Here is a 239,769-nt window from a genome sequence, read left to right on the forward strand (position 1 = left end):
ACACTGAGTTCACCACTTCCAATAACGTTTTCGCTGGTGTGATGAATAAGTTAAGACGAAGAGGAAAAAAATCAGACAATTCACCACACAGTAATCACCAGCCAGGACCTAGCAACGATCAGAAGCACTCAGTACAACCAGAACCCTTGTCCACAGGGTCTGGTTTGATAACCAGTTGCTCTTTGGCCGCAGAGGGAAGGAGGGAAATCGGAAGCTTAAAACAAACTCGTTTAAGATAAAGCAGGATGAAAAACGTTGGCATATACGCCACACTGTCATGTAATGAGTGCACATAAGAATCATAAAGATTCATCGCAGCGAAACAGACAAAACCATCGTGGGTGCATGTTTGAGGACTGAGGTAACCCTCTGTGCCCTGTTGCTTCCTTTGAAAAATATGTTAGCAAGCTTCCACAAGACGCCCCAGCCTTCTACCTGCATCCATAGTGGGTGGTCTCCGCGGGCAACAGTGTGTGGTGCAGCCGGGAACCAGTAAGAGTTAACACACTACAGGGATCCCGCGCTGCCCCGATTGTGCAAGGTTTGTTGTGCAAATAAATAGCCTACATATTTCTACATTAAAGCTAAGACACTTAGCCTTCTGAAATCAAGTTGTTGCGTCCAAGTTATTAATATCTCTCTTTCTCTCTCACTCTCTTTCTAGGAGGTTGGCACACGAAAATACACAAACCACTACATCAGAAGAACCACCATCCAGCAGCTGTTTGATGCTGGCTTGGAGACCAGATAGATTAGGCTATGACCGTCATTGATTTATTGATTTCATTGGGATCCCCATTACCCGACGCCAATGGCGACAGCTAGTCTTTCTGGGGTCCGATACAACGAAAAAGACATTACAGACAAAAATACTTTACAATTGACATACATTTAAAAAATTTAACATGTAGACATTAGAACTATATAATAATTTAAACTACAACTAAGGAAACACACATTTAACAAAAGAAACATTACAACTAAATAATACTAATGTCTGGATGTGTGTAGTGTGTGTGTGTGTGTGTGTGTGTGTGTGTGTGTGTGTGTGTGTGTGTGTGTGTGAGCGTGTGAGCATATCTATCAGTTACACATACATGTCAGTCAGTGGCGATTTTTAGCATGTAAATCTAGGTGGGGCAAACACATTTTTTTTATGCAGGCCAGACAAGTCACAACACTAAACAATATATGCATTTCACTGTAACGGTGACAAACATAGCTGATATGACTGACTTCCTTAAACTATTGTGGTTTCTAATGATAATTGAGATGTACAAACTTATGCATAAGGGAACGACGAGCGTATAAGAGGCAAGGACTGACGTAGTCAATATAACTATTTGTTCAGCACTTTGAAATGTACAGCGACAGATTTCAGAACATGGGCCATTCTTACAGTATTCTCCCTGCACACCAAGTCAGAACCATAGGATAAATAAAGGGGGCATATAAACAGACAATGAAAGCTCTTACAATGTAGGCTATATGTGCACCACCAAGTCAGAACAGTAGGCTAAGTTATGAGGGGAAAGGAACCAAATGATTAGCAACTTACTACACAACATTAACTTATTATTACTTTCTTGGCTACAGTATACATATTTCCCTGGCATATTACATCATTTATGCAGCAGCATACAATACATTCTTTGGACCAAGTTCCCAACTTCGATGACCGTTCAAAATAATTTTCTGTATTTTCCCAGTCAGAGCTAGTTTTTTTCCCAAGTTCCCAGTTGTCTTGAACTCACTGAAGTCTGAGATTTCCCAGTTCAGAGTTTCCAGTTGTTTTGACAGCATGGCCAATGTATTCAAACTTTATCAATTTGATATCACGAAATTGGGGAGAAAAAGGGAGTAATAAAATATGAAAGGATAAACATTCACAAGCAACGGCATGGGCCAGAAGTTACGATCTTGTCTCATTGCTGCAACTCCCCTACAGACTCGGCGAAGGTCGAGAGCTAAGCCGCACTGCTTCTTGCAGGCACCCAGCCTGCCACAAGGAGTCGCTAGAGCACAATGGGACAAAGAAATCCTGGCCGGCCAAACCCTCCCCTAACCCGGACGACGATGGGCCAATTGTGTGCCGTCGCATGGGTCTCTCGATCACGGCCGGCTGTGACACAATGTCCGATGAGCACCGCTAGGTTTTATCTATAATTTATTTTCATATAAAAATAATTAAAAAGGATTTGCCAGTAGATTGTCAACTTGATTCATGATGATGACTTCTTGTCTAGCTTGCTTTCAAGGATTGTGAAAATATGATATTGACATGATCAGTCCAATCAAAGCTATGGGAGATATAACGTGATTTGACATAACTTTATCTATGGCCAATGACCTTGAGCCTTCTTAGATGGTCACTTCTAATGTGAATCTGTGCCAGCACCCAAGGGGCTTGAATTTTTGAGCACTCCCTGTAGATTTTGCAGTGACATAGTGTACCCATGAGTGACAGAACACTGAGCCAATCACGGCGCAACTAGAGAACATTACCAACCCCTACGCTCTGTACTTTCCCATGGGTGCCCCACCACCACAGAAAGCACTGAGCTAGGCTAAAACATCTGCATTTTGGAGCTGCCTTACTCAAGAAAGCAAAAATGAGACCATCTTTGTGTGTGGCTTTATTAACTCAATATATATGTTTTTACATTGTTTGCAAACATATGAGACATGTATTAATGCCAAAATAACATTCAAAAAAAATAAACAGGTGGGGGCTCAAAACAGGTGGAGCTCTGCCTGAATCACAGGTTGCCACGGGATATATAACATCTACAGAAGAGGCAGTAATGCCTATGGTGGTGGTGTTGCTTTATACAGTGCATTCGGAAAGTATTCAGACCCCTTGACTTTTTCCACATTTTGTTACGTTACAGCCTTATTCTAAAATGGATTAAATAAAAAGTGAAAACAGGTTTTTAGATTTTTTTTTGTATTAAAAATAAAACAGAAGTATCTTATCTACATAAGTATTCAGACCCTTTGCTATGAGACACTAACTTGAGCTCAGGTGCATCCTGTTTCCACTGATTATCCTTGAGATGTTTCTACTACTTGATTGGAGATCACCTATGGTAAATTCAATTGATTGAACATGATTTGGAAAGGCACACACCGGTCTATATAAGGTACAACAGTTGGCATTGCATGTTAAAGCAAAAACCAAGCCATGAGGTCGAAGGAATTGTCTGTAGAGCTCCGAGACCGGATTGTGTTGAGGCACAGATCTGGGGAAGGGTACCAAAAAATGTCTGCAGCATTGAAGGTCCCCAAGAACACAGTGGCCTCCATCATTCTTAAATGCAAAAAGTTTGGAACAACCAAGACTCTTCCTAGAGCTGGCTGCCCAACCAAACTGCGCAATCAGGGGAGTAGGGCCTTGGTCAGGGAGGTGACCAAGAACCCGATGGTCACTCTGACAGAGCTCCAGAGTTACTCTGTGGAGATGAGAGAACCTTCCAGAAGGACAACCATCTCTGCAGCACTCCACCAAGCAGGCCGTTAAGGTAGAGTGGTCAGACGGAAGACACTCCTCAGTAAAAGGCACATGACGGCCTGCTTGGAGTTTGCCAAAAGGCACCTAAAGGACAGATCATGAGAAACAAGATTATCTGGTCTGATGAAACCAAGATTGAACACGTCTGGAGGAAACCTGGCACCATCCCTACAGTGAAGCATGGTGGTGGCAGCATCATGCTGTGGGGATGTTTTACAGCGGTGGGGACTGGGAGACTAGTCAGGATCAAAGGAAAGATGAACGGAGGAAAATACAGAGAGATCCTTGATGAAAACGTGCTCCAGAGCACTCAGGATCTCAGACTGGGGCAAAGGTTCACCTTCCAACATGACAATGACCCTAATCACACAGCCAAGACAACACAGGAGTGGCTTCGAGACAAGTCTATGAATGTCCTTGAGTGGCCCAACCAAAGCCTGGACTTGAACCCGATCTAACATCTCTGGAGAGATCTGAAAATAGCTGTGCAGCGACGCTCCCCATCCAACCTGACAGAGCTTGAGAGGGTCTGCAGAAAAGAATGGGAGAAACTCGCCAAATACAGGTGTGCCAAGCTTGTAGTGTCATACCTAAGAAGACTTGAGGCTGTAATCGCTGACAAAGGTGCTTCAACAAAGTACTGAGTAAAGGGTCTATCATTTATACACTGCTCAAAAAAATAAAGGGAACACTTAAACAACACAATGTAACTCCAAGTCAATCACACTTCTGTGAAATCAAACTGTCCACTTAGGAAGCAACACTGATTGACAATACATTTCACATGCTGTTGTGCAAATGGAATAGACAACAGGTGGAAATTATAGGCAATTAGCAAGACACCCCCAATAAAGGAGTGTTTCAGCAGGTGGGGACCACAGACCACTTCTCAGTTCCTATGCTTCCTGGCTGATGTTTTGGTCACTTTTGAGTGCTGGCGGTGCTTTCACTCTAGTGGTAGCATGAGACGGAGTCTACAACCCACACAAGTGGCTCAGGGAGTGCAGCTCATCCAGGATGGCACATCAATGCGAGCTGTGGCAAGAAGGTTTGCTGTGTCTGTCAGCGTAGTGTCCAGTGGCGCTACCAGGAGACAGGCCAGTACATCAGGAGACGTGGAGGAGGCCGTAGGAGGGCAACAACCCAGCAGCAGGACCGCTACCTCCGCCTTTGTGCAAGGAGGAGCAGGAGAAGCACTGCCAGAGCCCTGCAAAATGACCTCCAGCAGGCCACAAATGTGCATGTGTCTGCTCAAACGGTCAGAAACAGACTCCATGAGGGTGGTATGAGGGCCCGACGTCCACAGGTGGAGGTTGTGCTTACAGCCCAACACCATGCAGGACGTTTGGCATTTGCCAGAGAACACCAAGATTGGCAAATTCGCCACTGGCGCCCTGTGCTCTTCACAGATGAAAGCAGGTTCACACTGAGCACATGTGACAGACGTGACAGAGTCTGGATACGCCATGGAGAACGTTCTGCTGCCTGCAACATCCTCCAGCATGACCGGTTTGGCGGTGGTCAGTCATGGTGTGGGGTGGCATTTCTTTGGGGGGCCGCACAGCCCTCCATGTGCTCGCCAGAGGTAGCCTGACTGCCATTAGGTACCGAGATGAGATCCTCAGGCCCCTTGTGAGACCATATGCTGGTGCGGTTGGCCCTGGGTTCCTCCTAATGCAAGACAATGTTAGACCTCATGTGGCTGGAGTGTGTCAGCAGTTCCTGCAAGAGGAAGGCATTGATGCTATGGACTGGCCCGACTGTTCCCCAGACCTGAATCCAATTGAGCACATCTGGGACATCATGTCTCGCTCCATCCACCAACGCCACGTTGCACCACAGACTGTCCAGGAGTTGGCGGATGCTTTAGTCCAGGTCTGGGAGGAGATCCCTCAGGAGACCATCCGCCACTTCATTAGGAGCATGCCCAGGCGTTGTAGGGAGGTCATACACGCATGTGGAGGCCACACACACTACTGAGCCTCATTCTGACTTATTTTAAGGACATTACATCAAAGTTGGATCAGCCTGTAGTGTGGTTTTCCACTTTAATTTAGAGTGTGACTCCAAATCCAGACCTCCATGGGTTGATCAATTGGATTTCCATTGATTATTTTTGTGAGATTTTGTTGTCAGCACATTCAACTATGTAAAGAAAAAAGTATTTAATAAGATTATTTCTTTCATTCAGATCTAGGATGTGTTGTTTAAGTGTTCCCTTTATTTTTTTGAGCAGTATATATATATGCACGTTTGAAAACATTTCTTAAAACCTGTTTTTGCTTTGTCACTATGTGTAGATTGTTGAGGGGGGTAAGGCTGTAATGTAATAAAATGTGGAAAAAGTCAAGGGTTCTGAATACTTTCCTACTGCACTGTATCTTCACAATACCCCATAATGACAATGCAAAAACAGGTTTTTAGAATGTTTTATGTATTAAAAAGAAAAAACTGAAATATCACATTTACATAAGTATTCAGACCCTTTACTTATTTTACAAAAATGTCTAAAAACCCGTTTTGGCTTTGTCATTATGGGGTATTATGTTTCTAGTCTTTGCCATGCTGTAATAAAGGCTTGACTTTTTTTTGTTGTTAGAACAGACTCTCTGGTATTACTTATCATTTATTTAGTGTTGTTTACACTGTTCCAAACGGGCAGAAGAATAATATTATAATCTAACAGTAACGGTTTGTCACACATAATATGCAAGCAGCTCTCACTTCAGTACCCTCCTTTTTTAATCTCCTTATTGTTATTACAATAAATATTATGGTCATCATTAGAATAAGTAATGTCATTAGTAGGAATTTTATAGTAGTAGCCCTGTATAACTACCATCGAGCTGTAAGCCTAAGAGCGCGTCCTGTTTAGTCTTAATAGCGTAACTTGTTATGCATGAAGAATCTTTAGTCATAAGAGTTCCACCTAGTTGACATATATATTGGAGATCTCATGAGCTGTCCTAAACAGTTAAGAGTTACCAGCAGGTGTCTAGGTAATAGAAAAAGGCAGTGAGTCAGTGGTTATGGCGCCATAAACAAGCAATTGCTTTGGAGTTGTTGAAAGAATGCTTTGATATTTCTATATGATCAACCCATAAATGATCTACACCTACATGCAACAGTATCTCTAGCGCTTTTGACAATGATTTTACATGAGGCCTAATATACATGATATGCCTGAAATACTTAGAACCAATACGCTAATAAATACTCACATTTTCCTTTAGATTATTTCATGAACCTACATCATGTTATTTCAAACAGCATAATACTGTATGATTCAGTGCGATTCCTATCACATCATTCAAAATATCAGAATTGGTTAAATAACGTTATACATGCCAACATATAAGGCTAGAATTAAGAGTAGGCAAAGTGATCGTGTCAGGTTAAAATCATAGTTATCAAAATGTTTTACCATTGCAACATTTGATGTACAGTCACATTCACCTTGGTGGTCTGAAGTGTGTTGTAGAGTTCACAGCTGGCGATGCCTCATCTGTGGGCCAGGTGTAAATCGTTCGGCCTAACCTATTATTGGAATACAACAGAAGCCATCCACCTGTAATGGGCTAAAAGCTGAATAGACTTGCTGAGTTGATTTATATTTTTAGGGACCTGAAATGTATTTAATGGATGTTTTAGGTATAGCTATACGTAGGCTACTGGAAAATGCCCACTCTTAGGTGCTCCCGAGTGGCGCAGCGGTCTAAGGCACTGCATCTCAGTGCTGGAGGCGTCATTACAGACCCTGGTTCAATTCCAGGCTGTATCACATCTGGCCGTGATTGGGAGTCCCATAGGGCGGCGCACAATTGGCCCAGCGTTTTCCGGGTTGGTTTGGCCGGATAGGCCGTCATTGTAAATAAGAATTTCTTCTTAACTGACTTGCCTAGTTAAATAAAAATGATGCCTACAGCTCGATACAAGTCTACTAAGCCTACTAATGATGATGACATTACTTATTATTATAATGATATGAATAATTGTAATAATAAGAAGAAGAAGAAGGAATAGTGTTGTTAGATTACACCAAAAAATGTGGATCATTTGGAACAGTGTAAACAACACAACAAACACATTAATAGTACAGCCCAGGTTAAAAACAGTCGCATGCATTCGGGATTGCAATTGCTTTAGCCAACATGTTGCGTTTCATTTGTTTTTATTCCTAAAATGCTTGAACAAAATTAGCAGGCAGTTGAGGACACAACAGTTCACCTGACACAAGAAGTTTGACATTTCTAACTCATTATCACAGACCCGATTTGCCCTAACCAAAATGCATCAATATGTAAATGTAATATATAATCCATATAATTATCAAAACAACTTATAATAGGTCATTATTTATATACTGTATATCCAATAGAAAGAAGCATATACAGTATTTGTTCATCACTCACCGAAGAATATCACAGCATACCGCATGCCATACTGCTGTTTGAAGCAACTTTGAAATGAGGAACCACTATATGCACTAGTCTCATGAAAACACTGCGGTTACACATATTGAACAGCATGATATATAGGCTACGTTCCATCATATTCCCCATAATCAAATGGCATAAATAGACACAACAATTCAATATAAAGACAAATCATCTCCACAACTATTTATTACATGGGCCTTATAATGAGTAGTCGAACAGGGGTCCAGTCCTCAGTGCTGAAACAGTAGCTGCATTTGCTGACTACATGGACAAAAAGGGACTGGCAATGCTACTCTGAGACAATTTGTGAATACAGTCCTAGATCTGTGTGTGGTGGCTGGCCGGTCATTTGTCTGTGGGTCGTCTACAGTGCCTTCAGAAAGTATTCATACCCCTTAACTTATTTCACATTTTGCTGTGTTACAGCCTGAATTCAAAATGGATTTAAAAAAAAAATGAAATAATCACAACCATCTACACAAAATACCGCATAATGACAAAGTAAAAACATGTTTTTATGATTTTTTTGCAAATGTATTGAAAATTACATTTGATCAAATTTACATAAGTATTCACACCCCTGAGTCAACACTTTGTAGAAGCACCTTTGGCAACGATTACAGCTGGTGAAATCCCTGAGGAGTTTCCTTCCTTTCCGGCAACTGAGTTACGAAGGACGCCTGTATCTTTGTAGTACCTGGGTGTATTGATACACCATCCAAAGTGTAATTAATAACTTCACCATGCTCAAAAGGGATATTCAATGTCTGCTTATTTATTTTTTACCCATCTACCAATAGATGCCCTTCTTTGTGAGGCATTGGAAAACCTCCATGGTCTTTGTGGTTGAATCTTTGTTTGAAATTCACTGCTCGACTGAGGGACCTTACAGATAATTGTATGTGTGGTACAGAGACGAGGTAGTCATGTTCAACACTATTATTGCACACAGAGTGAGTCCATGCAACGTATTATGTGACTTGTTAAGCAGAAATTTCCCCTGGACTTATTTAGGATTGCCATAAAGTGGTTTAATACTTATTGACTCAAGAGGTTTCAGCTTTACATTTTTTATTAATTTGTTAAAATGTCTTAAAACATAATTCCACTTTGACATTATGGGGTATTGTGTGTAGGCCAGCGACAAAACTCTCAATTTAATCCATTTTAAATGCAGGTTGTAACACAACAAAATATGGGGAAAGTCAAGGAGTGTGAATACTTTCTGAAAGGGTGTGAATACTTTTTCTCAGGACCTTGGCTCTTAATTCTCTGACCCCTCCCCTCTTTTCCTGAGCCCTTGACAGAGAATAGTCGCATTCCCCTGCTCAGACATTGCATGCGTCAACCAATGATTGTGTGCCACAATCATCGACTGTGCCACCGGGTACCAGATTGCTATAACTTAGAAATGATAGTCTATGATGCTCAGTTCCCTTCTTCATACACACAACTAATGAGCCAGTGCCTGAGTATTTAACATAATGTCTGTGGCAGTAATTCTGAAAAACATATTTATTTTATAGCACAGAGTAATGGGGAATCAAATGGGAATATTTGTGCAATAAAAGGTACAGACCACACCTTCAACTGTATATGTCGAAGATATTTAATGGAGCGACAGACAGGAGTTGGGGGCCAAACATTACCCACTTTGTATGACACTTTAACTTTGAATGTCACATAAGAACAGACAAAAGCTCACATCATAAACAAGTGTGTGTGTGTGTTTGAGTGAATGAGTAAGTGAGCGAGGCTGTGTCTGAGGACGAAACACAAATCACGATTAGAGACACCACAAAAGAGAGACCTAAGACGACAACACAGCATGGTAGCAACACAACATGACAACAACACAGTAACAACATAACATGGCAGCAGCACAACATAGTAGCAGCACAAACATTGTTCGGCACAGACAACATCACAAAGGGCAAAAAGGTATAGACAACAATACATCACGCAAAGCAGCCACAAGTGTCAGTAAGAGTGTTCATGATTGAGTCTGAATGTACAGAAAGGGACAGGAAGTGCTGGCTGTGTATTTGGCTAATGACAGGCATTCCACATTTAACCCCACCCACGTGAGAAAATCGAAATATCAAGTCGTTATTTGGTTTCATATACAAAAACAAATAAACAATCAATTTTCTGTTTTTTTTGTTTCTATGCAAAAATGAAAAAAACTAGAAGAGTCCGTTATATTGTTTTTGTTTGCTCTGTTTTTAATGGAGAAAATGAATCATCCATATGTACACAGACCAATAACTCACCACTGTAGCAGTGACAACTGACAATATTTACTACTGCATGCAAACAGAAACTTGACTTGCCACAAACAAAATGTCACGTACAAGAAGTCAGTGGGGGAGGATGGGACTACAATATTAATATAATTACATTTTAACTCTACCGTGAACACTACCATGCCGTAGAGTAGCTCTTATATGGGGAATATTGCTGTAGCATTTTTCTACTAGGGTAGACGTAGAAGTGTTTGAGAGAGCACATCCCACTTCTCCACCCTTCTCCCAAAGTGTGCACTTGCACAGTCCTCGTCATGGATTTAAAAGCATAGGATAGGTGTGTAAGCATTGTTAAATCTATGCAAGGAAGGGTGCACGTGCACGTTTTTGGAGAAGGGTGGAGAATCAGGATGGAACTCATACAGTAACATTACCTTTAAGTACAACTAATTTGAGTACTGTCTATGAAGAGAATCAGTGCCGAGTAATGCTTGTAATGAAAACAGTATCCTTCTATGTTTGCAACCTCCACCTCCTATCTATCCAAGTAGTAGTAGGCCAACCTAATATAGGATACCTACTTGTATCAGCTGATATAGATTAACTCCATGAGGTTGAGTTCATACATGTGCTCACTATTCAGTGAAGATTCCCTCCACTGTTGTCCACCACCACTCTCCTCCAGTCACATCTGGAACTCCTAAACAGACATGCAGGCAGACAGGACAGACACGCACACACAGCCAGTGTGATAGCTTGGCCACAAAAAAATGCAAAACAAAGTGTTCTATAGCACATGCACCCTATAGTGTACTCTAATGAAAGGCTGTCAGATAGTAACTTAGTGCCCTTGTTCTTGAATATCCACATACCACTAGAGCAACTTCAGGATATTGAATCATAGTTTGCTTGCTTAACCATGGTAGTTTCCCGATGTCCTCCTTGTTGTGAAAGTAGCTGGCTAGGCTAGCCAGTGACAGTGGGCTGGGTCATTCCTACAATGCGGTGCCTTTTCTGTTTCCAGAAAATATTGTAAACTGTGGATTCTAAAAGGCTTTAAATGTAAGGTTAGGTGTCCTTTACCTTAAACACACAAAAATATGGATCTGGAAAGGGAATTGAATGTCATCAAATATTGAAGATCTTTCTTTACTATTTTATAGTCCTAGTTAAAATCTCTCTCATAATTTTTTGTAATGGTTATTATATTTTTTATTATATTTATTATTATTATTAACATTTTTGTGTGTCCCTGATACCACTTTCCACCCTGTTAGTTTGTAGTAATGATCCTTTAAGAAAACAGCCTCTTCTCAGAAGGACATCACTTTCAGGAAGTATCATAATTTTTGGGGTAGGAAAACAATGGTGCAAAGCTAAATAAATATAAACACTATGGCTAATTTAGGCTCTAATTTAGGCTCCAAATGTCCTCCCTGTTAGATTCCACCCAGGTTAGGATTATGCAATGACTGTATGAAATGATGCACCTAACAGGAACTAAGTGCCTGAGCTTGACCAATAGGTTTTTCTGAAAGTCAGACGTCCTTTTAATGATAGAATACAACAACAAAAAACATATACTCCCCCCCCCCCAAGAGTTATGAGGTCCAAAAGGCACTGGCCTGTGGGAATGACCCGGCTAGATACACTACATGACCAAAAGTATGTGGACACCTGCTCGTCGAACATCTCACTCCAAAATCATAGCCATTAATACGGAGTTGGTCCCCCCTTTGCTGCTATAACAGCATCCACTCTTCTGCAATGTAGACCTTTTGGTAGATAGACACAGAGAAGCAGTATGTTACAGTGACGGGTTGAGGTGGTTGGCCAGTGATGGCTCAGTCAAGGCTCAGATCCTCCGTGTCCTTGACATTCATGCTGGCAAAAAGTCAGGTTTGGACATTGCCGGTCAAAGTTTTATCCCAATTACGTTTAACGTACTTGTCCTCTTGCTCAGTTGTGCACCGGGGCCTCCCACTCCTCTTTGTATTCTGGTTAGAGACAGTTTGTGCTGTTCTATGTAGGGCGTAGTACACAGCATTGTATGAGATCTTCAGTTTCTTGGCAATTTCTCACCTTCATTTCTCAGAACAGACTGACAAGTTTCAGAAGAAAGTTATTTGTTTCTGGACATTTTGAGCCTGTAATCGAACCCACAAATGCTGATGCTCAAAAATGCTCAACTAGTCTAAAGGGCAGTTTTATTGCTTCTTTAATCATAACAGTTTTCAGCTGTGCTAACATAATTGCAAAAGGGTTTTCTAATAATCAATTTGCCTTTTAAAATGATAAACTTGGATTAGCTAACAATATGCTATTGGAACACAGGAGTGATGGTTGCTGATAATGGGCCTCTGTACGCCTATGCAGATATTCCTTTTTTTTTTTTAAATCAGCCGTTTCCAGCTACAATAGTCATTTACAACATTAACAATGTCTACATCGTATTTCTGATCAATTTGATGTTATTTTAATGGACAAAAAAATGTGCTTTTCTTTCAAACACAAGGACATTTCTATGTGACCCCAAACTTTTGAACGGTAGTATATATATATATATATATATATATGTATTTCTTTTTTACACATTTATCCCCTTTTTTGGGGTAGGCACAAAACTACCTCCATACTTCCATACATTATTATAAACCGTTACCGGTTACCTTCAGAAGAGTCCCGTGACACTTGTGGAGACCACCATTGTGTTCTTGAGAATCTCCCCTTTCCATAGAGTGGTCATATTAGTTTGTAAGCCATTCGGACGCTACAGACGTTTTCATGAGAAGATATTTTTCGGAATATCTCATGGTCTGACAAACACCGCTGTAGCTTGACCACCTACCGCCGACATGGAAGGCCAATATTGTAGATTGAGACACAGCCCATGCAAAAAAAACGATATCTCTAGCTTAAACTGACAGATATTGGAGGGGATTTTTTTATTATGTTACTTAGATTGAAGTGCTGTTGTTTGTATTTTTTACATGATTTTTGAATGACTACCTCATCTCTGTACCCTACACAATGATCTATAAGGTCCCTCATTTGAGCAGTGAATTTCAAACAGATTCAACCACAAAGACCAGGGATGTTTTCCAATGCTTCGCAAAGAGTATCTATTGGTAGATGGGTACAACAAAACGAGAAAAAGAACACACTTAATATCCCTTTGAGCATGATAAATTATTACACCCAGTCACTACAAAGATACAGGCGTCCTTCCTAACTCATTTGCCGGAGAGGAAGGAAACCGCTCAGGGATTTCACCATGAGGCCAATAGTGACTTCAAAGAGTTGCAGAGTTTAATGGCTGCGATAGGAGAAAACTGAGGATAAATCAACAACATTGTAGTTACTCCACAATACTGGCCTAATTGACAGAATGAAAAAAAGGAAGCCTGTACAGAATAGAAACATTCCAAAACATGCATCCTGTTTGCTATAAGGCACTAAAGTAAAACTGCAACAAAGAAAAGTTCAAAGAAATTAACTTTATGTCCTGAATACAAAGCGTTATGTTTGGGGCAAATCCAACACAACACATCACTGAGTACCACTCTTCATATTTTCAAGCATGGTGGTGGCTGAAACATGTTATGGGTATGATTGACTCAGGGGATTGAATACTTATCTAATCAAGATACATGTGTTTTTTTTGTGTGTTTTTTTTAACAAATGTTAACATTTTTCTTCCACTTTGACATTAGAGTGTTTTGTGTAGATCGTTGACAAAAAATAACAATCCCACTTTGTAACAGAACAAAATGTGGAAAAAGTCAAAGGGTGTGAATACTTTTGAAGGCACTGTATAACTGCTACAGCTGTTGGGAACAACCACAACTATGGTTCATCAAGATCCAACATGACGCGACTACTACGGTGGCTCATCAAGATCAAACACATTTTACACTTCACATCACAACCTCAATTATCTGCGACTTACGTTCCATCCCTGCAGTACAGTTGATAACCATTGCTATAAATCCAATCTTACTGAAACATATGGTTGGCCTATCCCTCTGTCCTGGTACAGATCGACTACTCACAACATTCCTCTCAGGATCCCTCCCCCTTGACCCTTCTTCCTCTACTTTCTTCACTGCCTCAGCATATGACAACTTATGCGCTACTCTAACCCTGGAAACCTCAATCTGCCTCTTTCGCACGGGACGTTTCTGATCCCCAGCAACATGGGTACCCCTACAATTAACACATACCACTACTTTCCCCAATGCTACATATTTCTTTGTCTCATGCCCTTCTGCACACTTCTCACACCTAGGAACCTCCCTCCTGCTGCCACATGCCCATAAGCTTGATACCTGTAACAACATAATGTATTTGGCACAAAAGCTTGTACAGGATAACTTATATATCCTAACATCACTTTGTCGGGCAAAAATTCAACATCAAAACTCAAAAGAACAGAATGACTTTGTTTCACCACTCACGCAACCCTGTCTGACCAGCAGAAACAAACAATTATCACAAGACCACTTCTGATTACCCTCACCGATTCCACAGTACCCAACTCTGTTTTCACCCACACTGAAACCACAAATGGATCAGCCAAAAGGCAAGGGCCACTTTTTCCCAAAACTTCACTCCTACTGTCACAGACTCATCTTTATCCTGACCCTCGGTGCAAGCCTCGGGCTCCGAGAACTTCACCACACCTACCACCTCCGATACTTCGACCTCATTCACATCCATTTCTCCTCCTGTCTTCAGCTCACTCTGCTTACACTTTCTACCATTCTTCTTAAACAAACAATCTCCCCTTTTACCTCCATTTTGAACCGACTCAAGCTCACAATCTCCGTACAATCAGCACGAACCCCTCGGGATGTAGCGCTCAACAGTGCATCCCACTTTTAAAGCAGCTGCTTCGTCTGTGTTCTTCTTTATCAAAAGCTACCACAACGCTTTTCCATTTCAAACAAGCGTGCTCTCACAACTGTCCTAAGTTGTTCTTCTGCTCTGCTCTTACCTGAACATGACCAAAGGCTGCTTTTATACATTTCCTTCATGTTTTTCCCTAATAAGAGTCACCAGGGAAACACTGACCAAAATGTTGGTTGTCACACAATATTATTCAGTTACAAAACTGTTTAGGTGAGGGTTATGGTAATGCACATCTACTGTGGGACTCAAAGAACAGGCAGAGTCAGAGATGGAGGAGACAGAAAGGTGCAAATAATAACGGGCTACAGCAATTAGCATAAGTAATTGTCTATGAATGGAAATAATCAATGACAATATGCAAATGCAGTAAGCATACAAAATGTGTACATCTATGCATAAATATAGCAGCAGTTAACAATGAATGGCCAGAAAAGGTTTGCAATAGCATGCAGCATGGTAGGCTGAAGCTATAGCAGGCTAATCTATCAATGGCTACATAACATAACATAGCAAGCAAACTAAAAACATAAAAGCAGGCTTAGTTAGCATATTAGACAATGCGCAAAAAGTGCAGCACTTAAAGGAAAATTCCACCCCAAAACTACAGTGAATACTATAGTATACTACAGTCATAAATATTTAACACGTTTGAACTATGACCACAATGGATTTTTTTCGTTTAAATGTCTAAATGCATTGCATCCACATGTGGTTTTATTGTTTTTTCAAAAAGTAAAATAAAATCAAACTAGTGTTAGTTTGATACTAGTATTCTACAGTATACTACACAATTCTATAGTAAGCACTACACAATTGAGGAGGAACCTCCAAGGACAGCACGTTCAAATCAAAACAGCATCGACCAAGCTAGCAGTAAAGCTAGCTAGGACTACAATTGATCTAAAAAGTCTAAGTAAGCACTATGTGATCAAGGGATACAAAAGTGTGTTTTCTACACAGTATACTACAACATTCTAAGGTAAGCGCTACACGATTGAGGGATACCACACTGTGTAGTATAGAATTCTCCAGTATATTACGAGATTCTATAGTAAGCATTGCACAATCGAGCAATACTACAGTGTATAGTATTCTACAGTATACTACAAAATTATAAAGAAAGTACTACACATGATGAAGAGAGAGTGCAGTGTGTGGTATAGTATTCTACAGTATACTACAAAAGTACATAGTAAGCACTACATGATCGAGGGATACTACAGTGTACTACTTTGCTACATTGTTTCCAACTGTTAGCTAACTATCTGCAAGTAGCCGAATGTAATATCACCTTTTGATTTGACCTTTCCCCTGAAGGACCACGAAGAAGATGAAGTAGGCCTACATGTTGATCAGCCCACCGTTATAAGTGAAACTGTGGTCGATGATATTGAGTAGAGAAGGAACGAAGTCAGGACGATAAGGCAAACTGAATGGGCTATCGGAGAAGGGCATTCAGGTGGACTTAAAGACCATACTGAAGTGTGACCTGAATGTCATCCTCCAAGAGTTTTATGTAACAGTGCGGAATGTAAAGGGAGAGGAGTACGGCATAGCCAGCTATAGCGGGTTGCGGGCCAGGTTAAACCGCTTCATTAATGACCCTCCCCTGAGCCTGAGCCTGTCCTGGGACACTGAGTTCACCACTTCCAATAACGTTTTCGCTGGTGTGATGAATAAGTTAAGACGAAGAGGAAAAAAATCAGACAATTCACCACACAGTAATCACCAGCCAGGACCTAGCAACGATCAGAAGCACTCAGTACAACCAGAACCCTTGTCCACAGGGTCTGGTTTGATAACCAGTTGCTCTTTGGCCGCAGAGGGAAGGAGGGAAATCGGAAGCTTAAAACAAACTCGTTTAAGATAAAGCAGGATGAAAAACGTTGGCATATACGCCACACTGTCATGTAATGAGTGCACATAAGAATCATAAAGATTCATCGCAGCGAAACAGACAAAACCATCGTGGGTGCATGTTTGAGGACTGAGGTAACCCTCTGTGCCCTGTTGCTTCCTTTGAAAAATATGTTAGCAAGCTTCCACAAGACGCCCCAGCCTTCTACCTGCATCCATAGTGGGTGGTCTCCGCGGGCAACAGTGTGTGGTGCAGCCGGGAACCAGTAAGAGTTAACACACTACAGGGATCCCGCGCTGCCCCGATTGTGCAAGGTTTGTTGTGCAAATAAATAGCCTACATATTTCTACATTAAAGCTAAGACACTTAGCCTTCTGAAATCAAGTTGTTGCGTCCAAGTTATTAATATCTCTCTTTCTCTCTCACTCTCTTTCTAGGAGGTTGGCACACGAAAATACACAAACCACTACATCAGAAGAACCACCATCCAGCAGCTGTTTGATGCTGGCTTGGAGACCAGATAGATTAGGCTATGACCGTCATTGATTTATTGATTTCATTGGGATCCCCATTACCCGACGCCAATGGCGACAGCTAGTCTTTCTGGGGTCCGATACAACGAAAAAGACATTACAGACAAAAATACTTTACAATTGACATACATTTAAAAAATGTAACATGTAGACATTAGAACTATATAATAATTTAAACTACAACTAAGGAAACACACATTTAACAAAAGAAACATTACAACTAAATAATACTAATGTCTGGATGTGTGTAGTGTGTGTGTGTGTGTGTGTGTGTGTGTGTGTGTGTGTGTGTGTGTGTGTGTGTGAGCGTGTGAGCATATCTATCAGTTACACATACATGTCAGTCAGTGGCGATTTTTAGCATGTAAATCTAGGTGGGGCAAACACATTTTTTTTATGCAGGCCAGACAAGTCACAACACTAAACAATATATGCATTTCACTGTAACGGTGACAAACATAGCTGATATGACTGACTTCCTTAAACTATTGTGGTTTCTAATGATAATTGAGATGTACAAACTTATGCATAAGGGAACGACGAGCGTATAAGAGGCAAGGACTGACGTAGTCAATATAACTATTTGTTCAGCACTTTGAAATGTACAGCGACAGATTTCAGAACATGGGCCATTCTTACAGTATTCTCCCTGCACACCAAGTCAGAACCATAGGATAAATAAAGGGGGCATATAAACAGACAATGAAAGCTCTTACAATGTAGGCTATATGTGCACCACCAAGTCAGAACAGTAGGCTAAGTTATGAGGGGAAAGGAACCAAATGATTAGCAACTTACTACACAACATTAACTTATTATTACTTTCTTGGCTACAGTATACATATTTCCCTGGCATATTACATCATTTATGCAGCAGCATACAATACATTCTTTGGACCAAGTTCCCAACTTCGATGACCGTTCAAAATAATTTTCTGTATTTTCCCAGTCAGAGCTAGTTTTTTTCCCAAGTTCCCAGTTGTCTTGAACTCACTGAAGTCTGAGATTTCCCAGTTCAGAGTTTCCAGTTGTTTTGACAGCATGGCCAATGTATTCAAACTTTATCAATTTGATATCACGAAATTGGGGAGAAAAAGGGAGTAATAAAATATGAAAGGATAAACATTCACAAGCAACGGCATGGGCCAGAAGTTACGATCTTGTCTCATTGCTGCAACTCCCCTACAGACTCGGCGAAGGTCGAGAGCTAAGCCGCACTGCTTCTTGCAGGCACCCAGCCTGCCACAAGGAGTCGCTAGAGCACAATGGGACAAAGAAATCCTGGCCGGCCAAACCCTCCCCTAACCCGGACGACGATGGGCCAATTGTGTGCCGTCGCATGGGTCTCTCGATCACGGCCGGCTGTGACACAATGTCCGATGAGCACCGCTAGGTTTTATCTATAATTTATTTTCATATAAAAATAATTAAAAAGGATTTGCCAGTAGATTGTCAACTTGATTCATGATGATGACTTCTTGTCTAGCTTGCTAGCAAGGATTGTGAAAATATGATATTGACATGATCAGTCCAATCAAAGCTATGGGAGATATAACGTGATTTGACGTAACTTTATCTATGGCCAATGACCTTGAGCCTTCTTAGATGGTCACTTCTAATGTGAATCTGTGCCAGCACCCAAGGGGCTTGAATTTTTGAGCACTCCCTGTAGATTTTGCAGTGACATAGTGTACCCATGAGTGACAGAACACTGAGCCAATCACGGCGCAACTAGAGAACATTACCAACCCCTACGCTCTGTACTTTCCCATGGGTGCCCCACCACCACAGAAAGCACTGAGCTAGGCTAAAACATCTGCATTTTGGAGCTGCCTTACTCAAGAAAGCAAAAATGAGACCATCTTTGTGTGTGGCTTTATTAACTCAATATATATGTTTTTACATTGTTTGCAAACATATGTGACATGTATTAATGCCAAAATAACATTCAAAAAAAATAAACAGGTGGGGGCTCAAAACAGGTGGAGCTCTGCCTGAATCACAGGTTGCCACGGGATATATAACATCTACAGAAGAGGCAGTAATGCCTATGGTGGTGGTGTTGCTTTATACAGTGCATTCGGAAAGTATTCAGACCCCTTGACTTTTTCCACATTTTGTTACGTTACAGCCTTATTCTAAAATGGATTAAATAAAAAGTGAAAACAGGTTTTTAGATTTTTTTTTGTATTAAAAATAAAAACAGAAGTATCTTATCTACATAAGTATTCAGACCCTTTGCTATGAGACACTAACTTGAGCTCAGGTGCATCCTGTTTCCACTGATTATCCTTGAGATGTTTCTACTACTTGATTGGAGATCACCTATGGTAAATTCAATTGATTGAACATGATTTGGAAAGGCACACACCGGTCTATATAAGGTACAACAGTTGGCATTGCATGTTAAAGCAAAAACCAAGCCATGAGGTCGAAGGAATTGTCTGTAGAGCTCCGAGACCGGATTGTGTTGAGGCACAGATCTGGGGAAGGGTACCAAAAAATGTCTGCAGCATTGAAGGTCCCCAAGAACACAGTGGCCTCCATCATTCTTAAATGCAAAAAGTTTGGAACAACCAAGACTCTTCCTAGAGCTGGCTGCCCAACCAAACTGCGCAATCAGGGGAGTAGGGCCTTGGTCAGGGAGGTGACCAAGAACCCGATGGTCACTCTGACAGAGCTCCAGAGTTACTCTGTGGAGATGAGAGAACCTTCCAGAAGGACAACCATCTCTGCAGCACTCCACCAAGCAGGCCGTTAAGGTAGAGTGGTCAGACGGAAGACACTCCTCAGTAAAAGGCACATGACGGCCTGCTTGGAGTTTGCCAAAAGGCACCTAAAGGACAGATCATGAGAAACAAGATTATCTGGTCTGATGAAACCAAGATTGAACACGTCTGGAGGAAACCTGGCACCATCCCTACAGTGAAGCATGGTGGTGGCAGCATCATGCTGTGGGGATGTTTTACAGCGGTGGGGACTGGGAGACTAGTCAGGATCAAAGGAAAGATGAACGGAGGAAAATACAGAGAGATCCTTGATGAAAACGTGCTCCAGAGCACTCAGGATCTCAGACTGGGGCAAAGGTTCACCTTCCAACATGACAATGACCCTAATCACACAGCCAAGACAACACAGGAGTGGCTTCGAGACAAGTCTATGAATGTCCTTGAGTGGCCCAACCAAAGCCTGGACTTGAACCCGATCTAACATCTCTGGAGAGATCTGAAAATAGCTGTGCAGCGACGCTCCCCATCCAACCTGACAGAGCTTGAGAGGGTCTGCAGAAAAGAATGGGAGAAACTCGCCAAATACAGGTGTGCCAAGCTTGTAGTGTCATACCTAAGAAGACTTGAGGCTGTAATCGCTGACAAAGGTGCTTCAACAAAGTACTGAGTAAAGGGTCTATCATTTATACACTGCTCAAAAAAATAAAGGGAACACTTAAACAACACAATGTAACTCCAAGTCAATCACACTTCTGTGAAATCAAACTGTCCACTTAGGAAGCAACACTGATTGACAATACATTTCACATGCTGTTGTGCAAATGGAATAGACAACAGGTGGAAATTATAGGCAATTAGCAAGACACCCCCAATAAAGGAGTGTTTCAGCAGGTGGGGACCACAGACCACTTCTCAGTTCCTATGCTTCCTGGCTGATGTTTTGGTCACTTTTGAGTGCTGGCGGTGCTTTCACTCTAGTGGTAGCATGAGACGGAGTCTACAACCCACACAAGTGGCTCAGGGAGTGCAGCTCATCCAGGATGGCACATCAATGCGAGCTGTGGCAAGAAGGTTTGCTGTGTCTGTCAGCGTAGTGTCCAGAGGCGCTACCAGGAGACAGGCCAGTACATCAGGAGACGTGGAGGAGGCCGTAGGAGGGCAACAACCCAGCAGCAGGACCGCTACCTCCGCCTTTGTGCAAGGAGGAGCAGGAGAAGCACTGCCAGAGCCCTGCAAAATGACCTCCAGCAGGCCACAAATGTGCATGTGTCTGCTCAAACGGTCAGAAACAGACTCCATGAGGGTGGTATGAGGGCCCGACGTCCACAGGTGGAGGTTGTGCTTACAGCCCAACACCATGCAGGACGTTTGGCATTTGCCAGAGAACACCAAGATTGGCAAATTCGCCACTGGCGCCCTGTGCTCTTCACAGATGAAAGCAGGTTCACACTGAGCACATGTGACAGACGTGACAGAGTCTGGATACGCCATGGAGAACGTTCTGCTGCCTGCAACATCCTCCAGCATGACCGGTTTGGCGGTGGGTCAGTCATGGTGTGGGGTGGCATTTCTTTGGGGGGCCGCACAGCCCTCCATGTGCTCGCCAGAGGTAGCCTGACTGCCATTAGGTACCGAGATGAGATCCTCAGGCCCCTTGTGAGACCATATGCTGGTGCGGTTGGCCCTGGGTTCCTCCTAATGCAAGACAATGTTAGACCTCATGTGGCTGGAGTGTGTCAGCAGTTCCTGCAAGAGGAAGGCATTGATGCTATGGACTGGCCCGACTGTTCCCCAGACCTGAATCCAATTGAGCACATCTGGGACATCATGTCTCGCTCCATCCACCAACGCCACGTTGCACCACAGACTGTCCAGGAGTTGGCGGATGCTTTAGTCCAGGTCTGGGAGGAGATCCCTCAGGAGACCATCCGCCACTTCATTAGGAGCATGCCCAGGCGTTGTAGGGAGGTCATACAGGCATGTGGAGGCCACACACACTACTGAGCCTCATTCTGACTTGTTTTAAGGACATTACATCAAAGTTGGATCAGCCTGTAGTGTGGTTTTCCACTTTAATTTAGAGTGTGACTCCAAATCCAGACCTCCATGGGTTGATCAATTGGATTTCCATTGATTATTTTTGTGAGATTTTGTTGTCAGCACATTCAACTATGTAAAGAAAAAAGTATTTAATAAGATTATTTCTTTCATTCAGATCTAGGATGTGTTGTTTAAGTGTTCCCTTTATTTTTTTGAGCAGTATATATATATGCACGTTTGAAAACATTTCTTAAAACCTGTTTTTGCTTTGTCACTATGTGTAGATTGTTGAGGGGGGTAAGGCTGTAATGTAATAAAATGTGGAAAAAGTCAAGGGTTCTGAATACTTTCCTACTGCACTGTATCTTCACAATACCCCATAATGACAATGCAAAAACAGGTTTTTAGAATGTTTTATGTATTAAAAAGAAAAAACTGAAATATCACATTTACATAAGTATTCAGACCCTTTACTTATTTTACAAAAATGTCTAAAAACCCGTTTTGGCTTTGTCATTATGGGGTATTATGTTTCTAGTCTTTGCCATGCTGTAATAAAGGCTTGACTTTTTTTTTTTGTTAGAACAGACTCTCTGGTATTACTTATCATTTATTTAGTGTTGTTTACACTGTTCCAAACGGGCAGAAGAATAATATTATAATCTAACAGTAACGGTTTGTCACACATAATATGCAAGCAGCTCTCACTTCAGTACCCTCCTTTTTTAATCTCCTTATTGTTATTACAATAAATATTATGGTCATCATTAGAATAAGTAATGTCATTAGTAGGAATTTTATAGTAGTAGCCCTGTATAACTACCATCGAGCTGTAAGCCTAAGAGCGCGTCCTGTTTAGTCTTAATAGCGTAACTTGTTATGCATGAAGAATCTTTAGTCATAAGAGTTCCACCTAGTTGACATATATATTGGAGATCTCATGAGCTGTCCTAAACAGTTAAGAGTTACCAGCAGGTGTCTAGGTAATAGAAAAAGGCAGTGAGTCAGTGGTTATGGCGCCATAAACAAGCAATTGCTTTGGAGTTGTTGAAAGAATGCTTTGATATTTCTATATGATCAACCCATAAATGATCTACACCTACATGCAACAGTATCTCTAGCGCTTTTGACAATGATTTTACATGAGGCCTAATATACATGATATGCCTGAAATACTTAGAACCAATAGGCTAATAAATACTCACATTTTCCTTTAGATTATTTCATGAACCTACATCATGTTATTTCAAACAGCATAATACTGTATGATTCAGTGCGATTCCTATCACATCATTCAAAATATCAGAATTGGTTAAATAACGTTATACATGCCAACATATAAGGCTAGAATTAAGAGTAGGCAAAGTGATCGTGTCAGGTTAAAATCAGAGTTATCAAAATGTTTTACCATTGCAACATTTGATGTACAGTCACATTCACCTTGGTGGTCTGAAGTGTGTTGTAGAGTTCACAGCTGGCGATGCCTCATCTGTGGGCCAGGTGTAAATCGTTCGGCCTAACCTATTATTGGAATACAACAGAAGCCATCCACCTGTAATGGGCTAAAAGCTGAATAGACTTGCTGAGTTGATTTATATTTTTAGGGACCTGAAATGTATTTAATGGATGTTTTAGGTATAGCTATACGTAGGCTACTGGAAAATGCCCACTCTTAGGTGCTCCCGAGTGGCGCAGCGGTCTAAGGCACTGCATCTCAGTGCTGGAGGCGTCATTACAGACCCTGGTTCAATTCCAGGCTGTATCACATCTGGCCGTGATTGGGAGTCCCATAGGGCGGCGCACAATTGGCCCAGCGTTTTCCGGGTTGGTTTGGCCGGATAGGCCGTCATTGTAAATAAGAATTTCTTCTTAACTGACTTGCCTAGTTAAATAAAAATGATGCCTACAGCTCGATACAAGTCTACTAAGCCTACTAATGATGATGACATTACTTATTATTATAATGATATGAATAATTGTAATAATAAGAAGAAGAAGAAGGAATAGTGTTGTTAGATTACACCAAAAAATGTGGATCATTTGGAACAGTGTAAACAACACAACAAACACATTAATAGTACAGCCCAGGTTAAAAACAGTCGCATGCATTCGGGATTGCAATTGCTTTAGCCAACATGTTGCGTTTCATTTGTTTTTATTCCTAAAATGCTTGAACAAAATTAGCAGGCAGTTGAGGACACAACAGTTCACCTGACACAAGAAGTTTGACATTTCTAACTCATTATCACAGACCCGATTTGCCCTAACCAAAATGCATCAATATGTAAATGTAATATATAATCCATATAATTATCAAAACAACTTATAATAGGTCATTATTTATATACTGTATATCCAATAGAAAGAAGCATATACAGTATTTGTTCATCACTCACCGAAGAATATCACAGCATACCGCATGCCATACTGCTGTTTGAAGCAACTTTGAAATGAGGAACCACTATATGCACTAGTCTCATGAAAACACTGCGGTTACACATATTGAACAGCATGATATATAGGCTACGTTCCATCATATTCCCCATAATCAAATGGCATAAATAGACACAACAATTCAATATAAAGACAAATCATCTCCACAACTATTTATTACATGGGCCTTATAATGAGTAGTCGAACAGGGGTCCAGTCCTCAGTGCTGAAACAGTAGCTGCATTTGCTGACTACATGGACAAAAAGGGACTGGCAATGCTACTCTGAGACAATTTGTGAATACAGTCCTAGATCTGTGTGTGGTGGCTGGCCGGTCATTTGTCTGTGGGTCGTCTACAGTGCCTTCAGAAAGTATTCATACCCCTTAACTTATTTCACATTTTGCTGTGTTACAGCCTGAATTCAAAATGGATTTAAAAAAAAAATGAAATAATCACAACCATCTACACAAAATACCGCATAATGACAAAGTAAAAACATGTTTTTATGATTTTTTTGCAAATGTATTGAAAATTACATTTGATCAAATTTACATAAGTATTCACACCCCTGAGTCAACACTTTGTAGAAGCACCTTTGGCAACGATTACAGCTGGTGAAATCCCTGAGGAGTTTCCTTCCTTTCCGGCAACTGAGTTACGAAGGACGCCTGTATCTTTGTAGTACCTGGGTGTATTGATACACCATCCAAAGTGTAATTAATAACTTCACCATGCTCAAAAGGGATATTCAATGTCTGCTTATTTATTTTTTACCCATCTACCAATAGATGCCCTTCTTTGTGAGGCATTGGAAAACCTCCCTGGTCTTTGTGGTTGAATCTTTGTTTGAAATTCACTGCTCGACTGAGGGACCTTACAGATAATTGTATGTGTGGTACAGAGACGAGGTAGTCATGTTCAACACTATTATTGCACACAGAGTGAGTCCATGCAACGTATTATGTGACTTGTTAAGCAGAAATTTCCCCTGGACTTATTTAGGATTGCCATAAAGTGGTTTAATACTTATTGACTCAAGATGTTTCAGCTTTACATTTTTTATTAATTTGTTAAAATGTCTTAAAACATAATTCCACTTTGACATTATGGGGTATTGTGTGTAGGCCAGCGACAAAACTCTCAATTTAATCCATTTTAAATGCAGGTTGTAACACAACAAAATATGGGGAAAGTCAAGGAGTGTGAATACTTTCTGAAAGGGTGTGAATACTTTTTCTCAGGACCTTGGCTCTTAATTCTCTGACCCCTCCCCTCTTTTCCTGAGCCCTTGACAGAGAATAGTCGCATTCCCCTGCTCAGACATTGCATGCGTCAACCAATGATTGTGTGCCACAATCATCGACTGTGCCACCGGGTACCAGATTGCTATAACTTAGAAATGATAGTCTATCATGCTCAGTTCCCTTCTTCATACACACAACTAATGAGCCAGTGCCTGAGTATTTAACATAATGTCTGTGGCAGTAATTCTGAAAAACATATTTATTTTATAGCACAGAGTAATGGGGAATCAAATGGGAATATTTGTGCAATAAAAGGTACAGACCACACCTTCAACTGTATATGTCGAAGATATTTAATGGAGCGACAGACAGGAGTTGGGGGCCAAACATTACCCACTTTGTATGACACTTTAACTTTGAATGTCACATAAGAACAGACAAAAGCTCACATCATAAACAAGTGTGTGTGTGTGTTTGAGTGAATGAGTAAGTGAGCGAGGCTGTGTCTGAGGACGAAACACAAATCACGATTAGAGACACCACAAAAGAGAGACCTAAGACGACAACACAGCATGGTAGCAACACAACATGACAACAACACAGTAACAACATAACATGGCAGCAGCACAACATAGTAGCAGCACAAACATTGTTCGGCACAGACAACATCACAAAGGGCAAAAAGGTATAGACAACAATACATCACGCAAAGCAGCCACAAGTGTCAGTAAGAGTGTTCATGATTGAGTCTGAATGTACAGAAAGGGACAGGAAGTGCTGGCTGTGCATTTGGCTAATGACAGGCATTCCACATTTAACCCCACCCACGTGAGAAAATCGAAATATCAAGTCGTTATTTGGTTTCATATACAAAAACAAATAAACAATCAATTTTCTGTTTTTTTTGTTTCTATGCAAAAATGAAAAAAACTAGAAGAGTCCGTTATATTGTTCTTGTTTGCTCTGTTTTTAATGGAGAAAATGAATCATCCATATGTACACAGACCAATAACTCACCACTGTAGCAGTGACAACTGACAATATTTACTACTGCATGCAAACAGAAACTTGACTTGCCACAAACAAAATGTCACGTACAAGAAGTCAGTGGGGGAGGATGGGACTACAATATTAATATAATTACATTTTAACTCTACCGTGAACACTACCATGCCGTAGAGTAGCTCTTATATGGGGAATATTGCTGTAGCATTTTTCTACTGGGGTAGACGTAGAAGTGTTTGAGAGAGCACATCCCACTTCTCCACCCTTCTCCCAAAGTGTGCACTTGCACAGTCCTCGTCATGGATTTAAAAGCATAGGATAGGTGTGTAAGCATTGTTAAATCTATGCAAGGAAGGGTGCACGTGCACGTTTTTGGAGAAGGGTGGAGAATCAGGATGGAACTCATACAGTAACATTACCTTTAAGTACAACTAATTTGAGTACTGTCTATGAAGAGAATCAGTGCCGAGTAATGCTTGTAATGAAAACAGTATCCTTCTATGTTTGCAACCTCCACCTCCTATCTATCCAAGTAGTAGTAGGCCAACCTAATATAGGATACCTACTTGTATCAGCTGATATAGATTAACTCCATGAGGTTGAGTTCATACATGTGCTCACTATTCAGTGAAGATTCCCTCCACTGTTGTCCACCACCACTCTCCTCCAGTCACATCTGGAACTCCTAAACAGACATGCAGGCAGACAGGACAGACACGCACACACAGCCAGTGTGATAGCTTGGCCACAAAAAAATGCAAAACAAAGTGTTCTATAGCACATGCACCCTATAGTGTACTCTAATGAAAGGCTGTCAGATAGTAACTTAGTGCCCTTGTTCTTGAATATCCACATACCACTAGAGCAACTTCAGGATATTGAATCATAGTTTGCTTGCTTAACCATGGTAGTTTCCCGATGTCCTCCTTGTTGTGAAAGTAGCTGGCTAGGCTAGCCAGTGACAGTGGGCTGGGTCATTCCTACAATGCGGTGCCTTTTCTGTTTCCAGAAAATATTGTAAACTGTGGATTCTAAAAGGCTTTAAATGTAAGGTTAGGTGTCCTTTACCTTAAACACACAAAAATATGGATCTGGAAAGGGAATTGAATGTCATCAAATATTGAAGATCTTTCTTTACTATTTTATAGTCCTAGTTAAAATCTCTCTCATAATTTTTTGTAATGGTTATTATATTTTTTATTATATTTATTATTATTATTAACATTTTTGTGTGTCCCTGATACCACTTTCCACCCTGTTAGTTTGTAGTAATGATCCTTTAAGAAAACAGCCTCTTCTCAGAAGGACATCACTTTCAGGAAGTATCATAATTTTTGGGGTAGGAAAACAATGGTGCAAAGCTAAATAAATATAAACACTATGGCTAATTTAGGCTCTAATTTAGGCTCCAAATGTCCTCCCTGTTAGATTCCACCCAGGTTAGGATTATGCAATGACTGTATGAAATGATGCACCTAACAGGAACTAAGTGCCTGAGCTTGACCAATAGGTTTTTCTGAAAGTCAGACGTCCTTTTAATGATAGAATACAACAACAAAAAACATATACTTCCCCCCCCCCCAAGAGTTATGAGGTCCAAAAGGCACTGGCCTGTGGGAATGACCCGGCTAGATACACTACATGACCAAAAGTATGTGGACACCTGCTCGTCGAACATCTCACTCCAAAATCATAGCCATTAATACGGAGTTGGTCCCCCCTTTGCTGCTATAACAGCATCCACTCTTCTGCAATGTAGACCTTTTGGTAGATAGACACAGAGAAGCAGTATGTTACAGTGACGGGTTGAGGTGGTTGGCCAGTGATGGCTCAGTCAAGGCTCAGCTCCTCCATGTCCTTGACATTCATGCTGGCAAAAAGTCAGGTTTGGACATTGCCGGTCAAAGTTTTATCCCAATTACGTTTAACGTACTTGTCCTCTTGCTCAGTTGTGCACCGGGGCCTCCCACTCCTCTTTGTATTCTGGTTAGAGACAGTTTGTGCTGTTCTATGTAGGGAGTAGTACACAGCATTGTATGAGATCTTCAGTTTCTTGGCAATTTCTCACCTTCATTTCTCAGAACAAGAATAGACTGACAAGTTTCAGAAGAAAGTTATTTGTTTCTGGACATTTTGAGCCTGTAATCGAACCCACAAATGCTGATGCTCAAAAATGCTCAACTAGTCTAAAGGGCAGTTTTATTGCTTCTTTAATCATAACAGTTTTCAGCTGTGCTAACATAATTGCAAAAGGGTTTTCTAATAATCAATTAGCCTTTTAAAATGATAAACTTGGATTAGCTAACAATATGCTATTGGAACACAGGAGTGATGGTTGCTGATAATGGGCCTCTGTACGCCTATGCAGATATTCCATTTTTTTTTTTAATCAGCCGTTTCCAGCTACAATAGTCATTTACAACATTAACAATGTCTACATCGTATTTCTGATCAATTTGATGTTATTTTAATGGACAAAAATTTTTGCTTTTCTTTCAAACACAAGGACATTTCTATGTGACCCCAAACTTTTGAACGGTAGTATATATATATATATATATATTTCTTTTTTACACATTTATCCCCTTTTTTGGGGTAGGCACAAAACTACCTCCATACTTCCATACATTATTATAAACCGTTACCGGTTACCTTCAGAAGAGTCCCGTGACACTTGTGGAGACCACCATTGTGTTCTTGAGAATCTCCCCTTTCCATAGAGTGGTCATATTAGTTTGTAAGCCATTCGGACGCTACAGACGTTTTCATGAGAAGATATTTTTCAGAATATCTCATGGTCTGACAAACACCGCTGTAGCTTGACCACCTACCGCCGACATGGAAGGCCAATATTGTAGATTGAGACACAGCCCATGCAAAAAAAACGATATCTCTAGCTTAAACTGACAGATATTGGAGGGGATTTTTTTATTATGTTACTTAGATTGAAGTGCTGTTGTTTGTATTTTTTACATGATTTTTGAATGACTACCTCATCTCTGTACCCTACACAATGATCTATAAGGTCCCTCATTTGAGCAGTGAATTTCAAACAGATTCAACCACAAAGACCAGGGATGTTTTCCAATGCTTCGCAAAGAGTATCTATTGGTAGATGGGTACAACAAAACGAGAAAAAGAACACACTTAATATCCCTTTGAGCATGATAAATTATTACACCCAGTCACTACAAAGATACAGGCGTCCTTCCTAACTCATTTGCCGGAGAGGAAGGAAACCGCTCAGGGATTTCACCATGAGGCCAATAGTGACTTCAAAGAGTTGCAGAGTTTAATGGCTGCGATAGGAGAAAACTGAGGATAAATCAACAACATTGTAGTTACTCCACAATACTGGCCTAATTGACAGAATGAAAAAAAGGAAGCCTGTACAGAATAGAAACATTCCAAAACATGCATCCTGTTTGCTATAAGGCACTAAAGTAAAACTGCAACAAAGAAAAGTTCAAAGAAATTAACTTTATGTCCTGAATACAAAGCGTTATGTTTGGGGCAAATCCAACACAACACATCACTGAGTACCACTCTTCATATTTTCAAGCATGGTGGTGGCTGAAACATGTTATGGGTATGATTGACTCAGGGGATTGAATACTTATCTAATCAAGATACATGTGTTTTTTTTTATTTTATTTTTTAACAAATGTTAACATTTTTCTTCCACTTTGACATTAGAGTGTTTTGTGTAGATCGTTGACAAAAAATAACAATGAAATCCATTTTAATCCCACTTTGTAACAGAACAAAATGTGGAAAAAGTCAAAGGGTGTGAATACTTTTGAAGGCACTGTATAACTGCTACAGCTGTTGGGAACAACCACAACTATGGTTCATCAAGATCCAACATGACGCGACTACTACGGTGGCTCATCAAGATCAAACACATTTTACACTTCACATCACATATAGGGATAAACAGCAAGTACAATAAATTCCGATGTATCGATATCAAAAGTAAAAATGCAATTGATATCGATATGGACTTTCCATATTGATGCCCAGCACTAATATGTAATAATATAATAGATATTATAATAGTGACTAATTTGTGTTATTAGTAGAGCCTGACTATGAATTGTGTAATCCTGAGTCATGCATGCCCTGCCACAAAGTGTGACATTCAATAAATGCAAAACGATCAGAATATAATGCACAAGACAAAGGATTTAATGAAAAACTTGATTTCCAGTTCCATGGTTGAAATGTGAAAAATACACACACAATAGGCCTTTAACCGGGATTCACTTATCTTTCTTCATTTTCTTAAATCTTCAGAGGCCAAACAATGATTAGGGTTAGCATTCATAAAGGATGAACAAAATGTTGTCATTTTTAGAGATTATAATGATATATATAATGTAATATATATGATGAAAGAAACACTGATTCAGTGTACACATTTGTGGTTAAACAAAATATTTAAGATATAAATGAGCTGACCAATGGCAAACGGGAAGACGTACTCAGCCTCAGCCAGGTCACCTGAATGAAACAATAAAACCTGTCGTCACACCCTGATCTGTTTCACCTGCCTTTGTGATTGTCTCCACCCCTCCAGGTGTCGCCCATCTTCCCCATTATCCCGTGTATTTATACCTGTGTTCTGTTTGTCTGTTGCCAGTTCGTCTTGTTTGTCAAGTCAACCAGCGGTTTTGTCTCAGCGCCTGCTTTTCCCCGAGTCTCTTTTTCTCCCTCGCCCTCCTGGTTTTGACCCTTACCTGTCCTGTCTCTGAGCCCCCCTGCCTGACCACTCTGCCTGCCCTGAGCCTGCCTGCCGTCCTGTACCTTTCCCCCACTACTCTGGTTATCAACCCCTGCCTGACCCGACCCTGACTGCCGTCCTGTACCTTTCCTCCACTACTCTGGTTATCAACCTCTGCCTGACCCGACCCTGACCGCCGTCCTGTACCTTTCCTCCACTACTCTGGTTATCAACCCCTGCCTGACCCGACCCTGACTGCCGTCCTGTACCTTTCCTCCACTACTCTGGTTATCAACCTCTGCCTGACCCGACCCTGACCGCCGTCCTGTACCTTTCCTCCACTACTCTGGTTATCAACCCCTGCCTGCCTTGACCTGTCGTTTGGCTGCCTTGTTGCTGTAATAAACATTGTTACTGACACAGTCTGATAACTGTTGAAAAAAAACAACTATTTTGGTCACAATACGAAATGCTCTAAACAGAAATACAATTTTAGCTTTGCTGACTGCGAAGAACGCAATACTTTGTGTCTAAACAAATATGCTAACTAGAGTATATGATATGTATATGAAATATACTCTATCATTTCTTATTCATTCTATTATGAGAGTGCCATTACAAGTTTTTAAACAATCTAAGACTAATTTGTTGCTATGTTGTTTATGATATCATGTCAAACATTGATATTATAACAGTAGCTTAAGTGACATCAATTTTCAACTCATGTCTGTTGGTTTGAATGATTATCCACTGTAAGCCTAAATTAAAGTATACTTACCTCCATCGAGTAGATTAAAACATGGTCATCTTTGATATCGACACAATCCACAAGAGAGGAACCCCTCAGCTGTAAAGACAAGCCATTTACTGAGAATTGATATTGCGTGCACTGAAACTGCACTGTTTCATGTCCAAGTTCACCACATGCGAAATTGTCACAAGTGAACTTAGGTCTTATCACAAAATCTCACCTTCTCCAAGGGTTCTGGGTCAGGGGCAAAGCCAGACAACATCCTCAAATCCACTATAACCATATTGGTTGTCTGCTCCATTTCTTCATACCTGTGACAGAAAAGACAGAGAAACCCATAAGCCTGTACAACATTGAAGTTTGATTTTGACAAAAGCATAATAATCAATTTACTGGATACTTAAGTGGCTTTGCCCATAGAAAACATTGGGGTCGTGTTCAGTTCGGCACCGTAGCAAAGCATTTTGTAAGGGAAAATGAAAATCTGTGTTCTTTGAAAAGGTTCTGGTAGTAGGCTACCTCCTCATTTCACCTAGTTTCAAAATGTTTTCGTCATACTGAACACGACCCAGGATAATGTGTGGCATTCATCCTTACAGGTATTGGAGTTTCAGCTAAACTTTTTTTCTTAGACTCTTGGTGTTGCACTCGACTTCTGGCTTAACCTGAATGCTGAGCGATGTGCCAACAGTAGGAGTAGGGATGGTGTAATGTAGTGCCAACTGGGAAACAAGGAAAATGAAATCAGTGAATCTATCCTGTTCATATACAGTTGAAGTCGGAAGTATACATACACTTATGTTGGAGTCATTAAAACTGGTTTTTCAACCACTCCACAAATTTCTTGTTAACAAACTATAGTTTTGGCAAGTCGGTTAGGTCATCCACTTTGTGCATGACAAGTAATTTTTCAACCACGTTCATCTGGACAAACAATAGTACGCAAGTATAAACACCATGGGACCACACAGTCGTCATACCGCTCAGGAAGGAGGTGCGTTCTGTCTCCTAGAGATGAACGTACTTTGGTGCGAAAAGTGCAAATCAATCCCAGAACAACAGCAAAGGACCTTGTGAAGATGCTGGAGGAAACAGGTACAAAAGTATCTATATCCACAGTAAAACAAGTCCTATATCGACATAACCTGAAAGGCCACTCAGCAAGGAAGAAGCCACTGGTCCAAAACCATCATAAAAAAGCCAGACTATGGTTTGCAACTGCACATGGAGACAAAGATGGTACTTTTTGGAGAAATGTCCTCTGGTCTGATGAAACAAAAATAGAACTGTTTGGCCATAATGACCATCGTTATGTTTGGAGGAAAAAGGGGGAGGCTTGCAAGCCGAAGAACACCATCCCAACCGTGAAGCACGGGGGTGGCAGCATCATGTTGTGGGGGTCCTTTGCTGCAGGAGGGACTGGTGCACGTCACAAAATAGATGGCATCATGAGGCAGGAAAATTATGTGGATATATTGAAGCAACATCTCAAGACATCAGTCAGGAAGTTAAAGCTTGGTCACAAATTGGTCTTCCAAATGGACAATGACCCCAAGCATACTTCCAAAGTTGTGGCAAAATGGCTTAAGGACAACAAAGTCAAGGTATTGGAGTGGCCATCACAAAGCCCTGACCTCAATCCAATAGAAAGTTTGTGGGCAGAACTGAAGTCTGTGTGCGAGCAAGGAGGCCTACAAACCAGACTCAGTTACACCAGCTCTGTCAGGAGGAATGGGCCAAAATTCACCCAACTTATTGTGGGAAGCTTGTGGAAGTTTACCCAAAATGTTTGACCCAAGTTAAACAATTTAAAGGCAATGCTACCAAATACTAATTGAGTGTATATAAACTTCTGACCCACTGGGAATGTGATGAAAGAAATAAAAGCTGAAATAAATCATTCTCAGTACTATTATTCTGACATTTCACATTCTTAAAATAAAGTGGTGATCCTAACTGACCTAAGACTTGGAATTTTTACTAGGATTAAATGTCAGGAATTGTGAAAAACTGAGTTTAAATGTATTTGGCTAAGGTGTATGTAAACTTCCGACTTCAACTGTAAATACAGCATATATAAAGGCAAAGTTGCTTAGGAGCCTGAAACAAGGTGGCAATGTCTATCGGTGCCATCTTATCCCTGGGCTATTGCTTTTCACCTTCAGATAGTCTATCTTCAGTTAACTTAACAGCACCTTGCATGTCTCAATGACAATCTCTGAGATGGCATAGCAACTTATTCAGAATACGTAGGCAAGCGATGTGAATGTCTCTCCTTTTAACAGAAAGCGTTTCGGATCACAGCCAGTCTCTCTGCAGGGCTGATGGACTTTCTCATGACTGTGTCTTCCTTTTTTTAGTCAGCCCACCATTCCAAGAAAGACTTGGAACGTGTCCTTGTCCATGTACAAAGCTATGCCCTTTAAATATAAAGAAAATAAACTATTAATTTACAGTATCACAATGGTAATAAGACAGGTTGATAAATGCAGTGAAGTCAATCATGACAAGTCAGTGACTACCTAATTACACTACATATACAAAAGTATGTGGACATGTGATGTTGAGTGGCTTCACTGCAAGTAGATTGTATGTTTTAACTTTATTTTTTTTTAAACACCCCTTCGGCGATTTCAGGTGTATAAAATCCATAGACAAACATTAGCAGTAGAATGGCCTTACTGAAGAGCTCAGTGGCTTTCAACGTGGCACCGTTATAGGATGCCACCTTTCCAACAAGTCAGTTCATCAAATTTCTGCCCTGCTAGAGCTGCCCCGGTCAACTGTAAGTGCTGTTATTGTGAAGTGGAAAACGTATAGGAGCAACAACGGCTCACTGGTAAGCCACACAAGCTCACAGAATGGGACCGCCGAGTGCAGAAGCGCATAAAAATCCTCTGTCCTGGGTTGCAACACTCACTACTGAGATCCACACTGCCTCTGGAAGCAACATCAGCACAAGAACTGTTCATCGGGAGCTTCATGAAATGGGTTACCATGGCCGAGCAGCCGCACACAAGTCTAAGATCTCAACACGCATTGCCAAGCGTCGTCTGGAGTGGTGTAAAGCTCACCGCCATTGGTCTCTGGAACAGTGGAAACGCACTCTCTGGAGTAAGGTATCAAGTTTCACCATTTTTATTTCCCCTTTATTTAACCAGGTAGGCCAGTTGAGAACAAGTTCTCATTTACAACTGCGACCTGGTCAAGATAAAGCCAAGCAGTGCGACACAAACAACAACACAGTTACACATGGAATAAACAAACATACAGTCAATAACACAATAGAAAAGTCTATATACAGTGTGTGCAAATGAGGTAAGATAAGGGAGGTAAGGCAATAAATAGGCCATAGTGGCGAAATAATTACAATTTAGCGTGAGTGAATTGGAGTGATAGATGTGCAGAAGATGAATGCGCAAGTAGAGATACTGGGCTGCAAAGGAGAAGAAAAAAAAAAACAACAGTATGGGGATGAGGTAGTTGGATGGGCTATTTACAGATGGGCTATGTACAGGTGCAGTAATCTGTGAGCTGCTCTGACAGCTGGTGCTTAAAGTTAGAGAGGGAGATATGAGTCTCCAGTAGAGGTCGACCGATTAATCGGAATGGCCGATTAATTGGGGGCCGATTTCAAGTTTTCATAACAATCGGTAATCGGTATTTTTGGCCACCGATTTGCCGATTAAAAAAAAAAAAAATCTATTTGATTTTTTTTACACACCTTTATTTAACTAGGCAAGTCAGATTAAGAACACATTCTTATTTACAATGACAGCCTAGAAACGGGGGTTAACTGCCTTGTTCAGGGGGATTCGTTTTTGCAACCTTCTGTTACCAGTCCAACGCTCTAACCACCTGCCTTACATTGCACTCCACAAGGATTAACAGGCTGACTACCTGTTACGCGAGGGCAGCAAGAAGCAAAGGTAAGTTGCTAGCTAGCATTAGACTTATAAAAAACTATCAATCTTAACATAATCACTAGTTAACTACACATGGTTGATGATATTACTAGTTTATCTAACGTGTCCTGCGTTGCATATAATCGATGCGGTGCCTGTTAATTTTCATTGAATCACAGCCTACTTCGACAAACGGGTGTTGATTTAACAAGCACATTTCCGAAAAAAGTACTGTCGTTGCACCAATGTACCTAACCATAAACATCAATGCCTATCAGGAATATTTAGATTTAGCCACCCGTTAGATAAAATAGGTAGGAGCGAGGAGAGGGACAGAAGCTATACTGTTACACTGGCAATACTAAAGTGCTTATAAGAACATCCAATAGTCAAAGGTATGTGAAATACAAATTGTATAGAGAGAAATAGTCCTATAATTCCTATAATAACTACAACCTAAAACTTCTTACCTGGGAATATTGAACTCATGTTAAAAGGAACGACTAGCTTTCCACTAGTAATTGTCATTATTACAAAAACATTTTTTAAAGAATCGGCCGTTTAATCGGCAGAGACTTTTTTTGGCCCTCCAATAATCGGTATCGGCGTTGAAAAATCATAATCGGTCGACCTCTAGTCTCCAGCTTCAATGATTTTTGCAATTCGTTCCAGTCCATGGCAGTCTGACGGACGAGTATGGGTTTGGCGGATGCCAGGAGAACGCTACCTGCTCCAATGCATTGTGCCAACTGTAAAGTTTGGTGGTGGAGGAATAATTGTCCAGGGGTATTAACTGAATTTTGATAGCTGAATTACATTAATTTCTAATGCTGTCTATTGGTGAACTTGTTGGTTGATATTAGCAAACTTTCTCAAAAATACTGTTCCTCTGAACTCATTCTTGTCTAAGCAACTTTGAAGACTGGTAGCAAGACTGACAAGCTCTACTACAGGGAATGACCCTACATTATATTATACACTACGGTCCCAAATTATTGAACCCTTGATAAAGATGGACAGAAATTACTGAGCTAAATTGTATGCTCCAAAAATTGGGAAATGATTTTATTCTAAAACAATTGCTCATAGAAAGAGAATTTGTTCAACAAACAAGGTACGGGGCAAATTGAATTACACCCATGTTTTCAGTACCTTTCAATACCTCACCTTGCAAGGACAACAGCGCTGAGCCTTCTTCTAAAATGTTTTTTTAGTTATAGAACACATTGGGAGGGATCTTAGCCCATTCCTCCATACAGAATCCTTCCAGATCCTTGACATCCTTCATCTGCTCTTGTTGACTGCCCTTTTCAATTCAAACCACAGGTTTTCTTTTCTGCCCATTTGCACTTCTAGATTCCCCCTTCCATGTATGTCCCCATCTGTGGTAAATCCACCATCATCCCCTCTTCTGTACCTTTTCCTATTTTCTTTCCGTAGTCGTTTAAGTAGACACCACTAATCCTACTACCTTCATCCATCTCAGACTTACTCCTATCTGAGCTACCTGCCATGCCTACCTCAGTCTCAGTACAGTCAAAGACAGAACAATGAGAGATACTTCACCGGCTGTATAAATGTGAAGCATCAGCTTTACGTTTCCACTCACTATCAAATTTGGTAGAGGAAGCCCACTGGCCTGCAGGGAGAGAAGATCGAACGAGATGGATTTTAGCCGACATTTCTGTTCTCAAAACTAGAATCCGTTATAAACCGTGTTTAGCAGGAGTGCAGATTTGAATTTAGTTATTGCACACGCGCACTTCAGAGTAGGCGTTCCCTAACAGAAATATGCAGATGCAGCGCTAGAAAGCTTCAATAGGATCTCGCTGGCTTGTGCTTGGCTCAGCCCACCTCCTTCCCTTTTCTGCCCACTATGACTCATTTGTTCCCATTGGAAACGACAGGCTGTGGCCTAGCTTGGTTTAGTTATAAAAAAAAAAAATTAGTACAGATGTGCAGATCCGCCAACCAAACGCAACTGCGTTAACTTTCGAAACCGAAATTTATGCTCGAACACAAAAACAATGACCAGCCTTTTGTCTTTGTTCTCTAGCAATCTTGTGTTCCAATCAAATTAACTTGTTGCTGATCCCCGCTTCTCCTTCCCATCAATGTAATCTTTCCTGCAACAACCAACCTGATGGACAATGTTAATTGGCAAGTGGAATGACGTCCACTGAGGTTGCAAGCTTAAAGTGGGAGGCGGGTTTAGGTCAGTACACTGTAGTCCAATGAGTTTGCTGGGTGAGCCCAACATGTACACAATTGTGTTTTGGCACGTGGGAGCTTCTGTCAAAAACAACTAGCTGAAATTATACAAAACGTCCAGAAAAATCACTTTAATCATTCTAACACTGAATTGTCAATTGTCATACATTTTCCATGTCTATGGCTTCATTCTGATTAAACATCTTTCCCTGATAGAACGTCTGCCTGTTGCCCTTTCAATAGGTCACCTGTTCTAACTCCAGTAACTATACACATCTAACCCTTTCCCATGCTTTATACAAGTCTATGCACCTTTCTGGAGAGTTGTCTTTACAGCACGACCAAACTTCAAATGCATTTCAATACAATTTCACAATCAATATTTAAAAAAAATCTAAAATTGCAAAATATAAGACACTTAATTCTATTGATTCAGCAGGTGAAAATAATTATCACTTTACCATTACATTGATTCAAGACTAATTGTAATGCCAGTCTTTGTGCTATCATGCCAACTCCTTTTCACTCATTGTAATGCCATGTTAGGCTCAACTATGAGCAATGGAGTTGGCATTATAGCACAAACAGACTGGCACTGAAATAAGTCTTGAATAAGACAGGTGTGCATTATCTGTCAAACAGCAAAACACAATAACATACTTGAATATTGAACCACTTCTTGATCAAATATCCCTCAACTACAATTAACATCTGAACTGACCATGTTAAATTAATCGAACATAATAAAACCTTACTGTAAAAGTAGATACACTAACAAGGCTTATTGCCCAGTTGGCGTGCAGGACAAAGGCCAAATAATCTTAGCTGCCTGGGCTGGTGTTCAAACAGTGCTGTATCTACATGGAGTCTGGAGATAGTTTGACAGGTCAGTTGGCTTTAGTGGTGGGGAAGTGGCAACTTTGGCAGATCATTCAGTCTTTAGTGTATTTAGTGATTTAGCAGCGCCATTCTTCTCCATGAAGTCCCTCAGCTTTGTGGGGTAGTCGGTCATGACCCCTGTGGCTCCCAGGTCAAAGGCTCTCTTAAAGTCCTTCTCGTCATTCAGCACCCAGACGTAAACCTGGAATTAAAAAAGTAAGAGCACATTATACAACGTGACTGTGATAAAAAGCAGAATCGATAGCAGTTGTCAGAATGGCCTTACTTGTATTCCCCTTGCTGTTAGGTGATTGAACAGAGCTCTTCTCATCAGCAGGCTGCATGAGAAAGTTTAGACCCCGATTAATGAACCTCATTTATGATACATATCAGCTGCTCTGGACCACAGCTACAGACAACCACTGATCAGAAGTCTAAACGTAATGCTATGGGAGCTCCTTCTGAAGGGTGCAATGGAGCAGTTGTTCCAAGTGGAGGGTACAGTAATCTCAGACTATTACACTTACGTATCTGCCAGCCAGGTGATGACATGCTGACTCCTGGTCATCTTATCAGGATCCCTCATAAGATGTCTGGAATCAAACACAGGCAATACATAAGTGAAAATAAAGGAATCAAAAAAGTCCAATTAACTTGTTGATACCATTTCTATGTCTCAGTATGAAAGAAGTTAGAGGAAGTTTTGCGAGCCAATGCGAACAAGTGTTAGCACAATGACTTCGTCTACAGGTACACCAGCAGTATCCATAACTTCATCTGACTGGGTAAGAAAAATGTACAGAATCTCACAATATCCCTTTGAAAGGGCCCCTCTGGTGAACAAAAAGGACAAATAAAAATGGCTAGCTTATAACAAACCACAGTGGCCTCAACCTCTGTTTACATCCAAATTCAGCTGCTTTAAATGGAAAGGCATTTCTTATTAATCCCTATGATCCCTGCTGTTTGGCCTACTTCCAAATTGGAAAGTATTTACACTCCAGAGAACAAACAAGCATGTTATTTGAATGATTTATTCATCAATCATTTATTAATTGTGCCCAGAGATCAACTTCCAAAACGGCAACCTGTTGTTCCAGATAACAAGAGATTGAGGGGGAGGAGAGACAGAAGATTGAGAGAACGAATCAAACGTTGTCACATGCGCCGAATACAACAAGTGTAGACCTTACCATGAAATGCTTACTTACAAGCGCTTAACCAACAGTGCAGTTCAAGAAAGATAAAATATTTAACAAATAAAAAATAAATAAAAAAATGTAACAACGTGGCTACATCCAGGGGGTACCGATAGCGAGTCAATGTGCAGGTTAGTCGAGGTAAATTTGTACATGTAGGTAGGGGTGAAGTGACCATGCATAGATAATAAACAGCGAGTAGCAGCGGTGTACAAAACAAATGGAAGGGGGGTGTCAATGTAAATAGTCCGGTGGCCATTTGAGTAATTGTTCAGCAGTCTTACGGCTTGGGGGTAATAGCTGTTAAGGAGCCTTTTGGTCCTAGACTAAGCGCTCCGGTACCGCTTGCCGTGCGGTAGCAGAGAAAACAGTCTACCTCCCCTCACAATACCCTCATGGAGTCTGACAACATGAGGGTATTGTGAGGGGAGGTAAGGCTCCACTTATCTTACAATAAGATAAGTGACTAAATATCTACTGGTTAGAATCATTGATTACATTTATGATTGTAAAATGACAGCTTAATATAGTAGTGGTTAAAACATTTGCATGCCTTGCAAGAACAACAATTTCACAAATAATCCTGTTTACACATACATCTGATAATCAAGTTGCCTGATGGGAAAAAGGCAGAAAGTAAAAATAAACGTTCTAAAACAGTGACCATATAATTTTTGGTGGTAGCCTATTTGATTCCGAGTTCGGACATATAAAGTTGGTATTTCCGAACTCACTTCACTCAAGCCTAAGAGGGAGGCTCCTGCTGCTCGTGATTGCACCTGTACATAGCCCAGCTATAATTTAGCCCAAACAACTACCTCTTCCCCTACTGTATTTATTTTATTTAGCTCCTTTGCACCGCATTATTTCTATTTCTACTTTCTTCCACTACAAATCTACCATTCCAGTGTTTTACTTGCTATATTGTATTTACTTTGCCACCATGGCCTTTTTTTGCCTTTACCTCCCTTATCTCACCTCATTTGCTCACATTGTATATAGACTTATTTTTCTACTGTATTATTGACTATGTTTGTTTTACTACATGTGTAACTGTGTTGTCGAACTGCTTTGCTTTATCTTGGCCAGGTCACAATTGTAAAATGAGAACTTGTTCTCAACTTGCCTACCTGGTTAAATAAAGGTGAAATAAAATAAATAAATAGCACATGGAGGTAAAATACACAGCAGAACTCCGATAAAAAAAAAATTGTAAAAAGGTGTTTACATGTTCTAATAATTCAAAAGAGCAAAACATTTTTTTATTACAGGTTTATTTTTTTTTTTTAAACGTGGTTTATGCTAGGTTTGCAAATGTATATTTTTAGCCAACCCTCCTTAACCAGTTAAATTAGTTAAAAAAGCAGTAAAATTACGTGACAGCAGAAAATTCTACGCATGCATACACGGAACAAAATTAAGAGCTTAATTGAAACATACAACAATAGCAAGCATATCGTCTCACAGCCAAAAGGCTATATTTAAGCAGTAAGGCCCGAGGGGGTGTGGTATATGGCCAATATACCACAGCTAAGGGCTGTTCTTAAGCACGATGCAGCGCGGAGTGCTAGGACACAGCTCTCAGCCGTGGTAGATTGGCCATATATCACAAACCCCAAGGTGCCTTATTGCTATTATAAACTGGATAACAACATAATTAGAGCAGTAAAAATACATGTTTTGTCATACCCAGCCAATCAGCATTCAGGGCTCGAACAACCCCGTTTATTATAATTATGCAACTCCTGTAATTAAAGTAGCCAATGTGTTTTTACATTTTCAATCATTTTCCGAAATGCAGTTCGCAGCAACACAGATTCTAAAAGGCGGACCTGATGCGAGCGATTCCATACAGTATGTGACAAAGATGAAAATCTGCTAGAAAATTAGAAAGAAGGGGAATCTAAAGATTCAACAACCCTAATGGATTGATAATATGACTAGGCTTCTATGCCATTGGCTTCTGGACAACGAATGTTGATATGAAAACCAATAGAAGAGGATAGAAATTCTAGTTTCAAGGGCATATTTTATTAACTTCTATTTATTTAGGGGAACCCAATTGAGACCAGTGTCTCATTTACAATGGTGCCCTGAGGACAAAAATTACAACAAAAATATAAAAAAAACTACAAGACAGCTATAGATACATTACATCAAGTTTGATTAATCAATTGCACACTTCAGTGAAAAGTTTTAAACAGCCCTATCGGCACCAGGGGTAATTTGTTTTGTAAATCATTCCTTAATAACTGTGGTGCATTAAAACTAAAGGCGGATATACCAAACTTTGTGGGGTTTGGCATCTCATTTTTATATACTTAACAAAAATATAAAGATGTAAAGCACTGGTCACATGTTTCATGAGCTGAAACAAAAGATCCCAGATATTTTACATATGCACAAAAAGCTTATTTCAATCAAATTTAGTTTAAAAAAATAATAGTGTTTACCTCCCTGGTAGTGAGCATTTCTCCTTTGCCAAGATAATTCATCCACAGGACAGGTGTGGCATTTCAAGAGGCATGATCATTACACAGGTACACCTTGTGCTGGGGATAATAAAAGGTCACTAAAATGTGCAGTTGTGTCACAACACAATGCCACAGATGTCTCAAGTTGAGGAGGAGTGTGCAATTGGCATGCTGACTGCAAGAATGCCCACCAGAGCCGTTTCCAGAGAATTTAAAGTCAATTTCTCTACCATAAGCCGCCTCCAACATTGTTTTAGAGATTTTAGCAGTACGTACAACCGGCCTCACAACCGCAGACCACGTGTTTGGCGTCGTGTGTGTGCGAGCGGTTTGCTGATGTCAATGTTTTGAACAGAGTGCCCCATGGCGGCTGTGGGGTTATAGTAGGGCAGGCATAAGCTACAGACAATGAACACAATTTAAATCGATGGCAAATTGAATGCACAGAGATACAGTAACGAGATCCAAAAGGCCCATTGTTGTGCCAGTCATCTGCCGCCATCACCTCATGTTTCAGCACGATAATGCACGGCCCCATGTCACAAGGATCTGTACACAATTCATGAAAGCTGAAAATGTCCCAGTTCTCCCATGGCCTGCATACGCAGACATGTCACCTATTGAGCATGTTTGGGATGCTCTGGCTCAACAGCGTGTTCCAGTTCTCGCCAATATCCAGAAACTACGCACAGCCACTGAAGAGGAAAGGGACACCATTCCGCAGGCTACAATCAGCCTGATCTTCTCTATGCGAAAGAGATGTGTCGAGCTGCATGAGGCAAATGGTGGTCACGCTAGATAATGACTGGTTTTCTGATCCACGCCCCTACCTGTTTTTAAGGTATCTGTGACTAACAGACGCATATCTGTTTTCCCAGGCATGTGACATCCATAGATTAGGGTCACAGTTATTTAAATTGACTGAACTGTAAAATCGACTCAGTAAAACCTTTGAAATTGTTGCATGTTGCGTTTATATTTCTGTTCAGTATATTTCAGCAGTGAAGTGAGGTATGCTGGAAGCTTGTGAAGCAGAGCTTTGCAAACAAGAGGGGGGGTAACGAAGTGATCAACAGGACTTTAGTGAGGTCCAGCCGACCTTCTGATGCAGTGATGAGTATTAAAACTGTCACCTGTAATAAAGCAAAGGGCGATATGGTAGAAGGCATCCAAAGGTTTAAAAGTAGTGGCTGCTGCATTCTGGTAAATGGTGTCACCGTAGTAAAGAACTGGCAGGAAAGTTGACTGTAGAATCTGCTTCCTGCGGTTAATGGACAGGCAAGCTCTAAACTCATCAAAAAAAGAAACCTCACTGTCAACTACGTTTATTTTCATCAAACTTTACATATGTAAATATTTGTATGAACATAAGATTCAAAAACTGAGACATAAACTGAACAAGCTCCACAGACATGTGACTAACAGAAATGGAATAATGTGTCCCTGAACAAAGGTGTGTGGAGGGGGGGGGGTCAAAATCAAAAGTACCAGTCCGTATCTGGTGTGGCCACCAGCTGCATTAAGTACTGCAGTGAATCTCTTCCTCATGGACTGCACCAGATTTGCCAGTTCTTGCTGTGAGATGATAGCCCACTCTTCCACCAAGGCACCTGCAAGTTTCCGGACATTTCTGGGGGGAATGGCCCTAGCCCTCACCCTCCAATCCAACAGGTCCCAGACGTAATCAATTGGACTGAGATCCAGGCTCTTCGCTGGCCATGGCAGAACACTGACATTTCTGTCTTGCAGGAAATCACGCACAGAACGTGCAGTATGGCTGGTGGCATTGTCATGCTGGAGGGTCATGTCAGGATGAGCCTGCAGAAAGGGTACCACATGAGGGAGGAGGATATCTTCCCTGTAACGCACAGCGTTGAGATTGCCTGCAATGACAACAAGATCAGTCCGATGATGCTGTGACACACCACCCCAGACATTGACGGGCCCTCCACCTCCAGATCAATCCCGTTCCAGAGAACAGGCCTCGGTGTAACGCTCATTCCTTCGATGATAAACGCGAATCCAACCATCACCCCTGGTCTATGGGCACACTCATCAGTGAAGAGCACTTTTTGCCAGTCCTGTCTGGTCCAGCGTCGGTGGGTTTGTGCCCATAGGCAACGTTGTTGCCGGTGAGGTCTGGTGAGGGCCTGCTACAGGCCTTTCAAGCCCTCAGTCCAGCCTCTCTGTCTGCGGGACAGTCTGAGCACTGATGGAGGGATTATGCGTTCCTGGTGTGCGTTCCTGGTGTAACTCGGGCAGTTGTTGCCATCCTGTACCTGTCCCGCAGGTGTGATGTTCGGGAGTGTACCGAACCCGTGCAGGTGTTGTTACATGCGGTCTGCCATTGCGAGGATGATCAGCTGTCCGTCTTGTCTCCCTGTAGTGCTGTCTTAGGCGTCTCACAGCACTGACATTGCAATTTATTGCCCTGGCCACATCTGCAGTCCTTATGCCTCCTTGCAGCATGCCTAAGGCACGTTCACGCAGATGAGCAGGGACCCTGGGCATCTTTCTTTTAGTGTTTTTCAGTGTCAGTAGAAAGGCCTCTTTAGTGTCCTAAGTTTTTATAACTGTGACCTTAATTGCCTACCGTCTGTAAGCTGTTAGTGTCTTAATGACCGTTCCACAGGTGCATGTTCATTAATTGTTTATGGTTCATTGAACAAGCATGGGAAACAGTGTCTAAACCCTTTCCAATGAAGATCTGCGAAGTTAAAAGATAATTCGTAAAAATCTAATTAAAGATAGGGTCCTGAAAAAGGGACGTTTCTTCTTTTGTTGTTGGTGAGTTTGTCTAAAAAAAGTCTACTTTAAATCTTAGCTTCCAAACCAGCCCATCAGTAAGTTTTTTTAAACATTAGATCTTTATCAATCAAAATGTTCAGATATTTATAGGCAGGAACCCGCTCGATGAGAGAACCATCCAATGAGTGAATATGTAGCCCATCTGAGAAAAATGACCATGAATTACAGAACATACACTACCGGTCAAAAGTTATAGAACACCTACTCCTTCAAGGGTTTTTCTATATTTTTACTATTTTCTACATTGGAGAATAGTAGTGAAGACACCAAAACTATGAAATAACACATATGGGATCATGTAGTAACCCAAAAAATAAAATAAAAAAAATTAGGTGTCAAACAAATCAAAATATATTTTATATTGGAGATTCTTCAAAAAGCCACCCTTTGCCTTGACAGCTTTGCACACTTCAGTTACCATAGTAACTGAAACAGTGCCATGTCCAGATCTAAAACAAAATTGGTGCATATTTAGAAGAGTTATTATTAGCTGGGAGTGGGTCAGAGATTCGAATACTTTTGCTAGGCAAGATATCTCCAAGTTCGGACAGTAATTACCTAAATCAGAAGGACCTCTCTGCCTTTATGTAGCGGGAGGACATGTGCCGCTTTCCAAACCTTAGGGATAACACCAGGAGCAATTGTCAAGTTAAAAGATTCAACAATGAGCGTGGCAGAGAGCTGTAGTAAGAAGAGGTCAAGTGAACCAGCCCCTGTGGATTTCTTCACGTCGGTCTTTAGCAAGGCACATAAACATCCAATTGGCTTATTCATCCCCCCCCCTGTAACTATAACCCCAGGTCGTTGCTGTAAATGAGAATGTGTTCTCGGTCAACCTACTTTGTAAAATAAAATAAAAAATCTTTATAAAATAATTGCCTCCACATTTCTATAGTTGAATTTTGGCTAGGCTACTTTGAAGCAAGGTAAGACATGCCTCATAATATGAAGTAAAACATGTCATACAAACACTAAAACCAAGGAGGGTAGGTGTTACATGTAAAATGATGGCCTAAGCTAAGTTAAAAGTGGGTGTGTGTGTCTCTGGGTGTTGCATACTTAGTGACGATGGAGGGCATGGGGATCTCCAGGAACTGCTCTTTGAGGGGCACAAATGGCAGAAGGCCGGTGTAGAAGAGACCCACCAGCATTAGGACCCTGCGCATGCTGAACAGCACTGGGATACGAGGGTTCTACAACACAGACAGGAAAGTACAAGGTTGTGATAAAAACAAAGTCCATGATCCAGCTTTCCTAGTATGACAAAGAACTCGGTGTGCTAAAAAGGTTCTTCCCAAACACCCATCATAAAAACATGTAAATATAATTTCCAATTTTGTGTTGATCAAGGTAAATATTATCAAGCATAAACAGATTATATCATTATACAAGGAAATTAGCCATTAGGTACCTCCTTGTAACACTTCTGCACAATCTGGTTGCTAGAGTTGCCCCAAACAGTGATGTGTTCTCTGTCATACTTCACAACCAGCTCTGATACCTGCAGAACAAACAAGTTCACAACCCAGAATGAGAACAACCATTTGATGAGACCACTTACCCCATGACACACTCAAAGCACCCACTTCTTTCCTGAAATGTCTAACCCAAGGCCACACCTTCTTGATAAGGGTGTCATTGTTGACCTTGATGTCAATGTTGACAGGGGTCTTAGGGAAGGCCTCAAACACATCCCTGAGGAGAGGAATGCGTTTGTCCTCCCCTCCCTCACAGACGCATTCTGTAGACACACACAGGGAAAAATTAAGAACACATCCACACCTGCCAAAGCAGCATGTACTACATACAAACAGTGATACTCACCTCTCTGGAAAGTCACACCAAGCTTGCACAGGTAAGGAGGCAGATCCTGTAGAGAACAAACATATTACACACATTTGATCATGCATATCCCTTTTTGTGTTGTCACAATACCAGGAAGTAAGAAAGAAACAAAACATGAAGCAGACTTAATTATGAGGAAAACACTCCTGTTCGAAAAAACAGCCTTATGATGTTACCCAGAGTCACATGTTTATTTTGCAAGCTATAGCCCACAGTATTCTACAAAAGTAGGTTTTAAAAAAAGGACCATAGAGTTTAGTCTGCTTCGTGTACTCCTCCTTGCCAAGGAAAATCTGGTATCGTATTATTGCGATACTGGTATCGTGACAACACTAATCCCTTGAGATTTATTCTTTGGTCAAAAATCTGATTAAACTTTTGACAGGATCTATTCTAAAATGGAGATAAATGCAACAAAAGACTTGGGAGTAGAATTATCTGAAAGCGGAGTTCAAGACCTGGAAACTGGCATCTAAAATAGCCCAAGACAGGAAGAAATGGAGGGACCTTGAGGAGGCCTTACGGACCGCAATGAGGCCTAGGTAAAGTACATAGGCTAAGTTTTTATACGGCTGTTGAGAAGCCAACCTTGCGATACTCACGGCGTAGGCCACGTCAGAGATGTGGGCACTGATGCCAGTCGACCTCTCCAGGTTGGCATCGTGTGACACGACCACCTGCTCGTCCTTGGTCATGTGACAGTCAAGCTCCAGCATGTCAGTGCCAAGGTCCACTGCACTGGACACATGTAAAGGAGACAATCACACACACATATACCCCACCAGCAGGAAGTTGAGGATAGCGTCAACAAATCTAGACAGGGTACACACGTAAGGGACATCAACGCTGCTTGCTGAACATCACATCTTCCTCCCCTCTTGCAAACACACGACCACCCTCTTGACAATGCCATAGCCAACTACACCACCGCAACGCTAGCAAGTCGATGGCACCGATGTTGGCATTTCAAGCCGAGGAGTGAGGTTAACCAATTCAACACGGTTACCCACACCTCAAAGTGGTGTGTATTTACCAAAATAAGTAATAATGCATATTTCGTTTCGCTGCGTTTCATAATTTTCCTTCAATGCATCTTACCGGACAAAGCAGCTGAGCGAGTGAAACAGCGCCCCTCTGTCTCTGTATGTGTAGCCCATCTATCTGATGCTGTCTGGTTGCCGCCTGTAGCATTGAATACAAGGGAAGCCATTGAGCGTTTGGCCTCCCTTGATAAAGAAAACGTTAAAATAGCCAAAAAACGGCATTGAGCTAAATTGTGAATGGTCCTGACGCACCAAAAATAAGTGTCAAGGAAAGCCAGTTTGGATTTGAATTCACACCAATCACATCAAAAGCAAAACGCCATTGACAGAAAACTTGAATTGTTACATCTCATGTCTTGGTCCTCCAGTGGCTAGCTAGCAAAAATTGTCCCTTTCTCAAATTAGCCATGGATGGAGATTTGGACTTGTGGTTTTACTTAATTCAACATACAGGCCAATGATTAGAAATGGCGATTCTGATATAACAATTAATTTATACATTGTGCCCTGGCCCTTGAGAGGATGGATGTTCATTATGTAGCTAGACGTAGTAGGCTAACGTTAACTTGCTCATCGTTGCCCATGAATGAAGTTAGGCAAGCGAGCAACATTTTAGCCAGGTAACCTAGTTAAACGAAAATAAGAGTACTGTATGACTGATTTTCAATCAATCTACAGACAATAGCCAATAATGACAAAGCAAACAGGTTTTTAGAAACATTTGGAAATGTATTACAAATTAAAAAAAAAACTTATTTAGAAAAGTATTCAAACCCTCTGCTATGAGACTCAAAATTGAGTTCAGGTGCATCCTGTTTCCTTTGATCATCCTTGATGCTTCTACAACTTGATTGGAGACCACCTGTGGTAAATTCAATTGATTGGAAAGGCACACATCAGTTGACAGTGCATCTCAGAGCAAAAACCAAGCCATGAGGTCGAAGGAATTGTCCGTAGAGCTCCGAGACAGGATTGTGTCGAGGCACAGCTCTGGGGAAGGGTACCAAAAAAATGTCTGCTGCATATAAGGTTCCCAAAAACACTGGCTTCCATCATTCTTAAAATGTAATAAGTTTGGAACCAACAAGACTCTTCCTAGAGCTGAGCAATTGGGGGAGAAGGGCCTTGGTCAGGGAGGTGACTAAGAACCCGATCGTCAGTCTGACAGAGCTCTTCTGTGGAGATGGGAGAACCTTCCAGAAGGACAACCATCTCTGCAGCACTCTACCAATCAGACCTTTATGGTAGAGTGGCCAGAGAGAAGCCACTCCTCAGTAAAAGGCACATGACAGCCCCCTTGGAGTTCCCCAAAACGCACCTAAAGGACTTTCAGACCATGAGAAACAAGATTCTCTCGTCTGATGAAACTCATCTGGAGGAAACCTGGCACCATCCATACGGTGAAGCATGGTGGTGGCAGCATCATGATGTGGGGATGTTTTTCAGCAGCAGGGTCTGGGAGACTAGTCAGGATCGAGGGAAAGATGAACGGTGCAAAGTAGAGATCCTTGATGAGCTCCAGAGAGCTCAGGACCTCAGACTTTGACGAAGGTTCACCTTCCAACAGGACAACGACTAAACACACAACCAAGACAATGCAGGAGTGGCTTTGGGACAAGTCTCCGGATGTCCTTGAGTGGCTCAGCCAGAGCCCGACCTCGAACATCTCAGGAGAGACCTGAATATAGCTGTGCAGCGACACTCCCCATCCAACTTGACAGAGCTTGAGGATCTGCAGAGAATGGGAGAAACTACCCAAATACAGGTGTGCTAAGCTTGTTGCATCATACCCAAGAAGACTTGAGGCTGTAATCGCTGCGTCAACAAAGTACTGAGTAAAGGGTCTGAATACTTATGAAAATGTGACCATTTTTTTTTTTTTTTTTTTTATACATTTGCACAAATGTATAAACCTGTTTTTGCTTTGTCATTATGGGATATTGTGTGTAGATTGAGAGACAAAAAAAACGTTCATCCATTTTTGAATAAGGCTGTAATGTAACAAAATGTGGAAAAAGTCAAGGGGTCTGAATATTTTCCGAATGCACTGTATCACGGTGGCATGGCATATGAACTAACAGGTTATAGAGCAAACAATGCAATTACCACATGTAGGTTGAAATATGGCACACAAAAAAAAAAAAAATCTGTCTTGGCTTCCACAATGGTTTTACCCATGCACTGCTACTGCTCCTACTTGAACATTGTTGGTGTCATGTCATTATGGCAAAATATGGTCTGATCTGTCAGTTGCAACAGCCACACGTAATACATGATAAAGCACTCCAGCACACCGACAAGACATGATTCATACTTTTGAGTCTAGACTACTATTAAACACAAGCATCCTCTACTAGTAATAAAACAAACTTGATGAGTAATTTTGGCAAACTGAATAATACATTCAGCAGAATTATATTTTACCTATAAGGACATCCGGTCCCATTTGCCTACTTTCTCCATAGAGAGTGTAGGTTTACCATCAATTCAGTTCCATGTGTTATCTGCTTATGGCATTGCTTGCTGTTAGTCTGGATATTTAGCCTAATCCTCCTGTGTTGGCCTATGTTAAACATGACATGATGCAGCACGAGTCAATGGGAGGATATGGACTTGACTCACTGCTTGAAAGCTGCCATGGTGTTCTCCAGGTTTTCACCTGCCCCTGCAAATACAGACATGACAGAAAGGAGTTCATAAATTAAAGGTGCCTGAAACAGAGTTGGTGTGAGCCAAGTTAGCAAGATGTCTTGAGGAACAACACTGCCTTTTGTAGTTCCAGTTTCATGGATGTGTCATGTATGGATGAAGCATGATTCCAGCAACACTCACCTCCACGATGGGATATGTGTCTGCTTAGGAATGGCTCTCTCTTCCGCCGATGCAGAAGCGTTGGGCATTTCAATAACAAGGCAGAGGTGAGCACATACCCCATCACCGTAGACAACACGTAGACAGCAGCACACATCTCTGATTCTCCTTTAGCGCAACTGGGAAAGGTAACACTCATGAGCAAGCATAGCTATACTAGCAAATACTGATAAGTCACCATGATTCAGCTTTAATAAGTAGATCGGATTACATTTTTAAAAATGCACACATTCATACAGCTGTACAGTAGCCCAATATTGGACTAAAGTTGCCTGTTACTGCTTAGTCCAAGGACCTTACATGTTCTGTTTGGAAGCCAAAGCACCCAAATACTCCATCTAAACGTGAATCGAATCTCAATTGCGGTACAGTTCTAAAAACAAATTCGTTTCATATCACATTAAAATAATTTAATAAATGCAAAACAAACACTTATTGTAGAATGTTTTAACCGGTTTCAATACATTTGCAGCCGACATTTTTTCCCCTTATTAACAGGTTGGTGGCGTCTGTCTTCCGTTTTACGCACAGGTGTCCGGAGACGCAGATAGCTAACTAATTAGCACAGGTAACGTTAGTTCACGCGGTCTTCCGTCTGTTTCCGTAAATAAGCGTTGTAAACAAGGAAATATGGCGGTGTTGGAACCCTGACCCTATAAAAAAAAAGAAGGTGTGTCAATTTAACCTTTCGTTTTTTCAAAAATTCTTTCTCGTCGATATGAAAAAGGTCCTTATGCTTCCAAAACCATACCGCAAGCGATGCGTTAATAATGTTCATACCGAGCGTCGGGGCTCTTAACACAATCACCCCCAACAGAAGCTGCCTTTGTCCAATCAATGACTCTGTGTAATGGAATGGAACCAATGATTTATATACATCATTGAATAGAACTGAGTCATAATCAAGAGCTAGCTTTACGGCACAGTACATGATAATGATGACAAACAGCTAGCAATTGAATGACAGATGCCGTCCGTGTAGATGGGCTAAAACGTTAGTGAATGTATTAAGCTACAGTAGTGTGAGCCAACAAATTGCATTTTTACCTTTGACAACAAACGAACTTTTCTTCTGGATATGTGGAAACTTCTGCCCGGTGAACGCCAAGGTTTATGCACGTCTTCTCTGCTGAACGCTATTACAGCTACAACTGCAACCACAGACAGAACAAGCTTTGCTTCAACGACAGATGACATAAATCTTCTTATTTGATGAGGTTTAACGGCGGTTGGCATACAATAAATGTGGCATTACCGCCACCTACTAGACTGGAGTACAACTCCCTTATACTTTTCTTGAAAAAAAAATATTAAATCAAGCTCCCGAGTAGCGCAGATGTCTAAGGGCTCTGCATCTGTGCTAGAGGCGTCTCGACAGACCCTGGTTCGATTCCAGGCTGTATCACAACCGGCCGTGATTGAGGGTCCCATAGGACGGCGCACAATTGGGTTAGGGTTTGGCCGGGGTAGGCCGTCATTGTAAATAAGGCTGGTTAAATACTTTAAAAAAATGTATTTACATTTTTTACATTGAACACTACACTCACACATTTAAAAAAAATAAAAACACCACCCTACTCCACTATTTAAATCTATTTAGTCCTACCTAAGTCCAACAACCTGAAAGGGTGGGACACCACCACTTAACACACCCTGTAACTCTTCTGATGTAAAGTCTCACACACCCAAATACCTCTCTGCAGCTGCCACCACAACCTCAATTTTCTGCGACTTACGTTCCATCCCTGCAGTACAGTTGATAACCATTGCTAAAAATCCAATCTTACTGAAACATATCCCTTGTTGGCCTATCCCTCTGTACTGGTACAGATCTACTACTCACAACATTCCTCTCAGGATCCCTCCCCCTTGACCCTTCTTCCTCTACTTTCTCAGCATATGACAACTTATGCGCTACTCTAACCCTGGAAACCTGCCTCTCTCGCACGGGACGTTTCTGATCCCCAGCAACGTGGGTACCCCTACAATTAACACATACCACTACTTTCCCCAATGCGACACATGTATTTGTCTCATGCCCTTCTGCACACTTCTCACACCTAGGAACCTCCCTCCTACACATTGCTGTCACATGCCCATAAGTTTGACCCCTGTAACAACATAAGGTATTTGGCACAAAAACTCGTACAGGATAACTTATATATCCAAACATCACTGTCGCGCAAAGAGTCAACATCAAAACTCAAAAGAACAGACAATGACTTCTGTTTCACCACTCACGCAACCCTGTCTGCATCGCACCAAACCACAAGCATCACAAACAATCTTCCCCTTCAGTTGGCCAACTTTTAGTGCTACCCCAGTAATCACTCCTTTCAATGGCGTATTTTTCTTGAGAGCAAAACAATTCACATTTATTGCCCCCATTCCTTTAACGCAGAGCGCCTTCTCCCTCTGACCAGCAGAAACAAACAATTATCACAAGACCACTTCTGATTACCCTCACCGATTCCACAGTACCCAAATCTGTTTTCACCCACACTGAAACCACAAATGGATCAGCTAAAAGGCAAGGGTCACTTTTTCCCAAAACTTCACTCCTACTGTCACAGACTGATCTTTATCCTGAACCTCAGTGCAAGCTTCCGGCTCCGAGAACTTCACCACACCTACCACCTCACTTCCATTTCTCCTCCTGTCTTCAGCTCACTCTGCTTACACTTTCTACCATTCTGCTTTAAACAGATTTCCCTTTTTTCCGCCATTTTTTTACCGACGCAAGCTCACCCTTTTCCTCCCTCTCTTAGACCTCCTCTGCCTCCCTTTTTCCCTCCATTCCTCCTCCGTATTCCAAGCATACGTCTACTTATGATAATACTGCACTCTCCTGACATACATCTTGTTCTTGCCTTCTCAAGGGACGCCATTTAACCGACTGTCACAATCTCCGTACAATCAGCACGAACCCCTCGGGATGTAGCGCTCAACAGTGCATCCCACTTTTAAAGCAGCTGCTTCGTATTGATGTTCTTCTTTATCAAAAGCTACCACGATGCTTTTCCATTTCAAACAAGCATGCTCTTCCAACCACCATCCACGGTCCACCGTCTCGCAGCATTTGAAATCTTATTCTTCTTCTTTGGGATTTAATGGCGGTTGACATTCAATTGTTGCATTACCGCCCCCAACTGGACTATAATATATATCATTGTACTTTGTGATACAAAAGGGGAAAAGGAAAGAAATAAACAAAAAATATGTATAAATAAATACACCCATTTGACCCTATCTGCTCCTGCACCATGCCAACGGCCAGGGAGGACACCACCACTCAACAAGTTGACACACACAACTTCATACTTTCTTCTACATAATCTTCTGTCCCATGCCTTCCTGCACACATCCCACATCTTGGAATCTCCCTCCAACACGCTGCTGCAACATGACCATAAACGTTGCACCTGAAACACCACAGTGGATTTGGCACACTAAGCTCTAACAGGATAACTGATATATTTTAACATAACTTTGTCGGGTAGAGACTCAGACTCAAAACTCAAAAGGACTGACCGTGATTTCGTTTCACCACGCTCACCACCGGGTCTGCGTCGCACCAAACGGCGGGCGTCACAAACACCAGGAATATTCAACTTCAATTGTTACACCTCCGCACTGAAATCACTTCATTAAATGGTGCCCTATTCCTAAGCGCAAAGCAAGAAACAGATCGTGACCCAAGTTGCGTGACATGGAGCACCTGCTCCCTCTGGGCAGAAGAAACACAAACAAATATCATAAGTCCACTACAGGGTACCTTCACTGATTCAACTGCACCCAACTCCTTTCCCACCCACCCTGAAACCACAAATAGATCCACCAAAAGGCAAGGATCCACTTTCTCCAAAAATGTCACTCCCACTGAACCAGATTCTTCTTTATCATGTCCATCGATGTCAGATTCAGGCTCTGAGCTCTTCACCACACCTTCCACCTCAGTTAACTCGCCCTCATTCACTTCCATTTCACCTCCAGAACTCGGTGTGGCGTAGGGCTCACTCTGTTTGCACTTGACACCAAACTTCTTCGACACACTTTCTGTCTATTCCGTCATCTTCAACAGATTCAGACTCAACCTTTGCCTCCCTCTTTCTCATCAACCTATTCTTCCTCTCTTTTTCCCTCCATTCCTCCTCCGAAATCCAATTAAACGACTCCTTATGAAAATATTCAATTTTACGCATCAATCTCTTTCTTGCCTCCTTGAGGGACGCCGTCTCTACTGCCACTCCATCCATCTGTCGTTCTCCTTTGCACACAGCTGATACTTTGTAGCCCACATACTCATTATCATTATTGCAATGACGCTGATTGGCCGCAACGAAATATTCTTATTCTGTGGTATAATGACTTTCGCAACATAGGAGCTCTGCTGTACAGCCTTGATCCTTAACACCTCAACCTCTTTCACCCTAACATGGCACTCAAGGAAGTCCAGAAAAGAGAAACAACAGTCCATCATTACTTTAAGACATGACGGTCAATATGGAAAATCCAAGAACTTTGAAAGTTTCTTTAAGTGCAGTCGCAAAAACCATCAAGCGCTATGATGAAACTGGCTCTCATGAGGACCACCACAGGAATGGAAGACTCAGAGTTACCTCTGCTGCAGAGGATAAGTTCATTAGAGTTACCAGCCTCAGAAATTGCAGCCCAAATAAATGCTTCAGAGTTCAAGTAACAGACACATTTCAACATCAACTGTTCAGAGGAGACTGTGTGAATCAGGCTTTCATGGTCGAAATCCTGCAAAGAAACCACTACTAAAGGACACCAATAAGAAGAAGAGACTTGCTGGGGCCAAGAAACACGAGCAATGGACATTAGATTGGTGGAAATCTATCCTTTGGGCTGATGAATCCAAATTTTGGATTTTTGGTTCCAACCGCCTTGTCTTTGTGAGACTCAGAGTCGGTGAACGGATGATCTCTGCATGTGTGGTTTCCACTGTGAAGCAGGGAGGAGGAGGTGTGATGTTGTGGGGGTTCTTTGCTGGTGACACGGTCTGTGATTTATTTAGAATTCAAGGCACACTTAACCAGCATGGCTACCACAGGATTCTGCAGCGATATGCCATCCCATCTGGTTTGTGCTTAGTGAGACTATCATTTGTTTTTCAACAGGACAATGACCCAAAACACACCTCCAGGCTGTGTAAGGGCTATTTGACCAAGAAGGAGAGTGATGGAGTGCTGCATCAGATGACCTGGCCTCCACAATCACCCGACCTCAACCAAATTGAGATGGTTTGGGATGAGTTGGACCGCAGAGTGAAGGAAAACCAGCCAACAAGTGGGAACTCCTTCAATCCTGTTGGAAAAGCATTCCGGGTGATATTGGTTGAGAGAATGCCAAGAGTGTGCAACGCTGTCATCAAGGCAAAGGGTGGCTACTTTGAAAAATATAATATATATTTAGATTTGTTTAAAGCTTCTTTGGTAACTACATGATTCCATATGAGTTATTTCATATTTCACTATTATTCTACAATGTAGAAAATATTACAAAAAAAGAAAACCCTTAAATTATTAGGTGTGTCCAAACATTTGACTGGTAATGTATTTCAATGGCTTGTTAAAACAATTATCATTCATATCTCACAAACCACAGGCTATATGTTTATGTCAATCTTGTTCTGGGCAATGTAAGTGTGACTCTCCTGACTCTCCTGAGCAAACAGTCAAAGAAAGAAGCAATGGATTTGTTAACTCTTAGAAATGTTAACATACTGTACACCTTATCAAGGGAATTGTATATTTATATTAAAAAACATAAACTGATTAGTTGTCCTATTCCAAATGTCTCCATCAGATGGAGGTGATAAATAACAAATAATAAATCATTTTTCAAGCTGTTTTTGGTCAAAACTTGGCGTATAGATTTATGGAGAAGATGGCAACAGATTGACTTTTCATGATTAGAAAAATGTATCTTCCTCATCAGATTTTCCTACAAAGATGAATGAGAAATTCAAGCTGTGCCTCACGGTTTTACTGCTCTCATTCATTGATAATTGTTTTTAACCCTTTTTAGTGGTATCCAATTGGTAGTTACAGTCTTGTCCCATTGCTGCAGACTCAGGAGAGGCGACGGTCGAGAGCCGTGTGTCCTCCGAAAAACAACCCAACCAAGGCTCACTGTTTCTTGACACAATGCCCACTTAACTCGGAATCCAGCTGCACCAATGTGTCGGGGGAAACACCGTACACCTGGTGACCCTGTCAGTGTGCGCTGCGCCTGGCCCACCCCAGGAGTCGCTAGTGCGCGATGGGACAAGGACATCCCTGCCGGCCAAAACCTCCCCTAACCCGGACAACGCTGAGCCAATTGTGCGTCTGGGTCTCCCGATCGCGGCTGGCTGCGACAGAGCCTGGACTCAAACTCAGAATCTCTAGTGGCACTGGTAGCACTGTCTTAGACCACTGCGCCACTCGGGAAGCCCTGCTATTCTCCTTCGTGTGTTATTTCTTTGTGAGCTACAGGTAAGCTTAAAGTCAACAAAATCGTGACTTGACAGCAAATCAAGAGTTTTATTCCAAAACACTATATATCCATTTTCAGAAATGTTGGTAAATTAGCTTTTATTGTTTTAAGAACATTTGCAAAAGATTGGTGTGTTTTTCACCATCTTGTCATGGCATGGGGTTGTTCAATGACAAACATGTATTTGTTTGAAATGTATCACTTGATGGTTTAATTTCATCATGGTTTTACATAGTCAAATGTGACGAACACCGTTTTTAATAAAGAACAAATACAAATTATACATTTTAGTCATTTAGCAGATGCTCTTATCCAGAGTGAGTGAGTTACAGTTAGTGCATTCATCTTAAGATAACTAGGTGAGACAACCACATATCACAGTCTAATATACAGGATACGAACATTCCATTTCAGGTTAACAATGGTTATATAGTGATTTGCAACAAAACACGATTTTAATAGACATCTAAAATCTATTAATGAACATCTGAGAACAGTAATATTTTACACATACATGAAGGTACTCATAAGCAATAATATTTTATTCAACCCTGTCTAGTCTCTCTGTGTGTGTGTGTACCCTGTCTAGATTTGTTAACGCGATCCTCAATTTCTTGCTGGTGTGGTACTACTGCACATTCAGTGTACAGGAAAGCAGCCTCATCAGCAATGGGTCCAGGTAGGCCCTTCAGTCTTCAGACCTAATCCCTGGCTAGATATACAGTGCATTCGGAAAGTATTCAGACCCCCTTACTTTTTTCACATTTTGTTACGTTACAGCCTTATTCTTAAATGTATTAAATTAATATTAAAATACCTTATTTACATAAATATTCAGACCCTTTGCTATGAGACTTATTTTTATTTCACCTTTATTTAACCAGGTAGGTCAGTTGAGAACAAGTTCTCATTTACAACTGCGACCTGGCCAAGATAAAGCGAAGCAGTGCGACACAAACAACAACAGAGTTACACATGGAATAAACAAACGTACGTACAGTCAATAACACAATAGAAAAGTCTATATACAGTGTGTGCAAATGAGGTAAGATTAGGGAGGTAAGGCAATAAATAGGCTATAGTGGCGAAATAATTACAATTTAGCAATTAAACACTAGAGTGATAGATGTGCAGAAGATGAATATGCAAGTAGAGATACTGGGGTGCAAAGGAGCAAAAACAATTACCAATATGGGATGAGGTAGTTGGGTTGGCTATTTACAGATGGGCTGTGTACAGGTGCAATGATCGGTAAGCAGCTCTGACAGCTGATGCTTAAAGTTAGTGAGGGAGATATGCGTCTCCAGCGATTTTTGCAATTTGTTCCAGTCATTGGCAGTCTGACGGATGAATATGGGTTTGGCGGATGCCAGGAGAACCCTACCTGCTCCAATGCATTGTGCCAAATGTAAAGTTTGGTGGAGGAGGAATAATAGTCCAGGGCTATTAACTGAATTTTGATAGCTGTATTACATTAATTTCTATATGAATATGAAGCGATGGCCAGCCAACGAGAGCATACAGGTCGCAGTGGTGGGTAGTATATGGGGCTTTGGTGGCAAAACAGACGGCACTGTGATAGACTGCATCCAATTTGCTGAGTAGAGTGTTGGAGACTATTTTGTAAATGACATCGCCGAAGTCAAGGATCGGTAGGATAGTCAGTTTTATGAGGGTATGTTTGGCAGCATGAGTGAAAGATGCTTTGTTGCGAAAAAGGAAGCCGATTCTAGATTTAATTTTGGATTGGAAATGCTTAATGTGAGTCTGGAAGGAGAGTTTACAGTCTAACCAGAAACCAAGAATATGTGGACAACTACAAATACCCAAGTCAGAACTGTCCAGAGTAGTGATGCTAGATGGGTGGGCGGGTGCGGGCAGCGATCGGTTGAAGAGCATGCATTTAGTTTTACTTGCATTTAAGAGCAGTTGGAGGCCACGGGAGGAGGTATGGCATTGAAGCTCGTCTGGAGGTTAGTTAAATGTCCAAAGAAGGGCCAGAAGTATACAGAATGGTGTCCTCTGCGTAGAGGTGGATCAAAGAATCACCAGCAGCAAGAGCGACATCATTGATGTATACAGAGAAAAAAGTCGGCCCAAGAATTGAACCCTGTGGCACCTCCATAGAGACTGCCAGTGGTCCGGACAACAGGCCCTCCGATTTGACACACTGAACTCTGTCTGAGAAGTAGTTGGTAAACCAGGCGAGGCAGTCATTTGAGAAACCAAGGCTGTTGAGTCTGCCGATAAGAATGTGGTGATTGACAGAGTCGAAAGCCTTGGCCAGGTCAATGAATACGGCAGCACAGTAATGTCTTTTATCGATGGCAGTTAAGATATTGTTTAGGACCTTGAGCGTGGCTGAGGTGCACCCATGACCAGCTCAGAAACCAGATTGCATAGCGGAGAAGGTATGGTGGGATTCGAAATGGATGGTGATCTGTTTGTTAACTTGGCTTTCGAAGACCTTAGAAAGGCAGGGTAGGATAGATGTAGGTCTGTAACAGTTTGGGTCTAGAGCGTCTCCCCCTTTGAAGAGGGGGATGACCACGGCAGCTTTCCAATCTTTGGGGATCTCAGACGATATGAAAGAGAGGTTGAACAGGCTAGTAGTAAGGGTTGCAACAATTGCGGTGGACAATTTGCTCAGGACCCCAGACTGGGGCGAAGGTTCACCTTCCAATAGGACAACGACCCTAAGCACACAGCTAAGACAACGCAGGAAAGGCTTCGGGAGAAGTCTCTGAATGTCCTTGGGTGGCTCAGCCAGAGCCCGGACTTGAACCCGATCAAACATCTCTGGAGAGATCTGAAAATAGCTGTGCGGCGTTGCTCCCCATCCAACATGACAGAGCTTGAGAGCATCCCCAAATACAGCTGTGCCAAGTTTGTAGTCATACCCAAGAACACTCAAAGGTACTTCAACAAAGTACTGAGTAAAGGGTCTGAATACTTATCTAAATGTAATATTGTAATTTTTAATACATTTACCAAAATTTCTAAAAACCTGTTTTAGCTTTGTCATTATTGGGTATTGTGTGTAGATTGAGGAATATATTTATTTTTTAATCCATTTTAGAATAAGGCTGTGAAGTAACAAAATGTGGAAAAAGTCAAGGGGTCTGAATACTTTCAGAATATACTGTACATTCTTACACAGCTCGACCGTAAATGACTTTGGCAAAATCTTAACTAATACAGTATGTTACAGTATGATGCATTTATACAAGTAGTCGCTCTTCATATTCATATTCAACCCTGTTTATTCTGATTCTTTTCTCGTTGTATTTGGTTGTTGTTTCAGGATCAAAGGCTGGTGGGTTTTCCACCAATACGTCTCAGCCTTTCTGTCTGGAGTAAGGCTGATTGTTTGCCAATACTTGATCACACACCAACCAAACTGTAGGTTTTTTCATAGTTAGTTCCAGTTTTAAGCAAGGGAATGATAGATGGCAAACAATTGAATCCAGTTTGCACTTTTTTCTAAATCTATTCCTTGTCAATTTCATTGTGCTACAAGGGATCAAATTATCCCCTATGGTGTTAGCAAACCATAACATTGAGTTCTGTTGCAACTCGTGAAAGTTGCATTGCATTAATAATACATTTTATTTTGAGTTAACCTTTTACTGCAGTGGGCTAAATCAGGGTCACACAGAGTAGTAGTCTCAAACAGATCTACTTTGAAACAAATGTGTACAACTCACACACATGGTTATGGGCTTAAAAAAAGAAGACACCTGTACGATGACAGAAATAGGGTTGAAAGGTATTCCATTTTGAGTTTGCATCCTAATATTACACTTTATATACATCACAGAAGACAAATCATAAAACCATTTGACATAGAAACACCGGATTTTCAGTTTTTTATTTTAAATATTGTTTATTAATTAGGAAATTAGGAAAAATAATAGCATTCCACCCATGAGGCCACTAGAGGACGGTTTGATAATTTGACTGCAGGAAATGATTATTATAACTATGCGCTTTTCACGACACCCAAAGTCACTTAACGTACGCACACAACAAAATCAGCAGGATATAAAGCAATAAAATCACATATTAAATAAGTAAATATATAAAGGTGCACTAAACATAAGGGCAGACTAACCATGGAGAACACTAAACATGATGACAGACTAACCAGGGAAGTGAACTAGACAGAGGATGAAAGCTAAGACAACAGAGAATCTGGGAAAGTCTGTGTGAAAAGGAGTGGATTTGAATGTTTGTATGGATTTTGAGGTTCCGACATGGAGAGGGAGGGAGTTCCAAAGTTGGGGAGCTGCAGTTCTAAAAGTCTGGTCTCCTATGGAGCAGAGCTTGGTGTGAGGGATGGTGAGGAGGCCAGTGTCAGAAGAGCATAGTGAACAGGTGGGAGTGTAGGGATGCAGGAGGTCAGTAAGGTATGTGGTCTCCAATCCATTGAGTGCTTTGTAGGTGACCATAAGCAATATGAAGATGATCCTGTATTGAACTGTGAAGTTCAAAAGTTTACAGTATACAATATAGTACACTGTATTCAACAGTCATTATCTGATGTCTGGTAGGCCTGATGGATACCTGTACCAGAGTTTCAGGAACCAATTCCTCGCCTTTTCTTTGTATCAAAGAAAGCTTTCAACACAAGTCTTAAAACACAAGGAATACATTAGCGTTACAATTACAGCAAGTAATTGTCGAGTTTACATTTTTTTTAAACCAACTCTTTGTGTGTGCATGTGTATGTTCTGGCAACACAGACATAGTTCACTGTATGCAGTACTACTATCAGAGCGGCTGTCTGTACAGACTAAGAACCCCGGGAGAAAGACACAAAATGTACCTGACTGTGGGTGAGACTGAGTCTAATAATGATGCACCTTGTTATAGCTACATAGTTACAAAGAAATATATTTGAGATACATTTATTTAAGTCTACTCTGTGCCTATCTATCTTTTAGAAGGATTTCAGTCCTGGATGTGGCGAGGGCTGACATTTCTTCTGCCCTTCCTGTTTTTTGGTCATGTGAGTATGGGATTTGGCTGTGTGATTCCTCTGGCTGTGAGATTAGTTGAGCTGGAGTTAGTTTGCTTTGTCACATATATAATAGTGAGTCACACTGAGGCTACTTTGTTGTTGCACAGGGATTGCATAATAAATCACACATCCAGTGCCTTCGGAAAGTATTCAGACCCCTTGACTTTTTCCACATTTTATGTTACAACCTTATTCTAAAATGGATTAAATTATCTACACATAATACCCTATAATGACAAAGCGAAAACAAGTTTTAGAAATGTATTAAATCTAAAAAAACATACCTTATTTACATAGTATTCAGAACCTTTGCTATGAGACTTGAATTTTTTATTTATTTTACCTTTATTTAACTAGGCAAGTCAGTTAAGAACAAATTCTTATTTTCAATGACGGTCTAGGAACAGTGGGTTAACTGCCTTGTTCAGGGGCAGAACGACAGATTTGTACCTTGTCAGCTTGGGGATTTGAACTTGAGCTCAGGTGCATCCCGTTTCCTTTGATCGTCCTTCAGATGTTTCTACAACTTGATTGGAGTCCACCTGTGGTCAATTCAATTGATTGGACATGATTTGGAAAGGCACACACTTGTCTATATAAGGTCCTAGAGTTGACAATGCGTGTCAGAGCAAAAACCAAGCCATGAGGTCCAAGCAATTGTCCATAGAGCTCGGAGACAGGATTGTGTCGTGGCATAGATATGGGGAAAGGTACCAAAAAATGTCTGCAGCATTGAAGGTCACCAAGAACCACCAAGACTCTCCCTAGAGCTGGCCCCCCGGCCAAACTGAGCAATCAGGGGAGAAGGGCCTTGATCAGGGAGGTGACCGAACCCGATGGTCACTCTGACAGAGCTCTAGAGTTCCTCTGTGGAGATGGGAGAACCTTCCAGAAGGACAACCATCTCTGCAGCACTCCACCAGTCAGGCCTTTATGGTAGAGTGACCAGACGGAAGCAACTTCTCAGTAAAAGTCACATGACAGCCCCCTTGGAGTTTGTGGAAAGTCACCTAATGACTCTCAGACCATGAGAACAAGATTCTCTTGTCTGATGAAACCAAGATTGAACTCTTCGGCCTGAATGACCTGAAAATAGCTGTGCAGCGACACTCCCCACCCAATCTGACAGCGCTTGAGAGGATCTGCAGAGAAGAATGGGAGAAACTCCCCAAATACAGGTGTGCCAAGCTTGCAGCGTAATACCCAAGAGGGCTGAAGGCTGTAATCGCTGCCAAAAGTGCTTCAAAAAAGTACTGAGTAAAGGGTCTGAATACTTATGTAAATGTGATATTTTTTGTAAATGAGCAAAAATGTCTGAAATCCAGTTTTTGCTTTGTCATAATGGGGTATTGTGTGAAGATTGAGGGGAATCTTTTTTAATGAATTTGAGAATAAGGCTGTAACCTACCAAAAATGTGGGAAAAGTCAAGGGGTGTGAATACTTTCTGAAGGCACTGTAAATCTCCAGTTATATTGTAGAATTATGCTTTGTCATGTTTTAGAGGCTCTTGAACCAGACCTGGGTTTCAAACTTGAAACAATCATTTCAAATCATTTATCTGTGCCTGTTTGAGGTTGCCTGGCTTAATAAACCAATGAAAGTCCCAAAACTGCAAACCCTGCCCATCTGGCACTCCAGGCAGACTCAAACAAGTGCTCAAATTATTTGAACCCAGTTCTGCCCTAAACATTTGATTGACCTGGCATTAGGGATTTTGTGTGTGTGTGTGTGTGTGTGTGTGCGTGCGTGCATGCGTTTTGTATTACTTAATTGTTTTGTGTGTATTTAAAATGTGTGTGTGTGTGTGTGTGTGTAAAGTAGGTAATTGATGTTTTGTGTTGCAGTTTTGGCAACTCTACAACGGACTCTCTCTGTTCAGGATGGATCGGCTCCAAGACTGTAAAGCAGGGGTTCTTACACTTTTTCAGTCTGGGACCCAAATTAGAAATTCAGTGTTTTCCTGGGACCCAAGCTTAGGAAAATATACAACTATATGTAAATACAGTACATTTCATTGCCCTTATGCTAAAAAAAAATGCAATATAGACAAAAACAAATAACAATGAAATACCCATAAATATATTTTCATGTTTATTTTTCCCCAATAAAAACACTCTTACATACCTGTCTAGGTTGGAACTGTTGCTTTTAAAATACAATAAATCATTTCATTCTGAACTGGAATAAACGGATTGATCACGTCACACAGATGTATAATAGAACAGACACAGACTTTTTGATCGTGCAACCCTAAGTAACAGTACAGATAAAAAATTCTGGCCTACTGTACATCTTACTGTATAAGTTATTGTTGATAGAAAGTCTAGGTTGGAACTACTGCTCTGAAAATACATATGTTTTATTCTGAACTGGAATAAACTGATTGATCACATCACACAGACGTAGACCAGAAAACACATATACACACACGGCTGGTTGAAGTTTTCAACAAGCATGGCTATTCTGGGCTCAGTTTTTGACAGTACAACACAGGTCATGCTCAGCATTGACACTGTTTCTGTACTTGAGAACCCTGACTTGCATAGGTATGTGCTGCCAAACTGGATCAGAACATCTACTGCTTTCTCAGGCAGGCAGGAGACCGCTTCCTGCTGCAGATGAGCAACCCAGAACTGTGTGAGTGTTTGTCTCAAAAAGCATCTTGCTTCAATCAGTTTATTCCAGTTCAGAATAAAAAGTATTACTTGTAACAGCAACAGTTCCAACCTAGACTTGTTTTCAACAATAATTTCTACAGTAAAATGTACAATAGGCCTGATGTTTCATCTTCATCTGTACTGTTTCTTGGGGTTGCTTCTAAAATGTTGGTTTCTTAATTAAACGTATTATGCCCTTTTGATAAGTCTCCCATCCATAAATGCAGACAATATAATAATAAAAAAGCTTTCTTCCCCCATCTTACGCCAATATTCACAATTTCTGCAATGTCATTCTAGGTCTCAATGTGTGCGATCTCCTTCCTCATTCTGTTCATGGGCAACTTCCTCACTACTGTTGCAGTAGTCCACACCAAGTTCAGCAGCAAGGACCAGGAAAAACCCAAGGGTCAGTGAGATGGAGAGATGAAAAGGATACACAGAAACTGCATCAGCTGATTTTTTTTTTCTTCCATAAGAGCTTCTCCAGAACTTTCTATAATCATGGAGATTTCTGAACGGGTTAAATATGAAGATGTTTCTGCTCAATACAATAATGGCACAGCATTTCAGCATGTTTATGGCGTGGCTTAGACATTTCAGTCATTTAAACTAAATTAAAAGGATAGAATAATAGTCACAGTGTGATTGGGATTGTGCAATAACATTGCCTCTTATTGCTAAAATATTATATACCGTGTGTGTGGGGGCTGCCTACCTAGTTAAGTTGCGTGACATTATCCCCCTTTCAACATGGTTTTTAAGTGTTTAATCACGATTGCGGCTGACAGACATGATAGCTAGGCTATATTGATTGATTGATGGACCACGTCTATTTGACTGACCACATCAAATTGGCTAGCTAGCTAATAACAAATCACGTCAATAGGGTCAGTTTGCTAACTTTCAGGGGATAAACTAGATGGCTATATCCACTTTTACTTGAGTAAAAGTAAAGATACCTTAATAGAAAATGATTCAAGTGATAGTCACCCAGTAAAATACTACTTGAGTAAAAGTATTTGGTTTAAATATACTTAAGTGTCAAAAGTTAGAGTATAAATCATTTCAAATTCCTTATTAAGTAAACCAGACGGCACCATTTATTTTTTATTTACAGATAGCCAGGGGCACTCCAACACTCGGACATCTTTACAAATGAAGCATTTGTGTTCAGTGAGTCTGCCAGACCAGAGGTAGTATAGATGACCAGGAATGTTCTCTTGATAAGTGTGTGAATTTGACAATTTTCCTTTCCTGCTATGCGTTCAAAATGTAATGAGTACTTTTGGGTGTCAGGGAAAATGTAAGGAGTAAAAAGTACATTATTTTCATTAGGAATGTAGTGAAGTAAAGGTTGGTCAAAAAATATAAATAGTAAAGTAAAGAATAGATACCTAAAACAACTACTTAATTAGTACTTTAAAGTATTTTTACTTAAGTACTTTACACCACTGGGTTCAGGTCTGTGCTATAAAGCTATCTCTCCTTGGTACCATCACCAATCAAAATACACACTAATCTTTCAGTATGCAAGGATACTTTCAATATGACTGAAGGTAACTTGTTTCAGAGATGTGACGACACGTTGTACTATTTGGTGGATACATAACCTTGACCCCTGTCCCACTGCACTGTGATCTGTGATTTATTATTACCGTTACAAAGTCATTGGGTAACGTCTTTATGGACTAGTCCATTTCTTAAAATGTGTATTCTGCAAAGTGAGATACTAAGAAAATCGTTTTGAATAAGTAACTTCAGCATAGTTAATTGAATTGTTAGACAAAGAGAATGGGTGATTCTTTGATGTCTTTCTGTACAAGTGATCCGACCTTGTCTACAGATAGCCTGTCGTGACTTGTATGTCAATTTTTTTCACTCTTGAGTAGGAAGTACTACACCCCTTGAGGAAACTGGTTTGGTTTAGTCCTCCAGAGTCACGGCATTGCGTGAAGTTTCTGCATAGTGTTGGGCTTTTTCTGGACAGTGAAGACCGGAAGGTAAGTAGCTAACTGAAAGATTAGCTATGTTGAAATGTTTAATATACTCAAGTGCCGTTTCTCTGACAGCACTGAGGATTAATATCATGAGAATGGATTGTAATAAAGCAAATTTCATTCAAACGTTACTAGCCCGACGACAAGGCTTGCTACTTAACCTAACCAACTGTCAAGGAAGTACAACTAACAAACTTTTCAGCAAGTACAGCTAACGTTAGCTTCTAGCTAAATATTACTTTTTAGAGTTTGCTATTTCGTTTAAGCTAGTTCACTTACTGATATACCAAACCCTGTTATTAGTTAACAGCTTTGCCACTTGTCACTTTCTTTGGAGAGTCAGCTAGTAGTTTGATTTGATGTTTGTCTTTGGAGAGTCAACTAGTAGTTTGATTTGATGTTTGATTGCTAATGTCATGGTCAAGCTCCATTCCAAGTTATATTGGTCGTTATCAATAAAGCTGCGTGCCGTTTTCAAGGCATTGTTAAATACATGTTAACAACAGTATTTGGTTGTAATATCATCACTTGAAGAGCATTGTCAGAACGACAAATGTTCCATTATTCCATTCAAAATAATTGCATATATTGTTCTCTAATATCAGTTATATAGCAAGTAACTATGCTTTTCATGATCAGTAAACAACAATTGATCACAATTTCAGATACGTGAGGGTAGCCTGACGATATCTCTCAATATTGGCCACCATACATTTGATATGAGTGATATAAAAGTGAACTATACCCGATGAGGTGGTTTAGGTTAATTTCCAACCCTTTGTGTGCTCTGCCTGTCAAGCAGCAGAAGGCCGCATTTGCCGAGGTAATGTTACTATTAACGTTACTTGATCATGTTTATTTTGGAAGCTACCGGTAGAAACGTTGTACAGTTGGCTAAACATAGTGATAAGTAGACCTAATGTACTTTTTTTTTTATCCAACCAACGTAGGCCTGTCTACCTAGTTAAGTTGCCTGACATTATAGCTAGGCTACATTGATTGATTGATGGACCACGTCTATTTGACTGACCACATCAAATTGGCTAGCTAGCTAATAACAGATCACGTCAATAGGGTTAGTTTGATGGCTATATCCAAATATTGTTAGATTTGCTTGCCATCTATAGTGGTGATGACAGAAGTCTGACTGACCACTTTACTAGGATGAGGACTTGCCGATGACAAGCTTTAAAAAATCTATTTAAAAAAAAAGCCTAATCTCCGATGCAGCAAGCTAAATGACACGTTGTTTGTGTAACAGTATAGCTTCCGTCCCTCTCCTCGCCCCTACCAGGGCTCGAACCAGTGACCCTCTGCACACATCGCTCCACAAAAGCCACGGCCCTTGCAGAGCAAGGGGAACGACTACTTCAAGTTCTCAGATCGAGTGACGTCACCGATTTGAAACGTCATTAGCTAGCCATTAGCTAGCCATTTCACATCGGTTACGTTTGCATAGCTAGCTACATGCCAAATGGTTAGGCTACCCTCAAGTATCTGAAATTACTTGATCAATTGATGACTGATCATGAACATCAGGCAGTTACTGGCTGTATAACTCTGATGGAACTACATTTTGAATAATCGGGAATGTGCACTTCTGACTATGCTCTTCAAGAGGTCATGATATTAAAACCAAATATTTATAACATTTAACAATCCTTTGAAAACAGCACAAAGTTGAAAATGGTTTTAGCGGCGCTGGGGGTCTCCTTGCCTCAGCAGCCAAGCTACAGTTTTTTTCAAGCAATTATTTCAAAAAATGAACTCTGGGCATTGCTTGACTGAATGTAGCCCTTGATCATTACTCTGTTCCATTATGTTACACAAGTCATTGGATGAAAGCGTCTTCTGAACGAGGATGTTTTGTTAAGAACCCGACGCTCTGTCTGAACATTGAGACACATCGCTTGAGGTATGGTTTTGGAAGTGTAAGGACCTTCCTTATTTTTTTTTAACAAGGTTTAATTGATACACCTTTTATAGGGTTAGGGTTGGTGTTCCCACACGGCCATATCTCCACGTTACAGCGCGTGTTTACAGAAGATAAAATACGGTGCAAATTAGCTATCTAGCATGCTCTGAATACCTGTGTGTAACTGAAGAAGTCCGCCAGAAACGTGTTGTAGTTGAAAAATACTGTCACTGCAACTGTGATTAAAGCCGGTTAAAACAGTGTATATTTTGCATGTGCGAAATTATTTTGATGTGATATGAAAGTAAAGGGCTTTATGTTTCTATAACCGTAATGCAATTTGAGCATCGATTCACGTTTAGATGGAGTATTTGGCTGCCAGAGCCAGTCTATCTCTGAAAATAACATATAAAGTCCTTGGACCTTAGGGAGTAATGGTAAGCTCCTTTAGAGTAGTTCTTGGGCTAAACTGAACTTAGTTCCTGTCTCTTGTTATTAGTGTAATAATACATTGAGGCATTGTTTTATTAGGTATATTGTTTGATGGCTGTTTTAATTTGTCTATTTTGTCCAAAGTTAATAAATGAGCGATATGGTATCATGAACCTCGAGATAAGGAAAGAGGCATGATATGAACTCGTGTGACCTGTTGCACTCTGGCAGACGTGGACATTACATGTGAATTGCAAAACATTAATCAGCATAGGCTGTCAACAACAATAACCTTGCACTTACAACTTAGCATATATTCTTCATGTTGCATTATAAAGTTAGAAATCTCGACAGGCCATTAGCCCAGAGCAATGTTTAAACTTTATACACTTTATACAAACTAAACTCAGCAAAAAAATTAACGTCCTCTTACTGTCAACTGCGTTTATTTTCAGCGAACTTAACATGTGTAAATATTTGTATGAACATAAGATTCAACAACTGAGACATAAACTGAACAAGTTCCACAGACATGTGACTAAAAGAAATGGAATAATGTGTCCCTGAACAAAGGGGGGGGGTCAAAATCAAAAGTAACTGTCCGTATCTGGTGTGGCCACCAGCTGCATTAAGTACTGCAGTGCATCTCCTCCTCATGGACCACCAGATTTGCCAGTTCTTGCTGTGAGATGTTACCGCACTCTTCCACCAAGGCACCTGCAAGTTCCCGGACATTTCTGGGGGGAATGGCCCTAGCCCTCACCCTCCGATCCAACAGGTCCCAGACGTGCTCAATGGGATTGAGATCCGGGCTCTTCGCTGGCCATGGCAGAACACTGACATTCCTGTCAGCAGGAAATCACGCACAGAACGAGCAGTATGGCTGGTGGCATTGTCATCCTGGAGGGTCATGTCAGGATGAGCCTGCAGGAAGGATACCACATAAGGGAGTAGGATATCTTCCCTGTAACGCACAGCGTTGAGATTGCCTGCAATGACAACAAGCTCTGTCCGATGATGTTGTGACACACCACCCCAGACCATGACGGACCCTCCACCGCCAAATCAATCCCGCTCCAGAGTACAGGCCTCGGTGTAACGTTCATTCCTTCAACGATAAATGCGAATCCGACCATCACCCCTGGTGAGACAAAACCGCGACTCGTCAGTGAAGAGCACTTTTTGCTAGTCCTGTCTGGTCCAGCGACGGTGGGTTTGTGCCCATAGGTGACGTTGTTGCCGGTGATGTCTGGTGAGGACCTGCCTTACAACAGGCCTACAAGCCCTCAGCCTATTGCGGACAGTCTGAGCACTAATGAAGGGATTGTGTGTTCCTGGTGTAACTCGGGCAGTTGTTGCCATCCTGTACCTGTCCCGCAGGTGTGATGTTCGGATGTACCGATTCTGTGCAGGTGTTAAACGTGGTCTGCCACTGCGAGGACGATCAGCTGTCCATCCTGTCTCCTTGTAGCGCTGTCTTATGCGTCTCACAGTACGGACATTGCAATTTATTGCCCTGGCCACATCTGCAGTCCTCATGCCTCCTTGCAGCATGCCTAAGGCACATTCTTTCTTTTGGTGTATTTCAGTCAGTAGAAAGGCTTCTTTAGTGTCCTAAGTTTTCATAACTGTGACCTTAATTGCTTACAATCTGTAAACTGTTTGTCTTAACGACTGTTCCACATGTGCATGTTCATTAATTGTTTATGGTTCATTGAACAAGCATGGGAAACTGTTTAAATCCTTTACAATGAAGATCTGTGACATTGGTAAAAATCCAAATAACTATCTTTGGAAGACGGTTCCTGAAAAAGGGATATTTCTTTTTTTTTGCTTCGTTTTAGAATGCAAATGTTTTATTAGGGATTTTTGCACACTGGGGAAAAGGGGGGAATTCATCAACCATTTCACAATCTGTTCTCGTTGTCTGTTCCGTTCTCCAGGGGTAATCCTAAAACTCGGGTCCTCAGCCAAACCGGTTCGGTACACAGTGGGGGTAATCAGACAGTCCAGGTCACAACGGGTAATCAAACAGATATTTCTCTCTTGTCACATTCTTCATAACACACGCTTCCCTCTCCGTTCTCTGCCCCTTTGTGCAGGTCGCTTCCTCTTTTTTTATCCCCAAGCACTCCCTGGCTTAATCATAACTGGCACGCAGATCAGTAGAAATGGTAAGATAAATTGGCATTCCACATGAAAGGTTTCCGACTCCTCGTATAGCCTATTACCGGAAACTTCAGGAGAGTAATGTCAGAATCTGCAAAAGCCAGTAGGAGTGGGAGTAGGATGGTCAGGTTATTTTTTTTCTTCTTTTGGTTATCTTGATATCTGACTCCCTCTTTTTTGTCTTATTTCATCAAACAGTGCGCTTAAAGCATTAGTTAATCTCTGCATATAGTTGCTTTTATTAAAACACATAGGATGTGTTTATATATGGAACAATACATGTTTAAAACTTTGACCAATCGATTGGTCGAAAGAACAGACTTTTGGTTGACAAAGATCTTTTTAGTTGGGGACAGCCCTACTCCTGGCCTCTAACCTCTGCCCTGTCTGGTTGCCCTGGCAGCCCTGTGTGTGACGATGCCGGACGTGGAAGCAGAGAGCAGCACCCAGCCGGAGGCCATGGAGGAGGAAGAGCCTCTCTTCAGTAACCTGGACCTCTTCCTCTTCACCCTCATCGCCGGCCTCATCATCTACTGGTTCATGTCCCGCAAGAAGGCCGAGCCCATCCCCGAGTTCAAGAAGCTCGACCAACCGTGAGTACCGCTCGTTGTGTGCTAAATGCACACCAGGTGCTTGCTGTACATCTCTCACCAAATCCACCTAGTATGGGTGTTGAAATAAGTCACGAGGGTCTAACGTAGCGTTAAGAGCACAATTACACTATTATTACTGTATTACTCATAGAATTAGAATACAAGAATGGACATGAACCTTCTGATTGTCCAAAGGTCAGCCATGTTGGTCAGGGAGTTGGTCAACCATGGTTTGCCAGTGCTGTGAAAAGAGTGTAAAACAATGAATGTGTAGTATTTACAGTTGAAGTCGGAAGTTTACATACACCTTAGCCAAATACATTTAAACTCCGTTTTTCACAATTCCTGACATTTAATCCCAGTAAAAGTTCTCGGTTTTAGGTCAGTTAGGATCACCACTTTATTTTAAGAATGTGAAATGTCAGAATAATAGTAGAGTGATTTATTTCAGCTTTTATTTCTTTCATCACATTCCCAGTGGGTCAGAAGTTTAAATGCACTCAATTAGTATTTGGTAGCATTGCCTTTAAATTGTTTAACTTGGGTCAAATGTTTCGGGTAGTCTTCCACAACCTTCCCACAATAAGTTGGGTGAATTTTGGCCCATTCCTCCTGACAGGGCTGGTATAACTGAGTCAGGTTTGTAGGCCTCCTTGCTCGCACACGCTTTTTCAGTTCTGCCCACAAATGTTCTATGGGATTGATGTCAGGGCTTTGTGATGGCCACTCCAATACAACAGGCCTACAAGCCCTCAGTCCAGCCTCTCTATCTATTGCAGACAGTCTGAGCACTGATGGAGGGATTGTGCGTTCCTGGTGTAACTCGGGCAGTTGTTGTTGCCATCCTGTACCTGTCCCGCAGGTGTGATGTTGGGATGTACCGATCCTGTGCAGGTGTTGTTACACTTGGTCTGCCACTGCGAGGATGATCAGCTGTCTCCCTGTAGCGCTGTCTTAGGCGTCTCACAGTACGGACATTGCAATTTATTGCCCTGGCCACATCTGCAGTCCTCATGCCTCCTTGCAGCATGCCTAAGGCTTGTTCACGCAGATGAGCAGGGACCCTGGGCATCTTTCTTTGTGTTTTGCAGAGTCAGTAGAAAGGTCTCTTTTTTTAGTGTCCTAAGTTTTCATAACTGTGACCGTAATTGCCTACCGTGTGTAAGCTGTTAGTGTCTTAACGACCGTTGCACAGGTGCATGTTCATTAATTGTTTATGGTTCATTGAACAAGCATGGGAAAAAGTGTTTAAACCCTTTCCAATGAAGATCTGCGAAGTTATTTGGATTTTTACGAGCTATCTTTGAAAGACAGGGTTCTGAAAAGGACGTTTCTTTTTTTTGCTGAGTTTATGAATGTTATTGGTTGTTAGCAAGTTTTTGATTTCATTAACCTTCTAAGGCTACATATATTAAATATGTGCTATTTTCAGCCCTTTCCTGGGTAGGGGATGTTGTTGTGAGGGTAACTGAAATAAATTATCAGCAGGTAAGTCCGGGACACAGTTGCACAGGGCAGGGTTCAGAGACCCAGGGCCTGAGCTTAATGATGATCTTGGAGGGTACTATGGAGTTGAAGGCTGACCTGTAGTCAATGAACAGCATTCTTACATCGGTATTCGTCTTATCCAGGTGGGATGGGGCAGTGCGCTGGCGATTGCGTCATCTGTAGATCTATTGAGGCGGTATGCAAATTTAAGTGGGTCTAGGGTGTCTAGTAAGGTGGAGCTGATACGATCCTTAACTCGCCTCTCAAAGCACTTCATGATGACAGGAGTGAGTGCTACGGGGTGATAGTCATTTAGTTCAGTTACCTTCACTTTCTTGGGTACAGGAACAATGGTGTACATCTTGATGCAGGTGGGGACAACAGACTGGGTTAGGGAGAGATTTTAATATCTCCGCAATCATTCCAGCCAGCTGGTTTGCACAGGCTCTGAGGACGCGGCTAGAGCTGCTGTCTGGTCCAGCAGCCTTGTGAAGGTTAAGACACAAATGTCTTATTCCCGTCGGCCACGGAGATCGAGAGCTCGCAGTCCACAGGAGCTGTGGTGGCCTGCACTGTTTCTCTCAAAGCGGGCGTAGGTGTTTAGCTTGTCCTGGAGCAAGACGTCGGTGTCAGCGACGTGGCTGGTTTTCTCTTTATAATCAACGATTGTCTGGAGTCCCTACCACATACGTCTCGTGTCGAAGCCGTTGATTTGCGACTCCACTTTGTCTCTGGTACTGACGTTTTGCCTGTTTGGTGGCTTAAGGAGGGTATAACTGGACTGTTTATACGCAACCATATTCCCAGTCAACTTGCCGTGGTTAAATGCGGTGGTTAACGCTTTTGAGTTATGCGTGAATGCTGCCATCTATCCACAGTTTTTGGTTTGGATAGGTTTTAAATCGTCAGTGGGAACAACATCCCCTATAAACATTGTAAACAAGTTGTAAATGTAACAAGTACTGATATTGTGTCATGTAATTCTATAGCATTCACAACTTTCCAAGAAAACAAAATCAGACATTTATGTTCTGTTTACAGTGCTATCGGAAAGTATTCAGACCATGACCTTTTACACATTTTGTTACAACCTTATTCTGATTTTTTTTTAATTGCCTTCATCACTCTACACACAATACCCCATAATGACGAAGTAAAAACAGGTTTTTACACATTTTTGCACATTTATTAAAAAGAAAAAGCTGATATCACATTTTCATAAGTATTCAGACCCTTTACTCAGTACTTTATTGAAGCACCGATTAGTCTCAGGTCTTCTTGGGTATGACACTACAATCTTGGCACATCTGTATTTGCGGAGTTTCTCCCATTCTTCTCTACAGATCCTCTCAAGCTCTGTCATGTTGGATGGGGAGCGTCGCTGCACGGCTATTTAAAAAAAAAAAAAATGGTGGTATCCAATTGGTAGTTAGTCTTGTCTCATCGCTGCAACTCCCGTACGTACTCGGGAGAGGTGAAGGTTGAGAGCCATGCGTCCTCCAAAACATGACCCAACCATGACCCAAGACTGCTTCTTGACACAATGCCCGCTTAACCCGGAAGCCAGCCACACCAATGTGTCGGAGGAAACACCGTGCACCTGGCAAACGTGTCAGTGTGCGTTGCGCCTGGTCCGCCACAGGAGTAATTAGAGCGCGATGGGACAAGGACATCCCTGCCGGCCAAACCCTCCCCTAACCCGGATGATGCTGGGCCAATTGTGCGCCGCCCCATGCGTCTTCCGGTCGTGGCCGGCTGCGACAGAGCCTGAACTCGAACCAGGATCTCTAGTGGCACAGCTAGCAACTGTGATGCAGTGCCTTAGACCACTGGGTCACTCGGGAGGCCCTGCACGGCTATTGTCAGGTCTCTCCAGAGAGGTTCGAGCAGGTTTAAGTCTGGGCTCTGGCTGGGCCACTCAAGGACATTGAGACTTGTCCCAAAGCCACTCATGCTTTGCTTTGGCTGTACGCTTAGGGTCGTTGTCCTGTTGGAAGGTGAACCTTAGCCCCAGTCTGAGGTTCTGAGCGCTCTGGAGCAGGCAAGGATCACTCTGTACTTTGCTCCGTTCATCTTTCCCTCAATCCTGACTAGTCTCCCAGTCCCTGCCACTACCGTGCTTCACCGTAGGGATGGTGCCAGGTTTCCTTCAGACGTGACACTTGTTTCTCTTGTTTCTGAGAATCCTTTAGGTGCCTTATTGCAAACTCCAAGCGGGCTTTCATGTGGCTTTTACTGAGGAGTGGCTTCCGTCTGGCGACTCTACCATAAAAACCTGATTTGGTGGAGTGCTGCAGAGATGGTTGTCCTTCTGGAAGGTTCTCCCATTTCCACAGAGGATCTCTGGAGTTCTGTCAGAGTGACCATCGGGTTCTTGGTCACCTCCCTGACCAAGGCCCTTCTCCCCCAATTGGTCAGTTTGGCCAGGCGGCCAGCTCTAGGAAAAGTCTTGGTGGTTCCAAACTTCTTCCATTTAAAACTGATGGAGGCCACTGTGTTGTTGGGGACCTTCAATGCTGCAGAAATGTTTTGGTGCCCTTCCCCAGATCTGTGTCTAGACACAATCCTTTCTCGGAGCTCTACGGACCTCATGGCTTGATATTTGCTCTGACATGCGCTTCCAACACTGGGACCTTATATAGACAGGTGTATGCCTTACCAAATCATGTCCAATCAATAGAATTTACCACAGGTGGACTCCTATGAAGTTGTAGAAACATCTCAAGGATGATCAATGGGAAAAGGATGCACCCGAGCTCAATTTCAAGTCTCATATCAAAGTGTCTGAATACTGATGTAAATAAGGTTTTTGTTTTATTTTTAATAAATTTGCAAAAATGTCTAAACCTGTTTTAGCTTTGTTATTATGGGGTACTGTGTGTAGATTTAGGGAAAAAATATTAAATCAATTTTAGAATAAGGCTGTAACATAACAACATTTTGTAAAAGAGAAAGGGTCTGAATACTTTCCGAATAATACTGTATATTTTAGAGCAGCGTTTCCCGAACTCGGTCCTCAGGATCCCAAGGGGTGCACGTTTTGGTTTTTGCCCTAACACTACACAGGTGATTCAAATACAAGCTTGATGGTTAGTTGATTATTTGAATCAGCTGTGTAGTGCTAGGGCAAAAACCAAAACGTGCACCCCTTGGTGTCCCGAGGACTGAGTTTGGGAAACACTGTTGTAGATGCTATTTATACTGAAAATGTGTATAAAACCTGTGTAAATTGTACGACAGTATGTTAGGTTGACTATAATTCTATTACACAATTTGATACATCACATGCCTTTATTTTCCTGGGTTATTAAAAAGCAGGAAATGCATCACCTATGCCTCAACTGCCATTAATTCCAATTAGACTGGTTTTGGATTTCTCCTTGACCATTATGGCTGCCATTATGTAACTTTGAGAGTTTATGACATAGCCCCTCTAGTAATTTAATAGGATCGCTACAGTGCTACTACTATATTACTATTGTCTCTCTGGGACTAACTAAATCCTTGTCTGCTTGTTGTTCCTTTTGTTACGTAATACTTGTATGTTTGGGTTTAGGGTTGGAAGCACACAATGCATCATGGTTAAGAGATCGGTTTACTAAGGCACACCTCGTTAGTATCGTGGCAAGGAAACAAATCACGAGGCGGATTACATTTCTTTAGGAATATAGCTCTAATGTTGAAAACATTCATTATTTTGTCACCCAGAGTTACATTTATTTTCCAAGCTATAGCACACAATTTTACAGACAGCAGGTTTTTAAAGGACAAACTTGTTTGTTCTGCTTCGTGTTTTCATTTTTGCCATGCCGCCCCCCCCAAAAAAAAAATCACAATACTGGTATTGTCAAAGCCCTACAGTTTACAGTGCTGGTGTGTATTTGCTGAGGGAGAGGCTATAATGAAGCTTACATACCATAATGTGGACTTAAATACACGTTGCTGTAATGTTAGTCCTATTTTTGCATTGATTAAGCTGCTGTTTGGCAAAGTAAAGCGCTCGCCTTGCTTACTGTATTGTTACCGTTGTTCACGAAAGAGGACATTCATAATTTCTCTGTGTTCATATACCTCTGGTCTAAAGCTGAGTGTAGTCCATAGTGTGAATGCAAAATCAATGGAAGTAATTGGCAGTGCACTTATTACCTCTAATTAGGTAATAAGTCAGTACAATCACATTATATTGCTACAAGTAGAGGTGAAGGGTAAGCCAAAACTGCCTGTGTGTCAGAGTGCACCCACAGCCTCATGCGCCTGGGGAATTTACTAAATGTTCCAGCCGGGCCCAGTAGTGACCTTTCTTTTCTTTTCCTGGCCCCTCCACCTCTCTGTGAGTAGGTTCCCCTGTGCTGTCATGCTTGCCACGCCTTTCCCTCACTTATCTTATCAGTGACTGAGGTTTGGCCTGAGCTTTGCTCACAGCTCAGCAGATAGGTCAATATGAAACTTCGTAATGAAAATCGGGACTTATTCAATGAATTTCATTCAAAGAAACTCACAGGCATCGCATGTGAGCCAAGTCTACTGTTGGTGCTTTCATCGTTGTTTTTTCATGTCTTCTGAGAACCTCTGATCGCCCCCTGGCACCTAGTGACGTGAACAGATTCTTCTCCATTCAAGGATTTTGTGGTTAGATCAGTTGATGGCTGTTTTAATTCTGTGTGGATAAGTTTGAATGGGATGCCCCGGCTTGAGGACAAAAGCATGTTTCCCATTTCTATCGGCGACTCACACTGCTCCTAGTTGTAAATGATTAGCGTTCCTGAAGTATATTACATTTTTTGGGAAGATTTTATAAACTATACAAAACATACACATCCAAACGACAACATCATACAAACATTAACTACATCACACCTGCCCAGACCAGGGTGACCGTGGGTCCTTAGTCTTAATGCTTTTAATTTAGATTAAATTAATTTAAGTCTTAAATACATTTTTAAGAGGTCTTAAAAATAAAGTAGACCGGGATATTAACTACTTTTTATTATGTTCCGTTTGCGTTGAACAGAGGTGACGTAAAGAATGGGTGATAGGATTGTGATTTACCTCAATGGAAGGAACTCATTTTAGCTTGAGTCACGCGCAGAGCGGAACCACACTAACACGGAACCCAAACCGGCTGCGCGCGTGCGCCATCGTGCATAAATGTATTTTGTCCCCCCACACCAAACGCGATCACGACACGCAGATTAAAATATGAAAACAAACTCTGAACCAATTATATTAATTTGGGAACTGGTCTCAAAGTATTAAACATTTATGGCAATTTAGCTAGTTAGCTTGCATTTGCTAGCTAATTTGGCCTATTTAGCTAGCTTGCTGTTGCTAGGTAATTTGTCCTGAGATATAAACATTGAGTTGTTATTTTACCTGAAATGCACAAGATCTTCTACTCCGCCAATTAATCCACACATAAAATAGTCAACCGAATCATTTCTAGTCATCTCTCTTCCTTCTGGGCTTTTTCTTCTCTTGACTTTTATATTGCAATTGGCAACTTTCATAAATGTGGTGCATTACTGCCACTGACCTCGTTCGTCTTTCAGTCACCCACATGGGTGTAACCAATGAGGAGCTGGCACGTGGGTACCTGCTTCTATAAACCAATGAGATGGGAGAGGCGGCAGGACTTGCAGCGCAATCTGCGTCACAAATAGAACTGTCTTCTATTTTAGCCCTTGGCAACGCAGACGCTCATTGGCGCGCGCAATAATTGAATAATATAGATTTCAAAATTTATTTTGCAATGCTCGCGCAGGCGATACGAACGGTGTAGTCAGCCTGTAACGTTCCCGCAGCGGACAGAAGTCAGTGAGTCACTCGTGACTGTTGGCATATTTTCTTTCAACACGGCTTGTGCATTAATCTGTTAGCTAGCAGAGATTGGCTGTGGTGAAGTGGTAACGGAGGTCGACTTGAAACTACGGTAGACGGCTAATGTTACAGGCTGACTGCACCGCTCGCATCGCTCCCAACCCCTGGAACAGAGTCGTTTTGACACAAACAGCTCAGCAAGATCAGCTCATCTTGGGTCAAACTGCAGTTCTTCATGGTTGTCTCCAGGACTTTCAGTCCCTTTTTGACCAAGTACCAGATTGACGAGCCAGTGATGCCACTCCACTGCAAAGAGTTGATAATGGTAATGATTTATATTATAGCAGTGCACAATTTGATATTGCCATTTTGATTAAATCTCTTGTCACTGATTGTACTATTGATGATATGAAGCTTATGATAGAGGTGATGATAAAGATAAGAGAGTTTAGGAAATATACATGTATTTAATGATGAATGTGGTTAAAATGGTATTTTCATTACATTTTCAGTTTTCCTGTTGGCATAGTCTGCTTAGGCGTTCTGTCAAGAGGGAGCTCCTCCAGGACATCACTCCATTGCAGATGATCAGACTGGGTGTCGCTGACCAAAATAATTGGGCCCGCCCGAAGGAAGTTGACATCGGTTTGGGTGCCGAGTCAGTCCTCAAGGTAATGTGAGAATTGAAATTATTACTTTCTATCAAATTATGGTGAGGATAGTTTTCTATTGTATTAAGTCATTCAGCACTATTTCCGGCCCACTGTCCCTGCTGAGAAAAACCAGTGTAAGGAGAGCTCACTGTCCTAGAGTTTAGGAGGGACTGCATGAAGGCTATGTCAAACATCCAAAAGAAAGTGCAGGACAAGAGCCCCCTGAAATACCCCACCATAAGATGGATGGTGTGTTTGGACCCCACTGTCATGTACTCCGACCCAGACTGGTGTCAGGAAAGGATGAGCAGTCTTGTGCATACGTTTCTGCTCGACAAGCAGTTGTCAGGAGATGTCTCTGCTGGTAGGAACAGTTTAATAGAATAGTTCTGGAAGAGGTTTTGTTCTGGATTTATTACCAAATGTATACAGAACTATAACTTATGTCTGATGTAATATAATGATTCATCATCTAAATTCTTTTCAACTGTTTTGTTACAGGTGATGTGGGAACTTCCTATCCCTTGAGGCCACAAGTAAGCACTTACTCTCTTTCCGGACCACAGAGACGAGGCTGGATGTGTTCCTGCATGGCTTCCTCAGCCAATCCTACCCTGAGCTTTGGGGTTTCTGTAAGAAGCTTCTTCTGTCCCATGGGCAGGCAGCTGTCGAGAGAGGCTTCTCCATCAACAAGGAGGTGGAAACCTGTAACATGCAGGAGGGTATAGGGCTGTGGCGTTCACAAAATTGTCAGCCGGTGATTGTCAAGCAAATAACTACCGGTTTCATGGTACTTGACCATTAATTAACATAAACATATTTAGAATCTCCTGGCTTCCCCACACAGGCTAGAATACATTTTAAAAAGTATAATAAATCCATGTTATATAGCCTACACCTTCACAATAAATCCATTATTTATTTTAGACAGGTCTAAAGAAGCATGATATGAAGAAAATTGTGTTGATTTCAGAAGAAAAGAATAGCATACTCGTGAGTTGTCCTTATCTTAGGTCCTGATGTGGCTATGCCAAATGGCTGTGGGCTACACTAGTTCATTTAGAAAACATGATTTGCTTATAATACCGTGGTGTTTTTATAGTATGAAGAATACAATTGAACAAAGCTGAATAAAATATAAATATTTTCTCCAAATGATTTGAGGGAATGCGGACATGCGGCTATTCTGTGTGGAGCGGTTAACAAAGATAGGTATTCCTATTTGATTAATTTAGAGTTATTCTAGTAACTTTAGTTCTACAAACGTTGGGCTACATGTTTTGATTTTTAATGCATTGTAAGGCTGCATGATGAGGCTCTAATGATTTGAAAAAAGTAACTTGAAAGGCATGAGCTCAGCTTTGTTTTTTGCGCAGTCTGTACACACTAATAGCCTCGTTCACAATTTGACAAGCACTTGATAATGCCTTCATGGCGGCATCCCCTTTGTGGCCGTAATGCACCCTAATGCACCCTGCTTTTTGCAGCCCAAAAGTGCTGCGTTGTGCCCTTCTCCCTGAGTGTGCTGCGCAATCCGAAGCGTCTAACTCACACGGCTCTCCGTCACGTGATCGGGTCTCTCTCACAGGCTACAAGTGAAGACCGACACATCGGGGACGCAACTGCGATTCTGCAATTCCGAGGTGTATATTGACGATATTGTATGAACTGTTCACGTTTACTTCTCGGCAGCCAACAAGATGAGTAGGCCTAACGAAAGGCAAAATCATTAGCCTATGTCAATCTACTATCCCCATAGTACAAAAGTTGACCTATTCTGTGCGAGAAATAAATATTCCAAACTGTCTGGGACAGTTGTGGGATGCGATAGATCCCACATTAATACAACCACTACTAGCATTAAAAAAAATAAAATAATGTTATGCAATGTGGCTAACGCAACAGATCAGAATGTTTAGCTTAAAATGTTGATAAACTATTAGGCTATTTCTTCACATTATAAGTGCAGCAATGCGCACATGGTAGTAGGCTATAAGTGCAAATGTTGCATTAGCGGAAAGCACCATTATCAAAAGTGACCGCAAATGCAATTATGCATGTGATGCTTTTATTATAAAGGTGCATTTTTGTGGTGAAAATGATCTTCTCCAAATTTGAAACTCACGCGCTGCTTATACAGTGGGGAGAACAAGTATTTGATACATTGCCGATTTTGCAGGTTTTCCTACTTACAAATTACAGACCTCTACATGCTTTGTATCATAGGTACACTTCAACTGTGAGAGACGGAATCTAAAACAAAAATCCAGAAAATCACATTGTATCATTTTTAAGTAACGTAATTTCCGGACTATAAGCCGCAACTTTTTTTTCCCACGCTTTGAACCTCGCGGCTTAAACAATGACGTGGCTAACATATGGATTTTTCCCGCTTACATTTTTTTTTTTTCCAAAAAAACACATTCTGTGACGTGCTCAGTTTTTTGGCGGCATAAAGCTTTCATTAGACCATTGAAATTGCCGATCGGGTTGAGGTCAAACAACTTTTTTGTTTACTGTTTAGATTAAATCGAGCGCTCTCAAACTTCATCATTCTGATTACGGTAGTCATTTTGTCACCCTCATCATGGCAACGACACGGAGAAATGCATATGATGCAGCTTTCAAGTTGAAGGCGATTGATCTGGCTGTTGGAAAAGGAAATAGAGCTGCTGCAAGGGAGCTTGGTCTTAATGAGTCGATGATAAGACGTTGGAAACAGCAGCGTGAGGAATTGACAAAAAGACAACTAAAGTTTACTGCTAATTTTGAATTTTTTGTTACAAGCCGTGTTTCGTTAAAGCCTGTGTAAAGTTCATTTGTTTCAATGTACCGGTAGGCACCTGCGGCTTATAGACATGTGCGGCTTATTTATGTTGAAAATAATATATATTTTTTTAATTCAGTGGGTGCGGCTTATATTCAAGTGCGCTCAATAGTCCGGAAATTATGGTAATTAGTTTGCATTTTATTGCATGACATAAGCATTTGATACATCAGAAAAGCAGAACTTAATATTTGGTACAGAAACCTTTGTTTGCAATTACAGAGATCGTACGTTTCCTGTAGTTCTTGGCCAGGTTTGCACACACTGCAGCAGGGATTTTTGCCCACTCCTCCATACAGACCTTCTCCAGATCCTTCAGGTTTCGGGGCTGTCGCTGGGCAATATGGACTTTCAGCTCCCTCCAAAGATTTTCTATTGGGTTCAGGTTTGGAGACTGGAGCAACTCCTTAGTTGCCCTGGCTGTGTGTTTCGGGTCGTTGTCATGCTGGAAGACCCAGCCACAACCCATCTTCAATGCTCTTACTGAGGGAAGGAGGTTGTTGGCCAAGATCTCGCGATACATGGCCCCATCCATCCTTCCCTCAATACGGTGCAGTTGTCCTGTCCCCTTTGCAGAAAAGCATCCCCAAAGAAAGATGTTTCCACCTCCATGCTTCACGGTTGGGATGGTGTTCTTGGGGTTGTACTCATCCTTCTTCCTCCAAACACGGCAAGTGGAGTTTAGACCAAAAAGCTCTATTTTTGTCTCATCAGACCACATGACCTTCTCCCATTCCTCCTCTGGATCATCCAGATGGTCATTGGCAAACTTCAGACGGGCCTGGACATGCGCTGGCTTGAGAGGGGGACCTTGCGTGCGCTGCAGGATTTTAATCCATGACGGCGTAGTGTGTTACTAATGGTTTTCTTTGAGACTGTGGTCCCAGCTCTCTTCAGGTCATTGACCAGGTCCTGCCGTGTAGTTCTGGGCTGATCCCTCACCTTCCTCATCAGCATTGATGCCCCACGAGGTGAGATCTTGCATGGAGCCCCAGACTGAGGGTGATTGACCGTCATCTTGAACTTCTTCCATTTTCTAATAATTGCACCAACAGTTGTTGCCTTCTCACCAAGCTGCTTGCCAATTGTCCTGTAACCCATCCCAGCCTTGTGCAGGTCTACAATTTTATCCCTGATGTCCTTACACAGCTCTCTGGTCTTGGCCATTGTGGAGAGGTTGGAGTCTGTTTGATTGTGTGGACAGGTGTCTTTTATACAGGTAACGAGTTCAAACAGGTGCAGTTAATACAGGTAATGAGTGGAGAACAGGAGGGCTTAAAGAAAAACTAACAGGTCTGTGAGAGCCGGAATTCTTACTTGTTGGTAGGTGATCAAATACTTATGTCATGCAATAAAATGCAAATTAATTACTTAAAAATCATACAATGTCATTTTTCTGGATTTTTGTTTTAGATTCCATCTCTCACAGTTGAAGTGTACCTGCAAAATCGGCAGTGTATCAAATACTTGTTCTCCCCACTGTATATGCCAGTTAGGCTCTACACCCCTTGTAAAGTGAATTATTGTGCTTAATTTTAAGAAGTTATTTGGCCAATTTAGTTGTGATACAAACCTTTATTAAAACATATAGGCCTATGGGCTAGGCTACATGAGGTGTGCAACTATGATTCGAACAAGTCGCTAAAAAAGGCATTGTTTCTTATGCTGGGCTTCATTCACAAGTCATAATATATAATTCACAAGTGATGGGCTAATATTGTCACCCATCAGACTATTCTTGATTTGATCTTTGTCTTTACATCTATTATTTAGTATATGTGTGACATTTTATTATGATTTAGAATGGACCGTTATCATGCATCTGTATAGAAACGGGCAGCAGAAAAAAATACATGTCATCTATGCACTTAAATAGCGAATGGAGGACACTTTTCCCCGTGGATTATTTTCATGCCAGCCAGGTAGGCTATACTCCTGTTGTAAATATAAGCAATGTGCTTTAAATTAGGAAAGTTGAGAAATAAATATAGTAGGCCTAGCCTATACAAAGTTGATGGGTTCCTCCTCTTTTCATTAGTGGCCATCACTCTGTTTTCTCCACATTTGCATATCCTATAGAAATGTTGCGCAACATGAGCTCATGGTCTTTCATGAAGTGTTTGATTTGATTTTCGATTACATTTGCATTGATGTCAGAGTGATTACAGGGACAATGGCGTGCTGAGTATCAGGCAGTTAACAAGTTTGATAGGCTACTAATGACCAGCAGCGCCATCGGAGCTTGGAGAAGCCTAATTACCGTGACTAAACGGTCATGTGGAATTTGACTGCCTTCGTGACTCATGACCGCAGGTGTAGCGGTAATACGGTCACCGCAACAGCCCTAGGAGGGTACAGTCATCACCCAGAGACTGGTGTGGGATTATGTCAGTCTGTGGTGGGGTTGTAAAGGTCCCTCTCACCAAGGAGCTGCTGACCTCTGCTGGATCAGCAAGGTCTAAATACAGAGCACACCTGGACCAGGAGAAGAGGAAGAGGTAACGTGCTGTGTAAGGGCAGAAGAGAAAAGCTGCAGAGGACCACATAGATGAGCAGAAGAGGGGGGAAAAAAGAAACTGCCTGAGGTATCTGGCAGCCTGGAGAAGGATGCAGACAAATTTGCAGAGGGAAAATCCAGCACCTTCATGACTCAGCTCAGCACGAAGTCCAGCACCCTCAGGAGGAGATATAAGAAGAAAATATTTGTATTGAAACAAGTCGAGGCGGAGTTGGAGAGTAAGGCCACGGAACTAAGAGAAATGATACATTTGTCACCGGTTCCAAATACAACAGTAGACCTTACAGTGAAATGCTTACTTTACAATCCCTTAACCAACAATGCAGTTTAAAGAAAAATACAAAAAAAATCAAAAAAAGTTACAAATAATTAAAGAGCAGCAGTAAAATAACAATAGCGAGGCTAAATACAGGGGGTACTGGTACAGAGTCAATGCGCGGTGGCACCTGATTGTCGATGTAATTTGAGGTTAATATATACATGTGGGTAGAATTATTAAAGTGACTTATGCATTGATAATAACAGAGTAGCAGCAGCCTAAAGGGGGGGCAATGCAAGAGATCTGGGTAGCCATTTGATTAGCTGTTCAGTAGTCTTATGGCTTGGGGGTAGAAGCTGTTTGGAAGCCTCTTGGACCTAGACTTGGCGCTCCGGTACCGTTTTCCATGTGGTAGCAGAGAGAACAGTCTATGACTAGGGTGGCTGGAGTCTTTGACAATTTTTAGGGCCTTCCTCTGACACCAGCTAGTATAGAGGTCCTGGATGGCAGGAAGCTTGGCCCCGGTGATGTACTGAGCCGTACGCACTGCCCTCTGTAGTGCCTTGCGGTCGGAGGCCGAGCAGTTGCCATACCAAGCAGTGATGCAACCAGTCAGGATGCTCTCGATGGTGCAGGTGTAGAACCTTTTGAGGATGCCAAATCTTTTCAGTCTCCTGAGGGGGAATAGGTTTTGTTGTGCCCTCTTCACGACTGTCTTGGTGTGCTTGGACTATGTTAGTTTGTTGATGTGGACACCAAGGAACTTGAAGCTCTCAACCTGCTCCACTACAGCCCCGTAGATGAGAATGGGTCCACAATCATCTCCTTAGTCTTGATCACATTGAGGGAGAGGTTGTTGTCCTGGCACCACATGGCCAGGTCTCTGACCTCCTCCCTATATTCTCGATCAGGCCTACCACTGTCATCGGCAAACTTAATGAGGGTGTTGGAGTCGTGCCTGGCCATGCAGTCATGAGTGAACAGGGAGTACAGGAGGGGACTGAACACGGGGGCCCGTCGGGTGTGTGCTAAGGATCAGCGTGGCGAATATGTTGTTACCTAACCTTACCACCTGGGGGCGGCCCATCAGGAAGTCCAGGATCCAGTTGCAGAGGGAGGTGTTTAGTGTCAGGGTCCTTAGCTTAGTGATGAGCTTTGAAGGCACTATGGTGTTGAACTCTGAGCTGTAGCCAGTGAATGCCTTCTCACATAGGTGTTCATTTTGTCCTGGTGTGAAAGGGCAGTGTGGAGTACAGTAGAGATTGGATCTGTTGGGGTGGTATGCAAATTGGGTTTCTGGGATAATCGTGTTGAGGTTGAAAATGTCAGTGAAGACACTTGCCAGTTGGTCAGCGCATGCTTGGAGTACACGTCCTGGTAATCTGTCTGGCCCTGCGGCCTTGTGAATGTTGACCTGTTTAAAGGTCTTACATCGGCTGCGGAGAGCGTGATCACACAGTCGTTCGGAACAGCTGCTGCTGTCATGCATGTTTCAGTGTTACATGCCTCGAAGCGAGCATAGAGTAATTTAGCTCATCTGGTAGGCTTGTCACTGGGCAGCTCGCGGCTGTGCTTCCCTTTGTAGTCTGTAATAGTTGGCAAGCCCTGCCTCATCTGACGAGCGTTGGAGCACGATTCGAGAGAGAGCTGAGAGCAAGTTGTTTCTTCCCTTACAGTTGTCCCAGGTCTGGTAGGTAGTGGATTGGCACCAGCAATTGTTTTATTCATTTTTTATATGCAGCTAACATTGCGCTGTTGGTTACAATGTCAACCCTATACATTAAATGTTTCCTTGTTAATGAACACATTTGCACAATGTCCCTAAACTTAAGTAATTGGTGTCCTTCAGTACTTTTTGCAGAGTTTTTTTTGTCGTACAATTGGACTGAAATTGCATTCCAAGTGGCATTAAAAAGTATTTAAAAAGTCTTAGATTTATCTTGCTGAAACCTGCCAGACCCACTAACACGCACCCACATCTACAGCGCCTGCATCACTTTCCGTGACATGGCCTGAAACTACACCATTTTGTTTTTCTCCATAGACCACGCACTTTCAATATTTAAATAATAAATCATTAGAATTTTCCATTGGGTTAGTGATGGCGGATTGATTGATTTTTGTTTTTTCAAGATGAGTGATTAGAAGAGAATCGTCCAACCCATCGGGTATCTCACTACACTCCCATATGCCATGTCTTGAAATATGCAGACAGATGGATTAAAAGTACGTTTACATTGTAATACTTCTGGCAGCCATCTTTCTATTTCCACCCACAATTTCTGGACTTTACACCATTCCCAGAAAGCATTAATTATTGAGTAATTATTAGTTTTACACTTAAGACATGACTCTGCTGTTGTGCTGTAGAATTTGTACATTTTGTCTCTTGTATAATACGTTAGTTTATACTGAATTGAGCATACATTTTCGTTAACTGTAATTCCGTTAGTTATGCTCTTTCCCTCCTTATTTTGCCAACATCAGTTATTTTTAAGTCTTGGTTAAGATTGAGATTTTCCAGTTGGATATGATCTCTGCAAGGTTTTGTATATCTTCCCTCTATGAACAACCTTTTCTCACTCAAATAAAATTCCCTCAAGGTTGCTCTGATATCCAAAAGATTTTAAATTGATGTTGCGTGATAAGTAACTTTTAAGTTGCATGTATTTGAAACTTCAGTCCAACATTACTTTTTAAGTATGTCGTGGAAATAAATGTATTTCCTGTTACCAAGTCATGAATCATTATTTTGTTTCAATATAATTTGATCTCTGAGAAATTCAGCTAATTGATTGCATCCAAATGTTAATTTATAGGATTCAGATAATATTCAATAAATATAGTACCCAACATCTGATTTGGACCAAACTTCTTCCTACCAATGTGTAAGATGGGAGGAGTCCACATTTTGTTGGACAAAAGCCACCCACAGACTGTACCCCCCCACACCCCATGCCAATCCCACCCCAACAACCAGTATAAAGTATAAATTCTCTTTTGGACAATTAGTATGAAGCTGTGGCTTGGAATATTGCTTTTCCATACTATGTAATGTATTCCCTGTGAATCTGGCAAAGTTTTTTTCCCCACAGAGAAATTAGTAGTTGAAGTCGCTTGCATCATTTACCATAAAGTAGTTTACCAGGTTTTGACCACTAGACGCCGCTGTTCCTGCTATACCGCCACACTTATCCATTTTGCTGGTCTCTTATATTTATTATACTAAACAAAAATATAAACGCGACATGTAAACTGCTTGTCCCCATGTTTCATAAGCTGAAATAAATTATCCCAGAAAAAACATATTTCTCAAATGTTGTGCACAAATGTGTTTATCCCTGTTGGTGAGCATTTTATCCTTTGTCAGAATGCCACAGATGTCTCAAGTTTTGAGGGAGCGTACAATTGGCATGCTGACTGCAGGAATGTCCACCAGAGCTGTTGCCAGATCATTTCATGTTAATTTCTCTACAATAAGCCGCCTCCAACATCTTCTTTTTAGAGAATTTGGCAGTACGTCCAACCGGCCTCACAACCGCAGACCATGTGTAACCACGCCAACCAAGAACCTCCACATCCCGCTTCTTCACCTGCGGGATTGTCTGACACCAGCCACCTGGACAGCTGATGAAACTGACTGTAATACAGCCTTTATGTGGGGGAAAAACTAATTCTGATTGGCTGGGCCTGGCTCCCCAATGGGTGAGCTTATGTTTCCAGGCCCACCCATGGCTGCACTCCTGCCTAATGACTTGACCGATTTCCTTATATGAACTGTAACGCAGTAAAATCGCTAGTTGTTGCGTTTATTTTTGGTCAGTATATTTTGAGCCCTCTATGGAAAGATGTGAGACTCACACGTATGATGATGTTTTCCGTTTTGCTCTACGACCCCCACAAGCATCACGGTACTTGTATGAAGTTGGTACAGCCGATCTGCCAACTTCTGTCTAAACCGTTTGGGCTACACACTAATACGACCCCTCTGTGGAAAGGCGCGTCGCTCACTAACATGTCGGTTTGCTCTAGGACGCCCACAAGCCTCACAACACTAGTCTGAAGGTAGCTGGTTAGCAGTAAGAAAAATTATGGAAGTGAATATATGAAGATAGTTCAGTGCCTAAAATAAGGTGTTAAATGCATCAAAACATTATTTTTTTCCCTCTTATCTCTCAGATATAGGACAGGCACTTCAGATCAAACTTAATTTACATTTTTTGGGGGTGGGGTGGCTGTCTTTATCCATTAATGAAGCTGTTGTTCAATGTTTCTATGGACTAAGCAATAAGGCCAAATTCAATGTTTCAAATAATTGTTAAATATTTTTTTATATAACTTAAGTGCCTAAAACTCCAAATCAAATGGCTAAATGAACCTTGCTATGACTGTCTTTAAAACATTTCCTTATGTTGGCTTAGTAGAAACCCCCCCCCCCCCCCTCCCCCCCATCCAGCATTTGTGTCATTGAGTACACCTACAGCACCCGATGTCACAGGAAGGCCAAAAAGATCAAGGACATAAACCACCTGGGCCACGGCCTGTTCACCCCGCTATCGTCCGGAAGGCGAGGTCATTACAGGTGCATCCAAGCTGGGACTGAGAGACTGAAAAACGGCTATCTCAAGGCCGGCCATCAGACTGTTAAATAGCCATCACTAGCCGGCTCCCATCGGTTACGCAACCCTCACCTTAGAGGCTGCTGCCCTATATACATAGACTTGGAATCACTCGTCACTTTAATAATGTTCACATACTGCTTTACTCATCTCATATGTATATACTGTATTCCATTCTACTGTAATTGAGCAACGTCGGAGTGGCATTGACTAAATCTAATATTTATATATTAATTCCATTCTTTTACTTTTAGATTTGTGTCTATTGTTGTGAAATGTTAGATACTACTGCACTGTTGGAGCTAGGAACACCCAGCATTTCGCTACACCCGCAATAACATCTGCTAAGTATGTGTATGTAACCAATAAAATGTTTGATATGGAATGAGTCAAACATTTATTCTACTGTCAAATTTGACTACAAAGTGTAAATAGGATACTTTTGGTCATAAAATCGGTCTCGTCCAAAACTGAGTTTTGTGAGACTTATGGTTGTGACTGCATCACAACAAATGACGGTTGGGTTTGTTTCCATCCTGCCCACATTGGGCAGCACAGAAGTCATCAATTCAGAGTGCTTGTGGTAAATGTGGGTTGACTTTGGATATCCCTATGGGACAATGTTAAAATTACAATGGCTCCAAATTTCAATGACTTTAAAATATCGTAACTAATACAGTAGACATGTATATACAAATATTGAAAGTGTTTAATGACAACTAAATGGTGTGCAACATGAACGTATTGTCTCATTTACATTGTGTAATTGGCGGTTCCTACCTAGCCCCGGCTAGGCTATCCAAAGTTAAACCAATTTTGTCACAGTTGCATACCAGCTGAAGCTTCCCACCTGCGAACACACACACACACACACACGAGACCAACTCAATTCCGTCATGGCATTGCATTGCATTGCATTTCTTAATGAACCAAATCAAAAACAAGGCCAAATCAGGAAGTACAGTCTCCATTTAGACTGTGGCATATGGTACAAAATGTGATAGTCTCACTTTTTTAAATACAGTACCAGTCAAAAGTTTGGACACACCTACTCATTCCAGGGTTTTTCTATATTTTTACTATTTTCTACATTGTAGAATAATAGATGACATAGACTATGAAAAAACACATGGAATCATGTAAACAAAGTGTTAAATCAAAATATATTTGAGATTCTTCAAAGTAGCCACCCTTTGCCTTGATGACAGCTTTGCACACTCTTGGCATTCTCTCAACCAGCTTCATGAGGTAGTCACCTGGAATGCATTTAAATTAACAGGTGTGCCTTGTTTAAAGTTCATTTGTGGACCATCCATATTATGGCAAGAACAGCTGAAATAAGCAAAGAGAAACGACAGTCCATCATTACTTTAAGACATGAAGGTCAGACAATCGGGCCAGTGACATGCGCTACCTCCGGAAGCAGCGGTCGAAGATGTGACAAGTTAACAAGTTTACATTGCAGTAAAAGGTCTAGCCAAGGGTATTTTCTCACTTGCTTGGCAGTCTCTCATAGTGAGAATAGGTTCTTAAACAAGATAGCCTGGCAATCTTTTAGCCAACTCCTCTGTTGTGGTGTTCACTGTCATGCCAAGCAATGTTGGCTGAAACACAAACCGATCTGGCAACCAGGCTATAGGAAAGTGTGAAGGTCCTCCAATGACATGCTTGTAACATTCCTATTAATGTGCATAGTGTGAAACTATTAGTGTGAAAAGTGATCGTCCCTGTACCAGGCATGTGTGCTTTTCTTGTTTGTGAAAAGCATCATTGATTTGCAGTGTTTTATGTCCCAGCATATAGTGGTGAAAGAATGATTTTTCAGTGTATGATTTTCTCAATAGACTTTGAAAGTACATAACATGTGTCTTCTTTTTCTTTCAGAGCACCTTCTACTCGAGAGACTAGTTTTATTGAGAAGATGAAGAAAACAGTTAGTGTTTTTCTATTTTCCGGTATATTGGGGGTGGGAAGGATAATGGTCTAGCTACTAGACTGGCTTTACATAATGGTTCTTAGGTAGAGGACAGCTTGACAGATTGCAGTGGATCCTCCAGACTCCTCAGTCCAGACCTGGGTTCAAATGCTATTTGAAATCATTTGAAATATGTTCTGGACTGGATTGAGCTTTTCTGGTACAATAGAGTCAATAGAATTTTCGAAAAGGTGAAAACCCTGGCCATCTGGCAATCCAGGCAGAAAAGAGCAAATGCTAAATGTATTTGAAAGATTTCAAATTGCATTTGAACCTAGGTCTGCGCAGTAACGTTACTAGCTGATCTTGAGAAATGTATATAGGCTTGAGTAAGCAAGTGAGATTTGGCTGCAAAGTCCCCAGATATCAGAAGATAAAATAATGATGGTATCTTACGCCATCATTTAGTCTTGTCTCTGTTACTCACTGTCTAATGATTTATCAAGGGAACCATGAATGGTGAAATACACTGAGTATACAAAACATAAAGAAGACCTGCTCTTTCCATGACATAGAAAGCTATGATCCCTTATTGATGTCACTTGTTAAATCCACTTCAATCATTGTAGAGGAAGGGGAGGAGACGGGTTAAAGAAGGATTTTTAAGCCTTGAGCCCAACAATGGAGGTGTGAAAGCCATAAAACCAATAGTTTTTCCATAGGGGATTTTAGAAACACTTAAAATGAGGGTTGTGCTTGGTGACGTTTTGATAACCATGTAAATCTCTCTCGGACAAGGTGATTTTTATCAATATATTCGGTTCAATTTACTCTCAGGTTCGAAAATGCTAATTAGCATCAAATTCCTGCACAGGAATGAAATCATCAGCATGTATTCATCACATCTTTACTAATGCTGCAGAAATTAGCTTGAAAGCAGTATCCAGATCCATCGGATATAGTGATCACATTATAGTAGCCATATCTAGGAACACCAAAGTTCCAAAGGCTGGGCCTAATATAGTGTATGAGGTCAAACAATAAGTTTTGTAGCGATTCTTATGTTGTTGATGTAAAGAATGTTTGTTGGTCTGTGGTGTGTAATGAGGCGCAAACAGACACTGCATTTGACACAATTGCTTATTCCAGTTACTAATAAGCATGCACCCATTTAAGAAAATTACTGTAAAAACTGTTAAACCCCTGTGGATTGATGAGGAATTGAAAAATTGTATGGTTGAGAGAGATGAGGCAAAAGGAATGGCAAATGAAGTCTGGCTGCACAACCGATTGGCAAACATATTGCAAATTGAGAAATCATGTCACTAAACTGAATAAAAAGAAGTAACAACTACACTATGAAACTAAGAAATGACATAAAGAATGATACTAAAAAGCTTTGGTGAACCTTACATTACATTTTGGGGGAAAAAGTCAAACTCAGCTCAATCATTCATTGAATCAGATGGATAATTCATCACAAAACCAACTGATAACTACTTTAATTATTTTTTCATTGGCAAGATTAGCAAATTTAGGCATGACATACCCTGAAATCTCCATCGCTAACTGTAACATTTTCCACCAAGATAGAACTGCCAAAGGGGGCGGTGTTGCAATCTACTGCAAAGATAGCCTGCAGAGTTCTGTATTACTATCCAAGTCTGTACCCAAACAATTCGAGCTTCTACTTCTAAAAATTCACCTTTCCAGAACCAAGTCTCTCACTGTTGCCGCTTGCTATAGACCTCCCTCTGCCCCCAGCTGTGCCCTCGATACCATATGTGAATTGATTGCCCCCCATCTATCTTCTGAGCTCATGCTACTAGGTGACCTAAACTGGAACATGCTTAACACCCCGGCCATCCTACAATCTAAGCTTGATGCCCTCAATCTCACACAAATGATCAATGAACCTACCAGGTACAACCCCAAATCTGTAAACACAGGCACCCTCATAGATGTCATCCTAACTAACTTGCCCTCCAAATACACCTCTGCTGTTTCAATCAAGATCTCAGCGATCACTGCCTCATTGCCTGCATCCGTAATGGGTCTGCGACCAAACGACCACCCCTCATCACTGTCAAACGCTCCCTAAAACACTTCTACGAGCAGGCCTTTCTAATCGACCTGGCCGGGGTATCCTGGAATGACATTGACCTCATCCCGTCAGTAGATGATGCCTGGCTATTCTTTAAAAGTGCCTTCCTCACCATCTTAAATAAGCATGCCCCATTCAAAGAATTTAGAACTAGGAATAGATATAGTCCTTGGTTCACTCCAGACCTGTCTGCCCTTGACCAGCACAAAAACATCCTGTGGCGTTCTGCATTAGCATCGAATAGCCCCCGTGATATGCAACTTTTCAAATATACACAGGCAGTTAGGAAAGCTAAGGCTAGCTTTTTCAAGCAGAAATATGCATCCTGTAGTACTAACTCAAAAAAAGTTCTGGGACACTGTAAAGTCCATGGAGAATAAGAGCATCTCCTCCCAGCTGCCCACTGCTCTGAGGCTAGGAAAAACTGTCACCACCGATAAATCTACGATAATCGAGAATTTCAATAAGCATTTCTCTACAGCTGGCCATGCTTTCCACCTGGCTACCCCTACCCCGGTCAACAGCTCTGCACCCCCCACAGCAACTTGCCAATGCCCCCACCATTTCTCCTTCACCCAAATCCAGATAGCTGATGTTCTGAAAGAGCTGCAAAATCTGGACCCCTACAAATCAGCCGGGCTAGACAATCTGGACCCTCTCTTTCTAAAATGATCTGCCGAAATTGTTGCAACCCCTATTACTAGCCTGTTCAACCTTTCTTTCGTATCGTCTGAGATTCCCAAAGATTGGAAAGCTGCCGCGGTCATCCCCTCTTTAAAGGGGGTGACACTCTAGACCCAAACTGCTACAGACCTATATCTATCCTACTCTGTCTTTCTAAGGTCTTTGAAAGCCAAGTTAACAAACAGATTACCGACCATTTCGAATCCCACCGTACCTTCTCCGCTATGCAATCTGGTTTCCGAGCTGGTCGTGGGTGCACCTCAGCCACGCTCAAGGTCCTAAACGACGACATAACCACCATCAATAAGAGACATTACTGTGCAGCCGTATTCATCGACCTGGCCAAGGCTTTCGACTCTGTCAATCACCACATTCTTATTGGCAGACTCGACAGCCTTGGTTTCTCAAATGATTGCCTCGCCTGGTTTACCAACTACTTCTCAGATAGAGTGCAGTGTGTCAAATCGGAGGGCCTGTTGTCCGGACCTCTGGCAGTCTCTATGGGGGTGCCACAGGGTTCAATTCTCGGGCCGACTCTTCTCCGTATACATCAATGATGTTGCTCTTGCTGCTGGTGATTCTCTGATCCACCTCTACGCAGACGACATCATTCTGTATACTTCTGGCCCCTCTTTGGACACTGTGTTAACTAACCTCCAGACGAGCTTCAATGCCATACAACTCTCCTTCCGTGGCCTCCAACTGCTCTTAAACGCAAGTAAAACTAAATGCATTCTATTCAATCGATCACTGCCCGCACCTGCTCGCCCGTCCAGCATCACTACTCTGGACGGCTCTGACTTAGAATACGTGGACAACAACAAATACCCAGGTGTCTGGTTAGACTGTAAACTCTCCTTCCAGACTCACATTAAGCATCTCCAATCCAAAATTAAATCTAGAATCGGCTTCCTATTTCGCAACAAAGCATCCTTCACTCATGCTGCCAAACATACCCTCGTAAAACTGACCATCTTACCGATCCTCGACTTCAGTGATGTCATCTATAAAATAGCCTCAAACACTCTACTCAACAAACTGGATGCAGTCTATCACAGTGCCATCCGTTTTGTCACCAAAGCCCCATATACTACCCACCATTGCGACCTGTATGCTATCGTTGGTTGGCCCTCGCTTCATACTCGTCCACTGATTGGTTGAGAGAAATTGATGATAAAAAGATTGAGGGGGCTGTTTTGTTCGACTTCAGTGTGGTTTTTGAAATTATCAATCATAGTCTGCAGCTGGAAAAATGTAAGTGTTATGACTTTACACCCCCTGCTGTATTATGGATAAAGAGTTACCTGTCTAACTGAACGCAGAGGGTGTTCTTTAATGGAAGCCTATCCAGCCTAATCCAGGTAGAAGCAGGAATTCCCCAAGGCAGCTGTCTAGGCCCATTACTTTTTTCAATCTTTACTAATGACATGTCACTGGCTTTGAGTAAAGTGTGTGTCTATATATACAAAAAACTCAACACTATACGTCAGCTACTACAACGACTGAAATGACTGCAACACTCAACAAAGAGCTGCAGTTAGTTTCAGAGTGGGTGGCAAGGAATAAGTTAGCCTTAAATATTTCTAAAACTAAACGCATTGTATTTGGGACTAATCATTCACTAAACCCTAAACCTCAACTAAATCTTGTAATAAATAATGTGGAAATTGAGCAACTTGAGGTGACTAAACTGCTTGAAGTAACCCTGGATTGTAAACTGTCATGGTCAAAACATATTGATACAACAGTAACTAAGATGGGGAGAAGTAAGTCCATAATAAAGCGCTGCTCTACCTTCTTAACAGCACTATCAACAAGGCAGGTCCTACAGGCCCAAGTTTTGTCGCACCTGGACTACTGTTCCGTCATGTGGTCAGGTGCCACAAAAAGGGACTTAGGAAAATTGCAATTGGCTCAGAACAGGGCAGCACAGCTGGCCCTTGGATTTACACAGAGAGCTAATATTAATAATATGCATGTCAATCTCTCCTGGTTCACAGTGGAGGAGAGATTGACTTCATCACTACATGTATTTATGAGAGGTATTGACATGTTCAATGCACAGAGCTGTCTGTTTGAACTAGGGTTGCAAAGGGTTGGAAACTTTCCTGGAAATTTTCCATGGGATGTTAAGCCCTGGAATTTTGGGAATTTTGCTTAAATTCAACAAAAAAGTTAGCTTATAACAGTGAACCTTTTTTGTGGGATACACACAAGGCAATTCTAGGTCTTGTGGCATATTTTGGTTAAACTATCCCCAATTCAATGGAATTGCAACCCTCGCCATGCACAGTGCATTCTTCCATCACATGTGCAGTGCACTCTTCCATCACATGTACAGCTGATTCTCAAGCTCTTGAGTTTTGATTACAATACTGGGTGGGGTGAATATATTTTATATGACATACATTATTTTTTGTTAACTAGTAAATAGTAGCCTACCTCAAAGTGTGTTTAAATTATGTCTAACTTGTTAACAGTTTCTGCTAGTTAGTTTTTGCTGCCATGCGGGTTTTAGCTTGCTTGAGCCTGCTAACTGAGGAGTGCTAATTCACCTGTTTCCATATATGTTTCATTATAAAACATTTATCTTACAAAGGATTTGTTTAATCTAACTGCTTAACTATTTATCTGTACATGGAATTGTATATATTTATTTTTTTACTCATTATGTTTTAATCTTTACAGGAAAATGCTATGGGCACTATCTGATGTCTGGAGACATTTCACTGCAGCTAATGTAGAAGGAAAAGCTGTGTACATTTGACAATACTGTGCCAAATCATATGTGAAGAATGCAACAAAGATGCAGGATCATCTGGCCAAGTGCATAAAGTTCCCTCAGTGCTCACAACAAGCAACCTCTGACAAGAGTCCCTCTTCTTCTATTCAAGGTGAAAATGATGAATCAGACACCTTATCGATAGCAACAGCTCATGGTCCTACTGGAATCAGAAGTTTTTTTGACTCGATGGAGGAACATAGTCAGAGAGATCTGATGAATGTCTTGCTCGAGCTGTGTGTGCAACTTGTTCACCTCTGATGCTCACAGGCAATGTGTATTGGGAGAGATTTCTGAATGTTCTTCACCCAGCATACACCCCTCCAACCAGACATGCTTTATCTACTCATTCACTGGATGCAGAGTTCAACAGAGTTCAAGTGAAGGTCAAGCAAATCATAGAGAAAACAGACTGTATTGCAATCATCTCTGATGGGTGGTCGAATGTAGGTGGGCAAGGAATAATTAACTACATCATCTCCACCCCTAAGCCAGTATTCTACAAGAGCACAGACACAAGGGACAGCAGACACACTGGTCTCTACATTGCAGATGAGCTGAAGGCAGTCATCAATGACCTTGGACCACAGAAGGTATTTGCACTGGTGACAGACAGTTCTGCGAACATGAAGGCTGCTTGGTCTAAAGTGGAGGAGTCCTCCCCTCACATCACACCCATTGGCAGTGCTGCTCATGCATTGCATCTGCTCCTCAAGGACATCATGGCACTGAAAATAATGGATACACTCTACAAGAGAGCCATGGAAATGGTTAATTATGTGAAGGGTCATCAAGTTATTGCAGCGATCTACCTCACCAAGCAAAGTGAGAAGAATAATAGCACCACATTGAAGCTGCCCAGCAACACCCATTGGCGTGGTGTTGTCATCATGTTTGACAGTCTCCTGGAGGGGAAAGGAGTCTTTCCAAGAAATGGCCATATCACAATCTGCCGATACGTACATCCCCATCAAGAGGATCCTTCTTAATGATGTATTTTGGGAGAGTGGTAAGCGGCCTGAAACTACTGAAACCTATAGCAGTAGCCATTGCTTGGATTGAGGGAGACAATGCCATCCTGTCTGATGTTCAGACTCTGCTTGCAGATGTAAGAGAAGAAATCCGTACTGCCCTGCCCACTGTTGCTCCAAGCAGAGGAAACTGCGGTTCTGAAATGCATCAAAAAGCATGAAGACTTCTGCCTGAAGCCCATACACACCGCAGAGTACATGTTGGACCCCAAGTATGCTTGCAAGAGCATACTTACTGTCTGGTGCAGAGATCAACAGGGCCGATGGTGTCATCACTACCGTGTCTCGCCACCTTGGCCTGGATGAGGGCAAGGTTCTTGGCAGTCTGGCAAAGCATACTTCCAAGCAAGGGCTTTGTGATGGAGATGCAATATGGCAGTCGTGCCAACATATCTCATCAGCCACCTGGTGGAAGGGACTTTGTGGATCTGAGGCTCTTTCCACTGTTGCCTCCATCATCCTCCAAATCCCAACATCATCAGCCGCCGCAGAGCGCAAATGGTCCTTGTTTGGGAACACACATGCCAAAGCACGCAACAGGCTGACCAATACAAGGGTTGAAAAATTGGTGGCCATTCTGGCAAATTTCTTGCTTTTTGAGCCTGACAATGAGCCATCCTCAACAAGGTTGGAAAGTGACAGTGAAGATGAGGCTTCAGAGTTTGATGTTCAAGAGGTGAACATTGAGGAGGTCCAGGGAGAAGACATGAAAGCCTGAGAGGAAGACAACCAAGCTTTAGTTTCTAGACTACTATTTTACAGATGTATGTTGAAAATGTTTTTGGGAGATGCGATGGATCATTGGGGATCATTCAATATTCCCTTTCTTTTGTTGTTCAGTGAAATCATCCCATGTGAAGAGTCAACTCCATTTAATTAAAGTTCAATTCGTAACTAAATAGTTTTTTAAAAATGTATATTGGAAGGATTTAATAATTTGCAATTATGTCTACTTATGATAAGGTAAAAGGTTTATGTTTCTGTCTCCATATGATATGGTAAATATATCCAATGCAAAAACATCTACATTTAAATGGTATTAATAATAATTCCCATATATTCCTGTTAATTCCCATATATTCCTGTTAATTTCCACAGAAAGTTTCCACCTCCTGAATATTTCCCAAAATTTGCAACCCTAGTTTGAACTACTGGCGCACAGCTCAGATACCCATGCATACCCCATAAGACATGCCACAAGAGGTCTCTTCACAGTCCCCAAGTCCAGAACAGACTATGGGAGGTTCACAGTACTACATAGAGCCATGACTACATGGAACTCGATTCCACATCAAGTAACTGACGCAAGCAGTAAAAATTTTTTTTTTAAACCCCGATAAAAATACACCTTATGGAAGAGCGGGGACTGTGAAGCAACACAAACATAGGCACAGACACATGCAAACACACACACACACGATAACATATGCATTATACACACACGTACACATGGGTTTTGTACTGTAGATACAGTCGAAATCAGAAGTTTACATACACCTTAGCCAAATACATTTAAACTCAGTTTTTCACAATTCCTGACATTTAATCCTAATAAAAATCCCTGTCTTGGGTCAGTTAGGATCATTTCTTTATTTTAAGAATGTGAAATGTCAGAATAATAGTAGAGGGAATGATTTATTTCAGCTTTTATTTCTTTCATCACATTCCCAGTGGGTCAGAAGTTTACATACACTCAATTAATATTTGGTAGCATTGCCTTTAAATTGTTTAACTTAAGTTAAACAACTTGGGTAGTCTTCCACAACCTTCCCACAATAAGTTGGGTGAATTTTGGCCCATTCCTCCTGACAGGGCTGGTGTAACTGAGTCAGGTTTGTAGGCCTCCTTGCTCACACACGCCTTTTCAGTTCTGCCCACACATTTTCTATAGGATTGAGGTCAGGGCTTTGTGATGGCCACTCCAACACCTTGACTTTGTTGTCCTTAAGCCATTTTGCCACAACTTTGGAAGTATGCTTGGGGTCATTGTCCATTTGGAAGACCCATTTGCGACCAAGCCGTAACTTCCTGACTGATGTCTTGAGATGTTGCTTCAATATATCCAAATAATTTTCCTGCCTCATGATGCCATCTATTTTGTGACGTGCACCAGTCCCTCTTGCAGCAAAACACCCCCACAACATGATGCTGCCACCCCCGTGCTTCACGGTTGGGATGGTGTTCTTCGGCTTGCAAGCCTCCCCCTTTTTCCTCCAAACATAACGATGGTCATTATGGCCAAAAAGTTATATTTTTGTTTCATCAGACCAGAGGACATTTCTCCAAAAAGTATGATCTTTGTCCCCATGTGCAGTTGCAAACCGTAGTCTGGCTTTTTTTATGGCTGTTTTGGAGCAGTGGCTTCTTCCTTGCTGAACGGCCTTTCAGGTTATGTCAATATAGGACTCGTTTTACTGTGGATATAGATACTTTTGTACCTGTTTCCTCCAGCATCTTCACAGGGTCCTTTTGCTGTTGTTCTTTGATTGATTTGCACTTTTCGCACCAAAGTACGTTCATCTCTAGGAGACAGAACGCGTCTTCTTCCTGAGCGGTATGACGGCTGCGTGGTCCCATGGTGTTTATACTTGCGTACTATTGTTTGTACAGATGAACGTGGTACCTTCAGGCGTTTGGAAATTGCTCCCAAGGATGAACCAGACTTGTGGAGGTCTTGGCTGATTTATTTTGATTTTCCCATGATGTCAATCAAAGAGGCACTGAGTTTGAAGGTAGGCCTTGAAATACATACACAGGTACACCTCCAATTGACTCAAATTATGTCAATTAGCCTATCAGAAGCTTTTAAAGCCAGGACATCATTTTCTGGAATTTTCCAAGCTGTTTAACTGCACAGTCAACTTAGTGTATGTAGACCCACTGGAATTGTGATACAGTGAATTATAAGTGAAATAATCTGTCGGTAAACGATTGTTGGAAAAATTACTTGTGTCATGCACATAGTAGATGTCCTAACCGACTTGCCAAAACAATAGTTTGTTAACAAGACATTTGTGCAGTGGTTGAAAAACAAGTTTTAATGACTCCAACCTAAGTGTATGTAAACTTCTGACTTCAACTGTATGTGGTAGTGGTGGAGTAGGGGCCTGAGGGCACACAGTGTTGTGAAATCTGTGAATGGATTGTAATTTTTTTGAAATTGTATAAACTGCCTTATTTTGCAGCTAATGGGGATCCTTAATAAATACAAACAGTACATTTTAGCTAACCCAGAGATTCTTACCTTTGAATCGATTCGGCAGTCTCGTTCAGATCGTGGCATTTGTAGTTTTTTATGATAGCCACATTAGCAGCTGATTAGCGTTTCATTTTTGGGAGGTGAATATATTGATAAGTCAAATCAAATCAAATTTATTTATATAGCCCTTCGTACATCAGCTGATATCTCAAAGTGCTGTACAGAAACCCAGCCTAAAACCCCAAACAGCAAGCAAAGCATGTGAAAGAAGCACGGTGGCTAGGAAAAACTCCCTAGGAAAAACTCCATAGAAAGGCCAAAAACCTAGGAAGAAACCTAGAGAGGAACCAGGCTATGAGGGGTGGCCAGTCCTCTTCTGGCTGTGCAGGGTGGATATTATACCAAAACATGGTCAAGATGTTAAAATGTTCATAAATGACCAGCATGGTCAAATAATAATAATCATAGTAGTTGTCGAGGGTGCAACAAGCACGTCCGGTGAACAGGTCAGGGTTCCATAGCCGCAGGCAGAACAGTTGAAACTGGAGCAGCAGCACGGCCAGGTGGACTGGGGACAGCAAGGAGTCATCATACCAGGTAGTCCTGAGGCATGGTCCTAGGGCTCAGGTCCTCTTGAGAGAAAGACAGAAAGAGAGAGAGAGAGAATTAGAAAGAGCATATTTAAATTCACACAGGACACCGGATAAGACAAGAGAAATACTCCAGATGTAACAGACTGACCCTAGCCCCCCGACACATAAACTACTGCAGCATAAATACTGGAGGCTGAGACAGGAGGGATCAGAAGACACTGTGGCCCCATCCGATGATACCCCCGGACAGGGCCAAACAGGCAGGATATAACCCCACCCACTTTGCCAAAGCACAGCCCCCACACCACTAGAGGGATGTCTCCAACCACCAACTTACCGTCCTAAGACAAGGCCGAGTATAGCCCACAACGATCTCCGCCAAGGCACAACCCAAGGGGGGGCGCCAACCCAGACAGGAAGACCACGTCAGTGACTCAACCCACTCAAGTGACGCACCCCTCCCATGGACGGCATGGAAGAACACCAGTAAGCCAGTGACTCAGCCCCTGTAAAAGGGTTAGAGGCAGAGAATCCCAGTGGAAAGAGGGGAACCGGCAAGGCAGAGACAGCAAGGGCGGTTCGTTGCTCCAGCCTTTCCGTTCACCTTCACACTCCTGGGCCAGACTATACTTAATCATAGGACCTACTGAAGAGATAAGTCTTCAGTAAAGACTTAAAGGTTGAGACTGAGTCTGCGTCTCTCACATTGGTAGGCAGACCATTCCATAAAAATGGAGCTCTATAGGAGAAAGCCCTACCTCCAGCCGTTTGCTTAGAAATTCTAGGGACAATTAGGAGGCCTGCGTCTTGTGACCGTAGCGTACGTGTAGGTATGTACGGCAGGACCAAATCGGAAAGATAGGTAGGAGCAAGCCCATGTAATGCTTTGTAGGTTAGCAGTAAAACCTTGAAATCAGCCCTTGCCTTAACAGGAAGCCAGTGTAGGGATGCTAGCACTGGAGTAATATGATCAAATTTTTTGGTTCTAGTCAGGATTCTAGCAGCCGTATTTAGCACTAACTGAAGTTTATTTAGTGCTTTATCCGGGTAGCCGGAAAGTAGAGCATTGCAGTAGTCCAGCCTAGAAGTAACAAAAGCATGGATTAATTTTTCTGCGTCATTTTTGGACAGAAAGTTTCTGATTTTTGCAATGTTACGTAGATGGAAAAAAGCTGTCCTTGAAACAGTCTTGATATGTTCTTCAAAAGAGAGATCAGGGTCCAGAGTAACGCCGAGGTCCTTCACAGTTTTATTTGAGACGACTGTACAACCATCCAGATTAATTGTCAGATTCAACAGAAGATCTCTTTGTTTCTTGGGACCTAGAACAAGCATCTCTGTTTTGTCTGAGTTTAAAAGTAGAAAGTTTGCAGCCATCCACTTCTTTATGTCTGAAACACAGGCTTCTAGCGAGGGCAATTTTGGGGCTTCACCATGTTTCATTGAAATGTACAGCTGTGTGTCGTCCGCATAGCAGTGAAATTTAACATTATGTTTTCGAATGACATCCCCAAGAGGTAAAATATATAGTGAAAACAATAGTGGTCCTAAAACGGAACCTTGAGGAACACCGAAATGTACAATTGATTTGTCAGAGGACAAACCATTCACAGAGACAAACTGATATCTTTCCGACAGATAAGATCTAAACCAGGCCAGAACTTGTCCATATAGACCAATTTGGGTTTCCAATCTCTCCAAAAGAATGTGGTGATCGATGGTATCAAAAGCGGCACTAAGATCTAGGAGCACGAGGACAGATGCAGAGCCTCGGTCTGATGTCATTAAAAGGTCATTTACCACCTTCACAAGTGCAGTCTCAGTGCTATGATGGGGTCTAAAACCAGACTGAAGCGTTTCGTATACATTGTTTGTCTTCAGGAAGGCAGTGAGTTGCTGTGCAACAACTTTTTCAAAAATTTTTGAGAGGAATGGAAGATTCGATATAGGCCGATAGTTTTTTATAATTTCTGGGTCAAGATTCGGCTTTTTCAAGAGAGGCTTTATTACTGCCACTTTTAGTGAGCTTGGTACACATCCGGTGGATAGAGAGCCGTTTATTATGTTCAACATAGGAGGGCCAAGCACAGGAAGAAGCTCTTTCAGTAGTTTAGTTGGAATAGGGTCCAGTATGCAGCTTGAGGGTTTGGAGGCCATGATTATTTTCATCATTGTGTCAAGAGGTATAGTACTAAAACACTTTAGTATCTCCCTTGATCCTAGGTCCTGGCAGAGTTGTGTAGACTCAGGACAATGGAGCTTTGGAGGAATACCCAGATTTAAAGAGGAGTCTGTAATTTGCTTTCTAATGATCATGATCTTTTCCTCAAAGAAGTTCATAAATTTATTACTGCTGAAGTGAAAGCCATCCTCCATTTGCGAAGGCTGCTTTTTAGTTAGCTTTGCGACAGTATCAAAAAGAAATTTCGGATTGTTCTTATTTTCCTCAATTAAGTTGGAAAAATAGGATGATCGAGCAGCAGTGAGGGCTCTTCGATACTGCACGGTACTGTCTTTCCAAGCTAGTCAGAAGACTTCCAAGTCTCTCTAGGACAAGTCAGCTTGTCCTAGAGAGATTTACATGGTTATCAAAACGTCACGCCAGAGTAAGCCTTCACTAAACCCGTATTGTATGTGTTTCTAATATCTCCAGTGAGAAAAATGAATGGTGGAATAACTATTTCCCTGTTTGACCACTGTTTTTATGGGTATTATGACTCATACTGTGGTACTCTATTGAGACATGGATGATGTATTGGTGCCATTCACAGGGTGAATGGGCAAGACAAAAGATTTTGGTGCCTTTGAATGGGGTATTGTAGTAAGTGCCAGGCGCACCGGTTTGTCAACATGGGCCAGAATCCCTGTGGAAAGCTTTCGACACCTTGTAGAGTCCATGCTACGACGAATTGAGTTTGTCCTGAGGGCAAAAGGGGGGTGCCACTCAATATTAGGAAGCTATTCCTAGTGTATTTATTCTATCACAGAACATAATGCTCTAACTTGTATAATGTAATATTTTACCTCGTTATTGGACAGCAAAAAGTTGAATGGCAGCAGGGTGGGTTGGGATTTGGTTATAACTATGGCCTGGAGTTTTTTTCCTGGCCGCCAGGTCATGTGGTCAGTAAAAGATTCCAACTGTTGCAGCTATTTCCCTCTCCAGGGTAGGAACATTGTGGTATTCTACGGCTCTCAGACAGGCACGGGCGAGGAGTTTGCCAACCGGCTGTCCAAAGACGCCCAGCGCTACGGTATGAAGGGTATGGCTGCCGACCCCGAGGAATACGACATGGTAACTAACAACATTTCTATATCAGGGTTTATATGGTTCAAAGGAACAATCTTAGGGCGTTGAAATTCGGTACCCTGGTTCCAGTTTCCAGAATTATACAAAACATTTATTTTCACAAGACCTGATAATAACCGCTTCAGGGTGCGATTTTTTTTGTATTCTACCTGACGTTAGTAAGCTAGCTTGTTTACAACGGGCAAAAAGTACCGTGCGACTCGTGTTGCCGTGTCACAATAACCTGGTACTCTAGTCCTGGGTCTTGGACCCGCTGCTCACTGGTCCAGGATTCTCTTCAGTCATGGTTTGTTTGCTTTTCACACAGGCTTTATAGCACAGATCAGTATTAGTCTCTTGAGCCAAGGACCTGTTCTGTAAAATTGAAAAGCTACTCGTGCCCTGAATGGCATACAGCATGTGTAATAGCAAATCTCTATAATGTCCTGGCATCTTTTAATTCACAGTGTGAGCTGTCCCGTCTGGCTGAGATTGACAACTCCCTGGCCATCTTCTGCATGGCCACTTACGGAGAGGGAGACCCCACGGACAATGCCCAGGACTTCTATGACTGGCTGCAGGAGAGTGACCTGGAACTGAATGGAGTCAACTACACAGTGAGTATCTCTTTGTCTCTCTCGCTCTCTTTCTCCTCCCCGTCATTCATAATCAGGGACAGAGTTTGCCCGAGAAAAACGTATATTGGCTCCATTCACATACATTTGCCAAGCGTTCACTTTCAAATGTGTATTTCACATCGATGAACTTTAGTGTGAGACCGAGATGAGTAATGACAACATGCAAAAAAATAGGCTTTATGTGTATGGTTGAATTCTGGCTTCAGCCATAGCCGACATGCGTGCCATCCTGGATCCAACGGTCCTGCCCTCAGTGGGGTGAAGAATTTAACTTCTGACTTAAGTGAATCTGGCCGAGCACTCTGAATGATCACTTGGGCTCCTTTCACTCCCTGCCATTTTCTTTCTGTCCTAGACTAGAAAGACAGCATTAATTACACTGAGTGAAAGATTATAAACTTTCACAATGTACTAGCAGCAGGAGCTTGCGTTCAGTGTGTGTGCATGTCTCTGTGTGTCTTGTGTGCGTGTTTAAATATTGTGTATATAGGATACTATCTTATATTGAATATGTTGAACTGATGTTGACATGTCTCTCCCTGCAGGTGTTTGCGTTGGGTAACAAGACATATGAACACTACAATGCCATGGGTGCGTATGTGGACAAGAGGCTGGAGGAGCTGGGAGCCAAGAGGGTCTTCGACCTGGGCATGGGAGACGACGACGGCAAGTGAGTGAGGCTGCGTTGGAGGGGTGCGTCCCAATATCTCCTTTCTCCTGAAGAGTGCACTTGTTTGCTACTTCCCACAAATCTAAAGGCATTGAATTAGTTTCCACCATATTTCTTATACCAGCAATTTCCTTTCAAATCAGTGAAGGGAAGTGAACGAGTGCACACTTTGTGAGGAAGGAGAAATAATTGGTACATAACCTTGGATCACTCCCAAATCAAAGTGTGACCGATGTTTTCAGACCCCTGATGTCGAGATCAACATAAGAGGGTGTTTTCTGCTTCTTTTCATTGTTCAGCCTGGAGGAGGACTTTGTGACATGGAGGGAGCAGTTCTGGCCAGCCATGTGCGAGCACTTTGGAGTGGAGGCTTCAGGAGAGGACTCCAGGTACTTAGCCCAATTTATTGTCTTTTTCACATGAAAAATGTCCCTCCACAATTCACACACACAAAGAGTATGGAAGGAGTGATTTGCAGATTAACTGTAGGCCCTCTCGCTCTACATTAGCATTCGTCAGTACGAGCTCAAGGAGCACAATGACATCAACATGAACAAGGTGTACACAGGAGAGTTGGGCCGTCTGAAGAGCTTTGAGACCCAGAAGCCGTGAGTTGTTTTACCCCATCCTCTTCACTTATCATTACAATATCTGCTACAGAGTTTGATGTTTTATAGATTTCTCACTCAAAACGAGTATTACTGCCCCCTAGTGGAGCTAAAGGGGATTTCCTTGTTGGAATGCTAAAGTGCAACACTGCTTCATCCATCGACTTTCACCTCTATGATTTACCTTATGTTGTCTCTGCATGCTGATGTGCACAGTTCACCGGTTTGAAATTCTGTTGATCCTTTTCCCCCAGGCCTTTTGATTCAAAAAACCCCTTCCTGGCTCCAGTCATTGTTAACCGCAAGCTCAACAAAGCAGGCAACAGGCATCTCATGCACCTTGAAGTCGACATTACAGGCTCCAAGATTAGGTAAGAGAGAGAGCCAAGAGAGACGTAACTTTGTCTCTGTATAGTTACCAATCTATCTCTACCTCCCAGACAGTATTTCCTTAAAAGGAATAGGCTACACTTCTTGGATGAAATGCCTTTTCACATAGTGGAAAGATTACTTGAAAACCCTTTGTCATTCTGTCTTTGTAGATATGAGTCGGGAGACCACGTTGCCGTATATCCCACCAATGACACAGCAATCGTGAACAAGCTGGGACAGATCCTTGGCGTGGACCTTGATATGGTTATTTCTCTCAATAACCTTGATGGTACGGCACTGACCTGACGCAACACCTTGACTCAGTCCTCCGAATATCTCTCAATGTCCTTTGAAGATCCTTAAACACACACATTCTGTTTGGACATCTTTTGAAATGTTACTCTCACTGTATTTACTTTTTTTTTTTTGAAGCAGAAGGATTTGTGTATTCACCAACTGTCTTATTACTCTAAGTCTTAGGGTTGGTTTGCCTTACCCAGATTAAGCCTAGTCCTGGACTAAAAATTAAAAGCTTAATTGAGATTACTTTTTAGTTCAAGATTAGGCTTAATCTGTGTCTGGGAAACTGTCCTTAATGTATAACCAATGTTAATGTGATGTTATCTGATGCCGTTTATCAGAGGAGTCCAATAAGAAGCACCCGTTCCCTTGCCCCACCACCTACCGTACGGCTCTGACCCACTACTTGGACATCATCCATCCGCCTCGCACCAACGTCCTGTACGAGCTGGCCCAGTACGCCACCGACCCCAAGGACCAGGAGAACATGCGCAAGATGGCCTCGTCTGCTCCCGAGGGCAAGGTGTGTGGCTCTGACACCGTGTTAACTCTACTCCTATTTGAATCAAAGTAGTCAAGATTACCTCCACATACACAAGATGGGTTATTGGTAGTGGGAAAGTACGCTTAAGCGTCAGAGTTGGGGTCAATTCAATGTCAATTCAGGAAGCAAACTTGAGAAAGCATTGAGAAAAATTGGAATTAGAATTTAAATGTACTTCCTGACTGAATTTAAATGAAATTGACCCCAACCTTGATAAGCCTATAACACCATGTGAAAGGTTTCCGCTAAACATAGATCTAGGATCATTTTAACTCCAACCTTAACCAATTTAGGAGGATAGTAAATATATCTGACCCTCATGTATCTCAGATTCCTGACTACAGATCAGTGGTTAATGGCAACTTCTATCTACTCCATGTTATCCCAGCTGAGTGTTGTTGTTGTGGTTCTCCACTAGGCTCTGTACCAGAGTTTTGTGCTGGAAGACAACAGGAACATCCTGGCCATCCTGGAGGATCTGCCATCCTTGCGGCCTCCCATCGACCACTTGTGTGAGCTCATGCCTCGCCTGCAGGCCCGCTACTACTCCATTGCCTCCTCCTCCAAAGTGAGCCTATAAACAGGGGTGTATCCATGCACTGTAGCAAAACGTTTTGCAACAGAAAAAACTTATATATATATTCAGATAATGTCAAACGTCCAAGTTTTATTAAAGGCCCACTGCAGTCCAAAAATGTATTATCCTGTGTTTTATATATATAGTTCCACACTGAGGTTGGAATAATACTTTGAAAGTGGGAAAATTATGATAATTCCCTTTTAGTGTAAGAGCTGTTTGAAAAGAGAGCCTGAAATTTTGGCCTGTTTTGTGGGAGGGAGTTTTGGCATTCCATAGTGACATCACCATCCGGTAAGTTCGTTAATAGCCCAATAAATTCCCAAACTCTCTGCCAATAACAGCACATTTTCAGTTTTCCCCTCCCCACTCAAACCACTTCCAGACAGTCCTAGAAAAATTATTGTTTGACATATTGCTCTTTGCTAAGAAGCTATTTTTGTTTTATTTTAATTGAGAACAGCTGCATTGGACCTTTAAGCGTCCATTGTTGGTCAATAGTGTGTTCTAAAAAGAGTGGTTAATGATGCCTTCTCTTTGTAGGTCCACCCCAATAGCATCCACATCTGTGCTGTGCTGGTGGAGTACACGACTAAAACGGGGCGCCTCACCAAGGGAGTGGCCACCACCTGGCTGAAGAACAAACTGGTTGCGGACAACGGCCACAAGTCCACGGTCCCCATGTACATCCGCAAGTCTCAGTTCCGCCTGCCCTTCAAGGCCAGCAACCCAGTCATCATGGTCGGTCCTGGGACCGGCATCGCTCCCTTCATGGGCTTCATCCAGGAGCGAGGGTGGCTCAAAGAGCAAGGTACATGGTAGACACCGTAATGGAAGCTAGGCATAGATGCATGGAAATGTTTGTGTATGTGTCGATTTCCTGATTGTTTTGTTATGCTGCATAGTCTTTCTTTATGAGTTGTCATGTTCTGTGTGACATTGACTAAAATAAAGCACCTTAACTGTCTTGTATGGATACAAGTAAGCCAATTGGTCTGCTTTTTCCTGTAGGCAAGGAGGTGGGAGAGACGGTCTTGTACTTTGGCTGCAGGCACAAGAACGAGGACTATCTGTACCAGGAGGAGTTGGAGGAGGCTGAGAAGACGGGTGTCATCACGAAGCTCAACGTGGCTTTCTCTCGGGACCAGGAGCAAAAGGTATACTTGTTTTATTAGTTATTCAGCACGAGGACGTTAAAAAAGATTTATTTAAAATGGTGAACAATACTTTTCTGGTAGCTAGAATATGACATATTTATTTCCTATATAGTCATAGACCACCATACAGCCATATTGTTATCTGAGCCTACACACCCTGCAGTTGGGGACACCAAGACAAAATTGTACTCCTATTTCCATAGCGTTCTTGAGTGTTGCCGATCACGGTTGTTGGTAGTATAGACCTGTTATCTATACCTGTCTGATTCTGTACCATTAGATGTACTATTAGTGGGGAGGGTCAACACATACTCCATACAGTCCTAGGCTAGCCCTCAGAGGAGACCTGAGGGATTGAGTTTGTGCTGCCTCATCTCATAAGGAAAGAGGAACACATTTCTTTGCAAGATCAGTTTTTTGTTTCAAGGAGACTGGAAGCTCAAGAGGATGGTATGATAGATCTCTCTTTCCTCTCACCTTCTCTCCAGGTGTACGTGCAGCATCTCCTGAGGACCAACAAGGAGGACCTGTGGAGGCAGATCCACACAGACAACGCACACATATACATCTGCGGGTAAGGAAGGATCCTCTCCGGTAACATTTGCCCCTTGGCGATAAAGTCGATTGAAATTGAATTGACATATTTCTTGAAAGCACTCCTGAATTCACAAAATCCACAAACAAGGGTTAAAAGACAAATGTCTTATAGAGAAATGCTTCTGTTTTTAGGGATGCGCGGAACATGGCCAGGGATGTGCAGACAGCTTTCTATGAGATAGCAGAGGAGCTGGGCGGCATGACACGCACTCAGGCCACCGACTACATCAAGAAACTGATGACCAAGGGACGGTACTCGCAGGACGTCTGGAGCTAAAACCCCTAGGATCCAACCACATCCTATGTTTGTTCGTTTTTAAACTTGCATTGTTATTTGTGCCAGTTTGTGTCAGTAATGGTTATAATGGGTCACCAACCCTGGTACTGGAGAGCTACCGGGTGTGCCGGCTTTTGTTTCCGCCTAGCACTAAAACGTCTGATTCTATTGATTGGCTTATCATCATGATCTTGATTAGTTCAGATGGGTGTGTTTGTGCCGTGCTGGAATAAAAGCCTACACACCCTGTAGCTCTCCGGGACCAGGATTTGTGACCACTGGGGAAGGATATCGCTGCCGTCATCTCTGGTTGTTTTATTTCCATGGAGCAACCCAAGCACTCACGCACCACAATAACGGTCGGTTATCCTCCATTCTGATTTGATATTTTATGTCAGTCGGCCATCGGTTTGGCAGTGGCAAATGTAGTATCACATTTGTCGACTTCGTGAGTGAGATAATATATTGTAGGTGTACATAATTGTACGGTGCAAAGTGGGGGGGTGGGCTTAAATACAAAACTCATACAGTGCAAGTATTTTCTTTAGGAAGTTGACCTAATCTGGGTATTAAAAGTGTATTCAGAATACATTATAAATATTTTTGATTTGTGAAATAAAAAGTGAGATCTTTTTGTCTACGAAATCAGTAACTGAAAATATTAGTGTTGGTTTAGCTTTTGCATTTGGATAAGGGATATATAGCCTTTTATGCAATGAGGATGTTACTGTACATTTCTAATCAATCACAGTAACGCTTAGCAAGGCATGAAAATAGTATCATGTTGTAATTAAGTAGTCAAAATCCCTCTATTGAGGAGAAATGATTAGCTTTTATTTTCCACAAGACTGCCTTTTTAAATATATCAATGAAAATGATTTTTGGGTTCCCTATAGTATGTATATACATGATGCAATTTAAAAAATAATAATAATAATTTTACCTTTATTTAACCAGGTAGGCCAATTGAGCACAAGTTCTCATTTACAACTGCCACCTGGCCAAGATAAAGCAAAGCAGTGCGACAAAAACAACACAGTTACACATAAACGTACAGTCAATAACACAATAGAAAAATCTATGTACAGTGTGTGCAAATGTAGAAGAGTAGGGAGGTAAGGCAATAAATAGGCCATAGAGGTGAAATAATTACAAGTACAATTTATCATTAACACTGGAGTGATAGATGTGCAGATGATGATGTGCAAGTAGAGATACTGGGGTGCAAAAGAGCAAGAGGGTAAGTAATAATATGGGGATGAGATAGTTGGGTGTGCTATTTACAGATTGGCTGTGTACAGGTACAGTGATCGGTAAGCTGCGCTGACAGCTGATGTTTAAAGTTAGAAAGGGAGATCAGCTTCAGTGATTTTTGCAATTCGTTCCAGTCATTGGCATTAGAGAACTGGAAGGAAAGGCAGCCAAAGGAAGTGTTGACTTTGGGGATGACCAGTGAAATATACCTGCTGAAGCACGTGCTAGGGGTGGGTACTGCTATGGTGACCAGTGAGCTGAGATAAGGTGGGCTTTACAAAGACTTATAGATGACCTGGTGCCAGTGGGTTTGGCGACGAATATGTAGTGGCCAGCCAACGAGAGCATACAGGTCGCAGTGGTGGGTAGTATATGGGGCTTTGGTGACAAAATGGATGGCAATGCAAATGGTTGACATAGAAAAAAACAAGTAAGCCTGGAAGGGGGGATGAGTAAATAATATGCATATCTCTACCTAAATACTCGGCATTATCCAGTTTAGGATGAAACAAAAACAAAAACTGAACACGTACAATACTTAGTAGCAAGCATTCCAATTGACATGTTTTTTTATCATGCAAACCTAGCACTGTACCCTGAGAATGTAGATTTCTACAGCTAGTTGGCTTTGAGTGTCAACTTTTTATTTTATATTCTTTGTACTATTGCACACTAATCAGTGTAAGTACTGGATGATATATAACACTTATGTATGGATGTTAAATGTGACGGACGCTGCTCAAACATGTCGAGATTTACTTTCTACCACCTCTTTTCAACTGTCTCCCATTTAAATTTGGCATCATTTGTTCACTTCACTGACATTTTAAAAATATTGGCGAGAAACCATGTTCTGTGAAGACATTCATTCCATTCCTGTTACTTTTTTGTCCACATTCCATTTTATAAAGTAATACGTGTCTCAACTGAATGAGTGTAACTTGGCATGTCTTTTTAAAATGAATAAAAAATATTGAATAAATAGTCAAGTTTATTCATGTCCTGTTAATCTGATCAAATTTTAGAAAATTAAATGGTATTGTTATTTTCAATTATTAAATGGATGGATGCAAGAAGACCAGATGGATTAAAGTATGTTTGATGGATGGAGGGCCTACGTGGCTGCTCTCTACCCTTCACCAGAGATGAACAGGCATAATAACTGGTCACAACTAGTCTCTATTGTTACTCTTTTTGTGTTTGTTGTTGATCTCCCAGTTTTTTAATATTTTGTTTTGTTAGTCATCACTTCCCATAGACTACAATGCATTATGAAAGTTAGTCTAAGGATGCTATAAACCACTCCAAATCAACTCATATTACATCAGAAATCATTCTGGATAATGTCTCTGCACAATTTTTTGGAAAGAATGTTCTACTGTCCCATAAATCCATATTTTTGTTAACAGCATAATTCAAACATGGATGTGTGGCACAGTGGGGAAAAAAATAACGGCGTGCAGAGACATGAGATTTGGATGTAATATGAGTTATTTTGGACTCAAAATGAGACAACCAATTTTCTCTCAAAAAAAAAACCTCAAAACAAAATATTTAAAAAACGCTGTTTGGGTATAAACTACAAGCACAGAAAGAGTGAAAATATGGCCACATGAAAAATGAGTGAACTACCCTTTAAAGAAAGCTAAACTCATTTATTTTTGGTTGTTGAGTCAAAGATACAATGGCCATTTGAATTTCATCTTTCTAAAAAATACTAAATTATTTCAGAATATTTTGGCAAGTTAGCTAAATCCTTGAATTCTGCGTTATTATACACCTCTGAGCTAGATCGTTCCCACGCAATGGGCTGTTGAAGACGAAATCAAATGGAAAGAAGAAAACGGCTCTACATGGAACACACAATTATTTAACAATAGGGGTATTCATTTTTAGCAAACTACTGTATAACATGTGCCGTGTCACTAGTTATGACACATTTATTCAATACGAACATAATGTTCAACACACATGTTTTGAAGGTTACTTGGTTTCAAATTACTATGCGTAAGAAAATTTTTTAACGTACTCAAAAGTTGGTTCATCCCAGCAGTAGGTTAGAGTTCACAATTGCCGCAGTGTATGTGCGACTGTGCGCTGCTGTTACCGGGTTTTTAATTTGTTGGAAAGTGATTCATCGAAAAAGAAAAATTAAGAACGGAGGAGAATGGCCTCTGGTAAGTTTATTGTGAACTAACTGTATGCGATGTGTTCAATATGAATTTTATGTGTCACATTTGTAAAAATAAATAAACATTTAACGAGACTGCTAGCTCAGTTAGCACGCTAGCTAGTTAAAGTAGCAAGCTTTCAAGTGCGACCATTAGAGAATGAACACTAGCCATAGTTTGTTGGCGAATTTATTACCCTTTTGAAAATAACGTCTGCCGCTTTCTGTAAAATCACACTTAGTTATTTTGACTCGCTCAACCATCTTTCTTGTTTAGTTTCCCCTTTTAGATGAGAATTGACCGCCATTTTTTGTCGCGCAGCGTGGTCTTGTTAACACTGTGCTAACTAGCAAGCTAACGTTAGCTAGCTAGTCTACGAGAATCACGCATATTATTAGCAACGATAGTTAGCTAGCTAACGCCAACTATCCAAGGCCTGCTATTTCCACCGGGTAGTTATATGCATTTCGTATTGACTTGCATGCATTATCTTTATGATAACATTAGATGGGAACAACATTAATTTAAGTCACAGCTTATCAAACTAAGTTTACTTGATATCGAAATAAACTAAAGTAATATAGCGAGATAAGTTAGCTAACGTTACAGGTTTACGTCCTATTGGTGCGATCTTTGCTATTCCTATTAGGAGACATGTTCAATGGCTAGCTAACAGTTAGATGGCTCATTGGCTAACCAGCTAGCGAACGTTAGTTGAAGCAATTTTCCACCCAATCACCCTTATCCTTCTCGTTCACAGATTCGGGCTACGGTCAGCCTGGCGCTCAAAGGTAACGTGAAATCTCAATGAATACATTAGCCACTCGACGCTTTCAAGTTGCCATGAAACTTAGCTATCTATTTAGTTACCACTTAAGCAATTGCATAATAGTTTTTGTAAACTATCCAATTAGCCACACAATGCTTGATCACTTTAAATATCTAATCGGATATGTTTTTGAAGAGGTAAACTAATTGATAGTAGGCACATCCTCAGTTGTGGTAGCTTTGGGGCTCAACATAGGGAGTCTGTATTGGTTGGACTCCCTGAATTGTATTGGTGGGTGGCGACGGAAAATAACCCTACCAAAATATAGTTGGCTACACACACACACACACACAAACGTTTCCTGCAAGCAGCATATATATATATATAATCTCAAGGAACTGTACTTACCAGACGTGAAATGTGACCTTTGCTATCAAATATAAGTCTGAATACAATTTGTCCCAACCACACCATATTCCTGCTTTGTATACAGTGGTATATTTTGTGGTAGAATGTGAAGTGTGTGGTCTTATGGCAGCCTGCTGTCTAAATCTACAGGAATATGGTGCTGTTCAGACAAGTTGGATTCAGATGTTTATTTGATAGCAAGGGACATATTTCACTTTACATCTGGTAAATGGAGTTCCTAGAGATTACATATGCCTTTGACAGGAAATGTTATTTTGTGTGAAACCAGCTATATTGTGGCAGGGTTGTTTTCCTCAACCAGAACAATGCACAACTCTGAGTCCAACCAATAGCTTTGAGACATCGGGAGTCTAAGTTATGGTTAAATGCCCTAGCAACAAACTCAGCCATAAGTGGACATCTGATGTTCATTAGAAATGCATTTCCAAATCAGTTGTTTGGCGTGTGTACATGTTGCATTAAAGGCATGTTCCAGTACTTTGGTGGCTAAAAGTTTTTTTTTTTTTTTAACCCCCTGCTTTGGGATGGATATGTCAATGTGTAGTTCATACATGCATGATCTATGAGCTGAATAACTGTCTTACCTCAACTAGCCATGAAATTCCTAGGTTGAAAGCAACTGTTTTCTTGAAGCTGTGCCATGCCATTTTCCCCAAAGTGGGCCAGCCCCCAAGCAATTCTAGATCTAGCCAATGTGCTTCAGCCCCTCTAATTTGAGGCCTGCCCAATGTTATCCAATGAGGTTGCTGTGGGCCCAACGGCTCAGTGGACACAATATAAGGGGTGGGGGCAGGCAGGCAGGCAATGACTTGGTGCGTACATGTGAGACAGGATGCAATTTTCGGGCACAACTTTTGGCTCATGAGTGATACTTTCAGAACTACAGGCTAAGAAGTATACGAAAGTTCAGGAGAATCTCTAAGATATCTAACTTTACCTCTCCCTCCCACAGCTATGGAGCTTATCCTCCAGCTCAGCAGAGTGGGCCGGTATGTGTGGCCCCTCAATTTCTCACTGAGTATTGTTTGAAACTATTTTCAGTTAATTTCATCCCACTTTTGTTCATATAATGACAATTAAATGCATATTGCAGGGCTACGGTCAAGGAAATGGAAGTGGCTCATATGGCGGACAGAGTTATGCTGGCTATGGACAGTCTGGTATGTTCAATTTATGGAGAGTCTTGGGAAATTATTTGAGGTGTAGATAGAAGTTGCTGTTTTTAATAAAACATTTCCATTTTTGTTTCTCCAGCAGAGGGTTATGGCCAAACAGAGGCGGCAAGTTATGGCCAGCCGGCCTATGATGTCTATGGGCAACAAGGTTCTGATTCCGCTGCTGGGTAAGGCCACTGGCACTACATGAACATGGTATTCCTTGCCGTTATGTACTTTGCCTTTCTACTGGTCTAATCTCATTGCAAATGTTACCTTTCAGTAATCTGTTTTGTTCATTAATAAAGTCTTTGTTGGTGTCTCGGGAATAATTGTTGTGAAAACTTCTCACGATATAGTGGTGCTGACAAGTCGTCATACAGTCAGCCAAGTTCGTATGGCGGCACCGCCGGTGGCGGCTCTTATGGACAATCTCAAGGAGGCTACAAAGGTCGAAGTGAAGGTTAGTTATTGTATCAATTTACAGTGCATTCGGAAGGTATTTAGATCCCTTTCCATTTTGTTACGTTACACCTTATTCTAAAATGGATAAAATTCTTTTTTTTTCTCCTCGATCTACACACAATACCCCATAACACATTTTTGCAAAAAAAAATGAAATACCTTATGTAAATAGGTATTCAGACCCTTTACGATGAGACTTGAAATTGAGCTCAGGTGCATCCTGTTTCCATTGATCATCCTTGATGTTTCTACAACTTGACTGGAGTCCACCTGTGGTAAGTTCAATTGATTGGGCATGATTTGGGAAGGCACACGCATGCCTATATAAGGTGCGCAGTTGACAGTGCATGTCAGAGCAAAAACCAAGCCATGGGGTCAAAGGAATTGTCCCTAGAGCGCTGAGAGAGGATTGTGTCGAGGCACAGATCTGGGGAAAGGTACCAATAAATGTCTGCTGCATTGAAGGTCCCCAAGAACACAGTGGCCTCCATCATTCTTAAATGGAGGACGTTTGGAACCACCAAGACTTCCTAGAGCTAGCCATCTGGCAAAACTGAGCAATCGGGGGAGAAGGGCCTTGGTCAGGGAGGTGACCAAGAACCCAAGTCACTCTGACAGAGCTCCAGAGTGGCGATGGGAAAACCTTCCAGAAGGACAACCATCTCTGCAGCACTCTACCAATCAGGCCTTTGTGGTAGAGTGGCCAGACAGAAGCCGTCACTCAGTAAAAGGCACATGACAGCCCACTTGGAGTTTGTCAAAAGGCACCTAAAGGACTCTTAAACCATAAGAAACAAGATTCTCTGGTCTGATGAAACAAAGATTCAACTCTTTGGCCTGAATGACAAGAATCACATCTGGAGGAATCCTGGCACCATCCCTAGGGTGCAGCATGGTGGTGGCAGCATCATGCTTTGGGGATGTTTTTCAGCAGCAGGGACTGGTCTGGATTGAGGGAAAGATGAATAGAGCAAAGTACAGAGAGATCCTTGATGAAATCCTGCTCCAGAGCGCTCATGACCTCAGACTGGGCGACGGTTCCCCTTCCAACAGGACAACGACCCTAATCACACAGCCAAGACAACGCAGGAGTGGCTTCGGGACAAGTCTCAATGTCCTTGAGTGGCCCAGCTAGTGCCCGGACTTGAACCTGATCGAACATATCTGGAGAAACCTGTGCAGCGTTGCTCACCTACCAATCTGACTGAGCTTGAGAGGATCTGCAGAGAAGAATGGGAGAAGCTCCCCAAATACAGGTGTACTAAGCTTGTAGCGTCATACCCAAGAGGACTCGAGGCTGTAATCGCTGCGAAAGGTGCTTCAACAAAGTACTGAGTAAAGTGTCTGAATACTTAAGTAAATGTGATATTTAAAGTTTTTATTTTCAAATAATTAGCAAAAATGTCCTTCCCTTTTTTTGCTTTGTCATTATGGGGTATTGTGTGTAGATTGTTGGGCGGGACAAATGTAATACATTTTAGAATACGGCTGTAACGTGACAATGTGGAAAGTCGAGGGGTCTGATTACTTTCCGTATGCACTGTATATATTACATGGCAATGAATTTTCTTGATCAAATGTCCTGCAAAGGTCTGCATACTTAGATTTTTTCCGTCTGTTTATTATGATTTGGAGGATCAGCGATTTATAGCTACGTTTGACCAAGGTTGATCGGCCAGACTCCGGACTGTTTAAGATGTCTGAATGAAAAAACTTAAAAAAAACTTTTCATTGCAGAAAAATCTCATACATATAAAACAAAGTGCCATTCAAATATAACAGGAAATACAAACGTGCGCAAAGAAAGACAACACATAACTCAAAGGGCTTGTGTGCCTGTGTTTTGCCCCAGGTGAAGGCGGTCAGGGCAGGAGGTATGGTGGAGATGATGGGGGCTCAGACAGGGGCTCTTCTGACGGGTATAGAGGCCGAGGGCGTGGTGGGTACGAGCGCGGGGGATACGACAGGGGTGGAAGAGGCGGCCCTCCATCCGGTATGGGGTAAGTTCCAGAGCGTGACCACCCGCAAGGTACTTCTGCAACACCCATGCCAGGTAGATGTTCCTTCCAACGCAATGCATGTTATAACCCATTCTAATCCATCACCCCACTCCTCATCCACATGGACTAATACCTCGTCACCCCCTACCCCATCTTGCTATAGGCCCCCCTCCCCCCACACCAATTTTCACCTGGGATGTGCTTAGGGCTGGGCGATATGGCCTAAAGTCATATATATTTTTTTTTTTCCTAAGTCATGGACGATTAACGATATCTCGATTTTTGACAAGTTTTCTCTACGCTTTGTTGCACAGTTAAGGGTCAACACACCGCATTTCAAATTGTCAGGAATAATCTAATGAATTCAGGGCTTGTAAAAATTATACCTAGGCTAAATATAAGCCTTCCACAGCCAGAACCATTATTTTCTCAAAATAGTTTCACCTGCTTTTTTTTTTTTTGTTGTTGCAATAAATAACCATGCACATCCACTAATAATGACCAACGTCTTGTAGCAGGCATTATAGAAAATGAACACAGGGCTGAATTTCTCAAGCACAAGCCCATGTGCTAGTGAGTTGCCAGGGGATCTTTTTATTTCAAGATCTATTTGCTTGCTAACAAGGTAGAACAGTTGAACTGTTATTAATAGACCCGCTTGTCCATCTCCAACTCTTGGAACAGCCTGCCTGTTCACTTACTTTAAATATTGTAATCAACTGGCCTACCTGGATAAGATGCTTATTTCTGAGAATGAGAACGAGTTGACAATTCCTTTTATATACAGTTGAAGTCGGAGGTTTACATACACTTAGGTTGGAATCATTAACTAATTTTTCAACCACTCCACAAATTTCTTGTTAACAAACTATAGTTTGGGCAAGTCGGTTAGGACCTCTACTTTGTGCATGACACAAGTCATTTTTCCATCAATTGTTCACAGACAGATTATTTCACTTAATTCACTGTATCACAATTCCAGTGGGTCAGAAGTTTACATGCACTAAGTTGACTGTGCCTATTAAACAGCTTGGAAAATTCCAGAAAATTATGTCATGGCTTTAGAAGCTTCTGAAAGGCTAATTGACGTCAATTGTAGGTGTGGATGTATTTCGAGGCCTACCTTCAAACTCAGTGCCTCTTTGCTTGACATCATGGGGAAAATCTAAATAAATCAGCCAAGACCTCAGAAAATAAATTGTAGACCTCCAAGTCTGGTTCATCCTTGGGAACAATTTCCAAATGCCTGAGGGTACCACGTTCATCTGTACAAACAATAGCACGCAGGTATAAACACCATGGGACCACGCAGCCGTCATACCGTTCAGGAAGGAGCCGTGTTCTGTCTCCTAGAGATGAATGTACTTTGGTGCGACAAGTGCAAATCAATCCAAGCCCAACAGCAAAGGAACTTGTGAAGAGGCTGGAGGAAACGGGTACAAAAGTATCTATATCCACAGTAAGACGAGTCCTATATCGACATAACCTGGAAGGCCACTCAGCAAGGAAGAAGCCACTGGTCCAAAACCGCCATAAAGAAAGCCAGACTATGGTTTGCAACTGCTCATGGGGACAAAGATCATACTTTTTGGAGACATCTCCTCTGCTCTGATGAAACAAAAATAGAACTGTTTAGCCATAATGACCATCGTTATGTTTGGAGGAAAAAGAGGGAGTTTTGCAAGCCGACGAACACCATCCCATCCGTGAAGCACGGGGTTGGCAATATCATGTTGTGGGGGTGCTTTGCGATGGGGGTGGACTGATGCACTTCACAAAATAGATGGCATCATGAGGAAGGGAAAATGTGGATATATTGAAGCAACAGTCAGGAAGTTAAAGCTTGTTCACAATTGGGTCTTCCAAATGGACAATGACCCCAAGCTTACTTCCAAAGTTGCCCTGACCTCAAACCTATAGAAAATTTGTGGGCAGAACTGGAAAACCATGTGCGAGTAAGGAGGCCTACAAACCTGACTCAGGAGGAATGGGCCAAAATTCACCCAACTTATTGTGGGAAGCTTGTGGAAGACTACCCAAAATGTTTGACCCAAGTTAAACAATTTTAATGCAATGCTACCAAATACTAATTGAGTGCATGTAAACTTCTGTCCCACTGGGAATGTGATGAAAGAAATAAAAGCTTAAATAAGTCATTCCACTTTTATTCTGACATTTTCACATTCTTAAAGTAAAGTGGTGATCCTAACCGGCCTAAGACGGGGATTTTTACTAGGATTAAATGTCAGGAATTGTGAAACTGAGTTTAAATGTATTTGGTTAAGGTCTATGTAAACTTCCGACTTCAACTGTAAATGCGTCTTGTTATGCTCGTTGAGCATTTATGAAACAGACCAGTCAGCTAGCATATACAGTAAGTCTGTGGCTAAAATTATGCTAGCGGTACATGGTGCCGCACGCGACAAACTGAGCATTCATGTTACTCAACATGTTTGTTGATACTTTCGTTTGAGTACGGTCTGCTCTGTTCTACATTTTGGGAGTTGAGACATAAGGTTAAGTTCTTGTGTATTACTGTAAATTAATCTAAGCGTTAGTCAATATGAAAGATTCTTACACAACATCAATTGCAATTAGTTTAAACTGCTTATCAGAGGACAAAGTTACACCACATGGCCAAAAGTATGTGGACACCTGCTCGTCAAACATCTCATTCCAAAATCATGGTCATTAATATGGAGTAGGTCCTCCCCCTTAGCTGCTATAACAGCTTCCACTCTTCTGGGAAGGATTTCCACTAGATGTTGGAACATAGCTGTGGGGACTTGCTTCCATTCAGCCACAACAGCATTAGTGAGGTCGGGTAGTCAGCGTTCCAATTCATCCCAAAGGTGTTCGATGGGGTTGAAATCAGGGTTCTGTGCAGGCAAGTCAATTTCTTCCACAACGATGTCGACAAACCATTTCTGTATGGACCTCGCTTTGTGCCTGGGGGCATTGTCATGCTGAAACAGGAAAAGGCCTTCGCAAACTGTTGCCACAAAGTTGGAAGCACAGAATTGTCTAGAAAGTCATTGTAATTTATACCGTTAAGATTCCCTTCACTGAAACTAAGGGGCCTAGCCCGAACCATTAAAAACAGCCCAGACCCTTATTCCTCCTCCACCAAGCTTTACAGTTGGCACTACGCATTGGGGCAGGTCGTGTTCTCCTGGCATCCGCCCAACCCGAATTCGTCCGTCGGACTGCCAGATGGTGAAGCGTGATTCATCACTCCAGAGAACGTGTTTCCACTGCTCTGGAGTCAAATGGTGGGGAGCTTTACACAACTTGAGCAGTTTACTTGGAATTGCTCATGGTGATCTTAGGTTTGTGTGCGTTTTTTGGGGGGGCCATGGAAACCCATTTCATGAAGCTCCCGACAAACGGTTCTTGTGCTGATGTTGCTTCCAGGGGCAGTTTGGAACTCCGAAGTGAGTGCTGCAACCGAGGACAGATTATTTTAGGCGCTAAAGCACTCAGTGGTCCCGTTCTGTGACCTTGTGTGGTCTACCACTTTGCTGCTGAGCCTTTGTTGCTCTTCGACACTTCCACTTCACAGTAACAACACTTACAGTTGACCTGGACAGCTCAAGCATGGCAGAAATCTTAAGAACTGACTTGTTGGAAAGGTGGCATCCTATGACAGTGCCACGTTGGAAGTCACTGAGCTCTTCAGTAAGGCCGTACTTCTGCCAATGGTTGTCTATGGCGGCTGTGTGCTCTATTTAAAAAAAAAAAAAAACGAACAAATCTAATAGCCAAAGCCGCTAATTTTGAGGGGGTGTCCACATAACTTTACAAATGCACTGCATATACAACATTTTCAGACCCCTAAACTTTTTACACATTTTGTTACGTTACAGCCTTATTCTAAAACTGATATAGATTTGTTTTTTTCCTACACGCACTAACCCATAATGACGAAGCAGAAACGGGTGTTTAGAAATGTTTGCATATGTGTATAAAAAGATGTATTCAGACCCTTTACTCAGTACTTTATTGAAACGCCTTTCGCAGCTATTACAGCCTCGAATCTTCATGGGTATGGCGCTACAAGATTGTCACACCTGTATTTGGGGACTTTCTCCCTGTCTTCTCTGCAGATCCTCTCAAGCTCTCAGGTTGGATGGGGAGCGTCGCTACACAACTATTTTCAGGTCTCTCCAGAGATGTTTGATCAGGTTCTGGCTGGGCCACTCAAGGACATTCAGAGACTTGTCCCGAAGCCACTCCTGTGTTGTCTTGACTGTAATTAGGGTCGTTGTCCTGTTGGAAGGTGAACCTTCACCCCAGTCTGAGGTCCTGAGCGCTCTGGAGCAGGATTTCATCAAGGATCTCTCTGTACTTTGCTCCATTCATCTTTCCCTCGATCCAGACTAGTCTCCCAGTCCCTGCTGCTGAAAAATATCCCCACAGCAGGATGCTGCCACCACCATGCTTCAACTTAGGGATGGTGCCAGGTTTCTTCCAGGCGTGATTCTTGGCGTTCAGGCCAAAGAGTTTCTCATGGTACGAGAGTCCTTTAGGTGCCTTTTGGCTAACTGCAAGTGGGCTGTCATGTGACTTCTGTCTAGCCACTACCATAAAGGCCTGATTGGTGGAGTGCTGCAGAGATGGTTGTTCTTGTGGAAGGTTCTCCCATTGCCACAGAGGAACTCTGGAGCTCTGTCAGTGACTTGGGTTCTTGGTCACCTCCCTGACCAAGGCCCTTCTCCCCTGATTGCTCAGTTTGGCTGGGCGTCCAGCTCTAGGAAGAGTCTTGGTGGTTCCAAACTTCTTCCATTTAAGACTGATGGAGGCCGCTGTGTTCTTGGGGACCTTCAATGCCGCAGAATTTTTTTTTTTTTGTACCCTTCCCAAGATCTGTGCCTCGACACAATCCTGTCTCCGAGCTCTACGGACAATTCCTTCGACCTCGTGACTTGGTTTTTGCTCTGACATGCACTGTCCACTCCGGGACCGTAAATAGACGTGTGTGTGCGTGCCTTTCCAAATCATGTCCAATCAATTGAATTTACCACAGGTGGACTCTTATGAAGTTGTAGTAACATCTCAAGGATGATTAAGGGAAACAGGATACACCTGAGCTCCATTTCGAGGCGCATCGCAAAGGGTCTGAATACTTATGTAAAGGTATTTCTGTTTTATTTTTAATACATTTCTAAAAACCTGTTTTCGCTTTGTCATTATGGGGTATTGTGTGTAGGTTTATGGAAAAATTATTTGATCCATTTTAGAAAAGGGCTGTAACGAAATGGGAAGGGGCCTGAATACTTTCCTAATTCACTGAATAGTATATCTCGTCTTTTATTGTGAGTGGCAGGTTGAGGGTCTTGGTTTCTGTGTGCGAGTGGGAAGGAGTGAAGGAGACGAGACCAAAAGACAACGCTCATAAAAACTAACCAAAAATAAAAACCTTATCTTGCGATACAGAATTTGGAACATCGCGCTTAAACATTAATTCGATATCGCCCAGCCCTAGATGTGCTATATGTTTCACCTTGAGGCTTCACTCATAGAATTAGAATTGTATTTATGTGGTTTAAATGACTTGTGAGGATATAACCTGTGTTCCATCTCAATCATAAATATGCATGCAACATTCTGGCTGATTTATGGCCTTGCTAGAAAATGTCAATTAATGTGAAGCTCAAATGGCTTGTGGGACAGATGACATGGTGGGGTGTCTGCTACTGACTCCTGTGGCGCAAGGAGTTAAGTGGACACTGTTCACCTGACCCCCTTTATGAACCATATAGGGTGTTGAGGATTGAGTCACTTCACCAGCCAAGGATCCTGTAGACCCCAGCTTTTGTACATCTTCATTAACAAGGCTGTTGAATATAATAGTCAGGACTTTGTCGCTTGCTAGTCATCAGTTCACATTGCAATCGATCTACAATGGCAGTTCTGTAAACTTTTTGTGTTTGACAAGCAATTCTAGATCTTGGCCAAGTAGCTTTCAGTGTAGAAGACTTGTAGCCTAAACCATTATTTTATCAAGATTACTTTTCTTATCCTTGGCTATCATTTGAAATTGAGACGACATTTGTAACTGGAAGCTTTTAACAACCACTTTGGTAATGGCATTGAATAACGAGTACAGTAGTTCTGCCGCAGTGCTGTCACATTTCTCAAAATTTCTGACCATCGAGTTTTCATTTTACATGGTTCCTGACAAGTAATAGACATCAGAGGAGAGTTGTAATGCTTCAGCACATGTATATCAAACGTGGCCTCAATCTAAGATCTGCTACGAATCCTGCTGGCTGTTATTATGGATGCTTTTTGCTATTAAAAACTCTGTGCAAAGTTAAGACTATATTCTAGCTGGAATGAGGATTATTTTGCCCCCCCCCGTTGCTTTGAGAACCGCCTCATGAGCGCCTTAAACAATGCCCCAGAATGATCTGTTATTGAAGTGACCTGATTTTCACAAGTTAGACCCAAGGAACATTATAAGCTGCTGTACATCAACAGGTTTCATTCAAGTGTTGTATATTTGACATGGAGACATTTGTATTGTGTTAACTTTGGATCTACATTTTATACTGCAGGTTTCAGTGAATGAAATTAAACTTGGACCTCAGCTAATGGAGCTCATATATAAGCACTCAATGGAAGAACACTCGACTTGTCGAGTGCCGCAGCTATTCAAACCATTTCGACCTATCAGTACTTTTTACATTTAAAAAAAATATTTAATCCAAAAACTTTATCCAACTGAATACTCTAAGCTAATCTGGTCTTGTAGCAATCTAAATTTACACATTAGCCATCAGCCTCTTCACTCATCAGAACCTACCTGAATATATAGTGGGCATTCTGCCTAGTTTTGTCCATTTTTTTTTATCTTAAAACATCCCAGACCTATCACTTTCCCATGTGAGTGGGAAGACCATTTCCACGATAGTCGCACACCATGGCAGGAGTGCATACTGATGGGGATGTAGGGGAGCTTTGAGCTCTGTTGGGACAAAGGAAACCCATCATATCTACAATTTTTCCTCTGCAGAGGTGGTGACCGTGGTGGCTACAAAAATTTCGGTGGTAAGTGACGAGCATCAGAACTGTCTCGGTTGGGGAGGAAAAAGGTTGATTAGCAAAAGGGAGTAGGAAAGAAGGCAGAACAAACTGAATGCCACCATTTTCTTGTCAAAACCTCAGACCTCCACCTATTGTTCTTAGGGAGGGGGATTTCTCATAAATGCTCTTTAGATATTTTAGCACAAGAAGCCTGAAGTTTATACATAATGGTATTGTTGCATGAGGACAAGGTTGAATGTAAATGACAAAGGATGAGAAGTGTGCTGTGGCGAAGAATGAAACTGGCTAGAAACTGGAGAGTTCTTGTTTTTTTTATTTATCTTCTAAACTCAATCAGTTCTGCCCATGTTGCAAGGTGTTGAGCGATTTTTATATGAATGATGCAACTGTTGCAACACTGCAGCAGAAAGCTGTAAACTGCCTGATTCTAAATGTTAACGTAGCCTCGTGCATACACTATTGGTAGAGTTCATGAATTCTTGTATGGATGTTGAATAAAATTGTGTCGTGTACAAAGTGCAGGTTCTCATGGCTTTCCCCCACCTTTCCTCTTTGTTGTATTTCAGGTCCTCGAGACTATGGCTCAAGGGATGAACCAAGTGAGTTGCACATGCTCGTTTCCTTCTTGTTACCCTGAAATTCAATCAAGGGTTTGACTCCCTGCAGTCATGCCAGCCTAACACTGACCTCTAGTCTCTCGCAAGCAAATACCACAGAACAACAGGCTGTTTGAAGTGCTGCGTCTGCTGAGTAGTACCTCGATGTTTGTTTGTTTGTTTGTCCCCAGCTGGAGGTAGTGGCGGTAGCCAAGGTAGCGGCAGCGGTGGGGAGCAGGACAACTCTGACAACAACACCATCTTTGTCCAGGGACTGGGAGAAGATGTCACAAGTGATGAAGTGGGCAACTACTTCAAACAGATTGGGATTATTAAGGTAAGGATTGGCAACCCCATAGCCCCTACCCCATAGGGCCTAGATATTTCATGTAAGTGGCTAGGATGTAGGGATTGTTTCTGGATGGGGAATGCGTCTCCCTGTACACTTGCATGGCTACTAGTGACGGGGAGCGACATACCAGACCTGCCAACCTGCACACGTTTTGCATACCGTGCACGCAATTTGAGGTCAAAGTACGCTGGTATAAAAAAATTACCCTAAAATAGGCTTTTATTGGTGCATTGTGTTTTTTGACTCGGCCGTCTGAAGTTGGCGCTGAGCCAATAGGAAGACTTGGTCGAGGAGAAATGGCTAACTCTCCGCTCCGGATCGTCGTACTAGCGTACAATTTTCCTCCCACCAGCTGGCTGGCAGCTCTCCACTTTGTCTGTTGATAACACTGTGTGAAGGGGAAAAAGGTTTACAAATGCATTATATAAAAATTGAGTCAAGCACAAGCACTTTTGTAGTTGGCTCATTAATTAAGGTGTCATTACGACGGGGGTAGTTAGCTGCAGCGTTTAGTCAACTGAGCTAAAACGCATTCTTGCCCGCACATGTTTTGATCTCCGCAAAGGTAGTAGGCGGGAGCGAATTGACGAGCAAGGAGACGTGCAGTACTTCAGTGCGCGTTGCTGCGTGGATGGAAACAGACATGAATGGGAGCCTAGTAGTCAGACTTAACTTGATGGATTAGGTCAGGGATGGCTATCTAAAACAAGCTCATAGGCCTAGTTCAGTTGTTTCATTTAGAAGGCATTTAACTAGGCAAGTCAGTGTAGAACAAATTCTTATTTTCAATGACGGCCTAGGAACAGTGGGTTAACTGCCTTGTTCAGGGGCAGAACGACAGATTTTTACCTTGTCAGCTTGGGGATTCGATCCAGCAATCTTTCGGTTACTAGTCCAACGCTCTAACCACTAGGCTACCTGCCGCCCATATTCCAAATAGCCTACAGTAAGCTAGACTACTAAATTGCATCCAGTATTTCAATTATTCAGAATTGTCTCCCAAACAGAATTAAGAGGCCAACATCCATTTTTACTAGACTAGGCAAACAAAAAATTGTTGGCAGGTCTGCAATCTTATGTCGATACTTTGACTCAACAAACTTTTGGTCTGTTGTTGCTAGGTAGCATTAGCTAGCTCTAGTCTGCTGTACCTGCGCTCAAAAAATAAATAAATCTTATTAGTGAGAACATGTTTTCAGCACTTTTTTATTTCTACGATTTAACAAAAATAAATGTTCTCATGTTCTCTCTCCAGCAGACCTATAGTGAGCAACATGTTTGGAACATGAAATCGCAATAAAATCGTCGTATCGAATCGCAATACATATAGAATCGTGATAATTGCAATACATAATGTATTGGCACCTAAGTGTCGTCATAACTTATAGTGAGTTCCCTGGCAATTCCCAGTCTTAATGGCAACCCAGATTTATGTGTCCTAGTGTTAATCTTTGTGTCCTTTCTTGATAGTTGAACAAGAAGACTGGCCTGCCCATGATCAACCTGTACTCTGACAAGGCTACTGGAAGACTGAAAGGAGAGGCCACTGTCTCATTTGATGATCCACCTTCCGCCAAAGCGGCCATTGAGTGGTTTGACGGTAAGGGTGTACTCTTCACTCCCGTACTCTTATGCTGTGTTCAGTTCTTCTGTTACATTCTCATCCGTGTCTCATTTTCTTCTAGGAAAAGAATTCCAAGGGAAACCCCTCAAAGTGTCTTTTGCCACCCGAAGAGCTGAGTTCACGCAGAGGGGTGGCGCTGCAGGAGGAGGAAGAGGTGGCGGAGGAGGTACGTTTCATTCACATTTTGGTGACAAACAATTCAAATGTCGCTGGAACTACCCGCGGGTGAGTTTCCCAAAAACACAAGATTTATCTTTGTGCTAAAGATGAGCTTTAAATCCATTGGTAGGCAATAAGGGTATAACAATTCGGATACGAATCGGAATCTGGTTAAAATATTTCAGATATGAGTGCATCATTCTGAGACCCCAAATGTAGCATGCATCGGGCAGTACAACTGGCGGTAGGGCTATTCCTGGTTTTAACTACCACCGAATAAGGCACTTTGAAGAATGGAAAGGCAAAGGGGCATGTGCTCTGCACAGGTAGAGAGCCCTATCTGTGCAGATGCTTGGTGTGAACCAATGCAATTGTCATCATGCGCTGTTGAAAATGCTGTTTTACCGGAATGAAAGACAACTCATTTGGCTACCTGCTGATCTGGGCTTACATCATTTCGATTTTATTTTGATTCTTCGGGTTCACCATCAGCAATAGTTTTAGTAGTTTTGCTTTAAACACTGTATTTAGTCATTTTTTTAGTTATACAGGGTGAAGTTATGAAATTATCAACAAGGACAGCAATCACTTTTGAGAGCTGCGCTACATGGTCAACGCGGCCGGGAGGAGAAGAGAACTTCACTCTGAAAGTTTTCTTTCTTTTTCTTTAGAATATTTATATTTCTGCAACAAATGTCAGCGTGTTTATTCGCATCGAACGAAATCTCATAGGTTCATTCCTCTAGTCAAACAGAATTGCACCTCATCGTTTCAAATTAAAACCTACCTTGGCTCATGTATCTAGATCGAATTGTCTTGGAAGGGAAAGATGCATGTCCCTAATAGGTAATGGAATAAATTATCTTGATGCTGAATACTAGATGTTCATTTTCCTTGATGAAAAATTGTGACTTTCTTCAGCTCTTCAAACGTATTTTTGTGGCTAGGATTGCCTGATCGTGTCAACGATGATTTGGTGTCTCTGGCGTGAACCAGGTTTGGGTGATATATACTTCGAAATGCTGACTGTATCAGTTTCAATCGTTTTAAAATATCTATATACACTGAGTATACAGAAAATTAAGAACACCTGGTATTTCCATGATTGACTGACCAGTTGAAAGCTATGATCCCTTATTGATGTCACTTGTTAAATCCACTTCAGTCAATGTAGATGAAGGGGAGGAGACAGGTTAACAAATTATTTTTAAGCCTTGAGACATGGATTGTGTATGTGTGCCATTCAGAAGGTGAATGGGCAGGTAAAAAGATTGAAGTGCTTTTGAACAGGGTATGGTAGACGGTGCCAAGTGCACTGGTTTGTGCTCAAGTTTCCCATATGTATCAAGAATGGTCCACCACCCAAAGGACATGCTGCCAACTTGACCCAACTGTGGAAAGCATTGGAGTCAAGATGGGCCAGCATCCCTATGGAAGGCTTTCGACACCTTGTAGAATCCATTCCCCGATGGGTAGGGGTGTGTGAAACTCAATATTAGGTGGGTGTTCCTAATGTTTTCTGTACTCAGAGTGTGTATATATATTATACACACACACACACACAGTGAGCTCCAAAAGTATTGGGGGGTGGGAGGGGGCGTGCGTGCAACTTAATATAATGCTGTTCCTAATGTTAGGTATACTGTGTGTATAGATGGTGAGCTCAAAGTATTGGATATGAAATTACTATTGGGAAATGACTTTAGTGCAGACTCATCTTTAATTTGAGTGTATTTTTATCCATATCGGGTGAATGGTTTTTGTACATAGTCCTCCTGTTTTTTGGGGACCAAAAGTATTGGGACAAAATTCGCTTGTGTATTAATAACCCCATAGAGTTGATGTCTGTGCCCTCTCAGAAATCTAATTGGCGTGTGCCATGTATATTTTTGTCTATCCCCAGCAGACATGTTCATGACATTAAAATGCCAAACCTGTGAACCAATGATATTAATTTGGGGACGGGTCGAAACATTCATGGATATTTGGGTAGCTTGCTATTGATAGCTAATTTCTCCTGGAAAAGAAACATTGGGTTATTTAGCTGAGATGTATATGGTTCTTTTTTGGGGGGGGGGGCTCTTTGTCGAATTTTGACCCATGTTGAGTCATACAGAATTGTGTGTTCTCTACTGTAACAATTATTAAGTTAGTTTTTCTCCTTGTTCATTCTTCTGTGGATTTTATATGGCAGTTGTCAATCGGCATTACCACCACCATCTCTCAATCACCCACGTGGGTGTATGCTCCTAAAAACCAATGACCTGCACCGCATCAAGCATCTGAAATAGTACAATGTTGTATTTTTAGCACAAGGCTACGCAGACGCTCGTTGACTCGTGCGAGCAGTTTGGATGAAATTATTGACTAACAGGTATGTGTGCGTTTATTTAGCGACGCACTCGATGCCGGGCAGTGTGGTCAGCATGAAAGCCAATGGCAGCCTTTGCATCTGCGGTGGAAGGTGGCCGCGCTACAGGAGTGTTTGTCGGACCATGAGACAATCCGGAAATCAGTCTTCTTACCAAAACGTCTATAGCGTCTCAAGAACCCGCACATGTCAGTTTTTCTCTAGGATGACCACAAGACTCCTCTGAAGGTAGCCCGGTACCAGTGGGAAAAATTATGGAAGTACAGTGCCTTCAAAGTATTCACATCCCTTGACTTTTCCCACATTTTGTTGTTACAGCCTGAATTTGAAATGGATTAAATAGATATTTTCTTTGTCACTGGCCTACACACAATACCCCATACCTCACCTCTGTACCACACACATACAAGTATCTGTAAGGTCCCTCAGTCGAGCAGTGAATTTCAAACACAGATTCAACCACAAAGACCAGGGAGGTTTTCCAATGCCGCGCAAAGAAGGCAACCTATTGGTAGATGGGTAAAAAAAAAAAGCAGACATTGAATGTCCCTTTTGAGCACGGTGAAGTTATTAATTACACTTTGGATGGCATCAGTACACCCAGTCACTACAAAGATACAGGCGTCGTTCCTAACTCCGTTGCCGGAGAGGAAGGAAACCGCACAGGGATTTCATCATGAGGCCAGTGGTGACTTTAAAACAGTTAATGAGTTTAATGGCTGTGTTTGGAGAAAACTGAGGTTAGATATACAACTTTGTAGTTACTCCACAATACTAACATAAATTACAAAGGGAAAAGAAGGAAGCCTGTACATAATACAAAATATTCCAAAACATACATCCTGTTCGCAACAAGGCACTGAAAGTAATACTGCAAAAAATGTGACAAAGCAATTCACATTTTGTCCTGAATACAAACTTTGTTTGGTGTGAATGCATCACATTACGGAGTACCGCTGTCCATATTTTTAAGCATAATGGTGGTGGCAGCATCATGTTATGGGTATGCTTGTAATCGTGAAGGACTGGAGTTTTTTGGGATAAAAACAAATGGAATGGAGCTAAGCACAGGTGAAATCCTGCAAAGCCTGGTTGTATGACTTCCACCAGACACTGGGAGATGAATTCACCTTTCAGCAGGACAATAATCTAAAACACAAGGCCACATCTACACTGGAGTTACTTACCAAGAAGATGGTGAATGTTCCTGAGTGGTCGAGTTACTGTTTTTACTTATATCTACTTGGAAATTCTATGGCAAGACCTGAAAATGGTTGTCTACCATTGATCAACAACCAATTTGACAGACCTTGAAGAATTATGGGAAAAGAATAATGGTAACATGTTGCACAGTCCAAGTGTGGAACACTCTTGAAGACTTAACCAGTAAAACTCAAAGCTGTAATCACTGCCAGAGGTGCTTCTACAAAGTATTGACATAGGGTTGTGAATAATTACGTAAATGAGATCTGTAAATTTGCGAAAATGTATAACATGTTTTCACTTTGTCAAATCAAACTCTATTTTTCACTTGCTCCGAATACAAGTGTAGACCTTCCAGTGAAATGCTTACAAACCCTTAACTCTTCTTGAATTGCACTGTTGGTTAAGAAAATATTTACCAAATTAAAGTAACAATGAAATAACGAGGCTATATACGGGGGTACCGGTACCGGGTCAGTGTGCTTGAGGTAATTTGTACATGTAGGTAGGGGTGAAGCGACTATGCATAGATAAGAAATAGCAAGTAGCAGCAGTATACAAAACAAAGGGGAGGGGGGAATAGTCCAGTGGCCATTTTGATTAATTGTTCAGCAGTCTTATGGCTTGGGGGTAGAAGCTGTTAAGGAGCCCTTTGGTCCTAGACTTGGCGCTCTAGTACCGCTTGCCGTGCAGTAGCATAGAGAACAGTCTATGACTTGGGTGACTGGAGTCTCTGACAATATTCTCTGGCTTTCCTCTGACACCGCCTATTATATAGGTCCTGAAGGGCAGGAAGCTTGGCCCCAGTGATGTACTGGGCTGTACGGTCAGATGCCATACCAGGCGGTGATGCAACCGGTCAGGATGCTCTCAATGGTGCAGCTGTAGAACTTTTTGAGGATCTGGGGACCCATGCCAAGTGTTTTTCAGTCTCCTGAGGGGGATACGGTGTTGTCGTGCCCTCTTCACGACTGTCTAGGTGTGTTTGAACCATGATAGTTTGTTGATGTGGACACCGAGGAACTTGACACACTCGACCCGCTCCAGCCCCGTCGATGTTAATGGGGGCCTGTTCGGCCCGCCTTTTCCGGTAGTCCACGATCAGCAACTTTGTTTTGCTCACATTGAGGGAGAGGTTGTTGTCCTGGCACCACACTGCCAGGTCTCTGATCTCCCTGTAGGCTGTCTCATTGTTGTCGGTGATCAGGCCTACCACTGTTGTCTTGTCAGCAAACTTAATGATGGTGTCGGAGTCGTTTGGCCACGCAGTTGTGGGTGATCAGGGAGTGCAGGAGGGGACTAAGTACACACCCTGAGGGCCACAGTGTTGAGGATCAGTGTGGCAGATGTGTTGTTGCCTACCCTTACTACCTGGGGGCGGCCCGTCAAGAAGTCCAGGATCCAGTTGGAGGGAGGTATTTAGTCCCAGGGTCCTTAGCTTAGAGATGAGCTTTATGGGCACTATGCGAGAACAGCATTCTCGCATAGGTGTTCCCTTTGTCTAGGTGGGAAAGGGCCGTGTTGAGTGAGATTGCGATATCAGTGGATCTGTTGGTCATTATGGGGTCCTGTGTGTAGATGGGTAAGATTTATTATTTTTTTAATCCATTTTGAATTCAGGCTGGATCACAACAAAATGTATGAATAAATCAAGGAGCATGAATACTTTCTAAAGCCACATGTAAGTATATTGAACAAAAACGCAACAATTTCAACGATTTTACTGAGTTAGTTCATATAAGGTAGTCAGTCAATTTAAATTCATTAAGCCCTAATTTATGGATTTCACATGACTGGGCAGGGGTGCAGCCATGGGTGGGCCTGGGAGGGCATAGCCAAGCCAATCCGAATGAGTTTTTCCCCACAACGGCTTTATTACAGACAGAAATACTCCTCAGTTCATCAGCAGTCCTCCAGGTGGCTGCTCTCAGACGATACCACAGGTGAAGAAGCTGGATGTGGAGGTCCTGGGCTGGCGTGGTTACATGTGGTCTGTGGTTGTGAGGCCGGTTGGACGTACTGCCAAATTCTCTTAGGCAACGTTGGAGGCAGCTTATGGTACAGAAATGAACCTTAAATTATTTGGCAGCTCTGGTGGATATTCCTGCAGTCAGCATACTGACTGCAGGAGTTTTGTGGCAAAACTGCACATTTTAGTGGCATTTTGTTGGCCCCAGCACAAGGTGCATCTGTGTAATCAGCTTGTTGATATCCCACACCTGTCAGGTGGATGGATTATCTTGGCAAAGGAGAAATGCTCACTAACAGGGATGTAAACAAATTTGTTTACAATCTCAGACACCAATTGTGCGAATGGAAAATTGCTGTGATCTTTTATTTCAGATCATGAAACATTGGACCCACACTTTACATGTTCCCTTTATATTTTTGTTCAGTATAGTTTTTTTCATGCGTGATGGACAGGCAAGTGTAGTCTAGTCTAACTTATGGCGCATGATGCAACAGTTTGCCGGTGGGGAGAGTGCAAGAGGGTTGAGGAGTCTTGACTCGCTGGGCATCTTGTTACAGTATGTCATGCATTATCTGAATTTGGTCCACATGGAATTATACTTAGGAGGACTGGCTTCTATGTAGGAACTTTTGAATGTTCTTTGAGCTAGCTAGGTAACTAATAATCTTAAGTTAGCTAGCTAACCAGCTTGTATATTTTGTCAATTAATAAATGCAATGTGATAAATAGGCCTATAGTATCCTTAATTAGCATTGTAAAGGTAATTGATTTTTCTCTAGCTAATTAAAATGATCTTGCCCTATCTTCTGAATCAAGCTTGTAACGTCATTACGGTAGCATATGCTTCAGAAGGGCGAGGGGCAGGTAGCTTGCACACGCTCTGGAAAAGATTTTAAGCTTGCGGTCAGACACACATTTGTTTCTGAGTGACGGGGCTTTCCATAGGCGTTTTGTTGTGAGAATAGGAAAACAATGCCTGGACCGTAAAATAACGGTTCTGTTCCGGAACAGTACTTTCGTTCCAGGTCCTGTTTGTTCCTTTACATTTTATTTTTCGGTTCTGTTCCCTGAACCAGTTCCAGGCCCTGTTTTTATTATACATATGAAGATATTGGTCTATAGGTACTGTACACAAAGTTTTGGAGAAATCTTTTGACACCACTAAACAGATGACGCATGTACTCCATTTTCAAAATGGTGGCTGATCTATCACGGTGACATCGTTTGTCCAAGAGGCAAGTTTGTTCCTTGGGTAGACTGTAGGTTGAATGATGAGCCTGGGCTAACCTCTTTGAAGTCGAAGGTGGTTTATAGCACCACTATTTGGCAGTTGCACCACATGTAACCAGATGTATTTGTGCATAATTTTACACCATCCAACAAAGTTTGATATTTGTATGCCTTACAATTTCAGTGCTATAGCTCTCCAATGATAAAAAAATAAATAAATAATACTCCTAACAATTATAATAGGGTTCCAACCCCTTCATTACACTATTGGTCAAAATTCAATCACCCTATTCACCCTCATTTGTCTGTGCTACCCCATGGGCTCATCTGCGACTATCCATAGCAACGGCTCTGTTTGGGCTGCTCAATGACGAGACAGTTTTAAGCTGACGTTAGCTAGCTACTTTTTGTCACTCAACACAGACAAACGGCTAACTTTTGATTGGTAGTAAATAATTCTGTTCAGATTTTTGATTTGTATAGCAGAGAAGTAGACCAAGGTGTCATACCTTCTAAGTTTAAGTCAAGTCCTGCAACACTTTTCGAATACACTTGCTTGGCAAAAATGTAATGAGTTTTCTAAAACTGCTGTATTTAAATTTTTTTTGATTGGTAGCATATTTTGTTTTGAAATCAGATTTGAATAGTGGGGAAGTAGAATAAGACTTAATACGCTATAACTTGTGAAAGTGTTCAATTTTGTTGATTACATTTTTTTTGAGGAAATGTTATTGATGCTGTTAAAAAAAGAACTGTCGTTTGATCGATAGATTATTTTTGTTCAGATTTTAATAGAGCAGAAGATTTAATACTAACTTACTAACTTGTCAAAGTAGCTGATTTTTGTCAAGTTGCGTTATTGCATTTACAGTGAATGGAATGTTGGAAGTCCTGTCACAATGGGACCTTTTTTAGAATGCTAAAGAAGTGAATTAAGAGACAAATCATTGAAAAAGTATAGAAGATATCAGTTATACAAGCAAGTCAATCCAGACCAGTCTACATGTTTTAAAGTTAACTGCGTTTCTAGCTTAAATGGTGTAAGAGGAGTGCTAAAGAATAACTACAATAAGAAATGCGTAATATTTTAAAGTGGGGACTCTTGCTTTGCAAGCCCAACAAATAAATAGAAGTCAGAAATAAGTGGTACAATATTTAAAGTGTGGCTGCTTTTGCAAGACACAGTAATTCTTTGTTTCTGGGAAATTACTCCTAAAGAATGAACTGAGCTTTCTTTGAACCCCGTTGTTGAAGCAAGTGGTATTTGATGTCGCTGTTTAGGTTTTGGAGGCCGTGGTCGTGGACGTGGGTTTGGAGGTGGCGGCGGAGGCGGTGGTGGTGGTGGTGGACCCAACTTTGACATTAAGGGAGGGGACTGGCCATGTCCTAACAGGTATTTATTGCAATATTTTGTTTGAAGAGGGACAGGTGCAATTAAAATAATTTTCATGAGTCATCCATTGTATGTGCCACTAAATTATGTTCTCATATGAAGTGGCTACATTTTTGAATGAATGTGATGGTTGACAATTGTTTCCCTCTCCTTTTCAGTTCTTGTGGCAACATGAACTTTGCGCGACGATACGAATGCAACAAGTGTGGCACACCGAAACCAGGGGACAGCGGAGGAGGTATGTAATGATGGATATTGCTATGAGCCTGTGGTAGAGAGAACTGGGTGTTAAGTCGACTATAGGGGAAAGTTGAGTCATTTAACCACTAATACTATAAACGACTACTTCTCTGTTGGAGAACTTGCTCTAACAGCTGGCTTATGTTTGTAGATCGTGGTGGCGGCAGAGGAGGGTATGGTGGTGACAGGGGCGGCGGCTACAGAGGCCGTGGGGGATTCCGTGGAGGTGACCGCGGTGGTTATGGCGGAGGTGGATATGGTGGTGACAGGGGCTACAAGATGGGAGGAAGGTAAATCGATTACTGCGTCATTTCCCTCCCATGCAGTTCGATATTTGACCAGAAGAGGGTATACCTGAGATGTGAAAGTGAACTGTAGAATATTGAATTAGGTTAACTTTTTTTTTTGTCCTTCTTTTTCCTCTAATAGTAATGAGTCATTTTTTATATTAAGCTAGCTGAACACCAGTCAGCATTATCTGCCAATGCCTTGGTACGGTATAATTTACTATGGGTCTATTGTTTTCTTCCCTCAGAGGTGACCATAGAGAAGACAGAAGAGACCGGCCATACTAAGGATTCACATGGACACCATTCCAGCCCAGGGGTTAGGGGAAGGGAGGGGGGATTGATATACACTTTGATTTGCATTCCTTTCATTACCAATGCATCACATGTACTGCTTCTGATCTGTCTTGTCTGGAGGTCAGGGTAAAGATGTGCAACTACTGTGAAAGGACTTTTGGGCTGATAAGCAGGGTTGTTGAAGTGGCCGGGTCAAATGTCATGTTTTTTGTTTATTTTCATTTCCCCGATTCTAAGTCCAGGCATTGTGAGGTAGACTTCTAAGACTTCGTATCATTGTTTTGTAAAATTGAAATGAACTGTTTTACTTGGGTTTCTCTTTTTTCCAAATGATATTAAACTGTTCTGATCTTAGTGTCTTCCTGTATGTTTTACTTCAACGCTGTAGTGAGAATCTACATACATATTGAATGTGTGGGTATTAATTGCTAAATTGTCAAATACTAGCAACGTAATTAAGCATGTCAGCTTTTTTTCAATGTCTGCAGGTAAATTTTGGGTCTGAGTGGTGCAGCGGTCTAAAGCACTGCATCTCAGTGCTAGAGGTGTCATTACAGACCCTGGTTCGATCCTGGGCTGTATCACAACTGGCAGTGATCAGGATTCCCATAGGGCGGCGCACAATTGGCCCAGCTTTGTCCGGGTTAGGGGAGGGTTTGGCGGGGTAGGCCGTCATTGTAAAATAAGAATTTGTTCATAACTGACTTGCTTAGTTAAGTGAATATATACATTTTAATTTGAACAATTATGTAGCCCATACAACGTGCCAAGAGAGGGGATGTTTTGACATGCTCTCAATGTACAGTGTTTTGCTTTGAGCTCTCATCCAGCCCATGAGCTGTGGGCGGTACTGTCCCTCCCTATGTGAGGAAAATGACAGCACAGGGATCACACATTGAAATATCCTTGGTTGTTGCACATTAGACAAGCAGTACTTGGAAATATCTGATTTGGATTTAAATGCATGTTTGTCTGCGTTAATCTAATGGTATTGCAAGTGTTATACAATGAGTTTGCGAGACTCTCCGGACCAGAATAAATTGTGGCATATCGGTCCATGTATTATAACTGCGCTAATACTCATAAAGTCAACGGTTTGCACGCCGGTGTCAACGGACGGGCGAGTCGAGACCGCTGAGGCTGAGGTACGTGTTTTATCTGTAGCTTATTAGAAGTTTTCTTTAAGTGTTTACTGCTTGAAACTTTAGAACTAGACTATTTTTGACGAGATTTTGTAACACTAAGACCGCGTTTACACAGGTAGCCAAATCTGATATTTGTTCACGATCAGATATTTGTCAGAGTTAGTCTGATTGGTCAAAATACCTATTAGTGGGAAAAAAATAACAGAATGGCTGCGTTTTGTATATAAAGTGTAGAGTTGAATGAATATAGTAATTTGACTCACCTAAATTAAGCCAGGTAGCATACGCCCACAGCAACTGTCAGTTTAGAGTGGTTGTTTTTGGAGGGATAGGCAGGCTACCCCCGATTGAGCTATGATAATGGGAAACCAAAGAGGAAAATGGCTGTCGGTGTAAAATCCATTAGAATCTAATGCATGAGTCTTTTCAATATCTTGTGCTCAGGAATGGATGGGTTTTTGTCGATTTATTAATTTCCCTATATGACCTGATGAGTCTCTTCCATCTAGCTCTAGCAGGCATTTTATCTTCCAGCAAGATTCCACAGCTACATTCTGGCAGGTATAAATACTAAAATGAAAATGAGTTATCCTATTCCACTTTGGTTATACTTACTGCACATAACACCTTCATTACAGTTTCAGTTTTCAAACCTAAATTATAGTCTAACATGTTTTACCCAGCTCAATTTGTTATGCTGTTTTATTTCAATATACACTGAACGAAAATGCAACAATTTCAAAGATCTTAAAGGAAATCAGTCAATTGAAATAAATTCATTAGGCCCTAATCTATGGATTTCACATGACTGGGAATACAGATATGTATCTGTTGGTCACGTATGTTGATTGTGGCCTGTGGAATGTTGTCCCACTCTTCAATGGCTGTGTGAAGTTGCTGAATATTGGTGGGAACTGGAACACGCTGTCGTACACGTCGATCCAGAGCATCCCAAACAGGCTCAATGGGTGACATGTCTGGTGAGTATGCAGGCCATGGAAGAACTGAGACATTTTCAACTTCCAAGAATTGTGTACAGATACTTGCGACATGGGGAAATGCATTATCATGCTGAAACATGAGGTGGTGGCCGTGGATGAATGGCACGACAATGGGCCTCACGATCTCGTCACGGTACCTCTGCATTCAAATTGCCATTGATAAAATGCCGTCGTTGTCCGTAGTTTATGCCTGCCCATACCAAAACCCCACCACTACCATGGGGCACGGTTCAAAAGGTTGACATCAGCAAACCACTTGGTAACACAACGCCATACACGTGGTCTGCGGTTGTGATGCCGGTTGAACGTACTACCAAACCGGGATTCATCCGTGACGAGCACACTTCTCCAGCGTGCCAGTGGCCATTAAATGTGAGCATTTGCCTACTGAAGTTGTTTACGACACTGAACTGCAGTCGGGTCAAGACCCTGGTGAGGACAACAAGCACGCAGATGAGCTTCCCAGAGACTGTCTCGGAGCATTCCGCAGGTGAAGAAACCAGATGTGGAGGTCCTGGGTTACACGTGGTCTGCGGTTGTGAAGGCGGTTTGGACGTACCACCAAATAATCTAAAACGATGTTGGAAGAGAAATTAACATTAAATTCTCTGGCAACAGCTCTGGTGGATATTCATGCAGTCAGTATGCAAATTGCACGCTCCCTCAAAACTTGAGACATCTGTGACATTTTAGAGTGGTTTGACAATGTAACTTCTCTCTCCACATTCCCTGTGTGTTAGGGGTCGGACACACACAGGATTGTCTGCCGTTTGCCAGCCGAGAGTATTTAGCACCTCTGAACTGAGTTGTCATCTGTTGATTTTTTTAAAATTTCCTCCCCATAACATCTCTAATCATACCTCTTCCTGTCGGTGCCTGTTGTTAACATCAAGCCCAGTGGTTAGAACCTGATAACGGATGGTCTCTCTACTCTCTTTCTGTAAGATGGGTGGTCCGGAGTCCATCACTCCTCTCCTCAGTCACCCAGAGGGATGAGGGCGGAAAGTTAGCATGCTCCTACCTGACAGTGACTATAACATGTCTTTTTAAAGACATGTAGAGAGGCCCTAAGGAAATAGTTGAAGTTTACAAGGCTAAGGCAAATTAATGTCTGATTTAATAATGTTTAAAAACCAAGTAAGTGTGGGAGTCTCATGAAAAATAATGATGTAACGTTTATTGCAGGGCTTCCTGGAGAAATATGGCTACCTGCACCAGGACAATCACATACACAATCCTGCAGAGGTCAAAACAGCAGTCCGGTACGGTACTACTGTCTCTCAAATAACTCTTATCACTTTTGAATTGTCTCCATCTCCTTCATGCAATTCTGTTCTGTGTCGGTTTCTCTCTCTTTGTCCCCTTACATTCTCCACTGGCTAAGACTTGGCCATATCGTCTCTCTCACACTGTATTTCACAGCCTCACCCTCTGTTCTCAATTCGACCCTGGGGGGCATAGAGTAGTCTTCCTAATCAGAGAGCCTGTTGCCCAGTGGAGCAGAATATTTATGTTGGCTCGAAGACTCAAGTCATAATCGAATTACGTCTGCTAAATGACTTAAAATGTAAATGTAAATGAATTACTTACATTGGATTACGCACTCAACGTTTTACATTGAAAAATGCACTTATCAACATCTCTGTTGGCTGATTAGAGTCAGTACAAGGCTATTAACCTGGTAGCTGAGTCAGGCTGTATGGTGGTAGGGGAGGGTGTAGGTCTGTGGGCCAACCCATGGAGTGGTAATGTAAAAAGGCAGGCAGTAAAATATTCCCTCACTACCACCGAACTGGGAAACCTCCTCTGTTGAACCCTCTCCTAACCACTCTGGAATGTAGAGTTCAAATCTCACTAAGAATGCTATACTGTTGATATACAGTGCTTTCAGAACGTATTCATACCCCTTGACTTATTCCACATTTGTTGTGTTACATCCTGAATTCAAAATGGATTAAATAGATTTTTCCCTCAGCCATCTACAGTCGTGGCCAAAAATTTTGAGAATGACACAAATATTAATTTCCACAAAGTTTGCTGCTTCAGTGTCTTTAGATATTTTTGTCAGATGTTACTATGGAATACTGAAGTATAATTACAAGCATTTCATAAGTGTCAAAGGCTTTTATTGTCAATTACATGAAGTTGATGCAAAGAGTCAATATTTGCAGTTTTGACCCTTCTTTTTCAAGACCTCTGCAATCCGCCCTGCTATGCTGTCAATTAACTTCTGGGCCACATCCTGACTGATGGCAGCCCATTCTTGCATAATCAATGCTTGGAGTTCGTCAGAATATGTGGGTTTTTGTTTGTCCACCCGCCTCTTGAGGATTGACCACAAATTCTCAATGGGATTAAGGTCTGGGGAGTTTCCTGGCCATGGACCCAAAATATTGATGTTTTGTTCCCCGAGCCACTTGGTTATCACTGTTGCCTTATGGCAAGCTGCTCCATCATGCTGGAAAAGGCATTGTTCGTCACCAAACTGTTCCTGGATGGTTGGGAGAAGTTGCTCTTAGAGGATGTGTTGGTACCATTCTTTATTCATGGCTGTGTTCTTAGGAAAAATTGTGAGTGAGGACACTCCCTTGGCTGAGAAACAACCCCACACATGAATGGTCTCAGGATGCTTTACTGTTGACATGACACAGGACTGATGGTAGCGCTCACCTTGTCTTCTCCCGACAAGCTTTTTTCCGAATGCCCCAAACAATCGGAAAGGGAATTCATCAGAGAAAATCAGTCTGTCCCTGATGTTTTTCCTGAAGAGAAGTGGCTTCTTTGCCGCCCTTCTTGACACCAGGCCATCCTCCAAAAGTCTTCTCCTCACTGTGCGTGCAGATGCACTCACACCTGCCTGCTGCCATTCCTGAGCAAGCTCTGTATTGGTGGTGCCCCGATCCCGCAGCTGAATCAACTTTAAAAGACGGTCCTGACACTTGCTGGACTTTCTTGGGCGCCCTGAAGCCTTCTTCACACCAATTGAACCGCTCTCCTTGAAGTTCTTGATGATCCAATAAATGGTTGATTTAGGTGCAATCTTACTGGCAGCAATATCCTTGCCTTTGAAGCCATTTTTGTGCAAAGCAATGATGATGGCACATGTTTCCTATCAGGTAACCATGGTTGAAAGAGGAAGAACAATGATTCCAAGCACCACCCTCCTTTTGAAGTTTCCAGTCTGGTATTCAAACTCAATCAGCATGACAGAGTGATCTCCAGCCTTGTCCTCGTCAACACTCACACCTGTGTTAACGAGAGAATCACTGACATGATGTCAGCTGGTCCTTTTGTGGCAGGGCTGAAATGCAGTGGAAATGTTTTTGAGGGGGATTCATTTCATTTGCATGGCAAAGAGGGACTTTGCAATTCATCTGATCACTCTTCATAACATTCTGGAGAAAATGCAAATTGCCATCATACAAACTGAGGCGGCAGACTGTGAAAATTAACATTTGTGTAATTCTCAAAACTTTTGGCCACGACTGTACACGCAATACCCCATACCATTGGGTGCAGTGATCACAATATAATGGCTGTATAAAGTTCCAAAAACTGGGCCTAAAATAGTGTTTAATTAAGAGATCATACAAACGATTTTGCTGTGGCTCTTATGTGGATGATGTTAAAAATATTTGTTGGTCTGATTAATAAGGAGCATCCAGATGCTGCACTTGATTAATTAAGAAACTGACTGTTAAGAAACTGATTGTTAGAATTGTTAAGGCTCCATGGATTGATGAGGAATTGAAAAACTGTATGGTTGAAAGAGATGGGACAAAAGGAGTGGCTAATAAGTCTGGCTGCACATCTGACTTACTACAAATTGAGAAATGATGTCCAAACTCAACAAAAATAATAAACTGTGTTATGAAGCCAAGACCAATGATATAAAAAATGATGGGGAAAAAAACTTTGGAGTACTTTTAATTCAATTATGGGCAATTATCTTTCATTGAATCAGATGGCTTATTCGTCACAAAACCATTTGATGTTGCCAATTATTTTAATGATTACTTAATTTGCAAAGTGGGCAAACTTAGCCAAACTTAGCCAGGAACAGTGAGCCATCGTACTCATTCATAACAAAAACGAATTAAGGAAAGAAAAGCATTGTAAGTTTGAATTTTGTTAAGTTAGTGTGGGAGAGGTGGGAAAATGATTGTTATCGATCAATAATGACAAACCTCCTGGCATTGACAACTTAGATGGAAAGCTACTGAGGATGGTAGCTGACTCTATAGCCACTCCCGTCTGTCATATCTTTAATCTGAGCCTAGAGTAAAGCCATAATCATTCCACTACCCAAGAGTGGTAAAGCGGCCTTTACTGGTTCTGACAGCAAAGCTATAAGCTTGCTGGCAGCTCTTAGCAAACTGTTGGAAAACATTGTGTTTGGCCAAGTACAATGCTTTTTCTCTGTAAACAAATGAACAATAGACTTTCAGCATGCTTATAGAGAAGGGTGTGCTCAACATGTACTGCACTGACACAAATGGCCGATGATTGGCTTAAAGAAATTAATAATAAGAAGATTGTGGGAGCTGTACTGTTAGATTTGATATTATTGACCATAACCTCTTATTAAGAAAACGTATGTGTTATGGCTTTTCAACCTCTGCCATATCGTAGATTCAGAGCTATCTATCTAATAGAACTCAGAGGATTTTCTTTAATGGAAGCTTCTCTAATGTCAAACATGTGAAGTGTGGTGTACCACATGGCAGCTCTCTAGGCCCTCTACTCTTTTCTATTTTTATCAATGACCTCCCACTCGCATTAAACAAAGCATGTGTGTCCATGTATGCTGATGATTCAACCATACGCATCAGACCTCAGCTGAATCTGCTAATGAATGGTGTGGCTGTTGAACAAGTTGAGGAGACTAAATTACTTGGTGTTACCTTAGATTGTTAACTGTCATAGTCAAAACATATAGATTCAATGGTTGTAAAGATGGGGAGAGGTCTGTCCACAAAACAAGTCCGGCAGTCTCTAGTTTTATCTCATCTTGATTATTGTCCAGTCATATGGTCAAGTGCTGCAAAGAAAGTTACGCTGCAGCTAGCCAAGAACAGAGGCACGTCTTGCTCTTCATTGTAATCAGAGGGCTAATACACTGCTCAAAAAAATAAAGGGAACACTTAAACAACACAATGTAACTCCAAGTCAATCACACTTCTGTGAAATCAAACTGTCCACTTAGGAAGCAACACTGATTGACAATACATTTCACATGCTGTTGTGCAAATGGAATAGACAACAGGTGGAAATTATAGGCAATTAGCAAGACACCCCCAATAAAGGACTGGTTCTGCAGGTGGTGACCACAGACCACTTCTCAGTTCCTATGCTTCCTGGCTGATGTCACTTTTGAATGCTGGCGGTGCTTTCACTCTAGTGGTAGCATGAGACGGAGTCTACAACCCACACAAGTGGCTCAGGTAGTGCAGCTCATCCAGGATGGCACATCAATGTGAGCTGTGGCAAGAAGGTTTGCTGTGTCTGTCAGCGTAGTGTCCAGAGCATGGAGGCGCTACCAGGAGACAGGCCAGTACATCAGGAGACGTGGAGAAGGGCAACAACCCAGCAGCAGGATCGCTACCTCCGCCTTTGTGCAAGGAGGAGCAGGAGGAGCACTGCCAGAGCCCTGCAAAATTACCTCCAGCAGGCCACAAATGTGCATGTGTCTGCTCAAACGGTCAGAAACAGACTCCCTGAGGGTGGTATGAGGGCCCGACGTCCACAGGTGGGGGTTGTGCTTACAGCCCAACACCGTGCAGGACGTTTGGCATTTGCCAGAGAACACCATGATTGGCAAATTCGCCACTGGCGCCCTGTGCTCTTCACAGATGAAAGCAGGTTCACACTGAGCACATGTGACAGACGTGACAGAGTCTGGAGACGCCGTGGAGAACGTTCTGCTGCCTGCAACATCCTCCAGCATGACCGGTTTAGCGGTGGGTCAGTCATGGTGTGGGGTGGCATTTCTTTGGGGGGCCGCACAGCCCTCCATGTGCTCGCCAGAGGTAGCCTGACTGCCATTAGGTACCGAGATGAGATCCTCAGACCCCTTGTGAGAGCATATGCTGGTGCGGTTGGCCCTGGGTTCCTCCTAATGCAAGACAATGCTAGACCTCATGTGGCTGGAGTGTGTCAGCAGTTCCTGCAAGAGGAAGGCATTGATGCTATGGACTGGCCCGCCCGTTCCCCAGACCTGAATCCAATTGAGCACATCTGGGACATCATGTCTCGCTCCATCCACCAACGCCACATTGCACCACAGACTGTCCAGGAGTTGGCGGATGCTTTTGTCCAGGTCTGGGAGGAGATCCCTCAGGAGACCATCCGCCACCTCATCAGGAGCATGCCCAGGCGTTGTAGGGAGGTCATACAGGCACGTGGAGGCCACACACACTACTGAGCCTCATTCTGACTTGTTTTAAGGACATGACATCAAAGTTGGATCAGCCTGTAGTGTGGTTTTCCACTTTAATTTTGAGTGTGAATCCAAATCCAGACCTCCATGGGTTGATAAATTGGATTTCCATTGATTATTTTTGTGTGATTTTGTTGTCAGCACATTCAACTATGTAAAGAAAAAAGTATTTAATAAGATTATTTCATTCATTCAGATCTAGGATGTGTTATTTTAGTGTTCCGTTTATTTTTTTGAGCAGTGTATTAATACTATGCATGCCAGTCTCTCTTGGCTAAGATTTGAGGAAAGACTGACTGCGTCACTTCTTGTTTTTTTTTTTTAAGAAACCTGAATGTGTTGGAAATTCCAAATTGTTTACATAGTCTACTTAAAAAGAGCACTGACACATACACACCTGATGCCCCCTGGACTGTTTTAATAACACGGTACCTCATTTTGTTTACCTGTCGGTCCCAGCCTCGAACTCAGGTCCTGTATGTACATAACTGACCCGCTCTGCCCATTCATCGCCATTTCCCCGTTGTTGTCTTAGCTCTCCTGATCAACACCTGTGATTGCTTTATGCCTCTCACTAAAGTCAATATGCCTTGTCTACTGCTGTCTTGGCTAGTTCTTCACTGTAGAGCCCTCTGTCCCGCTCAACAGGCCTTAGATAGCTCTTTTGTCCCACCCCACACACATGCGGAGACCTCACCTGGCTTAACTGGTGTCTCCAGAGACTAAACTTCTCTCATCGTCACTCAACGCCTAGATTTACCTCCACTGTACTCACATCCTATCACACCATTGTCTATACATTATGCCCTGAATCTATTCTACCACGCCCAGAAATCTGGTCCTTTTATTCTCTGTTCCCAACGCACTAGACGACCAGTTCTTATAGCCTTTAGTTGTACCCTTATCCTACTTCTGCTCTGTTCCTCTGGTGATGTAGAGGTTAACCCAGGCCCTGTAGCCCCCAGTTCCACTCCTGTTCCCCAGGCGCTATCATTTGTTGACTTCTGTAACCGTAAACGCCTTGGTTTCATGCATGTTAACATCAGAAGCCTCCCCCCTAAGTTTTTTTTCCATTGCTTTAGCACACTCCGCCAACCCTGATGTCCTAGCCGTGTCTGAATCCTGGCTTAGGAAGTCCACCAGAAATTCTGAAATTTCCATCCCCAACTACAACATTTTCCGCCAAGATAGAACTGCCAAAGGGGGTGGAGTTGCAATCTACTGCAGAGATAGTCTGCAGAGTTCTGTTATGCTATCCAGGTCTGTGCCCAAACAGTTCAAGCTTCTACTTTTAAAAATCCACCTTTCCAGAAATAAGTCTCTCACTGTTGCCGCTTGTTATAGACCCCCCTCAGCCCCCAGCTGTGCCCTGGACACCATATGCAAATTAATTGCCCCCCATTTATCTTCAGAGTTAGTACTGTTAGGTGACCTAAACTGGGATATGGTTAACACCCCGGCCATCTTACAATCTAAGATAGATGCCCTCAATCACACACTAATTATCAAGGAACCTACCAGGTACAACCCTAAATCAGTAAACACGGGCACCCTCATAGATATCATCCTGACCAACCTGCTCTCTAAATACACCTCTGCTGTCTTCAACCAGGATCTCAGCAATCACTGCCTCATTGCCTGCGTCTGTAATGGGGCCGGGTCAAATGACCACCCCTCATCACTGTCAAACGCTCCCTAAAACACTTCAGTAAGCAGGCCTTTCAAATCGACCTGGCCCGGGTATCCTGGAAGGATATTGACCTCCTTCCGTCAGTAGAGGATGCCTGGTTATTCTTTAAAAGTGCTTTCCTCACTATCTTAAATAAGCATGCCCCATTAGAGAAATGTAGAACTAAGAACAGATATAGCCCTTGGTTCACTCCAGACTTGACTGCCCTTGACCAGCACAAAAACATCCTGTGGCATTCTGCATTGGCATCAAATAGCCCCCACGAAATGCAACTTTTCAGGGAAGTTAGGAACCAATATACACAGGTAGTTAGGAAAGCAAAGGCTAGCTTTTTCAAACAGAAATTTGCATCCTGTAGCACAAACTCCAAAAAGTTCTGGGACACTGTAAAGCCCATGGAGAATAAGAGCACCTCCTCCCAGTGCACTGAGGCTAGGAAAAACTGTCACCACCGATAAATCTATGATAGTCGAGAATTTCAATAAGCATTTCTCTACAGCTGGCCATGCTTTCCACCTGGCTACCCCTACCCCGGTCAACAGCTCTGCACCCCCCACAGCAACTTGCCAAAGCCTCCCCCACTTCTCCTTCACCCATATCCAGATAGCTGATGTTCTGAAAGAGCAGCAAAATCTGGACCCCTACAAATCAGCCGGGCTAGACAATCTGGACCCTCTGTTTCTAAAATTATCTGCCGCAATTGTTGCAACCCCTATTACTAGCCTTTTCAAACTCTCTTTCGTATCGTCTGAGATCCCTAAAGATTGGAAAGCTGCCGCGGTCATCCCCCTCTTCAAAGGGCGAGACACTCTAGACCCAAACTGTTACAGACCTATAACTATCCTACTTTGCCTTTCTAAAGTACCTTTTCCGCTATGCAATCTGGTTTCTGAGCTGGTCATGGGTGCACCTCAGCCACGCTCAAGGTCCTAAACGATATCATAACCGCCATCGATAAAAGACAATACTGTGCAGTCGTCTTCATTGACCTGGCCAAGGCTTTCGACTCTGTCAATCACCGCATTCTTATCGGCAGACTCAACAGCCTTGGTTTCTCAAATAACTGCCTCTCCTGGTTTACCAACTACTTCTCAGATAGAGTTCAGTGTGTCAAATCTGAGGGCCTGTTGTCCGGACCTCTGGCAGTCTCTATGGAGGTGCCACAGGGTTCAATTCTCGGGCCGACTCTTTTCTCTGTATACATCAATGATGTCGCTCTTGCTGCTCGTGATTCTCTGATCCACCTCTACGCAGACGACACCATTCTGTATACAGGCCCTTCTTTGGACACTGTGTTAACAAACCTCCAGACAAGCTTCAATGCCATACAACACTCCTTCCGTGGCCTCCAACTGCTCTTAAAGGCAAGTAAAACTAAATGCATGCTCTTCAACCGATCGCTGCCTGCACCCGCCCGCCAATCCAGCATCACTACTCTGGACGGTTCTGACTTAGAATATGTGGACAACTACAAATACCTAGGTGTCTGGTTAGACTGCAAACTCTCCTTCCAGACTCACATTAAGCATCTCCAATCCAAAATGAAATCTAGAATCGGCTTCCTATTTCGCAACAAAGCATCCTTCACTCATGCTGCCAAACATACCCTCGTAAAATTGACAATTCTACTGATCCTTGACTTCGGCGATGTAATTTACAAAATAGCCTCCAACACTCTATTCAGCAAATTGAATGCAGTCTATCACATTGCCATCCGTTTTGTCACCAAAGCCCCATATACTACTTACCACTGCGACCTGTATGCTCTCGTTGGCTGGCCCTCGCTTCATATTCTTCGCCAAACCCACTTGCTCCAGGTCATCTATAAGTCTTTGCTAGGTAAAGCCCCGCCTTATCTCAGCTCACTGGTCACCATAGCAGCACCCATCCGTAGCACGCGCTCCAGCAGTTATATTTCACTGGTCATCCCCAAAGCCAACTCCTCCTTTGGCTGCCTTTCCTTCCAGTTCTCTGCTGCCAATGGCTGGAATGAATTGCTAAAATCACTGAAGCTGGAGTCTTATATCCCCCTCACTAACTTTAAGCATCAGCTGTCAGAGCTGCTTACCGATCATTGCACCTGTACACAGCCCATCTGTAAATAGCCCACCCAACTACCTCATCCCCATATTATTTATTTTTTTGCTCCTTTGCACCCCAGTAACTCAACTTGCACATTCATCTTCTGCACATCTATCACTCCAGTGTTAATGCTAAATTGTAATTATTTCACCACTATGGCCTATTTATTGCCTTACCTCCCTAATCTTACTACATTTGCACACACTGTATATAGATGTTTCTATTGTGTTATTGACTGTACGTTTGTTTATCCCATGTGTAACTCTGTGTTGTTTGTGTTGCACTGCTTTGCTTTATCTTGGCCAGGTCGCAGTTGTAAATGAGAACTTGTTCTCAACTGGCCTACCTGGTTAAAAACAGGTGAAATAAAAAAGAATAATTAAAAAATAATTAAAAAACACACTTACCCCACCAGACATGCCACCAGGGGTCTTTTCACAGGCCCCAGGTCAAGAACAAATTCAAGGAAACGTACAGTATTGTACAGAGCCATGAGTTTGGAACTCCTTTCCATCTTATATTGCGCAAGTTAACAGTAAACAAATAAAGCAACACCTCACGGCACAGCGCCTTTCCCCCATGTGGTAAGGATAGAGGTAACAACGAAGCCAGCCAAATACAGGCAAATCTTTGATGAGATCCTGCTTCAGAGTGCAAACAACCTTAGAATGGGGAAAAGATTTACGTTCCAACAGGACATTGACCCCAACGACTCAAAGCTGTAATCGCCGCCAAAGGTGCTTCTACAATGTATTGACTCATTGGGTATTCCCTTTGTCATTATGGGGTATTGTTTTTATTTTATTTTTATTTAACAAGGCAAATCAGTTAAGAACAAATTGTTATTTACAATGATGGCCTACCAAAAGGCCTCCTGGGGTTAAATTAAAAAAATATATAGAACAAAATACGCATCACGACAAGAGAGACAACACTACATAAAGAGAGACCTAAGACAACAACATAGCAAGGCAGCAACACATGACAACACAGCATGGTAGCAACACAACATGACAACAACATGGTAGCAGCACAAAACATGGTACAAACATTATTGGGCACAGACAACAGCACAAAGGGCAAGAAGGTAGAAATAACAATTCATCACACAAAGCAGCCACAACTGTCAGTAAGTGTGTCCATGATTGAGTCTTTGAATGAAGAGATTGAGATAAAACTGTCTGGTTTGAGTGTTTGTTGCAGGTCGTTACAGTCGCTAGCTGCAGCGAACTGAAAAGAGGAGTGAACCAGGTATGTGTGTGCTTTGGGGACCTTTAACAGAATGTGACTGGCAGAATGGGTGTTGTATGTGGAGGATGAGGGCTGCAGTAGATATCTCAGATAGGGGGGAGTGAGGCCTAAGAGGGTTTTATAAATAAGCATCAACCAGTGGGTCTTGTGACAGGTATACAGAGATGACCAGTTTACAGAGGAGTATAGAGTGCAGTGATGTGTCCTATAAGGAGCATTGGTGGCAAATCTGATGGCCGAATGGTAAAGAACATCTAGCCGCTCAAGAGCACCCTTACCTGACAATCTATAAATGATGTCTCCATAATCTAGCATGGGTAGGATGGTCATCTGAATTAGGGTTAGTTTGGCAGCTGGGGTGAAAGAGCCATTACGATAGAGGAAACCAAGTCTAGATTTAAATTTAGCCTGCAGCTTTGATATGTGCTGAGAGAAGGACAGTGTACCGTCTAGCCATACTCCCAAGTACTTATATGAGGTGACTACCTCAAGCTCTTAACCCTCAGAGGTAGTAATCACACTGGTGGGGAGAGGGGCATTCTTCTTACCAAACCACATGACCTTTGTTTTGGAGGTGTTCAGAACAAGGTTAAAACTTCTTATGGATGGGTGGCAGTATTGAGTAGCTTGGATGAAGAAGGTGCCCAGAGTAAACTGCCTGTTACTCAGTCTCAGAAGCTAAGATATGCATATTATTAGTATATTTGGATAGAAAACACTCTGAAGTTTCTACAACTGTTTGAATGATGTCTGTGAGTATAACAGAACTCATATGGCAGGCAAAAACCTGAGAAAAAATCCAACCAGGAAGTGTGGAAATCTGAGGTTTGTAGTTTTTCAAGTGATTGCCTATCCAGTATACAGTGTCTGTGGGGTCATTTTGCACTTCCTAAGGCTTCCACTAGATGTCAACAGTCTTTAGAATGTTGTTTCATGCTTCTACTGTGAATGGGGAGAGAATAAGAGCCATTGGAATCAGATGACTGAGAAAATGACATGAGCTCAGTGGCGCGCGCTCCCGTGAGAGTTAGGTGTGTTCCTTTTCATTTCTGAAGACAAAGGAATCGTCCGGTTGGAATATTATGGAAGATTTATGATAAAAACATCCTAAATACTGATTCTATACATCGTTTGACATGTTTCTACGAACTGCAATATAATTTTTTAGACTTTTCGTCTGAACTTACTGCGCGAGCACAGTGCATTTGGATTACTCGATGGAACGCGCAAACAAAATGGAGGTATTTGGACATTAAGGATGGACTTTATCGAACAAAACAAACATTTATTGTGGAACTGGGATTCCTGGGGGTGCATTCCGATGAAGATCATCAATGGTAAGTGAATATTTATAATGGTATTTGTTACTTCTGTTGACTTCAAAATGGCGGGTATCGGTATGGATTGTTTTGATGTCTGAGCACTGTACTCAGATTATTGCAAAGTTTGCATTCGCCGTAACCCTTTTTTGAAATCTGACACAGCGGTTGCATTAAGGAGAAGTGTATTTTTAATTCTGTGCATAACACTTGTATATTTTATCAAAGTTTATGATAAGTATTTCTGTAAATTGATGTGGCTCTCTGCAAAGTCACTGGAGGTTTTGGAGGCAAAGCATTACTGAACATAATGCCCCAATGTAAATTGAGATTTTTGAATATAAATATGAACTTTATCGAACAAAACATATATGTATTGTGTAACATGAAGTCCTATGAGTGCCATCTGATGAAGATCATCAAAGGTTAGTGATTAATTTTATCTCTATTTCTGCTTTTTGTGACTCCTCTCTTTGGCTGGAAAATGGCTGTATGTTTTTTTGTGACTAGGTGCTGACCTAACATAATCGTTTGGTGTGCTTTCGCTGTAAAGCCTTTTTGAAATCAGACACTGTGATTGGATTAATGAGAATCTTTTCTTTAAAATTGTGTATAATACTTGTATGTTTGAGAAATTTTAATTATGAGATTTTTGCTGTTTTGAATTTGGCGCTCTGCACTTTCACTGGCTGTTGTCATATCGATCCCGTTAACGGGATTTCAGCCGTAAGAAGATAACGACTTAGGGCTAGCCATTGTAAGTTTAGAGTCACTCGCCCCAACAGTGCGTGTGTGCTGGACGCGAGCGAAAGCTCGGGAGAGAGGGGGGAGTGTGGTGGGGGTAACTGTACCAGACAGGGGGAGACAGACCAGGGCAGACGGTGAACAGATCGCCAGGTGGAATCCAAGTTGCATTGCCACAGGCAACGGGAGTAGGTGTTACACCCACTTGGGAAAAGCTTTTATTTCTCCTGACAATTGTTGTGTCCAAAGGGCTCGACACCTTTCACGTCACACCTCAGTGCTTATTGAAGTTGTATCTGGTCTGTCCCCGCAAACCTGGCAGCCTTAACTCAGCATTCAGTCCCCATAAAGCAAAATATATCACTGTAATGTACTTTATTTTTCATGTTTTTCACTTTTATTTCTTCTTTTTCTTCTTGGCTTTCAAAATAGCATCAGACCAAACATTACTCACTCAGTTCCAGGTTAGATGGTGTCCTCAGGTCTCTGCTGTTTGTTTGCTAGAGCACCCTCCGTATAGCTTGGAAACAGGAAACATTGGTAGCAGTAATCTATCCGGTCAATTTTGTCAAAAATATGGTTGTAGGTTTGGAGTTCTGATCTGGAGCTATCATCTATCATTTTTTTATAAACATGTTGAAAAATGTGAGAACTCACATGCAGCTGTGTGTCTCTCTCTCTCTGCCTAACTTGTTTAGATGGGTAAGACAATTCAGGCTGTAACACAACAAAATGTGGAATAAGTGAAGGGGTATGAATACAATCTGAACCCACCAGTTTATTAGATACACCACCCTGTTCACGAAAATGGATCGCTCCTACAGACAGTGAGTCACGTGTCCGTGGTTTGCTATATAAAGCAGGCATCGAGGCATTCGGTTACTGTTCGATTAAATGTTTGAATGAGCAAAACGAGTGACCTGAGCGACTTTGAGTGTGGATTGATCGTCGGTGCCAGGCGCGCCAGATCCAGTACCTCAGAAACTGCTGCCCTGGGCTTTTCAAGCATGGCAGTGTCTAGGGTTTACCAACAATGGTGCAACAAACAAAAAACTTCCAGTCAACGGCAGTCCTGTGGGTGAAAACAGCTCATTGATGAGAGAGGTTGAAGGAGAATGACAGGAATCGTGCAAGCTAACAGGCGGGCCGCAAACAGACAAATAACGATGCAGTACAACAGTGGTGTGCAGAACGGCATCTCGGAACGCACAACTCGTCGATCCTTTAATGGGCTATTGCAGCAGACGACCACACCCGGTTCCACTCCAATCATCTAAAAACAAGAAGAAACGGCTCCAGTGGGAATGCGATCACCAACACTGGACAATTGAGGAGTGGAAAAACATTGCCTGGTACATGAAAGTGAGCTAAATTTACTTGAGAGAATTCAGGCTGTTCTGGAGACCAGCACTAGATGGGTGTACCTAATAAACTGTCCAGTGAGTGTATAATATAATCATTAGATATACTCTTTGAGTAATCAGGTTTGAGAACGTGATTGTCTCTTTGCGTGAGTTAAATACAGCAGGGACAATGACACTGAAATTATGACATCAAAATGTATTCCTCAGTGTGACCAAGACAGAGTTTGTTTCATGTATTGTTTATTGGTATGCTAATCTGTGTTCACTTTTTCGCCACCTCCTCTCTCACAGGGAGTTTCAGTGGCTGTCCCACCTGCCCGTCACAGGACAGCTGGATGGTGCCACCCTGAAGCAGATGGGCACACCGCGGTGTGGGGTAAAGGATGAGGGCAGCCATCAGGTCTGGGCCCAGAGAGTCTATGCAGTCTTCACAGGCAAGATGGCGTCCAATGGGTCACAAAACCGCGGGAAACGCTATGCTCAACCAGGTGAGGGAATACACTCAAAGGTGTGTGTGTGTGTGTGTGTGTGTTTGTACTGGCGTGCGTGCCCTAAGCAGGTAGTCAGTGGCGCGCCAAGGTAACAATGGCTTTTGTTTCATGTTGTTGAGCTCTGTATATTTGCACAGCCGTGAGTTTTCCAGTGACATAAACCTCCCCAGCACAAACCTCCCAGACGAGCTGAATGCCTTCTATGCTCGCTTCGAGGCAAACAACACTGAGCCATGCATGAGAGCCCCTGCTGTCCAGGACAATTGTGTGTTCTCGCTCTCCGTGGCCGATGTAAGTAAGAATTTTAAACAGGTAAACACTCACAAGGCCGTTGGGTCAGATGGAATACCAGGCCGTGTTCTCAGAGCATGCACAGACCAGCTGGAAACTGTCTTTACGGACATTTTCAATATCTCGGTCTGTAATCCCAAAGGTAATCTCAAAGGTAACCTGCTTAAATGACTATCGTGCCATAGCATTTACATCTGTAACCATGAAATGCATTAAAAGGCTGGTCATGGCACACATCAATAATCGCAAACCGCCCCAACAGATCCACAGATGACACAATCTCTATTGCACTACACACTGCTCTCTCCCAACTGGACAAGAGGAATACATATGTGAGAATGCTGTTCATTGACAACAGGTCAGCGTTCACCACCATAGTTCCTTCCAAGCTCATCACCAATCTCGGTATCCTTGGACTGAACACCTTCCTCTGCAACTGGATCCTAAACTTTCTGATGGGCCGCCCCCAGGTGGTGAGGGTAGGTAACAACATCTGCCACGCTGACACTCAACATGGGGGCCCCTCAGGGTTGTGTGCTTAGTCCCCTTCTGTACTCCCTGTTCACCCATGACTGTGTGGCCACGCACAACTCTAACACCATCATCAAGTTTGCTGACGACATGACTGTGGCAGGACTGATTGCAGATGACAATGAGACAGACAGCCTACAGGGAGGAGGTCAGAGACGTGGCAGTGTGAAGCCAGGATAACAACCTCTCTTTCAACATCAGCAAGACAAAGGAACTGATCGGGGACTACAGGAAATGGAGGGGCGAGCCTGCCCCCATCCACATTGACAAGGCTGTAGTGGAGCAGGTCGAAAGCTTCAACTTACTCGGTGTCCACATTACTAAGCACTTAACATGGTCCTCTCAAACCAGCACAGTTGTGAAGAAGGCACGACAAAGCCTCTTCCCCCTCAGGAGGTTGAAAAGATTTGACGTGGTCCCTCAGATCCTCAAAAAGTTCTACAGCTGCACCATTGAGAGCATATTGACTGGCTGCGTCACCGCTTGGTATGGCAACCCCACTGCTCTCGATCGCAAGGCGCTACAGAGGGTGTTGTGGACAGCCCAGTACATCACTGGGGCAGAGCTCCCTGCCATCCAGGACCACTATACCATGCAGTGTCAGAGGAAGACCTGGAAAATTGTCAAAGACCCCAGCCATCAAAGCCATTTACTGTTCACTCTGCTACAGCAGGTCAAGTGGTACCGGAGCGCCAAGTCTGGGACCAAAAGGCTCCTGAACAGCTTCTACCCCCAAGGCATAAGACTGCTGAACAGTTCATCAAATGGCTAACCTGACTATTTGCATTGACCCTTTTTTGCACTGACTCTTGCACTAACTCAATGCACACTGGACACTCCAACACACACACACACACACACATGCATATTGATGCCACACACACACTTTCACACGCTTCACATACACTGCGCTGCTACTCATTTTATTATCTATCCTGATTGCCTAGCCACTTTTACCCCTACCTACATGTACATATTACCTCAACTACAGTACCTCGTACCCCTGCATATTGACTCGGTACTGGTACTCTTTATGTATAGCCTCGTTATTGTTATTTATTGTGTTACTATTTTCTATTTTTGTTGGCCAATTTTCAACTCTGCATTGTTGGGAAAGAGCTCGTACGTAAGCATTTCACGGTAAAGTCTACACCTGTTGTGTTCGGCGTATGTGACAAATAAAATGTGATTTTGTTTTGATATGCTTGTGGGAGTCTGTGGCTGTGGTAGCTCCAGAGCTTAGAAAGCGTGCACACCGTGGTCTAGGTGGTTCTCCTGTCGTAAAGCCCATGACTAATAGCACTGAGGGCTGTAGTTAAAGCTTAGAAGAGCGTCTGATGTCCCACGCTTTGTCCAGAACGACCCCTCTGCTGCAGGGGTACTAGTGGTTATCTACTCAACTCTACCTGTACCTAGCAAATTACACTGCATTCTATGGCGTCTCATTAGCATATTCACTGCAGATGAATTGTACCATACATACCCCACTGGATCAGAACATATATTCTGGATTTTGGTTATCCATAAAGCATAACGTTTTAGTCAAAGCAGTAAGGTTACCTCTTTTTCCTCCTAGGAAGTATGATTGACAGTTGAAACAATGCCACAATTTGACACCAACACCAGTGCAACTTCCAATGCATGTGGCGGTTGACTGTTATACTTGGTCTCTTAAGAAGTTTTGACCCTGCACAGATCCTCTGCTTGTGTCTACTGTTTATGTTAGACGGTATCTGGTCTCTCACTACATGAGAGAAAAACAGTAACTTTAACAGCCGTGTCAGTGACCATGAGGAGGAGGCAACCATCCCTCCCATGTTCCTGCTCATAGCCTGAACTGTTAACACTCGGCATTCTTCTCTGTCTCTCAGGGGATTGGCTAATACTCTGGGAATGTAGTGGCGTCGGACGGTCTCTCTCACTTCAAGCCAGTACCTGATGAGGCCTGTCCTCTGTTCGCTAGCTGGGTAAATAACAGATCTCTGTTGTTTTGAGACCTGAGACGAGCCGCTGTCTTTTTCATCACCATTTTAGAGAAATTACTCTTATGACAAGCAGGAGTGTTATTAAGCGAAACAAGAATGGTAATGACGGATGTTGTTTCACCTCCATGTGAAAGTTACGACTACAACAGGTGTCCGGTGTACCTCAGGCAAGCCCATGGTCGTGTTCATTGGGCACCAAACAGAAGAAAAACAAACGGATTAAGAGAGGGACTACCTGGACTCCAAAAATAAACACACATTTTTGAACACGAACACGTCCCTGATGTTTCAACCAAACTTTCCCCCTTTCATATAATGTAATGAGCACTTCTAAATTAATGTGGATGATACCATGATTACGGATAATCGTGTATGAATCGTGAATAATGATGAGTGAGAAAGTTACAGATCCACAAGTATCATACCCCTAAGACATGCTAACCTCTCACCATTACGATAACAGGGGAGGTTAGCAATTTTTGGGTGGTATGATATTTGGTGCCTAAAATTCATTGTTTACGGTTCATTCAGGATTATCTGTGATCATGGTAGCATCCACATTAATATAGAAGTGTTTAGAAACATATTATATTCTTATTTACAATAAAAGTGACTCCAAAATGACAATACAATATTTACTAATTATTTCTATTGGGCTCAAAATAATCTGAAACACAACCAAAACAAACGGCAAATGCATCAAACAAATTTGTAGTCACAAGCTTGATGTAGTCATTGCATGCAATGAATATGGGACCAAATACTTAACTTTTACTACTTTAATACACATAAGTGAATTTGGGCTCCTGAGTGGCGCAGCGGTTTAAGGTGCTAGAAGGGTCACTACAGACCCTGGTTTGATTCCAGGCTGTATCACAACCGGCCGTGATTGGGAGTCCCAAAGGGCGGCGCACAATTGGCCCAGCGTCGTCTGGGTTAGGGTTCGGCCGGGATAGTCCGTCATTGTAAATAAGAATTTGTTCTTAACTGACTTGCCTAGTTTAATAAAGATTAAATACAATTAAAATTTGTTCCAATACTTTTCGTTCCCATAAAATTGGGGGGGACTATGTACAAAAAGTGCTGTAATTTCTGAACGGTTCACTGTCATTGTATAATTTCAAATTCAGTGCTGGAGTACAGAGCCAAAACAATAAAAAATGTGTCACTGTCCCAATACTTTTAGAGCTCACTGTATGTGGTTTTGATGACATAAAACCGATAAATTACTTGGATCAGATTTGTTTTCATTTGCCATTGTTGTTTGGCAGAGGAAAGGAGGTGCTACTACCGTGCCTCCCGGGAATAACAAGCAGACTTACTGTAGCTCTTATCCTGGAAGACTAGCTGTGGGAATCTGACGCAGGTTCCCACTGATATTTACAGAGGCTACATTCCATCACCCTTGTTCAAGATAAGCAGTGCAGGTTGTGAATGCTCCGTGTTTGTGAGAGGCGTGTGCTTTTTTGGAACCACAGCCCCTGACTGACCACATGCTTTCTCTCTGGGTTGAGGTGTGAATGGGTATCAAATTTTTTAAGCCATATTACTGTGATTATTTGATATGGCTGTACGTTATGATGATAACGTACAATAGATGCTGCACTGGCTCAGTGCTGTGGCTCTCTAGGGAGTCTCCCTCTGCGGATACTGTCCCCTTACATCTCTCAGACAGACCAGTGATAGGATAGAGCCAAGTCTGTGTTTGCCTCAAACATACTCTCTTGCACAAGAAAGACCCACCACTGTTCTCTTCTACTAACAATAACCATCGCTATCAGATAATCTTGGTCACTTCCTAGAGAGATTTCTCCCCCCCCCCCCACCAACACTACTTTACACGCCATAATTCTAATTACTTCCATAAGGGAAGTCAAGGAATGTCTTCAGTATAACTTCCTGCCGTTGTTGGTCTCCAGTGGGACCCTCTTACTCAGTGGAGGTCTATGAGTGCTAGAATCAAGGCAATGACTCAAGGCCACTGCCCACTGTGCAAATGTCAGTGTGGACGTAACTGCATGTAAATGGTCTTTGAACTCCTCCTGATGAGTCCACCAAGTTCATTTGCCTGAATACACTTAACTTGACCCGACATTTGTACTGTTTTAGTTCAACTGCTTTTGCGATAGTGTGGTGGTGGGCAGTCTAATATTTTATGAACAATCTTCTCTTTGATAAGACTTCACAACCCATATCAACATAGGGTACTGAATGATAGTGTTTAAAAGGAGCTTTAAAATCTTTTTATCAGATCACCACAATGGGAATGATGTTCAGACTTTTTTCTAATGGCAGATCCCCAAAGCTATCATTATATGAAAGACACGGAGAGGCTCATTTAGAAAACTTGATTGAAAACCTAATTAACAACATTAACCACCCTAGCCTCCATTAAACATGTTATGATCTCTCCCATTCTGGATATCCTTATGGATAGGGTATGTTTGTCTTTGGATCAGGCAACCAGGTTTTTCCTGCTGAATGTTGTCAGATCTCCCTTCACAGACGTTTATCCTGGTTAAATAAAGGCTATATGAAAAAACGATTCGATAAAAATCCTAGTTCACTTCTTCACCCGTTCGTCATATTATTTTGTGAGCAGTTTTAAGAGGTTGAAATACGTGGACCAATATCCCCTGGTCATGGCAGTGTCCTTTAAGCAGAAAACAGAGATAAGACTTTAGAGGAGAGGTATTTCTTTGACCTCATCTTTACTAGAGGCTGCTCGCCTACTAATGTCACCGCAACCCCTCTCCAGGTCTCTGATCACTACTTTGTTTCCTTTTCTGGCTCCCTTTCCTCCAACCCTAACCACTCAGCCCCTACCCAGATGGTCATGCGCCGTCGCAGTCTTCGCTTTCTCTCTCCCACTACTCTCTCCTCTTCTATCATATCTCTCCCTTCTGCTAAATCCTTCTCCCTCCTGTCTCCTTATTCTGCTTCTTCAACCATACTCTCCTTCCTTTCCTCATCCTATGACTCGCACTGTCCCCTTTCCTCCCAGCCAGCTTGGCCCTCTCCTCCTGCTCCGTGGCGGAGTGACTCATGCGAGCTTACAAAACAGGGCTGTGGGCAGCTGAGCAAAAATGGAGGCAAACTAAACTTCCAGAGGACCTATCATCCTTTCACTCCCTCCTCTCTACCTTCTCTTCCTCTGTATCCACTGCTAAAGCCACTTTATACCACTCAAAATGTCAAGCTTTTGCCTCTAACCCAGTGGTTCTTAACCTGGGTTCGATCGAACCCCAGGGGTTCGGTGAGTCAGTCTCAGGGGTTCGGCGGAGGTCAAGACACACACCCGACTCATATGATTCGTGATGACACGCCCCGCTTGGCCATCATTGGCTGCAGGTGATCACGCAACATCGCTTGGCCTATCTGTGCTGCAGGGAATTTGGCGCGCTCAGTAGTCGAATTGTGACTGTCGTGATGGTACGTCGTGTGATTTCTGTACCCGCGGAACTGAAGCAAGCAATTGCCACGCACTTAGATGAGCTTGCAAAGTCTCTCGACGGATACTTCCCTACAAGATAGTCATATCCAGCATGGGTGAGACAGCCATTCACGTTTAGTGTTGAGACAACATGTCAATGATGAATACCTCGATGAAATCATTGAAATTCAGCAGAGCCAGGTTCAACAGCAACTCTTCAGAACAACAACGTTAGAGTCTAACCTGAGGAAACTCTTTTCCACCTTCTCCCACCTCCTTAATCCGCCACTCCCGCCCTCCTCCCTCTCTGCGGACAACTTTGTCACAACCACTTTGAAAAAAGGTTGACGACATCCGTTACTCATTCACTTAGCCTATTGAGTCCACTGGTCTCACTCACTACGACTTGACCACTTTCTCTCCCCTCTCTCTCCAGATGATATCCTGCAACTAGTGAGGTCTAGCCGCCTGACAACCCCATCCCCTCCTCCCTTCTCCAGACCATCTCTGGAGACCTTCTCACTTCCCTCATCAACACATCTCTGGCCACTGGCTTCAAAATGTCCCAAGTTGCTCCCCTCCTCAAGAAACCAACACTCGACTCATCTGATGTCAAACTATAGGCCTGTATCCCTTTCTTCTTTTCTTTCCAAAACACTTGAGCATGCTGTCTCTGCTCAACTTTCTCGTTATATCTCTCAGAATGGTCTCAGAACGGTCACCAGTCAGTGTTCAAGACGGGTCACTCAACTGAGACTACTCTTCTCTGTGTCAGAGGCTCTCTTCACTGCCAAAGCTGACTCTCTCTCCTCTGTTCGCATCTTCCTAGATCTATCCACTGCCTTCGACACCATGAACCATCATGTCCTCTTCACCCTCTCAGGACTGGGCATCTCAGGCTATGCAAACTCTTGGATTGCATCCTACCTGGCAGGATCTGTGTCCGCACCATGTACTCTTACTACTGGTGTCCCCCAGGGCTCGATTCTAGGCCCTCTTCTCTCTACACACCAAGTCACTCGACTCCGTCATATCGTCACATTGTCTCTCCTATTATTGCTATGCGGATGACACTCAACTATTTTTCTCCTTCCCCTCCTTCTGACACCCAGTGGTGACACACATCTCTACATGCCCGGCAGATATCTGAACTTGGATGTCGGCCCACCACCTCAAGCTCAACCTCGACAAGACGGAAAGGCCTGCCCACTTAAAGACCTCTCAATCACAGTTGACAACTCCACAGTGTCACCCTCCCAGAGTGCAAAGAACATTGGCATGACCCTGGACAACACCCTGTCGTTCTCTGCAAACATCAAAGCTGTGACCCGCTCCTGGAGGTTTATACTCTACAACATCAGTAGAGCACGACCCTACCCTTACACAGGAAGCAGCGACGGGCCTAATCTAGGCACTTGTCCTCTCCCGTTTGGACTACTGCAACTCGCTGTTGGCTGGGCTCCCTGCTTGTGCCATCAAATCCCTGCAACTTATCCAGAATGCAGCAGCCCGTCTGGTTTTCAACCTTCCCAAGTTCTCTCATGCCACTCCACTCCTCCGCACACACCACTGGCTTCCAGTCGAAACTCGCTTCCACTACAAGACAATGATGCTTAGCTACGGAACAGCAAGAGGAACTGCCCGACCCTGCACTTTCTATGCCTGTGATATGTGGTTGTCCCACCTAGCGATCTTAAGATGAAGGCACTAACTGTAACTTGCTCTGGATAAGAGTGTCTGCTAAATGACTAAAATGTAAATGTAAATGATCCAACAGGACAGGTTCAATTAATGCAATCAAGTTGGCTACCTCTTGTTGAAGCAGGAAAGTTCCTAACAGGACATTCCCAGGTGTGGGGGGGGGGGGGGGGGCTGTGGTGAAACGTCCATAGCATCGTTACTTTAGTCTAGGACAGGCTGCATTAATGCAGTCAACTCACCAAGCTCTCAGCGGAGCTTTTGCATCTTCACCAGGAAGGCCTCAGGAGAGTTCGCCACAGGCCCTCTATCGTCTGCACATGGGCATCCAACTTAAGCTTCTATCCGTGACAGGCTGAATGTATGGATGCAGATCCCTTTGATTACCAAAGAAAAAAAATACAATTGTTCAATAATAATCACTTTAAAAGAAACAAGTAGACTAGCGAATTACTTTTCAATAGCACGAGAAGACACGGATAAGGAAACAATTAAGTAAAATACACTGGTAAGACGCAAGTAATGCTCAAAGTTTAAAGCAACTGACGAAATCAATGCATGGCTCTTTGACGATTTGTGACAGCTGCGTCAGAATGACTAGGAATGCACAATAGTTCTAGAATATGGTGCTTAATATTCAGATTTGTAATAGTAGGAACAAAACCACACACTTCAGTGGAGTCTGGTTGGAGGAGCTATAGGTGGACAGGCTCACTATAATTGCTGGAAAGGAATAAATGGAACAGTATCAAACATATGGAAACCACATTTGACTCCATTTTATTCCAGCCATTATAATGAGTCCATTCTCCTATAGCTTCTCCCACCAGCCTCCACTGACACGTATTTTCTCTCATTACATTATGGCTGCCAGGAATGTGGTCCATCCTTATGTAATGTAGCTCGAGTCAGTGTGTAATAATTGCTTGCTGTGCATGTCAACAGCGCGTAAAACCATGCACGAGTATTTCAAGGATGCAGATGCAGAATGCTCCTGCTAGGTCACACTCTTGAAAACAATTACAAATTCACCAAAGTCTTAGGTAGTTTTTAATTCATCGAGATGTCCAGATTACCAAGAAAGGACCTGCATTCGCAATATGTTTCTCTCTCGCTGTGTAGGCTGGCTATTGAATTTTTGCCATATGAGCCTAATGGGGAGGAGTGGATGAGAGGCTGGCTATCTAGTCTAAGGGTAGATAAAACAAATATCTAAACCTCGTCTCTATCTCTGTGTCCAGGATCGAGACGTCTCAAGTGTGCACTGCACTCACTACAACTCTGGCGTCTGGCGAGACCTCCCAGTTACATCTCTCCTCTGTGGCTGCTCTTTGACAGGCCTAATCCCAATTGACACGTCTTTCGGGTCTGGTCAAAAGTAGTCCAGTGTAGTACACAGCCACAGCACTATATGGGGAATGTGGTGGCTCTGGTCAAAAGAGGTGGCTTTGCAAGACACCCGATCTCTCGAGTTTACATGAATGTTCGCTACATAGATATCTGCAGTGTTTCCTCTAGGCAGAAAAATGAGGAGGGGGGGGGGGGGGGGGGAGCATGGTAGTGGGCGTTGCTAATGGTGCGGTTTTAGAGGTCCTCTTGGCAGCAGAAACAAAATGTAGCAGTTTCAAAGCTATTTTTCTACAATTCTACACACTTTGCCATGTGGCTGAGAGAACATTTTCAGTTTAAAAAGTTAATGTCCTTCAATTATACACATTTTGCCATAGCATAAGAGCAAGGCATAAGCCATCTGAGTGACCCAAACAACAAAATCACTGGGGGCCCCATGACATTACATGGTAGTTTTAGAGGCCCTCTTGGCCGCAAAGACAATTGCTGTTTAAAGTTAATTTCCTGACATTCTACACATATGACAGAAGTAATCCTAGAATCCTTCCTTTGGCCGCATCTCCTTCCAGTTCTCTGCTGCCAATGACTGGAACGAACTGCAAAAATCACTAAAGCTGGAGACTCTTACCTCCCTCACTAGCTTTAAGCACCAGCTGTCAGAACAGCTCACAGATCACTGCACCTGTACATAGCTCATCTGTAAATAGCCCATCCAATCTACCCTCATCCCCATACTGTATTTATTTATTTATCTTGCTCCTTTGCACCCCAGCATCTCTACTTGCACATTCATCTTCTGCACATTCTACCATTCCCGTGTTTAATTGCTATATTGTAATTACTTCGCCACCGTGGCCTATTTATTGCCTTACCTCTCTTATCCTACCTCATTTGTACATGCTGTATATAGATTTTTCTACTGTATTATTGATTGTATGTTTGTTTATTCCATGTGTAACTCTGTGTTGTTGTATGTGTCGAACTGCTTTGTTTTATCTTGGCCAGGTCGCAGTTGCAAATGAGAACTTGTTCTCAACTAGCCTACCTGGTTAAATAAAGGTGAAATTAAAAAAAATGTTATAAAAAAAATCTCTGGCTGATACAGCCAGGCTGTTACGGTTAAGGTCCAACCTCCAGCCGGTTCCACTGAGCTCTGGGTAATGGTTGTTTCCTGCTAAGAAGTTTTCCTCTCGTTGTTGTATGCTTTGCATGCTGTGTGTGGTTGCTTGCTTTAGTGATTTCTAGATTGTGTAATCTCGTGTATACACGAGGCGATTACAGTCTTGTAAAGAAAAAAAAGCATTGAGCTTTACCCCCCAACAAATGGGTGCAACAAAAAAACATTGACTGGTACATACAGTACCTACAATATAAAATATATTTCCTTAACACTTTTTTGGTTACTACATTTTTCCATATGTTATTTCATAATGTTGATGGCTTCACTATTATTCTACAATGTAGAAAATAGTAAAAATAAAGGAAAAACCCTTGAATGACTAGGTGTGTCCAAACTTTTGACTGGTATTGTATTTACAGTGCATTCGGAAAGTATTCAGACCCCTTGACTTTTTCCACATTTTGTTACATTATAGCCTTATTTGTTTTCTTACCTTTTCACATAGGCACGTCAGTTAAGAACAAATTCTTATTTACAATGACGGCCTACCCCGGCAACGCTAGGCCAATTGTGCGCAGCTTTATGGAACTCCCAATCACGGACAGATGTGATGCAGCCTGGATTTGAACCAGGTACTGCAGTGATGCCTCTTGCATTGAGATGCTGTGTCTTAGACCACTGCGCTACTCGGGAGCCCTCTTATTCTAAAATGTATTCAATATATTTTTTTCCCTCATCAATCTACACACAATACCCCCATAATGACGAAGCATAAACAGTTTTTTTGAATTTTTTGCAAATGTATAAAAAAATAAACAGAAATACCTACATAAGTATTCAGACCCTTTGCTGTGAGAATTGAAATTGAGCTCCGGTGCATCCTGTTTCCATTGATCATCCTTGAGATGTTTCTACAACTTGATTGGAGTCTACCTTTGGTAAATTCAGTTGATTGGACATGATTTGGAAAGGCATATAAATGTCTATATAAGGTCCCACAGTTGACAATGCATGTCAGAGCAAAAATCAAGCAATGAAGTCGAAGGAATTGTCTGTAGAGCTCTGACACAGGATTGTGTCTGGGGAAGGGTACCAAAAAATGTCTGCAGCATTGAAGGTCCCCTAAAACACAGTGGCTTCCATCAGTCTTCAATGGAAGAAGTTTGGAACCACCAAGACTCTTCCTGGAGCTGTCTGCCCGGCCAAACTGAGAAATCGGGGGAGGTGGTCGATAGTCACTCCCGATGGTCACTCTGACAGAGCTCCAGAGTTCCTCTGTGGAGATGGTTGTCCTTCTGGAAGGTTCTCCCATCTCTGCAGCACTCCACCAATCAGGCCTTTATGGTAGAGTGGCCAGACGGAAGCCACTCCTCAGTAAAAGGCACCTGACAGGCCGCTTTGAGTTTGCCAAACGGTACCTAAAGACTCTGACCATGAGAAACAAGATTCTCTGGTCTGATGAAATCAACATTGAAAGCACTGGTCTGAATGTCAAGCGTCACATCTGGAGGAAACCTGACACCGTCCCTACGGTGAAGCATGGTGGTGGCAGAATCATGCTGTGTGGATTTATTTTCAGCGCCAGGGACAGGGAGACTAGTCAGGATCGAGGGAAAGATGAACGGAGAAAAGTACAGAGATCCTTGATGAAAACCTGCTCCAGAGTGCTCAGGACCTCCAACTTGGGTGAAGGTTCACCTTCCAACAGGACAACGACCCTAAGCACACAGGCAAGACAGAGCAGGAGTGGCTTCGGGACAAGTCTCTGAATGTCCTTGAGTGGCCCAGCCAGAGCCCGGACTTGAACCCGATCGAACATCTCTGGAGAGACCTGAAAATAGTTGTGCAGCGATGCTCCCCATCCAATCTGACAGAGCTTGAGAGGATCTGCAGAGAAAACAGGGAGACACTCCCCAAATACAGGTGTGCCAATCTTGTAGCGTCATACCCAAGAAGACTCGAGGCTGTAAATGCTGCGAAAGGTGCTTCAACAAAGTACTGTGTAAAGGGTCTGAATACTTTATGTAAATGTGATATTTATTTTATTTTATACGTTTGCTAAAATATCTAGAAAACAGTTTTTGCTTTGTCATCATGAGGTATTGTGTGTAGATAGAAGAGGGAAGAAAAAAAATATTTTAATCCATTTTAGAATACAGCTGTAACGTAACAAAATGTGGAAAAAGTCAAATAGTGTGAATATTTTCAGAATGCACTGTAATTATGCCTAAATCACCAGCCTGGTCTCATAGACTAGACATAACATAGTAAACGTAAATTGTTATATATTACGTTTGGTATGGGTACATTACAGAAGGTTACCTAAGGTAAAAACCAAGGTGTAGCAACCCGAAGGTTGTGTGTTCGAATCTCATCACAGACAACTTTAGCATTTTAGCTAATTAGCAACTTTTCAACTATTTGCTACTTTGCAACTACTTAGCATGTTAGCTAACCCTTCTCCTAACCTTAACCGTTTTAGCTAACCCAGGTCTAGCAACTCAAAGGTTGCGGGTTTGAATCTCATCACAGACAACTTTAGCATTGTATTAATTAGCACGTTTTCAACTATACTAAACAAAAATATGAACTCAGCATGTGAAGTTTTGGTCCCATATTTCATGAGCTGAAATTAAAGATCCCAGAAATGTTCCATACGCACAAAAAGCTTATTTCTCTCAAATTCTTTGCACAAATCCTCACCAGGGTCTTGACATGACTGCACTACGGCATCGTAACCGACTTCAGTGGGCAAATGCTCACCTTCGATGGCCACTGGCACACTGTAGAAGTGTGCTCTTCACTGATGAATCCCGGTTTCAACTGTATCGGGCAGATGGCAGATGGCGTTGTGTGGGCGAGCGGTTTGTGCTCCGTGGTGGCGGTGGGGTTATGGTATGGGCAGACTTAAGCTACGGACTACGAACATAATTGTATTTTATCGATGGCAATTTGAATGCACAGAGATACCGTGACAAGAGCCTGAGGCCCATTGTCATACCATTCATCCTCCGCCATCACCTCATGTTTCAGCACGATAATGTACGGCCCCATGTTGCAAGGATCTGTAAACATACTCACCAGACATGTCACCCATTGAGCATGTTTTGGATGCTCTAATTCCATTCAGCCACGAGCATGAGTGAATTTGGGCTCCCGAGTGGCGCAGCGGCCTAAGGCACTGCATCCCAGTGCTAGAGGCTTCATTACAGACCCTGGTTCGATTCCAGGCTGTATCACAACCGGCTGTGATTGGGAGTCCCATAGGGCGGCGCACAATTGGCCCAGCATCGTTAGGGTTTGGCCGGGGTAGGCCGTCATTGTAAATAAGAATTTGTTCTTATCTGACTTGCCTAGTTAAATAAAGGTTACATTTATGAAAGTAAAAAATGTTGGGCGATTAGGCTTGGCTCGCAGTCGGCATTCTAATTCATCCTGAAGGTGCTTCCCTGTGGCTCAGTTGGTAGAGCATGGTGTTTGCAACGTCAGCATGGTGTTTGCAACGCCAGGGTTGTGGGTTCGATTCCCACGGGGGGCCAGTACGGGAAAAAAAAAAAAAAAGTTAAAATAAATAAAGAAAATGTATGTATTCACTACTGTAAGTCGCTCTGGATACGAGCGTCTGCTAAATGACTAAAATTTTTTAAAAAATATAATGTAAATGGGTTTGATGGTGGTTGAGGTCAGGGCTTTGTGCCGGCCAGTCAAGTTCTTCCACACCTATCTTGACAAGCTATTTCTGTATGAACCTTGCTTTGTGCACAGGGGCATTGTCATGCTGAAACAGGAAAGGGCCTTCCCCAAACTGTGGTCACAAAGTTGGAAGCACAGAATTGTCTAGCATGTCATTCATTGTATGCTGTAGCATTAAGATGTCCCTTCACTGGAACGAAGGGGCCTAGCCCGAACCATGAAAAACAGCCCCAGACCATTATTCCTCCGCCACCAAACTTTACAGTTGGCACTTTTCATTCGAGCTGGTAGTATTCTTCTGGCTTTCGCCAAACCCAGATTCGGCTGTCAGAATGCCAGCGTGATTCATCGCTCCAGACAATGCGTTTCCACTGTTCTAGAGTCCAATGGCGGCGAGCTTTACACCACTCTAGCCGACGCTTAGCATTGCACATGGTTATCTTAGGCTTGTGTGCGGCTGCTTGGCCATGGAAACCCATTTCATGAAGCTCCCGACGAACAGTTCTTGTGCTGATATTGCTTCCAGAGGCAGTTTGGAACTTTACTACTATTGCCCATAGAAATACATTGAATAACACATTTATAGATGTAAAAAAAATACAAAAATGTATCATAAAGAATAAGGTTTTGAAGTGTCTGGAGATATAAGAAATCTCAGGATTTTTTGTTTTGTTTTTTTGGACATTGGACATTTGGACTATTTTCATTGGCACAAAACTACCTCCATACTTCTATTGTATGGGTTACCTTCAGATGAGACCCATGACACTTGTGGGGGTTGTAGAGCAAAATGGGAAACACCATCATGTTCATGAGAGTCTCCCCTTTCCATCAAGTGGTCATAATAGTTTGTAGGCCGTTGCAATGTATGTGATTTTACTGCTAATATTGAAATACCAACACTGTCATATCACATTAAACTTACTTGGTGGGAAAGGTATTTTATTATAATGAGCAATGTGGTGGTATGCCGTGCAGTCCTTTTTTTGTTTCTTTGTCATTGGCATGTACCCATGGTTCTCTGTGTCATCTCTGCCCCTGCAGGTGAGAAATGGTACAAGCGTCACCTGACCTACAGGATAGTGAACTGGCCTCGTCACCTTGCGCCAGGCCCCGTGCGGCTTGCGGTGCGTGCCGCCTTTCAGCTGTGGAGCAACGTGTCAGGCCTGGCCTTCCAGGAGGTCCCAGAGGGCCCTACGGACATCCGCCTGGCCTTCTACGAGGGCGAGCACAATGACGGGGCCAGCAACGCCTTTGATGGCCCAGGTCAGGCCCCACATCATCTTCACCCTACTGGATTTTACCATGGGGCCTGGAGCTTTTTTCCTGACCATGTAACCTGACCCTGGGCTGTAATTCATAGCTAGTTTTCAGGTCACATGGTCTGTAAAAACTTGCCCTACTATTCTTTTAAAGTAAAGAAAGAGCTTAATCACCCAAATCTGAGCACCAGAGAGGGGCCAATGGAGTTCCTGCCCTGTCCAAACCTCTCACACGCCATCTCCTCTCCTGTCCTATAGGGGGAGCTCTAGCACATGCCTTCTTCCCTTGCCGGGGGGAGGCCCACTTCGACATTGCAGAGAGGTGGACGCTGTACGGGCACAAGGGACACAACCTGTTCATGGTGACAGCCCACGAGATAGGCCACACACTGGGGCTGGAGCACTCACCGGTGCGCCACTCCCTCATGTCCCCCTACTACAGGAAGCTAGGCCGCGCCCTGGTCCTCAGCTGGGATGACATCGCTGCAGTGCAGCAGCTCTATGGTAAATTATTTACGATGTCCTCCATTCAGGTTAAAACCAATGATGTCATATACTGTATACACTACAAGGCATGTCTGTGAATTAAACCATCTGTCTGTATGTAAGGTTAAGTGGGGCGCTGACAATGAATCAAGATACAGCCATCTCAGTCAGATTTATAAGCAAAAAGTGTTGAAAGGAATTGCATCATTAAACAAGCAGAACTGTGCAAATGCCCCCTAGAAAGAGGGGGAGACAGACTGACATCACTCAATTACCTCATTGTATACTGTACTGAACAAAAATATAAACGCAACATGTAAAGTGTTGGTCCCATGTTTCATTAGCAGAAATAAAAGTTTACAGAATTTTTTCATCTGCACAAAAAGCGTATTTCACAATTTCTTTGCAATGCTGACTGAAGGAATGTCCACCAGAGCTTTTGCCAGAGAATTGAATGTTCATTTTATCTACCATAAGCTGCCTCCAACATCGTTTTAGAAAAATGTGTCAGTACGTCCAACCTGCCTCACAGCTGCAGACCACGTGCATGGCGTTGTATGGGCAAGCGGTTTGCTAATGTCAACATTGTGAACAGAGAGCCCCATGGTGGGGTTATGATATGGGCAGGCATAAGCTAGAGACAACGAACACAATTGCATTTTAACGATGGAAATTTGATTGCACAAAAATACAGTGACGAGATCCTGAGGTCTATTGTGAGGCCCAATTTTTTTAAAGGTATCTGTGACCAACAGATGCATATCTGTATTCCCAGTCATGTCAAATCCAAAGATTAGGGCCTAATGAATTTATTTCAACTGACTGATTTCCTCACATGAACTGTAACTCAAATTGAAATTGTTGTATGTTGCATCTATATTTTTGTTCAGTATACAGTATATCTTCTCTCTCAACTGCACTTAAGACATTATTATACCTACACACACACTGTTTACCTGACAGTGCTATCACGAGGGTAGATTGGTTGTCCCAGTGTTAGTGTTACTGGAGAACAAAGCTCCTGTTATGGCGGACTGGGCTCTGCATTAGGGTTGAATGGCGGGAACTCGGTTACCAAGATTTACCGCCCAAAACCACTCCCTTTTCCTGGGATAAATAACTGCGAGAAACCTATACATTATTATAAATTATTTATATGAACGGCATGGCGTGAAATGGAACTGTTAAATTATATGCTTTGTCTAAATATAGCTTCTCTATGGCCTCTGCATGATGAATCGTCAACGCTCAGGATGTGGACAGACCGCCCATCTCAGTATGGAGCACAGTTCACAATGCATGTAGACCTATCATCTCATCATGGTAACTTTTTTGCTTGTCACAGGAAGGCCTGCATTTGCTGCAGAATAGTCTATGCTACAGTAATATAAAGACCGAATGCGCATATAATTTATCCACCTCCATCTGGTCTAATTTATCCACCTCCATCTGGTCTAATTTATCCATCTCCATCTGGTCTAATTTATCCATCTCCATCTGGTCTAATTTATCCATCTCCATCTGGTCTAATTTATCCACCTCCATCTGGTCTAATTTATCCACCTCCATCTGGTCTAATTTATCCACCTCCATCTGGTCTAATTTATCCACCTCCATCTGGTCTAATTTATCCACCTCCATCTGGTCTAATTTATCCATCTCCATCTGGTCTAATTTATCCATCTCCATCTGGTCTAATTTATCCATCTCCATCTGGTCTAATTTATCCATCTCCATCTGGTCTAATTTATCCATCTCCATCTGGTCTAATTTATCCATCTCCATCTGGTCTAATTTATCCACCTCCATCTGGTCTAATTTATCCATCTCCATCTGGTCTAATTTATCCACCTCCATCTGGTCTAATTTATCCACCTCCATCTGGTCTAATTTATCCACCTCCATCTGGTCTAATTTATCCACCTCCATCTGGTCTAATTTACCCACTTCCATCTGGTCTAATTTATCCATCTTCGTCTGGCTTTCAGAGGTCATCTTATTTTTTTAATTGTAAAGATGTCTTTTTTTTATGCAGCTGCAGAGTTTTAAAACAGCCTATCACTCAAATGTCGCTGCTTTAAGTCAGTGCACACGCAAGCACTCAGTCTTTTCTCTTCTCCAACTCCATTCAAATTGCCTCTAAAATACTGTAGATAATCCTGTTCTAGATTGATATATATATATACACTACAGCCCTATATAGCCCTATATATACAGTGCATTCGGAAAGTATTCAGACCCCTTGACTTTTTTACAGCCATATTCTAAAATGTATTACATTTAAAAACTGTCCTTATCAATCTACACACAATACCCCATAATGGCAAAGCAAAAACTGTTTTTTAGAAATGTTAGCAAATGTATTCAAAATAAAAAACAGAAATACCTTATTGACATAAATATTCAGACCCTTTTGCTATGAGACTCGAAATTGAGCTCAGGTGCCTCCTGTTTCCATGGATCATCCTTGATTTTTCTAGAACTTGATTGGAGTCCACCTGTGGTATATTGAATTGGTTGGACATGATTTGGAAAAGCACACACCTGTCTATATAAAGGTCCCACAGTTGACATTGCATGTCAGAGCAAAAATCCAAGCCATGAGGTCGAAGAAATTGTCCGTAGAGCTCAGACACAGGATTGTGTTGAGGCACAGATCTGGGGAACGGTACCAAAACATTTCTGCAGCATTATAGGTCCCCTAGAACACAGTGGCCTCCATCATTCTTAAATGGTAGAAGATTGGAACTACCAAGACTCTTCCTAGAGCTGGCTGCCTGGTCAAACTGAGCAATTGGGGGAGAAGGGCCTTGGTCAGGGAGGTGACCAAGTACCCAATAGTCACTCTGACAGAGCTCCAGAGTTCCTCTGTGGAGATGGGAGAACCTTCCAGAAGGACAACCATCTCTGCAGCACTCCACCAAATCAGGCCTTTGTGGTAGAGTGGCCAGACGGAAGACACTCCTCAGGAAAAGGCACCTAAAGGACTCAGACCATGAGAAACAAGATTCTCTGGTCTAATGAAACCAAGATTGAACTCTTTGGCCTGAATGCCAAGTGTCAGGTCTGGAGGAAACGTTGCACCATCCCTACGGTGAAGCATGGTGGTGGCAGCATCGTGCTGTGGGGATGTTTTTCAGTGGCAGGGACTGGGAGACTTGTCAGGATCGAGGGAAAGAAGAACGGAGCAAAGTACAGAGAGATCCTTGATGAAAACCTGCTCCAGAGCGCTCAGGACCTCAGACTGGGGTGAAGGTTCACCTTCCAACAGGACAATGACCCTAAGCACACAGCCAAGACACCGCAGGAGTGGCTTCGGGACAAGTCTCTGAATGTCCTTGAGTGGCCCAGCCAGAGCCCGGACTTGAACCCGATCTGGAGAGATCTGAAAATAGCTGTGCAGCAACGCTCCCCATCCAACCTGATAGAGCTTGAGAGGATCTGCAGAAAAGAATGGGGCGAAACTCCCCAAATACAGGTGTGCCAAGCTTGTAGCGTCATACCCAAGAGACTCGAGGCTGTAATCACTGCCAAAGGTGCTGACATTGAGGAAAGGATGAAGCAACAATGGAAAGCAACATTAGGGGAAATATTATGAAAGGTATGCTTATATATGCGTCAGCTTACTAATTATACGAATAGGCCCTATTCAATTTGAAAATGAAAATCTAATTCGCTAGCCTATACTTGTAACTTTATAGGCTGCATGTGCTGCACCAGAATTGCATGTTTTCTCCCTGCTTTATCATGGTTTGAACGATGTGCGTAATTCCAGTCCAGATAATACAATGTAAGACAATGCAGTACAGTAGTAATACAGTTCACACTCAAAGAGATTAGCTGTCTGGAGCTTGTTTCATTTATTTACCCAAGAGTGCATATAACTAGCTACATTTATGGGCTTTTGTTGTGCATAATGTGCAGTAGCCTATATCATATATATTGGATAACAATCATTTGGGCTTTTTTGGGCCTGGGCTCTATGAATGTCTTCAATGTAGGACTCATAAAATGTATTTAATGTATGGTTCGGGCTCAGGTAGCCTCAGGCTTGAATATTCGATCAAAGCTCTAATCAAATCCAGACATAGGCCTACTTATGCTTTTATAATGCTTTTGATTGACACTTCTGGTTTTAGCTGGAAATACCGGGTTACCCAGTAGAAAAGCGATTTATTCTCGGGATGGAACATTTGTAAAATACCGGGGAAATATTCAACCCTCATCTGCATGCATAGCCTACATGTTTTTATGTAGAACAAATGGAGTAGCTGTTTGCCGTGGAGGTTTTCACTCCCTCCTGGCGTGTGTAAGACAGGTTTCCACAGGTTGATGCTACTGTTGTATGATGAGTCCCATCCATCCTCCTGCAGGCATTTATCCAGGAATGTCTCCGTGGCTAATGAGCGGTCCTATCTGGATCCAACAAAATGTAGTCTTGTAGGCATGCCAATTCTAGATGCCTTTCTCTGTTTGATTTCTGGAGGAGAATCAACGCCACCCGTTTGTAAACAATTGTTTTTTTCATTGAAATGAAAAGACAGACAGTTGAGTACATTCTACTCCTTTTCAGTTGAGTACATTCTAGTTGAGTACATTCTACTCCTTTTCAGTTGAGTACATTCTAGTTGAGTACATTCTACTCCATTTCAGTTCAAAACATTTGGCATATTTCATATATTGATACAGATCTGCTCCCCTTTATATCAAGTCTCTGAGCATTATCACTGCTGATTGTGGTATTGGGTTCCTCATACAGAACAATGGGATGAAAACATTAAACAATTTATCTTCTGAGATATTAAGGTATGCAGTGCCCTGCGGGCAGAATACGTGTGTGTTAGCACCATGTGATGATGGGAACCAGATGTCTGTCTGACCTGAATAACTTCACTGTACTGAATCTGACCAAGAACCTTCCTACATATTTCTAACCATTCTGGTCGGGGTGTACGGCCGTGGCATCTGCCTCAGAAACCTTATTTGTTCTTAGGCTGCATCACAATGGCACCCTATTCCCTATGTAGTGCATTACTTTTGACCAGGGCCCATAGGGACTCGCATAGGGTTCTGCTCAAAAGTAGTGCACTATATCGGGAATAGGGTGCCATTTGGGATGGAACCTTTGTCTTAGTGATAATGTCATGTCACAGTGTATGAGATTTTGCAGTAGACTTGGCCACACAAGTCTGTAATCTAGTAATTGTTATATATTTTAAATTGTGTAGAGACTGACCCAAGTACACAGTATGTTTTGATTAGACACAGTAGCACCACTCTCAGCAAAGAATCTCTGTTTTATTCTTCCTGCCAGGTTGCATTTTTGTCAGCTTATCCTCCTCTCCTTGGGGATGCTGATATCATCACTGAGAAGACAAATGTTTGCTCAGCCTGTTGCAAACAAAATGTGTGTGTGATGTCCAGAGCCTTATCATAGGATTCTGCTTTGTGTTTCGTTTTACATCCGTTTGCAGTAGTCACTTGTGTCTTTCTTCATTCTTTTCAATGAGAATGACATTCTTGACGTAAACCAGTAAACGACCAGAATTTTCATATCTTTCAACGATTTTATGTAATTTATGTAAAGACATCTGGTGGCCCTTTTGGATACTTCAGATTATCACAGGTGTCTGTAATCATCTCTGGCCCTCTCTGGTCTTACCACATAAATATATAAAATAATTAAGTAAGATTTTAAAATAAAAAATAGAATGCAAAACTGTAAAACATTATCCTAAATATTAACCATCAACTTAGTGAATACCATTGGTGTTTAGTATGAGGGTTTAAGCATGAAATATCCTTTGTAAAATGTTTTACACTTTTATTTATTTTACTATGTTAATATGTATTTGTTGTCAATGTTTTGGTGTCAAACTGGTGGCAGTTGTGAAAAAAGTAAATATTGGAAGAGTTGCAGAGGTAATTGAAAATAATGCCATTGTTGATTTAGATGCTTTTTTCATTAATGAGGCTATTTTCTCTTGAAACATATGGTCTATCTACTAGAAGCTCATGGACAAACTCATGGACAATATGGACACAGATATAACAAATGAATACTATATACATTTTGTTATTCAAGTATACATTACTAAAGTCATGATAGATTTTAATTACTGAAGATTCCGGTAACTTCGCAAACCTTTGTCCAGTACACAGCAACTCAACAGTTTCCTGGGAAGGCCAGCTTTACTGTTTATATAATTGACTATTTGAGAATATTGTTCTGTTTGTTTCCACTTGGGAGGGTTGTTTGTTCCCATGATGTCCATTTTGAGAAAATACTGTCATTGTTTTTGGTTTTGTATTTCTCATATTTTTAGAAGGGAAAAAATTCCTCTATCAAGTATCAACCAACATTTGTCCCATTGGAGCAGTAAATTCATCTGTAAGACAATATTTGTCCTAACATTCATTTTTATTCACATGGCAGTTCATAATCAGTGGCCATGTACCTGATAGATTGTGGAAGTAACACTTGTAAAAGTTTAGCTTAGATGGCTGACTAAACATTCTCTCGGACGCAATGGAACACTCATACATCAACATCATAGTGCCCATCGCTTATCACCCCATCACTTAAACTACTGGAACTTGTGTCTGTATACAATCTACTCTCCCATTCCATAGAGTCTCATTCTCTTATCTTGCCTGAACCTGGATCTGTATGTGCTTCAGCAAATACAGTATTTTTTCATTGGGGGAATAACGGTTACAATATTTAAATTCCTATACTTTCATATTCCGTTCATATCACATTTTCTATTCATTATGTCACACATATTATTTTTGTACCTGTGGGCTGCCACTCAGAAGAAAAGAAAACATGAAAAAGGTTCATATCTACAAAGTATTGATCATATTACAGAGTTTAAGTAATAATAAATTCAGTATGTACAGGAAAAGAAAAACAAAGTGGGCCTCCACCCCCAACCTCCCATCACCCCCAACCTCCCATCCCCCCCAACCTCCCATCCCCCCCACCCAGCCAACATATCCCCACCCAGCCCCCCCTTCTGACTACAGTTGTCATTCCAACCCCTCTGTTGGTCAGATGAGTTGGCTACTGATGGTCTCCCTCTCTCTGTCCTCCCCAGGAAAGCCTCTGGGGGGTCAGCCTATTAGGTTAACAGGCCAGGCATTCAGCTCAGCCCTGCAGGAGTGGGAGCTGGCTGAGGAGCCCGAGGGACATCCTGAAATTACCCAGCCCCTCTACTGCCAGGGGGTCTTTGATGCCATCACTATGGGTAGGGCATGACTGTGCTCACAATCATTTGAAATCCCCCCCCCCCCCAAACACATAAGTTATTCATTGGGATATTATAAACTGGGTGGTTTGAGCCCTGAATGCTGATTGGCTGACAAAAAATGTATTTTTACTGCTCTGATTACATTGGTAACCAGTTTATAATAGTAATACGGCATCTCGGGGGGTTTGTGGTATATGGCATATATACCACGCCTAAGGGCTGTATCCAGGCACTCCGCATTGCGTCGTGCAGAAGAACAGCCCTTAGCCGTGGTATATTGGCCATATACCACACCCCCTCCGGCCTTATTGCTTAAATATAATATTTTCATGTATTCTTGTCTGTCTTTGTGTGTTCAGATCAGAACCACACAGTGCTGGTGTTCCGGGGCAGTGTGTACTGGACGGTGTCGGCTCAGGGGAACGTGAGCGCACCTCTCCCTCTCCAGCAGCGCTGGCCCCACCTCCCACTGGCCATCGAGGCCGCGGCCTTCTCCCCACTGGACAGCAAGTGGTACTTCTTCAAAGGTAAAGTAGTCTCCTTAAATTCACTTTAGTCAGTGAATGATCGTGTGAAGTGACATAATTGGCTTTAGCCAACTCCCGTGACTATGGTTGGATGACAATGAAATAACACGGCAGAGGACCTGGCTAAAACACAAACAGGATAAAGTACCTCAGTGAGGAAGTAGTGTTGATTGCGCTGAATTGTCTCTCCCTTCCCTCCCTCTGCAGGTAAGCGTATATGGCGTTACTCGGGTAGTGCCCTGGACCATGGCTTCCCCAGGAGGAGCAGCCAGGCCGGCCTCCCCTGCCACCTAGACTGTGCCTTCTACTACGCCCCCCTGGGACACATGGTCCTCTTTAAGGGCTCCCGCTACTCCGTGCTCAACCTGCACACGCTGAGGTCCGAGCCCTACTACCCGCGCCGGCTGGCCGACTGGACCGGGGTGCCCCAGGGAACCAACGGTGCGCTGACCCGTCCCGACGGGCGCCTCTATCTCTTTAGGGAGCAGCAGTACTGGAGGTTTGACCCAGTGAAGGTGCGCATGACCAGAGAAGGCCAGTGGGCTCAGGACCTGGAATGGATAGGCTGCAGGAGCAGGACTCACCAGGGCAATGATATCCTGTGACAAACAGGGGGAGCTACAGCTCTCATATCAAAGTTGATATGAGGCCAAAAGCCTGAAACGTTAGCCTGGGTACAAGTCTGTTTCTGATAATAATCCAGTCCTTATACTCTGTATCATATGCCAAACAGTTTAGCATGACAAGGAGTGGAAACAGACTGGTACCCAAACTACCAAAACATATAAAAAAGGCCATTATGTCTGTGCAATCTAAATATGGAAGACTTGGTTGGAGCCAGCCGGGGTCGTTGGCCTGAAACTCTGTCATCAGTGCCATCGAACTGGACTTTTTGGTAAGATTCATGACACAATAAAATTGACATTAGTAATGAACATTGTTGAGCATATTAAACCTGGGCCGGGCCAGGCACGCTGTAGAGCACTGCTGACCATTCACCTTTTAAAGGCAATGTTCCCGACATTCGTGAAGATCGCATTCACAGTAAACGCTGCAGAAATCATCTCATTAGGAAATTACCTTTAAAGTCAAGCACTCTACAACGTGCCTCGGATTGAATCTCAGCCCTGGTGACAAATACAGTGCATTCGGAGAGTATTCAGAAAACCTTTTATTTTTTTCTACATTTTGTTACGTTACAGCCTTATTTTAAAATTGATTCAAAATGGGGTTTTTTCCACCCTGATCAATCTAAAAACAAAACCCCATAATGACAAAGCAAAAACAGGTTTTTAGAAAATTCAGCAAATGTATTAAAAACAAAAAAACAGAACATTTACATAAGTATTCAGACCCTTTACTCAGTACTTTGTTGAAGCACATTTGGCAGTGATTACAGCCACGAGTCTTCTTGGGTAGGACGCTACAAGCTTGGCACACCTGTATTTGAGGAGTTTCCTCCATTATTTTCTGCAGATCATCACAAGCTCTGTCAGGTTGGATGGGGAGCGTCGTGGCACAGCTATTTTCAGGTCTCTCCAGAGATGTTCGATCCGGTTCAAGTCTGGGCTCTGGCTGGGCCACTCAAGGACATTCAGAGACTTGTCCAGAAGCCACTACTGTGTTGTCTTGGCTGTGTGCTTAGGGTCGTTGTCCTGGCTGTGTGCTTAGGGTCGTTGTCCGGTTGGAAGAACCATCGCCCCAGTCTGAGGTCCCGAGCGCTATGGAGCAGCTTTTAATCAAGGATCTCTGTGTACTTTGCTCTGTTCATCTTTCCCTCGATCCTGTCTCCCAGTCCCTGCCGCTGAAAAACATCCCCACAGCATGATGCTACCACCACCATGCTTCACAGTAGGGATAGCGCCAGGTTTCCTCCAGACGTGATGCTTGACATTCAGGCAAAAGGTTTCACCAGACCAGAGAATCTTGTTTCTCATGGTCTGAGAGTCCTTTTAGGTGCCTTTTGGCAAACTCGTGTGCCTTTTACTGAGTGTCTTCCATCTGGCCACAACCATAAAGGCCTGATTTGGTGGAGTGCTGCAGAGATGGCAGTCCTTCTGGAAGGTTCTGACATCTCCACAGAGAAATTCTGGAGCTTTGTCAAAGTGACCACTGCGCAGTTTGGACGGGGGGGCCAGCTCTTCCTAGAGTCTTGGTGGTTCCAAACTTCTTCCATTTAAGAACGGAGGCCACTGTGTTCTTGGGGACCTTCATTGCTGCAGAAATGTTTTGGCGCCCTTCCTCGGATCTGTGCCTCGACACAATCCTGTCTCGGAGCTCTACGGACAATTCCTTCGACCTCATGGCTTAGTTTTTGCTCTGACATGCACTATCAACTCTGGGACCTTATATAGACAGGTGTGTGCCTTTCTAAATCAATTGAATTTATCACATTCTAGAAACACCTCAAGGATGATGAATGGAAACAGAATGCACCTGAGATCAATTGAGTATTATAGCAAAAGGGTTGAATACTTAGGGGTCCTGTGCTAACATTTCTAAAAACCCTGTTTTCGTGTTGTCATTATGTGGTATTGTGTGTAGATTGAGGATTTTTATTTAATCCATTTTAGAATAAGGCTGGAATGTAACGAAACTTGGAAAAAGTCAAGGGGTCTGAATACTTTCCGAATGCACTGTACGCAGTGGTAAATCAACTCCATAGAAAATGCTTCTGTATATTATACTTAAGCTTAAGCCTTCTTAAAGATTTCTTAAATGTTTATGCTTTGGTATTACACTTGTACATTTCAGATATTCAACAAAGACCAACAATGTGTAATTCACTTTTGAATGATTTATTTGTATAAAATCATGTGAGATACAGATAACTTCTATGGAACAATGCTGACTTCCAGTGGTAAAATTATTTATTTGCAGACTTATACATTACTCTACATTTTACAAGACACGTTGTCTACTGAAACGGACATAATCCAAATGTATTGTCAGCCGTCAGTGTTGCCGATCCTAAACCAAGAATACTCCTAGTTCACTTCTCCAATAAATATACATCCGCAAGATTAGAACCTGTGACCTTCTGTGCCAAATAAAGTGTTCTGTGAGTTAGTCATGTCTTTATATCAGTAGATTATAAAGTTGAATTGGGATTTAGCAAGAGCGAACACTTTTGCATGTAAAAACTCCTAAGGGGTGGATTCAATCCGTATCGTGGAAGATCCGCGTTAAAATGTAAAGGTAATTTCCGATTGAGCCGACATATGCCGTCTCCGCAAACGCAGGAATATCACCTTTAAATTTTAGTTGAGCTATAACGTGGAAATGCCGCGATACTTCTGCAATGCAGATTGAATCCAGCCCTAAATCATTACTCCACGTTCTTGATAGACCTGCGTCACTTGTTTTTGAGCCAACTTCACCATCGGATTTGAATGGGGAACCCAGCTCATCATGACTGCCCAGTTTCAAAACAAATGCAATCACTTTTCACCCAGTGCAAACTCCGCCCACCTGGACCAGTTTAATATTCTCATTAGTGACCTTTCATCCAATCACTTCGTCAGGATCAGTTCTTTTAAGTCTACACCTGTCTAAAAATGTGGGCACAATGAGAATGTGGACAAGATCCGCACAGATGTTAGCACCAGGTATAAACAGGGCTCAATAGATGGTACCCAATGCAGCAGTACAGAGTTATTGGAGTTATATTAAAGCAATAAAACCCGAGGGGGTGTGGTATATGGCCAATATACCACGGCTAAGGGCTGTTCTTAAGCAGGATGCAACGCGGAGTGCCTGGATACAGCCCTTAGCCGTGGTATATTGGCCATATATCACAAACCCCCGAGGTGCCTTATTGCTATTATGAACTGGTTACCAACAATTCTTCCAACTTTTTGGAAGAAGCTAGCTAGCTAACGAAGAACAACAAAGAATATCTAGTTAACAGAAGAAAAGAAAGAGAAAATCAGGACAGAAGAAAAAGGATATCAAAGGGAAACAGTTCTCTAAAGACACAGGAGACAATAATACAAGAAACAACACTTCTGTAGCTTGCCAACTATGTGTCTGTCTATCCCTGTTCTCTCCTCTCTGCACAGGCCATACAAACGCTTCACACCGCGTGGCCGCTGCCACTCTAACCTGGTGGTCCCAGCGCGCACGACCCACGTGGAGTTCCAGGTCTCCGGCAGCCTCTGGAACTGCCGGTCTGCAGCCAACAAGGCTGAGTTCATCTCAGCCTATGCTACCCTCCAGTCCCTAGACTTCCTGGCGCTGACGGAAACATGGATTACCACAGATAACACTGCTACTCCTACTGCTCTCTCTTCGTCTGCCCACGTGTTCTCGCATACCCCTAGAGCATCGAGCCAGCGGGGTGGTGGCACTGGAATCCTCATCTCTCCCAAGTGGACATTCTCTCTTTCTCCCCTGACCCATCTGTCTATCTCCTCATTTGAATTCCATGCTGTCACAGTTACCAGCCCTTTCAAGCTTAACATCCTTATCATTTATCGCCCTCCAGGTTCCCTTGGAGAGTTCATCAATGAGCTTGACGCCTTGATAAGTTCCTTTCCTGAGGATGGCTCAACTCTCACAGTTCTGGGTGACTTTAACCTCCCCACATCTACCTTTGACTCATTCCTCTATGCCTCCTTCTTTCCACTCCTCTCCTCTTTTGACCTCACCCTCTCACCTTCCCCCCCTACTCACAAGGCAGGCAATACGCTTGACCTCATCTTTACTAGATGCTGTTCTTCCACTAATCTCATTGCAACTCCCCTCCAAATCTCCGACCACTACCTTGTATCCTTTTCCCTCTTGCTCTCATCCAACACTTCTCACTCTGCCCCTACTCGGATGGTATTGCGCCGTCCCAACCTTCGCTCTCTCTCTCCCGCTACTCTCTCCTCTTCCATCCTATCATCTCTTCCCTCTGCTCAAACCTTCTCCAACCTATCTCCTGATTCTGCCTCCTCAACCCTCCTCTCCTCCCTTTCTGCATCCTTTGATTTTCTCTGTCCCCTATCCTCCAGGCCGGCTCGGTCCTCCCCTCCTGCTCCGTGGCTCGACGACTCACTACGAGCTCACAGAACAAGGCTCCGGGCAGCCGAGCAGAAATGGAGGAAAACTCGCCTCCCTGCGGACCTGGCATCCTTTCACTCACTCCTCTCTACATTCTCCTCTTCTGTCTCTGCTGCTAAAGCCACTTTCTACCACTCTAAATTCCAAGCATCTGCCTCTAACCCTAGGAAGCTCTTTGCTACCTTCTCCTCCCTCCTGAATCCTCCTCCCCCTCCCCCCCCTCCTCCCTCTCTGCGGATGACTTCGTCAACCATTTTGAAAAGAAGGTTGACGATATCCGATCCTCGTTTGCTAAGTCAAACGACACCGCTGGTCCTGCTCACACTGCCCTACCCTGTGCTTTGACCTCTTTCTCCCCTCTCTCTCCAGATGAAATCTCGCGTCTTGTGACGGCCGGCCGCCCAACAACCTGCCCACTTGACCCTATCCCCTCCTCTCTTCTCCAGACCATTTCCGGAGACCTTCTCCCCTTCCTCACCTCGCTCATCAACTCATCCTTGACCGCTGGCTACGTCCCTTCCGTCTTCAAGAGAGCGAGAGTTGCACCCCTTCTGAAAAAACCTACACTCGATCCCTCCGATGTCAACAACTACAGACCAGTATCCCTTCTTTCTTTTCTCTCCAAAACTCTTGAACGTGCCGTCCTTGGCCAGCTCTACTGCTATCTCTCTCAGAATGACCTTCTTGATCCTAATCAGTCAGGTTTCAAGACTGGGCATTCAACTGAGACTGCTCTTCTCTGTGTCACGGAGGCTCTCCGCACTGCTAAAGCTCTCTCTCCTCTGCTCTCATCCTTCTAGACCTATCTGCTGCCTTTGATACTGTGAACCATCAGATCCTCCTCTCCACCCTCGCCGAGTTGGGCATCTCCGGCGCGGCCCACGCTTGGATTGCGTCCTACCTGACAGGTCGCTCCTACCAGGTGGCGTGGCGAGAATCTGTCTCCGCACCATGCGCTCTCACCACTGGTGTCCCCCAGGGCTCTGTTCTAGGCCCTCTCCTATTCTCGCTATACACCAAGTCACTTGGCTCTGTCATATCCTCACATGGTCTCTCCTATCATTGCTATGCAGACGACACACAATTAATCTTCTCCTTTCCCCCTTCTGATAACCAGGCGGTGAATCGCATCTCTGCATATCTGTCAGACATATCAGTGTGGATGACGGATCACCAGCTCAAGCTGAACCTCGGCAAGACGGAGCTGCTCTTCCTCCCGGGGAAGGACTGCCCGTTCCATGATCTCGCCATCACGGTTGACAACTCCCTTGTGTCCTCCTCCCAGAGTGCTAAGAACCTTGGCGTGATCCTGGACAACACCCTGTCGTTCTCCACTAACATCAAGGCGGTGACCCGATCCTGTAGGTTCATGCTCTACAACATTCGCAGAGTACGACCCTGCCTCACACAGGAAGCGGCGCAGGTCCTAATCCAGGCACTTGTCATCTCCCGTCTGGATTACTGCAACTCGCTGTTGGCTGGGCTCCCTGCCTGTGCCATTAAACCCCTACAACTCATCCAGAACGCCGCAGCCCGTCTGGTGTTCAACCTTCCCAAGTTCTCTCACGTCACCCCGCTCCTCCGCTCTCTCCACTGGCTTCCAGTTGAAGCTCGCATCCGCTACAAGACCATGGTGATTGCCTACGGAGCTGTGAAGGGAACGGCACTTCCATACCTTCAGGCTCTGATCAGGCCCTACACCCAAACAAGGGCACTGCGTTCATCCACCACTGGCCTGCTGGCCCCCCTACCTTTGAGGAAGCACAGTTCCCGCTCAGCCCAGTCAAAACTGTTCGCTGCTCTGGCACCCCAATGGTGGAACAAGCTCCCTCACGACGCCAGGACAGCGGAGTCAATCACCACCTTCCGGAGACACCTGAAACCCCACCTCTTTAAGGAATACCTAGGATAGGATAAAGTAATCCTTCTAACCCCCCCCCCCCCCCCTTAAAAGATTTAGATGCACTATTGTAAAGTGGTTGTTCCACTGGATATCATAAGGTGAATGCACCATTTTGTAAGTCGCTCTGGATAAGAGCGTCTGCTAAATGACTTAAATGTAATGTAAATGTAATTAGAGCAGGGAAAAAATGAATGTTTTGTCATACCCATGGTATATGGTCTGATATACCACGGCTTTCAGCCAATCAGCATTCAGGGCATGAACCACCCAGTTTATAAAATCAGTAACATATGTCTTAAGAACAATTTGAAACAAATGACAAGTATTATTCCCAAATTAGTCAGAAGTCAAATTTCATTTACAAAATATAATGAATTACTTTAGTGATGAATATTCCTGGTTCATAAAACTTTTTAGAAAAATGATTAAACAGTCCTATTTCACAACTCACCTGTTTAAATTAAGGGACAGTTTCCCAGACACAGATTACACTTAGTCCTGGACTAAAAGGCACTCTCAATGGAGATTATCCACTTTTAGTCCAGGTTTAGGCGAATCTAAGAAACCGGACTCTAGACGATCAGTTTGGTAAATATTGTGTTGTCCTAGGTTATAGACAGCCTTGTAATGTAATGTAACAGCCTTCCATGGTAATGTCAGCACACACTTTATACATTATTAACCGAGTAGCATCTCAGACAAGGAGTCTCTTAGCCCTCTAGTCCTTTGTTGCATTCTAGTCTTCAAGCCATCTCTGAACACACAGATTACCAAATACGTAGCCTAACCACAGTCCCTGAAACTAACGACTTTACGAAGAACTTTCCAGAAAATAAATTAATTATCAGCTCCCGTAGTATTTGTCTTATCAAAATATGTCCTTTCAACACAGTGGTTTGGCAAGGTCTACTCAACACAACCTATGGTTTCGTATAGCATTAAAAGATGCTGTAGAAATACAATGTGTTAATCCTAGAAAAATAGGCTAATGACTGTACAACACTAACTTGATAGACAGTGCTTTCTTTTGGGCAAGGACTTAGGTCACTCAGTGATATGCTACCACTGATACCACACAGCTTTCACAGAGCACAGACAACCACATGAACTAACCAACCAGACACATGTATCTACCCACTAGCGGCACATTCGTATGCATTTCTACTTCCACTGGTAATAAAATGCATAGATGCCTAGTTAGTTATACAATAATTGTGTATCTGAAATCCCTGGGCGTAACATTGTTTCATTTACTATAGGCTTTACCCCTAGCCTAGCTAGTTTGCATCCAAAAGGGCACCCTATTCCCTATATTGTGCACTACTTTTGACTAGAGCCCACCAGCACAACATAGGGAATAGTGTGACATTTTGGACACAGACCCAGACTGTCATGAAGGTCTGAGCACCAGGAAGTCTCTCTCTCTAAGTTACATTATGTTAGATAGTGACAAAATGTCCTACAACTGCAGAAAGGAATCAGATGAAGAACTCGTGTATTGGGTCTGTACTGTAGCCTCTCTCATGCTCCACCTCCCACCGGCTCTTCCTCCTCCAGCAGCAGGTGGGAGGTTGACAGGGAGGGCCACGCTAGGGAGGTGGAGCATGAGAGAGGGAAGGAGTCGTGGGGGTGGTTGACGGATAGCGTGGCAGGGCTGCTGCACTGGGACGAGTAGCAGGAGCTGCCTGGAGGGGTGCTGCAGCAGCTGTCTAAGCCCATGCCACACCGCAGACCCCCAGGTAAGCCAGGCCTGGGTCGGTGCGCAGCCAGTTCCCCGGCTGGGTCACTGAGGTCATCTGGCTGCAGGACTACAGTGGGGGCAGTGCAGGGGGCAGTGCAGACAACGCTCCTCGGTAGCCCTCTGGGTGAGACGCTGGGGCAGGTCAGAGGGAAGGCACAGGTCGCTGAGGCTGCTCTGGGGCTTTCACCTGGGGGACAGAGACCTAATAGTCTTAACTTTCTCTGGGAGACTTGAGGTGAAAATAATGGACTGTTCCAACAATCATGGAGGGAGACTACAGAGACAGGAAAAACAACAAACCTAAGTTCCAATTAAAGATGCACTATGCAGAAATGGCTCCGCCATTTCCTGGGTGCTAAAATTCTAATAGTTCGCCTAATTTCAATTTCTGTGACAAAACAAGCCAGTATAGTGTAGAGAGTCATTGTACCATCTATACCGCTGTGAAATATATTTTCCATAACGAAAAATATTGTGTTTTCAGCTGGTGTACAAAACCGAAAGAGGCAATAATGTAACTTACATTTACATTTAAGTCATTTAGCAGACGCTCTTATCCAGAGCGACTTACAGTAGTGAATACATACATTTCATGCATTTTTGATTTTTTTTTGTACTGGCCCCCCGTGGGAATCAAACCCACAACCCTGGCGTTGCACACACCATGCTCTACCAACTGAGCCACAGGGAAGGCTAAGCACGGGAAGCATAGAAGTTGCGCACATAGAACAGACCTACCGCTTCTTAGACTTGTTTTCAATGCGAATGAAATATCTATAACTCACATTTTTATGTGAATTTGGTCAGGTCGCCCAAAAAGTTACATATTGCAGCTTTAAGATTGACGACCAAAATCTTAGCTTATATCCAGCCCATTGGGACGATTCATGCCTCTCAAAGTTACTATGCATTTATACAGTGGTGCAATGGGGAAAGTATGTTTCAATGTTAACCATTTGTTGCTTGGCCTTCCTGAACACAGCCTTGGCTTGGAGTGTTTTCCTTTTATTGGCCAACATGTCGTGAAGGAAAGGTAAATGAGTGTTTGATACTGTATAAAACCTGTGGATGCCTGGATGCCATCGCTCTGTGTGGGAATTTATAGCTGAGTAGGGGAAACCAGTGCAGTGATATACAGTGAGCTACAAAAGTATTGGGACAGTGACATTTTGGGTTGTTTTGAAATGACACAATAACTATGATGTTAAAGTGCACACTGTCAGCTTTAATTTTAGGTCATTTCATCCTTATCGGGTGAACCGTTTAGAAATTATAGCAGTTTTTGTACATCGTCCCCACATTTTAGGGAACCAAAAGTATTGGGACAAATTCACTTCTGTGTATTAAAAAAGGTAGTCAAATGTTTTGTATTTGGTCCCATATTCCTGGCATGCAATTACTACATCAAGCTTGTGACTACAAACCTGTTGGATGCATTTGCGGTTTGTTTTGATTATTGCCCAAATCAGTTTATGATTCATGCCTGTATTTGAATCTGCTAATTGATGATTGGTTAATATATAGTATGGTCCTTGAGGTTTCCCAGGTAGGGTATTTAAGACTTGTCATGTATGTCTAGGTCAGGGAAGGGACAGGTGTTGGGTTGTTTGATCGCAACTTTTTAATTTGGTTTATCGTCAGTTTATGTTCCTGTTTGTTACTTTCTTTTGTAAATAAATTGTTACGTTTTTCGCCATGCTTATTATCTTCACGTTTGCTAATAAAAGCATCACTACGGGCAACAAAAGTGAAGAACTGCTGTGTTGACTCCACTTGAATCCTACCGCATGGTCAACCTCAGGTCTAACTTTCTCACTTGTGGAGGCCAGGTCATCTGATGCAGCACTCCATCACTCTCCTTCTTGGTCAAATTGCCCTTACACATTTGTTGAAAAACAAATGATAGTCCCATTAAGCGCAAACCAGATGAGATGGCATATCACGCCAGAATGCTGTGGTAGCCGTGCTGGTTAAGTGTGCCTTGAATTCTAAAGAAGTCACTGACCGTGTCACCAGCAAAGCACCCACACATCACCACACCTCTTCCTCCATGCTTCACGGTGGGAACCACACATGCGGAGATCATCCGTTCACCTACTCTGCGTCTCACAAAGACACGGCGGTTGGAACCAAAAATCTCAAATTTGGACTAATCAGACCAAAGGACAGATTTCCACCGGTCTGATGTCCATTGTTTCTTGGCCCAAGCGAGTCTCTTCTTATTAGAGTCCTTTAGTAGTGGTTTCTTTGCAGCAATTCGACCATGAAGACCTGATTCACACAGTCTCCTCTGGACAGTTGATGTTGAGATGTGCCCGTTACTTGAACTCTGAAGCATTTGTTTGGGCTGCAATTTCTAAGGCAGGTAACTGTAATGAACTTATCCTCTGCAGCAGACGTAACTCTGGGTCTTCCTTTCCTGTGGCGGTCCTCATGAGAGCCAGTTTCATCGTAGTGCTTGATGGTTTTTGCGACTGCACTTGAAGAAACTTTCAAAGTTCTTGAAATTTTCCAGATTATCTGACCTTCATGTCTTAAAGTAATGGACTGTCATTTCTCTTTGCTTATTTGAGCTGTTCTTGCCATAATATGGACTTAGTATTTTACCAAAAAGGGCCATCTTTTGTATACCACCCCTACCTTGTTACAACACAACTGATTGGCTCAAACGCATTAAGGAAAGAAATTTCACACCTGTTAATTGAAATGCATTCCAGGTGACTACCTCATGGAGCTGGTTGAGAGAATGCCAAGAGTGTGCAAAGCTGTCATCAAGACAAAGGGTGGCTACTTTGAAGAATCTCAAATACATTTAGATTTGTTTAACACTTTTTGGTTACTACATGATTCCATGAGTTACTTCATTTTGATGTCTTCACAATTATTCTACAATGTAGAAAATAGTAAAAAAATAAAGAAAAAACATTGAATGAGTAGGTGTGTCTAAACTTATGACTGGTACTGTAAGTGAATTTGTCCCAATACCTTTGGTCTCCTAAAATGGGGGGCTATGTACAAAAAGTGCTGTAATTTCTAAACGGTTCACCTGATACGGATGAAAATATTCTCAAACTATAGCTGACAGTTTGCACTTTAACCCCATGGTCATTGTATCATTTCAAATGCCAAGTGCTGGAGTACAGAGCCAAAACAAAAAAGGTGTCACTGTCCCGATACTTTTGGAGCTCACTGTATCTCTGTGCTGCAGACACAAACTGCATTTACATTTCCCTGCTACTACTCTTGATCCTGATGGTTTTACAAGACAATTAGCCTGAATGCAGAACAGTAGCTAAAAGATAATCATAGAGTAACTTCATCCAGCTCTATGTGTTTTCCAGAGGAGGCTGGTGGGAGGAGCCGTAGGTGGACAGGCTCATTGTAATGGCTGGAACAGAATAAATGGAACATAGTCAAACACATTGTTTCCATTCGTTGGATGCGTTTGGTACATCCCATTGATTCCATTCCAGCCATTACAATGAGCCCGTCCTCACAGGTCGCAGTTGTGAATGAGAACTTGATCTCAACTGGCCTACCTGGTTAAATAAAGGTGAAATAAATAAAATGGCTCCTTCCACCAGCGACCTCTGGTGTTTTCACAGGAATTGAGGATTGCTTCCAATAGCTCCTCAGGAGGCAGAAACATGTTTTCACATAGCAGCTAAACATTTACCCCAAATCTAAAAAATGTTTCAATCTCGAGAAGCATCATTTAAATGTAGGGACAGAAATGGAAGGTAAGACAAAAGGCAAATGATAAAATACACAGTAGCTTATTTCATCTATATATGACCATCTTTGACCACAGAGCCACATAGGAGTCTGAATAAAAGTACAGTAGTGAAATATAGCAAATAGTGTCATGGAAGAGTATCTTGTTGCCGTCCAGGTCTTCTGTGTGCCAGTGCGTGTCACTGATGTGCGTGCACAGATTGGGCAGCAGGAGCTGACCCATCTCCTCCACCCTGAAATGCAGCACTGCTGAGTTGCAGGCCTCCACCTTGACCCCTGGGGAGAGCTGTTTGAGAGCCAGCTGCAGACACCGCCCGGCTCCATGTAGAGTGTAAACCAACAGAACCCCGACTTCTGCTCCTCTGCAGCACCGCCTCGTATAGCTGCACCGTGTCGTCAAAGTTATCGCAGCCGCTGTAGAGCGTCACCTGCAGCATCTCCCCGCCGCAGTGCACTGGGCACCCCCCCTCACACGGGCATCCCCGTACCCAGGCTGTAGAAGCCTCGGTTGGGCCGGAGCAGGGCGTTGGCCGGGGAGGTGGAGGAGGTGATGTGGACGCCCCCGGTCCTCCTGCCGCAGCTCTCTGTGTGGTGGTACTGCAGGAAGTCAGGCACCCGGAGGATGCGCTCCTGTCCGTCACAGCCAGAGAGGGGTACCCGGCCTCCGGGCACAGGCGTAGTCGCGGAGGGAGCAGGCCCGTTCAGAGACGTGGAAGAGGCACAGGCTGGGGCACACTCAGCGGAGGAGGCGGTCCAGGGTGGCTGCAGCAGGAGCGAGTCCCCAGGGTTGGCCAGCGGGTGCATGTTCATCATCAGGGGCTCCTGGACCCGACTGGCCAGTAGCTTACCTGACAACACCGCCAGAGCAACAGGGTTAGGGAGGATCACAATGAAACTGAAGAAAAACCCTTCCACTGACATTACAGAACAAGACAGTTAGTTTGAATATTTTCCATATCAGAAGAGACACCAACAACGTGTATAAAATAAACCATCTATACATGGTATAGTACTTACTGCTTGATGATGACATCTTACTGCAATCAGATCTAGAAAAGTAGTGAGTGGCAGACAATTATAATAATGGAATTCCAAAAACATGGAAAAACAAGTCAATAAGCCAATATTGTTTTAGCACACACTAAAACAATACCTCTGTACCATAATCTGTTCAGTAGTAAAGCATCTAGCAGCCAGCTGCCCCTCATGCTTGTAATTACATTCTGGCACCGTCGCAGCTAGGAACAGAGAAGAAGTTGCCAGATGCATCATAATAGCCCGAAAGTAAAGCCGCACTGGGAGGCAAATTTGAAATTGAATAAATCGAATACATGGAGGGTTGAGAAAATAAATAAACATGATTTAAATGTATTTTCGGAAGGGCCGTGGGCACCATTCAATATGTATATATACACACATCTCATGGTAGTTTGGGAGCTATTTAATAGTTTATGGGTCCATTATTTTCCCATTTATGTCTTATAGCAACCCTGTATTATTGGCAGCCCTGGTGTGAAGGAGAGGAATGTCAGAGCAGACATGCCATATATATTTTGATGTGCAACTTGGAATTACAATTTAATATAGCGAGAAAAAAATCTCACATCTGTGCCGTTTGGGAGCAATGTTGTACATATTGTTGATTCCTCTTCAAAGCGCACAAGTGATACAATGTATAATTTCGCTTGACCATGAGAACCACAAGTTCTTTCAAGTTTAGTAGTGTATATTCTGAATGCTTGCAATTTTTTTTCCCACGGCATCTAAACTGATTGGATCCCCCTCACCTACTGAACGAACCCACTATACAGTGCAAAGCTCACCACATGCGCTCCAGCCCAGACTACCGACTCCACCACTTCTTTGATCTCCCATCAGGTCAGAGAAATCAGACAATAAAATGGCGCACACTCCACGCTTTGGGAGGAGTTTCATCCCAGGGGCTATCACTATTATGAACAACTCCCCATATGGGCAGGCGTGGGATGAGATGGTAGGGTGGGAAAGGCATCCGCCTGACTGTTCATATGGTTAGCTTGCTGCGCTTTATACATGTTTTGTTTAGGCCTATGTGATGCGTGAGAATTGCTAGGATTTCCTCTTGTAGGAAAAACGTCAATCTGAATCGAAATTGTTTTCAGTTTTCCATCATACGACCGTCGTGATTCAAAAGCATTGATATAGTTTCATTCAAATCAATGAATCAAAGTTAAATGCTAATTTATTTTCTCCTTCATGGCATGAAGAGTGACAGCTCATAAACTGAAGAGAACATACATGATAAGATTGATTGGCTTCTTTCTCTCGTTGATAAGTTTCACACCTTCCAATCCAGAACCAAACATTTAAGTTAAAACACACATGGGGACTTAATTAACATAATGCGATGGGTATATGGGCTTCTCTATTCGCTAGGAAATTGTGAAGGAATAACATCAGGAAACAAGAACCTCAACCTACAGCAGTCAAATGATTTGTCATAAATAAAAGCAAGCACCAACAGCTTGATAAAAATGGAAAAACACACATATGAAATCTTAAATACAATATGTGGGAATATGTCCATGATAAAAATAAAAGGAAATATAATTGGATAAAAGATTAATTGAGATGCAGCCATCACACACGGGTGGATCGCCATTTCTAAAATCAGTAAGGACAGCGCCCGGTGCTGAAAGTTTAGTCAGCAAATTTACTAAGAGGGCTTTGTTGGAGCATTAAGCAATTAGAGATAGGCTTACCTGTTTGACAGACGCAATTATGTTATCCATATAGTTGTCGGTACAGCCATTTCCTAAAATAGACCTACCTCCTTTCTGGGTTGGACTCAGCCTCATGTCTGGGGTGAAAAATCTACTTCTAAAAGTAGCATGCATAGATTCTCAGAATGAATTCTTTGCCAAAAGTGAATGTTTTGTTGCATTGGAGAAATACAGCAATATTAATATATTTCAATAGAATAGGTAGACCTATTAACAGATTGGTGATTTTACCAAATTATTATGTTATTGTCATTTAACTGATTAGCCCACTTGCCTAGTTAAATAACAGTTAAATTAAAAAAATAACTAGGTGTTAAATGTGTAGGGCATTGAATTGGGCAGCTAGTAAGCTATTTATAGGCTAATTATGATCTGGCCAGCCGACTAGCTACAAGCTCAGGAACAAATTGTTTGAAGGCCAAGCCTAGTTGCCAACCCCTGTCACTCAGATCATCGACTTGAAGAACTCGTGGATGTCTCGGTGAAGTGATGTTTATCACCAGTGCCCTCTGAAGAAACAACAATACAATGTTAACCTAACGTCGCTCGCAAAACTGCAGATTTCTTTCACTATAGAAGCTCTGGTCCTATTCCACTTTAATTCCAGGTTTCATATCAAAATATTTAAGGGCATATCGGATGGTCTGCTCTTCCTATAACAGTCATGCCAAGGTTAGGGTTGCTATAAGATTGAAATGGGAAAATAATATACCCGTGAAAAAGAACTATGAACTAGCTCCCCAATACCGTCTGATGTATATAATTAATGTAGTACATGAATGGTCGTTACAACTCTTCCGAAGGTACATTTAAATCGTGTTTTAATGCGATTTTTTTCCACCCTACTCCATATATTCTATGTATTGCATTTCAAATGTGGCTCTCAGTGTAGCTTTACTTCCGGGCCGTTCCTTCTCTGTATGTTCATAGGCTAGTAGTGCTATCTAGTAGTTACTATGACAACGGCTGTGGCGGGTTAGAAAACGCCTAGCTGGTAGCTAGCTAATTAGTTATCCAGCAACAATCAAGCCAACAGTTTTTTTGTTGCTAACATTAGCTAGCTAAGGTTAGTAAAGCACATTCAATTATGCTAGCGTGCCATCTTACTTGTAAACTGACCTAATCAGTTTACTCATGCGTGTAAACGTAGCTACCTAACTAATTTAGACCAGAAATGGGACCATTCAATTACCATTGCCTGTGGGCTGTTGCATGCAACAAAAACATGTTCGGCAAGCACTAGTTAGCTAGCGGTTCCCACCCACTTACATTTTTTTGAGACTCGTTTTAAATTGACGTTAGTTAGTCAAAATTTCTGCAACGTTGATAGAAAACACTGAAGTAGATTTAGCCGGGGAATTTATACTGCACACAGCGAAAATAGTCATGATTCACGTATTGCCAGTAACGTCACCCCTTGGATACTAGCTAGCTACTGTAGTAAAGTTCGTTAGCTTATAAGAAACTCACTCGGCAGTCTCAGCTCCTGAATCCACGTTTCATCAACTGTTCGAGAATACCACCGGACTTAAATCGAGTCCTATGGAGAAAAACACATTTTTGTAGTGGCCCTGGTTTAGGCGGATGATGACAACACGGTCCAAACACTTAAAAGACACCCTATCCCCTCAGCCCTCAATTTAAGTGGACACTTCTGATGGCTTAGGCGGATGATGACAAGGCGGTCCAAACACTTAAAAGACACACCATGTCCCCTCAGCCCTCAAATTAAGTGGACACTTCTGATGACGTGTCATGACGAGTATGCACTTGCAGGACAATGGGCGAGGGAGGCAGGAATGATTTTTAAATGGACCTCCCTTGGCCGGAAATGTATCACTCATTCATCCCGCGATGATTGTTTCAGCCAACGGTAACTTTTTATTTTATTTAACTAGGCAAGTCAGTTCTTAAATTACATACATTCTTATTTAGGACTCAATGACGGCCTACCAAAAGGCCTCCTGCGGGGACGGGGACGGGGGCTGGGATTAAAAAAATAAATACAATATAAATATAGGACAAAACACAAATCACAAGAGAGACAACACTTCATAAAGAGAGAACTAAGACAACATAACACAGCATGACAGCAACATGGTAGCAACACATGGTACAAACCGTATTGGCCAAAGTCAACAGCACAAAGGTCAAGAAGGTAGCGACAACTATACATCATACGAAGCAGCCACAACTGTCAGTAAAAGTAAGAGTCTTTGAATGAAGAGACTGAGATAATACTGTCCAGTTTGAGTGTTTGTTGCAGCTCGTTCCAGTCGCCAGCTACAGCGAACTGAAAAGAGGAGTTTGTGGGTGCTGTATATGCCCAACAGTCAATTATGATTGCATGTCTACTTATATTAAATATCATTATTAATATACGCCTACTGTATGATAGCTAGCATATTCATTAGCTAACTAACTTTTGAAGGAACATGTTTTATTTCTACAATTTCCAAAAGATAACCAAACAAAAACATGTACTTTTTACGAGACGTGTTTGTGCCGTCGTGTGCATCAGTAGCACAATTTCTAACTTATTTGCATTCGTTTTTACTTACACTTGTATGATGACTTTTCCATTTATGTTGTTTTTCAGGCCCCGGAGTGAACGTAGTGTAACGACCCTGGGTTTATTAGCGTGGATATCGACTCCGCCGCATGCTTTTGCTGGACAGAGTTGACCAGGAGACATGAACAATGGGAGAAAGGGTTGTCTACTCAAACTCATTATGTATGGGGCAGCAGTCGGCCAAGTGGTTAGAGTGTTTAACTAGTAACCGAAAGGTTGCAAGATCGAATCCCCGAGCTGACACTGTTCCTAGGCCGTCATTGAAAATAAGAATTTGTTCTAGTTAAATAAAGGTTAAAAAAAATGAGTCCAGACAGGGTAACTACACTGAGGGACAAAGGAGGTAATAACACTTCTGTAATGGAACCTGACCCAAATTTCTGTTAAAGAGCATAACAACCCCTTTAAGGACAAGTCCTTGTCACATTCATAGAACACAGTGATTCTAGTTCTCTGGTAGACATTCTGGAACATTGGAGACTATCACCTTTTGCATGTTATTTTCTAATAATCAACATTAAATTGTCATAGCAGCTGTATTAGTGAGACGCATATTCATCCATTGAACCCATGTAAAGTGGCCTGCTGTAGCCTTAAACAATTCCATTGCACACGGAGAAATAAAATACACTTGAAGGTGATTCAGCAAGAAACATTGTTCTAAAGCAAGTGCAGTGACTCAAAGTTGGCTACCACTGTTTGAAAGCAATACAAATAGTTAAGAGTTCCTCTTAGATGCTTAACAGTTTGACTGTGGTTCCCTCTATGCATTACGCTTTAATTATGGTCAGAGGCGCAGATACTGTATTTCACCGTACAATTTACTGTGGCTTTCTCTCTGCTCTCAGAGAGGAATACACAAGGCACAGAGTCGTAAAACAGGGAGGCAAAATTCCCTTCGATGTACATTTTCTTTTTCTACATTTAATATGATGAAAACTAGGCCCTGTACAGTCCACTTTAGTGACTACAATAATTATTTTACAATTTATACACATTAAAACATGGTGCTAAATTGGTTCCAATTGAAATGCAGTAAAGAAAAAAAATGTACTTCCCCTTTGATCTGCATAGGGAGGAACCTACAATTCCAAGGATAAATATTTTCTGGGCTGATGATCCAATTTTACAATAGGCCCCATTGAAAAAAAAACAACACCTTGTATAGAACATATGTGACTTCTCCCACCACTCCTTAAGACAAAACATGCTATCAAAGCAACTGCTCCTGTTTTCTGCAAACCAGCCACTACATCCATGTCTTCCTCTTCTCTGATTAAAACCTTAGAGGGAAAAAAGGCCAATAGTGTCTAACAACCTGTACAACCAGCATGATGCCACGAAAAAACAAACATAATACATTTACATCAACATGTGAGAAATGTCAAATATTTTCTTGGTCTTCGTGTAGCCAACCCACATTTGCTTGGTATATGTTTTGTATAATTGTTTTATGCTCGTTTTCTTTTCCTTTTGTTATATTGGGTTTGAATGCAGTACACTTGATGCATACATACTCTCCCCCCAATTCTTCCCAAGGCCACATTAGGAACATGAAACTGTAACAAAGCGAGATCCAATCCCTCCATTTAGCTCTTCTCTGCAGAAGAAATCTAAAAGATATGAGAAATAAATGCACTTTTTTTTTTTTTTTCAATGGAAGAAAAGTAAGCTTCCCAGTGTTTCCCAGTATGAGACAAACTTTCAAATCATACGCATAACCTGTCCAAGAAAAAAAGGTATTGTTTCTTTTTGTGTCAGGTTTCATGGAATTCACGCCTTTATGCTACATAAGTGTACACTTTGCGATCCTCTGGTGTCCGCGCCAAATATTCCCGCTCAATGAGTCCTTCAATGCGCTTCTTGATGACTACAGGACTGGGGAGGAATCGCGATCGCAGCTGCTGGGTGACCTGGAGAGACGGTACAAACACAGAGACAAAAATCAGAACCGGATCTCACATCTAATTATTGACGTTAATTAAATACTAACAGGTACAACCAGGTGTACCCGAAACACCTCAATCTTCATACACTGTATTCCACTGACCTCTGCTACTAGTACGTTATGCTGCATCTTCTTTCTAGACTTCATGATGCGGACGATGGCCGCCTCAATCTCGTGCTTCCTGTCGTCGTCCACTTTCTGCCGCGTCTCCTTCCTCTCCGGGTCCGACTCTCCTTGCTTAGCGGCGACTAGTGGCCAACACAAGGAAAATCCGTTTCAGCTGGGAACCTCATGATGGCTACATGCACAAGAATATATAATAAACGCTACACAGGTGAATCTGTGACTGGGCTATCCAGATGAGTGGAGATCAGTGGGGTTTTTCCACTACACTATACAAAAGTATGTGGACTCCCCTTCAAATTAGTGGATTCAGTTATTTCAGCCATACCTCTTGCTGACAGGTGTATAAAATGGAGCACCGAGCCATGCAATCTTCATAGACAAACATTGGCAGTAGAATGACCTTACTGAAGAGCTTGGTGACTTGGCACCGTCATAGGATGCCACCTTCCCAACAAGTCAGTTAGTCAAATTTCTGCCCTGCTAGAACTACCCCGGTCAACTGTAAGTGCTCTTACTGTAAATTGTAAATGTCTAGGAGCAACAACGACTCAGCCGCGAAGTAGTAGACCACACAAGCTCACAGAACGGGACCGCCGAGTGCTGAAGCGCGTAAAAGTAGTCAGTCCTCGGACGTAAACTCACTACTGAGTTCCAAACTGCCTCTGGAAGCAACGTCAGCACAATAACTGTTCGTCGGGAGCTTCATGAAATGGGTTTCCATGGCCAAGCAGCCGCACACAATCCTAAAATCACCATGCGCAATGCCAAGCGTCAGCTGGAGTGGTGTAGAACTCACCGCTATTGGACTCTGGAGCAGTGGAAACTCGTTCTCTAGAGTAATGAATCACGCTTCACCATCTGGCAGTCCGACGGACGCCAGGAGAACGCTACCTCGATGAATGCATAGTGCCAACTGTAAAGTTTGGTGGAGGAGGAATAATGGTCTGGGGCTGTTGTTCATGGTTACTGGCCCATTAGTTCCAGTAAAGGGACATCTTAACGCTACAGCATACAATGACATTCTAGACGATTCTGTGTTTCCAACATTGTGGAAGGCCCTTTCCCGTTTCAGCATGACAATGCCCCGTGCACAAAGCGAGGTCCATACAGAAATGGTTTGTCGAGATCGGTGTAGAAGAACTTGACTGGCCTGCACTGCAAAGAGCTCGGACCTCAACCCCATCGAACACATTTGGGATGAATTGGAACGCCAACTGTGAGCCAGGCCTAATCGCCCAACATCAGTGCCTGACCTCACGAATGCTCGTGGCTGAATGCAAGCATGTCTCCACAGCAATGTTCCAATATCTAGTGGAAAGCCTGTTATAGCAGCAAAAGGGGGACCAACTCCATATTAATGCCCATGATTTTGGAATGAGATGTTCGACGAGCAGGTGTCCACATACTTTGTCATGTAGTGTATCAGAGGTAGAATCATATAAATATAAACTCATTATAGTTCTGTGGGTAGAATGACCCTTAGAAGGTTGGTATACAATGCATTCGGGAAAGTATTCAGACCCCTTTACTTTTTTTTAACAGCCTTTTTCTAAATTAGATGGAAAAAAATTGTGTCCACTCAATCTACACACAATACCCCATAATGACAATTCCCCCCCCCAAAAATTGACATATTTGAAAACATATCAAAATAAAACAACAAAATCAAATTTACAGCCTTGAGTCTTCTTGGGTATGATGCTACAAGGTTGGCACACCTGTATTTGGGGAGTTTCTCCCATTCTTCTCTGCTGATCCCCTCAAGCTCTGTCAGGTTGGATGGGGAGCGTCGCTGCACAGCTATTTTCAGGTCTCTCCAGAGATGTTCAATCGGGTTCAAGTCCGGGCTCTGGCTGGGCCACTCAAGGACATTCAAAGACTTGTCCCAAAGCCACTCCTGCATCGTCTTGGCTGTGTGCTTAGGGTCGTTGTCCTGTTGGAAGGTGAACTTTTGCCCCAATCTGAGATCCTGAGCGCTCTGGAGCAGGTTTTCATCAAGGATCTCTCGGTACTTTGCTCCATTCATCATTCCCTCCATCCTGACTAGTCTCCCAGTCCATGCCGCTGAAAAACATCCCCACAGCAGGATGCTGCCACCCCGATTGCTCAGGTTGGCCGGTTGACCAGCTCTAGGAAGAATCTTGGTGTTTCTAAACTTCTTTCATTTAAGAATGATGGAGGCCACTGTGTTCTTGCGGACCTTCAATGCTGCAAACATTTTTTGGTACTCTTTCCCAGATCTGTGCCTCAACACAATCCTGTCTCGGAGCTCAACAGACAATTCCTTCGACCGCATGGCTTGGTTTTTACTCTGACATGCACTGTCAACTGTGGGACCTTATATAGACAGGTGTGTGCCTTACCAAATATTTTCCAATCAATTGAATTTACCACAGGTAGACTCCAATCAAGTTGTAGAAACATCTAAAGGATGATCAATGGAAACAGGATTCACCTGAGCTCAATTTTGAGTCTCATAGCAAAGGGTCTGAATACTTATGTAAATAAGGTATCTTAAAAATATATATTTTTTTTATAAATTTGCAAAAAAATCCAAACCTGTTTTTGCTTTGTCATTATGGGTTATTGTGTGTAGATTGATGAGGAAAACACAATTTAATACATTTTAGAATGAAATGTGGAAAAAGTCAAGGGGTCTGAACTTCCCGAATGCACTGTGCATACAGTTCAAAGTCACAACGCAATGTTTCAGAAAGCAAGGCTGAAACAAAATAAATCTTGGATGTTTTTGTGCCATTTCGGTTATGCATGGCTTAGATCTTTGAATCTGTGTTCCACAAGAATGGTCTATATGGTTGTTACCTGTCTGGATCTTGACGCGGTGCAGCTTGGAGGTGAACTGGTCATTAACGGTGAACACGTGGCCGTTCTCGATCTCCTTGGACTTGGGCTCCTTGGTGAGGACGCGTTGGGTGGGCTTCCCGCAGGCCAGTGACTGCAGCGCTCGCACCAGCTCCCTCTCCGGGATGTCTGTCTCCTGCTGGATCTCCTACACAGCAGTGAGCGAGAGATGGGGACAAAGAGGAGAGAGGGATATGAGGCAGAGGGATCCTTTGATCCATGACTGCATTATACTGAAAACAAATAATACATTCTGTTTATAGAGAAACAAGTGTAACTTTTTCAATTCAATATCATTTTATCCTCTCAGGGAAAGACATTGCCAGACCACAAATATCAACATCATGCATATATAATAAAGACATCACATTACCTAAATACATCCCCTGTACAAACTTGACTTTATTCATTGATGTTCTACGCATTCAATTAGCGGCTGTACCTCAAACATGGACTTCTCCCGGTTGTTGAAGAGCATTAGTATTGTCATCTGGAAGGTGGACACCTGCAGTATGTGCTTCCTGGTGTTGGAGCCTGTTACCTGGGCGCCGCCCACCCCCACCTCTGAGCCGTCCTCCTGGGGGGAGAGGAAATGAGAGGTCACCACCGGCCACCTTCAGGTAACTCAGTCACAAAGGAGGAATCATCAATGTAGCCTCTGTTCAATCACTGACTATGTCATGCTTATATAAACAAAAATGTTAGTTTAGCCCCGCCCCCCACACATCCCTGTTCATCCCATATTCAAAAAGGAAAGTACAGCCTTGATGCACCTGCTGTTATCAAGGCCTGATGTTGACATTACTGGTGTGTGTGCATGCATCAGTCTGTAAGCCAGGCAAAGGCTGTCCCCTGCATACCTTTTTGATTGGGCCGTAGAAGGTGGCGTTGAGGTCTGCAGAGCCCATGTGATGCTGCAACGTAAGCTGCCTGCCGCTGTGCTTGGCCAGATAAAACCTATAGCCACAGAGCCAGAGGGGACAGTCACACACTACAGCGTTAAAGATAAACACAGACAAACAATGGACAGAGCCCCGCTTCCACAACCTGCAGCTGAGAACATATGGCCTCTGCTATGCAAAGTAAATGAGAGACAAACCTTCTAAAGACTTCAAATGCATGTCGAGGAGAAGGGGGGATATTACATTTGGGCGTGGCGGACTGCGTTGGCCAGTAACCTGTCGTCAAGACCCTCACTGTGAGATCAACTCCGCCCAACGACACCTGGGGATGAAAGTTAGATCTACGTCTTCCACTGAGGTATCAAAAGCTTCACAAGATGTGCTCTTCGCTTTGGGAGAGCTAATGGCTAGATTAAATAGAGAGCAATAGTAATGGCGTCTTTTTATAGGCACCAACTCCGCCATGGTTCAAAGCCTGTGGGAAAATGAATGGAGTTTTTGTATTTTTTTTTGATAAACTCCAAAAATAAGGTCTGTGGTAAACATAGGCTTAGAACTTATATGTTTTGTTATATAATATCTCCTAAGTCTTTTCTTTCTCCACAGGAATGGCTGAACGAACCAGAAGTAACTCATTTCCGTTTTTTTAGGACTACAAGCTGGCGAGCTCTATGTTCCCCAGAACCAACACTGGACTGGTTCTGGGAGTGGGTGTCTCACCGCTGTTGACTGTAGGTGTTGGCGGAACTCGTCCATGGTTGTGTTTGAGATGCTCATGTCCCGGAACATGCCTTCCAGTTTAGAGGTGAACTGGCAACCACACTCCGTCTGGCCAGGGGAACCAGAGAACGAGAGAGTGAGAAAGAGACGGGATGAGACGGATCTATTAAACAACACTTCACTCGCGCTATCCGTTTCTTTCACACTGACTCTGCACTCAGCTGAGCTGAGGTTCAACACAGTCTCTGTGCAGTTCAAGTTAACAATGTATTGTACCAGATTGTATTGTACCTGGGATCAAAATACAATTCAAAATGATTTCAAATACTTTAGCTTCGCTAGCTTGAGGTTTCCTGTTGCAATTGAACCAATAAAAAAGCACCAAAAGTGCAAACCCCGCCTACATGGCACCCCAAACAGGCTAAAGCAAACACTCAAAGTATATGAAAGATTTGAAATAGTATTTGAACACAAGGTCGCACTTAGGTATTAGGTATTGAAGGTGCTACAATATATCTAAAAAAAAAAAACGTTGATGAACATATTAATGGATGGAAGTTCTTAAGATATATAGCGACTGCTCTTCCTGTATACCTTGAGCTTAGAGATCATGTTCTTCTCCGAGTCGTCCGAGACACTCTTGTTGGTGAGCAGCCTCCTGGCCAGGTGCTGTTTGTAGTACCGCTCAAACACATCCTTCTCCTGCATGAACCTGAAGAGCACCATGGCCTTATCCAGGATCGACTCCACCTCTTGCTCCGTCAACTACACATACAGGACGAAGGGAAAGTGAGCGTTACACAAGCACACACACTTTAAATGATTACATTTCAAACACTAATTTAATCAAATATTGAACTCCTTATACAGTGAGCTCCAAAAGTATTGGGACAGTGGCATTTGTTGTTGTTTTGGCTCTGTACTCCAGCATAGAACATGTTTCTAAACACTTCTACATTATTTGGATGCTACCATGATTACAGATAGTCCTGAACGAATCGTGAACAATGATGAGTGAGAAAGTTACACACTAATATCATACCCCCCTAAAAATACTAACCTCCCGTTAGCATGTCTTGGTGGTATGATATTTGTGTCAAACTTTATATAATTCCAAATGAGTGATGAGGTCAAGCTTTCATTCTTTCGGGCTGTTGTTCAGGAACAATGACAGGGTACTGGGCCCTGGTCAAAAGTAGGGCACTACGTAGTAAATATGGTGCCATCGGGCTCTGGTTAAAAGTAGTGCACTATATAGAGAATATGGTGTCATTAGGGATGCAGCCAGTGCGCCCTGAGGGGAGGATGTTCCTCCCCCATTACATCAGAAAACCACCCACTCCTTTTACGCCTTTCTTCAGCTTGTCATCGATGAACAAGGAGAGGTACTCGGGGGAGCGCGAGTTGAGGTTGAGGAAGTATTCAAAGTCCCCTGCGATTGTCTGCTTGAAGAGCCGGTCGTTGTTGAACGACTCTTGGAGGAAGCGGTCGAAACGTGACTTCAGATCCAACAGTCCCTGCAGAGAACAAAACGGAGGAAGAAAATGTGACATTATTATTGGAAAGCAGTAGCACTTACTACATGCTCTTGTGTACGCTGCCATCTAGTGTCAATATGAAGTATAAGAGAAATTGCATCCCTGTTGTAGATTTAAAAGCATTCGCTGGAGTTTTCACTATTGTTAAATCTTTGACGGGAACGTAGCCAGAGATCAACCTTTAGTGGACCCCCCCTGCCCCTTGTCAATGATGTCACTTCCTGTGTGAGTTACCTGGATGTAATCTACAGGGTTTTTGCCCTCGCCCTCCTCTGACACCAGCGCCTTGCCCTGCTCGCGGAGGTAGGAGCTCATGCACTCACACATTGTCTTCAGTCCGTTTGGCACTCTGCTAAAGAGCTTATACATACACGCCAGGTCTGTGTTCATTCATACACACACACACACACACACACACACACACACACACACACACACACACACACACACACACACACACACACACACACACACACACACACACACACACACACACACACACACACACACACACACACACACACACACACACACACACACACCAGTACAAACACATTAGTATCCAAAGACCACCCACTACACAGAATATATTTCACAATAAATATTGAATTGCTGACATTGATGTGGTACCAAGTATGCACACGATAACAACACACATTCACACAGTGTACATTACTCTATTATTCTGCTCTACAAAATACCTCTTTAAGAGGTACACAAACGTCTGACAAACTTTAACATCAGGGTGAAATAGCCCTTTCATTAAAAAAAGGGAAAGAAAACAGCTTGTGTCCCAAATGTCACCCTGTTGCCTACATAGTGCACTACTTTTGACCAGAGCCCAATCGTCCCCATCAAAAGTAGTTGAATGCATAGGGAATAAGGTGCCATTTGGGACGCAGCCCATAGCTGGGACGCAGCCCATAGCTGGGACTGGAGTAGTAGTAGAAGTAGTGCGACACACTGACCCTCTGTCTTTCCGTTCTTGAGCATGTGGACGAGGCCCGAGTTCTCCATTTCCACGATGGTCTTCATGTGCTTGGAGATGAGCTCCCGCTCCACCACCTTGACGATGGGCTCCTCCGTCGTCTTGTCCAGGCAGTGCAGCACGCGCTCAATCTCCTCGTTTATCCGTGCCTCCACTTTCTTTATGTACACGCTCGCGCTGTTCTCTGCCAAAAACTTTTGACTTTCCATCTGGAGGGCAAACAAACACGGGGTTAGGAGCACCTTGGGAGATTGAGAGGGGATACACATTATGTATATAACATGATAGTAGGCCAACAACATATCACTGCAAGTCAACATGCATGACACATATAGCATTGATGCGAATTAAATGTGTGAATGGATGGGGGGGGGGGGGGGGGATTCTTACAAACCTGGAAGAACTCTGCAGACATTTCTAAAAACGGGGCCTCAAAGTCCTCTTCGTAAACCGACCTCCCTTCAAGGCCTAAGATCATTAACATCTGGCATGCATTTCTGATCGCCCCCCTGGGAGAGAGAGTGTGTGTCAAGTACAGTGGAGTCCCAAATTGCATTCTATTATGGACCTTGGTCAAAAGTAGTGCACTGAATGTAGAAAACATGAGGAACACCTGCTTTGACCATGTATTTGACTGACCAGGTGAATCCAAGTGAAAGCTATGATCGTGTATGTCACTTGTTAAATCCACTTCAATCAGTGTAGATGAAGGGGAGGTTAAAGAAGGATTTTTAAGCCTTGAGAGAATTGAGAAATTGTTTGTGTTTGTGTGCCATTCAGAGTTTGAACTGCAACGCTCTTGGGTTTTTCACACAAGAATGGTCCACCACCCAAAAGACATCCAGCCAACTTAACAACTGTGGGAAGCATTGGGATCAACATTCCTGTGGAACGCTTTCAATGCGTTGTAGAGTCCATGGTCCAACGAATTGAGGCTGTTCTGAGGGCAGAAGGGGGTGCAACTCAATTTTAGGAAGGTGTTCATAATGTTTTGTACACTCAGTGTATAGGGTGCCATTTAGGTCTGGGTGAGCTCAAAGACTATCAGATACTTTAAATATAACAAAGAGCACAATGAAATAATCATGGATTAGGGTTGTGGTTTTCTTTATCGGGAGAAACACTGCATCCTTCAGCTCAGAAATTGTGGCTCTGTTCGAATTCCTTCAAAAGTGCATCCTTCCTCCCTCCCTCGAAACAGTCAATGCTTAGACATAAGTGATTCCACTTATCCAGTAATTTCAGTGATTCCTTCAACGAAGGAAGGAGTTTGTGTACTTTTAAAAAAGTTGAACGGGGCCTGTGTATAGACGGGGTCATATTATTATACCTGTCCACCACCTCGCCCTTCCTCTCTCGTGCGATCATGTCCAGGAGGGTCTGTCGGAGGTGGTCTCGGATGCAGCCGTAGCGCACCACCTGGTCCCTGAAGATGATCAGGCCCAGGTTGTAGACATTCTCCACGTTGTTCTGCTGCACGTACACCCGGTCCTGGGAAACAAGAGGAAGAGAGGGGGAGGCTTTGTCAGTCAAGGTTGATCTTAAATAAGTTTTGCATTTACCCCACTAACGGTTATGGTTAGGATTGGGAAGCTGATCTGTACTTAAAGGAAAACTTCACCCCGGGGCGCGTTTGAGACCTGCAGCAATGCATTGCCAGTCCAAATGATGGTTTCGAGACGACACTGCATTGAGAAATACAGTCAAATCCTAATAACTAAGAAGTGTGATCAGCACATATGATGCATGTCAGCAGTTATGTTTTCTAAAAGTGTGATGATGCAAAACGTAACATCACTTGTACATTTTTACTTAAAGTGTTGTATCTTGAAAACATATCTGCTGACTGGATTAAAATAACGCTATGCAACTATGTCTAGGATGAAACCTACATTCTAAAAGTTGGTCCAACTCTCTAAATACATGGCTCTGTTAGCTGGTGGTGCACTCACCATGTACATGAGGATGTCTCTGATCATGACCATGGCCGTCTGGTGGTCGTTCCAGGCTTGGTTCAGTGTTTGGAGGAAGTTGTTGTTTAGTGAGTTGAGGACATCTTCCCGTACCTGTGGGGAGGCAGCAGCACAGTCAGGCAGAGAGGCATTCATTTGATACTACACGCACACCACACTGATGACTCAGCATACTGAGCCCATCTCGCTTTCTCTGCATGACACAAGCTCTGTCTGTGAGCCTCTCCCTCCACAAGCTCTTCTTTGAGTGTTTCCTTCACTCTCTGTATGGGACTCTAAAGGACACTATGCTCATCAACTCCAGGCAGAGACGCCATCATCATCCATTTAGTGAAACAGTGCCCAGCACACTGACTCACACACTATCTCAATGGAAAGTGAACTCCTCTCAGCTCACTATAAATCACCCACTGATGAATCTGTTGTACTTATGTCTAGTAGCCTAAAACACAATCATCCAAATATAAGACTTTCGAAAACATGTTCAAAACACAAAAAGCCCAATCCATCAATGGCACCTAATTGATTTGCACAACTGTGTTAATATTGGATAAATTCAGTTGAAATCAATACATTTTTGACAGCACCCCTTCTGATTTAAACAAAACCTTTACCCATTGTAGAAGTGCTCAGGTGGTGACTTTTTGGACCTGAATGCCAAAACATCAAGCGATAAAGGTGCTCAAAGTTGACCCATTTTTCATACCGCACCATACCATGAGACAACCATGTCTTCATCATTGGAAAAGATAAACGGTTGAGACTGATATAATTTAAAAGCTTACAAACTGGGTTGTCAAACAATTTTATAACTTCTGGGAAAAATGTACAATATATTCGGAAAGTATTCAGACCCCTTCCTATTTTCCACATTTAGTTACGTTAGTCTTATTCTAAAATGGATCAAATAAAATGTGCTCATCAATCTACACACAATACCCCATAATGATAAATGCGAAAACAGGTTTTTAAATTTTTTGGCATACCTTATTTACATAAGTATTCAGACCCTTTGCTATGATACTCAAAATTGAGCTCAGTGTGGTCTAAGTTCACTGCCTCGCAGTGCTAGCTGTGCCACTAGAGATCCTGGTTTGAGTCCAGCCTCTGTCGCAGCCGGCTGCAACCGGCGCACAATTGGCCCAGTGATGTCTGGGTTACAACAGGTGTAGACCTTAGTGAAATGCTTACTTACAAGCCCTTAACCAACAATGCAGTTTTAAGAAAATACAACAAAAAATAGACAAGAATAACAAATAATTAAAGGGCAGCAGTAAATAACAATAGCGGGGCTATAAACAAGGGGTACCGGTAGAGTGTCAATGTCAACTTTTATTTATTTCATCACATTCCCAGTGGGTCAGAAGTTTACATACACTCAGTATTTGGCAGCATTGCCTTTAAATTGTTTAACTTGGGTCAAACGTTTTGGGTAGCCTTCCACAAGCTTCCCAAAATAAGTTGGGTAAATTTTGGCCCATTCCTCCTGACAGAGCTGGTACAACTGAGTCAGGTTAGTTGGCCTCCTTGCTCGCACAGTCCGATGATGCTGTGACACACCGCCCCAGACCATTTTTTAAATGTATTTTTATTTCACCTTTATTTAACCAGGTAGGCTAGTTCTCATTTGCAACTGTGACCTGGCCAAGATAAAGTAAAGCAGTTCGACACATACAACAACACAGAGTTACACATGGAATAAACAAACATACAATCAATAATACAGTAGAAAAATCTATATACAGCATGTGCAAATGAGGAAGGATAGAGAGGTAGGATAAGAGAGGTAAGGCAATAAATAGGCCGTAGTGGCGAAGTAATTACAATATAGCAATTAAAACACTGGAATGGTACAATGTGCAAGTCGAGATACTGGGGTGCAAAGGAGCAAGACAAATAAATAAATACCGTATGGGGATGAGGTAGATTGGATGGGCTATTTACAGATGAGCTATGCACAGGTCCAGTGATCTGTGAGCTGCTCTGACAGCTGGTGCTTAAAGCTAGTGAGGGAGGTAGAGTCTCCAGCTTTAGTGATTTTTGCAGTTCGTTCCAGTCATTGGCAGCAGAGAACTGGAAGGAGAGGCGGCCGAAGGAAGAATTGGCTTTGGGGGTGACCAGTGAGATATACCTGCTGGAGCGCGTGCTCCGGGTGGGTGCTGCTATGGTGACCAGTGAGCTGAAATAAGGCGGAACTTTACCTAGCAGAGACTTGTAGATGACCTGGAGCCAGTGGGTTTAGCGACGAGTATGAAGCGAGGGCCAGCCAACGAGAGCATACAGGTCGCAGTGGTGGGTAGTGTATGGGGCTTTGGTGACAAAACGGATGGCACTGTGGTAGACTGCATCCAATTTGTTGAGTAGAGTGTTGGAGGCTATTTTGTAAATGACATCGCCGAAGTCGAGGATCGGTAGAATAGTCAGTTTTACGAGGGTATGTTTGGCAGCATGAGTGAAGGATGCTTTGTTGTGGAATAGGAAGCCGATTCTAGAGATAATTTTGGATTGGAGATGTTTAATGTGAGTCTGGAAGGAGAGTTTACAGTCTAACCAGACACCTAGGTATTTGTAGTTGTCCACATATTCTAAGTCAGAACCGTCCAGGGTAGTGATGCTGGACGGGTAAGCAGGTGCGAGCAGCGATTGGTGTATTTCGCGTTAGTTGCATTTAAGGGCAGTTGGAGGCCCCGGAAGAAGAGTTGTATGGCATTGAAGCACATCTGGAGGTTAGTTAACACAGTGTCCAAAGAAGGGCCAGAGGTATACAGAATGGTGTCGTCTGCGTAGAGGTAGATCAATCACCAGCAGCAAGAGCGACATCATTGATGTATACAGAGAACAGAGAAGACCATGACAGACCTTCCACCTCGATCCCGCTCCAGAGTACAGGCCTCGGTGTAACGCTCATTCCTTCGACTATAAATGAAAATCCGACAATCACCCCTGGTGAGACAAAATCGCAACTCGTCAGTGAAGAGCACTTTTTGCCAGTCCTGTCTGGTCCAGCAATGGTGGGTTTGTGCCCATAGGCGACGTTGTGCCCAGTGATGTCTGCTGAGGACCTGCCTTACAACAGGCCCACAAGCCCGCAGTCCAGCCTCTCTCAGCCTATTGCGGACGGTCTGAGCACTGATGGAGGGATTGTGCATTCCTGGTGTAACTCGGGCAGTTGTTGCCATCCTGTACCTGTCCCGCAGGTGTGATGTTCGGATGTACCGATCCTGTGCAGGTGTTGTTACACATGGTCTGCCACTTCGAGGATGATCAGCTGTCCGTCCTGTCTCCTGTAGGGCTGGCTTAGGCGTCTCACAGTACGGACATTGCAATTTATTGCCCTGGCCACATCTGCAGTCCTCATGCCTCCTTGCAGCATGCCTAAGGCACTTTCACCCAGATGAGCAGGGACCCTGGGCATCTTTCTTTTGGTGTTTTTCAGAGTCAGTAGAAAGGCCTCTTTAGTGTCCTAAGTTTTCATAACTGTGACCTTAATTGCCTACCGTCTGTAAGCTGTTAGTGTCTTCACGACCGTTCCACAGGTGCATGTACATTAATTGTTTATGGTTCATTGAACAAGCATGGAAAACAGTGTCTAAACCCTTTACAATGAAGATCTGAAAATCTGAATTTTACAAATTATCTTTGAAAGACAGAGTCCTGAAAAGGGCCGTTTCTTTTTTTGCTGAGTTTATGTCCTTGTAGAAACAGACACGCTCTCAGTATAGTGATGTAGGTCTTAAGTTGTTGTACACATGAAATTGTGTCATTCCGAACTTTATCCGCGACGTTATAATCCATGTTGGTCAAATCGCGCTGTTGCCCCTGTTCAGGCCTGAGCGTGTCCCTATAGTACCAACACAGCCCGCGCAGCACAGCTGGAAGGAGAAATGTCTTGAGTCCTACAAAATGGAATAGAACGTAGCGGATAAACTTCAGAATGAAACAATTTAATGTGTACTACATCACTATACTGAGAGTGTGTCCGTTTCTACAACAGTGTATTTGGGTGTTTGAGCTTTTGTTCATGTCTTTTGCGTGCCTTGATACTTACTGCACAACGGGCAATGAGGTTGTGAATCGCGGTTGGGTTAAGTTTCTCAAAAACAAGCCAAATCACAAAGAGTGTCTGGACCCTATTATAACATATCATTTACATAGATTTTTATTTATTTATCTCAGAAATAAGAAAATTCTTTAATGTCAATTATCTAAAAACGCATAAACATTGATTTTTTTTCTCGCATATGTTGTAGCTTAAACCCTATTTTACATTGTCTGAAGTTGTGCTTGCCATTGGTTCAGACAACATGCTCTTAAATATAGGGTAGGTGTCATGTTTTGGGTGATAAATGTAGTAAAATAGGAATAAAATAAAACTTTCTAATGGTACCACAAAGATTGTTGGAGGTCGACAAAGAGAATGTTGACTCGAACGGGAATATCTGTTGTTTTAAATTATACTGTTAATCTTCCACAGGAAACCTATTGAAATCATAAATATAGATAATAGAGTAGACATGACTCTAAGTTGACATTCGACGGTGGGTGGGTCGGCAGTCATCTTTGTGGAATTAAATCGAAGTCAACATTTCAATTAAATTAAAACTGCAATATGTAACTTTTTGGGCGACCTAACAAAATTCACATAGAAATGTCAGTTATAGATCTGTCATTCTAATTGAAAGCAAGTGTAAGAACCGGTAGATCGCTTCTGTGTGTAGTATTTCTATGAGTCTCGTTTTTAAGTTTGGTTTTTGCATCTTTTACTTTCAGTTTTGTACATCAGCTTCAAACAGCTGAAAATACAATATTTTTGGTTATGGAAAAGATATTTCACAGCGGTTTAGATGGTACAATGATTCTCTACACTAAACAAGCAAGTTTAACTGAAATTAGGGGAGGTATTAGAATTTTAGCAACCAGGAAATGGCAGAGCGATTTCTGCATAGTGCATCTTTAAAATGTTAAATGGTGTTTAGTGTTGGGCGGTATCCAGATTTTCATACCAATCCTGTACCATACCGGGGTATATGTGCACACAAGGAGCGCTATTTCTTCCCAAAGTTAATTATTATTTTTTACAAATCGAGAGCTTTAAGGTTCTATCTGAAAAAATATGATTATGAGATAATTGCCTTTTTTGTTCCAAACCCTCATTGGTTTGAATGGTGTCAGAAATGTATTGGGGTATTTAGAATAAAGAATAAGGCTGTGTCAATAACAACATTTTGCCAATATAGTAGTAGCGAATTTCCATAGCTAGCTAAATGCTAACAAGCCCAAGCGAACAAACTATTTGCAGGACAGACAACCCAGCTCAAAGTTCTACAACTATCTCAAAAGGCTACTCGCAGTTTTCTGCACTCACAAAATAAATATTAGACAGCTCGGCTCTTGATCCAGTAGGGGATTGATTGTCTCTGCTGTAACCAAGAAGCTTGATCTTGCCACTTAGCTAGCAAATTAGCAAACCAAATGCATAGCTGAAGCCCTGAGCTGGAGATAATTTATTTGGCGCATCTTAGATAGTCAACTTGTAGTTATTACCAGTGGCATAACACACACCCCTGCAAGGTGGGGCTCTGTATTTCAAAATCCCTGGTATATGGTATATCGCCCAAGCCTAATGGTGTACCAGCTAAATTGCAGTGGTCTGAAGGGATAGAAATATAATTCATAGAATGGACCTATGATTGAAATGACACCCACCCTGTATGTGTCTCAACCGACAGCAGGCACAACACAAAAACCTCAGATGTGAAATAGGGTCTAAGCTACAACTTATGCAAATCGATTTTAAATTATATGAAACTCAACTGTTTCTCTTTTCCAGTGATAAAGACATGGACGTCTCATAGTATGGTGGGGTATGCAAAAAGGGTCAACTTTGAGCACCTTCATCTCCTGGATGTTTTGGCAGTTAGGTCCAAAAAGTCACTTTATGACCCCTTCTTTCATGGGCAAACATGTATGAAAAGGTTTTGTTTAAATCAAAAGGAATGCTGTCAAAAAGTGCTTGAATTCAATTTACCCTATTTCTCTGATTGCAAATGTGGGGGACAGGAACAGAATGTCAATGGGAGATAATTAGTTTTAATTCTGAGATGCCAATTGGGTGGTGTTTTTTTTAAGGCCAATGCTGAAATATTGACATTCACAGCGATGATTGGTCATCTCAAAAGGTAGGCATGCCGCCCTACATTGGGCTGTTATGGTGACCGTATTACAGCCACACTGGCAGTCATGATAGCAGTCATCTGATGCCTATGAATGTCATTAGTAGCCTACCAAACATTCTAACTCAGCACACTATTGTCCCTCTAATCACTCTGACATCAATGCAAATGCCATCGAAAATCCCATTAAACACTTCATGAGAGCCCTGGTATTCAGTTTGAGCGGAATAGGATCACCTGTTGCGCAGGGAGAGCCAGCTCCTCGTAGGTGGTTGATGCATGGATTGAAATGTGTTCCTGTTGCGCAACATTTCTATAGGCTATGCAATTGCATGAGAACACAGAGCCAATTGGCCTATATGTTTTGCTAAGGTTAGTATCACAACTGAAGTGGACTAATAACTCCAAACATAGCCTATAGGCCCAAGACCCCTGAAACATGGTTGGAGAGCCCATAGCCTACCGAGCTTAGAGAAACGTGTTCTTATAAGCCCAGTCATTGCACAAACGCACATGAAAACAGAGTTAACTTGCCACTATTTAATACAAGTGGATCCTAGCTTTCTTGTGCTGCTATATTTATTGCTCAATTCTTAAAAATGAAGCACATTAATCCGCTTTACAAACAGTGTAGCCTACCTGGCATATTAAAAAAGTAACTGCACATAACCTCCATTCGCTATTCGAATGCAGGCTATGGATGATTTCTATTATTTTTTGTATAATTCCACACTGGCGAATACTTCATGAAGCTGGTTGAGAGAATGCCAAGAGTGTACAAAGCTGTCATCAAGGCAAAGGGTGGCAACTTTGAAGAACCTCAAATATAACAAATATTTAGATTTGTTGAACACTTTTTTGGTTACTACATGTTTCCATATGTGTTATTGCATAGTTTTGATGTGTTCACTATTATTCTACAATGTAGAAAATAGTAAAAATAAAGAAACCCTTGAATGAGGTGTCCAAACTTTTGACTGGTACTGTATATTAGTAGACTATATGTAAAGACCAGATTAAATTTAGAATAATGCATGAGTATATTATCAAGTGCTTGTCAAATTGTGAACAAAAAGAGAGCTTCCCTTTCATGCAACTTTTTTCAAGTCATCCTTTATCGCACCATGAAGCCTTAGAATGTATTAGAAATCAAAACACATAGCCTAACGTTTGCATCACAACTAAAGTTGCATAAAAATCTAGAAATTAAGCATACATGAGGACCTGTTTCTTCATTAACTGCTCAAAACAGAATAGACGCATATGCTCACTCCCTCAAATCGTTTGATGAAAAATAACCTTTACATTTTATTCAGCTATTTTCAATTGTATTGTTCTTACTATAAAATAATGCCACAGGAATTATAAGCAAATCTTGCCCGCTAAATGAACTAGTGTAGCCCACAGCTAGAGCCAGATCAGGCCCTAACATAAGGACGACTCACAATATGCTATTCGTTCTTCTGAAATAGACTACATCTTCTTCATATCATAATGTTTCTTTAGACATGCCTAAAATAATGGATTTATTGTGATTTGTAGGCTATATTAAATGGATTTTAGACTTTAAAAAAAATGTATGTAGATATTCCAAAAAGGTCCGCATCAGTGGATTTACTTTTTGCATCAATTACAGTGAGACTGGCAGTTATTTGAATGACAATCACCCGGCAGACAAAATTTCATGACCGTCACAGCCCTAGCCATGCATAGATATTTCATTGGCCCAGTAATGTCATTGTTCCAAATAGTTTGCAGACGCTATAGCTTCACGGCTTCGAGATAATCTGATGCTGCTTCCTGCTGCTTCTCATTCAGTGGAATATGTTGGCCTACATGGCGTGTGGTTTAAACAGGAATGTTATAGGGATCATGTGATACAAAAACTATCCTCAAAGGCTATTGCAATTGCGGGCCTCCCGAGTGATGCAGCGGTCTACGGCACTGCATCGAAGTGTTTGAGGCATCACTACAGACCCGGGATCGATCCCAGGATGTGTCGCAACCAGGAGACCCATGAGGCAGCGTACAATTGGCCCAGCGTCGTGCAGGTTAGGGGAGGGTTTGGCCGGCCGGGATGTCCTTGTCCCATCGCGCTCTAGCAACTCCTTGCGGCGGGCTGGGCGCATGCACGCTGAAGTCGGTTGCGAGTTGTACGTACACATTGGTGCGGCTGGCTTCCGGGTTAAGCGAGCAGTGTGTCAAGAAGCAGTGCGGCTTGGCAGGGTCGTGTTTCGGAGGATGCATGGCTCTCGACCTTCGCCTCTCCCGATTCCGCACAGGAGTTGCAGCGATGGGACAAGACAGTAACTGCCAATTGGATATCACGAAAAAGGGGTAAAAAGTACACTAAAATAAAATAAAGGCTATCACAATCACTGATTAAAGTACCAAAAGGCAGATTGATCTGCTTTCTAGTACCTACACAAGTAGACAGAACAAAGCCAAAAATACAAATCCTCTCCGAAACAGGAGGCTTTTTCAATCAGCCGAGCTTGTCAAAGATCAGGACTGTGTGTGTGCTATTATTGAAAGAGGGCCTTCAAATCTCCAGTCAGATGCCTATGGGCCCTAGTGGAGCTGGGCCTTCTGATAGAGGAATTGGGCTAACTTTTCTCATTTCATTTCCAACTACTAAATACAAGGCTGATGAATGAATGGGAGCAACTCGTGTTTTGCAAGACCGCCGCATCCAGCCATAGTCAAACAGATCCCTGGAGCTTTTCTACAGTAAAAGGTTTAACGAGCGCTCCACTTCATCATGCTGTCAGCATACCAAAACAGGCCCAACACTGAACAGGCCAAATCAGCCTTTAATTTAATATGACCTGGATTCATGTGACAGGCTTTTACAAGATTTGTTTCCTTGCTTTTCAACAATTAAAATGATTTTGTGATTAAGCTCAGTGACTATTCTCAGACTCCAGAGATCCTGCAAATGTACTGACGGAAAATACGCTAAAGACCTGCCAGTGATTTTATATTTGTGATTATTACCACATACCCACACAAATCCAGCAAAGGGGACGTTAATCCAGACCCAGGTTGTGTTCATGAGGCACCAAACGAAAGAAAACTGGTTGAAACAGGGAGGGACTTCCTGGACTCGACCAATAAGAAACACTTTTTTTCCATTGTCTGTTGCGAAATGTTTTTAAATGTTTTCCCATCGCATGACCTAATAAACAGCACCCAGTACTGAATCAACATCCTGACCTGCGCTGGGATGAATACAATCTACCACCATGCGTTCATTGGCCTTACTTTGTTGATAAGGTGCTCGGTGACCACCTCCCGGAGGCCCGTGTAGAGCTTCTCGCCGTGTTTGTGCAGCACCATGGTGTAGGCGTTCCTGTAGAGCTCCTCGAAGCTCAGCCCGCTGTTGTTCTTCCTCTGGATCTCCTGGATGGCATTCTTCAGAAGGTCCCAGATGTTGTTGACATACTTTTCGTCCATCGTCATCTGCAGCGGACAAAGGAAGTAAGAGTGAGAGGAGAGCAGAGAGACGGACTGACTGGTCAAAGTTTCGGGGATTGTTGGCTCCCTCGTTTGAGGGAGAACTGGAACAAAGCAGCTTGATAGACATTGTGTGCATAGCCACAATTTTTATCAGTCTCCTGCCAGGCTAGCTTACTTCTTTAGGTGAGAGAAACAAGTCTACACTTGCTGCACTTCCGCAACCCAAAAATCCCTACTGATTTAAAGAGTAGCCTGTACTATGATGCAATATCTAACAGTTTGAGTGTAACATTGAGAAAAGAACCGCTCGTCCAGAAAATACATGATTTATATTCCTACTTTTGACCCTATATGCAAAAGTATACAAAACAAATCACTGTAAGGGAAACCGAGTAGGTGTGTCACTATTTGTGTTCCTTGTGATGAACTAAGACTGTAGTACTGCAATATCATGATAATATACCCAATAAGGTTTCATACAGACCTTAACATGAATGAAAGCATTTTATATTTTACATATCATATTGCTCACGACCACCTCTAACTGTGTCTCATAACATTTCCCATTCCCCTAAATTCTCCTTTTAACTGGACAGACAGTAAATGGCACTGCAGTCAACCATCACACTCAGCTAAACATGCCATATTCACAGCTTGATATAAATCCCTTGTCCCCTTTGGCTGTCACGCTCAACCATGGCCTGTTAAACCTGGAGGCTCTCCAAAGTGAGGCTGGGCGAAAGCTGCATACAAGGTGTTTGGATATGGCACCGTCCACATCCCGGCACAATGGGGATGAAGTGTAGTCCATCAACTGGAGGCACACACAACGTATGGATCTGTGTAAATCTGCTTTTTTTATTTAAAAGATATTTCATATTAGCGAGAAATAATAAGGGGCATTTGTTTCGAAAACCTTTTCGCAAGCGATGATTATTTACGTTTCTAAACTTTAAAACATAGCGTCAGAATTGTAGCTCCCAGAGCCAACCGTGGGCAACGGCAACTGCTGAAAACCATATAGAGAGAAGCGTTTGAGAGCTAGGGGATCATTGAGGATTCGGTGGAGGCACATCCATCAGAACTGAATACTGGGCCTCCCGAGTGGCGTAGCGATCTAAGGCACTGCATCACAGTGTTACCAGGCTGTGTCATTACCGGCCGTGACCAGGAGTCCCATAGGGCAGCGCACAATTGGCCCAGCGTCGTCCGGGTTACGGGAGGGTTTGGTCGGGCAGGACTTTGCTCTAGCGACTCCTTGTGGCAGGCCAGGCGCATGCAGGCTGACTATGAGACATGATCATAATCACAAAATTGGGGAGAAAAAAAAATGTAATTTTCTTTTAAAAGACATGAATACTTATCTTCTGAATACTGATTTCATCCAATAGCTTTCTCCCATTAGCTTTCGTCCATTAACTTAGATCTAGCTATCAGCAAACGGTTTCCCAATGAAACTTAGACTAGCTACTTGACAGACAAAGTAACTAACTGGCTATTACAGTCGATGCAAAATGTTAGCTAAAGTTATCAAGTTATCTAGCAGTTAAAGTTAGTTGGGGTATCAATGTTTAATTGGCATGTAACAAAAAACGTGATTCCGCAAACCATGTCATGCAAAATAACGTTACACAACAATACTCTCCAACCCACCAGTTTCTGAATTGACTAAATACAACAAGTCATGAGGCCACAAACAAAGTTACGTCGCCAAATATTTACTTAATGTTAACTAGCTAAAGTTAGGTTGCTAGCAATATTTTTTTTCCCCGGGTAAAGTGTGTACAGTAACGTTAGCTAGCTAATGTTAATTAATAATTCAACAGTAACGTTACTAGCTAGCTAAGAGTTGGTAGGTAGCTAACAGTACATGAGCTAGCAAGCAGCTATCCATAACCTCTAGCAGGGGGCAGCTAGCTAACGTTACTTTGTTTACTGAAAGACCGGCCTTGCAAACTGCACTCCCAAGCTAGCTAGTTACTCGAACCTCGGCGGTCCAGTCACCGCCTGCTGGCAGGGACAGGTCGTATCAGCGGTGTGTACTTACAGGAAAGGCTCGTATTCTCATCTTGGTGTCCTTTTTGGTGCCGCCTTTGCTCAGATTGGACATGGTTACTTCGTCTGTGTGTTCTGTATTTACATGAAAATATTATCTGGTTAGGTACAGGGAAATATACTTGTGGAACAGCTACCACTAGACCTTCCTCGCTGGTCCGTAATTGGTTGTTGACAACCAAATGTCAATGTTGCTCTAACGTAGATCTCCCCACACAGCAATGGCGGACTACCTAGCTACAGTTCTCACTGCGCAGAGCTCACACGCTGCAACTCACGCGAGACTAAGGGTATTGGGCTGGAGGTTGTACTTTTCTGATTAATTCAATGTTTTGGTCAATAAATTCCACAGGGCTTTGCCAAACACTTAATTATGCTATAATATAGCTATGCCATTTAGCCGACGCTTTCATCCAAATCACTTTAGTACCTACTTTTTCCCCCTTCGTATTAAGCTAGTTTTGTGTCTCAAAATGGGACTACCCTTCATCTATTTCTAAAATACTGAGCTACAGAATGGATTTATATGATAGGCTTATCAAATAGGTACAATTATTAGGTAGGCTATTTCATATTCATATTTCACAAATACAAATGCTTCATTGTTTTTATAGCGTACCAACCACTCCATCCCGGCTTATTAGAAATGATTTGGGCTCTGCCCTTGGATGTCTGCATTGGACATCACTTCGCCTTCATGAGTGAGTGTGCCAGTGCGCAGAATAACTGATGCATTTACGAACGCTCAACACCTGTTGAATATGGCCGGTGTCGGTAAACGTCTGCAAAAATGCGTATTTAAATTGTTGCCAGCAGCACAGTTACAGTCACCAACGCTCTGGATAACATGAAAACAGCCTAACCAGCTCTGCTAGTGCGAGTAAAATGGTCAGAGTGAGGTGTTCTCTCATTTGTGTCTGGAAGTAGCTAGCAAGTTTGCCAACGTTAGTCAGTTAGCTTGGGTGCTTGACTGCCATTGTGTGGTCAGAACGCTCGGAACAACCCTACTCCTCGGCCAGATCCTCCAGTCTATTTGTATAAATGTTCGATTTTTTTTCTTCCACTTTGACATTGTAAAGTATTTTGTGTAGATCGTTGACCAAAAATGACAATACAATCAATTTGAATCCCTTTGTAACACAAAAATTGTGGAAAAAGTCAGAGGGTGTGAATACTTTCTGAAGGCACTGTATTTCTATAGAACACCATTTTTATTGTCAACTTCTTAGTTAGCTCATCAATATGCTTTTTAAATGCCCAGATATTTGGAAGCAATGTGGGAACCATCAAAGGTACTTATGCTTAAATCATTTGAATTATTTTTGTGTGCTCTAGAAAACAATATATACTTTGTTTGACCCGCATTCAATACAAATTGAATGCACACTAACAAGTGAAACAACTTTAACAAATGATTTGTGAAGTAATTCCCCTTCTATAATTTAACATGGCCATCATACTGCATGGGTTTAAGAGATTTAAAGGTCCTATACAGCCATTTTTTAACTCAATATCAATTTGTATTTTTGTATTTGTATTGATTATGGATCCCCATCAGCTACTCTTCCAGGGGACCAGCAAAATTAAGACAGTTTATACAATTTTAATGGCAGTTTTTCCATTGAAAGCCTATCACAGTTCACTATCCCTAATGTGGGCTTCCACTACATGTGGCCAGTCTTTAGGCATTATTTCAGGCTTTTACTCTGAAAAATGAGGGAGGAACACCACTTTCAATGAGAGGACAGTGGAAATTTCCAGACATGAGTCCAGCGGGTGACCGGGAGCGCACCTTTCTTGTTTCTCCTTTTCTATTGACAAAGATATTTTCCGGTTGAAATATGACGGATTATTTATGACAAAAACAACCTGAGGATTGATTATAAACATCGTTTGACATGTTTCTACAAACTTTTATGGTACTTTTTAGATTTTGTGTCTGCATGCTGTCACCGCGCTTTGTTCCAATGGATTACTGAACAAAACGCACAAACAAAACAGAGGTTTTTGGATATAAAGAGGGACATTATCGAACAAAACAAACATGTAACATGGAGTCTTGGGAGTGCTACTATATGAAGATCATCAAAGGTAAGTGATACATTTTATCGCTATTTCTGACTTTTGTTACTCCTCTTCTTGGCTTCTAACTGTTTGTAATGATTTGTCTGCTGGGCGCTGTTCTCAGATAATCGCATGGTTTGCTTTCGCCGTAAAGCCTTTTTTAAATCTGACACAGCGGTTGGATTAACAAGAAGTTTATCTTTAAACTGTTGTATAACATTTGTATCTTTTATGTATGTTTATTATGAGAATTTCTGTTTGTTGAGTTTCACTCTCTGCAATTTCCCCGGATGTTGTTTGAGACAGTGGATTACTGAACAAAACGCGCTAATAAAACAGAGGTTTTTGGATATAAAGAGGGACTTGATCGAACAAAACAAACATTTATTGGGTAACTGGGAAACTTGTGAGTGTAACCATATGAAGATCATCAAAGGTAAGTCATTAATTTTATCGCCATTTCTGACTTTTGTTACTCGTCTACTTGGCTGGTTACTGTTTGTAATGATTTGTCTGCTGGGCGCTGTTCTCAGATAATCGCATGGTTTGCTTTCGCCGTAAAGTCTTTTTGAAATCTGACACCGTGGTTGGATTAACAAGAAGTTCACCTTTAAACCGATGTATAACACTTGTATGTTTCATGAATTTCTATAATGGGTATTTCTGTTTTTGAATTTGGCGCTCTGCAATTTTACTGGATGTTGGCCAGGTGGGACGGTAGCGTCCCACACCCCCTAGAGTTAAACAATAAGCACACAATACAAAGGATGTTTAAGACAATATATTGAACATTTTATTCCAAAACAGTCACATCTTTGTAATAGTGTAATGTGTAACTTTAGATACTCCGTGCTGAGTAAAATAACGGTTTTAGTCTGAAAATGCAAACATAAGCGTTTCTTGGCAATGGCTTTTCTACCAAAAGTCTGGATTGCAGTCACTCTTTTAGAGCAATCGAATCACGGTTAACTCAGAACTACAATCTCTAATTTGGTCAGCTGTATGATTAAATTATGGGTCCATACCATAGAGATAGATAGAGGGCTCATCTTTGTATCTTTGTCATTATAGCATCTGTGACAGCATGGGCAGCGCCATTGAAGCAGTAGTTCATTTGCTTCTTCACGATTGGCTGATCCCTCCTGATGACCCAGTTGGAAGTCCCAACCAGTTGACTGCATTAAAATGCTGAAAGACCTCAATGGCGCTGCCCATGCCAATACGGTATTTTGGCCACTAGAGGCCTCTATCATTCTTTATAGGCCATGTTAGAAATTGGGAGTCCTGTTTGCGAAGTCTCCACCCTAGTAAATGCAAACATTCAGGACAACGCACGGTAATCAAATATCTCAATACATTATTTCACTGAACTATCCCATTATATTTAAAGAGTTACTAGCTAAAGGCCCAGTAAAGGATTCGCCAAATAAAGCCAGGTGTGAAAATAGTCAGTGGTTAAAAGCCTGAAGCACTGAAAGCATTTAAAGGTTATACATGTAACATTTCTACCTTTAAATCCTACATGTAACATTTATATAAAAATCCACTAGAGAAAAACGGGAGGTCTGTCCAGGTGTTGTATGTAGGCTACATCTCCCTGTTTTATGATTTGTTTGTGAGGTTGACAATATTCACAGTACAACTCTTCGTTAAGTCCTTGCAACAGATGTTCTAAGCTATTTTGAGACCTTAAGGACCATCAGGTCACAGAGGTTGGTGGTACCTTAAATGGAGAGAATGGGCTCGTGGTAATGTCTGGACCGGTATCAGTGGAATGGTATCAAATACATGAAAGACATGGTTTCCATGTGTTTGATGCCATTCCATTAGCTCCATTCCAGATGTTATTATGAGCCGTCCTTCCCTCAGCAGCCTCCACTGCATCAGGTAGGCCTAATGCTGGAATGTCTACCAATGGCATGCCCATCTTTTTTGTAAAAAAATACACTGGTCACTCAAAACATTTTTTAAGTATTTATAATGCATAAACAGCCCACACTTTAGATGAGACCACGCAAAAGACAACTAATGATTAGTAAATGGTTTATAAGGACCTATATTAAACGTCTTATGAATGGAGTAATGATTAGTAATGATGAATAAACTATTTACTAATCCATTATAAATGCTTTATTATGTGGAGTTATTATAAATTGCTAACCAATTGAGTACCTTACTATGATTTGTTTTCATTTAAAATGGTCAAAAAGAAAGAAAAATAGCTTCTTAGCAAAAAGCAAATTCTCAAGCAAGAATTTTGCAAGTTATGACTCTCTGGGAGTGGTCTGAGTGGGGAGGGAAAAACTGAAAACTAGCTGTTATTGGCAGAGAGGTTTGGAAATCTCTTTCTTATTGGTCTATTAATGAATTTACCACCTGGTGATGTCACCAGTCAGGCCAAAATTGCATCCCACCAAAACAGGCTGAAATTTCAGGTGGTCTTTTCAAACAGCTCTTACACTAAAAGGGCATTATCATAATTTCACAATTTCACAGATTTATTCCAACCTCATGGTGTGGAAATATATACAGTATAAAACACAGGAAATCACATTTTGACTGCACTGGGCCTTTAAGAATATTATTATATTGTTGTTCTGTGTGTGTGTGTGTGGTGGCGGTGGTGGGAAGGGGGGTAATGAGGTGGTTTCAGGTAGATTAATCTAATAATAGCCAATTGATATTGAGCATGATATTGAATGACAACAACTTAAGTGAATCAGACATTGACGTGTGTGTGGCATATCAAGAAGCTGATTAAACAGCATGATAATTACACAGGTGCACCTTGTGCTTTGGACAATAAAAGGCCACTCTAAAATGTGCAGTTTTGTCACACAACACAATGCCACAGATGTTTCAAGTTTTGAGGGAGTGTACAATTGGCATGCTGACTGCAGGAATGTTAACCAGAGCTGTTGCCAGATAATTGAATGTTAATTTATCTTCCATAAACTGCCTCCAATGTCGTTTTAGAGAATTTAGCAGTACATCCAAACACGTGTAACCACGCCAGCCCAGGACCTCCAAATCCGGCTTCTACACCTGCGGGTTCATCTGAGACCAGCTACCCTGACAGCTGATGAAACTGTGGGTTTACACAACCAAAGAGTTTCTGCACAAACTGTCAGAAACCGTCTCAGGGAAGCTCATCTGCATGCTCATCATCCTCACCAGGGTCTTGACCACACTGCAGTTCAGCGTCGTAACCAAATTCATTGGGCAAATGCTCACCTTCGATGGCCACTGGCACGCTGGAGAAGTGTGCTCTTCACAGATTCATCCCGGTTTCAACTGTAGATGGCAGACAGCGTCAAATGGGTGAGCGGTTTGCTGATGTCAACGTTGTGAACAGAGTGCTCCATGGTGACGGTGGGGTTATGGTACAGGCAGGTATAAGCTGCAGACAACGAACACTATTGCATTTTATCGATGGCAATTTGAATATACAGAGATACTGTAACGAGATCCTGAGGCCCATTGTTGTGCCATTCATCCGCCGCCATCACCTCATGTTTCAGCATGATAATGCACGGCCCCATGTCGCAAGGATCTGTACACAATTCCTGGTAACTGAAATTCCATGGCCTGCATACTCACCAGACATTTCACCCATTACGCATGTTTGGGATGCTCTGGATTGATGAGTACGACAGCGTGTTCCAGTTCCCTCCAATATCCAGCAACTTTGCACAGCCCACAGCCCAATTGAAGAGGAGTGGGACAACATTCCACAGGCCACAATCAACAGCCTGATCATCTCCACGGAAAGGAGATGTGTCACGCTGCATGAGGCAAATGGTGGTGCCACCAGATACTGAATGTTTTTCTGATCCACGCCACTACCTTTTTAAAAAAAGATATCTGTGAACAACAGATGCATATCTGTATTCCCAGTCATGAGAAATCCATAGATTAGGGCTTAATGAATTTATTTCAATTGACTGATTTCCTTTATATGAACTAACTCAGTAAAATCTTAGAAATTGTTCCATGTTGTGTTTATATTTTTGTTCAGTGTATTTGATTGTTTGTGTTTATTGTATTTTCTTATTTATTATTATTCTTGCTTTTTTGTGTGTGTGTGAAGTTTGTGATGCTAAATGTTTTTATCTATCAGCCTAGGGACTATAGATTAAATCTAGCCAACTAGCTAAATCCAGCACATTTACAGAAATGTGAATTAATAATGCACCTAGATGCCAATGTAGACCTAATAATGTAGGCCTACATTGTCCGTTAAATAAATAAATGAGTAGTTTTATTTCAAATATTTAATCTAAGCCATTTGTTGAACGTCACATTGATAGCCTAATGTGAATGGGACCTTCTGCACCTAGATGCCCCTGTTTGTACGGAGTTGAGATCATTTCAGCGCCTCTATCGCCAGAACAGGGCCTTTGACACTCCTCTCGACCGCACGGCGCACCAACGCCCTCATCAACAGCTGGAGATGGGTGAACGGCTTTCTTCAGTCACTATTAAAATGCACAGAGGCAGAAGTGATGGAATAAGGAGATGAAGCTTTTGTGGATATACAGGATATAGACCTAGACATATCACTTGAATTAAATATATTCATGCAGGCTGTCGACAGAGATAATGTTGTGCGTTAGAGTATGTGGTCCCGAGCTTTCCAGAGATGTGTTTCTACTTGGGGTCGTGTTTGTGCAAGGATAAATTGGGAATAAAAGGTTTGCAGACACAGTGTCGGCAGAATCCAAACCAAAAGAGATGGGAAGTTGTGTGTGTCGAACCATAAATTAACTCATAGTGATAGATAGTCTAAACTGATATGTTACAGTATAGGCAGGCATATGTTTATAGCATAGGTACTCAAATCTTACCCTACGTGGTCCGGAGCCTGCTGGTTTTCTGTTATACCTGACAAATAATTGCACACACCTGGTGTCCCAGGTCTAAATAAGTCCCTGATTAGAGGGGAACAATAAAAAAAATGCAATGGAACTGGCTTCGAGGTCCAGATTTGAGTTTGAGGGTTATATAGGCTACTGGACTGAACTGATCGACAATAATAATTGAATGTGTTTCCAGTAGTAGGCTTACTCATTAGGCTACAATGATGATTCAATAGGCTGAAGTCGCTGGTTGTTGACAAGTTTGGCGAAGAGACATGGTGAAGCTTAGGTGTCACGTCCTGACCAGTAAAGGGGTTATTTGTTATTATAGTTTAGTCAGGACGTGGCAGGGGGTATTTGTTTTATATGGTTTTGAGTGCGTGTTTATGTAGAGGGGCGTTTGATTTATGTATTCTGGGGTTTTTGGTTTAGTTCTATGTTGTATAGTTCCATGTCTGTTCTAGGGTATTTAGATCTATGTTTAGGTAATTGGGATTGGGGCCTTCAATTGGAGGCAGCTGGTTATCGTTGCATCTGATTGAAGGTCCTATATTTAGGAGTATGTTTGTTATGGGTATTGTGGGAGGTTGTTCTTAGCACTGCTGTATTTAGCCTGCAAGACTGTTCGTTCGTTTCTTGTTTTGTTTATTTAAGTGTTCACTAATAAAGTTAAGATCAGCACTCGACCCGGTGCGCCTTTGTCAACTTACTATGACGACCGTGACATTAGGTAACAATGTCATCAATTAACAGTGGACTCATTAACATCATATTATACTTGGTAAGGGTAGGCAACAACACATCTGCCATGCGGATCCTCAACACGGGTGCGCCTCAGGGGTGCGTGCTTAGTCCCCTCCTGTACTCCCTGTTCACCTTCGACTGCCTGGCCAAGCATGACTCCAACACCATCATTAAGTTTGCTGATGACACAACAGTGGTAAGCTTGATCACCGACAACGATAAGGCAGCCTATAGGAAGGAGGTCAGAGACCTGGCAGTGTGGTGCCAGGCCTACAACCTCTCCCTCAGCGTGAGCTGATCGTGGACTACAGGAAAAGGAGGGACGAACACGCCCCCCTTCACACCGATGGGGCTGTAGTGGAGTGGGTCGAGAGATTTAAGTTGTCACATCTGTCACACCCTGATCTGTTTCACCTGTCTTTGTGCTCGTTTCCACCCCCCTCCAGGTGTCACCCATCTTCCCCATTATCCCCAGTGTATTTATACCTGTGTTCTCTGTTTGTCTGTTGCCAGTTCGTGTCACGTCCTGACCAGCAGAGGGCGTATTGCTTAGTCTAGGTCAGGATGTGGCAGGGGGTTTGTGTTTGTTAAATGTTGGGTTGATGATTGGGACTTCCAATTGAAGGCAGGTGTGTATAGTTGCCTTTGATTGGAAGTCCTATATAGGTGTGTGTGTTTGTCTTTGGGGTTGTGGGGAATTGTTCTGTGTTGAGCCTATGCTTTGCCAGACTGTTGGTTGTTCGTTCATTCTCGTTCATTCTTTGTTATTTTGGGTGTTCATTTTTGATAGTTAATAAAAGTCAAGATGAGCCTGCACATACCTGCTGCGTTTTGGTCCTCTTCTCTCCAGTACGACATTTTCAAGGATGAGTACGACTTATTTTATGACAGAATTCCCCACCAACAAAGGACCAAGCAGCGGAAGAAGGCTGGCGAGGTAAGGGAGACCGAGAGGCACCCCCAATAATTTTTTAGGGGGGGGGCACAAGGGCTGTTTGACGGGGCAAGAGCTGCCCGCCAGTCAACAGTCGCCAGAGCTACCCGCCAGTCAACAGTCGTCATCAGAGCTGCCCGCCAGTCAACAGTCGTCATCAGAGCTGCTCGCCAGTCAACAGTCGTCATCAGAGCTGCCCGCCAGTCAACAGTCATCATCAGAGCTGCCCGCCAGTCAACAGTCGTCATCAGAGCTGCCCGCCATTCAACAGTCGTCATCAGAGCTGCCCGCCAGTCAACAGTCGTCATCAGAGCTGCCCGCCAGTCAACAGTCGTCATCAGAGCTGCCCGCCAGTCAACAGTCGTCATCAGAGCTGCCCGCCAGTCAACAGTCGTCAGAGCTGCCCGCCAGTCAACAGTCGCCAGAGAGGTCAGACTGCGCTGAACTGCCGGAGTGGCCAGACTGCCCTGAACTGCCGGCGTGGCCAGACTGCCCTGAACTGCTGGCGTGGCCAGACTGCCCTGACCTGCCGGAGTGGCCAGACTGCCCTGACCTGCCGGAGTGGCCAGACTGCCCTGACCTGCCGGAGTGGCCAGACTGCCCTGACCTGGCGGAGTGGCCAGACTGCCCTGACCTGGCGGAGTGGCCAGACTGCCCTGACCTGGCGGAGTGGCCAGACTGCCCTGACCTGCCGGAGTGGCCAGACTGCCCTGACCTGGCGGAGTGGCCAGACTGCCCTGACCTGGCGGAGTGGCCAGACTGCCCTGACCTGGCGGAGTGGCCAGACTGCCCTGACCTGCCGGAGTGGCCAGACTGCCCTGACCTGCCGGAGTGGCCAGACTGCCCTGAACTGCCGGAGTGGCCAGACTGCGCTGAACTGCCGGAGTGGCCAGACGGCCCAGACTGTCCCCAGTTGCCAGACTGCCCAGACTGTCCCCAGTTGCCAGACTGCCCAGACTGTCCCCAGTTGCCAGACTGCCCAGACTGTCCCCAGTTGCCAGACTGCCCCGACTGTCCCGAGTTGCCAGACTGCCAGACTGCCCCGACTGTCCCGAGTTGCCAGACTGCCCCGACTGTCCCGAGCTGCCAGACTGCCCCGACTGTCCCGAGCTGCCAGACTGCCCCGACTGTCCCGAGCTGCCAGACTGCCCCGACTGCCTGGAACGGCCCGCACCTGAGCCACCTCCAGGATAGGTGGGTTGGGGAGGGAGGGTGTAGCACAGTGCCGTCGTTGACGGCAGCCACCCTCTCTTCCCTCCCTTATGGTTTAGGGGTTATTGTTTGTTGGGTTTTTGTTGGGGTATTGGGGATTTTCTTGTTTTTCTTTTTTAGGTGCATCCTGGAGTCTGCACCTTGAGGGGGGGGTACTGTCACGTCCTGACCAGCAGAGGGCGTATTGCTTAGTCTAGGTCAGGATGTGGCAGGGGGTTTGTGTTTGTTAAATGTTGGGTTGATGATTGGGACTTCCAATTGAAGGCAGGTGTGTATAGTTGCCTTTGATTGGAAGTCCTATATAGGTGTGTGTGTTTGTCTTTGGGGTTGTGGGGAATTGTTCTGTGTTGAGCCTATGCTTTGCCAGACTGTTGGTTGTTCGTTCATTCTCGTTCATTCTTTGTTATTTTGGGTGTTCATTTTTGATAGTTAATAAAAGTCAAGATGAGCCTGCACATACCTGCTGCGTTTTGGTCCTCTTCTCTCCAGTACGACATTTTCAAGGATGAGTACGACTTATTTTATGACAGTTCGTTTTGTTCGGCAAGTCTATCAGCGTTTTTCCCCTTGCTTCTGTCTTTTTCTAGTTCCTGTTTTCTAGTTTTTCCGGTTTTGACTATTCTGCCTGCTCTGACCCTGCCTGCCGTTCCGTACCTTGTCACATCACCCTGGATTATTGACCCCTGCCTGCCCTGACCCCGAGACTGCCTGCCGTTCTGTACCTTATGGACTCTGATCTGGATTACTGACCTCTGCCTGCCCTTGACCTGTCGTTTTGCCTTCTAGTAATAAACTTTTGTTACTTCGACACTGTCTGCATCTGGGTCTTCTCCTGAAACATGATACTATCATAGTCCAAACACACCAAGACAGTTGTGAAGAGGGCACGACAATGCCTATTCCCCCTCAGGAGACTGAAAATATTTGGCATGGGTCACCAGATCCTAAAAAAGTTCTACAGCTGCACCACCGAGAACATCTTGACCAGTTGTATCACTGCTTGTTATGGCAACTGCTCTGCATTTTGTAACGTAACAAAATGTGGAAAAAGTCAAGGGGTCTGAATACTTTACGATTTTTTTTATCCAGTCGGATAAACACTCCAAACAGCCTACTTGACCGCTTGGAGACGTCTGCACGGTCCTAAAGCACACTGTTGCCTTGTTTTGTATCTCATTCCAATGATAAAACTGGGGGGGGGGGACAAAAATACAATTTCAGAATGTGGGGGGGACTTGTCCCCCCTGTCCCCAGTGAAAGTTGCTCCCCTGCATATGCTATAGAAACAAGCAGATGCATCTCTGATGATCTCCAAAGAATTGTCCCAAAACTATCTCAATAACCCAACACAACACAGACAGTTTTCCACATGGTTTGAAAGTGAACCTTCTTGTGCAATTTAGCCATAACATGAATTTCCTCCAATGTGTCCCTCGCTCCATCCATCAGGACATACAGCAATCATTGCAGAGGAAACACCAATCTCAGGGAGTGTGTAGGAACCACTGGAAGACTGTTGGTCCAGCTTGGGAAGTGTAAAGCCCAAAAATCTCTATTCATTCATTTTCTAATGGATTTGCTCAGTCCGCCTCAGATATCGATAAAGCCAGGCAATTCCATCTTCCTTGTCTTGATATCTCTAATCTTGATATCCTTGTCTTGGTATCACTAATATGTGTTTACTTCACGTACAGGCAAACTCTTGAGAGGATTTGAGCCAGTCTACCAGGAGAAACTTTGCATCGACCTGAAGACATTTTGCAATGCCTTTCCCTTCCATATTTATTTATTTATTTTTATTTCACCTTTATTTAACCAGGTAGGCTAGTTGAGAACAAGTTCTCATTTGCAACTGCGACCTGGCCAAGATAAAGCGTAGCAATTCAACACATACAACAACACAGAGTTACACATGGAATAAACAAAACGTACAGTCAATACAGTAGAACAAAACAAAACAAAAAGTCTATATACAGTGAGTGCAAATGAGGTAAGTTAAGGCAATAAATAGGCCATGGTGGTGAAATAATTACAATATAGCAATTAAACACTGGAATGGTAGATGTGCAGAAGATGAATGTGCAAGTAGAGATACCGGGGTGCAAAGGAGCAACATAAATACATAAATACAGTATGGGGATGAGGTAGGTAGATAGATGGGCTGTTTACAGATGAGACACCATATAGTGTACGATGAAGAGATAAAAAAGTATTATCTCCCAGATTCCCTCTTGGTATTGAGTACCTACGACGTTTAAAAAAATATATATATATTTTACCTTTATTTATAGGTTTTCTCAATTAAATTTTTTTGTTTTTTGTTGAAACCAAATATATCACTCAATGCCATCTCTTATATTGTATTATTAACAAACCCTTATTTCAAGTTGCAACTTATTTCTTTCAACACTTAACTTACTTTTCCCCTTTGGTTAAACCTAATAAATAACATAAATACAAACTAATATATATAGGCTACTACAACCCATTTTTTCATATTGTACCAAGTTGATTTTTCACTTTAGAGTTACCTATCCAAATATCTTAATTTGGGTTACAAGCAATTACTGTAAATCAGTTTCCTGTTAATCAAGATATTAAGTTGTTTCATAACATTAAATCAGGTTTTCAAACACTTTCTTTACATAAGAATTGTGCATGAACTGGTTACCAATATTGTAACCAAATTGTTACCATCTCATCAATTAAAACTTTTCCAGGCTCTTTAGAATCACAGCACTTACAGAGATATCATTTAAAGGGAATTATCAACATTTTTCTGCTTCATCTTCATCATCTCCAGCACCTCCCCAACATATGTGAAAATGGCACGTTTCTGTGTTTTGTAGTAAAAAAAGATAAAGGAAGATACGTGTTTCCAATGACATCGATGTGCATCATGTGATTTTAGCCAATCATGAGTTGGCTACTAATTACCTTCCTCAGTCTTTTTTACTACAAAACATAGAAATGTGCCATTTTCACATTATGTTGATGTTGGGGTGGTGCTGGAGATGATGAAAATAACATTTAAAACCTTAGAAATTTCTCTTTAAGATTCAGTGCTGGCATTGACCCTATAATCATAAAAAAAAACAGAACACATTACCTGGAATGGCATTCACTCTCACGGGTGGCCAAAAATAACAAACTGAAAGCCACGCCCCCAGTAGGCCATGCCTCCAACTCTTCTGATAGGCTGCCACCTCTATATTGCACCCACCACTATGCATTGCAAATGCACATGTTGTGTTGGAAGCAATTTAAAAGCTTTCATTCAATTAAAAAATTCACATTGATATGTCCAATTCTTTATTTGATTTCCTACAAATTGAATAGAATAGGTTGAACAAACCAAAGTATAATTTTGTATCATAACAATCAGAAAAAGCACTTCAGAAGAACAACAGTGCCGTCCCACTTTTTATAGTGTGGTTTAGTAATGCCAGATAAGCACTGGGATGCTTTCCCGTACACAGACTAGTCCTTGTCATGGACTAAAAAGCATTCTCAATGGAGAATCTCAATTAGAAGTGCTGAACAAATATGCCTTTCACACCACCTTGACCTCCTAACTGTCCCAAAGCCCTTCGAACGGCATTTATATAATGTAGATATGGTGAATTGTAATCTTAAAACATGGAGTTAGGCTGCTGAAGTGCACTACTTTGACCAGAGCCCTATTGGCCCTCATTAAAAGTAGTGCACTATATAGGGAATAGGTTGCTGTTTGGGACACGGCCTGAATCTCTGCTCTCTGGTTCAACCCGTGCAGCTGATGGTGAGACGGGCGGGGGTGAACATCCAGAAGATCGTCTCCGGGCTGCAGAACATGAACATTCACCTGGACCAGTACCTTAGTATCGTCCACCCCGAGGTCACCTTCACCATCTCCAGCATCAGGAAGTTCATCAACAGCCACTTTGTCCTGCAGACGCGACGGGACATGATGCCCAAGACCTGGAGGGACAGACCCAAGCTGGAGCTCAGAGGTGGAATGAAGGAATGGATTAATTAATGAATGAATGGATGAAGGAATGAATGAAAGAATAGATGGATGGATGGATGAACGGATGACTGAATGGATGAATAAAGGAAGGAAGTCAGGAAGTAAGTAAGGAAGGAGGAATTCAAGGAATAAATAAATTAATGGTTATTTATTATTGTGTCATGCCACTTATGCTACCTATCCCACCATAAGCTTTTGACAGAAACACACACATTCCCCCTTCCCTCCATTTAATTTCCCCCCATTCACTCTCTCCTTATTTCCACCTCTTACTCTCCTGTTCCCAGGTCAGATGTTGTCGATGGAGTCTCTGCAGTGCATACTGTACCAGGCCTCCCCTTTGCTGCGGAGCCTCCACGAGCTGGAGGAGCAGAACATGCACATCTCTGACATTGCCCCTCATGACGTCACGCGGGACCTCATCCTGCTCAACCAGCAGCGGCTGGCCGAGATGGAGCTCTCCAACCAGCTGGAGAGGAAGAAGAAGGAGCTCCGACACCTGTCCCATATGGAGGAGGAGAGGACCAAGACGGAGAACACATGGCCAACCAGTTGAAGGAGGGGAAGAGAGCAGGTGAATGACACGGTGAGAGGAGATGTGGGGAGAGTAGAAGAGAGGAGTGGAAAGGTGCAGAGAGGCGAGTTGAGAAGAGAAGAGGAAAGGAGAGGTGGGGAGAGGAAAGGAAAGGAGAGGAGAGTAGGGGAGAAAAGAGGAGGGAAGGTGAGGGGAGGTGAGGAGAGGAGAGGAGGGGAGAGTATGGGAGAGAATGGGAGGAAAGGAGAGAAGAGAGGAAAGTAGAGAAGATGAGAGGAAAAAAGAGTGGAAAGGAAATAATTTGTGAGAAGATTGCGAAATGCCCTAGTAGGGCCAAAAACTATTTTGCCAATACCTGTGTACAGTAGCCTAAGCCTCCCTTGCTCTGACACACAACAGACAGTAAAGATGTACAGAGTGGAATTGGTGGGCATTTTTAAGGATATTTCCCTGCCTTGCTGCAGTGTATTACATATTTAATGGCATGAGCTGCAGATTGAGACAGCCCCACAACACAGCTAGCAGCTAGCGGCTCCCAGATACATCTGTCTTTGAAGCACAGAACACAGAACACAGACAGACAGACAAACAAACAGATAGACACAGACAGATGGACACAGACAGACAGAGATACATACAGAGACACAGACAGACGAACACGCATGCACAACGCACACACACAACTCTTGTGCATAAACAGCACACACACATGCATATGCGCGCACACACACACACGCAAAATGAATTAATATGAATCAACAGGTCAACTTGATGTGAAAAAGGATTAAGCAGAATAACTCGTTTTCACTATTGTTCTCGACATTGGAAAAGGACTCAGACAGTGCTATATTTATGGAAATGGCCATATGGTCGGTGGTGGTTGTGGTTATGTTTGCTCTAAAGGAGTACACCATCCTCTCCAGTGATGTGGTCACCTTCACCAACATCTGCTCAGAGTGTGACCCCATCCAGATCGTCAACATGCTCAACTCCATGTACCTCAAGTTCGACCGGCTCACCACAGTACACGCAGTTTACAAGGTAACAAAATATTACATTTGTCAGATAGGCTAAACATCATTATTTATCATTCATAATTTAATCTTGTGAATTATTCTACATATCCATCTTTTCATTCATCTTGACCAGGCAGCCTGGAATAGCCATTCCAGTACTTATCTGACCAATATCAATCTGCCTGTGGTTGTGGGTGCATCAGGTGGAGACCATAGGCCTACATGGTGGTTGGTGGTGTGCCCATCCCATTGTCCAGCCATTCTGAAAGTGTGGCCAACTTCACCCTGGGCATGATCATAGCAGCTAGGGAGGTCATCAACCCCATCACAGGAGGGCTTATCCAGGTGAGACCCACAGATGGCTGGTGTGTTTGAATGCTGGATTGATTCTTCCCTCTATTTTTGTAACAGCATTGTTCCATTGATCCAAATCCAAAGGGTTGTGTTTCCCTGCCCTTGTCTTTCTTTTAGAGCTGATCTTTCTCAGTTCTCCCGCTAGTTTATCACAATACAATACCTCTCTCTGTGTCTGAGGCTGGTCTAGCGGGTAATGAAGCTGCCAGCAGCACATAAATGTCACCCCCTAGCGTTGATACGCATCCTTCCACTACTTAGTGATCATTTCCACCTATTTCTGTCTCAATAAAGTAAAAATATCCCACAAAATATATTTAATAAACAACCAATACCTCTCTGCTGTAGGTACACAACGGGCCGGTTCTAGCTGGTGTGGTGGAGGAGAAGATGCCTCGGTACTGCCTGTTCGGAGACAGTAAACACGGCGTCTTGCATGGATATCCACGGCCTCCCCAACAAGATCCACCTCAGCCCTAGTGTTCACCTGTAAGACCTCGGCGCATGTCACTGAACTGCAGGAAATGAAATCAATCAAGAAAGCAAGCAAGCAATTTTATTTATAAAGACATTTTTACATCAACTGTTGTCACAAAGTGCTTTACAGTAAATTGATGGTTGGTTGGTTGGTATGTTAGTTGCTTGGTTGGTTGAGGGATTGATTTATTAATTGAGTGCTTTGTTGGTTGAGCCCATAGGACTCTGGTCAAATGTAGTGCGCAATAGAAGGAAAAGGGTGTTCATATGTATAAGGCTTTGTGTTCCTATGTCTTCTCCCTCCTGGGTTCTGAAAGACAAGGGCTTCATGCTGTCTGTCTGTCTGTATGTCTGTCTGCCTCTCAACTACTCTCTTTAAAAATACACACCTTTATAAATATACAGTACACCTGAGGAAATGTCTTAGATGTGTGTCTCACCTTGTTGCACCTTATTTGTCTAATTCTTTGGGTTGCTCAGCCTCAGATGCATTATCTCAACAGGTTTTCTGTTCCCTGATATTTACGGCGCATTTAGCCATAATCGCCACTGTGGTAGATTCTTAATGCCTCACTCTAATGCTAGACCTCTTTGTTGTAATCTAATCCCACAGCCATCCAGAGGGTGCAGAGTGAAGACAGGAACCCCACAGTGCCCATGGAGTATAGAGACGGCCTGACCTACCCACCGCCCTCCTCCTCTTCTTCTTTCTTTTCTTATATCATTCTTTCTTTCTTTTAATTTCATGATATTCTTGAATATTTACATTTTAATTAAATCTTATATTCTTAATCTTTTATGTTCTTCATATTATTCTAAAATGATCTTTAACTCATAGGTAAAAGACTGCTCCTCCATTTCTTTTACATTTCTCCTATTCGTTACCTCCATTGCCTCCCACTCAGCCTGCAGTGGTGGCTCTTGGGAGGTTTGTGTGTTTCATAGGAAACCTCAGGACTTAGAGAGCTACGGCGGTCTCCACAGTGACAACAAGTCAGGGGGAGGTCTCCTCAACCCAGACCACCAGCTGACCAGAGCAACCTTGTACCAGAGTAACACTCCCATAGAGGCTGAGGCTCCTCCTTCCACTCAGAGGAACAAACACATCCAGACCAGTTTCTGTGTGGTCCTCTGAACTGTTGAAATACTACCCAGACCAGTCACTGTAGCCCAGTTTATACCTGGTGCTAACACATGCGTCCTTTATCCTGATCTTGTCCTTCTCCTCCATTGTGATTGTGCCCACATTTTAGCTGTTGCATCTACACATGATAAAATACACATATTAGAATGTGTCTCTTATCCGTCTACTGTGTCTGCCTTGTGACCAGATTTCCTGGTCCTTCCCTGTATGCAAATTATTTAACAGATATTATTCAAAAATAATATTTCTTAAGACACATATTGATAAGTCAATGGTGCCACCTGTCAATGATTTTAGAGGGAGGGATAATGATGATTTAATATGTTTTACTGTCCAAATCCTTCTCCACTGGTAAGATATCCAGACACAATGCATCCCTGAACACCTCCGGAGGTGATCAGGAACATCAGATCACAATCAGATCACAATACGTCTTCTAATCGTCTAGGACGCATGTTAGCACCAGGTATAAGCTGAGCTTAAGTGAGCCATTCGATTGGACCACAACTGCTGGAATATAGGAAATTCAATGAAATTGGACTCTCTCTGCTGTTGAGTCTATACTCTGTGAGCCTATAGTGTTTTATGAACATAGAAATGATCTATGGTCTATGGTCATCTTGATAATGTTTGCGTTTTATGTGATCTCTCCCATGGAGCACTGCCGTCTATGTGATATATAGAAGTCAACTGTAAGCAGACTGGTACCTCTGGTCTATAGGGCATTAGAGCACGTAGGTAACTCGTTGTCGTTGTGCGATGGGATCAGAGCTACCAGACTGCAGGGTGAACATACTATATACCAGACCTGTGTTCAAATAATATTTAGAGTATTTCAATTACTTCAATTACTTTCAAAGACGTGAAATTAGTTTTAAAATACTTTCAAATACAAGTAGCTGATTTGGCCACATTTAAAAAAAAATACTAAAATACACAGAAAATGAGTATTTAAATAACAAATACTTAAATATGCATGTATTTGAAACCAGGTCTGACGTAAACATATGTGTAGGCCTACAGTATATTCGTATATAGATTGTCAATTTACATATATACGTATATCATTTGTATTTCCTGATGAGGTATTTGAGAGTCCTCTGCCAATATTGTATTGTCTGTAGAGTTTTAATTGTGTTAAAAAAAAAAAGTAGCCTCCTATGTTTGTTTTTAAACTGTTGAAGACTGTTTAAGCCAGAATTATTGAAATACCCAAGCAATAGGATTATATTTAATATTTTGAAAAAGTCAATAACGTGTTCTAATTAATTTGTGTTT

General features: G+C 42.5%; 7 protein-coding genes and 1 pseudogene across 22 annotated transcripts; 5 read left to right on the forward strand and 3 right to left on the reverse strand.

Moving 5' to 3' along the window:
- Window positions 1-38,657: 38,657 nt before the first annotated feature.
- Window positions 38,658-54,757, reverse strand: gdpd1 (glycerophosphodiester phosphodiesterase domain containing 1). Of its 6 annotated transcripts, none has more exons than XM_082966451.1 (13): window positions 54,531-54,757; window positions 52,708-52,811; window positions 52,441-52,503; window positions 51,622-51,779; window positions 51,412-51,454; window positions 48,349-48,484; window positions 47,726-47,771; window positions 47,521-47,642; window positions 47,313-47,402; window positions 46,961-47,094; window positions 39,948-40,013; window positions 39,707-39,758; window positions 38,658-39,622 (listed from the first exon to the last, which is right to left on the reverse strand). In XM_082966451.1, exons 4-13 carry the CDS (start codon window positions 51,755-51,757, stop codon window positions 39,470-39,472), a joined length of 978 nt encoding a protein of 325 aa, XP_082822577.1. In that variant the 5' UTR covers window positions 51,758-51,779; window positions 52,441-52,503; window positions 52,708-52,811; window positions 54,531-54,757; the 3' UTR covers window positions 38,658-39,469. The 6 variants fall into 6 exon arrangements, with proteins under 6 accessions (XP_082822577.1, XP_082822578.1, XP_014017462.1 ...); XM_082966452.1 differs by having other exon boundaries at window positions 54,409-54,757; XM_014161987.3 differs by lacking the exon at window positions 52,441-52,503 and having other exon boundaries at window positions 54,588-54,757.
- On the forward strand, window positions 52,997-66,259 carry LOC106580702 (transmembrane protein 120A). Its single transcript, XM_082966087.1, has 11 exons — window positions 52,997-53,044; window positions 53,725-53,786; window positions 58,086-58,160; window positions 58,751-58,840; window positions 61,466-61,526; window positions 61,871-61,875; window positions 62,715-62,777; window positions 62,908-62,999; window positions 63,108-63,172; window positions 65,030-65,095; window positions 66,143-66,259. Exons 1-11 carry the CDS (start codon window positions 52,997-52,999, stop codon window positions 66,257-66,259), a joined length of 744 nt encoding a protein of 247 aa, XP_082822213.1.
- Window positions 66,260-67,616: 1,357 nt separating this feature from the next.
- LOC106580677 (NADPH--cytochrome P450 reductase) lies at window positions 67,617-114,707 on the forward strand. 4 transcript variants are annotated; one of them, XM_014161992.3, is made up of 17 exons: window positions 67,617-67,845; window positions 72,133-72,212; window positions 72,762-72,951; window positions 93,017-93,065; window positions 106,607-106,735; window positions 107,197-107,346; window positions 107,913-108,037; window positions 108,337-108,426; window positions 108,547-108,645; window positions 108,900-109,016; window positions 109,188-109,306; window positions 109,659-109,840; window positions 110,280-110,429; window positions 110,982-111,249; window positions 111,450-111,595; window positions 112,084-112,169; window positions 112,325-114,707. In XM_014161992.3, the coding sequence occupies exons 3-17, from the start codon at window positions 72,776-72,778 to the stop codon at window positions 112,467-112,469; spliced, it is 2,031 nt and encodes a 676-aa protein (XP_014017467.3). In that variant the 5' UTR covers window positions 67,617-67,845; window positions 72,133-72,212; window positions 72,762-72,775; the 3' UTR covers window positions 112,470-114,707. The 4 variants fall into 4 exon arrangements, with proteins under 4 accessions (XP_014017467.3, XP_014017468.3, XP_014017466.3 ...); XM_014161991.3 differs by lacking the exon at window positions 67,617-67,845 and adding an exon at window positions 69,666-69,757; XM_014161993.3 differs by lacking the exon at window positions 72,133-72,212 and having other exon boundaries at window positions 67,773-67,845.
- A 962-nt stretch (window positions 114,708-115,669) lies between these two features.
- LOC106580678 (RNA-binding protein FUS) lies at window positions 115,670-139,839 on the forward strand. Of its 6 annotated transcripts, none has more exons than XM_014161996.3 (16): window positions 115,670-115,900; window positions 116,655-116,685; window positions 118,045-118,081; window positions 118,186-118,252; window positions 118,350-118,434; window positions 118,606-118,709; window positions 120,564-120,711; window positions 127,730-127,764; window positions 128,328-128,360; window positions 128,549-128,694; window positions 130,180-130,309; window positions 130,395-130,499; window positions 138,550-138,661; window positions 138,820-138,899; window positions 139,053-139,191; window positions 139,437-139,839. In XM_014161996.3, the coding sequence occupies exons 1-16, from the start codon at window positions 115,891-115,893 to the stop codon at window positions 139,474-139,476; spliced, it is 1,302 nt and encodes a 433-aa protein (XP_014017471.1). In that variant the 5' UTR covers window positions 115,670-115,890; the 3' UTR covers window positions 139,477-139,839. The 6 variants fall into 6 exon arrangements, with proteins under 6 accessions (XP_014017471.1, XP_082822580.1, XP_045559305.1 ...); XM_014161995.3 differs by having other exon boundaries at window positions 115,672-115,900; window positions 118,347-118,434; XM_082966454.1 differs by lacking the exon at window positions 127,730-127,764.
- A 470-nt stretch (window positions 139,840-140,309) lies between these two features.
- Window positions 140,310-183,709, forward strand: mmp28 (matrix metallopeptidase 28). Of its 3 annotated transcripts, XM_014161998.3 has the most exons (8): window positions 140,319-140,630; window positions 142,817-142,893; window positions 156,812-157,008; window positions 172,157-172,378; window positions 172,633-172,878; window positions 179,961-180,110; window positions 180,473-180,640; window positions 180,848-183,709. In XM_014161998.3, exons 1-8 carry the CDS (start codon window positions 140,493-140,495, stop codon window positions 181,243-181,245), a joined length of 1,596 nt encoding a protein of 531 aa, XP_014017473.2. In that variant the 5' UTR covers window positions 140,319-140,492; the 3' UTR covers window positions 181,246-183,709. The 3 variants fall into 3 exon arrangements, with proteins under 3 accessions (XP_014017474.2, XP_014017473.2, XP_045559306.1); XM_014161999.3 differs by lacking the exon at window positions 179,961-180,110 and having other exon boundaries at window positions 140,310-140,630; XM_045703350.2 differs by lacking the exons at window positions 140,319-140,630; window positions 142,817-142,893 and adding an exon at window positions 153,000-153,093.
- Window positions 183,710-189,845: 6,136 nt separating this feature from the next.
- On the reverse strand, window positions 189,846-198,857 carry LOC145862416 (uncharacterized). The gene is made up of 4 exons (XM_082966455.1): window positions 198,389-198,857; window positions 197,298-197,367; window positions 194,083-194,114; window positions 189,846-193,913 (listed from the first exon to the last, which is right to left on the reverse strand). The coding sequence occupies exons 3-4, from the start codon at window positions 194,096-194,098 to the stop codon at window positions 193,534-193,536; spliced, it is 396 nt and encodes a 131-aa protein (XP_082822581.1). The 5' UTR covers window positions 194,099-194,114; window positions 197,298-197,367; window positions 198,389-198,857; the 3' UTR covers window positions 189,846-193,533.
- Window positions 198,858-199,303: 446 nt separating this feature from the next.
- Window positions 199,304-221,411, reverse strand: LOC106580681 (cullin-3). The gene is made up of 16 exons (XM_014162000.3): window positions 221,136-221,411; window positions 218,894-219,091; window positions 209,436-209,549; window positions 208,814-208,974; window positions 207,878-207,992; window positions 207,464-207,692; window positions 206,730-206,875; window positions 206,298-206,474; window positions 205,552-205,722; window positions 204,958-205,065; window positions 204,435-204,559; window positions 204,196-204,292; window positions 203,778-203,912; window positions 203,297-203,483; window positions 200,450-200,595; window positions 199,304-200,312 (listed from the first exon to the last, which is right to left on the reverse strand). Exons 1-16 carry the CDS (start codon window positions 221,196-221,198, stop codon window positions 200,181-200,183), a joined length of 2,304 nt encoding a protein of 767 aa, XP_014017475.1. The 5' UTR covers window positions 221,199-221,411; the 3' UTR covers window positions 199,304-200,180.
- A 2,216-nt stretch (window positions 221,412-223,627) lies between these two features.
- On the forward strand, window positions 223,628-238,482 carry LOC106580703 (guanylate cyclase soluble subunit beta-2-like; annotated as a pseudogene).
- Window positions 238,483-239,769: the final 1,287 nt, after the last annotated feature.

The sequence above is a fragment of the Salmo salar genome, chromosome 20 (assembly GCF_965601325.2).
Source record: "Salmo salar chromosome 20, fSalSal1, whole genome shotgun sequence".
NCBI classification, from domain to species: domain Eukaryota; kingdom Metazoa; phylum Chordata; class Actinopteri; order Salmoniformes; family Salmonidae; genus Salmo; species Salmo salar.

Coding starts and splice junctions, on each gene's coding strand:
- LOC106580677 (XM_014161991.3), top strand. CDS start 69,681: ATGAAAGCGTCTTCTGAACGAGGATGTTTTGTTAAGAACCCGACGCTC. Junction 93,066..106,606: donor TTGAGAAGATGAAGAAAACA/GTTAGTGTTTTT, acceptor TTCCCTCTCCAG/GGTAGGAACATTGTGGTATT. Junction 110,430..110,981: donor CCATTGCCTCCTCCTCCAAA/GTGAGCCTATAA, acceptor TTCTCTTTGTAG/GTCCACCCCAATAGCATCCA.
- mmp28 (XM_014161998.3), top strand. CDS start 140,493: ATGAGTTTGCGAGACTCTCCGGACCAGAATAAATTGTGGCATATCGGT. Junction 157,009..172,156: donor GAAACGCTATGCTCAACCAG/GTGAGGGAATAC, acceptor CTGCCCCTGCAG/GTGAGAAATGGTACAAGCGT. Junction 172,879..179,960: donor TGCAGTGCAGCAGCTCTATG/GTAAATTATTTA, acceptor TGTCCTCCCCAG/GAAAGCCTCTGGGGGGTCAG.
- LOC106580702 (XM_082966087.1), top strand. CDS start 52,997: ATGTCTAAGGGCTCTGCATCTGTGCTAGAGGCGTCTCGACAGACCCTG. Junction 58,841..61,465: donor CTCATCAGCAATGGGTCCAG/GTAGGCCCTTCA, acceptor TTGTTGTTTCAG/GATCAAAGGCTGGTGGGTTT. Junction 65,096..66,142: donor TCCAAGACTGTAAAGCAGGG/GTTCTTACACTT, acceptor ATGTCATTCTAG/GTCTCAATGTGTGCGATCTC.
- gdpd1 (XM_014161987.3), bottom strand. CDS start 51,757: ATGTGTGCTGCTGTCTACGTGTTGTCTACGGTGATGGGGTATGTGCTC. Junction 51,455..51,621: donor ACACATATCCCATCGTGGAG/GTGAGTGTTGCT, acceptor CTGTATTTGCAG/GGGCAGGTGAAAACCTGGAG. Junction 47,095..47,312: donor TGCAGAAGTGTTACAAGGAG/GTACCTAATGGC, acceptor TCTGTGTTGTAG/AACCCTCGTATCCCAGTGCT.
- LOC106580681 (XM_014162000.3), bottom strand. CDS start 221,198: ATGTCCAATCTGAGCAAAGGCGGCACCAAAAAGGACACCAAGATGAGA. Junction 209,550..218,893: donor CCGAGCACCTTATCAACAAA/GTAAGGCCAATG, acceptor GCCTCCCCACAG/GTACGGGAAGATGTCCTCAA. Junction 205,066..205,551: donor ACATGATCTCTAAGCTCAAG/GTATACAGGAAG, acceptor TCCCCTGGCCAG/ACGGAGTGTGGTTGCCAGTT.
- LOC106580678 (XM_014161995.3), top strand. Junction 130,500..138,549: donor AGGAAGAGGTGGCGGAGGAG/GTACGTTTCATT, acceptor GTCGCTGTTTAG/GTTTTGGAGGCCGTGGTCGT. Junction 139,192..139,436: donor GGCTACAAGATGGGAGGAAG/GTAAATCGATTA, acceptor TTCTTCCCTCAG/AGGTGACCATAGAGAAGACA.